The sequence below is a fragment of the Typopeltis vanoorti genome, chromosome 4 (genome assembly GCF_054136105.1).
Source record: "Typopeltis vanoorti isolate ZY-2024b chromosome 4, IOZ_Tvanoo_1.0, whole genome shotgun sequence".
Lineage (NCBI taxonomy): Eukaryota > Metazoa > Arthropoda > Arachnida > Uropygi > Thelyphonidae > Typopeltis > Typopeltis vanoorti.
The window spans coordinates 59,813,302-60,060,233 of NC_143552.1; the positions used below are offsets into that span (position 1 = coordinate 59,813,302).

At 36.0% G+C, this 246,932-nt stretch overlaps 1 protein-coding gene across 1 annotated transcript; it reads left to right on the top strand.

Annotated features, from left to right (window-relative positions):
• The first annotated feature begins 14,845 nt into the window (after positions 1–14,845).
• LOC150107349 (condensin-2 complex subunit D3-L-like) lies at positions 14,846–223,810 on the top strand. Its single transcript, XM_090391824.1, has 6 exons — positions 14,846–16,703; positions 50,546–50,886; positions 118,615–118,850; positions 183,912–184,063; positions 195,628–195,817; positions 221,650–223,810. The coding sequence occupies exons 1-6, from the start codon at positions 14,862–14,864 to the stop codon at positions 223,530–223,532; spliced, it is 4,644 nt and encodes a 1,547-aa protein (XP_090247950.1). The 5' UTR covers positions 14,846–14,861; the 3' UTR covers positions 223,533–223,810.
• Positions 223,811–246,932: the final 23,122 nt, after the last annotated feature.

The following is a 246,932-nucleotide window of genomic DNA, read 5'->3' on the forward strand; positions in this document are numbered from 1 at the left end:
AAACGGCTGAAGGTTTCATTTAGAGACGAGACTTTCGGCGTCACCTTAGATTGCTCTTTAATTTCAAGAAATACCTGGAAAATATCTGCTGAAAACTAGGAATAATATCATCAGGAAGCTTGTGTTTTCGGACTAAGGGAGCAGGAACCAACACTTTGAAAACTGTTGCCCATGCCCTAGTGTACTCTTGTGCAGAATACTGTGCGCCACTGTGGTATTCGAGTCATCATGTCGGCTAGGTCCACGTGCAACTTAACGATACCATGAGAATCATCACGGGATGCATAAAGTCAACCTGTTGAATAGCTACCAATATTCTAACATCATAGACGTAAGGAGGAAAGATGCCGCTAACAATGCGTGAATAAAATGTGTGGAAAATAACTGGCTTGGTTTGCCGAGCAGTCAGCATATGCACTCTTCAGTCAAAGAGCTGTGGGTTCAAATCCCATTATGCGCATGGACGTTTGTGATTGTCTGTGGAAATACTAGTGGTGGTGGCGGCGCGTGGTAGATGGCGTTGATGCAGTTGTAGTTGGCGAATTGAGCAGTGGAGGCAGATGTAGAGTAGGTGTCCTCCCTCTATGAGTCTTTGGATTTCTTGGAGGTGTCATGTAATAATAATAATAACAACTTACCCATCCATGAGGACATCCAAAATCTACCACCTATTCACTTCAAGTCCCGCGACCCGATCTAGAAAAATCCGCATCCAGATATTCTCCTGAAACTGAATGGAAGAATCGTTGGCTTACTTTATCAATAAAAAAATGGACATGTCATAACACAGTCCCTTGACTTTGACCTGCCCAGACATCAATGGATCACACGACCACCTGAGGAAAGGCTATGCCAGATGTGCTACCATGATGTGCAAGTGGGGCCTGTGTCAATCCCCAACATGTAACTGTGGTGCTGATCAATAGACTTAATCATATTATTCAGGACTGCTCACTGCGGAGTTTTCAGAGCACATTGAAACACAGTATAGGTTCATTCAAAGCGATCAGTCGATCCTTTTAGGCGCATACGCCAAAAGTGGCACATTGGATGATCAGAAGTGGCACATTGCACGCCAATGATATAATTAAAAAGAAATCTAGAACTTAGTCATTATTTTTTAGCGATTTTATTGTTTCGTGCACATCTTTTGCACATTCACTTGTTTGATCCTGAGGTGCCAAGTATTAGCAACAGCAGTGGTGAGGTTTGTTCGTCCCTTGTGAATATTTGTAGTTTGTACTTTTTCGAAAATTTAGCCTTATTTTTACCTATTTATATTTGATTAAGAAAAAGAAAGAAATCAAAAGAAGACGAAATATATTTTTTACAAGAAGTCATGAAAGTTTGATTATTGCAGAAGCGTCCTTTGAAATTGCTTTAGTGTTGCCAAGAGACGGGTCTCTCTTTGATGGGCAAGAAACTGGTAAAGTCTTGTCTCTGAATATTTGGAGGACAAGGCTTAACAAAAAAAAACTCAAAAGCCTCATGAAGTAAGCAATGTTTATCTTGTTTTTAAATTAAATCAATATATCATATCTATATTAACATATTTTTACTGGGAGTTTTAAAGGATACAAGACTTCTATGTCTCATCTGAACTAGTACGTGAAAAAATTAACGCATGGCACGTAAAAGGTTGGCTATCGCTGGTTTAAAGGGTTGTATATTAGTTAGACTACCAGGAAAGATATGGGGAACTAAACTGTGAAGAAGAAGTGATTGTAGAAAAATGAATTTAACACTTTGTTAACATGTTTTGTAAATCCAGAATAAACCATCCATCGTTTTATCAACATTGCAAATAGCCTTCCAAGACATAATCAATATATCATAATAATAATATCCAAATGTTTTTCGTATTAGATGTCTGGAGAAGGGTGACCAACTTTTGAACATGAAAATAAGGGAGACTGGGTCTTAAAATCTTTTGCTCTCTCCATTTATGTCCGTCAGTACTAGAATTTTGCCTGCAGTCATTATTACCCACATGGGCGATACTGAAGTTACGTTTACATAATATGCAACTAGCTTTGTGAACATTGGATGACACGGGTTGAAGCCATGAGTACTATTCTTCCCATTTCTTCAGATAAACACAAACATTTACATTTCTTTTTTGCTGGCGTTTTTACATTATTACTTTCCATTTCACCGTCACTATCCATCACGAAAATATACTATGGCACTCGATGTTCAAGGAATGAATGAATGCAGACATAACAGCTGGTAAGAACGCAAGATAGGAAACAAACAAGCAAAAATCCGGAAGTGTATATCGAAAATCGCTACCAACGATTAAAAGATCAATGCAACGATATAATATTTTTCACGGAACACCCATGTATATTCGTTGGCCAGAACAGAATTGTATCGATTAGAATTTTCCATAAAAAAAATAAAATCAGCTAACGCCTTTTATTTCCTTATAGGGAGGAGGCCTGGCCTTTAAACCCTATCTAGCTTTTGGACACTGAGTGGGCAGTTCAATCTCCAACGGTAGCCAATCAGAGATAGCTGGCCCATGTCTATCCCTAAGGCTCTAAATAGAGCAGAACAACCTCCCATTTAGCTATAAAGTCGAAAAAATCAAGGGCTCGAACGAATGAGACTGTGGGGACCCTAGATCCAAAATGGCGACAAATAAGTGTACCTTCTATTTAGAGCATTATCTATCACTAATTATAGCAGCCACTGATGAACGGGCTGGCAAACAAGTGCTGCCATCTCTTGGTACCTAATCCTAATAAGATATGTCACTGTCTGAAATAATATGGGTACTACGATCGATTTTCTTGAGTTTGCGCGATGAAAAACCCGAGTTTCCGGGAGGAAAAACCCGCTCGCACGTGCCAGAGATCGACTAAATCGAGAACCGGTCGAAGAAAGGCTTAGAAAAAAGTTCCTGCAATCGGTGACTAGACACGAACTTAAGTCAAACTTCAAGCACAGAGCATGCAAGCGTTACTTCCACTGAGCTACACAGGCCTATAGAATTTTCCATCAAAAATCAGCTAACGCCTATTTGTTCCGGTATAGGGAGTAGGCGGGGTTGTTTACCTTATCTAATTTTTGGAGACTGAGTGGGCAGTTCAATCTCCACTAGTAGCCAATCAGAGAGATAGCTCGCCCAAGGCTATCACTGATTCATCGGTACGCAGTGAAGAAGGCGACAAGCTAGTGCCGCCATCTCGTGGTCTCTAACCCTAACAATATTTTTAATGTCTGAAAATAGTGTCTGCTCGACGGTCGATTTTCTTGGGTTTATGGGACGAAAAACCCGAGTTTCCGGGAGAAAAAATCGGCTAGCCCGCGCCAGAGATCGACTAACTTGGAAACCGGTCGAAAAAAGGCTTGGAAAAATTTCCTCTAGTCGGCGACTAGATTTGAACCACTAAACCCTTTCTTTGTGCGGTCAAGCTCCGTAGAGTGCAAATGCCACTTCTACTGAACTACACAGGCTCTCTGTAGAATTTTCCAAACTATCAATGTTAGTGCCAAATTGTATTTGGCGGTTATAATATACATTGAAATATTAACCGGAAACTCGTGTTTTTCGTTCCGTAACCCCAAGAAAATCGACCGTAGAACCCACATTATTTCAGACATTAAATACAAGTTTTAGGGTTTGAGACCACGAGATGGCGGCACTTGTTGAGCCGTCTCTCTTCACTGTGTGCCACTTAATTAGTGATAGCCTTCGGTCAGCTCTCTCTGATTAGGTACCAGTGGAGATTGAACTGCCCACTCAGTCTCCAAAACTTGGTAGGGGTAAACGGCCTCGTCTACTCCCTATATGCGGGAATAAAAAGCCGGGATGATCCAAAAAAAAAAGTAAGCTAAAATACGGAAGAGTTGGGCACCCTAGTCTGGAGAGAGCTTTGTTCACCATGCTGAAGAACAAATTCAGGGAAACTTAAGCAATGAGAGGAGAAGCAAGTGAGAATGACCAATTGAGGAATCTAGTCTCTCAAGAAAAAATAATAGCGTAGTCAAGTTGGATGGTGGGACTAAATGGATGCTGCAGTTTCTATATACAAATGCCAGAAGTATTAGGAACAAGAGTGAAGAGTCTGGCATCGGTAAGTGCAACCTCAACGTACGTTATATGCATTAGTGAGACATGGCTAACAGCAGATGATGTAGTTATAGGAATTGAATTTGAATGTGAAGGGTTTGGATTTTCAGAGAGGATCGAGAATATGTGATGGAGGAGGAGGAGGAGTATTGCTGATCATAGCAAATGAATTGCAACCAAAAAGAATAGGACACAGGCAGGAGGATGATGTTCATTTGAAGCAATCTGGTGTGAGATTAAGGCTAATAAAACAAAATGTACATTTGGTTTTGCTACAGGCCAGAGAGTTCCATAGATGATCTGGAAGACATAAATATGCCAGATTAGTACAGTCAATACAGGTAGGGCGATTATTGTGGGAGACATCAACAGTCAGATATAGAGTGGAAGGTATAGATCACATGGCAGGAAGGAAATAGAATTCATACGCCTACTAAGAGAATTATTTAAGGCAGCATATGATGGGGGAGAGTATTGAACCTGGTCATAGGATTAGAAAAGCTATCCATAATTAAGGTGACAACATTGTCTCCAATTGGCGAAAGTGACCATACAGTCTTGGCGTGGGCGATTGTAAAACATGATACTATCCAGAAGGGGTATTTGTGGAACTACAAGGCAGGTGATTATTATATTATATGCTGAGGAAGCAACTTAAATCTGTATCATGGCTTAAAACACTGCAGGATGATGTAGTGTAGTGCATGGGATATAGTTAAGAGTCATCTAGAGGAAGCAGTATTATATTGTATACCTAGGGTAAGGAGGGTTAATTGGGTAGGAGTTGGAAGAATATATCATTAAGCACCAGCTGCAGAAGAAAATGCTGTGGAGATTATATAAAGAGGAAGATGACCACCAAATTCATGAATACTACAAGGCTCAAGTAAGAATAATGACCAACATGGCAAGGAAGGCAAATCAGATTATGAGAATAATCTAGCCGATTAGGCCAAATAAAATCCCAACGAATTCTTTATGTGGCAGGTAAGAGGAAGAATTACTATGTAAGATTAACCTTAATGTGTGATGATGGTCACGAGGAGACAGAAAGGGATAAAATAGTTATTGAGTGACGAATTGGCAAGGATATATCATCCTAGTAAGGTTACTGTTTTAAACTATGTGACAGATGCTAATATGGGAACAGAGGTAGGTGATTGGGAGGTTCATAGGATACTGCAGAATCTCAATGTAAATACAGCTGTGTGATTAGATGGGATATCAGCTCGGGTTTTCCGAGAATGTGCAAGGAAATTGGCAATGCTTTTGACTAAACACTTTACGTCTCAGCTCTGGTAGAGTTCCAAATTATAGACTAATCAGTATCTCAGGCATGGTGGTAAAAGTACTAGAGAAATTGGTGTAAAGAGAATTCTAGACTGGGCTGATAAAAATTACTGTATGAGGAGAAACATGGCTTTGTTAAGAGTACGTGATGCCTTAGTAATTTACTAAGTTTTTATAATTGCATAACAGCCAAATTGAATAAAAGAAATGGCTACACGTTGATGTTGCTGGATTTTGCAAAGGCATTTGACAGAATACCACATGGAAAGCTCTTACGGAAATTAGATCAAACGGATGGATATTGCATTCGTTGAGTGGATAAGGGTGGCTGCTGAGAAAAGGTAGAATCGAAGTGAAAACAGGTGACTAGTGTGCCACAAGGATCAGTGCTGGGACCGTTGCTGTTTAATTTGTACGTAAATTATATAGGAAATCTGAAAGGAAATATTCAGTTGTTTGCTGATGTGAAATTAGGTAGAGTAATAGTTAATCAAGGCGTTGTGGCGAACTCACAGGACGATTTAAATAACCTGTCAATATGGTAGAAATTTAATGGGTGTCAGTTTAACGTCAAGTGTTGCGTTTTGAGATAAACATTACAAGCCGTGTATCATATTGATGTCACTGTACTCTAGGAAATTGATAAAGCTAACGATTTAGGGGTGGTGGTAGTGGTAGAGAGAGAGTTAAAGTTTACAGGACATGTCGCTAAGGTAGTCCATAATATTACTTGGCTATTGAAGAACACATTAACTAGTAGAGATAAGTAAGTAGTTATTCGTCTTTATAAATCCTTGATACGCCGCATCTGGATTACTGTGCTCAAGTCTGGTCCCCTGGCTTTCTGGGAATCGGAAAGCAGTGATGAGGATTCAGATTCGAGTGGCCAGTGGAATGTTCCCTATGAAGATAGATTGAAGGTGCAGAAGTATGTTGATAGAAGAAAAAGAGGTGATATGATAGAAACATTTAAGTTGCTTAAAGGATTTTATACGATAGATGCAGAAGAAATAGTTCAGCACTTGGCTAGAGGAACCAGAACAACTGTCATCCTTGAAAATTGAATACAAGGTGTGGTTAGTAGGGATATGAGAACTAGATATTTTGCTTGGAGAGTTGTGAATGGTTGCTAGAATTAGTTGTGAGTGCTTTGTCTGTTAATGAGTTCAATTAGAGGTATGATCGATTTGGTCTCCCGCTATGAGTCTTCAGACTCCATGGAAGTACCTGTATAATAATAATATCTTCAAGATTTTCCATCCAAAAATTATGTGAAATTATTGTTGTACCTTAAGATAAATTCTACATGAATGACATATTGATACCAATATCAGATCTATTTCCGAATTTTATTTCATTCTTTTTTTTAAATCGTATGGGATTCCCAAAATGAATGTCTCTATTTGCAAGACTTATTTGGTTGAATTAAAACTAATCGGTTGTAAAAAGTAGTTTTATTTCGTTAGCCCATTTAGTGTAACGTTCTTTTGGTATAGTGCTTATAACTTTCTTTCTGAGTATTAAGTCCAGTGTATCAATTATCTGGTTTCTAAATTCCTTAATAGCAATTCCTGCTTGTTTACGTTCTGCAATCAGAACGAACAGACATGGACTTGGATGGACAGAGTTCGTTGAAGTCCTTACACAGTTCAGATCCTTCTTGTTTTACCATTAGGGTTTTAAATACTTTTAAATTTATGCAAACTGTTTTCCTTATTTCTCCTCTCTGTTTAATCTAGTAAGTTTTCAATGCACCTTTTTGATATAATTTGTATGTCCCCTTCAACATCGAATCCGCAAATTCATGAGGATTCTCTAATTAAACGATTCTGCTTGGAAGCATCAAATTACTGTCTTGCAATTCGAAATGAAGCCCGGCATCAAAATGTTACCTTTTATAGACTTCAGATAGATGTTCATCTATATTTTACAAAGTTTTTCCTCAATTATGCTTGCTTTTCAGTAAGTAGCATGGTTGTAGAACGTAGCAAGTTCTAAGAATAAATGCTCTTTTAACTTTTCAACGCTTTAAACCGTTTTCGGTTTTTTATGAGAGTTGCTATCATATGTTAAATGATTAATCTTATTTATAGTTCAAATTATATTTAACATACGCTGCCATGATTAAGATCATATTTTCTGGACATGTTTTTCAATTACTACTTCTGCCACATAACATTTAATATTTAAAAGAGGAAAAGAAAATACTTTGTTTGTACTCGAGTTTTGTTGAACAATTTATGTTCACATAATGCTGAAATAGCTCATCATAATAAAGAAAGATTGATGATGTCATTTTACATAAAACTTAAGAGATTTATGTGCAGAACACGTTTTTAAGATTTTTCCAGAAACCTTTAATTTAGCTTGGTCTTCCCTATAATTGATTATGACAGTGAATATAAACCATACATAATAGTTGGTTTTAAAAGATTAATACAGGTAACCCTTGTATAACGCGGTACTTATACAATGCGGTTTCGATATAACACGGTATACAAATTGTAGAAACCCTTTATCTTTTCATCTATTTTGCGCGACGTAAAAATAAAATTTTATCTTCGTTAAATTTGGATCTGCCCTAAGGGTATTTCCTCTAAGAAAAACAATGACAGAAAGATCTTTCATTCTTTTGCATTGTCATCGACCTACCTTTGAAGTCTCATTGGAATTGTTTTCTAGAATTCCCACGTTCTGAAAAACGTGGGCATGCTAGAAAGTTGCTATGCAAACTGTCCATTTAAATATGGAGGATTACCTTATTTTTCATAAAAGAAATTAGATTGAAACTGAATTTTAATTAATTGGTCTTCTCGATAAGTTTTAAAAGCCAAATCACTAGTGATTTATATTATTATTTCGTGGCACCTCCATGGAGTCCAAAGACTCATCAACGAGAGCACCTACTTTACAACTATCTGTCTCTACACTTAATCACCCAGCTACACCGAACCGCTACAACGATTATTATTTATACGATCACCATCGACTGCCGATCGCCACCATTAGTTTTTTTTTGTAAATTGCGTATGTTCAGATGGCCGATTTGTCTGTATGCGAAATGAAAAATCAGACAGAATTTTTCATTTCGCATACAGACAAATCAGCCATCAGAACAAACGATTTTCCTGCCAAAAAGAGAAATCCCACAGGATTTTTCATTTCGGCAGGAAAATCTCATGTCCAGCAGGAAAATGTAATATTTTTCAGTAACTTTATTTACAAAATGCTTCAAAATCTACGGGTATTCAATTAATATCAAACTTTTAGATACTTAACAAATATTTAAGCGCCTCCGTAGCGCAATTGGAAGAACGACGGTACATTGCGCCCTTCGATTGGAATAGGCCTAAGTTCGATTCTCGTCGCGACGGGAGGAATCTTTATCTGGTCGATTTCAATCGAAGGTGAGTTAGCCGATCTCATATGGAGGTAGCAGGGTTTTTTCTCCCGGAAACTCGGGTTTTTCATCCCGCATACATACAAATCGGCCCTTCAGAACACACGCAATTTACAGACAAAAATTACTAGTTGTGGTGGTGTTGGAAGTGGGCGGTAGATGGCGTTGATGGAGATGATTCGTAGTAGAGGTTAGGTGTAGAGAGAATTGTAGATATCCTCCCACGATGAGTCTTCGGACTCCTTGGAGGTATCAGGAATAATAATAATAATAATAATAATAATAAGTATTTAAATAGCAAAAGTATTTAAGAAAGCAAATTTGTCTAGCCCTTTGATTTTAGTAGCATTTGCCTCAATCCAAACTTTCAAATCTTCTTGCTTCTTCTTATTTTTTTTTTGGAGTTAAATTGTTAAGTGAGGCGTGACGAGAGTATTTACAAATATCTTATTAAACTAATGGCGTAGTGCCTCGATGTTTTCCATGTTAACGATTATATTCCTTTTGTATTATACACTTATCTTACAGAAAGCAGTCCACGTACGTTTTATTCACACCTACGATGGTGGTCTGAAAAGTTCTCGGCCTAGACCATAGATGGCAATACCATTGGCAAGAATTTTTTTCTAAGTTGTATATTTATCCTAAGCATCCATGTGAAATTGCAAGTCATTTTACCAAATAGTTTGTTTTATACAGCTGTCTGAAACAAAAGTGTTGTCTGTATCCCTTGAAATGGATAAAATTGAGTCTTTGGACTTGATGGAGGTATCAGATAAAAATAATAATAATGATAAAAACCGAGTTTCTGGAAGAAAAATCCAGCTTGCTCGTGTCAGTGATCGATTAACTCAGGAACCAGTCGAAAAAAAGGCTTAATAAAAGTTTCTTTAATCGGCGACTAGACTTGAACCTACGATGGTCTTTCTTCGCGAGGGCTAGCGGTTTCATAATCATTATTGTTCTTGTTATGACCTGATACATCAAACTAAGTAGCATCCTTTATACAAAACCAAATTTGGCCTGTATTTCGGTATTCCTTTGCACATGCGGATATGCTTCATTTCATTTATTTGTAATCCCTTTTCTTCCTTATTGAATAAAATCGATATCCGTATTTGGCAACAAAAAAAAAAAAAAAAAAGCAGCTAATGCCCTTTATTCTTGTGCAGGAAGTAGGCGAGAACCGTTTTAGCCTTATCTAACTTTTGAAGACTGAGTGGACAGTTCAATCTTCACTGGTAGCAAATCAGTGAAGAGATGGCTAACAGGTGGCGCCATCTCGTGCTACCTAACCGTAACACAATATTTTTGATGTCTGAAAATAATGTCGGTTCTAGGGTCGATTTTTTTTGAGTTTCCTGGACGAAAAACCTCCTTGCCCGTGCTAGAGATCAACTAACTCGAGAACCGGCCGAAAAATGGTATAAAAAGTTCCTCTAATAGGCAACTAGAATCGAACTCATGACACTCTTTTTTTGGACGATTTAGCGCTGAAGAGTGTAAGCATCACTTCCACTAAGTTGCGCAGGCTATTTCGCAATAAAGAAAGTTTTTAAAACGTGATCACTCTACTCCACAATTGCCTTACTCACCATATTGCATTTCGAAATAAAAGAAATCCCATCTCCATTATGATTCCTTCTTCTAGTCACAAAAAAAATAATAAATAAATAGAATAAAAATTAAGAAAAATGAAAAAAAAAATAGAATATATCCCATGGATTTCCTTTGCCTTCTTTGAATGATAGGCTGTTCATACATTTAGTTGGCAGGCGATAGTTTCATTTAATCTAGGGTTGCCAGATTTTGGAAAACCAAATACGGGACAATTTTCGTAATTTTTTTTTGTATAATTAATAAAGAAAATTAATTTACCCACAATCATATGTTTTATATTATTATTATTATTATTCGTGACACCTCCAAGGAGTCCTAAGACTCATCGCGTGGGGACACCTACTGTACAACTCTTCGTCTCCACTACTACACAGAACCTCTACTATCAATCACCTACATCAACGCCATCTACTGCCCACAACCACTACCACCACAGCTAGTATTTTTTTTGTCTGTAAATTGCGTGTGTTCCGAAGGGCCGATTTGTCTGTATGCGGGATGAAACACCCGAGTTTCCGGGAGAAAAAAAAAACCTGCTACCTCCATATGAGATAGGCTAACTCACATTCGATTGAAAAATCCATATAAAGATTCCTCCCGTCATGACGAGAATCGAACTTAGGCCTTTTCTAATCGAAGGGCGCAACGTACCGCTGTTCTTCCAATTGCGCTTTGGAGGCACTTATATATTAACCAAATATCGCACATTCGAAATAGGTGAAATAGTATTTTTTTAATAATTATTGAAATAACATCCAAGTACTGTACTGATACTGTACCCACAATGTCCAAATAAAAACTTTGAAAATAAGCAAATACAATATATCTATACAGAATTATAAATAAAATGCTTATACTAAATAAAAAGCAACCAATGAATGGGACCGTCGCCACCATAAACTGTAAACACAATTATCTTCCTCGAATTGTCAGCTTTTATGGCTTACAAATCAATTTAAGTTGGATTATTCGAAAAGAACATTGAAAATTATAATTGCTTAACATGATATTTAAATTTTATTTTTTATTAAAATACGAGACATTAGGCTGTCACTACAAGTGCAATACGGGACAGCAAAATTCGACGTAAAATACGGGACAGTCCCATATATACTGGATGTCTGACAATCCTAATTTAATCTCTTGAAAGAGTTTGCTGGTTTCTCTAGATCAGTGATGGCGAACCTTTTTACCCAGGCGTGTCAAACATCTTTTTTTTTTTTTTAAATATTGACGTTGTTGATGTGCCACTTGCATACATGCATTATAAATTTACCTACTTAATCATAAATGGTGACATATCATATTAGGCTATTTATTTAATAGGACATTGATATACAATCTATGAATTCATATTATACAATTAATTTAATAAACTGAAATTATTGAAATTAAATTTTTCATCAGAATACCAATATTTTTCAACATCCAAGGTGTGTCATAGGTTCGCCATCACTGCTCTAGATCATTCTGAATTGTTGATTGGTGGTCAATGGTCGAATTGTGGTGGTCATTAGAATTCTGGTCGGTAGTCATGATTATTGATTTGTTTAGTGGCTTTTGCCTAGTGTGTGTGCTTGTTGATTATGATCTTGAAAAAAATGATATTATAGATATGTTAATGTGAAAATAGATATTATACGCGAGTTTTGATCTCCCCCGTTGCGTCAGCAGCGTGCTCGTTCAGCAGAGCAGGTAAGACTTTTTTCGGTAACACAATTTTTCCGGTAGCGGTCAGAAGGGACAAGGCAAGTCTTACCCTCCACATTAAAGCTTTCGCCTTGACATGGATTTTCCTTTTGACGATCTCAGTTTTAAAGAACTATTGGCTCTTTTCAGGCATTTAGTCAGCATACTAAACACAAAATGGCCCGATAAAATCGGAAAATACCAGGTTCTTGAAGTGGAGACAGAGGACCTCCAGCCCTCTGAACTTCCTCCCTCTTCACATGACAACGCCAGCGAGCCAGCAACAAAAACTGAAGACATCCCCAATTCAAACTCCAGTGGCTTTCAGGAGGACAGAAGGAAGAAGTCTCCCCCCCGCAGCAGATCCTGAAATAATACTCCAGCCCTTGGAAAGTACAGCTCCAATGGACACAACAGCACAACCTGTTGAAGAAAGAGCGACGGACTCAGGGGCACAGCCCTAAGAAAGGATTCCTCCAGTTATTCCAAGATCGAAAGAGAAATGATCATTAATCGCGGAGACAATAAAGAACAACAACATCAAATTTGTATCAGCTAAGAACACAGGTGACGGAATCCGAATTCAACCAGAAGGGGCATTGGACTACCGCCTGTTGACCTATGGACAAACTGAATGTCCCATATCACACATTTCAACTTAAGAGTGAAAAAAACCTAAAAGTCATCAGAGGTCTGGCAGAAACCATAACAGCTGATGAAATAGCTACTGACCTCAGATCACAAGGCCTTGAACCAATTAAGATCTCGCGCATGTACCGCGCAGACAAGCGCCTCATGCCTCTGGTCTTAGTGGAGATCAGTAAAGACCACAGAGAAATTTACGACCTTAAGATAGTCTGCAGCTTAGTCATCAAGACCGTGCCACTCAGAAGAAAGGAATCCGCCGGTCAATGTTATCGCTGCCAAAAATTTGGGCATGCACAAAAGTTATGTAAAGCAGATTACAAGTGTGTAAAGTGCGGTGACAGCCATCCCTCGCACACTTGCACAAAACCACGCTCTACACCTGCTAAATGCGCGAATTGTGGCGGTCCACATTTACCCAAATATAAGGGCTGCTCAATTCACCCTTCTGACTTACAGAAGACAAGAGCGGCGTTAGCCCCACCCACTCAGAAACAAGCTATGAAACCTGTGTCAGATTTCATAACGCGGGGTGTTACAGTCGATAAAACTTTCGCTTCTACGGTTTCTCCACGAATTTTACCCGGAGCCTCGGCAGCTTATAGCCAAAACTCTGCACTGATTCTTGCTGCCTCACTAGGGGAGATGCTAACAGCCTTTAGCAAAATGAACCCCAGCCAAGCCGACACCAATAAATTCCTGAGGAATTCCCAACTCATCTTCTCCGTGATCAACAAGTGACATGCTCTCCCGCATATCGTTGCTGATATCCCAGATATTTTCTCGTTGCTCCGTAACACTATCACTAATCTTTCACCTAAGCAACTTTTCATCCCAAGCAAATCATTGAGGAGTTTTCTAAGCGCCCGAAAGCTTTTCTGCTTTTCGGTTCAGGCGCTTCCGCACTGCCCTGAATAGGGTGAGCCTAGTGCTCGTTAATCTTTAACACAAATCTATTTCCTAGCGATGAAGGGATAATAATCTGTGGGATTGAAGTCCATCAAGCCACAGAAGTTACAAGTACTGGTTTCTCTAGTATGATCTCAGTTCTATGATTCCCCCCCCCACGGGGGATTCATAGAACTTTTTTTTTCATTCATAGAACATTCACCCCCCCTTACTGCAGAGTTCCCAGTGCAAGAATTCCTTATCTACCTGTCACTTTTCCTTAGTTGAACATTATATTATATTTGTACTGCTTAGTTTTTTCCTGTGTACTCTGGCTCTAAGCATTAAGTACAACTTTGGGTTACCTCTCAGAATGGAACACACAACGATTGCACCTTAGCCAAATTCCCCCCCTTCTTAATATGGTACCCACTCATGAAAGATTGCAAGCCAGTATTACATCATCACCGTGAGTGGCTAAGGACTTGTTTTTATTATATTTCTTATTATTTTTTATAATGTCTTTAAAGTTACGGCTGTGATGGAAACCTGCTAGAGAACAAACATGAAACGTTTTGGAGCCACTTCAGATCTTCAGTAAGCAGAATGGAAGATGGCTGCGCTTTTTAGTGAGTTTACTTTTGGGCATTACTAGGATGCATCCTACTTCTTGATTTTACGCCATTTCTTCATCGGTGAAGAAGCAACGTAACCACGTCTTTGCAATTGTTGTATAATTCCTTCGTCATACGTTTCATTCCGACTTTATTTATTTACTTATCTTTCCTGTCAAAGTACACAACTTTTCGTTTTCAAATCAAATATTCCGGTCACCAATGCTCTTTTGGTATTCTTTTATGTAAGTTCCCCCCCCCCATAATCTTTTAAAGCTGGATGTAAGCTAATAATTTTAAGTAGGGAATTAAAAGCTTGAGAAAAATACAACTTTAAAAAATCACTTCTGAACGTCACAGAATATTTTTCTATCATTTCGTAATATCAATCTTTAATTAGTTCTTTTATTTATTTATTTTTATACGCTAAAATTATAGAGCTAAATTTGTATTTGTTGTGCTCTTGCAAATGCAAAGCATTTTAAGATGATTTATTAAAATTAATCGCCCTCAAATGTTATATTAATATGGGGAAAATGGTAGCTTTTAGTTAGGGATAGAAACCCTTGATTTAAAGGAAAAGGTACTTTATTGATGGCGGCTTTATTTAATCTTGCTGAATGTTGTGGTTAATATAATGGAATTTTTTGATAATGCAGTGAAACGCGTTGTTGACACGTTTTTAAAATTACCTATAAATGATCTAGACGAAACGTGGTGTGAAGAAATTTGGAAGAACTGCTTTACTGATTTTGAAAATAACGTTTTAATCTCTAAGAATGATTTTGATGGTAATTATTTTGACAGTTTAAAGTTGGTACTAAGCGAAGCTGTTGCTGCTAGTGAACTATTAGTGAATAATAAAAAAACACCAGAAAGAATTGCAAATGAAACTGATAAAAATGTTATCGAAGATGAACAAGAGTTGTTAAATTCTGTATCGTCTGCAGATTCTGATTCATACTCTGATTTGTGGACAATATTATTAGAAAATGGCATCCAAAGTAAACATCTTCTTGTGTTCTTGTACGTATTCTTGGAACGCGGTCAAAAAATTTCTGCAAATTTATTGGAAAGAGAAGTAGGGATGTATTGTGCGTGGCTATATTTTAACATGATAATGATACCAGGAAGTGCAGCTTTTAGAGTGTACCAACCTAATCTTTTTGAGGCAGCAGTGAACTCGTTAAAATTGCCAAAAGTAAGAGCACTGTCAAAACGAAGACCCGTTTCTTTAAAGGCATGTAGCAGCATTAAGCGCCCTCGTAGAGAAGAAGCTTATTCGCAGATCGAATCTTTAGAGGATAACTTGGATGATGCGCAGGATGCAATCGAAGATGATGTAGCTTTTGAGTTGTGTGATATTCAAAAATTACTTTCATACCTTCCCTTTGTATTGAAAGCTTTAATATGTGTTTTAGGAATAGTTTCACTTAAGAATGAAAACTGTTTGCGTGAACAGACTGTTCAGAGGTTGGTTGAATTTACATCATTTGAATCTGAACACTCTGATCTGCCATTCAGTATAGACATAGAAGAGTGTATGAGAGTTAGTAGAAGAAAGAGCACATATTTTGTTATTGCTATTCTCTCTTATAAGGCATTGTTACTCATTTGCAAGCCTATACATGGAAATTCCCATTATAATTATTGTACTGTATTTAAATATTTAATTCCTAGTATATTGCTTCATCATGTTGGACACCATCAAACAATATCTCGTAACATACAAAATGTTAGAAATCATAGTGTATCATTTGTGTGTCATGTTTTACAGATTAACAGTGAGTGTGCATTTAAAAGTGCATATATTCTTATTCAACAGTTATGTGCACAAGTTACAGATAAAGCAGAATTTCGTGTTAAAGTTGCTGCATCGGTATGTCAGATTTTAAATTTCTTCCCCATAAAATGTTATGCTAAAATTTTAGAGTGGTTATATAGGTTTGTGCATCATGCCAAAGTTCAGCACAGAGTATTTGGACTTGAAGTGTTTTCTCAGTTGCTATTACAGCCTGAAAGAAAAGCTACTGATGATTTGCCCATAGATCTAATTGCTTATTTATCACATATGAACATCGTCTGCTTAATTTTGGAAAGATGTCTTGATAAATCTCCATCTGTTCGAACTAAAGCTCTGGGCATTGCAGCTACATCTGCAGAAACTATTCTGGAATATATAGATGTATGTAATACATCTGGTAATAGTATAAAAGTGCATTCTGTTAGAAATATGGAATCCCCAGAAGACTTAATGAAGATTTATTGTAAATTTAACTTGTTACCAGTGAATTCTGAAAATTCTGGGCCACTGCAGGTGGCATCGTCAAATTTTAATAAAGCATTCTATGAAAAAATACTAAACATTCTGCGTGGTAGAGTAAAAGATATAAAAGCAAATGCCAGAAGAGCAGCTTTGCATGCATTGGAAAGATTTGTATGCTTGAAACAATTGTTTCTTACTAGTTTTAACATAAAAGTAAGTTTTTTCCTTTATAAAATTTTTTAAAATATTTTTTTAATTTAATTAAATTTTTGTATTTTATCACTTAACTTCATGGTCTATGCCATATCATAAAACATAAGTTTATATGTTAAAATTGGTGTCTCTTTGGCCGACAAATATATCATTAAAAAAAAATACTTTTTTTAAATGAAAAAGATACAGTTATTCTTAAAGCAGTAATAATAATATTTGTATGGATTCTTCTCTCCTTTCCCCATGTCCCTTTTGGGGGAACGGGGTGATGAGGGATTAAGTATATATATTTTTTATGACTGTAGATCTGTTTGTGTGTGTGTGTGTTCATGGGGCCAGTTTGCCTGTTCCGAGGGATGAAAAACCCTAGTTTCCAGGTGGGGGGAACCCTCTACCTCCATATGAGACCGACTAACTCATCTGTAGTTCAAAAGAGAGTAGATAAAGGTCTGGTCTCTTTCGAACTCATTGATGGAAATTAAACCCAGGTCTTTCCGACCAAAAGGCTTCGTCTGTACCAACTGAGCTATGCTGGCTCTAAAGCCAGTAATCAGATATCTATATAGTATGAAGTATTGAAATGTAGATTGTTGTAGTGTAAACACCAAAATTGAATCCTTGTATGAACATGAATAACTGTTTTCTGGCCTATTCACATAATGCTAAAGTGGTCTTGGAAGTAGCAATATTTTTAACCCCCCCCCCCCCAAAAAAAACAACAACTTTAGTTGTGATGGGCTAGTCTAGGGAGTCCTTAGACTCATCAAGGGAACTCTAAACATAGTGCTTGGCATAATATATAGAGCCTCCCTAGATGAGTCTAAACATCATGATGTTTACATCCATCGAGGGAGGTCTAAACATCATGCCAAGCATTACCTAACATTTGCATGCTGGGTATATCTGCTTTACATCTATCACACTTTTGAACTCATTAACAGTCATGGCATCCACTAGACTTGAGAAACCTGTTCCACTCCTTCACCACTCCCCAAGCAAAAAATCTAGTTCTAACACCCTTGCTTACTACACTCTTGCTCAGTTTTCAAGGATGTCCCTAGTTCTCTCACCACAAGACCTGTTCTGAAAAATTTCCTCTGTATTAGACTTGTAAAAACCCTTCAGTAATTTGGATGTGTCAATCATATCACCCCTCTTTTGCCTCAACCAATTACTGTAACTCACAAATCTTCAACCTGTTCTCTTAAGGTTCATTCCATAGGCTTGCTGCCATCTTGGTCACTTGTCTCTGGATCCTCTCCACCTCTTCCTCTTCGCCAAGAAACCCAGCTGACCAGATATGTGAGCAGTAGTCAAGGTGGGGTCTTATCAAGGCTCAATAAAGGGGAATAATAACCTGATTGTCAAAATATTCTTTAGTACCCAAGTAATCCGATGAGCTGCTTTAGCCACTTTTGCAGTATATACCCTTTAAACTTTAACTCCCTATCCACTAACACCCGAAATCCCTGGGTTAATCAATTTCTTGTAGTATAGTTCCATCAAATGTAGTACACAGCTGGTAATCTTTTCACTCCAAAATGCTTAACCTTACATTTTGTCACACTGACAACCATTCTCCTTTGCCCAGACTGTCAGTCTCTCCAAATCATTGTGCAAAATTTTAGCCTCATGTTTATTAAATGTTGCTGTACACAATTTTGCATCATCGACAAAAAAATTAATAATTCCTCTTGGATCTTTTTTTGTATCGTTAATGTACAAATTAAATAGTAGCAGCCCAACAGTAGAGCCCTGGGGCACACCACCAGTCACAGACTTCTACTGGACTCTACTCCTGAATAAACAAAGGTCTGGAATCTCTCTGTCAACCATCCTATTATCCACTTCACCAATTTTATATCAGTTCCCACGCATTGTAATTTATTAATTAAATACCATGTTGTATCTTGTCATAGCCTTTGTCAAGTCTAATAGTATCACTGTAAACCCATTACCTTTATCCAACTCAGCTGTCACTAAATTATAAAACGTGAGGCATGACTTACCCTTCATTGCCCTCCACACGGTATCCCATTTCCATCTATCCATTCCTATATTTTGCTCTTGACCAACTTCTCCAGTACCTTGACAACAAATCCTGAAAGGCTAATCGGTTGGTAATTTGTCTTGGATTTGTCTACATCAGTCTTGGAGCCTTCTTTATCCAATGGAACTATTTTTCCTTTCTCCTCTTTCCACCTCCCTCCCCCTTGGAACTAACTCAGAGCCAAGACTTAGATTAAGCAATGTGGACAAAGGCACTGACAGTTCTCCTAGCACCTTCACGTAAAACTCAAGCTGGTATACCATCTAATTCCATAGATGTATTCACATCAAGGTTCTGTAATATGTTATGCATTTCCATTTCATTTACCTCAGTTCTCATATTAGTCTTTGCTTCTTTCATTACTGCAATATCTTCACCTGGATGATACGAGGCGTGACAATGTAATTCCCAAAATGCACCTGTAAAAAAAATCTATGTTCAGAACTATACATTAGCGGCTACTGTTGTGTTTAAAGTAAGTAATCCCCTTGCATTTATACACAGTGTTCCCATTTTTGGAAACAGGCCTGGAACTCTTTTTCCAGAATGCTCTTGAGTTCCTTTATCGCATTATGCTGGATATCAGCATTGTCAGAAAATCTTCGTCCTTTCAGCACAGTCTTTAATTTTGGAAACACCCAGAAATCACAGGGAGCTAAGTCGTGTGAATAAGCAGGATGAGCTAATTTGGTAATCAATTTTTTTGGCCAGAAACTCTCTCGTGATGAGTGCACTATGGCTTAACGCATTGTCATGATTTCTTTTGAAATCTTTCGCATACCCCATTCTTCAGTTAAAATTACCCTGACTGTTTCTCTATTCATTTGCAATTCATCAACCATTAATTGCACATTTAATCGTCTCTCAGACTGTAACAAATCTTGCACGCTGTTCACATTTGCATCAGTCATTTTTATTTTGGGCTGCCCCCTTCTGGGGTCGTTGTTCACATCTTCTCACCCACCTTTTAATCTCTTATGCCACTTAAAGACACTTGACTTTTTCAGAAGGAATTTCACTGTTGTACACAAAGACAAAACTGGAGTGGTCCTGTTGTGATGTGTATCTGTGGGGTAGGGCCAACACAGACTGAAGTATCATTGACTGAATCTTGACAATATTGACTCCTCTCTGTTTTGAATAATAGATTCAATACTTTCTTCCATGTGCTTACCCGCTCATATTTTGCAATTGATCTTACAGTCTGCTCCCTTTCCATTTTTCCACTGCTCACATGGGATGTCAAAGACATCTACAGAAGTGGTCATTTTCCCTTTATTTGCACATCTTCACATGAACCATGTTCTCCTGTACAATCTGATATTGCTGTCAACAGTTTTTTTCTTAAGTATCTCCCATGTACTCTTCCTTCAAATTCTTCCATCCATTGTACTGCAGCCAGCTGGTTTCTAAGAGTCTGCTGCCTAAGATAGGTCTCCTTCAAGAAATCCAAAATTTCCATTCCATTTGCTTTGCACTTGCCAAACTAATTAGCTAAACATTTTCTGCTGAGCATCATCTATATTCCCTCATCTATAGCAATATCCCACTAAATATCTTGTCTTAAAAACATCTATCTCACACCATATACTTTCAAAGCCATTTGTGTTATTTCCATGATTCTCCACCCTGAGGGGGGGCACAATTCATCTGTTATCATGAGTAACAGTCTTCCACCACGTTTACCTTCCCTATCCTGCCAAAATATGCTGTACCCTTTGATTTCTATCCCTGTTAGAACATCCTCCTCAATTAACCAAGTTTATTCCTAATGCTCCTAGCATTTGTATATAGAAAAACCAGTGCATTTTCAGTATTCTTATAGCCATTATTACTCCCCTCATACTTCACCTAGCTCTGCAATATAGTGTGTGGCTGCTTATTTCTCAAGCCACTATCCTCACATGAGACTATCTCTACTATGTACAACCTCTGCAATTTTAGTTTCCTTGCCCTAACACACTCACTGTTCAGAAAACAATGATCTCTCCAAATGCCTGTGCACTTCTGCATTCAGATATAGTCCATCTTTTGCATACAGCTCTCTCTCTCTTTTTCCTGTAATGTACTCCACGCATCCACATATTCCATACCTGTCTTCCTACATATTCTTGCTATCATCTCATTCATTATGTGCTCATCTCCTCCTCCTCCACTTTGCATTATCATACTGGGGCAACACACTATCTTTCCTTGAACATGTTTCTGCTGCACTATCCCTAACATCAATCTCAGATGTCATGCTACCTCTAAAGTTATTTGTCATAACCATTACTATCATCTCCTCTGTGTTTTCATCCCTCTTCACTGCCATTGCCACACACACACACACACACACACACTATCATTCCACCAGGCAAGCACTCCTCTAATCTTTAAAGGTACCTGTGGCATAACTGTAAACAACAAAATTACACGATAACCACGGTAATAAACTTTAATCAAAGTACAGATATTTTGTACTGAAAATAACAGCACATCATCAGTGTGTAGAAATAAGCAAATCAAAAAACAAGTATACAAGGTATGCATATAACAATCGGTTTACCAATTAAAAATGATTGCCACAAGCTAGAAATCAGAATTAATATTAATAAATAATATTAAATAATCTGGTTCTGTGGAGAAGATGAGCTTCATCCCATCGGATACTTGTTTATTGTCAATACTACTGTGCCAGACTGGACTTTTGAGGTTTCCTGTATTCAATGTAGTATTGATGTTCATTAATTATTTTTTTCCACAGAACAGCCTATCTGCCCAAATATGTCAAATTTCATTCACAAAATCTGGTAAACACCAGTTAAAGACAGAGGCGACAGTTTCTTTTGTAGATAGTAGCAGATGAGAAATTTTGTTGATAGGAGAATATGTGGGAATAAGGTAATACTTCAAAATTCTGCCAATAAGTTCAGAGATACCAGAAATATAAGGGATTGGAACCCTGCAGTCTGTTGAAGAATCCTTAAGTGTTGGAACATAGGAATCAATTATCTGCTGGATTTGATGAGGGTTGTAACCATTAAATTTCATTAATATTATGATAGTGAGAAGTTTTTGTTGTAATCTTGAGTGAGAGGAGCACACATTATATGCTCCATTAATTAGAGGCTTCATAACACCAATTTTTTTGTGTGCAAGTAAGAAGTTGTAAAATGATGCCAAAAATTCAGAAGAAATGGAAAATGGTAAGCTACCAGCATTTTCTTTTTCAGTGTAGGAAATTGGTAAGTTCATTTTCTGAATGAGACAGATAGCAAAAACCTTATTGATATAACAAAACCAGAGGGCTGGGGATGAATGGATGAGAACAAGGTATCTTCCAGATGGTTCAAAAAAAAATAGTTTGCCAAAGATGGAGACAGAGGACTACCCATGGCAGTGCCTTCAACTTGTTTATAGATCTTCTCTCATCTGGCACTCAACTCTTCACACACTGAATCATTGAATTCCCATACACAATACTCCAAGCATATTCATTCATCCATCTCTCACCGGCTTCTTTGACTCTTACTGCTTCTAAACTCTCTCTCTCCCTGCTTTCCTTCCTTTCTCTCACCTCTGTAATCCTTGCTTTCACACTCACTTGACTTTCTCCAGTCTCCCCTCTCCTTCTTCCCATTCTCTTATCTTCCTCTCTGATGCCCATTTCTCATGCTTACTCTTATTCTTCTCATCCAACCACCATCTCTGTCCTCCTAATATCTTCATTTATCCTCCTCAATTCAGTATTTATTCTTTCCATCTCCTTTGTCAGCAGTTCTATTACTCTCTCCCTCACACACACATCATGACTATCAGACAAACCATCTCTGCCACACTGCCCAAGGTCAAATCCATCCATACTTCTTTCGATTTTTTTTTTCTCCCTCAAGATGATAGCCATCTACTTTAAGTGTTTCAAGTGCTCTTTTTTCTGCAATTAATACTCAAATTTTTTGTTACATTCCTCAGTGTATTTAAGGCATCCACTAATCAAGACATTTTTTTTTTTTTAAGAATTGTGAATTGACAGAAGCAGATGGGAGAGTGAAAAGAGTGAATGCTTAAAAAAGAAAAAAATATTAATATTTAAGTACGTACATAAAGAGTCAAACATCTAATCGGAGGAACTGTAATTTAATTTCTGTTTTACTCCATTTCATTTTTGACAGAGAGAGAGAGAGAGGGAAAAAAAAACAACATTTTGCTAACTAAAGTGCTAGTTATCAAAATGCTGTTCTTTCTTAATGATAACTATCACTGAGATATTTCTTGTTCTGAATCTAGTTCTAGTTATCACATGAATTCTCTTAGTGATTTCTCATAAAATAATATAATCATGGAGAGCTATCAGGTTCCTGTCTGGTTTTAAAATTTTTCTTCTTCTTTTTGCTTTAAGCTTCAGCTTGTTGCATCTTCGATATTTTGATGCTGGCAGGTTTTAAAATTAAATATGAAAATAATTCAATCAAGGTTAGAGTAAGCTATGAACAGGAATTATATAAAACACTTAAATTTTCAAATGTCTTTATCTTCATATATTTTTTCCACTCCTGCATAAATTTTCCTTGTGCTGAGACTCAAATTATAGAGCCAGATCGAAGGAACAACCATTTCAGCTGAATACTTTTTTTTAGCATCCAAGTTGATATCCCACTGGTTCCTATTTCCAAATTCATATTCAGTTCATGCAACAACTTTAGTACCCCTCCTCATACACCTGTTTCTTTGGGCAGTGTAGAGGCAGCACTGAACTCTATGTTGAATGTACCAGGTTGATAGCTATTGGCAAAATTCATTATTAATGTGTAGCTAAAATGACATTAGTGTACTTTGGTTATATTTACTTTTGAGAATGCCATCTAAATCCAGTTCTAATAGATGGAATGTGATCGTGACATCAATCAGACAGCACAGAGTTGAAATATGCCAAGAGGCACATTTTGTTTAAAACTTCCTTTTGTTTTTTTTATTATTATTATTATTAGACACCTCCAGGGAGTCCAAAGACTCATCGAGGGAGAGTGTGGCAACAGCATCGAACGATTGGTCCCCTTCCAACTACTAACCGCGCTCAAACTTACTTAACTGAGCCATTAGTAGCAGAGGCTCTACCAATCGACCAACCTTTGCCTGCAAAAATAGTTAGCAGAGCGTGGTTTTTTAGTTATTGAAAAATTAATTATAGAATAGACCTACACTTATCTGTGACAAATATATATATATATATATATATATATGTATATATGTAGAGAGTTTTTTACCTTGGGTATAATATATATTAAAGATACCACGCTGTTTTAAATATAAACATGGTTTTTTATTCCATTTCCCAAGTAAGCAAACAGACAAGTCAGTCAAGTTTGCACCTGCAAGTGTTGCAAGTCTAGCTGACCCTGCAGGCAGTGCAAGTCAAGGCAACTCGTGGTAAAGGTAGAATAAGCTCTGATCACCATTCTTAATATTTACCCTTAATGCAAAGCACATCTCCTTTACCACGAGTTGTCTTGACTTGCACTACCTGCAGGGTCAGCTAGACTTGCAGGTGCAAACTTGACTGACTTGTCTGTTTGCTTACTTGGGAAATGGAGTAAAAAACAAGTTTATATTTAAAATAGCTTGGTATCTTTAACATATATTATACCCAAGGTAAAAAACTCTCCACATCTATCTCTCACATCCAGAGATTTTTATTTAATAAGGTCAAAGCACCTTATGGTAACTTGTTTTGGTAAAATATTTATAAGCTCTGTATTACTTAAAACTTAGTATTTCTTAGCCTGGCTCCCACTGACGAGACCTCAATAAAGGTCAAAACCGGTCTGGGTAGTGGCCCCTTGCTTTTAATACATAGCATCATACATCTCCTCCAGGAGATGTGCGTTGCATTAAGGGTAAATATTAAGAATAGTGAGGAGAGCTTATTCTACCCTTTACCACGAGTTGCCTTGACTTGCACTACCTGCAGGGTCAGCTAGACTTGCAACACTTGCAGGTGCAAACTTGACTGACTTGTCTGTTTGCTTACTTGGGAAATGGAGTAAAAAACCATTTTTATATTTAAAGTAGCTTGGTATCTTTAACATATATATATATATATATATAAGAAGCTACTGTCTGAACAGATCTTGGAGAAACTGAGTATTTCACAATAGGTAAAGGGGTGCGACAAGGATGTATTTTATCTCCATACCTGTTTAACTTGTACAGCGAATACATTTTAAGAATGGCAGGGCTGGAGTAGTCTTCAGTTGGAATTTAAAATTGGTGAAAAAAATATTCATAATTTGAGGTATGCAGATGATACCACCTTGCTAGCAGAATGCAAAGAAGATTTGAAGGAACTTATTATGAAAGTTAAAGAAGAAAGTGCTAAATATTGTCTTGAACTTAAACCTCAAAAAGACAAAGGTTATGGCAATATGTGAACTTAATGACTTTGAAGTAGATGGGGAGAAAATGGAAGCAGTTAACAATTTTTTGTTCCTAGGATCCTGAATTGATAAAGATAGTTACCGAAGAAGTTAGAAGAAAAAAAGCAATGACAAATTTAAGCAAGATCTTTAAAGATATTAGCCTCGCAATAAAAATCAGAATCGTAAAAGCAATGGTATTCCGTGTGGTGCTGTATCGATGTGAAAGTTGGACCCTGAGAAAGAGTGAAAGAAGGAAGATAGATGCATTTGAATTATGGGTTTGGAGACGCTTACTAAGAATACCATGGGATGCAAAGCAAACCAATAAATCAGTGATAGACAGAATAAAGCCAGATTACTTCCTTGAAGCTATGATCATCCAGCAAAAATTGTCATACTTCGGACATATCATGCGAGCAAATGATAGTCTGGAGAAGATGATGCTTGCTAAAGTTGATGGAAGCAGGAGAAGAGGAAGACCAAGAATTAGATAGGTAGATGGAGTTAAAGAAGCAACTGGAGTTCGCTTGGAGGTTCTGAAAGACATGGTCAGGGACAGATCAGAATGGAGAGTGTATGTTCGTAGAGTCACCAGGAGTCAGAAATGACTCTGGATCATAATGCACACACGCACACATTACTTTATGCATATATATATGAGGACTACTACTATTAACTCAGAGTTGGGATATGTTCATTTTAATATAAACTGACTAAAAATCCAGGAATTATAACAAATTGAGATTTATTTATATATATAAAGTAATGAAAATTTAAAAAAAATACTTCATATGGGATACCTAAATCGTACTTACCGGGTGCGAAATTTAAGGATGTAAGTGAGAGTATGAGAGTGCAAAAACAGAGGGTGAAAGAATTAATAATTGTGGCGGGAACGAATGAATTGAAAGGTGATAAATTTTTTATGAGAGAGGACTTGAAAGTATTGTTAAAGGTAGCGAAAGAAAAGAGTGACAGAGTTAGAATGGTGAGTCTGTTGCCGCGGCATGACAGAAAGGAGTTTAGAAGGAGGGCCATAATCGCAAATGACATTATGCGCAGGTTATGCAGACGGTGTGGTGTGGAATTCGTGGACGTGTGGAATGAGTTTGATGGGCGAAAGGACTTATACAAGATGGATGGCCTGCGTTTGAATGGACTTGGTGTGCAAAGACTGGAAAAAGTGTTGTTGAATGAAGTGAAAATGGATGTGCAGAACCAGGGAATCTAGAACTACCGAGGATGGGGGGGGGGAGTGGATATGCAGACATCAGTGAGACAGTTGAGTGTAAAAATGTATATAATGTACCTGAGGCAGCACTAAGGACAAAAAATGGGAAAGGGACATTTAGAATAACTCATAAAGATAGGGGTGGGACAAAGGGATCACTGCATTTCATGTATACTAATGCCAGGAGTATTAGGAATAAGAAGGAAGAATTTTTGGCCTTGATTGGCTCTTCCTGGCCACAGGTTATTGGCATTAGTGAAACATGGTTGACGAAAGATGATATAGTTAGTGGGATAGAATGTGTAGGTTATAGTGTGTTTAGGAGGGACAGAGAGAATAAAATGGGGGGAGGGGTGTTATTGATGATAGCTGATGAACTGCAGCCAAGGAGAATTGAAGTTGTATTGCAGGATAGTGAAAGGAGCTCATTTGAGGCTCTTTGGTGTGAGATTGAGACTGGCAGAATAAAATATACAGTTGGGTGCTGCTATAGACCAGGTGATGGAATAGATGGTGGAGATAGTATGCATAAACAAATTGATGAAATGAGTGGAAGGAGGGTAATTATTATAGGGGATTTTAATTATGATAACATTGATTGGAAGGGGGAGAGGACACGTGAGGAAGGAAATTTTATTCAATTATTAAGGGATAACTATCTGAGACAGCATGTAATTGAAAATACTAGGGGTGTGAGAGTGCTTGACCTGGTAATAGCATCTCACAATTTGACTGTAATGAATATGACCATGTTGCCACCTATTGGTGAGAGTGATCATAAGGTATTGACCTGGGAGGTGGCTAAAGGTGTGGAATTTTTGATTAAGACGGTATATGTGGAATTACCGTGCTGGCAAGTATGACAAGCTTAGGAGATTGCTTAGATCAGTATCATGGCATGTACAACTGCAAGGGCTGGACGTCGATAGAGCATGGAAAGTGGTCAAGGAGCATTTACAGTAGGTTATGGCTGATTGTATACCTAGGGTCCGAATAGTAAAACAAGTAAGGGTTAAATGGATGAATAACACCATTAAGCTAGTTGCAAAAAAAAGAAACAACTGTGGAGGGAATTTAAAGAAAGGGGTGACCTGCAGGCACACGAATGGTATAAAGTGCAGGCCAGAAGGGTAACGAGTGTGGTAAAAACAGCAAAAGCTGATTATGAAAGGAAACTAGCTATGCAAGCAAAAGAGAATCCCAAACAGTTCTTTCAATATGCTGCAAGCAAGAAAAAGCTGTACATGGCAAAATGATTTTAAGGAATGACGATGGTAAGGAGGTCACTGAACCAGTCAATATAGTGGAGTTACTGAGCACGCACTTTGCAAAAGTATATCATCCAGGTGGTGACATTGAAACAATGAAGAAGCCATTAGTTTATACAGGAATTTTGATAAATGAAGTGGAGGTGAATAGTCTATTACAGAACCTTAATGTGAATACATCTGTGGGATTGGATGGTATACTGGCACGGGTCTTGCGTGAAGCGGCTAAGGAATTATCAGTGCCCTTGACCATGTTGTTTAATCTGAGTCTCGGGTCTCGTTTAGTCCCGAAGACGTGGAAAGAGGGGAAAATAGTTTCACTGCATAAAGGAGGATCCAAGACTATGGTTGCAAATTACCGACCGATCAGCATATCAGGTGTTGTTGTCAAGGTCTTGGAGAAAGTAGTCAAGAGAAAAATACAGGAATGGATTGATGAAAATGAGATACTGTACAGGGGACAGCATGGCTTTGTAAAGGATAGATCATGCCTGAGTAACTTGCTCAAGTTTTATAACAAGGTGACGGCTGAACTGGATAAGGATAATGGGTTTATAGTGATACTGCTGGACCTGGCAAAGGCGTTTGACAGGATACCACATGGAATTCTAATCCGTAAACTACAACATATGGGAATGGATATAGGGTTGGTGAGATGGATAGGCGGGTAGTTGATGGAGAGATATCAAGGAGTGGTTTATTCAGGAGTGGAGTCCAAAAGACGGCCTGTGACTAGTGGGCTGCCGCAGGGTTCTGTTCTTGGACCACTGCTGTTTAATCTATTCATTAACGATATAGGGAAGGATCTAAGTGAAACAGTTCATTTGTTCGCTGATGATGCAAAGTTGGGGAGGGCGATAGTGAATGCAGAAGATGTCAAAGTCTTGCAGGATGGCTTAGATAGATTGGAGTTCTGGGCTAAGGAGAATGGATGTCAATTTAATGTGACAAAATGTAAGGTTATGCATTTTGGGGTGAAAAGATTAGCAGCAGTATACCACATGGGTGGAACTGTACGCCAAGAGATTGATGAGGCCAGGGACTTGGTTGTGTTGGTGGATAGGGAGATGAAGTTTAGGGGGCACATTGCGAAAGTAGCTAAATCTGCTCATCAGCTCACTTGGTTGTTGAAAAATACCTTAACGAGCAGAGACAAGGAAGTTATTGTACCTCTGTACCGAGCCTTGATAAGACCTCATCTTGACTACTGTGCCCAGATTTGGTCACTTCGGTTCCTTCTTGATGGGGAGGCGGTTGAAAGGATCCAGAGGCGAGTGACTAAGATGATAGCAGGTCTATGGAATGAACCATATGAGAACAGGTTGAAGATTTGTGGGTTGCAGAAACTGGTTGATAGGCGAAAAAGGGGAGATATGATTGAGACATTCAAATTGCTAAAATAATTCTATAAGATTAATTCAGAGGATATTTTTGAGATCAGGACTGGTGGTGGGAGAACTAGGGGACTCCTATGGAAGCTGGGCAAGAGTGTGGTTAGCAGTGGTGTTAGAGCTGGGTTCTTTACTTTTAGAGTGGTAAATGAGTGGAATAAGCTGCCAGAGTCTGTTGTGGGTGCTATGACAGTGAGTGAGTTCAAGGCAAGGTATGATAGATACTGTGAGAATGTCGTATAGTTGTGTGGACATGATGTTTATGGCTTCCCTCGATGAGTCTAAGGACTCCCTGGAGTAGCTTGAAAATAATAATAATACCCATGAGACACTTTAGGAAATGCTGATCTAGAATATACAAGTATATGACAAGTTTACAACCGACATAAAAAACAACAGAGTCCATTATCACATTTAGTATATTTGAGTACAAACAACTTGATCTGAGACAGGTAATATGAGACAACAAAACTAGTGTGAAGTTTAAACATATTTCAGATAACATAGTGAAACCTGTCTGAACTTGCTGTTTGATGAGTCACAGACAGCTCTTGTTAAGGTATATGCAAGCACTATTTTTACACCCTTAAATTCAAGGAAATATATATTAAAAAAAAAAAAAAAAACATTTTTATGGTTGAGATACCATTTTGCTGTGTTTTTTCCATCCTCCAAACTTGCCATTGCTAGGCATTGCCTTAGTTACTTAATGGGTTCTGGTGGCCCTAGTGACAGACATTCATGTTTAAACTTGCTGGTATTGCACAAGTTCTACAGTTTCCACAATTTTTACAGGTTTGGACATGAGATAATTCTTGTTTATATCCTGCTCTTTCCTTGATTAAATGATTGGCATGTCTAAATTTAAAACAACACTGACATAGACACTGAAAGTTATATGCTCTATACCAGGGGTCGGCAACCTGCGGCTCGCGAGCCACATGTGGCTCTTTGGATGTGAAGCTGCGGCTTTTTAGTTCCATATGCAAATATTATTTATTTTATCAAAAAAAAAATTTAAAAATCGTTCTGAATCGATTAACGAGGATTAGGCACTGATTCTATCTCTCAGCCACTTGTACTCGCTTTTCACCGCACTCCTCCCCCGTGACATGCATCGTCACTGTCGTCAGTCCGTCGGAAGCTCTCGGAAGTTTATATGTTTGACAATTTTCATTGATTTCGGCATAGCTGGGCATAACACCTTTACTCGTAAACTAAGTATCTAATATTTGCCAAAATTAAAAAAAAAAACTAAAATGTGCAGACTGCGCCATGATAAACACGTTCTGACAAGTCCGTTCGTGCCAGTCGGCGATCACCACACACGGGAGGCGACCACAGATGTGACAAACTATGTACTTATAGTCAATCAGTACGTGAGAGAGTGAGACAAACAGTGTTTCGTGTTTAAATTATTTATTTTAATAATTAAATTATTAGAGAATTATTTATTTTATTTAGGTAGGTATTTTTAATTGGGAAATATCGTTGTAAAATGTTTCTTGATAAATTATATTTCATTATGCCCAGCTTCTCGTATCCGCTAAAACAGTACAAGATAGAATAGCTAAAATGTCTTCAAATGTAACATATTTGCAGGTGGAAGATATTCAACCTTCGTCTGCCTTATCACTTGCTACAGATGAGTCTTGCGACATAAAAGACACGGCACAAGTTGCCCTTTTTGTCAGGTATATGTCTTCCCAAGTTCCAAAAGAAGAACTTCTAGGATTGCTACCGCTTTCGGGACAAACTAGAGGGGAAGATATAGCGAATGCCATGCAAAAATTCCTTGAAGACAATAAGATCTTGTGGCTCTTTCAAAACTTTTTAAAATTTTGTGGCTCTTTAAAAACTTTGAAATTTTGTAAATTGTAATTTTTGACTCTTCCGACTCAAAAGGTTGCCGACCCCGGGTCTATACCAAGGTTTCTCAAACTTTTTTTTCTGTGGCCCAGTTATTTTAATACTTCATCTTCGTGACCTACTAAAATCTTTATGGCCAATAGGTAAAATAAAAAAGAATTGAATGTTCATAGAGTTTTCATTTATTATTATTATAATAAAGAAGCATTTACTCTTACAAAAATATAAAGAAATTAAACTAAAGCCAAGTAATTTATTAATGAGGAGTGTGATGCTGTTGTGTGTTAACTAGAAACTTCAGGTTTGGAGGTAAAGATGATAACTTTATTCTTAAATTCAGTTCGACTTCCAATCGGTTTCTATATTTATTTTTTAGAAAAACCAGTGTTGAAAAGCCTGTTTCACACTTATAGGTTGTGACAAAAGGCATTAGAAATTTTATCACTTTTTGTACTAAAACTGAGTACTCCTGATGGCAAGCCAGCAAAAAATTCATCATTGTGTTGAAGATGTCTTTGAGTGCTGTATCACACGACAGTTCAGTTATAGATTCAATATCTGAATCCACCAATTCTGTCTCAGATTCTGCATGTAAAAGGGTTCCTTATCCATTCTTTGTTGCTGTTGATTGGGGGGAAATATTCCTTCAGACTTGCCTGCAGTCCTAGCATATGTTCCTTGATAACAGCCAAAATCTCATCCATCATGGAACTCATATTATACTCTTTTTGTAATTCTGTTAGCTTTGTAAAAGATTTCTAATACCCTGCTTCCAGACGACAAGACCACAAATTGTGTTTTTTTGTTGCGGCTTCCACCTTCTCTTGCAATTTAAATACAGTTACATTGCTACCTTGTAATGTCAGATTTAAATTATTCGAAAAATTAAAAATGTCACAAAGGTAGGCAATCTTGATTAACCAATTGACATCATGAAAACTATCTTTAAATTCAAAAATACTCTAAAATACAAGTAAATACTTGTATTTTAGAGTTTCGTGAAAAAAAGAAAACCTAAAAACGAAACACCTAGGTTTTTGAGAGAGTTTTTTTTTTAGGTGACCTAGCATTTAGCTTTCGCGATCCATGTCACTCATGCAAATCTGATGATATCATCAATCCACCATGATTTTGGTCAGCGTCATGGTCGTTTTTCCTCTCGTGGAATCTAATCCAGTATTTCTTTTGTCCATTTTTGATTTCGTCTTCGAGCAATATACCTAACCCACTGTCACTTCAGATGTTTCACTCTTCCTATGATGTCAGCGACTTTAGTTTGGTTTCTTATCCACGTATTCCTTTTGTGATCCAGTCTTGTGATACCAAACATACTTCTTTCCATACTAAATTGTGTTGTTCTTAATTTTTGAATTTCCTCTGCATTTAGTGTCCATGTTTCACAGCCATATGTCAATATAGGAAGAATACATTGGTTAAAAACTTTTCTCTTCAGGCTTATATAATAGTAGTTGGCTTTTGAATACTGAATGTAATTTTCCAAATGCTTTTCACCCAAACATCGTGCATCTTTTAATTTCGGCCATGATATTTTGTTCCATCGATATCTGTTGTCCTAAGTATATGTAATGATATACTTGTTTAATTTCCTCATTATTGATTTTTATTATTTCTGGTTGAACATAGCAATTGAACATAACTTGGGTCTTCTTTAGGTTTATCTTTAGGCCAGCTGTTTTGCTAGCAGTTTGGAGTTCATGGATACGAGGCTGTAATTCAGGCGCAGTTGAAGTAAAAATAACTATGTCATCTGCAAAGCGTAGATGGCTTAAATATCTTCCATTTGTCTTCAGACCTTTTCTTCCCGATCAAGAAGTTTGAATATTTCTTCATATATATATATATATATATGTGTGTGTGTGTGTGTGTGTGTGTGTGTGTGTGTGTGTGTGTGTGTGTGTGTGTGTAAATATAAGTTTTTTTACCTTGGGAATAATGTATATTAGGGTTACCAAGTAATTTTATAAACTTGGTTATTTTACTCCTAATCCCAAGTAAGCAAAATAGTTAAGTTTACGCCTGAACGTAGTTCAAGTCTAAAGGTGGTGCAACACCAGGGCAACTCATTGTAAAGTTGGGTAAAGCTCTGATCACTATTATTAGTATTTTCCATAATGTAAAGCACATCTCACTAAGAGATGTATACTGCAATACATTATGGATAATGACCCCACCCATAATGTATTGCAGTATACATCTCTTAGTGAGATGTGCTTTACATTATGGAAAATACTAAGAATAGTGATCAGAGCTTTATCCACCTTTACAGTGAGTTTCCCTGGTGTTGCACCACCTTTAGACTTGAACTACGTTCAGGCACAAACTTAAGTGTTTGCTTACTTGGGATTAGGAGTAAAATAACCAAGTTTATAAAATTACTTGGTAACCCTAATATACAGGGTGTTCGGGATAAATTTGACAGTTTCGTAAGGAAAAAGAAAATCTTCTTTGTATCTATTAAATTTAATGAATTGACAAAAAAACATTACAGGCAGAGTTAATTACAATACTATCAACAAGATTTACTCAAAATAACCACCATTAGCATCGATCACAGCTTCAATTCTGCTTCGGAACCTCGAACAAGCTGATGCTACAGTCTCCCTGGGAAGGGCCGCAAAAACTGTTTTAATTTTATCCATTAACTGGGCTTTTGTATTACTGGAAGTGCGATTGGTGTCTTTTTCAACTGCGCCCCATACAAAATAATCCATGGGGTTAAGGTCTGGGGAGTTTGGAGGCCAAACATTTGGACTGGTGAAGTCGTAGAAATTTTCAGACAACCATTTTTGACTTTTCCCAGAGGTGTGGCAAGGGGCCGAATCCTGCTGCCATACATACGGCCTACCATTGGCTACCCTTGTTATCCAGGGCTTGACTACAGTTAGCAACTCCACGAACAAAGCCCGAATTCTAATGCCAGGGTTCTTCAACACCTGTTCCTGCAGATTTGCGAGGAATTCTGCTGTACGAACGCAATCAGATCGTCTGCTAGGGATCTTTCTTCTTGCTACATCCTCGTAGTCACCATTGCAAGTCTCTAGTTCATGCCTGATTGTTTTTACTGTATTCAGGGAGCATTGGGCAGCAGTCGTAATATCCTTATTTTGATGGCGGGCACGAATCATCATGATACAAGTTATTCTCTTCCATGATTCAGGTGGGTTCCAGCTATCCATCCTTTCTGACATCTTGTATATGAATGAAGAAGGGTCCAAACTTTTAAATGAAGAGAAGTGTGTGTTAATACATGTAACTTACGGAAAAATATAATTAATTATAAATATGTCAAATTTATCCCGAACACCCTGTATATATATATATATATATATATATATATATTTATATTATTTTTTTTAAGCATTCATTAATTTATCTCATATTCTCCCATTCGCTATTATCACATGGCATTCCATTCATGGTCCAAAAAAATGCTGCCTTGAATAGGTGAATGTACCAAAATATGCTGAGCTAATATAAAGTGATTTCCCATTGCCTTTGTTATACAACAATAATCTGTGTCTGTAGATATGTGTTCCTGGGGTCAGTTTGCCTGTTTTGAAGGATGAAAAACCCAACTTTCATTGAGAAAAAATCCTCTGCCTCTTTATGAGGCTGAGCAACTCATCTTTGATTTAAAAGCTCTAATAATGGTTCTTGTTATAGATGGGATTCAAACCCAGGTCTTTCCAACCAAAGGGCTCCATTGAAACCAATGATCTATGGAGACTCTGTATCAAGAGTATCTCATTAATATATCATATTTTTAATTGGTCTTCCACATAACTTTTATTTTATTTTTTGCCATAGAACAAATCTCCAGACGTGATTTTGGGCATATATATGCACTAAACATAAATGAAATACACAAAAAATCAGACTTGTGAAGTCAACCTGTTATACCTTAAAATCATTCATAAACACATATGCATCCTTTCAGAGAATACATTTCATGCATCCACAATTCTCTATTCAAAAAAACTTTCCCTGTTCAACTTCCAGTAATGACCCTCTTTCCTTTCGCTTTGTTATATCATTTGGAAAAATCTCTCCAGTGTCTATTTGGTAAACATCTCTCATCAATTATATCTAATCATTTCATCTGCTGAAGTCAGTTGGTTACGTTCCCTCAATCATTCCTCAGTAGCTGACTTTCCAAAATCACAATATCATATTTGTTATTTTACTTTTTTACCCACATAAAGTTTCTTTATCCCTCATAATTCAGGTGGCCATATCTTCATATAATAATAATAATATTATTATTATTATTACATGACACTTCCAGGGAGTCCAAAGTCTCATCGAGGGAGGGCACCTATTCTACAACTCTCCATCTCCACCACTCAATCCACCAACTACAGCTACTTTCATCATCTACACCAACGCTATCTACTGCCCACCCCGCTAGCATTTTCACAGACAATAACAAACATCCATGCCCAAGGCGGGATTCGAACCCGCAGCCTTTTGGCTGGAGAGCAGATACGCTAACCACTCAGCCAACCAGGCCGGCATAATAGTCCAGATATGGTCTGAGGAAGTCACTATACAATGGAATCACCACATCCTTACCTTTCCCTGTAAATGCCCTTCTTAGCAGTGTAAAAATCCACTGTATTATCTTCAGTATTTTGTACTATGTCTCCTGGACTTCAAGCCTTTCTCCCAAAGATCCTTTCTTCACTTCCTTCAGTATACTCCTACCTGTGTAAGGTAGGTATGTACTGGATGATTCTGTTAAATAGAATCCACAACCTTCTTAGTCACATTAAACTGGTATATCCACTCATTATTCACTTTTGCTGCCTGTTAATATTTTCCTGAAGAGCTATTACACCTGTTTCTCATTATATATATATCACTTCTCCCACCCTGCAATTCATTGATAATTGTCTTTAATGGATTACAGGGCAGAGGTTGAATAGCAGTGGTCCTATTTAGCTTTTACCCATAATATTCGATCGCCATCATTCAAAGAACCTTATAAGGGCTTTTCAATGATGGCATCACGCTCTCTCTTTTTCTCTCTCTCTCTCTCACTCACGCACTCTCACACACATTTAACAGAAATAACATATGCTGGCTTTGCCCATATCTCCAAATATCCCTGGTACTCAGTATACTGTGGAATCCCCAGTTATTTCATTATTTATCCTTCTTCTTCATTGAAATCTTGACACTACTACTACTACTACTACTACTACTGTTGTGCCCTTCTTAGATTGCCTGAAAGATATGAACTCTTTATTTGTCAGATAGCCAGTTGCAAATCTATTTCAACATTGATAGTTATCTAAATACAGCCAGTACAACTTGTGTGTCAGCTTGTAATACAGCACCATATTAAAATGCCTTTGCAAAATATGGATATCCTTCAATTATCCAACTGCATCAACAAATCAGATTGCCAATCAGATTATAATTGACAGATTGGTTGTACCTGAAATTGGTTGAGGCAGTAACCATTTCAGGGGTCAGTTTATTGGAAATGTGGATATTTGAAGGTAGGTGGTATAATTGAGAGATTACTGTGTCATGTTATATGCATTCTGTTGTCATCAGCTACTCTTGTAACTTTATTATGCAGTATGACTAGATTTCTAAAACATGACTGCCTTTTAAAAAATGCATGTTGGTCCTATAAAAATTTGCTGGCATCTTTTCAGTTATATATATAAACCCTTACCAAGTTTTTCAAAATTTTAACTATAACTAAACGGCAAGGTGGTCTAGAGTTCAATGCTTCATTTTACCATTACCTTTATGCAACAGTACCATCTTACTCTCTTTCCATTGCTTATGAACCCTTTCAGTTGCATGGCATTCATTATCCCTGGGATACTAAAAACAACAAATTACATAATAACCACACTAATTAACTTTAATGAAAATACAGATATTTCGCACAGAAAATAACAGTACAACATCAGTGTATAGAAACAAGCAAATCAAAGGACAGGAATACATATAACAATTGGTTTACCAATTAAAAATAGTTGCCATGAGCTATAAATTAATATTAATAAATAATATTAAAACTAATAATTACAGAGGTATTTCCCTACTACTGAGTGTTCCTGGCAAGATCTATGCAAGTATACTTGAGAAACGGTTGAGAAGAATTGTGGAAGAAAAGCTTGGTGAAGAACAAGCTGGATTCAGGCCAAATAGAGGCTGTCAGGATCAGATCTTCACTTTACGACAAATAGTCGAGAAAGCATGGGAATATAACAAAGATCTGTATTTAAGTTTTGTCGATTTGGAAAAGGCATATGACAAGGTGCCAAGATAGAAGCTATTCAATACGCTGCAGTTATATGGTGTCAATGGGGCATTATATCAAGCAATACTTAGTCTTTATTTGAGTTGTGAGTCAGCAGTTAGAATTGAAGGAAGTACAGGAAGATGGTTTAATGTTAAAGCTGGTGTGAGACAAGGATGTACATTATCCCCTCTGTTATTCATTATCTATATGGATCACATTATGATGATGTTATGCAAGATTCTCTGACTAAATTGAGTAGCTGTTGTAATAGATATGGTATGAAGGTCAGCAATAAAAAGACAAAGACAATGAAAATAGGCAGAATCATTGAAAATGTCAACTGTGTTGTGAATGGAGGACCTGTGGAACAAGTAAAACATTTCAGCTACTTAGGCACAATTTTTACTGAAGATGGTAAACTAAATATAGAAATAGACAACAGAATCAGCAAAGCTGGTATCGTGGGAAGTCAATTGAATAAATTCATATGGAATAAGAAAGAAATTAGTCGGAACACTAAATTAGCTGTATACAAGACTGTGTTCAAACCAATTTTAACTTATGGATCTGAGAGCTGGGTCAGAACTAAAACACTTGACCAAAGACTAGAGTCCGCAGATATGAGAGTTCTGAGAAAGATTAGAGGCGTGAACAGATGGCATCAATGGCAATATCATATTAAAAATGAGGATATTAGGAAAGAACTTGACATTGTCAGCATCCAGGAATGCGTTAGCAGAGCTAATCTCAGATGGTATGGTCACTTAAATAGAATGGGAGAGGAAAGATTAGCAAAACAAGTGTTCTCTGCCAGGTTGGCAGGAAAACGACCCAGAGGAAGACCAAGATATAGGTGGATTGATACGGTACAAAGTGCCTTAGACGATAGAAATATAAGATCTGATAATGTTGGAGTCTTGACAAGTAACAGACTGATTTGGAGGAAAATTGTAGATAGGAAGTTAGTAATGATGTAATTTTTTCATGTAGTACTGTCATATCCTGTACACCCCTTGAGGGTACATGGCAGGAATTTGATGATGATGATGATGATGATGATATTAAAACTATTTTTGATGTTTACATAAAATGAGAATTTCCAAAACTTTTGGGAGAGAGTGACAATCATTCTGATTCAGGTTAGGCTGATGTAAAAGGTTTAATTTGATGCACAACTTTCTTTGAAGGGGGACTCATATTTAAAACTGCTTCTGTGGAGAAGACTAGCTTTATCCCACTGGATACTGTGTTTAGTGGCAATACTATGCTGTGCCAGACCAGACTTTTGAGGTGTCTCGTATTCAATGTAGTATCGATGTTCATTAATTCTTTTTTCCACAGAATGGCCTGTCTACCCAAAGTATGTCAAATTATATTCACAAGGAATCTGGTAAACACCAGCTAAAGATAGAGGTGGCATTTTGCATTTTGTCTTTTGTAGATGGTAACAGACAAGAAATTTTCTTGATAAGAGAATATGTGAGAATAAGGTGATGCTTATTCAAAATTCTACCAATAGGTTCAAAGATACCAGAAATATAAAGGATTAGAACCCTCTAGTCAGTTGAAGAATCTTTAGGTGTTGGAACATAGGAATCAATTATTTGCTGGATTTGATGAGGGTTGTAACCATTCAATTCCATTAAAGTTTTGATAGTAAGAAGTACTTTTTGTAAGCTTGAGGGAGAGGAGCACACATTATGTGCTCTATTTTTTTAGCATTTGGCTAAGAAGAATACATACATATGCCACACACACACACACACAATAAAATGCATTAAAGGTATATAAAAGAATACAATAGTGTGAAGTGACACTGTAGTCGTGTATGCATAGAAAAATATACAAATAAGCATAAAAGTAAAATTGAAATTAAATCTGCCAGTAAAGGTAGGTTTTTGATTATCACTGGTTGACAAAATACCAGAGGCTGTGTGAGTAAGAAGGATGTCCAAGAATAGTAAACTACCAGTTTTCCATGGTGAATTGAATAAGTGTGTGAAGGCTATTGATCCATTGTAGGAAAGTTCATTGTATTCCTGTACTGCTTGATTACTTGGGGGGGGGGGGGGTTCAGCTAACAAACTCTGATTGAACTATTGACAAATGTTATTATTACTATTACAGGCTACTACAAGGAGTTCTTAGACTCACTGAGGGAGATCCTAAACATCATGTCAATAACTATCCCCAACATTTGTACATTATCTCTCATACTTTGCTTTAAACTCATTCTTAGTCATGGCACCCACAACACAGACTCTGGCAGCCATTCACCACTCTCCAAGCCAAAAACCTAGTTCTAACACCCTTGCTAACTACACTCTTACTCGGTTTCCATGGATGGCCCCTAGTTCTTCCACCATCAGACCTGTTCTGAAAAATTTCCTATGAATTAATCTTGTAAAAACTCCTCTATAATTTGTTTTTCTCAATCATATCACTTCTTTTCCATATCAACCAGTTTCTGTAGCCCACAAATCTTCAACCTGTTCTCGTAAAATTTATTCCATACACCTGCTACCATCTTGACCACTTGCCTGGTGATGAGGAGGTGGATCTTCTCCACCTCTTCATCACCAAGAAACCCTGGTGCCCAGATCTGTACCCAGTAGTCAAGATGGAGTCTTATCAAAACTTGATAAAGAGGAACAATAACCTGCTTGTCTCTGCTCATTAAAAGTATTCTTCAGCAACCAAGTAATCTGATGAGTTGCTAACTCCTCTAGCTACTTTTACTATCTGCTCCCTATCTCCATTAACACTCCCAAGTCTCTGACTTCGTCAATTTCCTGAAGTAGAGTTCCACCAATGTGGCATACAGCTGATAATCTTCTCACCCCAAAATGCATAAACTTACACTTTGCCACATTAAACTGATATCCATTCTCCTTTGCCCAGTCTGCCAGTCTATCGAAATCATCCTGCAAAATTTTTATCATTGGTATTAACTATTGCTCTACCTAACTTTGCATCATCGGAAATAACTAAACAGTTCCTCTCAGAACTTTCCTATATTGTTAATGTACAAATTAAACAGTAGCAGTCCTAGAACAGAATCCTGCGGCATGGCACACCACTAGCCACAGGCCTTTTTTGGACTCTACTCCTGAATAAACTATTCTCTGATATCTCTCCATCAACCACCCACCTATCCATCTTACCAACCCTATATCCATTCCCATGTGTTGTAGTTTACTAATTAGAATTCCATGTGGTATCCTGTCAAAGGCCTTTGCAGAGTCCAGCAGTATCACTGTAAATCCACCTCAGCTTTCACTGTGTTATAAAATGTGAGTAAGTTACCTCCTGTTGGATCCTGAGTGGAGAACTTTACAAGTAAATTCTTTATTCAGGATTTAACATGATAAATGTTACTAATTAAGGAGATACCTGCACATGAGCTAATAATTATGAAAATTTTCTCTATTTGTTATGTAATAATGTGTAGTCCATATGTACCATATATTGAAATTTATTTCTGTATAATAACTGAAATGAGAAGCAGAGAATTTTGTGTCAGAATAGTAAGAATTATGTAAGGGAATTGTTAAGTTATTTGTAAATCCTATTAAGCTGTCTAGTACACTACGAAATTTCCAGAAAGATAATAAGTAGTAATCCGGAATAATCGTGTATAATCTGTATGAGTCGAGCATAGCGATGGAGGCTGTACCTATGCGGAAAGTGACGTCAGAACAACTACCTGGAATAGGGTAACCTAACAGATTAGGGAGAGTGTAGGATCACCCAAGGGACATGAACAATGGGGTTCATGGGTAAAAAACACATCGAATAGAGGGCGCTCAAAAGGGTGAATAAAAGACTATGCGCGCCATATTACAGGGCTTTTTCTTCTTCAGTTCCTGGATTCCAGTTTTTGGAGGTTTGTTGGGAATTCATGAGAGAGTGGTGGGTCGACTACAGTGATGTCGGACAACGAGGCCTATTCTTGAGGACGCTTGAGGATTTCCAAGCAAAACTGATTGTGTTACAATGGCCTATGCAGAATCGAGCCTTTGAATAAAGTCCCATTGAGGAGAATGGAGAAAATTTCCTGCAGAGCAGTAGACAGCACGCCACAGTCTGGAAATGATTCAAAGAAAAGCGTAGTGCATCGCCATTCGCAAAGACAGCCGATAACTATACAGTAAGGTAATCCAGATCTACATGAGATGACTGCATGAAATCTGAAAGGATCCGGTAATGTAAAGAATTTCATTCTATGTTAAAAATCGCTTAGAAGAATAAGAAATTTGTGTATACTGTAAACTAAGGACACTAATAGAGGACTTTTAAGTGAGAATTTGATTGAATTAGTTAAGACCCTGTGGAACAAAGAAGAATTGTTGATAGGCAGTACTTTGATTGAGAATGGCTAGGCTTGACTAATGAAATTTAGAATTAAGATGGTTATTGATAGAGTATTAATGAAAGTGTTCAATGCATGTTCTGTGAATAACTTGTGAAAGGAATTATATCCTAGTAATGTTATGCTTGCACTTAATCTTATCTTTTCATAATTGAAGGATTTAGCTTCAGTTTCATTGTTGTGATTTAGTATGAACCTTAGTTTAGAGTGAGTTTTGTTCTATTGAGTATTTGAATTTTCTTAACTGTAAATGTTTTGTGCTTTTTTCCAATAAATATGTTGTGTACCTTATACCTGAGTTTATGCCTGATTACAAATTCAAACCACCACTTATGAAATAGAACTTTTTGGCAGGAAGGAATTAGATATTATTGCTTAAGTGAGATTCAGGTCACAACTGCTAACTGAATCTGCACAGCGCTAGCATAAGATTAATAATTGTGTGTATCTCTTTAGAATTTAGAATTATTTCCCTGAACAAGAGTCTCTTCTGTTATAGGATATTGGCTGGCGCAGCATAAAAATAAATTTTGCCAATATCCGAAAAGGAAATAATACTGAATTAATAAAGGGCACAACAGTAGATTAGAAAGCGGGCTATTTAGACGTAGAACAAAACGTAAAATATAGTGAAAGTAATGACATACCATTCCCCTTCACAAAACCATGCTGCCCTCCATACATTAGCCCTTTTCCATCTATCCATTCCTGTATTTGGCTCTTAACCAACTTCTCCAATACTTTGACAACAACTGCTGATATGCTGATCGGTCGGCATATCAGCAGTTGTTTGCTACATCAGTCTTGGAGCCTCCTTTATGCAGTGGAACTATTTTCCCCTCTTTTCACCCCTTCGAGACCAGAGCTGAGACTTTGATTAAACAATATGATTAAAAGCACTGACAATTCCATAACTCTTTCACATAAAACTTGAGCTGGTATACCATCCAATCTCACAGCTGTATTCACATTAAGGTTCTGTAATATGCTATGCACATCCATTTCATTTACCTCAGTTTCCACATAAGCCTTTGGCTGTCTCTCTCGTTCCTGCAATATCACTACCTAACAGTTTGTCAGGAGCTGGGTTAAATGCAATACTTGTTCAAAATTTTTATGCCCCATCAGTAGTTATTTTGGGATTTAACTATCAGACTAAATGGCAGTGTCATTTTCTTAGTACATTCCCTTATAATGATGTAAAATTTCATTCTGCTCCATTGAATTACTGATATTCAGAGTACTTATTATTCCAAATATACTCATTTTATTCATTTGCAATTTTTTCCTCTAGAAATAAAAGTTGTTTCACTAGAATGGAATACTCTGATAAAATAATTATCAGTACTGTCATTTGCCTGCACGATCGTCATCATACTGCTTTATTCAAACAGCAAGAGCATTCTGCCGTAATCATTTCTACTATTTCTACTAATCATATAATGAAAGAACTCCCTGAGATTTTATTTTTACTCACAGTGCTAATTCCTTATTGTTATTCTAATTTCGCTTTCTTTAGTTGTCATCTTTGTAGCTTTTTTATTGACTTTACTTTCTGACTTTACTACCCCCACCTTATGCTGTTATGCAATCTCTGCTTTCCTCTTTGTACCCATTCATTCATTTCACTTCATATAGCCTATTTATTCTTCTGATAAGGTATACAATTTGACATTTCTGTTGTGAAATATTTGTTAGCTAATTTCTGCATTAGTACAGTGGTTTCAAACTGTAAACCACAGCACACAGTTCAGGAACATTTTTTTTTTCAACATCTAAGTTTTTAGGACACAAATATTTAGTGAGTAGTTTGAACCTAACTACAGAACTGTTAAGGTATTTTTTTTTTTTGCATGCCCTGCAAAAATTACTGAGACACTAAAGGTGCCTTAAAGTGAGAATATTTGGGAACCTCTGCACTAGTGGTTCACTTCTTTCAAGTTTTCCCATGAATGGTAAATTTTGAAAGAAGTGAAATCATAATCATTGTAATTTCACTTAAAATCGTTTCTTTGGAAGACTTCCAGTTGCCTAAGCATCATATTCTCCTCTCCAAGATTAGACCATGTGGTCACTCCAACCAGTTGGAGATGGCATCCCATCCTCTATGATTAAATCCAATATCTTAACCCTCCCAACTGGCCAGAACGTATATATACGTCCAGATAAATCTGGATGCTATTCTGTAACACCTATTGAATAACATGGATAAGAAGTGCAAATTGGTCTCACTATTTCATCCACCCCAGCCGATTAATCCTTGTGTGTCCTCTATCTTATGTAAAGATAACTGTTTCAGAAGCATTTCATAAGTTTAATTTCCTTTTCACCTGATGTTAATTCCTCTGTCTAATCTCTATTATTATAGCTGGCATCTCTCACAATGAATACTTATTTCTCCCTGACTAATGTGTCTAAACATCTATTGTTATCATTGTTAACATATATATTGCTACTATACCTTCATACTATACATTTTCAAAACCACTACCACCATTCTAACTTATCAGCTATTATAAATACCACTTCTCCAACCTACTTTTCTCTCCACCCTGTTTAAACAGGTTATATCCTTTGACCTGTGGTTCTTTCAGGATGGTTGGTCGATTGTTTCAGAATTATGGCTGAAGCAGCTAAGGATGAAGCTAGTCTATTATGCCTGTAAATTGCATTTGTTCTTCTGGTCACTTTGCCTCTTTGCGGGATGAGAAACCTGAGTTTCCAGAAGAAAAAGCCCTGCCACCTTTATATGATACAGGCTGACTGACCTTCAAATGAAAAAAAAAAAACTTAAAAGTTCTATGTATCCAAAATGGGATTGAAACCCCTTGCCAACTGCTGAAACATTTCCTTTGCATCAATCCTATAAAACCCTTTAAGCAACTTAAATGTTTTTATTATATCCCCTCCTTTTCTCTTACCAACCTCTGCAATCCACACATCCTCAGCCTGTATTCATAGGGAACATTCCACAGACTACTCACCATCTTGCTCACTTGCCTCTGAATTTTTTCCACCTTCCTCATCCCCAAGAAACCCAGGACACCAGACTTGAGGACAGTAATCCAGATGTGGATGTATCAAGTTCTCATAAAGAGGAATAGCAACTTCCTTATCTCTACTTGTTAGTGTGTTCTTCAATTGCCAAGTAATTTTATGAGCCTCCTTAGCAATATGGCCTCTAAATATCAACTCTCTGTCTACTAACACTCCTAAATCCCTAGCTTCATCTATTTCTTGGAGTACAGTTCCATGAATGTGGTATACAGCTTTTAATCTATTTATCCCAAAAAAGCATAACTTTACATTTTTCCACATTAAACTGATACTCATTATCTTGTAATTGAAATCATCTTGCAAGTTCTCCACTTGACCTTGATTCATATTATTCTCTAATTTTGGAAATATTATCTTGAATCAACCATGTTTCAACAGCCAGTAATCTGATTGGACTGAATCATCTACACCACAAATTTATCCCTTTTATTTCTAGTACTCCTAGCATTAATATATAGACAAAACTGCATGTTGCTAGTTTCCTGTTAACTCTATGGTTGGTTGGTTGTTGTATTGGGGGGGGGGGGCTGATATAGAAGTGGTCCTTAGTTATCTGTGCACCTTTTTATATCAGGTTCTTAATATGGTTCCTGATCTAAGTTCCTGATTTCGCTTCTATCTGTAGATCTGGTTTCCAATACCCTAAACCCATCTATGCCTCAGACTACTTCTCACTAACACCCTGCATTCAAGCTGTATATAGTAGGCCCATCTCTCTCTCTCTCTCTCTCTCTCTCTCTCTCTCTCTCTCTCTCTCTCTCACACACACACACACACACACTCACACACACACATTCTTATCTGACCAGCACCTTTTATACCATTTCTCCACATGGTTTGTTTATATGAGAAAAATGGGAGTTTTCAGTGAGAGAAACCCTGCCTCCTGTATGAGACTGGCTCACTTACCTTTTGACGAAAAAAAGTTTATTCTTAAATGAAGTTCTTCATAATAGTGATGAGAATTGAATCCAGGTCTCTTCCAACAAAAAGCACATGGTGTCATCCAAGCTGTACTTCCTACATGAGGTCTTCCTGCTAATTTCCATCCTAGCATTTCTAGTTTACTGATACAACATATTCATTTGTTTACTAAACAACTACTTCTCCATATAACTCTTTCCTGTTATCAGATGAACTTCAGGCATTCATATATTCCAAACTCCTCTACCTGAACATTTCTTGTTATCATATCATTCATTATCAATGACTATATCTTTTTTCTAACATATTAAAGCAACCTACTCTCTCATTTTCCCCATCTTTCACACTCTTCTACTGCAATGTCTCAAACATTACTCTCAGATCTTTCACCATCTATTTTATGTTTCCTCACAGGTCATTCATGCCAGTCATCACTAAACCCTTTGCATCCTGCACTCCATCCTTGTATTTCCCCCTTTATGTCGTTTTGCATTCTTCAAGTAACCTACTGTCTTGGTCTTTTTTGTGCATTTTAAGTCTGGTGGTAAGGCTTAAATATATTGGTTGTTCATAACTTTTTTTTTAAGACAATAACACATAGACTAAATATTTGATTACAATAAATTTAATTAATGTTTTGGCAAGGTCAAATTGCCATCATCAGTGAACAGTATATACTGATATATGCACAGGCCAGGAGGTGATTTTATAGTCTTAGGGATTATGATCAGAATCTTTCACAGTCGCCTTGAAAAGGTTACTTTCTAGACTGTGGTAATACCAATAAACTAAAACCATGCAATTCTAGAATCCCCTCTTTCCCAGATTTATAGGCTACCAAAAATCCAAAAACAAAATGTATCATTACTCCCAATTGTGGGTGGCATTGATTTGTCTCACACATATTGACTTAATGCTCAGTTTTTATGTCTCCATCAATGTTCCACTTAAAGACCTTAGACCTTATCCAAGCTGAAAATCCTCTGATATCTCTTAGTCTTGTTTTTGTATGCCATGAATGCTGGCTATTTCATTTGACAAGAAAAATTCTATAAACAGAGGAACAGCCATGGGCTTTTCAATTTCCTTCCCTCACCTCACTCAGCTACTTCATGGATACCTTTGAAGAGAAAACCTTAAACTCTGCCCCACATAGACCATATTGTTTGACTATATGCTATATAAATGTTATATTTGCCATTTGGTCATAGATTCTCAACACCTTTTTAAATTTACATGCCATGGGCTTTTCAATTTCCTTTCCCCATCCCACCCAGCTATTTCATGGATACCTTAGAAGAGAAAGCCTTCAACTCTGCCCCACGTAGACCATATTGTTTGACTATGTGCTATATAAATGTTATATTTGCCATTTGGTCATAGATTCTCAACACCTTTTTAACACATCTAAATAATCACCATCCCAAGAGCCAGTTCTCCTTAGAAAAAGAAAACAACAGTCCCCTTCTTAGATACTTTGATTACGTGCCAATCTGATGAATTCTTGGCATTTTCCGTTTACAGCACCCACCCACACACAAGTAGATACACTCACCAACAGTCACCTCCCCATCTAACAATATGGGATTATTAAAACCACGTAAAACAGGGTAATATTGATTAGCTCAGATAATAATACCATGAACACTGAACTTGACCACATTCACACCTTCACAACCAAATGGCTACGTCTCCATTAAATTAAAAAAATATTGAAGCTACCCCCCCCTCCCCTTCAGAACAGACACTACACCAAATCTCTCACCATCCCATATATCTGAGATACATCTTATATATATATAATGTTATACTTTTTTTATTTATCCCACACATGAGAGGTACAAGAACCCATCAGTTCTTGTACCTCTTGTACCTTCTTTCTCCACCCTCATCTATGCCTTACACATGGCACATCAGTGCCATGTGTAAGGCATAGATGAGGGTGGAGAAAGAAGAAACCTATTGACATTCTTCTTAAGGAACTGTAGGTTGAAATTTTTGGTTAAAACATCATGAGGGAGGCTGTTACAGAGGACAGAGATAGATAGAATAAATGATGAAGAGGAGAAGCAGGTTTGATGAGTTTGCAGTTGTACTATAAAGAGATGTTGGATAGCAGCTGCTCTTGTTTTAACAGCACTAACAGCAAGTAGAGGAATGATGTTTGCCAATTCACTGGAGCAGTGACCATGGGAATACCTGTAGAAGAGAAAAAGGGCTGAAACATTGTGTCACTTCAACTAAAGGTTGAAATGAGCCTGTGAGGGAAGGGTCATCTGTGAGCTGAATTGCTATCCTCTAGACAGCATCAAGAATTTTTAAGGAGGTTTTAGGTGCACCATCCTAAATAAATGTGTGTACAGTATTCTAAGGATGGGCAGATTTGGAATTTATATAGGATTAGCAGCTAGATGGGTATAAAATAGCTTCTTGAGTGGTTTTTAGAGGCTAAGGAAGCCTTTAAAAACTGTGGTTTGTTTGTGCCAAGAGAGGTTGAAGGTAAATGTCAGCCCAAGGAGAGAGAGAGAGAGAGAGAGAGAGAGAGAGTGTGTTCAACCTGTCTGGTGGTGTGTGTATTACTGAGGATGAGGAAGGTTAGCTGAGATTCCTCTTATGAGAGAAAAGGAACTGCATTTTGGTGGCATTGAAAGTGAATAGATTTTTCCTTGCTCTCATTGAAGAATGATATGGAGATCAAACATAATACCAAACATGATCAAAAGCTTGGAAATGTCATGGGCAGCAGCACACATTTCTCTAAACCTTTGAACCATTGATAACTTTGTCCATTATATAGGAGAGGATTGAGGTGATAGCAGTTGGACGGTAGGCTTTTGTCTGTTTTTTGGAATGGGTTGGATATGTGTTCGTGGGAAAGAAGAGTAGTAGTAGTTCCAGAGATCATCTCACTTTGTAGTAACAGAGGAATTTTCCTTCCAGAGTGTGTCTGGAAGTAAAATTAGTTTACAAAAAGATCAAGGTTATTGGGAGAGTGGAGGGATTATATGGAATTCAGGTAAGTAGCTGCATGATTTGTGTTGGATCATTGTTTATAGCAAAAACATCTGCATTATGTCTGGCTTGATGTGGTGATGGAGAAGGGGAGCCAGTTGGAGTTGTGGACATAGATGTCACCTAGGATTTATGACTTCACTGTTTGGGTGGCTGGATTGTAGATAGTTGAGTTTCATGGAGAGGATGGTGAAGAGATTTTTGTGGTTTTCAGAGTTTGAAGACCTGTAAATGCATCAGATGAATGTTGCTAAATGGGGCAAGGAAACCTTCAGCCAGAGGATGTCAAAAGCAGGAGATTCTAAATTGTTATTCTCTGACAGGCAATGTTAGAATGTACAAAGGCACAGGTGCCATCTTTGTGGCAAAATTAATCATGAAGAATATAATTTGATCATTGAAGGTGGACTGTGGTTGATGTAGCTATAATTTGGATTTCTATAAAGAGGAGGTCTGGTTTAGATGTGTGTAAGTGGTAAGTAGTGTTATTCCAACATAAATGTATGACATTTATGCTGTGGATGTTTGTGAAATGGATATGGAAATGGCTTTTGTAGGGATCCTGGTAAGTTTGGAATATTGTGTTTGATTTGAATTCTTTGGATGAACTGGTTACTGAAGAGGATTTATTATGTTTGCAATGTTGCTATCATTGTTTGTTTCATTTTTGGTTTGTTATTAGTTGAAAAAGATAGACTAGTGCTGTTCTGTGGCCTCAACAGTGCTTCCCACATACCACTACTCGGACTTTTTCACCAGACACAACTTACCACAGTATGTGGCAGTGGGATTATGTGCCAGTTGACTGGGAAGCCTCATGACTAGTTTGGGCCTGCATACTATCTGGTATTAGGCATGCCCTTGAAAGGTGTCATGATGCATGGAGAAGAGGGAATGGAGGCTAGAACTCCTGCTCTGGAGGTCAAACATATTCACCACTCTTCAGGCCCTCAATAAGCAGCAGGGTGGTGGTGTTTCACTGGGCAATGAAGGTCATCTACCACCTAGTGGTCTAGTTGGCATTTCCTCTAGCTAGAAAGATATCCTTTTTCAGCAGGAATGTTTGTCAAATGCCAGTTCCCTTTTGTGGAAAAGGCCACACTACATGAAGATTGTTGGAAGCAGGAAGGACTGCCCACAGACCAAAAAAAAAAAAAAAAAACAACTCTTGACGAAGGTTATGAGGTTATGCAATAAAAGGGACTCCAGTAGGCAATATACAAAGATTGGACTGTTGAGAAATGGAAGAAGGTCATATTCTCAGATAAGAGGCATTTCTTTGTCCAAAGAGAGCAAGTAAACATAGCAAGCAAGTTAGTGACTAAGAAGTCGTCTCCTGCTCACCTTCAACAAGCTCCTAAACACCCAGTTAAAAAAATGTTCTGGGGTTGTTTTACACATTTCCAGGATTATATTGCCTGTTGATAGTATGATGAAAAGTGACTAATGCATAAAAATATTGGAGAAAAGAGTGATCCCACAGATCCAGAAAGACAAAGAACTCATCTTCCAACAGGATCTTGCTCCATGCCACACTTCAAAAAAAAAAAAAAAAAAAAGTGAGAGTTAAACAGTGGCCAGGTAACTCTGCTGACATTAACCTAATAGAAAATTTCTTGGCCATAGTGAAAAAGAGACTTGGAAAATTAAATTATGGTACAAAGGATAACTTAGTGCAATCCATTATAAAAGTATGGTTTTGAGAAATAAGAAAAAAATGTGTTCTATGTTGGTAGATCCCATACTTTAGCGAATTAATGAACTTGTTAGGAACAGAGGAGCACATATAAATTATTAGGTAAAGTTGGAGTTTCATTTTTGTACTTATTTTCTTGTGAAATTAAATGTTTTTTATTTAAAATATGTATTCAGATTAATTTGTTCAACTACTGTATGTTTCATGTAGCATTTGGGAATTTTTTTAACATAATTTTTTTATATTAATATTTTTAGATGTGCATTTTTACATAATTATCAAATTTAGGTGTTTCAGGATCACTGTCGAGATCCATCTGTATTAATAAGAAAGCAGGCCTTACATTCTATGATGAACATTTTAGACACCTACATACAAAATAAGATGGCACAGATTTCTTGGTTAGAATCAGTTGTACCAATGGTGTTGGATAATGAGTCTTCTATTCAAGAAAAGTGTCTTGAAATGATGGAAACTGTTCTTCTTGATGGTATTTCTCGGGTCTGTTCCCTACATCAGCAAGAAGCAGCGTGGAATATTTTGGGACATATTGCAGGTCATAATCATCAGAATTATCAGAAATATCTCCAGAAAGCCATATTTCTGTGGGTTAGAAATAATAGGATTAGGTAAGTTTGTTTCTAGTTGTTATTAATAGGAACTTATCCTTGCATGTTTTTTTTTTTTTTACTAATGGTTTTTTAATCTGAAGTTACAATGAAACTCGAGCATCTTCAGGTTAGAAAACATTCAGCATCTAGATCATCATATCAAATAGAACACTTATTAATCAAAATATCAAATCCACATTTAGTCCACCAGAGGAAGGATAATCATAGTTGTTATGCGCGCGCGCGCGCACACACACACACACACACAGAGAGAGAGAGAGAGGGAGGGAGGACATTGAATTACACTACTTACCTAATATTACAATGGTTTACTTTTTGTATGCATGCTGGCTGGCCTGCATCTGCTGTGACATTAATTCCACTACATTTCTAATAATGGCAGTGATCTGTAACCTATGTATGCCACAGTAAAAAAATTAATATCTATTATTAATTCTTCTTCTCTTCTGTCTAAGACGGGTTGAGTCTCCTCTTGAGCGGGATCTTCCAGTCTTCTCTATTCCTTGCTGTTCAAAAAAGTTCCTTATATGTTCTGCATCCTGAGATGTTCTTTATTAATTTCAGCCAGGTAATTCTTGGTCTTCCAGGTCTGTCTGTGTCCATGCATACAGTGTGGCCAAACCATCTCAGTTGTTGTTTTCTAATTTTTTCTGTTATTGTCTTTTTATACAATAATTCTTGTCTGACTGTGCTGTTTGTTTTCTTTTCTATCCAACTTGTTCTATTTATTTTTCTTAAGCATTTATCAAATGCCAGCAGTTTTTTTCTCCTCTCTTTTCTTAACTGTCCACACTTCTGCTCCATAGATGACTGTTGGTATAATTATTGATTCATATAATTTGATTTTGGCTTGCTTAGATATCTTGTTTTCCAGATTTTCTGTAATTTTCCCATGGTGTCCATCCTATCACTATTTTGTGAGTGATTGTTTTGAGTTCATCTATTGTTTCTGTTAGTTTTGATCCAAGATATATGAAGTTGTCTATTTGTTCTCCATTTAGGGTGGCTGAGATGGTAGTTCTGTTCCTCCCTATTTTCATCACTTTTGTCTTTTGTATATTTATTGTCATGTCATATGTTTTACAGGTTTTGTTTAGCTTAGCTTGTTTATTAACCTTTGTAGTTCATTTGGAGTTCTTGCAATAAGGACGAGCTCATCTGCATATTTGATATTATTTATGTTTAAACCATTGACATTGATTCCAGGCTCATTGTCTATTGCCTTCTTTACAACTTCATCTAGATATATGTTGAATAGGCATGGGGATAATGGGCATCCTTGCATTACTCATTTTTGGATCTCTATGGGTTCTATTGTGAGTGTGTCCTTTTTAATTATTGCATTTGTCTTAGAGTAATATTTTATCAGAAACTGTATTATATATTTGTCTATTGCTTTTTTCTAGAGAACTTTAAGAAGGATTTCTCTGTTGATGCTATCGAAAGCTTGTTTAAAGTCCATGAAACAACAATATAGTTCTTTATGGTCTTCTCTGCTGGTTGGTGCAATGCGAAAATTTGGTCTATTGTTGAATAGTTTCCTTGGAAACCAGCTTGTTCTATGCCTATCAGTTCTTCATAGGTTTTTTTTAATCTATTTTGTATAATTCTTACAAATATTTTATAGGTGTTGAGAGAGTAAATTGATTGGTCTGTAATTTCTGCAGTCTCTTTTGTCTCTGTTCTTGTATATTGTGATGATCTTTCTAGTCATCTGGGATCTCTCCTGTTTGTAGTATTTTATTGAATAGGGTTGTTAAATATTCTATTGATATGCTGCCTCCATATGACCACAGTTCAGTAGGGATAGTATCAATGCTTGGTGCTTTATTGTTTTTCATCTGTTTTATTGCATATCTAACTTGTAAAATTTTTGGTTGGTCATTATTTTTTTCTATTGTTGGCATTGTAGTTTTGTTTCCTTGGTGAAAGATAGTGTTAAAATGGTCTGACCATATTTTTCTTATATATTCAATATTCCCGGTTTCAGTCATCTTGTTGTTCATCATTATTACTACTTTTGCGGAGAATTCCTTTGTAATTTCTCTTATAGTGTCATGGAAGACTTTTAGGTTGTTTTGTTGGTATGCTTCTTGGCATTTCTTAGCTTTTTCTGCTAACCATTTTTCTTTGGCTTTTTTTTTTTGCATAGGTTATCAACTTTTTTTTTTTTAGTGTACTGTATTTTTCTCTATTCTCTTCATTGTTTTGTTGGTTTACAAGTATCTTGGCCTCTCTTTTTTCTTCTATTGTAGCTAGGATTTCTTGGGTTATCCACTGTTTGTTTATTTTGGGTTTGGTACCTAGAGTTCTTATTATTAATTATTATTAATTTTGTCTTATAAAAGTGTCATTACTAATTATTATTAATTACACAACTTATTATATGGGTATCTCCATGGAGTCGGAATGGACTTATCCATTCTGACTCCATAGACTTATCATGGGAAACCACACAAACCTCTATATACAGAATACCTATCATACCTCTCCTTAAACTCATTCACTGTCAGCACACTCATAACTAATTCTGGCAATTCATTCCTCACTCACCACTCTCCAAACAAAAAATCTATTCTGCACATCCTTACTAACTACACTCTTACACAACTTACAGGGATGACCTCTAGTTCTCACTCTATTCATATGTATCGAAAAATTTCCTTTGTGTCATTCTTATAGAACCTTTTTAAGAACTTATGAGCTTCTATTTTCCTCCTATCAACTAAACTTGGCAACACACATACCTTCAACTTATCTTCATAGGGAGCATTCCATAGGCCTGTCACCAGCTTGGTCACTTGTCTCTGAATCCTTTCCATCATCTCTTGATCTCCAAGAAACCTAGGTAACCAAGTCTGTGTATAGTAATGAAGATGCAGCTAAATCATAACTTTATCAATAGCGATAATAACCTCACTATTTTTATTTGTTAGTGTGTTTTTCTGTAGGCAAGTAATCCTTTGATTTATTTTACCAACTTTTGCAAAATGACTCTGAACTTCAATTTTCTGTCTACCATTATCCCCAGGTTTTCCTAGCCCTATTAATAATAATAATAATCATTATTAATTTCCTGCAATCCAGTGCTAGCAATGTGATTTAGAGTATGTAATCTTTTTTAACCCATAACCTTACATTTTGCAACATTAAATTGATAACCATTGTCCTTTGCTCACACTGACAGTTTATTTAAATCATTCTGAAGGATATCTACATCACCTTTATCAACTATTGCGCTTCCCAGTTTTGCATCATCTACAAATAACTGAATATTCCCCTCCCCCCAAAAAAATCTTTCTCTATATCATTGATATACAAATTAAAGAGTAGTGGCCACTGTAAAGAACCCTGAGACATTTCACTAGTCACCCCCCTCATTCTCCTAGATTCCACAACCATATACTACTCTCTGGTGTCTTTCTACCCCCCCCCCCCCCCACAGTCCATCCATGCTACCTGCTTCATACCCATTTTCATTTGCTCCAACTTTTGTAATAGTTTTCTATGCAGTATCCTGTTAAATGTCTTTGCAAAAGCCTAGCAGTATCTTAGTATAGCCATTTCCCTTATCTAATTTTGCTGTCACTCTATTATAAAATGTAAATAAATTACTTAGGTAGGACCTACCAAAGCCATGCTTCCTGCCATAGAGTATTGTATTCCTATCTACCTACTGCTGGATTTTACATTAACCAACTTTTCCAATACTTGAACCATCAAAATTTTAAATCAAAAATATATATTCCACAGTAAAAAGATAATATTTATTAAACACAAATATTTTACATATCATGAAACGATCATTGTGAGTTGAATAATAATAGAAATTTGAATACAAAATAATTAAAAAAATGCTTGTGTTATAACAGAGTCCATCTAAGCATAGTCACATAGTAGCTGATATAAGACACCGTTAAAAAAATAAAAACATTAATAGAAAGTTGTTGGAAGTTTTTTCACTTGGTTACACCATAAATTAAAGATGCCAAGAATTGTCCAAGTTTCCCCAGTTCTGAAAATACTTCAGGCGCAAACTTTGTTTGCTGACACTTGGATAAAGGATTATACCAATTATATAATTTCTTGTTATCTTTAATTTAAAAATATTAATATTTAATACAGTTGATAAAAATTTTACAATCTTTTGAAAGTGAAATGTAGTTATTACGATTTAAGTTAGAATGATTGAGTAATACTTCAACATTTTCTTTGAATAAATGTTCAAATTTAAACATACGGTTATGGAAAAGTTGGTATTGTTCCATTAAATCTCATTGCTAGTGTTGAGCCAAACCAGATTTATGAGGCTTGATATGCAATGTGATTCTAATGTTTTCTAAAATACATTTTTATTTATTTTTTACTCATCTTCCCATTTGACCAAAATAAAACAAGTTGCAAGAACATTGTGCTTGATAAACACTACATAACATCAGTGGTGATAATGTATTTCTTGGAGAAGATAAACAGTTGTAGATTTGTTTGATAGGTTTTGAAGGTGGCAATGAGTTGTAATTTCTTCAAAATCTTAGCCACCCATTCTAAAACACTTTTAATATAAGTAATAGGAGTTCTGTAGACCTTCCCTAAGAGGAAGGGAAACTGTTAATGATTTAACATGTAATTCTTGGGCTATAACCATTTAGTGGGATTTTTGTTTTGTTTGGTTTTATTTTCAGTTCTTGAAGACAACCTTCTAAGGAGAAAATTTTGTCTTCTAGTTACTAGGGATTTTATAATAATAATAATTTTGGTAATCTCCATGGAGTCGTCAAACTCATCGTGGAAAGGCCACTCAACCTGCAACATGTCTATCATAATGAGCTTTGAAGTTATTTACATTGCCTGCATTCATGATATGCTTGGCAATGAATTTCACTCACCAGCAACTCTCCGTACAAAAAATGTACTCCTCACACTCGTCTACACCACGTCTTTATACAACTTCCAGGGATGGCCTCTCATTCTTTCCATCTTGACATCCACTCTTTTTATAATACCTTCTTAAAAGCCCTTAACTAATTTGAAAGTCTCTATCATATCTCCTCTTTTCCACTGAAATCACTTTGGTTCATTCATCTTTGGTTCATTCAATGATTTTGAATAATTCATTCAAGAAACTTATTTCATAGCATCGGAACCACATCCTGCTTACTAAGCCTTATAAATCTGATTTGGCCCAACATGATGTTGACAACACCAGACACAGGATCCAGTGGAATAATACCAAACTTTTACATAACTGTATGTTTAAATTTGAACATTTATTCAAAGAAAGTCCTAAAGCATTATGCCATTATCGTAACTTAAATAGCAATAACTGTTTTTTTCTCTTTCAAAGTTTGGAAAATTGTTACCCTCAGGTATTAAACAATTTTTTTAATATATATAGTGTTTTACCCTGACTACTTCATGACTGCATGTTTAGAAGAATTCTGTTGTAATATTCATTTGAGTTCAAATTTCTTTATTGTTCTTCAGCTCACACTAATGGTGTTTTATAATACACAAAACAAAATATTTGGGTTTAACAAATATTAATTTTTTTACTGTGGCATATGTGTTTTTGGTTTAAAATATTGAATGTATACCAAGGTATCATTATACAAGTAGATGTCTACAAGGTATCTCACTCTCTAAATGAAGGAGAGTTCATTATCTATATCCCTCACAGTACATTCCAGATTATAGATGCTCAGTTTTAGTTAATGGGTTTAACAAATATTAATTTTTTTACTGTGGCATATGTGTTTTTGGTTTAAAATATTGAATGTATACCAAGGTATCATTATACAAGTAGATGTCTACAAGGTATCTCACTCTCTAAATGAAGGAGAGTTCATTATCTATATCCCTCACAGTACATTCCAGATTATAGATGCTCAGTTTTAGTTAATGATGTCCTACTTGATTACTAAATAACTTAAGGAATTCACAACGTATACTGGAATATAAATTAAAATAAACTTTAATATATACTTCCTATCTTTTGGCAACGTCACGTTGCCATCTTCATGGGAACATACGATTAAGACACATGCACGCAGGCACTAAAACAGCAAATGAGGTCAAAGTGAGGAAACTGCTGTTTTTCCTAAAGTCCTGATGGAGCCTCCTAGCAGGCTATATTAGGTCTTCTTGGCCGTTGGACTGAAGTTCTCAAAATGTACGTCTCCCAAATTTGGGGCAGTCTCGTGCATCCAAATTTGTTGAGGTTTGGCATGTTTCATAGGGCTGAGGCTGATTCTATGAATAGTCTTTCAAATTTATACTTACTTGCTGCGGTGTATTACTGTGGCTTTCTTCCACCGTATTCTGTGGCGTGTATCCAAAGCATGGTCTGCCAGCTCAGAGTGGCTGTACTGGAAATGCATAAGCTTTCTACGAGAAGGATGTCCTACTTACGTTCCTTGAACCAATTTATTACATTGGGAGACCAATGACTTCATGCATTATCATCCTGGAATACTAGTTTCTGGCTGGAAAGTATGCATCATGGAAGATTTTGCCTGGATTGTTGATACTCCACCTAAGTCTATATTGCAGTATGCAACAGGGTCCTAATTCTGACTAGCAGTGCATACTCTAATACCTTCTACTGGTGTGGACAGCGATGACCATGCACAAGGATCTATCATTCATATTGTTTGTACCATGCACATAACCATCCATCTATGTTGTGCATGACTCATCAGAGTAGCACATGACTTTTTACACCTCTAGACTTCAACTGTCAAGCTGCCAACAGCAAAGCAACTGCTTTCACTACTAACTTCTTGTGGAGAGGATGTCCTGTGGCCTTCAACTCTGGAATCTTCATATGTATCAGTTAGCCCATAAAATGCAGTGTGCCTTTCACTGACTGTGAGCATTCATTTTCTGTGCTCATGTACAGGGCTTATTGATAGGAGGTGGTTTGGTACCATTCTATATATGCCTTAACTGTGATGGATTGTGAGCAACCAATAAAGTATGCATATCTGAGATGGTGGCACAAAAATTTTAAAAAAAATCAAAAAATGCAATAAACATAAGAAAATAAAAGGAATCTAATAAAATAATTAGATGTAAAACAAAAAAATTTTCACATTACTTACCAACATCAACAACTTGCATCACGTACAGGCATCCAAACACAAATAGCCAAGTCATGAAGTGATTTCATGTGCAAACTTTGTTTACTTACACTGTAAAAGGAAGAAACCAAGAATATAATTTCTCAGTTTTGTAATAGATTTCACGGTTTGATATGAACACAGATGATTAAGAAAATAACTATTTATTAACTTAAAAGCTAATATTTCGCTGGTATTATATCCAGCATCTTCAGAGCACAAAACACAAAATTTGTTACAAATGCAAAACAACCACAATCCGGTGTAACAGTGGGGCTAGTAAAAGTAATTGCAGCGTGCAACACAAGACTAAAGTCCTAATATGGTGCCATCTAGGTTTAAAAAATATATATATAAATAAATAAATAAATTAAAAAAATAAATGAATTAATTAATTTTAAAAAAATTCAAAGTTTTGAAATAGTAGTCCAAATGATAGTCTTAGAAAGTTTGAAAAAATGAAATAAAATAAAAGTAAAAAATATTAATTTGGTCTTAAGATGACTGTCTCCCAAATCTTTGGTAGATTTATACAGACATACTTGTTAAGGTTTGGAGTATGTTTTAAGGCTTCTGTTGATTCCAGGAACAACCTCTCTGACCAGAATCAACAGAAGCCTTAAAACATACTCCAAACCTTAACAAGTATGGTTGTATAAATCTACAAAAGATTTGGAAGACAGTCATAAATGGTGTATACTTGACAGTATACACCATTCATCTTTGTTCATTTACAAAACCTTGTAGTGTTTAGATAATTCAAGCTTCAAGAGCTATGGCTAATGCCTTAAACAAATGATCTTCTAGCCATTCTCAAGTAGGTGATGATAATTTAGTGAATTTTGATGCTACTAAAACACATTTCTGTCTTACTTCCTGTAAAAAACAGCAACCACGTCTTTCTTTCTCTTTCTCTCTCTCTCTCTCTCTCTCTCTCTCTCTCTCTCTCTCTCTCTCTCTCTCTCTCTCTCTCTCTCTCTCACACACACACACACACACACACACACACATTTGACAGTATTCCACTCATCAACCAAGAGTTTTGTGTTGGCTTTCACCTCTAGCCCATCCTGGAATAAACATATCATGTTCATAGCCTCTTCAGCCTCAAAAAAATTTGGTATTTTTTTTCATTCTAAACATTACTTCTCCTCTGCTCAACTCGTAATACTTCATAAATCCAAAATCTGCCTAACCTTAGAATATTGTTCTCATATTTGGGGTGGTACACCAAACCTCTCTGAGAATATTTAATGTCCAAAAGAGAGCTATTTGCTTAATAGATGACCCCTCTCTCTCTCTCTCTCTCTCACTGACTCTCTAATCACTTAGATGCTCTGTTTCTGCATTATGTCTTTTCTGTAAGTAGTTCCACGGATGCTACTTGAACTAGCTATCACTTTCCTCTAATTATGTACAAATGTGAGAATCTACCAGTCAACATCAAACTTACTGAACCAACTTCTCATTCTTTTTTCATTCCATTTACATATGTCTTTTAGAACAGTTTTCTCCATACTATATTTACCAATGAATACAACCCTTAACTCATCAAGAAGCATATTAACAGATTCCTTTCTTCTCTCTAGTTGTGTGCTTACACTTACACAGAGCATGTCGTGTTATAGATCTTGTGTGTGTTGGGGGTTATAAAAATAACTTGAACTTAAGTCTTGTTGATTATGCCTTTTTTTTTTTTGAACTCTGTGATATTGTTAATTTTTTCTCAAAGTATCATCATCTATAGCACACTGTGTGTGAATGATAAATTGATTCATCTTAGTGTGATAACTCATGTCTTTGCTAGTGAAGCTTCTAGTGCACAAATTTACTGTGTAAATTATTTCTAAGAAAATACTTGCTAATCCTTTAATCATCCTTTTAGAAATCACCTCTGGTTAAAAGAGGTGGCTCTATGCCAGGACTCCAGAAATCCACTCACCACAAGTGAATTTTCAACCTTGCTCTAAATGTATTCAAAATATATTGCTGTATTTTCTTCACATAGTTTACACTTTTTTTAAAAAAAAAAACCTCATACACTATCAAGTTATTTGATCAGGAACAGCCTCCAATGAATGTAATAAGGAAGTTTTGTTTTCAGCTAGAAGATAGTGTCTTATGTAATTAATTTAATTCTTTCATAAAATGTTTGTCCCTGCCAAAAGTTAGTTTGCACAGAGATATTCTCAAAGATACTTTGCTGTTTTTGAAATGTGAAGTAATTCCTATCTATGACAACAGGTATCTTATCTCTCACTCTGTTGTAAACTAATACCTATTCTGCATCTGCTGATCAATTTTGAATAAATAGACACGTGTTCTCAAACATTTTGTTTTGCATAACTTTCAAGTCATCACCATTCTTATAAATATCAGATACTCTTAAACAAAACAAAAAAAAATTAATTTAACAAAGCTGATTTTCATTTGTTTCACTGCCAGCTATAAATCTCCCAACACTCTCTTTAATCTTTAAGTAGTTATGTAGTTGTAATGGAATATTGGCATAAGCTTATTTTCACAGTTACTTGAACATAATATGATAAAAAGACTTTTTACTAGTGTTATTTATAAAAACACAATTATCCTGCAAAGCCGAGTCAAAGTAGATCATGTTATTGACATTACATCATGAAAAGTTAGTCCGACTTCATTGCAAGTGTTGACCATTTTCTGTTGTTTTCATTAATTTGTTCATCTTTCCTATTGAATTATTTTATGATAATTTATGTGAATTCACCTTTCATTATAGACAATAGATGAAAGAAAATGCATACAAGGCCTTTTAGTTTTATGAAGTGCAAAACTGAAGGCAAAGTTAAAGGATAAGAATATACTAAAAACACGGGGGAAAAGAGTTCTGTTGTGTCTTTAACTGAAAGCAGTCAAGACATGCATTCCCTGATAAATGGCTCAAGGAATTCAAGTGGTTAAGCTGTGAAGACAAAGTTGCATTCTGTAATGTATAAAATGTATCCTGAGACTGCTGACAGAAATTCTAGATTACTACAAGTTTTTCAAAGCCTTTTTAAAGTGGAGATATTCAGACTTTAATTGTTACAAAAAAATCCTGTGACATAGACTTGGCCAGAAGTCATCCACGAAATATACCTCTAGTTGCTTTCCAAAGAAAGATGGATTCTAAAATGTTTGAAGACAAATTTTTGAATATAAATTCAATCAGCCATTTACTGACTTCAAAAATTTCATAGGCCCAATAATAGAACAGTATCAAAAAGACATGAAATGTAAAGAATTTGTGTTGGTTACTGCTGATATCATTAAACAAAATTAGTTAAGAAAATCAATGACTCCGTTAGTGAGTCTTCTTGTAGATGCTTCTTCAGGTATTTCAGATGAGGTAACACCTATCCATTATATGAGATGCATACATTAAAATGGAAGAAGCATTTGTAAACATAATTTTTTTTCCAAAACTCAGCTGCAGTGTACTTTGAGGATGAGAGAGTGAAATGAGAAGAAGAACTAGTTCATTTCACATGAACAACTAGTATTTAGTTAGCAGGCAAAAAAACAATGGAATAGTGGCAATATTAGAGAGACATGTCAGATCTTACAAATTATTGCACATAATTTGAATTTGGCTGTTTTAAATTCTGTTATTATGCATGTTCTTTTTGTTGCTGAAATTGAAATTATAGTAAATATATTTATCCTCTGGTATACACACACACACACACACACCTTTTACAACAATTCATATTATGGGTTAATTAAATTTTTAATGACCAGTAGGTTTAAGTGGGATTTCTGGACTCTACTCTAGGCTATATTTGCATTTTGAAATCTGTTGTTATTTTAATATCATCATATTTCAAAATACAGTATGAACCCAGAAATTGATGTGATACCAAAATTATGTGAAATGTTGTTAGGAATTTGGATTGTCTTAAGTACATTAAAAAAAAAAAAGTACTTTTTCTGAGTATTTAGAAAAATTAAGAAGAAAAATAAAGTAGTGATTGTGTAATTTTTATATATATTCACTACTATTTTAAATGATTGTAAATTAAAGTTATTGTATATTCAGTGGTTTATCAGGGAAGGATGAAAACTGGAATCATCCTTTTTAACACTGACATTATGTAGCTCATTAAATAAAAAATAATAAAATAATGATTGTCATAATTGACTATTATAATTGCTATCTTCACTAAGCACAATAACCAGCTGTTCCAAAACTAAATATTCTGAAAATACTATTTAGTTAATGTTTTTAATACATGAAATATTTGTAATATAACATTACTCTGTTGATTAATTTTCACAGTATATATTAGAACATAGGCAGATAAGTAAATAATTATTTATTGACTTATTGCTGATATTTTAACTAGCATCTTCAGAGCAAAAAAAAACAGTTTGTCACAGTGCGCGAGACAACAACAATCTGGTGTAACAATGGGACTAGTTTGAACAATTATATCTACCACACAAAGACTAAAGTCCTAATTAGGTGCCTTCTTTGTTAAAAAAAAAAAAAAAAAAAAAGGAGAGAGAAAGCAGATACTAGTTATGTCTTAAGCTGACTGTCTTCCAAATCTTAGGCAAATTTATACAGCCATACTTGTTGAGGTTCAGAGTGTGTTTCAAGACTTCTGTTGATTCTAAGAACAATCTCTCTCTCTCCCTGACTTGTAAAAGCTTTTGTGCAGCACTTTGGTTTTCTTCCAGTTGATCCTGTATGTAGTGGGTATCCGTTGGTTTGGAAGTGGCTGTATTGATAGCTATATCAATTGGCTGCGCTATGTTAATGATGTGCTTGCTATTTGGCGATATGGCCCAGACATGTTGGATACATTCTTAGTGTATTTTTATTATTATTATTATTATTACGGTGACTCCAGGGAGTCCTTAGACTCATCGAGGGAGGCCCTAAACATAGTGTCCACACAACTATACGACATTTTTACAGTGTCTATCATACCTTGCCTTGAACTCACTCACCTTCATAGCACCCACAGCAGACTCTGGCAGTTTATTCCACTCATTTATCACTCTAAAAGTTTTTTAATTTACCACTCTAAAACTATTTAAATAGCCAACACCCAAAAATCCACTTTACAATGGAACTGGAAGCTAATAACTGTCTTCCCTTCCTTGATACACTAATCACGTCTTCCAGATAGTTCCTTATCATTCTTGGTCTATAGAAAACTCACACATACAGGGAGATATTTACACAAACAATCACACCATCACCCATGTCAACAGTATGGTATCCTAAAAACTCTAACCCACAGAGCAAGAGCAATTTGTTCCAATGACAATGCTTTTACTGCTGAACTTGCTCTCTTGCGCCACACTTTCTTAGTCAATGGCTATAATCCCCATAAGATAGACAAAATACTAAATGCTCCCCAGAAATACCCCCCATTGTCCACCATGGCGAACTACAACAAAACAGTAACCATCCCGTACATTAAAAGCACATCGGAAAAGATATCTAGCGTGCTCAGTAAACATCAACTATGCACCATGTTTAGACCGTATGTCAAACTGGCAACTCTCATCTGTTCACCCAAGGACAGCATCTTTCCTTTATCACATCCAGGAGTCTACAAAGTACCTTGTTCGTGTGATCAAGCTTACTATGGTCAGACAGGAAGAACTGTGGATATCCACCTCAGTGAACATAAAAAATACATCTGACACTATCGCTATGGCAAGTCTGGTCTAGTAGACCATGCTTTGGATACCTCTACACACAGGATCAACTGGAAGAAAACAAAAGTGCTGCACAGAAGCTTTTACAAGTCAGAGAGATAGTTCTTAGAATCAACAGAAGCCTTGAAACACAGTCCGAACCTCAACAAGTATGGCTGTATAAATTTGCCTAAGATTTGGGAGACATTGATCTTAAGACATAACTAGTACCTGCTTTCTCTTTCTGTTTTTTTTTTTTTTTTTTTTTTTTTTTTTTTTGTGACAAACTGGTTTTTGTGCTCTGAAGATGCTGGTTGGAATACCAGCGAAATATCAGCAATAAGTCAATAAATAATTATTTACTTATCAGTCTGTGTTCTAATATATACTGTCAAAATTAATCAACATGTATGACGAACACATAAGCCTTTCTACACATATTGCATTACTCTTTTTTGGCAATTTCTTATGAAACTGCATCACTGAGCTAGCAAAACCCTCATTTTATGAGAAAATTCTACCAAAACTGATCTCTTGTAGGTGGTGATGAATTAAAAAAAAATTAACCTGCCTAATGCTGAAAAGAACATGGTATGCTTCTGCCTAATGCAGAGGTGAGCTATAATATATAGTCCAGCATGTATGTAATAAGTTTGTAAAAATAAATAATAAATTTGAAAAAGTTACTATAAAATCATTTGTTCCTTTAATATTAAACATTCTGAATACATTGATTACTACCTATTAGTAGAAATTAATGTATCGAAGATAAAGCTCTTTCTTATGTTCAAAAGACTTGGGGGAATCCATAATTTCTCTTAATACTGCCTCTGATTTCGCGTGTGGAATATCATACAAAAATTCTACTATATAGAGCATCTCTAGAACACATTAAAAAAGTCACAAAAATTTGGCATGCCATTTTTGAGACAACATGAATTAAAAAAATTGACATCTTAAAAAAGCTTTATAATTCATTGCTAATTGCGCATTTCTGTCTATAACTCACTGTAGAATTGACATACCACTTTAAAACTTTCAGGGTGCCTGCAGGATATCAACCCTGAGGTGAGTCCTGTTTTGTAAGAGATTGGTAGCCAGACCATTCTTAAGCAACTGCCTTAAAAGTGACTTTTCATAAATTGCGTTATAAGTGTTGCATGGGTTGTCATCTAAAATTTATTTTTATGTTATTTATTTTTATTTAATATATATTTCTAATATTTAGTAATATTATTTTTATTTAATATAATTTTAATATAGGTTTTATTTTTATATAATTTATTATGATAAATTGTCAAGTTGACATTGTTTGAGTTCGAAAATGCATGAGTAGGGCTACTCTAAGGTGATATGGTCACTTAAACAGAATGGAAGATGAGAGGTTAGCAAAAAAAAGTGTTCAATATCAAGATGGCAGGAAAAAAGATTTAGAGGAAGACCAAAGTCTAGGTAGGGTTGATTCATTCAGAAGTGCCTTAGAGGAACAAAATGTTAGATATGATAGTATTGGAATGCTGACAAGTAATAGACTAATTTGGAGGAAAATTGTCGATAGGACATTGATAATAATGTAAACTTAATGTAGTGCTATCATAGTAGCCAGAACACCCCTTGAGGGTACATATCAGGAAATGAATGATGATAAATTATGAAATTTATGATATTAGTTATAAAAATTATGATAATTTTGCTAAATTTTTTCAGTGATACAAGTGTCCTTCAGCAGTGTTGTTGTTGTTGGAGTTTTTTTGTAGTTTATATTATGACAAACATAGTGTGACAATCAAAGTCGGACTCGTTCAGAGGTAGCAACAAAGAAAAATATAAGTTTTTCCTATTTTTATTAGCATTTTCTACTTTAAATGATGCATGGAAAGTAATTTGCAGTTGGACAAATTGTACTTAAAAACAAAATTTTTAGTATAGTTATAGTAGTTTTTAGTACTTGGTGCTTTGTGCGCTGTTCTTTCAATATACTGCAAGTAAAAGAAAAACTGTACACGGCAGATTGATTTTAAGGAACGCTGATGGTAGGGAGGTCACTGAATCAGTCGATATAGTGGAATCACTGAGTGAGCACTTTGCAAGAGTATATCATCCAGGTGGCGACGTTGAAGGAATGAAGTGGAGGTGAATAGTCTATTGTAGAACCTTAATGTGAATACACCTGTGGGATTGGATGGTATATTAGCACGGGTCTTATGTGAAGTGGCTAAAGAATTGTCAGTATCCTTGACCTTATTGTTTAATCTGAGTCTCGGGTCTGGTTTAGTCCTGAAGGGGTGGAAAGAGGAGAAAATAGTTCCACTGCTTACAGGAGGATCCAAGACTACTGTTGCAAATTACCAACCGATCAGCATATCAGGAGTCATTGTCAAGGTCTTGGAGAAAGTAGTCAAGGGAAAAATACAGGAATGGATTAATGAAAATGAGATACTGTATGGGGGACAACATGATTTTGTGAAGGGTAGATCATGACTCAGTAACTTGCGCAGGTTTTATAACACAGCAACGGCTGAACTGGATAAGGGTAATGGGCTTGCAGTGATACTGCTGGACCTGGCTAAGGCCTTTGACAGGATACCACATGGAAGTCTAATCTGTAAACTGCAACATATGGGAATGGATATAGGGTTGATGAGATGGATAGGAGGGTAGTTGATGGGGAAATACCAGAAAGTAGTTTACTCAGGAGTAGTCCAAAAGACGTCCTGTGACTAGTGGTGTGCCGCAGGGTTCTGTTCTTGGACCACTGCTGTTTAATTTGTTCATTAACGTTATAGGGAACAATCTGAGAGGAACGGTTTGTTTGTTCGCTGATGATGCTAAGTTGGGCAGGGTGATAGTGAATGCAGAAGATGTCAAAATTTTGCAGGATGATTTGGATAGATTGGAGGTCTGGGCTAAGGAGAATGGATGTCAATCTGATGTGGCAAAATGTAAGGTTATGCATTTTGGGGTGAAAAGATTAGCAGCAGTATATCACATTGGTGGAACTGTACTCCAGAAGATTGATGAGGCCAGGGACTTGGGAGTGTTGGTGGATAGGGAGATGAAGTTTAGGGGACACATTGCAAAAGTGGCTAAATCAGCTCATCAAATCACTTGGATGCTGAAGAATACTTTGAAGAGCAGAGATAAGCAAGTTATTGTTCCTCTGTACCGAGCCTTGATAAGACCTCATCTCGACTACTGTGCCCAGATCACTGATCACTTAAGTTTCTTCTTGATGGGGAGGAGGTTGAGACGATCCAGAGGCGAGTGACCAAGATGATAGCAGATCTATGGAATGAACCTTATGAAAACAGGTTGAAGATTTGTGGGTTGCAGAAATTGGTTGATAGGCAGAAAAAGGACGATATGATTGAGACATTCAAATTGCTGAAGGGTTTCTATAGATTAATTCAGAGAATATTTTTGAGAACAGGACTGGTGGTGGGAGAACTAGGGGACATCCATGGAAGCTGGGCAAGAGTGTGGTTAGTAAGGGTGTTAGAGCTGGATGTTTTACTTTTAGAATGGTGAATGAGTGGAATAAGCTGCCAGAGTCTGTTGTGGGTGCTATGACAGTGAATGAGTTCAAGGCAAAGTATGATAGATACTGTGTGAATGTCAAATAGTTGTGATAGACATGATGTTTAGGGCCTCTCTCTCTCTCGATGAGTCTAAGGACTCCTTGGAGTCGCCTGTAATAATGATAATATTTGAATGATGGTGGGAGCCACAGCTCGGTTTACCGATGGATTGTAACCGAGTCCTCCACCTATTTAAGGACTACATTTTGCATTGCATACTATGGGATTTTGTAGTATGCGTGCTTGTGGCATTATGCATTCCAGTGGCAGGTGAGAGATCGTGGAGTGCATATATGCGGGAAATGGGAAGAACTTTGAGTTTAAGATTCGTATAACAGGCTTTGGCAGCATTGTGTCAGAGGCAGGAGAATACTGACCTAAAGAGACAAGTAGTGCAATAGAGTGTGAAGATAACAAGCGGGTTGCAAGTGGGGAGTGTGGAAAGTTTGAATCATTGTGAAGTTTTTGGAATTAGTCTTTTGCAAGGATGAAAGGCGAGCAAGAGTGAGTAACTTGCAGAGAGAGATAGATGTGTTGAAAGGGAGATGGAATGTCTTGGGAATGAGTTGAGAAGTGTGAAAGAAGAGATTAAGTGAACAGAAACGATGAATGCAAAGTGAATCAGAGTAATAGTGAGAGAGAGTTATGGGAATGATAGAAGAGAAGAGAATAGAAACAGTAGAAGAGAGGGAATGAGAAAAATGCAAGGGAGTGCTGGAACTAGGGATTGTGAGATACCAGGACAGCAGATAAGTAGGGGAACAAAGAAAGAAAGAGGTGAAAGAGTGAATGATGCAGATGAACAAGGAAGGAACAGAGTGGTAAGAGGTGTGATGTATGGAAACTCGATGATCCATGGGGTGCAAGATACAATGCCTGAGGAGTGTTTGCCTCTAGAAATAATAGAAAGTGTGGCTATGGCAATTAAGGGTGAAAGGGGGTATGAGATGATTGTGATGGTGGGCATGAATGACTTGAGAGGCAATGTGAATTGGGTGGCAAGAGAGCTGAGGTTCAGGAGAAGAGTCAGAGAGGAAAGATTGTGTGGATGTGTTGCCTATGTATAATAATAATAAAGAGCTGAGGAGAAGAGCATTAATAATGAATAGTATGATAGCCAGAATGTGTCAAAAGAGAGAGGCTTGGAATACTTGGATGCTTGGAGTGCAGTTGAGGATAGGAACTGTATTCAAGAGACAACTTGTATTTGAATGAGGAAGCATCTGGAGAGAATGCTGTTTTCTGAACAAGTCAGTGTGTCAATGCAGGGAAACTAGAATTATCAGGATGGATGGTAGCAAGGGTCTCTTGTAGGAATAGGTGCTTGGGAGAACGGGGGAATACATTTTGTAATGATGAATTCAGTGGAGTCTGGAGGGAATAATGATATGTATAGAAACAGTGACATTTTTATTCTTTATACTAATGCCAGGAGTATCCAGAATAAAGGAGATGAATTGGTGGTGCTGATAGCATCAGCCTGTGTAAAGATTATTGGAATCTCTGAGACCACTGCGTTTTCCCTTTGTATCGTGTTGAAAAATGCTGTACCCTGCTACTTCCATTCCTGTTGATGGAAGATGATATACTAACAACAATGGAAGTAACAGGGTACAGCATTTTTAGACAGGATATGAAAGGAAAATGCAGTGATGGAGTACTGCTTATTAATCTCAGAGTGGAGGATTTGGCGGGCAGTGGCACTAATGGTTTCGAAAGCATATGGTGTGAGGTAGAAATGGGCAAGACAGGATATTTAGTGGGGTGTTACTACAAGCCAGGGAGCATAGAGGGTGAGGAGCATTAGATGTTTTAGGCTATTGAGCTTGCAACTGCAAGAAGAATTATTGTTATGGGAGATTTTAACTACAGCAGTATAAATTGGAAAGAAGAAACTGCATGTAGTAATAAGGGAATGGGATTTCTAGAATTCTTGAGGTAGAAATGTCTTTGGCAACATACAGTAGAAGGAACCGAGGTTCAATGGATGATAAACAATATCAAACAGGAACTGCAGGTTAAAAAGAGGTTATGGAAGAGATATGAAGGTGGTTTGAAAAGTTCTCGGCCTAACAATGAAAAAACGAATTTATAATTTCAAAATTATTTTTCAACATAATCTCCCTTAAGACTAATACATTTATTCCAGCAGTGCTCCAGCACCATTATCTCATCCCTGTAGTGGTTCTCAGTAAAATCTGCAAAATACTCCATTACAGCTGCAATCACCTCTTGATTTGAAGAAAAATGCTGACCAGCGAGGAAGAGTTTTAGTTTTGGGAAGAGATAGAAGTCAGAGGGAGCCAAATCTGGGGAATAGGGTGGATGTTCCAACAATTCATGGTGCAGATCTCTTAATTTTTCCATTGCCAAAAACACCTTTGTGGGCAGGTGCATTGTCCTGATGAAAGATGATTTTTTTTTCTTCTGCAAACCGGGTCTTTTCTCACAAATTTTTTCATTTAGTCTGGTTTAAAGATCAGAATAATATTCCCCGGTTATTGTTTTACCCTTTTCAAGATACTTAATAAACAAAAAATGCCTTTAGCATCCCAAAACACTGATGCCATGACCTTTCCTGCTGATGGAATCGGCTTTGTCTTCTTAGGCTCTGAATAACTGGCTGCTTCTGTCCACTGTTTTGACTGCTGTTTGGATTCTGGTGTGTAATGGTTAATCCAGGTCTCATCTATAGATAAATCGATGCACAAAATCAGTTTTATTCTTATTAAAATGCTCCAAGCACTGTTCGGAGATTTTCATGAGAGTGCGTTTTTGATCTGCTGTGAGCAAGTGGTGCACCCATCTTGCGCAAAGCTTTTTCATTTGCAGTTCTTCATGCAAAATATATCCTACACTTTCTTTTGAAATCCTATAGTCTCGGCAATTTCACACACTTTGACTCGCCGTTCATCCAATACCATATCGTGCACTTGATCAATGATTTCTGGTGTTACACTTTTTGGGCATCCTTCACATGGATCATCTTCAAGGTTGGTACAGCCATGTTTAAACTTGGCAGCCCACTTCTTAATTGTCAAAAACGAAGGAGAAGAGTGCCCATAAATTTTTATGAACTTTGAATGAATTTCTTTTGGTGTTAAACATTCTTTTACAAAGAAGCTTATAACCGTACGATACTGAATTTTATCCATTTCAAGGGATACAGACAACACTTTTGCTTCAGACAACTGTATAAAACAAACTACTTGATAGAATGACTTGTAATTTCACATGGATGCTCATGACAGATGTACCAACTTGGGAAAAAAAAAAAAAAAATCTTACCGATAGTGTTGCCATCTGTGGTCAAGGCCTAGAAATTTTCAGACCACCCTCATATAAGAAGAGAGGTTTCAGAGCAGATGCACAAAAAATATGACTCAGGCCAGGAGAAGGATGGCAAAACCGGAATATGAGAAAAGATTAACTCTGAGATTCAAAGAAAATCTTAAGGAATTTTTATGCCATGTGGCCAGTAGGAGGAGAAATAATTGTGGAAGAATGACATTGTTGGTTAAAAATGGGAATAGTGTGATGAATGCAAAGGACATAGTGGAGTTGTTCAACAAACACTTTTGCTTCAAACAGCTGTATAAAACAAACTACTTGATAGAATGACTTGTAATTTCACATGGATGCTCATGACAGATGTACCAACTTAGAAAAAAAAAAAAAAGGGTATTTCCTCCTGGAGGAATAGGTTTTAATACTAGAGGAATAGGGTAGGTTCGAGGCTTAAAATGCAAGAGGGGAGTGTGTTTCAAATCATGGGAACTCTGTATGTCAATAAAGCAGTGGGACTGGATGGAATTTTTCCATGGGTTTTGAGAGAATGTGCTAAAGAACTGATAGCTCCATTGACCTGGCTTTTTCACTGAAAGTCTGGCCAAGAGAAAGGTACTCAAGGAGTGGAAGGAGGGTAAGATAGTACCATTGCATAAGTGTGGTAGCAGACTGGAAGTGTCAAATTATAAGCCAGTTTGTGTTTCATCAGTAGTTAAGATCTTAGAGAAATTAGTGAGGGACCATATACAGTGTTAGGCAGATAGGGGTGATGTTATCTGTGACAGAGACGACCTGGATTAAGGGGGCACTCTTGCTTTAATAATATGATCGCATTTTATAATAAAGTGAAAAGAGTGGTTGATGAGGGAAAAGCATATTCTGCCATTTTTATTGGATTTTACAAAAGCATTCGACAGGGTACCACATGATCAGCTAATATTAAGTTGCAGCACATGGGTTTAAATATCAGGCTAGTGAACTGGGTTCAGGATTAGCTATCTGAAAGGTATCAGAGAGTTGTGTATGAGGGAGCAATATCAAGGAGGCAGAAGGGTACAAGTGGGGTCCCACAGGGCTCAGTACTTGAACCTGTCTTGTTTAATCTTTATATCAATGGCACTGTCAGTGGATTTCAGGGGAATATTCAGTTGTTTGCAGATGATGTGAAGCTGGGAAGGGTTATTAGTAATAGTGCAGATGCAGTACTCTTGCAAGAGGGATTTGAGTAAACTAGACAGATGGGTTAGACAAATGAATTGGGATGTCAGTTTAATGCAGCTAAATGCAGTCTTGAAGTTTGGAATAAATTGATTGGAGGCTGCGTACTCTGTTGGAGGAAGTAGAGGAGGCAAGGGATCTTGGGGGTGATGATTGATAGAAACCTAAAATTCAAAGGCGGTGAAGATAACCCAGAGAATTGCTGCAATACTGAGAAGGATGCTGACCTGCAGAGATAAAAGAGTTATCATTCCAATATATAAAGCTCTGATCAGACCACACTTATACTATTGTTCTCAAATTTCATCCTCGTGATTTGAAGAAGATAATTTAACTATGAAAAGAGTGCAGATGCAGATAACAAAGATGATATCAGGACTGTACAATGTTAGTTGTTATGAAGACAGGTTGAGGGATTTGTCAGTGGATTGCAGAGAAATATTCAGTTGTTTGCAGATGATGTAAAGCTTGGAAGAGTTATTAGTAATAGTGTAGATGTGGTAGCCGTGCAAGAGGATTTGAGTAAAAATGAATGATGGTATCAGTTTAATGTAGCTAAATGCAAAGTCTTGAAGTTTGGGATATATCGATGGAAGGCTGCATATTCTGTTGGAGGAACTATACTGGAGGGGAAATAGGGAAGGCAAGGGATCTGGGAGTGATGATTGATAGAAACCTGAAATTTGGGGAACATATTGCAAAGGTGGTGAAGGTAACCCTAGGATTGATGCAATACTGAGAAGGACGCTGACCTGCAAAGATAAAAGAGTTATTATTCCAATGTATAAAGCTCTGATCAGACCACACTTATACTATTGTTCTCAAATTTTGTCCCCAGTATTTGAAGGGGATAAATTAACTGTGGAAAGGGTACAGAGGCGGGCTGTACAATGTTAGTTATGAAGATAGGCTGAGGGAATGTGGATTGCAGAGTTTGGTAGATATAAGAAGGAGGAGAGGTGGTATGATCAGGACTTTTAAACTGGTGAGACGTAGTGTTACAGGGTTGACACTAAGGAGTTCTTTCGCTTGGTGGAACAGGGGAAAGGAGAGAGAGGGGGGGACAAGGGGGCCATTCCTGGAAGTAATGAAAAGAAGCTCTAAGCAAGAAGGTGAGGAGTAGTTTCTTTGCATTGAAGGTTTGAACAGTAGAATACATTGCCTGATAGAGTGGTGAGAGCAGAAGTGTCAGTGAGTTCAAGGAGTGGTGTGATAGACTTCACGTTTTCTAGGATGAGTCTCCCACAATGAGGCTTTTGACTTCATGGAGGCCTGAATTATAAAAATAATAAAATGAAATTGTAATGATAATTAATTGTAATTATTATTATTATTACCCCAAGACCTCATAGAGTCAAAGACTCATCTTGGAGGTCCTTTTATCTCTCTCACACACACACACACACACACACACACACACACACACACACACACACACACACACACACACACACACACACACACACAGCTCATCATACCGTGCCTTGAACACATTCAAACTCCTTGCAGACACCACACACTCTCAGGCAAGGCATTCCAATCATTTACAACTCTGTACGAAAAAAACCTGCCTCTCACTCCCCTACTCACACCCTCTTTATACAGTTTCCAGGGATAACCTCTGGCTCTCCCACTATTTTCTGTAGAACTTCTCCAGCATTGATCCTATAACAACCCCTTATCAACTTGTTATCATATCTCTCTTCTTCCTTCTGTCCACCAGATTCTTCAAATTACATCTTCTCAATCTTTCCTCATACTCGACATTCCAGAGGTCAGAAACTACCTTAGTCAATTGCCTTTGGACCCTTTCCAACATCTCTTCATCCTTCTGAAAACCAGGTGACCAAATCTGGGCACAATAGTCCATGTGTGGCCTAATCAAAGCCTTATACAATGGAACAAGAATCTCCCTACTTCTACACGTCAGTGTCCTCCGCATCATTCCCAGAAGCCTTTGTGTTGTCTTCACAATTTTGTATTTCAGATCCTTATCCACTATCACCCCCAGATCTCTTATTTCTTCCACCTCCAACAATATATTCCCACCAAGCATAAATTCTGCATCCCATCTTGTTTTCCAAATTTTAAATCCTTACATTTTGCAACATTGAACTCACATTTCCATTTCCGTTCCCAATCACTCAATTTATCCAAGTCTTCTTGTAAGGCCACAACATCTTCTACTCTTCATAGTTTGTCCCAACTTTGCATCATCTGCAAACAACTGAATATCTCCATCCAAATCTTCACCTACATCGTTAATATACAAGTTAAACAGTAATGGTCCCAAAACAGACCTCTGAAGCATTCCACTAGTGACTTTCCCTTTCCTGGATATTGCTCCCCCATACACAACTTGTTGATACCTATCAGATAGCCAGTCTCCAATCCAATGACTAATCTAATATCCAACCCCATCTACTCAAGTTTGACTATCAATTTATCATGAGGTACTCTATCAAAAGTCTTTATGAAATCTAAGTATATTATTGTGTATCCTTCTCTTCTGTCCAAGGAAGCAGTCATTTTATTGTAATAAGTAAGTAGGTTACTAAAACATGACCTCCCTTTAGCAAATCCATGCTGTTAATCAAAGATAATACCATTGTTGTCAACCCAACTCTGGATCCTAGTTCTCACAAGCTTCTCCAACAACTTAACCAGAACACAACACCTGACACACAGATAGGCCTATAGTTTGATGCTTGAGTTTGATCACCTCCTTTATGAAGTGGCACAATCTTGCCCTCCTTAGGGACTTGACCGAGTGCAAGACTCATATTAAAAAAAAATGTCAAGACGGGTGTCAACTCCCTGACACATTCCTTCAGAATACGTGGTGATATATTATCAAGTCCCACAGCCTTATTCACTTACAGTCAGTCTCTCCTCCCCATCATCTACTGCTCTCAATCTCTCCATGAAGTTACATTCACAAGATTGAAAGACCTTTATGAATTGCTCATTAAGTATCTCCACCACATACATTCTGCAACAGCTGTCTTTATACCATTTTCTCCTACCAATATCATCCTTCCATAATCATTCTTTCTTTTGCTGGCTACATATTGAAAGAACTCCTTAGGATTCACCCTCCTTGCCTGGTCTTTGTAGAACTCGTGGAATTGGCTATGTCCACTTCTCTTATGCTGCCTCCACAATGCCCTCTTTCTCTGTATCGCATGCTTAATCTCTTTATTCATCCATCTCACACCTACCTTATTTAACCTTCTCACCCTTGGAATACACTTAGGCATTGCATCTACTAGATGGTTTTTGAAAATCCCCCAAGCTGCATTGATCTCTTATCCAGCCAACTCCTCATTCCATGCTACACCTGCAAGCTGTCTCCTGAGCTCTTCATAATACCTCCCCCCTGTAGTTTCACATATACCCTTTTCTCACATAGGTTCTCATACTGCTGGCAACCATCCAGGTATTGGTGAGAGTGACCATGAGGTGATCATTCTCACCATTTGGGGGATGATTTGACACCTCATTTATAATTACATCCTCTTGAGATGACCAAATCCAAGACCCTCAATCCTCGCTTGCCCTCTGTTACATTACATTCTTTATCATAACAAAAATTAATTGTAATAATAAAGAATGTATTCTTTGGTCAAGGTTTGGCCAAAGAATACATTCAGCTTGCTTTGCAAGAAGAAACTTAATTCTGAAATCAGTTTTTAGTCGGTATCTTATTTCTTTCACTCAGGACTCCCTTGGGCTACTGAGCGCATCCCCTAGGTGGCAGATTGAATAAAGAGCCGTGGGCCAGTTGGTTTGGGACTGGCGATCCCACATGAAAGTATTGCCATTCACCAATCCGCAGTGGGCCAGCGTCGTGAATTTATGGTCTAATCTTACAAGATGAATCAAACAGAAATAAAATGGCCCTCATTTCCCAGAAGCCAGATTGTTACCACCTACGACAGCAGGCAGTTAAACATGAAGGCAGAGAATGCTAAGAATCCCTGGGTAACCAGATCATTCTGTGATTGGAAACTAGACCTTGGAACTTTTACGCTGTAGGACTCTGAGCAGTGTAGCACAGCTAACTGAACTAACTGAAGAGCTAAAGCGACTAAAATCTTGGACTGTGTGAAGTTAGATGTAATGGTGAAGAAATTCTTTAATTAAAAAAAAATCAGACATACTGTATTATAGAGGCCAAAATAAGGAAAGAACTAGTGGAGTTCGATTAATGATCAACAAAAAAATTGAAGAACAGCATAATAGAATTTGACAGTATATCTGATCGAATAGCAAGTATTGTTGTTCCAGTCTCAAAAAGATACATTCTTAAGATCATCCAAGTCTATGCACCAACAATAAGTCATACTGATGAAGAAATTGAAGCCTTCTGTCATGATGTAGCCCAACTTTACAATAAAGGAAACCATCATTTCAGAATTGAAATGGGAGACTTTAATGCTAGAATTGGTATACAACAATCATATGAAAGCTCAATGAGAAATTTTGGATATGGCATGAGAGATGATAGAGGAGCAAGGTTAATGGAATTTGCAGAAAAGGAAAACCTGTACATCATGAATTCCTTTTTCAAGAAAGAAGCAATAGGAAGTGGACATGGAAAAGTCCAAATAGAAAAACTAGTGAAATTGACTTTATCCTCAGCAATAAGAAAAACATCTTTCCAGACTGCTCTGTTATAAACACCTTCAACATTGGAAATGACCATCGTATGGTATGCAGTAAAATCCAAATAAACTGCCAAAAAGGAAAGAAGAAAAATGTTTTGAAGATCAAAGCAAAACATAGATGTACACAAATTCAACATTAAAAAAGATATATTCCAACATGAACTAAACAATAGATTTAAACATCTTATTATAGATGACAATGCTGATCCATCAGAAAGTAATGATATTATTACCCAAAACCTTTTACAATGCTCACTTGAAATAGGTAGTACCACAGAACAGAAACAAAACAGCTTATTAAGAAATGAAGAGAAATGAAACAATCATATAACTTACAGAATAAAATTGAATACACTGAATGGTGCAAAATGATCTGAGAACAATATCACAGAAGAAATAAGAAAATTCAATTGTAAATTCATACAACAAACAATTGAAAACACCCGTAGTATCAAAAAAGCTAAACGACAATTGATGAACAGCGACGATAAACAGATGGTTGCAGTCAAACTAATACAATGGACCATATTCAAGTTATACCATTCAGCAGATTATTGAATGGTATAATGAATATCAGTTACCATTATGTCTTGGTTTTATTGATTATGAAAAAACCTTTGATTCAGTAAAAAAAACTTGGTTAAGTATGAAATCAACAAATGGAGGAGCCATGCATCAGGACCATCAAATCAGCATACACCAGTGCCACAATAGCAATTCATTTCAATGGATTCCAAATACAGAGAGGTATAAGACAGGGTGACACAATATCTCCAAAATTATTCACAGTGTTAAGAAATATTCAGAGTTCTTAATTGGGAAGGGAAAGGTCTGAAAATAAATGGAAGATTTTTAAGCCATTTACGCTTTGCAGATGACATAGTTATCTTTACTTCAACTGCACATGAATTACAGGCTCGTATCCATAAACTCCAAATTGCTAGCAAAACAGCTGGCCTAAAGATAAACCTAAAGAAGACCCAAGTTATGTTCAATAGCTATGTCCAACCAGAAATAATAAAGATCAATAATGAGGAAATTAAACAAGTAGATCATTACACTTAGGATAACAGATATCAATGGGACAAAATTAAAAGATGCACAATGCTTGGGTGGAAAGCATTTGAAAAATTATATTCAATATTCAAAATCCAACTACCATTATGCCTGAAGAGAAAAGTTTTTAACCAATGTATTCTTCCTATATTGACACATGGCTGTGAAACATGGACATTAAATGCAAAGAAATTCAAAAATTAAGAACAACACAATTTAGTTTGGAAAGAAGTATGCTTGGTATCACAAGACTGGATCAGAAAAGGAATATGTGGATAAGAAACCAAACCAAAATCTCTGCTATCGTTCATAGGAAGAGGGAAACATCTGAAGTTGCAATGGACTGTGCATATTGCTCGAAGACAAGATCAACTATGAACAAAAGAAGTACCGGATTGGATTCTACGAGAGGAAAAATGAACGCGATGCTGACCTAAATCATGGCGGATTGATGATATCATCAGATTTACAGGAGTATGGGAAAAGAGAGCCATGGATAGAGAGTTTTGGAGTAATCTTGGAAAAGGTCTTCATCCTGCAGTGGATCGACAATGGCAGATGATAATGATGATTTCATTTTTTAATCCCCTTGAGGGTACATATCAGGAAATTAATGATGATGAATTAATGGCACTTGATCATTATAACCTGACATCAGACAGTTTTCTCTTACATGTAAAGAGAAAGGGTGGGAGACAAAGTGAGATTACTTCATAATCATTTTTTCTAGATTTTGTGTTTCTCATTATTTTACTCAGTTTATTTATTCTCTATCTTATGTTCGAGGTGACATGATGATAAATAACAATTTGACTTAATGATGAACTATCCATTTGTTGTGCCAATTAATGTAAATCCAAAGAAAAGCAAACAACAAAAAAAAAAAGTTAAGAGAAAACTTATTTTCTTTTGTTAATTTTTGAAATTTTTGTTGTGTTACAGTTAAGCATTTTCAGGCAGTTTACACACACACAGATTTAGTATTAAAAACCAGTTTTTGATTACCATATTGGCTGTTATGGTTTGCTGAAACATATTTCAACTGAACTGTTTAGAAAACAGTGACTGTCTAAAATTTGTAATAAAATAATCAAATCAAAACTATGTAGAACTCTTGTGGTTTGCTCTGTATATGGTCTCCCAAACTGCACCATATGTTCTTGACCTGAAAATTAATATTCAGTTTTTGATGGTCAAATAATTGTTGTTTCTGAAAGAGTAAGCTTCATTACTTTTTGTGAGTCAAATTTGTATTTTTTCTTGTTATTTTTATTCTTTTTAATTTTTTTTTAATAAGGAGCATTGTCTTGTAACAACTAGTATATTTTTAAATTATAATCATGTTCATGACAGCCATGGCATTGTCTGAAACAGAGAAATCGATCAAAATTCTTTTTATTATATAGTACTTCAGAGCATTTATTTCTTCTTATTTATTTATTTATTATTATTTTTTATTGTGATAAATTGTTTCTTGGAGGTTTTTTTGTTTTGCTTAAGACAGCTGCACTTTTAAAGGCAGACTTTATTTGTTAATGTAAATATGAAGTTTAAAAAAGTGTACAAAATGACATTAGCAGATTTCTTTTATGTATATTTTTTTTATTCGGAAACCTTACCTAATCAGCTTATAGTATGCTAGTTCCATTTCATCAGCCAAAGATTGAAATTAATCAGGGAGTTATACAGGAATGTAGCTTATCTCTAACTTATTCTATATATATATATATATTTATATATTATTATTATTACTACTACAACTACTACGGGTAACTCCAAGGAGTTCTTAGACTCATCGAGGGAGGCCCTAAACATCATGTCCACACAACTATTCGACATTCTCACAGTATCTATCATACCTTGCCTTGAACTCATTCACTGTCATAGCACCCACAACAGACTCTGGCAGCTTATTCCACTCATTTACCACTCTAAAAGTAAAGAACCCAGCTCTAACACCCTTACTAACCACACTCTTGCCCAGCTTCCATGGATGGCCCCTAGTCCTCCCACCACCACCACCAGTCCTGATCTCAAATTCCTATAGAAACCCTTCAGCAATTTGAATGTCTCAATCATATCTCCTCTTTTCCGTCTATCAACCAATTTCTGCAACCCACAAATCTTCAACCTGTTCTCAAAAGGCTCATTCCATAGACCTGCTATCATCTTGGTCAATCGCCTCTGGATCCTCTCAAACTCCTCCCTATCAAGAATAAACCTAGGTGACCAAATCTGGGCACAGTAGTCGAGATGAGGTCTTATCAAGGCTCGGTACAGAGGAACAATAACTTGCTTATCTCTGCTCTTCAAAGTATTCTTCAGCATCCAAGTGATTTGATGAGCTGATTTAGCCACTTTTGCAATGTGTCCCCTAAACTTCATCTCCCTATCCACCAACACTCCCAAGTCCCTGGCCTCATCAATCTTCTGGAGTACAGTTCCACCAATGTGATATACTGCTGCTAATCTTTTCACCCCAAAATGCATAACCTTACATTTTGCCACATCAGATTGACATCCATTCTCCTTAGCCCAGACCTCCAATCTATCCAAATCATCCTGCAAAATTTTGACATCTTCTGCATTCACTATCGCCCTGCCCAACTTAGCATCATCAGCGAACAAACAAACCGTTCCTCTCAGATTGTTCCCTATAACGTTAATGAACAAATTAAACAGCAGTGGTCCAAGAACAGAACCCTGCGGCACACCACTAGTCACAGGACGTCTTTTGGACTACTCCTGAGTGAACTACTTTCTGGTATTTCCCCATCAACTACCCTCCTATCCATCTCATCAACCCTATATCCATTCCCATATGTTGCAGTTTACGGATTAGACTTCCATGTGGTATCCTGTCAAAGGCCTTAGCCAGGTCCAGCAGTATCACTGCAAGCCCATTACCCTTATCCAGTTCAGCCGTTGCTGTGTTATAAAACCTGCGCAAGTTACTGAGTCATGATCTACCCTTCACAAAATCATGTTGTCCCCCATACAGTATCTCATTTTCATTAATCCATTCCTGTATTTTTCCCTTGACTACTTTCTCCAAGACCTTGACAATGACTCCTGATATGCTGATCGGTTGGTAATTTGCAACAGTAGTCTTGGATCCTCCTTTAAGCAGTGGAACTATTTTCTCCTCTTTCCACCCCTTCAGGACTAAACCAGACCTGAGACTCAGATTAAACAACGTGGTCAAGGGCAGTGATAATTTTTAGCCGCTTCACGTAAGATCCCATGCCGGTATGCCATCCAATCCCACAGATGTATTCACATTAAGGTTCTGTAATAGACTATTCACCTCCACTTCATTCACCACAATTCCTGTATAAACTAATGGTTCTTCATTCTTTCAGTGTCACCACCTGGATGATATACGCTTGCAAAGTGCTCACTCAGTAATCTCACTATATTGACTGATTCAGTGACTTCCTTGCCATCGGCATTTCTTAAAATCATTCTGCCGTGTACAGTTTTTCTTTTACTTGCAGCATATTGAAAGAACTGCTTGGGATTCTTTTTAGCTTGCCTAGCTAGTTTCCTTTCATAATCCGCTTTTGCTTTTCTTTCCACTCTCGTTACCCTTCTGGTCTGCGCTTTATACCATTCATGTGCCTGCAGGTCACCTTTCTCTTTAAATTCCCTCCACAGTTGTTTCTTTTTTTGCAGCTCAAGCTTAATGGTGTTATTCATCCATTTAACCCCTACTTGTTTTACTATTCGGACATTAATAATAAATTTAGTTTAATCCTTTATCCAAGTGTGAGCAAACAAAGTTTGCACCTGAAAGTATCTTCAGGACTCGGGTAAGGTGGTACAACACTGGGGAACTTGTTGCAAAGCACTGTACTGTCCTCAGCAAAAGTATGAACATTACCAAGAGAAGGTCATTAATATATAGGAGAAAGTGCACAAGTAGAAAGTACAGAATATTGAGATCCTCTGGCATTTGTGGGGAAGTCTAAAGAACAGAAATCCTGCATGGCACATAAATAATCATCAGAGAGTAAAAACTAGCAAACTCATTTGCAAAGAGTGGAAGTCAGAATATAAGTTTACAGCTTGATAAGCAGGCCACCATTAGAGATCTAACACTTGGAAATGTCAAGAACAACTGCAGGAGTTTCTCGAAATATTTCCAAAAGTGGGTAAAGTTGGCTAAAAGATCTGCAGGATGAGTGTCAGAATTCATACTGGTGATCACTAATTAACTGGTGATCTTCATGTAGTGAAGATGTTGGCTGTTGATAATTTTCTTTATTGTTTTTAAGAGGGGTATAGTGAGGATGATAGTTTGAGGCTGTTTTTCTGTAACTTTTTTTTTTTTTTTTAGGAATGGGCTGGATAATATAGGCTTGCTTCTATGCTTTTGAGTCAATGTGTCAAAATTCATACATTCTCATTAGTATGAATATAACAGCTTAAATAGGCAACATAGGATAGATGCACAAATCCTTCTGGAGCACAAATTTTGTTCACATTTGAAGCATACATCCACCAGAAGACTTGTTGGTATCCATACTAATGAAAATTTTTCTGGTTTCTTTCTGACAAAAGATCAGAAAAAATATGCACTGAGCTGCTTGTGTACAAGAAGACTGATGCTAAGAGCTTATCCTTATCTGTGGATGGTGCAATCAGAATGCAAGAGAAATGGGAGCATGGAAGGGAAGCAGTTGCAACCAAAAGCTTTAGTAAGAGACAGAAGGCTCAACTGCTATATGAGCAGCAGGTAAGCTTTCTGCATTTGGATCTTAGTCTGATTTAGATTTGTTGATAGTTTATTACAGATGTTATAGACTAAAGTGCATGCTGAAAGCAGGGGTAATAATGTTTTGGACTTGAGTCATTTGCGATATGCTATATTTGCATCTTTGACTGATTTGGGATCCTTTTTGATGAATCAAGGCTTAGATACTGTTGAGATTTTTGGGTGGAATGGGGAAATTAGTTATTTGAAAAATACTGAATTTTTATCTTGGGCCTCTTTGGCATCCTTGTTGGAGAGCTAAGGCTTGGATAGTGACTGCGATTTTGAGTAGCATGGAGAAGCAGAAGACATTATTCCAGCAAAGATTATTTTTGTTATTAGGTTTCAGTGGGTGTTTGAATTGGGAGAATGAGAACAGTAATCAGAGACTACAGAAAGCAACAATAGAAATCATAAAGGTCATTCCATTTGGTAACATTGTGATGCCTAAGGACATGAGACTAAAATGTTGGTTGAAGCATTTTCTCAAAAACATGGAGTTATGATATGGGTTATCAAGATAAGAGAGTGTTAACATCACATTATATTGGAAGAGAGTGGTTGATCCAGGAATGATGGTAGTGATTGTTCTCTATTCAGTTCGTAGACAAACAATTTGCATCTCCTCCAGCTTAATTAGCGGAATCAGAAAGGGAAACTAGTTTGAGTTGTGGACATTGGATTCTCCAAGGAGGATGACCCAGAGATAAATAAAAGAGATCAGAATAGTTATTAGAGTTTGAAGAGTGATAAAGACAGCAAATGAATACAGCAGTGTGGCAAGGAAATTTTGAGCTAGAGCAGATCATTGGGTGTGAGGAGGAATTCTGAGTTTACCATTCTCTGACATGAAACATCAGATCTGACAAATGTACACAGCATTACCTTTTACAGAAGGAATCATGTAAAGCATGTCATGGACTGTTGTAGTGGACAGTAGTTGTTGAAGCTACTCTGTGGAAAAACAGATCTAATTCGAATGCCTGCGAGTTGTGCCCATTTATATGTATGCTAAGGCCATGAATGTCAGTAAGGTCTGAGGTGTTGTTGTATGAATTTGTGTTGGTTTCTTGTCATTTTTTGGTTGTATTTTTGATGAATTTTGTGCTGCTTTTTTTTTTGTGGAAGATATGTATCTGATTCACATTGCTATCTTTTTTTTTTTTAATTGTGTCTTTCATATTTGATGCCATAATTACTGCGAAGAAGTATATGCAGTATGAGGTAGAAAACCTGTAAGCATATTTCCTATACTTAGTCTACTGTGTGCATGTTTTGACCCCTCCCCCCATTCACCTGATTTACTTTGGTATCCTGCAGTAAAAGCCATTCTCTCTCTCTCTCTCTCATTCAGTCTGTTACACATACCCATGAAGGATATCATCTGTAGTGCATGTGAGTAGAGAACAAAAACTGGAGTGTTGTGATATGGGGAGCTTTGCAGCAGTAGTTACTTCAACTTCCATTAAGCAAGATGAGGTGTTTCATGAGCCGATGAAAGTGATCAGTGCTACTAACTGAGAGCAGTAGTAGTAGTACTGAGTTGGTATTTCCATTCAACTAGTGAAGATATGTTTTTTTAAGATAGCAATATATCTTGTGCATCAAGGTACCATTTGTGGAAATGTTATATCATGATTGATTGATTTAGGTAGGAGAGGCTATGTGTTGCACATCACTAGCCCAGTAGGAATCCATACAGCAGTATATTGGTCATGTGCAATAACAGAAATATATCACCTTTCATATGAATATATGAAAAATAACTTTTTCATAATCGTTTTTTGTTAATAATTGCACATATTAGTATGTGCTAGCCATGTAGTAAGCATATCTGTCTCAAACAACAGCCTGTTGATTCGAATTCTGCCATGGCATGGATGGTTGTGATTGTCTTTAGGTGGGAGATGAATTTCAGTGCTTTACATATTGTAGGCCTGAAGTGGCTTGAAAAAGTTCCATGTTTAGTCTCTAGAGCAGGATTTCTTGATTATGGAAAAGAGTCCTAATTTAGCCAGAGAAGCAAGTAATGAAGTTATCTCCAAGAATAGAAAAATAAGAACTCCATGACGAGAAACTCAGGAAATTAAAGAGGCAGTCATGAAAAACAGGAAAGCATATCGATAGTTGCTAGCAAGTAAATCAGCATGTGCTCCGATAGAAAATGTAATCAAAGCAAAACAGTGTGTTTAAAAATAGTGAAAGTAATGGAAAGATCTCAATAAGAATATAAAAGATATATGTCAAGAAGGTGGCAAAATGTTTTGGACATTATTGAAGAAGCTTAGAAATGGGGGGAAAATGTACTGTAAAAAGAATCAGAGAAAAAGTGACAAGAACACTCAAAGTATTCTAAGTGTCTGAAATAATTACTTTGAAAGATTGCTAAATGAAACAAGCAGTGACAGAACCATAGAAAATATTCAAGAGGAACGCAATGGAGTACATACCATTACTTGAGGTAGAAGAAGCACTCAGACACCTGAATGTAAGAGATGCTCAAATTTGGAGGTACAAAAGTTTTACAATGGATACACTGCATAACCAGATGACCTGAACTCTACTTCAATCATTTGATTGGAGTAGAGTTCAGGTCATATAACAAAGTTCTGATTTAAAAATTGATATATGATATGATATAATAGCAAGGATATGTATTTGAGCTTTGTAGATCTGGAAAAGGGCATATGAGAAAAGCTGTTCAAAACATTACAACTATACAGTGTAAATAGTATACTATCGAGAGCAATAGGTAATGTATAGTTCTGTTGTAAATTAGCATCGAATTGAAGGAGATACAGGAATATGGTTAATTCAGGTATGAGATTAGGGCATATAATCTCCACTGTTATTCATCATCTATACGGATCACAGTATGAAGAAAAGTGGCATTAAGCCTGATATCGAAATTGGTGGTGTTCAACTCAGCTCTTTGCTTTATGCAGGTAATGTACTCATAAACAAATCCAGCAGAAATTTGCAGTTTATTCTACCTAAATTGGATAATAACTCTCATAAATTTGGTATGAAAATCAGCAATAAAAAGATAGACTATGAAAATAGGCAGAAACACTGAAAACATTAAAACAAACTGGATAACTATTATTTTTCAGGAAATTACAATGTATTCTGAATATTAATTATAATAACTTTAATTAATACTTCTGATATTTCAGCAATGTTACATTGCCATCATCAGGGGTCACAGAATAATGATATATGCATGCAGGCAGGAACTAACACTGGGTAAATGAAGCTGAAGAAAGGCATCTTCTGCCATGTCGGGCCTAGAGTCCTAAATGGCATCCCCTAGGCTAAATTGGGTGGTCTTGACTGTTGAGCTGAAAATCTGAGGATAAGTGCTTCCCAAATTTTGGGCAGTTTCATGCACCTCAGTTCATTGAGGTTTGGAAAGATTCTCAGAGCTGAGGCAGATTCTACATATTTGTATTTGCTGCACAAATATGAGGCTATTCCTGGAACCTGACAGACTGTCTTAGGACCACAATTATGCCTCTTAGACAAGCAATGTGTGTGTTATTTTTTCACTGATTAATCACCCTGGATATCTCACCATTTGAGAAACCAGTCAGCTTTGTTGTTTTCAAAATCATGGCTCCAGCCAGCCAGGCACCCAATTCCTTTATTGAACTCCAAAAAATTGTTTGTTTTCCCTTGTGATCAACACTGTTGATGATTACTGACTAGCAGCACTCTTAAATAATTGCCTAGAACATGTAGCGATGCACATGACCAAGTATTTTGCATATATGCAGTGTAAATGATTTTTTACATAGATCTGCATAAAAGTTTCTGATTCAGTGGCCAGTATATGTACAATGAAACTGTAACCTCATTACTTGTATATGAGGTCAGTGCCTTCTGCTTGATTGCCAAATTTCGTTGCTGTCCTGTCTCATAGTTTTAGCAATGCATCCTCTAAATTTCAGCTCTATTATTTGGTAACCTCTATAGAGCCAGCTATCTCATCGTGGGAGGCCCACTCAACCAGCCACATATCTATAATAATGTGCTTCGACGTTATTTACACTAGCTGCACTCAGGCAATGCATTTCACTCACTCACAACTCTCCATGTAAAAAATCTACTCTTCTTCACCACATCTTTATACAACTTCCAGGGATGGCCTCTCATTCTTTCCATTTTAACATCCGCTCTTTTTAAAATTTCTTCTGTATTAATTTGATAGAATCTCTTAACTAATTTAAAGGTCTCTATCATATCTCCTCTTTTCTTCCTATTCACCAACACTCCAGAGTCCTGATATCACTTTGATTATTCATCTTTGGACTCTCTCTCTCTCTCTAGTGTTTCCACATCACAATGCCATCTCCCCCTTCAGATCTCTTATTTCCTCTAATCCTCCAACACCTTCCCACCAGTTTTATAACTTGCATCCTATGTTTGTTGCCCAGATTATAAAGCCTTACACTCTGTAACATTGATCAGTAGCCCCATCACTCAGCCTATTCAAGTCCTCTTGTAAAACTACATCATCTGCTCTACTCCTCACAGTTTTTTTGAACTTTGTGTCACCATCAAATGGCTGCATATTCCCATTCAGACCTTTCCTAGTATCATTAACATATAAGCTGGACTGTAACAGACACTTGGGACACATCACTATTGACTTTACACTTATGGGATATCACTCCAAATCCCATACACAAATTGTTGATATCAGTCACACTAACAAATGATCCAATCCCATCTATTCCAGCTTGTTGTGTTTTAAAATCTAATTACACCACTGTGTATGCATATCCATCCATTGACCTTATTATGTTTTTGTAATAAGCAAGTCTTGACAAGTATGCTTGCATACTTCAAATATTTTTTATTTCATAAAAAAAACTTCCTAAATGATTTTTTTTTTTTTTTTAATTTTAGGAAAACATGGAAGAATGTGTGTTATATAGAGTAGAGGACCATTCTAGTTAATAACTTTTGCTTGGAAGTTCTTGCACAATGAAAATGTTCTCCAAACATATGGAGAACAATACCATTATACACATTCAAAAGGGGGTGTGTGCTTTGCATGGAAAAGGATTAAAACCAAGTACAGTTTGTTCCCACCTCCTGGCGACTGTTTGTAAATCGTGAATTCGTAAAGCAGGAGTTTATTTGTCTTATAAATAATGCTATAAGTGAGAGTTACGTTCATAAGAACAAATATATAAAATTTAAGATGAATATTAAATGATAAGAAAAGACTTTACTGGCCAAAGATTTACATATTTAAAAAATAACATAAGAAAAATTTTAAATTAAAAAAGATTCTGTGAAAAAAAAAAAAAAAAAAACCCTCATTTCTATATCACTAGGCAAATCGGCAGTCGTTTAGGTAGTAGGAGATGGATTAGGAAGCTTCGGTGTATCTATTTTATTTTATTTTTTCCAAAGAAGGCCTCGAGTGTCATCTGCTTCTTTGATTTTCGCTTCTTTTTGTTTAAAATAGCTCGATAGCAAGCTGAAGCATTATTCATTTCGTGGGAAATTTACTAAATTGTTCAAAGTCTGAATCTTGTGATTCAAAGATTGCTTGAGCTATTTCAAGAAGTTTAAATGCTTCTTCTAGATCTTTTAAAGTGAAAAACTGAGTTGGAGCTTCATATTCATTATCTTCTTTGACTTTTACTTTTTCGTTTCTTTCTATCTTTCTTGTTCCTCTAATTCAAGGAAATCATTGGGTGAGAGTTCCATAGTGTGAGATTGAAGCAGCTCATTAACATCGCCTTCTGAAACTTCCATTTGCCACTGGTTATCCATCCATACCAGATCGCTGAAGTTTCAGAATTCACAATCTTTTTAGGGTCTTCAAAGCGTTCGAAATTATCATTAAACTGAGGACAAAGTTTATGCCATACTCCTTTCATAGTTTTTTATTTCTTTCAAATATTTTTCTTTATCCTTTACAATGCTGCAGACCGTAGAAGTGGAAAGAGAAAATTTCTCAGAAAGAGCTTTAACAGTGCTACTCGCTTGATGGCTGATAATAATTTTGTATTTTTTCTCTAATGTAAGTGCTTTTCTTTGTTTCTTTTGCTCATTTTCTGGTTTCCACTGTTGCTTCTTTTTGGCATTGTTGGAAAAGTGAAAGGGTTATAGTTAAAAAGAAAACAAAATAAAAAATCAAGCGTAATTGAAGAAAACTACGAATAACACACTCGCGTTTCCAAGGCTCGTTCTAACTGAATCGTCACATCATTACATACTGTGTAATTCACCATACATGCCCCTAATCGCCTTCACCGTGCACAATTTAAAATAAAAATTGCGATCCAAAAAATTCATAAAGTGGGAATTCTTAAGTGAGAACTACCTGTATATAATTTCTTGGTATCTTTAATATATAATAAATCCAAGGTAAAAAACTTTAAGCATCTTTCTCTTATCCAGAGATTTTTATTAATAAGGTCGAACACCTCTTGGCTACTTGCAGATGAGATATATATGACTTCTTCATTACTTCAACCTTGGTATCTTTTCTGGGTCTGACTCCCATTGATGAAACCTCAATAAAAGTCGTCTTGACATCAACATGTCAGATCATAATCCAGTTATACTTAAGTTCCACTGCATGGAAAAAGTAGAGATCTCTTCTGGACCATGGAGACTTCCACCAAATTTTCCGTTGATCTTTTCAACTAAATTCCAGACCCTCTGTTTGAATTGTAATAATGTTACTTGGAATTGGGATATGTGGTTAAAATTCAAACAAGCAGTAAAACAGAATATGATGGAATGGCGAAAGGAACAGGCTTTCCTCAAAAGGAAAAAGTTGAAAGGTCTGTATAAAGAGAATAGCCGGTTTGTAACAAACCAACACAATGGTATAGAATGTAGCAACATCATTAGAAACATTAACATAGAGATAGAACTGGAAAGGTGGAAACAAGTAGAAGAAAGAAATTTTAAGATAAGAATACAACAGCACTTTGCAGGTAGCCCTTCAGCTGCATTCTTCAATAGACAATTTACAAAATTTCGCAAAGAAAAAAGGACTATCACTTAAATCTGTGTTCATGGAGAAGACATGTCCACCACTAAGGACATAATTGACTCCTTTCAAAAACACTACAAAAATCTGTTTGAGGACAATAGTACTGTTGGAAATTATAAATCTTGGAACATTAACATTAATTTCCTGTTCATATCCAATATGGGCTTGACAGCCCATTACAGCATCTGAAATTACCACAGAATGCCAGACAAGAAAATCCCCAGGGCCTGATGGTCTAGGGATAGAACTTTATCGTGAGGCCTGGGATTTTATTCCTCCCATTCTAGTTACACTATTTAATTCCTTTCTCTCATCAGGAGACATACCAAGTGAATTTATAGCAAGCCATACTGTCCTCATTCCTAAACCTAATAGAGAATACACCTTAATCAGCAGCTGGAGACCTATCTCTCTATCAAATACTGACTGCAAGATATTTTTCTGCATTATCAATAACATGCTCAAAGTGAGAATGAAATATATAATTAAAAGCACACAGGTGTATGGAATACCAAGTCGAGCAGTAGAATTTAATCTATTTCTGCTACATGATCTAATCTTGTTAGTTAACACGAAAAAGCAGTCGATGGCAGTGCTATCAGTAGACCTTACTCAAGCATTTGATAATGCCAGGCATCCCTTTCTATTCCACATCCTCCAGCAAATTGGTGTAGGTAAAAAACTGCTATCTGTTATCAAAGGAGCCTATGCCAATTCAACCTCCCCCCCTATTAATGGGTTCTGGTCAGACCTAGTAAAATTCAAAAAGGAGTAAAGCAAGGTTGCCCTCTCAGTCCACTGCTCTTTGCATTGGTTCTTGAACCTTTCTTATAAGTCAACAATACACATGCTATGCAAGGAATAAGAGTTCCTTCAACTAAAAAGGAAAATAAGGTATTAGCATATGCCAATGATGTAGTTGGAACTTTGAAGGATAATCATCATTATCAAATTCCTGCCATGTACCCTCAAGGGGTGTACAGGATATGATAGTATTACATGAAAAATTTACATCATTACTAACTTCCTGTCTACAATTTTTCTCCAAATCAGTCGGTTACTTGTCAAGACTCCAACATTATCAGATCTTATATTTCTATCGTCTAAGGCACTTTGTACCGTATCAATCCATCTATATCTTGGTCTTCCTCTGGGTCGTTTTCCTGCCAACCTGACAGAGAACACTTGTTTTTTCTAATCTTTCCTCGCCCATTCTGTTTAAGTGACTACCCTGAGATTAGCTCTGCTAACGCATTCCTGGATGCTGACAATGTCAAGTTCTTTCCTAATATCCTCATTTTTAATATGTTATTGCCATTGATACCATCTGTTCATGCCTCTAATATTTCTCAGGACTCATATCTGCGGTCTCTAGTCTTTGGTTAAGTGTTTTACTTCTGACCCAGCTCTCAGATCCATAATTTAAAACTGGTTTGAACACTGTCTTGTATACAGCTAATTTAGTGTTCCAACTAATTTCTCTCTTATTCCATATAAATTTATTCAATTGACTTCTTACCATACCAGCTTTTTCTTGATTCTGTTGTCTATTTCCATATTTAATTTACCATCACCACTAAAAAGCGTGCCTAAGTAGCTGAAATGTTTTACTTGTTCCACAGGTTCTCCATTCACAATGCAGTTGACATTTTCAATGGTTCTGCCTATTTTCATTGTCTTTGTCTTTTTATTGCTGACCTTCGTACCATATCTATTACAACAGTTATTCAATTTAATCAGGGAATCTTGCAGACTTGTAGCAGATTTATTTAGAAGTATAACATCGTCTGCATAAAGCAAAGAGCTGACATTAACATCTTCAATTTTGATATCAGGTTTAATACCACTTTACTTCATAATATCATCCATATAGATAATGAATAACAGAGGGGATAATGTACATCCTTGTCTCACGCCAGATTTAACATTAAACCACCTTCCTGTACTTCCTTCAATTCTAACTGCTAACTCACAACTGAAATAAAGATTAAGTATTGCTTGATATAATGCCACATTGACACCATATAACTATTTCCAGATCTACAAAACTTAAATACAGATCCTTGTTATATTCCCATGCTTTCTCGACTATTTGTCGTAAAGTGAGGATCTGATCCTGACAGTCTCTATTTGACCTGAATCCAGCTTGTTCTTCACCAAGCTTTTCTTCCACAATTCTTCTCAACCGTTTCTCAAGTATAAAACTAGCATAAATCTTACCAGGAACACTCAGTAGGGAAACACCTCTGTAATTCTCACATCCAGTTTTATTTCCCTTTTTATATTTGTACTATGAGAGCTCCATTCCAATCATCTAGAATTCGTCCCTCTGCCCGTGCCTTCTGAACTATGCAGCGCAGCCACTGTAAGACTTTTATACAATCATACTTAAGCATTTCTGGTCGTCTACTCCTGCTGTTTTTCCACATCTCATGCCTTTGATGCCTTTTTCTATATATGTATTCCTGACTGTATGCCTGCCTGGTGTTTTTTACCACTGTGCTATCACTGCTTGTTTCGTTTAGCAATTTTTCGAAGTAATTACTCCATACTTCAAGGATTTTTTCTCCTGTTTTCATGTCACCTTTATCATCTCTAATTCCTTTTACAGCACTCTTTCCTCCATTTCTGAGCTTCTTCAACAACCTCCAGAATATTTTCCCACCTTCTTGATATTTATTTTCTATGTTCTTGCCAAAGTCCTCCCATGACTTTTGTTTAGCTAGTTTTACACAGTGTTTAGCATTCTTGCATTTGTCTCTGTATTCTCTAAGAGCACAATCTGACTTATTTGCCAGGAACTTTTGATATGCTTTCTTCTTTTCCTTCACTGTCTCTTTGACTTTCTGTGTCCACATTGGAGTTCTGATTTTTCTATCCTTGCAGACAACTTCACCACATGCCTCTCTATCTGAATCAATCAGGGCTTTCTTCAAGACTTGCCACTGAATCTCCAAGGTTTGCTTCCTGTTCTCAAACTCTTTCATTTTTTTCTTCAATAATCTTTGTATATTTTAGTCTACAGTTCACATCTAAGAGCTGCTCAAGTTTTATTTGCTTTAAAACTTTCTTACATGTTATTCTTTTCAATATGAAATTCAATTTTATTCTGCTCAAGACTAAATAGTGATCACTTCCAGTTTCAAATCCTCTGTACACTCTGGTGTCCTGCACCAGGGAGAAAGCATCACTATCAACAATAACATAGTCAATGAGACTTTTCTTATTCCTTGCCTCTTCTCTCCATGTGAATTTGTGCACATTTTTATGTTGGAACATGGTGTTAGTAATAACCAGTCCATGTCCTGAGCAGAAATCCAACAGGTATTTTCCATTATTATTAGCTTTGCTTTTTTCTCCAAATTTTCCCAAAATATTTTTGTATGTCTGACAATCACTTCCTACTCTGCTATTTAGATCCTCCAAGGACTAACTTTTCCTTTTTCATTGTGTCAGTAACTTTCTCTAGAGCCTCAAAAAATTCTTCCACTTCTACCTTAGTAAAACTTTCTTTGAGAACATAGGCACAAATAAGTCTCGTTGTCGAGTTTCCATTCTGATGTTTGCCCATATCACTACTCGAGACTGCCTGCCATTGACGAAGATTAGCCTCATATTTAGTGTTGAATGCTATGGCTACTCCTTCTTTTCTTTAATTGTCATTGCCTGAATATAACATTTTATATTTATTACTCAGAAAGATCTCACCAGTTTTTGTCTTTTTTGTTTGGGTCACCCCTATTATGTCGATCTGGTACTTATCTAATTCCACAGCTAGCTCCATTTCTTTGCCATTCAGGCATCTTATGTTGATAGTACCAATCTTCAACTCTTGTGATATTGAGTTGGGGGTGTGTTTTAGGGTTTGTTCCGGTAGCTGACTTTTCGCTGTTCGCCTTGGTTCACTGGCGAAAACAACGGGGGCTTTGTTTAACCGGGCGACGCCCCAGCTGCCATGAAATTTTGTCATGTTGTACCATCATTTTGTATTTTGGTTTAAGCCCGTAAGAATACAATTTGGTTGCTAAATCCCAAATTGCGAGCCCATCCTCTTTCGTTCAGTATCCAGGTAAATACCCAACAGGGTGCACCACGAGAATGTTGGGATTGGACATTGGGTCAGAAGCCCTGGTCGGTTCTCCAGATTCTTTTAAAGGCTGTGTGGAGGTCTCCTCTTAGTTATACAGCTTTGACCCTTAAGCATCCCCCTCCCCCCCCCCTTTGAAGGATAATGATTACATATGTATATATATTTTTTGTTATGATAGAAAAATTTCGCAAAAGCAGCGGATTGATTATTAATGCAGACAAGACAAAATAAAAGTTTATGGAAAGTAGGATCATGTAGGCATTCCTTTTGGACTAACCACCTAAGAGGGAATCCCTCATTATACATGGAATTCCCTTCTCCACTTACCCAATATTACCAGTCCAAGAACTTATATACAAGAAGTTGAAAATGTTAGAAGACTGGAAAATAGGGCACTTTTCTTTTCTTCTAAAGCCATAGCTCAAAACCATAATTTTTCCTGCTCATTTGTATATAATAAATATTACAGACATCACAGAAGCTGAAGAAAAGCAATTATATAGTGAACCTGTGCAATTTTTTTGGTCTAACCGATACCAAGAAGTTAAAGAGGAATTTCTTCAGCCATCTACAAAGCATGGAGGATTTGGACTTCCAGTCTTAAAATTCTGCTGTTTAAGCAATAAAGCTTAAAAAATCCATAAAAAATTGCAAATTTATCACACATGTGCAGACTTTCTCCAGTAGTAGTACTACTTGGGTTTTCATCTTCCCCTCTTTGGAGTTAATGATTATAAAGGTCCAAAAGCTGAGATTGTTCCTGAATACTACAACACTCCGTGCTTAACTCTAAGACTGCTAAAACACTTCAGAATTGACATTTTTTCCACTTAAAATTTGGTATAAAGAAATCTTTAATCTCTTTTGATGCAAAGCTTCACAGTTGGGTACTGACAAGAATATTTTGTTTTATAACTTGATGAAGTTCTGAGGGTACCCTAACAGGAAGGATCTTGCTTGGAGAATTGCATATGGTCGCCTTCCAGTCAGTGCCATCAAATGGAGGTACTTTAACATCAGAGACCCAATCTGTGACATCTGTTACCAATTAAAAACAGTAGAACATGCATTCTACAGCTGCGCTCTTGCTCTGCATATTTGGAACAGATTATGTAATGAGTTGGGCATGCCAGATTATTTTTTTACAATAGCCACCACCTGTCAGCAATGGGAAGAGAATTTTGATTTTTATAATTAATGAATTAAAATACCATTTATGGAAGGTTAGAAAAAAACATGGATTTGAAAAGCAGCAATATGACATCCAAATGCTTTATAATATTGTAATGTGGAAATTTTATTGTTCAGTCATTTGTTTTTTGTATGTAGAGAGGAGCATTCTAGGAGATATCAAATTTATGACTAGATGGTGTAGACCACCCACATTATGCAATATTCACCGGGGGGGGGGGGGGGTTGAATATTTAAAAAACCTCCATGAGAGGTTTTTTAAATAGTTCCATCCTCTTAATTCAATGTAGTCTTATAGTGAGTTGCAGGGATGACTGGAGAGCATTCCCAGACAGAGAAGGCCAACTCAAAGCAGTTAACCCAGATGGAGCTAACTCCTGGGTATCAGTCATCTTTGCGCTTTAGTTTCAATTGATTTTTTGGTTGTTCATCTATATGAGATTGGTGAAAAAGGAAAACTGATAGCCTTTATGATGATATAAAAGAGCCGAGGCCTTTTCTCTCTCTCTCTCTCTCTCTCATGCTATCTGTCTGTCTTTTTTTCTCCTAATACTATCAGGCTCTCTTGCATCCCTATACTAACTACTCTAGGCCTATGATGAGCAACCCTTTACTTTTTCACCTCAATAAAGGTCGAAACCGGTCTGGGTCATGGCCCTTCCCATTATGCATAGTATTATACATGTCCAAAAGGGGTGTGTGCTTTGCATTATGGGATACATACTAAGGCAAGTGATATGAAGTCATGTCATCAGCCTTTCTTTTAGGCTTACACGGTGATCTGAATGCATTTTTGGAAATTATGAAGACAACTACCGTGTTTGAATAAAAACTTTAGTTTAATATTACTAAAATTTTACAATTCGACGTTTCGACCTTTATGTCAAGGTCATCTTCTGGAGCGTACAAATATACACAGAAAACAAGCTATACTACAATCATACTGGTTCGTTAAAGACACTGACTAACCACTACCACAATTGTTGGTCTGACCTCTGGTGAAAAAAAAAAAAAAAAAAAAAAAATTATACATCAACGCTAGAGTCCTATTATTTGTGTTGTCTACTATATACATATATTAACATCATACCATCCAGTTGGAGTGGAATGGTTTCTAATACTAGCGGATTGGCTAGGGTCCTGACTTATGTTGAATCTTTCATATTAGGTTGGCTGAATGTGTGCCATCCAGATCCTTGGAATTTTCATACCATCTTTATTGTTGATATTTGGGTGGTTTATCAGGATTTCGCAGGATTCTTTAAATTTTCTTTCGTACCATGTTTTTGTGCGGTGTAAGGAGCAGGTGCTTTTCCAGTTGATTTGGTGTAAGGTGTTAAGTGCATGGTCTGAGAGGCCTGCTTCACCATAATGGTTATATTTAATGTGTCGAATGTGTTCTTTCTTGCGTATAGGGATTGTCCGTCCTGTTTCACCAATGTACGGTAAGTTACAGGTGCAGTGGATGCAATAGACTCCAGGATGTGCTAATGGGAGGAGAGGATCCTTAGAGGAGCTGAATATGGTTTTAAGTTTAGTGGGTGGTTTAAATGTGGCATTGAGGTTATAATGTTGTAGGATTCTGTTGATTTTTTCTGATAACCCTTTAATGTATGGGATGGCTATGGTTTTACTATAATCTAGATTCGTTTTTGTTGTGGTTTTATAGAGTATTTTATTGACAGTATTTTTGTTATAGCCATTGTTTATGAATGTGTCACTAATGATTTTTAGTTCTTGTTTCAGGGCTTGCTGGTTAGAGCAAATAGTTGTGGCTCTGTTTTTAAGGGTGTTTGACTCCATATTTTTGTGCTGGGTGGTGGTATGAATTCGCATGTATGTATTGGCCAGTGTGTGTCGGTTTTCGGAAGACCATGAAGGATAGACTGCCTGAAGGAAGACGTGTAACTAGTGTCTAGGAAGGGGAGCGAATTTTGGTTTTCGATTTCGATGGTAAATTGTATGCGTTCGTATTGTTTGTTTAGGTGGCTGAGGAATGTGTTTAGCGTTTTTTGCCCATGCGGCCAGATCGCGAACACGTCGTCAACGATTGTCGGTCGAAGTGTGGCGGAATCAAGAGCCCTTTGCTCAAAGGTTTCCATGTAGAAGTTCGCGATTGGGAGGGATAATGGTGAGCCTATGGCTGTACCTTCCTTTTGTAGGTAGAAATTGTTTTGCCACACAAAGTAACCGGACTTTAGTATGTGGACAAAGAGGGCCATAATGTCGGGCGGAAATTTGTTCTGTAGTAGGAGAATTGTGTCATTGATGGGGACATTAATGAAAAGGGCAGAAATGTCAAAACTGACTAATAGGAGTCATAAACACCCTTAAAAACAGAGCGCCACAACTATTTGCTCTAACCAGCAAGCCCTGAAACAAGAACTAAAAATCATTAGTGACACATTCATAAACAATGGCTATAACAAAAATACTGTCAATAAAATACTCTATAAAACCACAACAAAAACGAATCTAGATTATAGTAAAACCATAGCCATCCCATACATTAAAGGGTTATCAGAAAAAATCAACAGAATCCTACAACATTATAACCTCAATGCCACATTTAAACCACCCACTAAACTTAAAACCATATTCAGCTCCTCTAAGGATCCTCTCCTCCCATTAGCACATCCTGGAGTCTATTGCATCCGCTGCACCTGTAACTTACCGTACATTGGTGAAACAGGACGGACAATCCCTATACGCAAGAAAGAACACATTCGACACATTAAATATAACCATTATGGTGAAGCAGGCCTCTCAGACCATGCACTTAACACCTTACACCAAATCAACTGGAAAAGCACCTGCTCCTTACACCGCACAAAAACATGGTACGAAAGAAAATTTAAAGAATCCTGCGAAATCCTGATAAACCACCCAAATATCAACAATAAAGATGGTATGAAAATTCCAAGGATCTGGATGGCACACATTCAGCCAACCTAATATGAAAGATTCAACATAAGTCAGGACCCTAGCCAATCCGCTAGTATTAGAAACCATTCCACTCCAACTGGATGGTATGATGTTAATATATGTATATAGTAGACAACACAAATAATAGGACTCTAGCGTTGATGTATAACTTTTTTTTTTTTTTTTTTTTTTTTTCACCAGAGGTCAGACCAACAATTGTGGTAGCGGTTAGTCAGTGTCTTTAACGAACCAGTATGATTGTAGTATAGCTTGTTTCCTGTGTATATTTATACGCTCCAGAAGATGACCTTGACATAAAGGTCGAAACGTCGAATTGTAAAATTTTAGTAATATTAAACTAAAGTTTTTATTCAAACACGGTAGTTCTCATGTCATCAGCCTCTATGTACAAGTGGCTCAGACGTGAATATATTTCACGCACAAGACATTGTTTTGCTTCCTTGGGGAAAAGGGTTAAAACCAAGTATATAATTTCTTTTGTATCTTTAATGTATAATAAACCCAAGGTAAAAAACTTTCAATAGTCATTTGTGAGTTCGGTGGGAAACATTAAATCTGCCCATTTCCTTCGTTAGTAGAAAAGAATGTCAGTGTGTTGCCAAGGTATGTCGATGGTGAGTTGTAATAGAGAGCCAAAATCATGAATGGTATGCTAGTGGAGCTGTATGAGGAGAAGAGAGTGAAGTTTGTGGCTGTATGGTATGTCTTTGAGGGAAGGATGAAATTATACAGGCATAATGGGTTGCATTTAAATGGCTTTGGAGTGAATGTACTGGAGAAAGTATTGCTGTATGTAAGTACAGTGTATAGTATGATGCGTGCAGGAGATCAGAAGAAAGAGATGATGAGAAAAATCAGGGGAGTGGTACAGAAGAATGTTTGAAATTTGGCAGTGGAAACAGTAGTAGTGTGTGACAGATGAAGAGAGAACAGGAATGCAAAAGGAACAGGGAAGCAGGGAGAGCTCAGATGGAGGAAAACAGGGAGAATGGATGTTGAAAGTGGTAGTGAATGTGTGTGTGTGTGAAGATGGAGTATATTGTGATGTGGATGGGGAAGTTGAGACTGAGCAGATATATGTGGTAAGTGGTGATAAAAGTGATTTGGCAGGTGTAGTGGGGAAATCACAACCAACACACATGACTTGGATAGGACTGGCTATTGACCTAAAAATTAACTGCTTTGTTTGTTTACAAATGCCAGAAGTATCAGAAACAAGGGAGATAAAATGGTTTCGGTGATTGAGTTTATTTGCCCCAAAATCATTGGAATAAGTGAAGCATGGTTGAATGAAGATGATATCATAATAGTAATGGAAGGATACAGTATTTTTCACAAGGATAGAAAGTTCAAGAAGGGAGCGGGAAGTGCTGCTGATAATAGCAGGGGAATTAAATCCACATAAGGTAGACATGAAAGGGGGGAAATAGTGGCAATGGTTATGAGGCAGTGTGGTGTAGCTTGGAGGTTGAGAGGAAGACATATTTAGTTGGATGTTGTTATAGGCCTGGGAATGTGGAGGGTGATGATGAAAAAATATATAAACAACTTGGATTAGTGAACATAGGAAGGGTAATCATTATGGGTGATTTTAATTATGGTAGTGTAGATTGGAATGAAGAGATTGCATTTGGAAATAAGGAAAATGAATTTCTCAAGTTCTTGAGAGAGAACTATCTCAGGCAGCATGTAAAGGAAGGCACACGAGGATCGAGAATTCTAGATCTGATCATTTCATCAGCGGATGTAATTGTCAGAGGGATTTCACACTTTCCTCCAGTTGGTGAAAGTAATCACCTGTGTTGTGGCTAGTCATATGCAGACTTGTGAGGAAAGGATATAGTCATATGTGGAATTATAAGGCTGGTGATTATGACAAGCTTAGGAGACAACTTGGAGCTATAACATGGAACGAGGAGTTGAGCAGTAAGGAAACAAATGCTGCATGGGAACTTACAAAGAAATATATAACAGCATCAATGTCCAAATATATTCCAAAGGCCAAAAGGCTGAATAAGTAGGTGTAAAATGGATGAATGTGAAGCTTAAGCATGAAATCTGGAAAAACAAAGTACTTTGGAGGAAGTACAAGATGAATAATAGTAATAATCAGTCACATTAAGATTATAAGGAACATGCCAGGAGAGTGACTCAGTTAGTAAGGAAAACAAAAGTAGAGTATGAGCAGAAATTGGCAAATCAGGCAAAGAAAAACTCTAGAGAGTTTTTTAGATATGTGGCAAGTAGAAGGAAGAATGGTCATAGTAAGATGAAGTTAATGGATGAAAGTGGTAGAATGGTAACTGCTGTGGAAGACATTGTTGAGATATTCAGTGATCAATTTATAAGGGGGTGTTTCATCCTGATCATGGTGGAATCATGAGGAAATTAAGTATAGAGGACATAGGAGGGGGGATGACTTAATTGTGAGTGAGCAGGAGGTATTTGAGGAAATAAATAACCCTTGATGTCAATAAGGCAATAGGATTTGATGACATATCACCATGCATTTTAAGGGAATGTTCCAGGGAATTGGCAGTGGCATTGGCATGCCTGTTTAATAAAAGTCTTAAAACAGCACAGGTTCCAAGGGAGTGGAAGGAGGATAAAATTGTTTACTGCATAAAGGTGATGATAAGGCTGTAACTTCAAATTATAGGTCAGTCTGTATATCGGGAGTTGCGGTGAATGTACTGGAGAGATTGGTGAGAAGCAGGATACAGAAATGGGTTGATAACATCAGTATTCTCTGTAGTTATCAGCATGAGTTGGCTAAGGGGAGATCATGTTTCACTAACTTACTGATGTATTATAACAATGTGACAAATACCTTGCACGGGAGATTCATGTGCAGTGGTGTACTTAGATTTTGCAAAGCCTTTTGACAGACTACCACAGAACCAGCGCTTAAATAAATTGAAACAGATGGGATTGGATAACAGACTTCTGTGTTGGATCAGTGACTGGTTGTCAGATAGCTAATGTCATAAGGGGTTTAGTTAAAGAGAGAGAGATGATTCTCTCTCCAGTTGGTGACAGTCAGTACATCATGCTGTACTGATTTGGGAAGTGGCTAAGTTTATGGATCTTCATTTCAGAACAGGTAACATACTGAATTACAAAGCAAGAAATTATGACCAGCTGAAAAGTATACTCGGTTCTATCCCATGGTATTGTTTGCTAGAAGGAAAGGATATCAACAGTGAATGGGAAGTATTTAAAAAATACATCAATGATGCAATTTCAGAATGTATCCCTCGAGTTCGAAGAATAAATAGAATAGGAGGCAAATGGATGTGTAATCTTATGAAGCAAGACATTCTTAAGAAAGAGATGATGTGGAAGGAACATTATGCATGAGGATGATGTTAGTTATAAACATTATAAGGACCAGTCAGATGAGTCGCAACTGTTGTATGTCTGAACATGAAGAACTGGCTATTCAAACTAAAGACAACCCAATAAAAATTATCTCGTTATACCATAAGTAAAAGAAAAAAATGAGTATTATTCTTTAATACTCTTTTTTCTTCTTTATGTTAAATACAGATGCTATGCACGTAGCAGAAGAGATTGTTTAAGTGATGAGTGCCCATTTTGCTAAAAGTTACCAACCTGTGTGTGTGTGTGTGTGTGTGTATGCAACATTGAGCTCGCTGCTACCTCTTCATTGGATGACAAAACTCAGGTGTATAAAGGGTTACTAGGGTTGTTGCACAAACTGAATAAGAATTTTACAAGGATGCTAAAAGAGTGTTTAGCTTAACTGGTTGTTTCTTTGACTGTTTCTATATAATCTGACTTTCAGAACAGGGAAGATTCCAGAGGAGTGGAAATAATGTATGATAATTCCATTGACCAAGGGTTGTGCAAAAACTGATGTGTCCTGCTATCAACTTATCAGTATGACTGGAGTGATGGTGAAGATTTTGGAAAAACTATTAAGAACTTGTGTACAGAAATGAGTTGACAGAAAATCTGTATTTTGCAATGAACAGTATGGGTTTACGAAGGTCATTTTTTATTAGCTACTAATGTTACAGTTGAGTTAGATATGGAGAAGGGATGTGGATACACATTGATACATTTTGGAATCTGCTAAGGCTTTTGACAGGATACAACATGGAAGGCAGTTGCATAAACTGCAGAATATGGGATTGGATTATAAAATATTAGTGTGGATAAGAAGATGGCTACTGACAGATGTCAATCTGTCAGTCAGCCATCCGTGAATCTAAGGTTTATGGTGATGTGAATCTAAGATTTATGGTGACCAGACAGAGGATCCAGATGTGAGTGACCAAGATGGTGAGTTGTCTGTGGAATGCTCCCTATGAAGATAGATTGAGAGTTTGTGGATTGCAAAAGTTGGTTGATAGGTGAAAAAGGGGGAATATGATAGAAACCTCTAAGTTACTTAAAAGATTTTATAGAATTGATGCAGAAGAAATGTTTCAGCACTTGGCTAGACGGGACAGAACAAGAGGTCATTCCCAGAAGTAAGAGTGTGGTTAACAAGGGCATGAAGATTAGATTTTTTGTTTGGAGAGTGGTGAATGAATGGAATGGGTTGCCTGAGTCAATTGTGTCTTATTTGTTAATGGTTTCAATGGAGATGCCCGTGCTGTAATAATAATATATTGTTAGGATTATGGTAGAGGAAACGGATGAGACCAGGGATCTTGTAGTTTTAGTTGAAGTTCAAGCACCATATAGCAAAGATTGCAAATTCAAATCAGAAGGTAATTGCAATGTTGAAATGAACCTCAACTAAGAATATATGTCCTTTTGCCTCTTTATAAGGCCATGATACAGCCTCATTTGGACTATTCAATGTAGCTCTGGTCTCTTGGTTTCAAGTTTGTAGTTTTAGTTGAAGTTCAAGGACCATATAGCAAAGATTGCAAGTACAACTCAGAAGATAATTGCAATTGAAATGAATCTTAACTGTAAGGATACAAGTCATTTTACCTCTTTATTAGGCCATGATACAGACTATTCTGTGAAACTCTGGTGGCTCTTGGTTTTTGTGGTGATGCTGACACAGTAGAGAGAGAGAGTGTTAAAGATGTTATCGGAATTGTAGAATACAGATGATGAAGACTGATTGAGAATTCGTAAAGTGCATACACTAGCAAACAGGAGAAAGATGGGTGATGTGATTGAGGCTTGCAACTTCGGAAAAGGTCATGCACATTTTTCATTTTCTGGAAGGTGTGAAGAGTATAATAGGGCATCCATGGAAATTGAGAATGATTGCAGTGAATAAGGGGATGAAAACTAGATTTTTCTCTCTTAGAGTGGTATATGATTGGAATAGATTGCCTTAATACTTCTCCTTGAACTTATTCCCTGATGAAGCAGTCCTGACTGCCTCTGGCAATCCATTCCACTCAGTTACTTCTTCAAGCACAATATCTAGTTCTCACACCCTTACTCACACACTGTTATATAATTTCCAGGGCTAACCCTTTATTCTTTCACTTCCTGCCATTTATTGCAAAAATCCGTGTCAGTCCTCTAAAACATCTTTAATAATTTTTGTTTCCATCATATTTTCACTTTTCTGCTTATTAGCTAGCCTTCATAATCCACAGGCTTTCAGTCTGTCCTTGTAGAGAACATTCCATAGACCCGTTACATTCTTAGCCTCTTGTCTCTGATCATCTTCTCCACCATTTCCTCATCCCTTGGGATTTCACATGAACAGATCTGTGCACAGTAATCCAGATATGATATTATTAAAGTCTTGTAGAAGGCATAACAACCTCCCAAACCTTGCTTTTCAGTGTGTTCTTCAACATGCTTCAGCAATATGATGAACTATTTTGGTCACCTTTGTATGTTCTCTGAACTTCAACTTCCTGTCTGTATTAAACTGGTAGCCATTATCCTGTGCCATACTACCAGCCTATTTAAGTCATCCTTCAATATCTCTGTATAATCTTCCAATCCATTCTGGCAATCATTCCAGTTTTGCATCATCAGCAAATAGCTATTTTTCCTTAAATCATTTCCTGTACCATTGATGTATAAATTAAAAAACAATACTGTACAAAGTATTGAGTCTTGCAGTACACCACTAGTCAATGTTTTCTGGATTCAGTTATTTAATATACTACTCGCACTACTTTTTGATGTCTGTCCATCAAGCACTCTCTTATCCATATCACCAACTTCATACCCAATCCCATTTACTTCAGTTTATGTAACAGAGTTCCACTTGGTATCCTGACAATTACCTTTGCAAAGTCCAGCAATATTGCTGTATAGCCATTTCCTTTATCTAACTCAATCATCACTTTATTATAAAAAGTAAGAAACTTACTTAGAATAAACCTACCTTTCGCTAAACTCATGCTACCCTCTGTATGTATCTTTTGTGTTAGACTAAAAAGCCTGTCACAGCCAGGATGAAAAACCTGAGTTTCTGGGACCCTGCTATCTCCATATGAGACCAGCTAATTCACTTTCAGTTGGAAGTCCTGATAAAGGTTCCATGGCTTTTTTGGTTTTAAAGGCCTGGACCTTTCCAACCAAAGGGGCTTCATCTACTCATATATCAATTAAGCTATGAAGGCTCCCAGTAAAGTAATATATTCCTTCTCATCCATTCCTTAATTCTGCCTTTTGATAACTTCTCCAACCACCTCCAACCTTAACCACCACTCCCAAGATACTGATTGGTCTATAATTTGTTATCTCTGTCATGGCATCTCCTTTCTACTCCATTTTCTTTCCACTCCCTTGCACCCTCCCAGAACTGAGATTTAAATTAAGCAGCTCAGTCAGAGAAGCTGACAATTCCCTTGCACATACTCATAATACATAGGCATATTTGCAATAAAGTTCTGCAATATCCTTAGCATACCTTCATTTTATCTAACTCTTTCCTCACATCAGCCAATGTCACTGCTAAAGAGATGTTGCAGTTTCTATATATTAATGCATGGAACAAGGGGGGGGGGGATTTTGAGCATTGATTAGTGCAACCTTGTCAAAAGTTCTAGGCATTAGTGAAACTTGGCTAACAGCAGATGATGTAGTTACAGGGATAAAATGTGAAGGTTTTAGTATTTTCAAGGAAGATAAACAAGATAGGATGGGGTGGGGGTACTGCTAATGATAGCAGATGAAATGCAGCCAAAAAGAATAGGAGATAGGCAGAGAGTGGCTGTTCATTTGAAGCAGTCTGGTGAGAGATCAAGGCTGGTTAGACAAAATATACAGTTGTTGTTGTTGCTATAGGACAGGGAGTTCCACAGATAATCTGGAAGACATGCATTGGTAAATTAGTACAATGAGTACAGGTTGAGTGATTATTATGGGAGACTTCAAATATGGAGATATAGACTTGAAGAAACAAAGATCACATTGCAGGAAGAAAATGGAATTTATACACCTACTAAGAGATAATTATTTGAGGCAGCATGTGATGAAAAATACTAGGGGTGTGAGAGTATTGGACCTGGTCATAGGATCAGAAGAGCTGTCCACAACTAGGGGCACGCCAGTAGTGTCCGATGCCTGTGTGCAAAACTTTAGTTGGCTCCTGTATACCCCTCCCCAATAAAAAAAAACACTTTATAAACACGTTATTTTTAATATAAAGAGCCAACAGGCTTCATATCGGCGATATAAACACTATTTAAATTAAGGGGATATTAAATCCCACATTGTTTTAAAACCAAATAAGAAACTCAGAGATTGGAATCAGAGAGTTTCATGCCGAATATGGTAAACTATAAAAAAATCGGCGATTACTAGCGTAAGCTAATGCAAGTAGTCCTAGAACGTAGTACAATACCGGGCAACTCGTGCAAAGGTGAATAAAGTTCTGATCACTATTCTTGATATTTTCCATAATGTAAAAACACATTTTCTAGGAAATGTATGCTGTTATTACATTATGGTAGGAGGTCACTACCCAGACCGGTTTCAGCCTTTTTTGAGGCTTCATCAGTGAGTAGCTAGACCAAATTAATACCAAAGGGTATAGTGAAAATGTTTTTACATTATGGAAAATATCAAGAATAGTGATCAGAACTTTACTCACCTTTGCAACGAGTTGCCTGGTATTGTACTATGTACTAGGACTACTTGCATTAGCTTATGCCAGTAATCGCCGATTTTTTTATAGTTTACTATATTTGGCACGTAACTCTCTGATTCCAATCTTTGAATTTCTTATTCGGTTTTAAAACAATGTGGGATTTAATATCCCCTTAATTTAAATAGTGTTTATATCGCCGATATGAAGCCTGTTGGCTCTTTATATTTAAGCAACTTAATGGGTGCACCTTTTGGACAACTCGTATAGTAGAGTATATAAGTTCTTTTCGCTATACCCTTTGGTATTAATTTGGTCTAGCTACTCACTGATGAAGCCTCAAAAAAGGCTGAAACCGGTCTGGGTAGTGACCTCCTACCATAATGTAATAACAGCATACATTTCTTAGGAAATGTGTTTTTACATTATGGAAAATATCAAGAATAGCGATCCAAACTTTACTCACCTTTGCAATGAGTTGCCCGGTATTGTACTACGTACTAGGACTACTTGCATTAGCTTACGCTAGTAAGCGCCAATATTTTTATAGTTTACTATATTCGGCATGAAACTCGCTGATTCCAATCTTTGAGTTTCTTATTCGGTTTTAAAACAATGTGGTATTTAATATCCCCTTAATTTAAATAGTGTTTATATCGCCGATGTGAAGCCTGTTGGCTCTTTATATTTAAGCAACTTAATGGGTGCACCGTTTGGACAACTCGTATAGCAGAGTATATAAGTTCTTTTTGCTATACCTGACCCTTCACTTACAAACTTTCACTTACCAATGCTTTCTCAAAACATACAAGTGCTTTCATCCATTGAACTCATTTCAGACATCCACAAGCTACACACTGTTTCTTCTGCACAACCTACACGTTGACTCATTTGCAATCACAGCCCTTCCCATCTCACCTCTATCTTACCATGACAGCAGGTTCACAGCCTACGCTCTCACTCTTCTCCTTTGCTTGTGCCATCAACTCTTTCATATCTTCTCACATACCACATGTCACCTACCAGATCGTTTTGTACTTCTAATATAATCACCTTTTTTCACTTTCCCCTCTATATCCTAACAGCATCACTTATATCCTTATTATAAAGATAGCGGAGGCTATCTTTATAATAAATATCATTATTATTACCCTCCCCCTCCCATAAACTCAGAGTTTTCCCTCTCATAAAACAGTTGGTAATAAATAATATGATATTAATGTTTGTTATTCTCATAATAATATGAGAATAATGAATTCAGTATTTGAACATAAAGAAAGAAACACACAGAATGCCTTGTAGATATAAATCAAGTATTGATTATTATGTAACTGCAAATTTTAAGCTATCTGAATTAATCCTAGGTTTGTAAGAGCATACACACATACATAAATTGGTTATACCAATTTATGTATGTGTGTATGTATATATCAGGGGCGAATATTCCAGGTGTGCGATGCTCATCCACGAAATATCAGTATCACCAATATTATATTTTTGCATTTATTCCTGTTAAAGACTCACCGAATTGTTTGCAGATTTCGTGCACGATTCCTAAAATTAAACACAATATACTGTACTAATGCTTCATTGTCCTCTTCACAAGGATAATAAAGTATTAGTGCTTCACGAAGAAGGCACTTTTCCCCATGTAAACGTTGCGTCACATTCGCATTAATAGCCTGGGTGTGCTTTCAAAATGCATACAACTTTGATCCATTTGAAAAGATATAATGCAGGCACAACGTGTTGTATTATTTTTTTAAACCGCTGAGAAGGCGTGACTAGGTGAGCCTAAATTTTGAGTTCACTCAGCATCTAGCGACTGTGATTTATTGTGTCAACCAATCCAATTGAATGTTGTCATGAGTTGAGAGATTACTATATCCAGTGGCTTTATTACAAACAGATGTTACACATGTTTTCTGGAACTGAAAATTTGAAAGTGGATGTTAGGAGAAAAATACTAATTGTTTTTTTTTTTTGCTTGTGCAGTATAGTATCTGTTAAGGTTGCAAAGTTTTTTAACGGTATATAGAGACATTTTTATTCTAGTCTTCGGAAACAACAGACAGTAAAAAATATCTATTCCTGAATAAAAATGAATATTCTGTGTATTATAAGACGTTGTTGATCTACAACAAAATACCAGCATATGTGAGATTGATAAGACAGAAGAACCACTGATACTAAAAAAAAACAAAGAAAACTAATGAATTTAGGATTCCCAAAAGTGTGGATAATTCCGATAATGATCGGATGTTATGCATATTGAGTCTCAGTAAACAAAATAAAATTCTTGGTAAACAGAGCGAAATATACATAAACCGGAGAAATACACATAACATGGGCAACAAATTTTACAAGATGATTTTCTGCTCAATCAAACCATATTTATTCTGTAATACTTTCTCTCTGTCTCATAAGTTTTTTTGTTTTTTTTGATTATGCCATCATAAATTCTCTTATTCATGTTCAGACTTTATAGTATCATGCTATTCGCTCTACCCAGCAACTTATAGGATACACATATCACAAATGATAATTATTAATTATTCGTTTACCATTAATGAAAGTGTTTCTATTCTCACACGTCTTATAAATGATGGTTCACATATTTTCATCTTTGAGTATTTCAGATATACCAACCAAATATAGCATTCTCCTTCATTGTTGTTTTCTAATCAATCATAAAACAGATTGTTCCCCCACTCTACACAGAAGTATTCAAAGTTATCTTGCAATTAATTGCATTTGACCAATTAAGATGAGTGCTGATGCGCTATGCCCATTCAAACTTTCATACATCAATAAAATGCAATCCCACGGTCATGGGCCTGTGGGGGGGGGCTACTTCTCCCTGGGATCGATTAAAAAATTCCACCAATTATAATCATAAAATTGATTGAGATATGTAATCTTACACCCTCGACCTTGGGAACACATTTGTCTGTCTTAAAATTTTATTATGGGTTGGCCTATTGTGGGATAGCCATAGAACGTGTTTTATTGCAGTAATAAAACACGTGTTCCTATTTTTGGTTCATCTTTTTCTGATTTGTGAACAGTGACCGATTAGTGTGCCCTCTGTCTAGTAAGTTACACAGTGAAGTGTGAATTGTAAATTTATAGTGAAACAAATTTAAACAAAAAAAAATACATTTTTAAAAGGTAGGTGTATGTAATTTAATATTATTTTACTTGTTAGTTTTATAATTTTTTTGCTTTTAAACTGAAATAATTTAATTTAAAATTAATTAATGAGTTGATTTTTAATAAAATATGCCGTTCAATTTTTTAATAAATGAAATTGTGCTAAAAACTATTAATTCTGAATACCTTCTTTTTTTCTTCCAAGAATTAAAGATCATTAAAATCAATGCAAAATGAAAATAATATATTTATAGTTTACATCGAAAAATAATTACATAAAAAAAGCTAAAAGATGTTTATTGATGTAATTATTTAATTAGATCACTAATTATAAAAATTTATTGATATAATTATTTGACTCCAAGCTCCCCCCCCCCCCTCCTGGAAAACATGACAGCACACCCAACCGAAATGATCACGCAACGCCACTGCTATATACAGTAATCCCTCGATTAGTGCATTATTTTTTTTCGATACCCAAATTTGATTAATGCACCTATACATACACCTATATATACATCTGAAAAATAAATGTTACAGATTTTGAAAATTTTTTGTCTATACATTTTTATGGCTAACTATTGAAAAAAATCACTTACCAGAATGAAATAATTTAGTTCTTGATGGACCCGTGTTTCACTCAGGATTTCTCCATGAGTGCAGATTACAAAGATGCCTCCAATGATCTCGATCTTGAGCCTCTCTCTTCCATGTTATACCCATAGATTTCACTAGTGGATCTTCCCAACTTGTAGGTGGTCTTCCTGGTTTTCTGTTTATTCTTGGTTGCCAGTTGAGTATTCTATATGTCCATCTGTTATCCCTGAGTCTGGCTATGTGACCTGCCCATCTCATCTTGCTTTCATATACTGCAGTTACTACATCTTTTATGTCTGATCTCTTATTTTCTTGTTTCTAACATGTTCCATTCTGCTGATGTTACAAATCCTGCGTTCTATTGCACGCTGAGTTATTCTGAGAGTCTCTTCTTCTTTTCTTGTTGTGTTCCATGTTTCTGATCCATATATGAGTGATGGTAGAATATCACTATTAAACAGTTTTGCCTTCGGAGAGATGTCAAGATTTGGATCAATAAGTGTTTCTTTTAGCCATGCAGCTTTCTTTCTTTTTGCTAGTTCTTCAGATAAATCGTTATTCATTTTTATTATTTGTCTTCAAGTACTTGTATGAGTCAACTTGTTCTATAGGGATGTTATCAATACATAGGTGACTGTCACTTGTGTAGATGTTTTTGATCCATTTTGTTTTTTCTAGATTCATTTCTAAGCCTATCTTACTGCTGTTTGTGTATACTTTTTCACTCATTTTTTCTAGGTCTTTTGGGTTGTGGGATATCAGTACTAGATCATCGGCAAACATAAGAATTTGTAACGTTTCACCATCAATGCTTATTCCTCCGTTTAGGCCTATTTTTTTCAGAATGTATTCTAAAGTGCTGGTAAATAGATTTGGGGAGATCACATCACCTTGGCGGACCCCTCTCTTTATATCTATATTTATAGGTTGATCAAATAGGGTTATTTGTGTGGTCTGATTTTGTTAATTTCTTTTATCATGTGGATATAAGTAGGGTCCACATTATTTCCAGTAAGGCACTGATGACTGCATTGTGTTCTATGGTATCAAATGCTTTTTTAAAATCAATAAAGAGGAAACATGGAGGGATTCGGTATTCTCTGCATTTTTCTGTTAGTTGTGAAATGGCCTGGATATGATCTATTGTGGAGAAGCTTCTTCTGAATCCTGCCTGCTCTCTGCTGGAGTTGTCTTCTAGAGTATTTTGGATTCTTCAGTATTACTCTGTTCATGATCTTATATATGTGAGAGAGTAGACAGATTGGACAATAGTTTTTTATGTTTTCCTTGTTCCCTTTTTTGAATAGAAGTATGGTTTTTGAGGTTTTCCATTCCTCTGGAATCTTTCTTTCTTTGAAGTACCACGTGAATCTGGCAGCCAAGGCTTTGAAAATAATTGGTCCACCTTGTTGGATTTCTTCAGCCTTAACATGATCAAGTCCTGAGGCTTTTCCTTGACTCATTTTCTTAAGGGCATGTGCTATTTCTTCTGGAAGTACATCTGGTATATTGCTTGGTTTTGGAATGATAGGTTCTGAAACTTGGCACTTAGTTGCATAGAGATTATTATAAAAATTCTGCACAATGTCTTCTATCCTTTTTCTGTTAGTATGTTTTTCTCCATTTTGATCCTGTAAAGCAGATGGAATTGACTGTTTAAAATTTAAGTCTTTCTCTATTTTTTTCAGGCTGGTTTTTGCCTGCACTGCTTCTCTTAATTTTTGTATCCTGAAAGCTTTGTAGTCTTCTGGAATTCTTTTCCTTAGTAATTTACAGATAATTTTGTATTCTAGAAAATTTTCTTCAGATTTCTTCAGTTCTTTTCTCTTTTTCAGTAGTTCTAGAGTTTGAGGTGAGAGTCGTTCTCTTTTTTTTTGTTTCACAGGAATTTCTGATTTTTTCTTGCACTCGTTGAATTTATTAATAAAGTCAATGGTAGTCATCATTTATGTAACAGTTTTTAATAGTCCATTCGGTCTCTTCTATGTACTTCCTGAACTTGTGGTAGTCTGTTTGTTTGGGTTGTCTTTTATGCTTTGATGTTGCCCTGATATGTTGTTCTTTTTTGTGGTCTATTCTTATAATGGCTCTGAGGAGTCTGTGGTCAGAATCTATGTTGAAGTATGTTTCGCCTATTGTACCAACATTTTGTACCAGTCTTTTACAGTCTGTTAAAATGTAGTCAATTTCATTTTTTGTGTCTCCATTCGGTGATTGCCAAGTCCATCTTCTTCCTAGGCGTTTGTTGAAAAAGGTGTTCATGATAAAGAGTTGTTCAGCTGCAGCAAATTCAGCTAATCTCTCTCTCTCTCTCTCTCTCTCTCTCCTCTTCTATTTCTTTCTCCTAGGCCATGTGATCCTATAAACTTTTCATCTTCTTTTCCATATCCTATTTTGGCATTAAAGTCACCACCAACGAATGTGTATGTTGACTTATAATTTAATGCTTGTTCAAGATATTCATGTAAAAATTTTCTATTTCTTGATTATCAGCTACAGATGTTGGAGCATAGCAGGATATTAATTTTATTGTTATATTGTTCTCTATTCCAATTACGAGTACGCCTATTCTTTCAGATATGATGTTACAAGAAAGGATCGACTTGGTGAGCTTAGATTTAACAATGATACCCACTCTGCCTTGTTTGCCATTGTTTGAGGATGCTCCGAGGAGTATCTGTGAGCCATTGTACCATCTTGCTGTCAGTTCTTTCAATCTTTTTATTTCATTCACTAGCAGGATATCCAAGTTGATATTAGTTAGTTCTTTGATTAATAAATCTATTCTGTAGTCTCTTGCCAAAGTTCGAGTTGAGGGTACCGATTGCCATTTTCATAGATTTAAGAGGCGGTGTGTTTTCATCTGCGAGATTCTTAGCACCCCTGGCCACGCTCGGTGCCTTACCGCCGCTGTAGAAAGGTGAGTATGGGCCGCGCAGGACTCGGGGCTGTTTCTGTTGTTGTAGTGGCATCTTTGCCGTGGTCGCATATACACTTCTCCTGACCAGGGTTCTGAAGTGTTTGCCAGAGCTCTGTTAGTGATGTTGGGTGCAGTTCCAATAGTGGTTAGGATTCTCAACACTCCAGGGGGCACCACGGGGAGGTAGAGTTGGACTTTGCACCCCAGAATAATTTAGTTACCAATTTAAAATATTTTACAAAGTTATATTTAATGACATACTACACTACGTCCATGAACACTATGTATACTATGTTCCAAATTTTTACCGCCAAAATTTATATCGTCTGCTATAGTACACCCACAGATTCGAGACCCTTTGACACTTCTGCACATATCACAAAAAGGAGAATCTATTCCGATAATAGGGTGATCAATCCATCTTCTGGGATGAGTTGTTTATTATTACATGTCAAAAAATTAACTTCTCTTTTATGATCATTGTAGTTTTTAAAGTGGTAACTATTTTGCTTGTATAACAGTTGGAAAATTTTATCTATAAAGCACGTGATTTCGCGTGTTGGCGACCAATTCGTACATCCTTCATTTCTTTCTTCCCTTCAATGATAATCCAAGAGTTAATTAAATCTCATTCTGAAGAATTGAGTGATTCCGACCCGCTAAATTTAGATGCACAGCGGCAAGATCGTCAGCTCTTTGCTTTATGTGGATGATGTTATACTTCTAAATAAATCCGCTACAAGTCTGCAAGATTCTCTGACTAAATTGAATAACTGTTGTAATAGATATGGTATGAAGGTCAGCAATAAAAAGACAAAGACAATGAAAATAGGCAGAATCATTGAAAATGTCAATTGTGTTGTGAATGGAGAACCTGTGGAACAAGTAAAACATTTCAGCCACTTAGGCACGATTTTTACTGAAGATGGTAAATTAAATATAGAAATAGACAACAGAATCAGCAAAGCTGGTATGGTGGGAAGGCATTTGAATAAATTCATATGGAATAAGAGAGAAATTAGTCGGAACACTCAATTAGCTGTATATAAGACAGTGTTCAAACCAGTTTTAACTTATGGATCTGAGAGCTGGGTCAGAAGTAAAACACTTGACCAAAGACTAGAGACTGCAGATATAAGAGTCCTGAGAAAGATTAGAGGCATGAACAGATGGCATCAATGGTAATATCATTAAAAATGAGGATATTAGGAAAGAACTTGACATTGTCAGCATCCAGGAATGCGTTAGCAGAGCTAATCTCAGGTGGTATGGTCACTTAAATAGAATGGGAGAGGAAAGATTAGCAAAACAAGTGTTCTCTGCCAGGTTGGCAGGAAAACGACCCAGAGGAAGACCAAGATATAGGTGGATTGATATGGTACAAAGTGCCTTAGACGATAGAAATATAAGATCTGATAATGTTGGAGTCTTGACAAGTAACAGACTGATTTGGAGGAAAATTGTAGATAGGAAGTTAGTAATGATGTAATTTTTTCATGTAGTACTGTTATATCCTGTACACCCCTTGAGGGTACATGTCAGGAATTTGATGATGATGATGATGAGCGGGAAGATCCTGAAGAATATGAAGAAAATTTGACCACTGATAGTCAGCCAAAAGAAAGTTCACAGAAACAATTTGAAAATATTTTTCGTACAATCTAAACATATTTTCGAAACAAAATGCCCGCCAAACTACATTAGCTCAATTCTTTGTTAAGAAGTAGAATAATAAAATTTATATTCTGAATATGTTTTATTGTCTTTCAGCTTCATGGTTTTCCTTTAACTAGGCTCTGAGACATACCTTAATCTTTTATAAAAAAATTAAGGTTCAAAAAAGAAATTTGAGGAATGAATTATACTTTTTCCCATAGGTTATTATATTCGATTAATGCACCTGTTTTAAAGAATGCATTAGACGCACTAATCGAGGGATTGCTGTATATATAAAATGTATGAAACAATTATAGTGGAATTAGTCTTCTGAAAGGTAGTTAAAGATATGTGATGGATATTAAATAACAATCTAAGCACAAATGAAGAGAATGAATTCAAAAAGGCTGGTCTTACATAGACAGTTTTTTATTATATAATTAATAATTGAAAAGCAAATTCAGAACAAAGCACATATAGCCTTTATTGATTACAATAGTCTTTGATAGAATTAACAGACAAAAAAATTGTTTAAATATTGGTTGTTTTAAATGTACCAAAACAACTCTTACAGTCAATTCAAGAAATATATGCAGGAAATAAAACAGTAATCAAATTAAAACAATTATCAGAATTGAAAGACATATCAGAGGAGTACAGTAGGGCTGTTTTTTGTCACCTTACTTTTTTTAAATACACACACACACACACACACCTTATATATATATTAGTATTTAAAGTTTAAAAAAAAAAGTTGCTGAAACCAGTGCTCGTCTCATACTCTCAGCATAAAATTCGAACCTTTGAATTTTGTAATGGACAACATCTTCCAATGACTCTCTACTCCTGCAGTAATGTACTGTGTAGCATTGTTATGTTAGGCACATGAACTGTGTTCTGATAAGCTTTTGCCATGTTAATGTACTGATATGTTATAATGCATGGTAATAATTTTGCATATACATTTATTATATACAGATTTAATAAATGCATTCAGTAGGACAAGCATGTAGTTGCTTCACTTAAATCCTTATGAAAATTAACTGGAACTCACATGAATTACAATGTATAAAACCAAAGACGATATAAACATAACAATCTCTCATATAGAATGACATCATTCATAAATTGCAGTAAAGAGAATACCAAGTGATTGCTATGTCTATGCTATATTAATGTAAAAGTAATGCATAAGAATTGTCAGAGGTAAGTGCAAAATTTGTGATTACCAAATTTTCCTTTCAAAATAAACATTTTGAAAGGAGAATTTGGTAATCTTCTTATATGTCCAATCATCTTGTATACTGGCATATAGAGTAATATATATAATATTACTCTCTATATATTACTCTATATAGAGTAATATATATAATAACAATTTAGAAACAGGAAGACCCATTTGGAATATAAATAAGCTTACAAACAAATATATACTCATTATTATTTGCAGATGATCAAATTGTATCTACATCAGATGAAAATTTACACAGATCTGTAAAATCATTAAATATCAGAACAGTGTGATATGAAAATATCAAAGAAAAAATAATGGCGTTTGAAGGAAGGAAATCCATTATGAAGTAAAACAGTGATAGATAATAACAAGTAAATACTTTGAGATATCTGGAACGTATTCTATCAAATGAAAAAGATATAGATTTTAAAATATCAAATTTTGTTAAAATAAATGTCATAACAAATAATATACACTGAAGTTCCATTGAATTAGGGATAGGAGATGCTATGCAAATTCCGTACAGCAACTCTTGCATTTGCATGCATGCATGTCCAAAACTGTGATTATACTTAGCTGTCACCATTGGTTTCCCTAAGCATTCGTCGTGAGAGGTGTAATGGGAAAGGCGTGGTATTTTAGATGTATTTGACAGAGGGCAGATTGTAGGTGCCTGATGAATGGATCACTCGATCTCAGAAATTGCCAGTGAACTTGGATTTTCTTGTATGACAGTTTCAAGAGTGTTCAGGAATATGAAAATTCTAGCAAAAAAAAAAAGAAAAAGAAAAAGCACCGATAGGCGGCAGACATTATCTCAAATCATCTCCCATCTGAACGAGGGTTCCATCTGGAAAGTCAGTGCAAGGACCGTGCAACATTCACTTCACCATCTCAGCTTTAGGAGCTGCTGACTTACAAGCGTCCCACTTCTAATGGCACAACACTGGGCTTGAATGCCTTGCCTGGGCTAAAGAACATGGAAACTAGATGATTGAAAATTGGCGACATGTAGCTTAGAGTGATGAATCATGATTTAAATTTCATAGTGCCAATGGGAGACTGAGTATATGGTGCCAACTCCATGAAGCCATAGATCCTGCATGTTAGGTCAGAACTATACAAGCTGGTGGTGGTGGCCCAGTGATAGCCTGGGTGTCTTCAGTTAGACATCTTTGGTACTTGTACCAACAACTCTCAATACATTCCGATATGTGGAACTCATGGCCTACCATGAGTACACCCATTTATGTCCATCATGCATCTCAATGGAGATGGTGTCTATCAGCAAGATAACTGTTCATCTCACAGGTCCAGGCATACTACTACTTGGTTCAAGGAGGATTCTGTTGACTTTGAAATAATGAAGTGGCCACCTAGAAGCCATTTAAATCCCATCAAAAATCTTTTGGAAACTGTCAAGCAGAGTGTTCGGGCCTGTGTTCCATCACTGCTGAACTTGAGCAAATTGTGGACAGCTCTGGAGGATGCATGGGTCGTCATACCTGTGAAACATTTTTGCAAGCTAGTGAAGTCCTTGCCTTGTCGCGTGGCAGGACCAGATGGGGGTCCAACGTGTTACTAGGTAACTGTCCCTAATTCAATGGCACTTCAGTGTATTTAAGCCGTCCCTAGTACTAAAATACAAGAATAAAGCTGTAAGATGTCCTATTAAAACCATCTTTATTATATGGAAGTGAAATGTGGAACACAAAAAAAGAAAGATGAAAAATTCAAACTTATAAAATGAAATTCCTAAGAAAAACAGCTTGGATGTACCACATTGTACTGGAAAACAGATGAAATTTTACAATCTCTGAATATAAAAAAATGAACAAATTATTATATAAGTAATTATAAACAAAGACGGATAGAATATCTAAGTTGAATGAACAATACCAGAATTATTTTAAAAATACAAAATAAATGGAAGAGTTGGAAGACCAAGAAAACAGTGGCATGTCACTGACCTAAAAAAAACCACTTTGCCTAAACTCATGATAGTAAGAAGAAAACAGACAAATCAGCCAGAGAACATATTAATTCAATCCATTTAATAGACAGAAATACTCTAATGCAGCACTTCCCAAACTGTGGGCCACTGCCCCATTGGGGGCCGTTAGTTTTGTTGAGGGGGCCATGAAATAATGAAAACAAATTTAAAATGTTTTAAGACTAAGTGTGCCATGTCAAATGTGCATGTGAGATGCTAAAAATGTAATATTTGCATTTGATTTTTTGCGATATTTGCTGTGTATGTTTTGTATTGAATATAAATACAATAAATATTATAATAATATATGTTGTATTATGATTTTGTTTTCGATGGGGACCGTGAAATATTTAAATTTTTCCAAGGGGGGCCTTTACATCCATAAGTTTGGGAAGCACTGCTCTAATGTATACAGTAGGTAGTGTAGTGTAGACTATGAACTGTGCAGGTAGGCTCCTGATCGTGGAGTGGCCTCCCACAATAAGTCCTAAAAACCTTCGGAGGCATTTGTGGGCTCTGTGGGTGATTTTTATTTTGCTGAATTATATTTATTTTTATTTATATGATACTTGGTATATAGATGAATATTGCAAACTATCACAGTTATAATAAACCCATTGCTGCAAGATAAATGGTTTCAAGACTGTACAATTTTGATTATGAGGATCGGCTGAGGGAATGTGGACTGCAGAGTTTGGTGGATAGAAGAAGGAGAGGTGATATGATCGAGACTTTTAAATTGTTGAGAGGTGGTTATAGGGTTGACACTGGGGAGTTCTTTCGTTTGGTTGAACAGCGGGAAGGAGTGATGACAAGAGGCCATCTCTGGAAGTTATGTAAGGAAACTGTGAGCAAGAGGGTGAGGAGTGGTTTCTTTGCATGGAGGGTGGTTGAACCGTGGAATGCATTGCCTGATGGAGTGGTGAGAGCGAGAATGGTCAATGAGATTAAGGAGTGGTATGATAGACTTTGTTTCTTGGGGGGGGGGGGGCCTTCCCTCGATGAGTCTTGACAAACTTTATGTTCTTAGGAAGGACCTCTCATGATGAGTCTTTTGACTCCATGGAGACCTGAATAATAATAATAATAAAAAGATTAAAAATAAATAAATAAAATTAGGAAATTCAGAATTTTTGTAATTTTGTGCTTTAAAAGTATGATAGATGTGGAACCATAATAAAGTAACTACTCTTTGAGATCTGATAGTCTGTCACTGGTAGACTGATATATGAAAACAAATTTATTTGTTTTCATATATTAGTCATGGAAAATAACATTCAGGAGACAAGTAGAAATCTGATGAAGGGTTACAAGAACCAGTAACAGATATGAAGAACAAAGGACTGAGAATTCAGCTAATACCAGAGGCCTGCTACATTGTTACATTACCATTATATATAGTTAAACATTTCATATATGTGAAAAAAATGTCAAAAAAAAAAAATGTTGTGCAGGTGTATAATTGTTGATCATTCATTCAGTAATTATTTTGTCGTCTACTTTGCATTTCTCCTCAGCTCAAGACTAATATCACAACTAAAAAATCATTTGGGTGGTGAAAATAGTGTGGCAGCATGGTTAGTATTGTCTCAGATATCCATGTATGCCCGTATACCAAATCCTGATTTTATAATGGAGTACTGGAATAAATATAAGAATACAGAAGTGAATTTGCTAACTATGCAAAGAATTCTCCAGATAATAAAATTCTGTGCAAATCAAGTTTCTACTGACAAACTAAAGGATATTCAAGGTAAGTTGAAATCTCTCTCTCTCTCTCTTCTGAAATACGATTATTTTTTTATTTAAATTAAGGGGATATAAAATATAAATATATCCCCTTAATTTAAATAATGTTTACATTGCCGAAATGAAGCTTATTAGCTCTTTATATTTAAGTAAATGATTATTTTTATTCATATTGGATCTCCATTTTTGCTTATTGCCACTTGCATCTTAATGACAAATTTCTCCAAGGTGTTTGTCATTTCTGAGACAACATTTTTTCCAGCAAGGAGGAGTCAATGTGTGTGTTACTAGATTTTCTCAATAAGCAGTTTTCACACAGTTTCGGTTTCTGTATGTTTCACACACACACACACACACATTTCTTTGTATACAATCTTTCCAGAAGAAAATAGCATTTATATAATACCTTGGTGTTGTTCCAAAGGATCCTGTATTTTGTAGATAATGCATGGCTTGCTAAACTAGATTTATTAGGTTCTTTAAGTGGAATATATTCTTGATGTTCTTCCAGACAAATTTCTGCAGAATTACCAGTCTGTCCATAATAACATAAGCTGCAAGAGCAGTGAATTCTGTTAACTCTAGAAAAAGAAAGAGGAGAATATTTGTCTTTTGGGGAGATACAGAAGATGTTAAGTTTCTGACTGGATGGAGGGAGACTTGTAAGTCAGTCTGTTGAAGCATTCTTCTATTTTTGGAACAAGACTAAAGTATTACATAAAAAAGTTTTCTTCTTCTGGGCACACATCCACAATTCAAACCTTAACAAAAACGATTGCCTTAAACTTTCTCAATTTTGGGAAGTTATACTAACTGATACTCACCATTCATGTGTTCCATAAATTGTAATTAATTTTATATTTAAAATATATTATTAACTAATTTTATTGTCATTTATTTTTGGATATGTGATTAATACAGATGGAACTATTCTCCTGCAGCCAATACTACATATAATATCACACACTTTCAGTTGAATTGATATTCTCTTTTTTGTGATTATTTTTCTATTATTGTATTGATAATGGCTATGAAACATAGCTCAAAATTCTGCAAATTAAAAAGAATTAAATTAACATGTACCCATTATTAATTAGTTATAATGACTACATAATTAGATTTGAAAATTATTGATAGGATGCTAATAATGAAGTAAACTTAATTGTATAATTCTACCAGGGTATCCTATATATACACAGCAGAAAGTGATAATAAGGAGTTTAAAACGAATATTTAAACCAGAAATGCAAACTCAAACCAAGACCAAAACTATGAAAATAGGCAGGAGCATAGAAAACTTAAACTGTATTCTGAATGGAGATCCTATAGAACAAGTAAAATATTTCAGCTAGGCACAGTTTTAGTGAAGATGGCAGGCTAAATCTGGAAATAGGCAATAGAATAAGCAAAGCTGGTATGGTGGGTAGCCAGCTGAATAAATTTATATGGAATAAGAGAGAAATTAGCCAAAAACACCAAACTAGCAGTATAAGACAGTGTTTAAAGTTTTAAGTTTTGGATTTGAGAGTTGGTTTAGAAATAAAGCATTTGATCAAAGATATGAGGGCTCTGAGAAAAATCAGGGGAGTGAACCGATGGCATCAATGGCAGAATCATATTAAAAATGAAAATATTAGAAAAGAACTTGACATTATTAGCATTCAAGACTGTGTCAGCAGAGCTAATATAAGATGGTATGATGGCCACTTAAATAGAATGAGTGAAGAAATGTTAGCAAAACAGGTGTTTGATGGCATGGCAGGAAAGAGACCCAGAGGAAGACCAAGGTCTAGGTGGATTGATTTGGTCAGAAGCATGAAATGTTAGATATGACAATATTGGAGCACTCACAAATCATAGATTGATTTGGAGGAAAATTGTTGATAGGAGATTAATAATAATGTAAACTTAATCATGTAGTGCTGTCATAGTAACCTGAACACCCCTTGTGGATACTTCAGGAAATTGATGATGATACAAACTCAGTTTACTTTCCAGATGAATATTTTATTATTATTATTATGTGGACATCACCAGGGAGTCCAAGGATCCATTGTGGGAGGGCACACTACTCAGTTACACAACTCACCATCTTCTCTAACTTAATCTTCCAACTACACTTCGACACTACTACCATCAACACACAACACCGTTTACTGCTCACCGCCAACAGTTTTTGTCTGTAAATTGCATGTGTTCTCATGGTTGATTTAACTATGTGCAGTAGGGAAAACTCTGCTATCACCATATGAGATTGGCTAATTTACCTTCATTTGAAAAGGCCCATATATAAAGATTCCTCTTCTCACAGCAAAAATCAAATGCTGGTCCTTTCAAATCAAAGGGTGCAATGTTTGGTGACGATTCCAGTTATGCTACAGAGGCAGACCTTATTTGTCATGTCTTAGTATTATCATATCTTACACGAGTCTTCGAGAGCACTACTTACTATATCAGTCCATCTTAATCTTTCCTTGACACTTTTTCTCAGAATCAAAAGCCTGTTTTCTTAACACTTATATTCTGTTTATGTGATCAACACTGCACAAATAAATTCTGGAATGTTAATGATCTCAAGTTTCTTTATAATATCTTCATTTTTACTATGATTTTGCCTTAAATGCACTTGTTAATCTGCTCACGGTCCTCAATTCTGCAAGACAGTGTTCAAATCAATTTTAACTTGTGGATTTGCGAGGTTGGTTAATATTACTATAAAATCTAATACATCATATAGCATCAATGTCAGAACACAAAAGAAGAGTAAAATTTTCCTGATGGTCACATATAACTATCAAAGTATATTATTATTTTATTATTTCTTGGACATCTTCATACAGTCAAAGACTCATTGCAGGATAGACATGTAAGTCAAGTTTGCACCTGAACGTAGTTCAAGTCTGAGGCAACTTGTTGTAAAGGTGGAGTAAGATCCAATCACTTTCCTTATTATTTTCCCCTAATGCAAAGCACATCCCCTTGCAGAGATGTATGGTGCTATGCATTAAAGGCAAGGGCCACTACCCAAACCGGTTTCGACCTTTATTGAGGTCTTATCAGTGGGAGCCAGACCTAAAAAATGCCAAGGTTGAAGTAATGAAGAGCTTATAAATTTTACCTAAAGAAGTTGCCACAAGGTACTTTGACCTTATTAAATAAAAATCTCAGGACGAGAGTAAGATGTAGAAAGTTTTTTTTTACCTTGGGTATATACTATGTTAAAGATACCAAACAATTTTATAAGCTAGGTTTTTAATCCTTTTTTCTTCAACCTTGGCATTTTTTAGGTCTGGCTCCCACTAATGAGACCTCAATACCCAAACCGGTTTCGACCTTTATTGAGGTCTTATCAGTGGGAGCCAGACCTAAAAATATGCCAAGGTTGAAGTAATGCAGAGCTTATAAATTTTACTTAAACAAGTTGCCACAAGGTACTTTGACCTTATTAAATAAAAATCTCAGGACGAGAGTAAGATGTAGAAAGTTTTTTTTACCTTGGGTATATACTATGTTAAAGATACCAAACAATTTTATAAGCTAAGTTTTTAATCCTTTTTCTTCAACCTTGGCATTTTTTAGGTCTGGCTCCCACTAATGAGACCTCAATAAAGGTCGAAACCGGTCTGGATAGTGGCCCTTGCCTTTAATGCATACCATCATACATTCCACAAGGGGGATGTGCTTTGCATTAGGGGAAAATACTAAGGAAAGTGATCGGAGCTTACTCCACCTTTACAGCGAGTTGCCTTAGACTTGAACTACGCTCAGGTGCAAACTCAACTTACGTGCCTGTCTGTTTGCTTACTTGGGAAAAAGGATTAAAACCTAGCTTATAAAATTTCTTGATATCTTTAACATTGTATATACCCAAGGTAAAAACAACTTTCTACTTATTGCAGGATACATACTCTAATTATTGTTCATATAATGCTTATATGAACTTGAACTTGCTCACCGATGAAGCACTCGCCACTTGCAACTACCTCTGCATTCTGTATTCTCTTTTACAGGTACAATCATGGGTCATAAAGGTAATGTTACTGAGTGGCAAAAGGGTGTCATTGTTTTTGGCTGAGAACCTGGACATTCCTTGTAAGAGGTGGTGAAGTTTGTTGGAATGTCTAACTCCATAGTCAGTAGTGTCCATTTACAGTGGAAGGAGTATGAAGCTATCACCATGCTCTGTCTAGAGCAACTGTGGTAGAAGCTCTATGATGACAAATTGAGATTGCAGGCATTTGGGACGACTAGCAACAGCTGAAAGTTTCCAGACTCATCAAGAACTGTTTCAACAGTACAATGCTGAACCCAGTAAACCAGTTTCAGAACAAATACTATGGAAAGAACTGCTTGGGTTAGGCATTTTCACTCATGTTGTCCAGATATATCCGATGTTAACAACTGTTCAGTAGAAAAATTGCCTTGCTTGGGCAAAACAGCATCGTCACTGGATCATTGACCAGTTTAGATGAATAATATGGTCCAGCAAATCCAGATTCTACCTGTATTCCAATGATAGCCACTCCAGGATCATGCAGAAAGGCTGGAGAAACATTTAACCCCAAATGTATCCAAAGTGCTGTGCAAAAAGGAGTTGGCAGTGTCTAGGTTTGAGGCTGTGTTTCAAGTGCTGGAGTTGGTCCATTCGTTGAGGTATCCAGTTGCTTGAAATCTATGGATTATCTGAACACTTTTATAATAATGAAGTATTGCCATTTGTCCAGTTTTTGGAACAAGGTGGACACATAGTGGATCCTGAGCTTCAAGAGCTTCATGTCCATCAAGCTAGACTTGTGCTGGATTGGTTTGCAGAACATGAGAAAGATGTTCCACATTTCAATTGGCCAGCTAATATTCACCCCAATCTGAATGTTATTGAAAAAAATCTGGGATGTATTAGAAAGGGCTGTAAAGTAGAAACATCAACACCCTGCAAATTTGGTGAGATTAAGGGATCTTTTAAGCATGGAGTGGAATAAACTTGATACACATGTGATAATGAGTCATATTGACAGCATGCCAAAAAAAAAAAAAATCCAAGCTGTAATTAAAGCAAGTGGTGGTATTGTAAAAATAATCATAATTTAAAATTCTGGATATTTTTACAAATTGTTTATGTTAGTACATTATTAGTTTTGGTTTCATAATATGTCGGCACTTGCGATGTGCACGATATTGATGTTATTTTGTCAAAATGTAATGTAAAGCAGTTAAAAAAAAATGTATGTATGAAGACCTTCTCTTGTCGCTAACGGAGACAACGTGTCAGCCATTATACTTTGCTTCTCGCTTGCCACTTTTATGTAGTGCGCATGCTTGCCGAGGAGTTTGATGGGTGATTGACAGCTGACAGAGTGTTCAGTATCGAGGTAACGGGAATCAACAAGATTTTAAAGATTTAAGACTATCAATAAGTGTTGGCAAATAAAGGAAGATATTGCAATCAACGTTCTAAAGGAATGTTCGAAGAAACGCTGATTGGAAGATTAATAATAGATTCCGAAAGGGGAATTGTAGAACTGAATTTTAAGGTGGTAGACTGTCAATAAGTATTCGTAAATAAAAGAAGATATTGTTAATGACGTTCTAAAGGAATGTTCGAAGAAACGCTGATTGGAAAGAAATTGCATGAAGTGAGAGTGTTTATACTTAGATGAATTCAGAATATCTACACTTCAGTGTCAAGAAGAATTAATGTGTGCTACATGAGGCCTTAACAGATTAACAGAGAAACTGGCTATGTACATTTTGTTATTGTGTCAACAAAGTACTTAGTCTATGAGATGAAGTATATGTTAAACAAATCAATAATAGATTGAGTCAGAGAATGGCTGATCTCTTAACTGTAAGTTTATTTAAAAGGCCTTTGGATCCAATTAATTTGTAGTTAATTATGTAACTTTATTTGAAGTGTATATATTGTTTGTGTTTTATTAAATGTGTTTATTTTGTATTTAGTCTTGAGTCAGTGATTTTTTTGGATTCTGAAAGAAACAGTAAAAAAAGTTATTGCACCAATCGGAGTGAACCCTTGTGTATATATAGATACACTCGGAAATAAAAAAAATATATTGTTAGAACCAGAGATTAAATAATACAATTAAATTAATCTCAAAACAAATAACAGTATAACTCCATATTAAGGAATAAAGTTTGCATTCCATAATTTTTTGTCTGGTGTGTTTAGGCTTGCCTTTTGTACAAGTAGAAATTAATATTGTGGATGTTTAGAGATTCACCAGCCTCCATCAGAATTTTTCCATCACTGTAATTTATATTATTGTTATTATTATTAAGAGAGACCTCCAGGGAGTCAGAGACTCATCGAGGGAGGCCACATACTACACACACACCAGCTATCATACTTATTCTTGAATTCATTCCCTGCTTGCACTCACAACATCCAATGACAGTCCATTCCAATCACGCACCACCCTCTGAGAGAAAAATCTAGCCCCTCACACCCTTCTTGGCGGCCTTCATTCTCAGCTTCAGCATTCATATTCTCCTTGTATAAATGCTAAATGCCATTACCTCCCCCCCCCCTTGTTAGCAACATCTGAGTTGGAGTTCATATATTTCACATAATAGAGTAATGTTTAAGTACTGAAACATAAGGAATGAAATTGATAATTCCATTGCCACTTGCTTTCCCTTCCCCTTCCTCCCCTCAATGTGAAAAAACAATAACTGAGTATAGTTTTAGTAGCTTCATGCAGATTATAGTCATTTTATTTATTTGCAATGGATATTCTTTGCAGTACCATGACAAATACTTTCATTGATTAAAATATTAATGCAGGATATTCTATACATCAAGATGTTAAAATAAATGCTGATTTTATACAATAATATCATCATCAAATTCCTGATATGCATCCTCATCAAGGGGGTGTACAGGATATTCTGAGAGTGTGGCATGATTAAGTTTACATTATTATTAACTTCCTATTAACAATTTTCTTGAAAATTAATCTCTTATGTCTCACCCATGGATGCCAACCCACCTAGATCTTGGTTTTTCTCTGGATTCTTTTCCTGCCATTGCAGCATCAAACTCTTGTTTTACTAACCTTTTCTTTCTCATTCTGTTTAAGGTAACCATAACATATTAAACGGTTTAGTTTTGCTCACACATTCTTGAATGTCAACAATGTCATTCCTTATCTAATATCTTCATTTTTAATATTTCTGCCATTGATGCCATCTGTTTATTCCCCTAATTTTTCTCAGAGCTCTTATATCTGTGATCATCTGTTTTACTTCTAGTCTAGTGTTTTGGCTAATTAATCTCTTATTCTATATAAATTTGTTCAGCTGACTCCCTGCCATCCCAGCTTTGTTCATTCTGTTATCTCTTTTCAATTGCCATTCTCACTAAAAATTGTGCCTTTTTACGATTTAAAGATTTTTTTTGTTCTTTATGTTCTCTATTGAGAATGTAGTTTATGTTTTTCACTGTCTTGCATATTTTTATTGCTGATAAATATTATTTCTGGAAAATTTCCATGTCGCTCCTCTAAAATTGATATTGATACTTATGGCTATTTTGCCTATTTTAAAAGAATATACCTTATATTTCTTCATTGGCTTTTTTTACTCCAGTTAAATTAAAACATTGATGATGTGTATGTAAACCTATATTATATTAATGTTGTAGGTGAGCTAAATAAATACATATCATCAATGTTTTAATTTAACTGGAGTAAAATAAAAAGCCAGTCATGTAATACAAGGTAATGATGTAATAGCAGTTGTTCAATTTTAACCAAATCATCTGCTTAAAGTAAAGAGCTGAGTTGAATATCTCCAATTTGGATCATGCTTATTATTATTATTATTTCTGACACCTCCAAGGAGTCTGAAGACTCATTGCGGGAGGATACCTACAACTGTCTCAACCACTACATCGAACTTCTACTATGAATCATCTCCATCAACGCCATCTATTGCCCACCACAACTAGTATTTTTTGTCTGTAAATTGCGTGCGTTCTGAAGGGCCGATTTGTCTGTATGTATATTTGCCTATATTATATTAATATTGACTGAGGTAAATATTTTTTATTCATCATCATCAAATTCCCGACATTTACCCTCGAGAGGGTGTACAGCATATGATAGTTTACCTTGATGATGGACCTGTGATTTCAATCAGGATTTCTCCATGACTGCAGGTTGTAAAGAGTCCATCTATTCCTGTCTTGGGCCTTTCTTCTCCATTTTCTTCTGACTTTCTTAATCATTGGGTCTTCCCACCTTAAGGCTGGTCTTTTAGGTTTCCTAAAAGTTGTCTGTTGTCTCTCATTCTGGCGAGATGCCCTTCCCATCTTCTTTTGCTGTTGTAGATTGCTTTTATTACATCTGTGAGTCCAGATTTCTTCCTGATTTCTGTGTGTCTTATATGGTCTGTTTTGTTTATATTGCACGTTGAGTTGTTATTAAGCTTTGTTCTTCTTTTAAAGTTATTCCATGTTTCACTGCCATAAGTTAATGCTAGTAAGATGTGACTATTGAAAAGATGAGCTCTTATTTCTATATCTATGTTTTGGTTGGTAATTGTTGATTTTATTTTGTTGAAGGCTATCCAATCAGCTCTTTTTCTCCTTGCCATTTCATTTGATATGTCATTATTCGTTTTAATGGACTGGCCGAGGTCGATAATCTTCAACTTTTTCAATGGTGTGGGATTCTAGAGTGATTGTATAATCTTTACAGTATTTGTTTTTCATCCATCTTGTTTTGTCCAGATGTATTTCCAATCCAATTTTTTGGCAGTTTTGGCTTATGTTATTCAGCGTTGATTCTAAGAGTTTGGGTGAGTGAGATATTAATACCACATCATCGGTGAATAATAGGATATTTAACATTTCACCATCAATGTTTATTCCACCTTTCATGTCATTTTTTCGAATGATGCTTTCCAGAGTAGATGTGAAGAGATTAGGTGATAAGACATCATCCTGACATACTCCTTTACTCAATTTTAATCGGGTGATTGAAAAGGGTGATATTTGTTGTGCTGTCTTTGTAGATATCTTTTATGAGTTGGATGTATGCTTTTTCTATGCCTTATTCTATTAAAACTTGGAATACTGCGTTATTTTCAACAGTGTCAAATGCCTTTTTAAAATCTATAAAAAAGAAGACAAAGTGGAATCTGGTATTCTCTGCATCTTTCTGTCAGCTGAGTAATAGTTTGAATGTGATCTATTGTTGAAAAGCCTTTTTTGAAACCGACCAGTTCTTTGCAGCTATTTTCGTTTATGGAAGTTTGTATTCTGTTTAGGATGACTCTGGCAAATATTTTATATGTGTGTGTGCTAATAGACAGATGGGTCTGTAATTACTGATGTCTTCTTTATTGTCTTTTTTATGCAGAATTATGGTCTTTGATGTTTTCCATTCAGTATTACTTTCCTTAATTGTATATATCGGATAAATCTTTCTACTAGAGCTTTAAAGTGCATTTGTCCACCCATTTTCATTCATCAGATTTTATACCATCAATTCCTGGTGATCGGTTGTTTTTCATATGGTGGATAGGCATTTTTACTTCTTCAGGTAGGATAGATGGTATTTCCATCAATTTTCGTCTGGTACTGGAGCTGTGATTACTTGTTTAGATGAGTAAAGGTTCTCATAAAATGATTTTACTATTTTTTTCCATTTCACCTCTATCTGTGTGTCTGTTTCCTTGTCTCTCTCTGCCAATTTTTGTCATTCTATATATGTTATAGTCATCCTTGATATTCTGCCTCAGTTGTTTACAGATAATTTTATATTCTAAATGGTCATTTCCTGTATCTTTCAGTATTCTTCTTTTCTTCAATAGTTCTATCATTCGCGTTCCCTGGTCTTAGGAGAAAGTTCATAGGAGGTTCTTTCTTTGCAGTTCATTAACTGATTATTAAAGTTTGTTAAATCTTCGTCAATGTCATTTTTTAATTTCATCATCATCATCATCATCATCAAATTCCTGCCATGTACCCTCAAGGGGTGTACAGGATATGATAGTACTACATGAAAAAAATTACATCATTATTAATTTCCTATCTACAATTTTCCTCCAAATCAGTCTGTTACTTGTCAAGACTCCAACATTATCAGATCTTATATTTCTATCGTCTAAAGCACTTTGTATCGTATCAATCCACCTATATCTTGGCCTTCCTCTGGGTCGTTTTGCTGCCACCCTGGCAGAGAACACTTGTTTTGCTAATCTTTCCTCGCCCATTCTATTTAAGTGACCATACCACCTGAGATTAGCTCTGCTAACGCATTCCTGGATGCTGACAATGTCAAGTTCTTTCCTAATATCCTCGTTTTTAATATGATATTGCCATTGTTGCCATCTGTTCACGCCTATAATCTTTCTCAGGACTCTCATATCTGTGGTCTCTAGTCTTTGGTCAAGTGTTTTACTTCTGACCCAGCTCTCAGATCCATAAGTTAAAACTGGTTTGAACACTGTCTTGTATACAGCTAATTTAGTGTTCCGACTAATTTCTCTCTTATTCCATATGAATTTATTCAATTGACTTCCCACCATACCAGCTTTGCTGATTCTGTTGTCTATTTCTATATTTAATTTACCATCTTCAGTAAAAATCGTGCCTAAATAGCTGAAATGTTTTACTTGTTCCACAGGTTCTCCATTCACAACACAGTTGACATTTTCAATGATTCTGCCTATTTTCATTGTCTTTGTCTTTTTATTGCTGACCTTCATACCATATCTATTACAACAGCTATTCAATTTAGTCAGAGAATCTTGCAGACTTGTAGCAGATTTATTTAGAAGTATAACATCATCTGCATAAAGCAAAGAGCTGACATTAACATCTCCAATTTTGATATCGTGTTTAATACCACTTTCCTTCATAATGTGATCCATATAGATAATGAATAACAGAGGGGATAATGTACATCCTTGTCTCACACCAGATTTAACATTAAACCATCTTCCTGTACTTCCTTCAATTCTGACTGCTGACTTACAACTCAAATAAAGACTAAGTATTGCTTGGTATAATGCCCCATTCATACCATATAACTGCAGCATATTGAATAGCTTCTCTCTTGGCACCTTGTCATATGCCTTTTCCAGATCGACAAAACTTAAATACAGATCTTTGTTATATTCCCATGCTTTCTCGACTATTTGTCGTAAAGTGAAGATCTGATCCTGACAGCCTCTATTTGGCCTGAATCCAGCTTGTTCTTCACCAAGCTTTTCTTCCACAATTCTTCTCAACCGTTTCTCAAGTATACTTGCATAGATCTTGCCAGGAACACTCAGTAGAGAAATACCTCTGTAATTCTCACATTCAGTTTTATTTCCCTTTTTATATATGGGTACTATGAGAGCTCTACTCCAATCATCGGGAATTCGTCCCTCTGTCCAGGCTTTCTGAACTATGCAGTGCAGCCACTGTAATACTCTTATACCACCATACTTCAGCATTTCAGGTCGAATATCATCTACTCCTGCTGCCTTTCCACATTTCAGGCCTTTGATGGCTTTTTCTACTTCAAGTATGGATATGTATTCCTGACTGCATGCCTGGTCAGTGTTTTTTACCACTGTGCTGTCATCACTGCTTGTTTCATTTAGCAGTTTTTCAAAGTAATTACTCCATACTTCAAGGATATCTTTTTCTCCCGTTTTCATGTCACCTTTATCATCTCTAATTCCTTTTACAGCACTCTTTCCTCCATTCTTAAGTTTCTTCAACAACCTCCAGAATATTTTGCCACCTTCTTGATATTTATTTTCTATATTCTTGCCAAAGTCCTCCCATGACTTTTGTTTAGCTAGTTTTACACAGTGTTTAGCATTCTTGCATTTGTCTCTATATTCTCTAAGAGCAAAAGCTGACTTATTTGCCAGGAACTTTTGGTATGCTTTCTTCTTTTCCTTCACTGCCTCTTTAACTTCCTGTGTCCACCAGGGAGTTCTGATTTTTTTATCCTTACAAACAACCTCACCACAGGCCTCTCTGGCAGAATCAATCAATGTTTTCTTCAGAGTTTGCCACTGAATCTCCAAGGTTTGGTTCCTGTTCTCAAACTCTTTCATTTTTTCTTCAATAATCTTTGTGTATTTTAGTCTACAGTTCACATCTGAGAGCTGCTCAACTTTTATTCGCTTTAAAACTTTCTTACATGTTATTCTTTTCAATATGAAATTCAATTTTATCCTGCTCAAGACTAAATAGTGATCACTTCCAATTTCAAATCCTCTGTACACTCTGGTGTCCTGCACCAGGAAGAAAACATCACTATCAACAATAACATAGTCAATGAGACTTTTCTTATTCCTAGCCTCTTCTCTCCATGTGAATTTGTGCACATTTTTATGTTGGAACATGGTGTTAGTAATGACCAGTCCATGTCCTGAGCAGAAATCCAACAGATATTTGCCATTATTATTAGCTTTGCTCTTTTCTCCAAATTTTCCCAAAATATTTTTGTATGTCTGACAATCATTTCCTACTCTGCTATTTAGATCCCCAACAAGGACCAACTTTTCATTTTTCATTGTGTCAGTTGCTTTTTCTAAAGCCTCAAAAAATTCCTCCACTTCTACCTTAGTAGAACCTTCTGTGGGACCATAGGCACAAATAAGTCTCATTGTCCAGTTCCCCATTCTCATATTTGCCCACATTACTCTACTTGAGACTGCCTGCCATTCAAGAAGATTAGCCTCGTATTTTGTGTTGAATACTATGGCTACTCCTTCTTTTCCTTGATTGTCATTGCCTGAATATAACATTTTGTATTTATTGCTCAGAAAGAGCTCACCAGTTTTGGTCTTTTTTGTTTCAGTCACCCCTATTATGTCGATCTGGTACTTATCTAATTCCTCAGCTAGCTCCATTTCTTTGCCATTCAGGCTTCTTACGTTGATAGTACCGATCTTTAACTCTGGTGATGTTGAGTTGGGGTTTGTTTTCAGATTTGTTCCAGTAGCTGACTTTTCGCTGTTTGCCCTGGTTCCCTGGCGAAAACAACGGGGGCCTTGTTTAACCGGGCGACGCCCCAGCCGGCATGAAATTTTGTCATGTTGTACCATCATTCTATATTTTGGTTTAACCAATAAGAATACAATTTGGTCGGCTAAATCCCAAATTGCCAGCCCATCCTCGTCCGTTCAGTATCCAAGTAGATACCCAACAGGGTGCACCACGAGAAGGTGAGGATTGGACATTAGGTCAGAAGCCCTGGTCGGTTCTCCGCATTCCTTTAAAGGCTATGTGGAGGTCTCCTCTCAGTTATACAGCTTTGACCCTTAAGCACCCCTTTTTTTTAATTTCCAATCGGTTATTCCACATTTTTTCTAAATTTTTCTGGGTTTATCTGTTTCGAGCATTTTTATGGTTGGACTGTGCTTGTATGCATTCTTAATTTTTTCTGTGTATTTTGAGGGTGGCTGTTATTGGACGGTGGTCTGAATGAATGTCGCAGTAAGTTTTCGCAATGACTTGGACATTTTTTATTATTCTTTTGCAATCTGTTAGAATGAAATCAATTTCATTTCTTGTCTCTCCATTTGGAGAGTGCCAATTCCATCTTTTTCCAGTTCTCTTTTTAAAAAAAATATTCATAATGTACAGCCTTTCTGCTTCTACAAATTCTGCCAGGAGTTCACCTTGTTCATTTCTTTCCACTTTTCCCCCATGGTCCAATGTATTTTTCTTCAATAAATCCTGTGCCAGTCTTTGCATTGAAATCCCCACACACACTATTGTGTATGTTTTTTTTTTTTTCTGTAATAGGTGTTCATAGAAGTTTCTCATAGGTGTTCATAGAAGTTTACTATTTCTTATTTGTCAGCTGTTGAGGTGGATGCATAGGCAACTATTATTTTTATTGTTATTCTCCTATTCTTAATTTTATGTTCCTAGTTGTTCAGAATGGATTGTGCAAGAAATAATATTTTTAGTTAGCTTTTCATTTATGATGAAGCCAATTCCTCCAGCCCTTGTAACGTTATCTGAAGCTCCCAGGAAAATCTTGCCGTTCTTTCATTTTGCTGTTAATTCAGATCTTCTTCGGGTTTCACAAATAGCAAGGACATCAAACTTTACATTTTGCAGTGCTTGAAATAGGAAATCAATATGGGAGTCGGAAGACAGATTCGAGTGTTAAAAGAATGAATAAATACGGTCGATTTTCCAGATAGTGGTCTACCTTCCTCTGCTAGATTCTTAGACCCCCCCCCCTGCTCTTGCAGATTTCTCACCACCACCTTGGTGGGATTGCAAAGAGCTGCGCCGGACTGGGGGCCTTTTTTTTCTTCTACTTGCTGGCATCTTTACAGTGGTCTACAGCTCTTTTCCTGACCATGGTTCTGAAGTGTGCCTTTGGTCCACGACTCCTTATTCGTTATTCAGAGCTGCTCGCTTGGACTTCCCTCATCTGCCACCCAAGGTAGGGTGAGGTCCCCACCAAGGGATATGATAGTACTACATGAAAAATTTACATCATTACTAACTTCCTATCTACAATTTTCCTCCTAATCAATCTATTACTTTTCAAGGCTCCAACATTGTGAGATCTTATATTTCTATCTTCTAAGGGACTTTTTACTGTATCAATCCACCTATATCTTGGTCTTCCTCTAGGTCTTTTTTCCTGCCAACCTGAGATTAGCTCTGCTAACACATTCCTGGATGCTAACAATGTCAAGTTCTTTCCTAATATCCTCGTTTTTAATATGATATTACCATTGATGCCATCTGCTCACGTCCCTAATCTTTCTCAGGACTCTCATATCTGTGGTCTAGTCTTTGGTCAATTGTTTTATTTCTAACCCAGCTCTCAGATTCATAAGTTAAAACTGGTTTGAATACTGTCTTGTATACAACTAATTTAGTGTTTTGACTGATTTCTCTCTTATTCCATATGAATTTATCGAGTTGACTTCCTACTACACTAGCTTTGTTGCTCCTGTTGTCTATTTCCATATTTAATTTACCATCTTCACTAAAAATCATGCCTAAGTAACTGAAATGTTTTACTTGTTCTATAGGTTCTCCATTCACAATGCAGTTGTCGTGACGACTCTTTTCTGTCGTGTTCTAATTCTATCTAGTTTCAAGTCACTTTTATAATTAAAATAATACAACTAATTACGAAATGATCACCGATCCAAAAGTAGGGAAATTTATATTTATACTGCGCCACCCTATTCTTAGATTAGTCTATATAAATAGTAGGATCAGTTCTAAATTAAGTTAGCAGTCATCTCATTAGGCCAAATCATCTATTATCATTTTTACTTGGGGTTCCCGCAAGATTCGAATATTTATGAACGGTGCAATAAAAAGGAATTCAGGCAAACACAATATTTAGATCAACAAAATAAAACATTTAATATATGATATGGTTAACGAATACAAAACTCTATTTAAAAATGGAACTATACAATTAACTTAATACAACTTCTTAGGTCACTCATTCCAATTCAACGTTCTAACTTTCATATACAATTCACAGTCTCAAAAACACAATTCTTCTTATTTCAAGTTAATATAACAACTTCACATTTAATCAGTCTTCACAAATCTATCAGCTCAATGTTTATATTCACAGCAGGCAATACTCTATGTAAGCAATATTCCAAACAAGTAAATTCCGGTCCTTGAGCATCGGAGATATATCACAGTTAATGCTAGAATAGACAAACTTATACAACTACTCTTACCAGACAAATTCTTCAATACATCAAATTATTGAGAGAGCACTTATGAATTAACTTAATTAACGTTAGCGGAACACACATAATAAAAATTCTCCACAGTTTAAACTGTATTACTGTAAGTCACACTTCACTATTCCAAACAACAGTAATTAGGTACTGATATCTGTTCTTATTCACTTTTCTCCAAGTAATCAATATAACCTTTTCCTAGGGCAACACAGAATTAAAATCGTAATCCAGATTAACTGGAACTAATCAGAATTTTCGCATTGACTGTCCAGTTTCCTTTTATCTGATTACGGCATCAACCTTTCTTCATAACAACAGCAGATTTCGCTTATAACATTAAACTTTATGTTTCACTACTTATAGGTTCACTTCCGAACACTAAACTCATAAATTTCTGCCCTCAGGATTTTATAATCTTGGTTCCGCAAAACTCTCTCCTCACTCCTTAATAATAATTCTTCTCCCTTCCCTGTCTTATCTATGACCTTCCTTCTCTTTCTCTTTATCTCTCTATGTCTCTCTATGACCTTCACTCCCACCTTACGTTCGAACGCCACGCTCTCTTCACTCGTGGTTGTTTACGCGTGCGTCTCCATGACAATAGACTAAGCGTAAACATTTCGCTAATGTAATGTATGCTCTTTTACTACTACATTTGTGATTACATAACATTAAATATTTTACAAATAAGAACAACAAAATATTTAAGCTACTTCTTCAACTTTTTGATTACGTATACAGTTAAATATAAAATAACACTTTACGTTACACCATATATATTTGGTTATACAAAATTCTATACATTTTAATATTTTATAAAATAATAGTAGGTCAGGTTTTGAATAAATATTCAATTAGTAATTCCTAATTAAGGAATAATAAATAATTTTATATAAGTCATGATTAATATTTAATAAGCAATGTTAAATGTGAATGAAAAAAAATAAATTACATAACATAGCTTCATTCACAATTTAACACAGTTGATATTTTCATTGCTTCTGCCTATTTTCATAGTGTTTGCCTTGTTATTGCTGACCTTCATACTATATCTATTACAACAGTTATTCATTTTAGTCAGGGAGTCTTGAAGACTTGTAGCAGATTTATTTAGAAGTATAACATCAGCCACACAAAGCAAAGAGCTTACATAAACATCTCCAATTTTGATATCATGTTTAATACCACTTTCCTTCATAATGTGATCCATATAGATAATGTACATCCTTGTCTGACACCAGATTTAACTTTAAACCATCTTTCTCTACTTCCTTCAATTCTAACTGCTGACTCACAACTGAAATAAAGACCAAGTATTGCTTAATATAATGCACCACTGGCACCATACAACTGTAGCATTTTGAATAGCTTCTCTCTTGGCACCTTGTCATATGATTTTTTCAGATCTACAAAACTTAAATACAGATCTTTGTTATATTTCCATGATTTCTCAAATATTTGTTGTAAAGTGAATAACTTTATCCTGACAACTTCTGTTCGGCCTGAATCCAGCTTGTTCTTCACCAAGCTTCCCTTCCACAATCCTTCTCAACTGTTTCTCAAGTATACTGGCATATATCTTACCAGGAACACTCATTATGGAAATACCTCTCTAATTCTCAATTCAGTTTTATTTCCTTTTTTATATATGGGTACTATGAGAACTCTACTTCAATCATCTGGAATTCGTCTCTCTGTCCAGGCCCTCTGAACTCTGCAGTGAATCCACTGTAAGAGTTTTATACCTCCATATGTGAGCATTTCTGGTCGAATATCATCTACTCCAGCTGCTTTTCCACATTTCAGATTTTGATGCCATTTTCTACTTCAAGTATGGATATGTATTCCTGACTGTATGCCTGTCGAGTATTTTTTACCACTGTGTTATCACTGCTAGTTTTATTTAGCAATTTTTTGAAGTAATTACTCCATACTTCAAGGATATCTTTTTCTCCAGTTTTCATATCATCTTTATCATCTCTAATTCTTTTTACAGCACTATTTCCTCTATTTCTGAGCTTCTTTAACAACCTCCAGAATATCTTGCTACCTTCTTGATATTTATTTTCTATGTTCTTATCAAAGTCTTCCCATGACTTTTGTTTAAGTAGTTTTACACAGTGTTTCGCTTTCTTACATTTGTCTCTGTATTCTCTAAGACCAGAAGCTGGCTTATTTACCAGGAATTTTTCATATGCTTTCATCTTTTCTTTTACTGCCTCTTTAACTTCCTGTGTCTGCCATGGTGTTCTGATTTTTCTGACCTTACAGACAACCTAACCACATGCCTCTCTGGCTGAATCAATCAATTTTTTCTTCAGAGCTTGCCACTGAATCTTCAAGGTTTGATTCCTGTTCTCACTCTTTCATTTTTTCTTGAACAATGTTTGTATATTTCAGTGTACAGTTCACATCTGAGTGCTGTTCAACCTTTATTTTTTTTTGTTTCATTAATTTTTATATATATATATATATATATTTTTTTTTTTTTTGTATTCTTAAATTCATTGTTTATGTGGTCTATAAATCCTGCTTTAGAGACCAAACATGGAACTTTTTCAAGCCACCTCCAATGCAAACAGGGTATCGTCTCACACCAGGTGACAAAATTCATCTATCACCCAAAGAAAATCCCAAACATTAATGTTTGGTTGGAGAGTGGATATGCTAACTACTCTGCCAACCAGTTCAGCCATGTTACACCTGATTTTACATCAAGCCATCTCTCCAATTCAACAGCTGATTGTTGAACAGATTTTTTTTTTTTCTTGGCATCTTATCATATATCTTATAATGATATATAAAACCTAAAATACAAATCCCTATTATATTTTTATGATTTCTCAACTGTTTGTCTTAAATAAAAATTTGATCCTCACGATCAGCTTTAATGTCTCTTTTCTTCATAATGTGATCCATATAGAATATAACAGTGGATATAGTGTGAATCCTTCCTGTGTCTAACACTTCATTTTACATCAAACCATTTTCTATCTTCTTCAGTTCTAACTGCTGACTTATAACTTCTTTAAATAGAGACTGTGTATTGCTCTGTATAGTGCAATAATATGGCACAATCTTAATTGTGCCATATTATTGAGCATTTTAAAAAGCTTTTCTCGTATATCTTTTCTAGATCGTCATCATCAAATTCCTCACATGTACCCTCAAGGGGTGTACAGGATACGATAGTACTACATGAAAAATTTACATCATTACTAACTTCCTATCTACAATTTTCCTCCAAATCAGTCTGTTACTTGTCAAGACTCCAACATTATCAGATCTTATATTTCTATTGTCTAAGGCACTTTGTACCATATCAATCCATCTATATCTTGGTCTTCCTCTGGGTCATTTTCCTGCCAACCTGGCAGAGAACACGTGTTTTGCTAATCTTTCCTCGCCCATTCTCTTTAAGTGACCATACCACCTGAGATTAGCTCTGCTAACGCATTCCTGAATGTTGACAATGTTAAGTTCTTTCCTAATATCCTCGTTTTTAATATGTTATTGTCATTGATACCATCTGTTCATGCCTCTAATCTTTCTCAGGACTCTCATGTCTGCGGTCTCTAGTCTTTGGTCAAGTGTTTTACTTCTGACCCAGCTCTCAGATCCATAAGTTAAAACTGGTTTGAACACTGTCTTGTATACAGCTAATTTAGTGTTCCGACTAATTTCTCTCTTATTCCATATGAATTTGTTCAATTGACTTTGCACCATACCAGCTTTGCTGATTCTGTTGTCTATTTCTATATTTAATTTACCATCTTCAGTAAAAATTGTGCCTAAGCAGCTGAAATGTTTTACTTGTTCCACGGGTTCCCCATTCACAGCACAGTTGGATTTTCAACAATTCTACCAATTTTCATTGTGTTTGTTTTTTTAATGTTGACCTTCATACCATATCTATAACAACAGTTATTCAATTTAGTCATAGAATCTTGCAAAGATGCTTAAGGGTCAAAGCAGTATAACTGAGAGGAGACCTCCACATACCCTTTAAAGGAATGCAGAGAACCGACCAACTCTGACCTAATGTCCAATCTTCACCTTCTCGTGGTGCACCCTGTTGGGTATCTACTTGGATACTGAACAAATGAGGATGGGCTGGCAATTTGGGATTTAGCAGACCAAATTGTATTCTTACTGGTTAAACCAAAATGAAAAATGATGATACAACATAACAAAATTTCATGCTGGATGGGCATCACCTGGTTAAACAAGGCCATCGTTGTTTTCACCAGGGAACCAGAGCAAACAGCGAAAAGTCAGCTACTGGAACAAATCTGAAAACACACCCCAACTCAACATCACCAGAGTTAAAGATCGGTACTATCAACATAAGAAGCCTCAATGGCAAAGAAATGGAGCTAGCTGAGGAATTAGATAAGTACCAGATCGACATAATAGGGGTGACTGAAACAAAAAAGTGCAAAACTGGTGAGATCTTTCTCAGCAATAAATACAAAATGTTATATTCAGGCAATGATAATCAAGGAAAAGAAGGAGTAGCCATAGTATTCAACACAAAATACGAGGCTAATCTTCTTGAATGGCAGTCAGTCTCAAGTAGAGTAATGTCAGCAAATATGAGAATGGGGAACTGGACAATGAGACTTATTTGTACCTATGGTCCCACAGAAGGTTCTACTAAGGTAGAAGTGGAGGAATTTTTTGAGGCATTAGAAAATGCAAGTGACACAATGAAAAAGGAAAAGTTGGTCCTTGTTGGGTATCTGAATAGTAGAGTAGGAAATGATTGTGAGACATACAAAAATATTTTAGGAAAATTTGAAGAAAAGAGCAAAGCTAAGAATAATGGCAAATATCTGTTGGATTTCTGCTCAGGACATGGACTGGTTATTACTAACACCATGTTCCAGCATAAAAATGTGCACAAATTCACATGGAGAGAAGAGGCAAGGAATAAGAAAAGTATCATTGACTATGTTATTGTTGATAGTGATGTTTTCTCCCTGCTGCAGAACACCAGAGTGTACAGAGGAATTGAAATTGGAAGTGATTGCTATTTAGTCTTGAGCAGTATAAAATTGAATTTCATATTGAAAAGAATAACATGTAAGAAAGTTTTAAAGCAAACAAAAGTTGAGCAGCTCTCAGATGTGAACTGTAGACTAAAATACACAAAGATTAATGAAGAAAAAAATGAAAGTGTTTGAGAACAGGAATCAAACCTTGGAGATTCAGTGGCAAGACTTGAAGAAAGCCCTGATTGATTCAGATAGAGAGGCATGTGGTGAAGTTGTCTGCAAGGATAGAAAAATCAGAACTCCAATGTGGACACAGGAAGTCAAAGAGACAGTGAAGGAAAAGAAGAAAGCATAGCAAAGGTTCCTGGCAAATAAGTCAGCTTGTGCTCTTAGAGAATACAGAGACAAATGCAAGAATGCTAAACACTATGTAAAACAAGCTAAACAAAATTCATGGAAGGACTTTGGCAAGAATATAGAAAATAAATATCAAGAAGGTGGCAAAATATTCTAGAGGTTGTTGAAGAAGCTTAGTAATGGAGGAAAGAGTGCTGTAAAAGGAGTTAGAGATGATAAAGGTCACATGAAAATGGGAGAAAAAGATATCCTTTAAGTATGGAGTAATTACTTTGAAAAACTGCTAAATGAAACAAGCAATGATAGCACAGTGGTAAAAAAACACTGACCAGGCATGCAGTCATCAATACATATCCATACTTGAAGGAGAAACAGCCATCAAAGGCTTGAAATGTGGAAAGGCAGCAGGAGTAGATGAAATTCGACCAGAAATGCTGAAGTATGGTGGTATAAAAGTCTTACAGTGGCTGCACTGCATAGTTCAGAAAGCCTGGACAGAGGGAAGAATTCCTAATGATTGGAGTAGAGCTCTAATAGTACCCATATATAAAAAGGGGAAATAAAACTGAATTGAGAATTACAGAGTGTATCCCTACTGAGTGTTCCTGGCAAGATCTATGCAAGTATACTTGAGAAACGGTTGAGAAGAATTGTGGAAGAAAAGGTTGGTGAAGAACAAGCTGGATCAGGCCAAATAGAGGCTGTCAGGATCAGATCTTCATTTAACGACAAATAGTTGAGAAAGCATGGGACTATAACAAAGATCTGAATTTAAGTTTTGTCAATTTGGAAAATTTATATGACAAGGTGCCAAGAGAGAAGCTATTCAATATGCTACAATTATATGGTGTCAATGGGGCATTATATCAAGTGATACTTAGTCTTTATTTGAGTTGTAAGTCAGCAGTTAGAATTGAAGGAAGTGCAGGAAGATGGTTTAATGTTAAATCTGGTGTGAGACAAGGCTGTACATTATCCCCTCTGTTATTCATTGTCTATATGGATCACATTATGAAGGAAAGTGGTATTAAACATGATATCAAAATTGGAGATATTAATGTCAGCTCTTTGCTTTATGCAGATGAAGTTATACTTCTAAATAAATCTGCTACAAGTCTGCAAGATTCTCTGACTAAATTGAATAACTGTTGTAACAGATATGGTATGAAGATCAGTAATAAAAAGACAAAGACAATGAAAATAGGCAGAATCATTGAAAATGTCAACTGTGTTGTGAATGAAGAACCTGTGGAACAAGTGAAACATTTTAGCTACTTAGGCACGATTTTTAGTGAAGATGGTAAATTAAATATAGAAATAGACAACAGAATCAGCAAAGCTGGTATGGTGGGAAGTCAATTGAATAAATTCATATGGAATAAGAGAGAAATTAGTTGGAACACTAAATTAGCTGTATATAAAACAGTGTTCAAACAAGTTTTAGCTTATGGATCTGAGAGCTGGGTTAGAAGTAAAACACTTAGCCAAAGACTAGAAACTGCAGATATGAGAGTCCTAAGAAAGATTAGAGGCGTGAACAGATGGCATCAATGGCAATATCATATTAAAAATGAGTATATTAGCAAAGAACTTGACATTATCAGCATCCAAGAATGCGTTAGTAGAGCTAATCTCAGGTGGTATGGTCACTTAAACAGAATGGGCGTAGAAAGATTAGCAAAACAAGTGTTCTCTGCCAAGTTGGCAGCAAAACGACCCAGAGGAAGACCAAGATATAGATGGATTGATATGGTACAAAGTGCCTTAGACGATAGAAATATAAGATCTGAAAATGTTGGAGTCTTGAGAAGTAACAGACTGATTTGGAAGAAAATTGTAGATAGGATGTTAGTAATGATGTAATTTTTTTCATGTAGTACTATTATATCCTGTACACCCCTTTGAGGGTATATGGCAGGAATTTGATGATGATATTGCAAACTTGTAGAGGATTTAGTTAGAAGTATAACATCGTCCACATAAAGCAAAGAACTGACATTAACATCTCCAATTCTGATATCATGTTTAATACCACTTTCCTTCATAATGTGATCCATATTGATAATGAATAACAGAGAGGATAATGTACATCCTTGTCTCACACCAGATTTAACATTAAACCATCTTCCTGCACTTCCTTCAATTCTAACTGCTGACTTACAACTCAAATAAAGACTAAGTATCACTTGATATAATGCCCCATTGACACCATATAATTGTAGCATATTGAATAGCATCTCTCTCGGCACCTTGTCATATACCTTTTCCAAATCGACAAAACTTAAATTCAGATCTTTGTTATAGTCCCATGCTTTCTCAACTATTTGTCGTTAAATGAAGATCTGATCCTGACAGCCTCTATTTGGCCTGATCCAGCTTGTTCTTCACCAACCTTTTCTTCCACAATTCTTCTCAACCGTTTCTCAAGTATACTTGCATAGATCTTGCCAGGAACACTCAGTACGGAAATACCACTGTAATTTTCACATTCAGTTTTATTTCCCTCTTTATATATGGAGTACTATTAGAGCTCTACTGCAATCATCGGAAATTCATCCTTATGTCCAGGCTTTCTGAACTATGCAGTGCAGCCACTGTAACACTCTCAAACCACCATACTTCAGCATTTCTGGTCGAATATCATCTACTCCTGCTGCCTTTCCACATTTCAAGCCTTTGATGGCTGTTTCTACTTCAAGTATGGATATGTATTCCTGACTGTATGCCTGTCGAGTATTTTTTAACACTGTGTTATCACTGCTAGTTTTATTTAGCAATTTTTTGAAGTAATTAATTGGGCAGATGAGGGTAATGTTATCTGTGAGAATCAACATGGATTTGTGAAAGGACGCTCTTGTTTTAGCAATATGCTAGCCTTTTATAATAAAGTTACAAGAGCATTAGATGAGGGAAAGGCATATACTGCAATTTTCTTAGACTTGGCGAAGGCATTTGACAGGGTGCCACATGATAAGCTGATATTTAAGTTGCAGCACATGGGTCTGGATGTCAGATTGGTCAACTGGATTCAGGATTGGCTGTCTGATAGGTATCAGAGAGTTGTGTATGGTGGAGCAGTTTCCAGGAGGCAGAGGGTTACAAGTGGGGTCCCACAGGGCTCAGTACTAGGACCTATATTGTTTAACCTTTATATCAATGACATAGCCAGTGGATTGCAGGGGGATATTCAGTTGTTTGCGGATGATGCGAAGCTTGGAAGGATTATTAGTAATAGTGCAGATGTGGTAGCCCTGCAAGAGGATTTAAATAAGCTAGATAGATGGGCAAATGAATGGGGGTGTCAGTTTAATGCAGCAAAATGTAAGGTCTTGAGGTTTGGGAAACATCGATGGGATGCTGCATACTCTATGGGAGGAATTATACTGGAGGAAGTAGGGGAGACAAGAGATCTGGGGTTGATGATTGATAGAAACCTGAAGTTTAGGGGACATATTGCAAAGGTGGTGAAGGTAACACAGAGGATTGCTGCTATTATGAGAAGGACACTGACCTGCAGAGATAAGAGGGTTATCATTCCGTTGTATAAGTCTCTGATCAGACCACACTTGGACTATTGTTCTCAGATTTGGTCCCCAGGATTTGAAGGGGATAAATTAACCGTGGAAAGGATACAAAGACGGATGACAAAGATGGTTTCAGGACTGTACAAGGATAGTTATGAGGATCGGCTGAGAGAATGTGGACTGCAGAGTTTGGTGGATAGAAGAAGGAGAGGTGATATGATTGAGACTTTTAAACTGTTGAGAGGTGGTTACAGGGTTGACACTGGGGAGTTCTTTCGCTTGGTTGATCAGCGGGAAGGAGTGATGACAAGAGGCCATCCCTGGAAGTTACGAAAGGAAACTGTGAGCAAGAGGGTAAGGAGTGGTTTCTTTGTGTGGAGGGTGGTTGAGCCGTGGAATGCATTGCCTGATGGAGTGGTGGGAGCGAGAACGGTCAGTGGGTTTAAGGAGTGGTATGATAAACTTTGTGTTTCTCAGGGGGGGACTTCCCCTCGATGAGTCTTGACAGACTTTATGTCTTAGAAAGGACCTCCCTCAATGAGTTTTTTGACTCCTTGGAGGCCTGAATAATAATAATAATAATAATAATAATTACTCCATACTTCAAGGATATCTTTTTCTCCCGTCTTCATGTCACCTTTAATATCTATCTAACTCCTTTTACAGTACTCTTTCCTCCATTTCTAAGCTTCTTCAACAACCTCCAGAATATCTTACTACCTTCTTGATATTTATTTTCTATGTTCTTGCGAAACTCCTCCCATGACTTTTGTTTAGCTAGTTTTACACAGTGTTTCGTTTTCTTACATTTGTCTGTGTATTCTCTAAGAACAAAAGCTAACTTATTTGCCAGGATCTTTTGATATGCTTCGTTGTTTTCCTTCACTGCCTCTTTGACTTCCTGTGTCCACCATGAGTTCTGATTTTTCTATCCTTGCAGACAACCTCACCACATGCCTCTCTGGCTGAATCAATCAGGGTTTTCTTTAAGGCATACCACTGAATCTCCAAGGTTTGGTTCCTATTCTCAAATGCTTTCATTTTTTCTTCAATAATCTTTGTGTATTTTAGTCTACAGTCCACATCTGAGAGTTTCTCAACTTTTATTTGCTTTAAAACTTTCTTACATGTTATTCTTTTCAATATGAAATTCAATTTTATCCTGCTCAAGACTAAATAGTGATCACTTGTAGTTTCAAATACTCTGTACGCTCTGGTGTCCTGCACCAGGGAGAAAACATCACTATCAACAATAACTTAGTCAATGAGACTTTTCTTATTCCTTGCCTCTTCTCTCCACGTGAATTTGTGCACGTTTTTATGCTGGAGCATTGTGTTAGTAATAACCAGTCAATGTCCTGAGCAGAAATCCAACAGGTATTTTCCATTATTATTAGCTTTGCTCTTTTCTCCAAATTTTCCAAAAATATTTTTGTATGTCTCGCAATCATTTCCTACTCTTCTATTTAGATCCCCAACAAGGACCAACTTTTCCTTTTTCATTGTGTCACTTGCTTTTTCTAAAGCCTCAAAAAATTCCTCCACTTCTACCTTCGTAGAACCTTCTGTGGAACCATGGGCACAAATAAGTCTCATTGTCGAATTCCCCATTCTGATATTTGCCCACATCACTCTACTTGAGACTGCCTGCCATTCAAGAAGATTAGCCTCATATTTTGTGTTGAATACTATGGCTACTCCTTCTTTTCCTTGATTGTCATTTCCTGAATATAACATTTTGTATTTATTGCTCAGAAAGATCTCACCTGTTTTTGCATTTTTTGTTTCAGTCACCCCTATTATTGTCGATCTGGTACTTATCCAATTCCTCAGCCAGCTCTATTTCTTTGCCATTCAGGTTTCTTATGTTGATAGTACCGATCTTTAACTCTGGTGATGTTGAGTTGGGGTGTGCTTTCAGATTTGTTCCAGTAGCTGACTTTTCGCTGTTTGCCCTGGTTTTCTGGCGAAAACAACAGGTACTACCTTGTTTAACCAGGCGACACCCTAGCCAGCATGAAATTTTGTCATGTTGTACCATCATTTTGTATATTGGTTTAAGCCCATAAGAATACAATTTGGTCGGCAAATCCCAAATTGCCAGCCCATCCTCTTTTGTTCAGTATCCAAGTAGATATCCAACAGGGTGCACCACGAGAAGGTGAGGATTGGACATTAGGTCAGAAGCCCTGGTCAGTTCTCCGCATTCCTTTAAAGGCTGTGTGGCGGTCTCCTCTCCTTTATACAGCTTTTTACCCTTAGATTTGTTAGACTTAAATACAGTTACTTGTTATATTCCTTTGATTTCTTAGTTTTTTTTTTTTTTTTAATGTTGAGTTCATTCATGAGGGGTTGGTTTGCCAACCAATAGTACATAGTATCCTGGATGAGTAGAGTTAGGAAAAAAGAAATTTGTTCACATTTGATTTAAAGACATGCATTCTAAGGAAACATATAGGGGAGACTTTCAAATACGTCAGTAGAAGGAATGAAAAAGGAAGAAGTAAAACGTATTCGTTGTTTGTCAAACTGTGAAGAAGGATGGTGGGTGGCTGCTACCTTCCTTTTGGTAGATTTAGCAAAGAGTGTAGGAGTTATTGATATTAGTTCATATGAAAAATAGAGCTTCCATAGCTCAGTCAGTATTGGCGAAGCTCTTTGGTCGGAAAGACCTGGGTTCATTCCCCATGACGTGAGGAACCTTTTATCTGGTCTCTTTATCTGGTAGGGAGATTTTCGTCCTCCAGAACAGGCAGACCAACCCCATGAACACACACGCGGATTACAGTCAGGAATACTTAGGACAGTCCCTTCCAGCCATAGGTTTGATTCTCAAGCTATGCCAATCCTTAGCCCATATTTAAATAGAGGGGACTGTGATGGTGCTGTACCTCCCCATAAAAGGGGCTCACAACCTTTGTATCATCATACAAAATAAGTAAATATGAACCATTTCCATGGACATATTTATAGAAGATGCATGATGCAGAAACCAAATGCCTGGGTGGAGGATTGGTGAGAGACATGTCATTATGATTATATAGATTTTTCAACTAAAAAAACAAATGTGACAAATGCTAACTGACACTGGGTTTAATAGGTCATGATAATATAGATAATTAAACTGAAAGTGAAACATTTTCTGTTTAGTTATCTATATTATCATGACTTATTAAACCCATTATCAGTTATCATTTGTCTAAGACATGTCCTTAATCAACCTAATTGCCCTCTTCTGCATTTATTCAAGTATTTTTGGGGATCTCTTAGGGGCACCCCAAGTGCAAGAGCAATATTTGAAGGTAAAGAGCCATTCACAATCACAGCTGTAGATAAAGTAATGCCTTGAGCAAAAGAGGAATCCTAGTGTTTTGGATGCTGAGGAGAAAGTAGTTGTAATGTATTTATACCAAGATAGGCTTGATGCCAGGATTATGCCAAGAAGAGAAATGTTGTCATGCTTGGGGATTTTGCATATTGTCTGAGGTAATACTAGAAGAAAATGGTTCTTGTGAGAAATAAGGCAGAACTGCATTTTGCTAGCTTTGAAGCCGACAAGGTTATCTGAGTGCAGTAAAGAATAGCTTGGAGATTAGTATTGAGGGTAGTGAAGGTTGATGCTCTATATGTTATGGTGATTTGTATAGTGCAAGGTTTTTTCAAATGAAAAGGAGTACAGTGGAGTCTGTTGTGGGTGCCATGACTGTAAATGAGTTCAAGGCAAAGTATGATAGATAGTGTGTGGAAGCTGAATAGTTGTTCTTGACATGATATTTAGGGCCTCCCTCGATGAGTCTAATGACTCCTTGGAGTTGCCCATAATAATAATAATGTGGTATCATTAGTGAGTGAAACAAATATTTACTGTATTTGAGTAAATACAGTAAATGTATTACTGTATTTACTCAAATATAACTTGCCCTCACATATGTCTTGCATCTCTGATTTTACTTCTTTATGAAAAAAAAAAAAAGAAATTAAAGAGTTTTACGTATATCTTTCACATGAAAAAACTTTAAGAAATAGATAGTGAATGTATTATTGCAGTTTAGAATATTTTCGAATTCGGTTGAAGAGAATCAGAATTTCAGCTCAGCAATCGTTGGCTTGCTTTTGTCATTGACAAAACGTTAATGCTGCACCAATCATATGCACGTCTTCATAGCTGCACTATCTCTACCATCCTACCATTGCTATTCATTCCGTGCTCTGATTTTACTTCTCATTAGTCATTTGTGAAGGGTTGTTCATAACATATCTCAAGTCTTGTAAATTATTGGTAATTTTTGCTTGAAATATGGAGAAACGTTCAAGTTACAGTGCTGGTTTTAAACTCAAAGATCATATGATTCCAAAATGATAAAAGGACAAGCTATAATGAAACTCTTTGTTTTAATTTAATTACAGAAGCATTGTCACTAAAGATTCAAATATATCGTGTGATGAAAGTGAGCCAGCGATCGCGTAAATAATGTTGATAATTAAAATTTAAATGCATTAATTTTATAAATAATGTGAGCAATTATAATGAAAGGATTAGTTTTATCTTGAAAAACTTTAGTTTCTGAGGATCCCTGCATATATCTCACACCACAATTTTTTAACTTTAATTTTGGGGAAAAAAGTGCGCGTTATATTCGAGTAAGTATGGTAGTTGCATAAATAGAAGGTAAAGAGCCTTCCACCATCAAATTGTGGATATCCAGTCAGAAAGCTGGCAACCCCAGTTGCAGAAGTTGTGGGGGAAAGCCAAATGATGAGAGTCTTACTTAATAGGCCTTTGCACCGAACTCGATCATAGGCTTAAGATTCATCAAACTTTTCCATAGTATTAGTCCAGAGGTGACATATGTAAGCATATCCCTGTTGATTTGCAGTAGCAAAATCCATACTAGCAGTTATTTATTAGTTTGGTGCCTTCAAGATAACATAAGAGTTGGATGGTGATAGTTCTCCTGAGCAAAAATCTTCTGGACACTAAGAGGAATGTCATCTGGTCTAGGAGACTTGTCTAATATGGACAAGATTCTTCTGAATAATTTAAAAAAGACAGGGGGGAGAATATTGAATGTTGAGCATTTGGAACGGTTGGAAGACACTTACCAAGATCAGCTAGGCATGCATTTGAGGAAAAGTGTAAAGCCAGGTGATTAGTTTTTTCTGTGGTTGATAACTTATCTACAACAGGGGTGAGAAAACTGTTGGACAGAAATTACAATCAATTGCTTAGGCAAGAAAATGGCCTGACTGCTATTTAGACACAATGTAAGTTTCCTGGTTTCAGTTTTATCGAAATAGATTTTGGATGCAGATATTTTGGGCATTGGTATAAGTGGTAAAACAAGATGGAGTTCTTGATGAAAGCCAGTTCCAGTATTCTTGATTCTTCATTTGCATGGATTTGCGTAATTTTTGAAGAATGCCTAGATAGGAAATGACAGTTTAGAGTGGAATGGGGTTGTACATTTCCATATCATTAAAGATTACTTCGGTAATATGTTCAATGCATATCTTTGGCTGCAAGGCCAAAAACAATAGTCCAACCAAGGGAATGAGGCATGGAAGTTAAAGGTCTCCCACTTGGCATTGTTATAATGCCAGACAGCTCTTGATTGAGAGTAGCTCTGTAAGTGTTGTTCCACTGGGAGAAGAGATAATCACTAGATTTTGGTCTGAATTACCTAGAGGACATACAACATTAACAGTGTATACTTGGAAGGCTCACTAGTGAGGAAGAAATCCAGAGTGTTAGGAGATTGGTTAGATTAGGGTTATCTGATATTCTTATAGGCATGCGAACAATTGGTGTAGGTTATTAATGATAGGAAAGTCAGTTAGTGTTGTGAACATTAAAATCACCAAGGAAGATATCTTTGGTGTTGGGAAAGTGAGACTGGAGAAAATCAACATTCAAGGAGAGGAAGCCAAAGAGTTCAGAATAGTTGGTGGGGGAGAGCAATAGATGAATATGACTGAGTGGGGCAGAGAGAGATATTCAGCCAAAGAAGGTCAAAGTCAAGCAATTCAAGGATGGTGCTCTCTGGCATAGTGCAAACATATGCACAGACATCACACTTAAGTTGAAAGGAATCAAAGAGTGTGTAGCTGGAAAACCAAGATGAGTAGTGTTTGAGTGTGTATGGGGGGGGGGGGTTGACATATGAGTTTCTCCCAGGAAAATTAGGCAGGTTTTTGCATATTGGAGTTGGAAGTGAACACTGTTGATGTTTGGTATTTGTCATAAAGTTGAAAATTTGATCCTAACAATCCCTATTTGGCCTGAACCCCCATATGTTCTGCCCCAGGTATCTTTTCCACAATTTTCTTAGGTTCTTCTAAGTATGTTTATAAACCATACTCAACAGGAAAATCTTCTGTAATCTCATATAGCTTTATTTCCTGTCTTATAGATGGGTACTGTGACCAACCATTCTGAATTTAATAGTGTAACTAGCCACTTGAAAGCTTTTATACCTTCATATTTGAGTAGTGTTCTGATCAGACATTTATTCCAGCTGCTTCACCACATTTCAGTTGTTATTAGATGGCTTTTTCTACCTCAAGCATGGATATGTATTCAATGCATTTTCTCCATTATCACAAGGCATCTGCTGACTCACTTTCCTGGTGACTTCAAATATACTTTCTCTTTTCCAGGACTCCCTCTTTAATTTCTTAAGTTCACTGTGAATTTCATATTTTTTCTGTCTTCACACATAATCTCACCATGTCTTTGATGACTCATTCACTGTTTTCTTCCAAGTTTGCCACTGAGACTCTAAGATTTGTTTTTTGTTTTCAAACTCTTTCATTTTTTCCAATAATATTTGTAGACCTGAGTACAGAGCTTTTACCTCCAAAAGTTTTTCAGCTTTGATTTTGTAAAATTTTCTTACATATTTTTCTTTTCAGTATTATATTCATTTTTATTTTGTTCAAAACTAAATTGTGATCACTTATTTCATGTCTCATGTATACTCTTCTGTCCCAAACCAGTGTAAAGATATCATTGTGAACAATAACATAGTAAGATTTTTCTTATTTCTTGTGGCTTCTCTCTATGTGAATTCATGCATGTATGTGTGTGATGATTAGTCTGGACATCAGGTACTTATTATTATTATCATTATCATGCAAATTCAGTAGAATATTATTTCTCATAATCTTTCAAATATGATTTATTATGGTATTTGTCATGTTTTTGTCTAGTTCTAAAATCTACAAGTTTGAAGTAATACTTATGCTGCTGAAACCCTTGATCCAAGCATTAATAAGAGTACAAACATACAAGTAGTATAAAAAGTATCACCTTATTATTAAAATACTTTGGATGAGAGATAGATGTGAAAGGTTTTTTCACCTTGTTACAAAGTAAATTCCACTTGCCAAAAAATTAAAGTAAATTTTAATAAGGTGATGCACCTTTTTACTACCTGTATATATAACTTCTGCATTAATTCAACCTTGGTGTCTTCTGAGGTCTGGGTAGTGACCATCCCATAATGCATAGCATTATGCACATCTGAAAGTGTGCTTTGCATTATTGGATATAAGGTAATTGATGTGAAGTCATCAGCCTCTGTATACAAGACAAGTAGCCTAATCATAAAGATACTTCACATGCAAAGTTGTTTTGCTCACATTTGAGTAAAGGAATAAACAAGAATGTAATTTCTTGGCAAATATAATTTATAAAGTCAGTTGAGCATGAAGATAGCACAATTGTCCAAGAGTTTTGACAAAAATAGTATCCATGTGCTGAATTTTGGTCAAAACTGAATGTAACTCACTGAATTCATTCCAATGGGAGTTTGGAGGGGGGGGGGGGAATGGTTCACAGTTAATTGAAGACCTTAAAGATTTTGAATCTTCTTTGGAAAAGGCAGCAACTTTGGTTAAGCTAGCATAGTATCTTCTCTGCTGAAGATATAAAGATGAACTTCTGAAGTTACATAAAAGGAACCTACCATCGAAAAACTTGTTGAAATGGCAGAGCAAATGACATGATAATGAAAAACCTAATCCTATCCCTACCTTTACAGTACAAAATCTTAAACACTTTTGAAAAAATTGAATAGGAAAATTGGGCAAGTGATGATCCAGTTTTGAATAAAACAGAGCTCAAAGGCTTTAGCTATGGTCAAAATACATTAATGCTACCACAGAATTTATTGAGAAAAGGGAGAGAGAAATAAGCACTCGGTTCAGAAGAAACCATAGGTAGATTTTTATTTTATGAAACTCTTAAACAGATAAATCCTGTAAAATTTTCACTTTTTTTGGCATCATTAAATCTTCTTCTTCTACGCATTATTCTCGCTTCCCATGCAGGGTCCGCGTGTTACTTTTAGATGCGACTTCTTGTTAGTACTACTCCCAACCAACCCGTTGCTGGGGGGGGGGATATATTTTTGACTGTAGAGGCGTATGTTCACGGGGCCTGTTTGCCTGTTTGCGGGATGAAAAACGCCAGATAAACTGGCGGAAAAAACCCTACTGACTGCGCCCAAGACTGGCTAACTTGGCTATGCCGGAGGAAGATCCTCAAATTCCTCACATCTACAACGGGAATCGAACCTGGGACACTCCTTCCCCAGGCATATGGTTGTGAAGCGCAAAGCCACTAGGCTAACCGCGCGGTTATGGCATCATTAAATGAATGTGTTTATTATTTCGTTTTAGTTTATTTTCACGGTATTGTTTACATCACAGAATGATAAGAAAATAATTAATATTTATTAACTTATTAGCTGATATATTCACTGGTATTATATCCAGCATCTTCAGAGCACAAGATCAGTTTGTCACAGTACACGAAAGAACAAGAATTTGGTATAACAGTGGGACTAGTTTAAAAAAATGTAGCGGACAACACGAGGGGCTAAAGTCCTAATTTGGCACCATTTATGTTGGAAAAAGAGAGAAAACAAGTATTAATTAGACCTAAAATGACTGTCTCCCAGATAATTGGTAAATTTATACAGCCATACAACTTGTTGAGGTTTGGAGTATGTTTTAAAGCTACTTTTGATTCCAAAAATAATCTCTCTGACTTATAAGACTTAATCTCTCTCTCTCTCTCTGAGTAACATTTATGACAGAGCCTATGAAAAATTTAGGGTTTGATTTGTGATGTCTCACTTAATGACAGCTTTCAAGGAATCAGTTAGGTCATAAAGTCAGAGGTCCAATATAAAGTGAGTTTCTGTCACATGCACTGATACTTGACTAGGAAAGAATTCAAAATTGTAAAACTAGCACATTATCATGGCATCCACAAGAGTTGAATTTAATGCAGTTGACAACTGTTGAGCTGAAGGTGGTCTAAAAATGACTGTCTCTCACAGTTTTGGTAAATTAATGTAATCATGCATGTTCAGGTTCAGAGAGCAATTCTGCTGATTCTGGTTTCAAGTCTTAGACTTGTAATGATTTCTGTTTAGTACTTTTCTGCATGAAGGCATGTCTACTGTGTGGTATCCTAATCCTGACTTGTTATAATGCTTGTGGTATGTATTTCTTATATTCTTGTGAATGCCCACAATTTCCCCCCCCCCCCTCCCCAAGGGGCAGAGTAAGCTAAGTTGCAGCATTTTTTATAAATTCCTGAATGTGTTGTATGGTTAAATTGATCCTAATGAAAATGGATAAGGGCTGCTAGTTTGATTTGTGGTTTAAAAGCGATAATCAGCGTGAAGATTACACTGATTTAGCACTTTGTTATCTTTTCACATATAGAGGATAGAAATCATTTAGCTGATTTCATATGTTAGGAAATGTGCAGTGTTTGATATGTTTTAGAAGGGTTTATAGCCATTAGCTAAAAGTGTGTGGCATAGAACACTAGTTCTGTAGAAGAGCTGTGTCAGTGGAATAAACATCCTAGTCCTTACGTTCCATGTTTAAGCATACCTTATTGTAGGGCTGTTGGTAACTTACATAAGTATTGTGCCTGCATGCATGTGTATTGGATATATCAAAACAGATAGTGAATCATTTGAAAAATGTGTGACTAAGTTATCTAAGAAGAGCAGACATTTTATTTTATTTAATTTATATATCATTTAATATATTCATTGAAGCATATATATATTAGGATGGACTAAATAGACTAAAAATGTAATGTACCTGAGGCAAATAAGGCCCATCTTATTTAAAATTTGAATAAGTTAGACAATTGTTTAGATTAATTGAAACAACAGTGTTCATATTAAAGTTTGTATTATCACTAATTTAAAAAAACACAAATAAGAACAATTCATGCAGTAATTTATATTTTAACCAAGTCTTTAAAAAACATCTTGTGTGGGCCTTATTAAACCATAGTAGTTTAATAAAGTCCTTGAACAGAATTAAATATTTAAAAAAGAATATAACAATTATTTTTAATTATTATTCATTTTTAAATATAAAAGTTCTTAAGCTAATAATCATAATTATTATTAGCTTAAGAACAGTCATAAGGGCATACAAATATGCCACATTCTTCTTTGGTGAGACCAACACACTCTTCATGGTACCATTTAAGACACCGTGTGTATTGCCTCATATCAGCAACCTGTTCTTCTTTGCATCCATGGCAGTACTACCCCTCTTTTGACACTCTGTTTGTTCCTTTATTTTTTTTTGGTTCTTCCTGTTTTTTAGTGGCAGCCTTCTCTTGCTTACTATCCTTTTCTTTGAAAAGATCTTTGGTCACTCTCTGGCCCTTATAATTTAATGCTTTTCTTCGTGGTGTTGCCTTTATAATTGCATAATTTGGCGTTGGCATTAACTCATGAAACGATGACTTCAAAGAGTTCTTTGTTTTTAGATTTGCCAATAGAATCTCATCATCAGAGTTATTTGAATCACAAGATGGAGGATTAGGACATGTTCTTACAGCTCGAGTAGGATTCAAAAATTGAGCTTTACGTTTAGAAATTGTTGGGTTTCTCTTTAAAAATAACTTCAACCAATCTTTTCCTGTGAGGCCACCTTCTTTATTGAAGCTATTCCTAATTTCATTTTGTTTGCAAAATATAAAAGTTTGTCTGCATGTAGCTCTTGGAGTTAAATGGATGCCAATTGAAGCAGACTTTTCTATTCTTTCTACCAAGTTCTTCTCTTGTTCTTTTGTTAGCACAGTATTTCTTCCTAATCTTTTCGTCGTCTTCTCAGTCGAAGAATTGAGGAACCATTTAAAGTCCATAGTGTTCTCATGCTGCATGTTGTGATAGTTGTCCTCTTTGCACAGCTTTCATAGCTGCTTCTAGTCTTTCATCAGTCCAAAGACCCCCGTTTCTTCTTAACTTCTGACGTTTTCCAAGGCCTTTAGCAATAAAATAAGTAACTATTATGAGCAATCACCAAAAAAATAAAATCATTAATTATAGCAGTTTAGTAAGGCCCATCAACAAATTTACTGGGCCTTATTAACCACCGTGAACTAGATTAGATCACATCTATCTTCACTTAAATATGAATTCAAATCAATTAAAACATTTTTTATCATAAAACTGAATGTTAAAAGAACAATTTAAATATAAAAACAATGCGAAAAGAACAATATTTTTAATTAAAACTTATTAATTATTGCGGCGTAATATTATTAAACAGGAAGACACAATCACCTCCCATAAAGGTCTAGGTCAAACTGACACAATACATTCGCTAGATATGGCGCCACCGATTTGCCATTGCTTATTACATCCTCTCTGTGTGTGTGTAAGAAACCAAACCGACGCAACTTACCGTAAATGTGATTTTTTTTTAAACGGGCTTTATTAGACCCTGGGCCTTATTTCCCTCAGGTACCTTATAACATTTTTACATCATAGGATCAAATAATAAATATATCTATTATAGCAGCCAGATTTAAGGTTGGAGTGTAATTTGATTGATAGCTTCACTAAATGTTTCATATAGAAATTGATTTAAAGGGGTAGAAGATGGAGTGCCCATTACAATCCCATCTAGAATTGTTTGTGCATTTTTTCCTTTCTGTGCAAAATAACCAGCATAATCAGTGAATATTTGAATAATTCGGAATGTCACTGGGATGGCAGAAGTGGAACTTTAAGCCTCACTCCCAGCAGATCATGGGGTCTTTTCATTGATACATTAGCAAATAGATGCAATATCAGAGCTGATCCTGATTTTTTTTTTTTTTTTTTTTTTTTTTTTTTTTTTTTTTTTTTTTAAGTTGAGGTTTGTTAAATGTTTTGAAATGAACAACTTTTTTTTATACAAAGAAGGAATCACTGCCCTATAGGCAGGTAAGGGTCTTGCTTGCCCTGCTGGTTCATGATGAGGTCCAGCAAGAAATGGTATATGTGAATACAGGCTATGGATACTGTATCTTAATACATATGCAGCCTATAAGGCAGATTCCCAATACTCTCGAAGTGTACACAGAATATGATAATACTACATGAAGAGTTTACATTATTATTAAATTTCTATTAACACTCCAAATTAATCTCTCATTATTATTATTGTATGAGCATCTCCATAGAGTTCGACTCATTGCAGAAAACCCAAACTATCCACACAATCTGACATACCTCTTGAACCCATTAACAGACAAAGCACTCACAACTGACATTGGCAACTCATTCACAATTCTCCAAGCAAAAAATCTAGTCCTCACACCCTTACTAACCACACCTTTATTCAACTTCCAGGAATGACCCATTGTTCTGGTCCCTCAAGTGCTGAAACATTTCCCCTGCATCTAATCCTATAAAACTCTTTAAGCAACTTAAATGTTTCTATCACATTCCCTTCTTTTTCTCCTCCACAATTTCTGCAATTCACACACCTTCAGTCTATCCTAATAGGAAACATTCATCAGACTACTCACCATCTTGGTCACTTGCCTCTGAATCCCCCCCATCACTTCCACATCCCCCCCCCCCCCCAAAAAACCCAGGGGACCAGACTTGAGCACAGTAATCCGTATGTGGGCCTATCAAGGTCTTATAAAGGAATAACAACTTCCTTATCTCTACTTGTTAATGTGCTCTTCAGTAGCCAAGTAATCTTTTGGGCTACCTTAGCAATATGTTCTTTAAACTTTAAACTCTCTGACTACCACCACCCCAAAATCTCTAGATTCATCTATTTCCTGGAGGACAGTACCATCAATGGTACTCTCCTCCAGGAAATAGAGTACAGTACAGTAACACAGCTTTTATCTATTTATCCCAAAATGTATAACTTTACATTTCTCCACATTAAACTGACACCTATTATCTTTTGCTCATACTGACACCTATTATCTTTTGCTCATACTGACAGCCTATTTAAATCATCCTGTAAGCTCTTAATAGTTAATCATTGCCTTGATTAACTATTACTCTACCTAATTTTGCATCATCAGCAAACAACTGAATATTTCCTTTTAGGTTTTTGCTATATCATTTATGTACAAATTAAACATTAATGGTCCCAGCACTGAACCTTATGGCATGCCACTAGTCACCTGTTTTTGTCTTGATTCTGACCCTCCATATACCACTTTTTGATATCTGTCAAATGCTGAATTCTATTCTACTGGATTTTGCAAAATCCAGCAGAATCATCATGTAGCCATTTCTTCCATCCAACTCAGTTTTTACTCTGTCATAAAAAGTTAAAGTTAATGAAAAGCAAATTACTAAGGCATGACCTATCCCTTACAAAGCCATGTTGCCCTTCATTCAGTATCATATTTTTATCCAGCCATTCTTGAGTTCTCTTTTTGACCAATTTTTGCAGTACTTTTACCACCACACCTGAGATACTGATTGGTCTATAATTTGCTACTGCACTTCCTTATGCAAGGTAATTATTTTGCCCTCTTTTCACATCCTTGGCACTGAACCAGAGCTGAGACTTAAATTAAAGAGTCCAGTCAGAGGCATTGCTAGTTCTCCTGCACATTCTTGCAAAACCCAAGCTGATTTCCCATCAAATTCCACAACTGTATATACATTGAAATTCTGCAATATCCTAAGAACCTCCAATTCATCTTTTCCACATTTCTATTCTCACATTAGTGTCTATCACATATGTTAAAGTAATAACCTCATGTGGATGGTATACCCATGCAAAGTGGTCACTTAGTAACTCAACTGTTTTATCTGCTTCTGTCACCTCATGACCATCATAACTCATTAAGATTAATCTTCCATAGTCATTCTTCCTCTTACATGCCACGTAATGAAAGAACTCTTTGGGATTTCCTTTGGCCTGTTCTGCTAGATTCTTCTCGTAATCTGATTTTGCCTTCCTTGCCATGTTGGTCGCCTTTCTTGCCTGAGCCTTGCACTGTTCATGAGTTTGTGGTTACCTTTCTCCTTATACACTTATTACCTTTCACAGCATTTTCCTCTTCTGCAGCTCATGCTTAATGATATTACTCATCCATGTAACTCCTATCTGATCAACCCTCCTTACCTTAGGTAAGCGATTTAATATTGCTTCCCTAGATGCCCTTAACTATCTTCCACACACACTACTAACATCCTTATCCTGCAGTGTTTTATGCCATGGCATAAATTTAATCTTCCTCCTAAGCTTGTCATAATCACATGCCTTGTAGTTCCACATATATCCCTTCTTGACAGAATATTCTTCATTTTACAATCTCCCAAATCAAGATTGCATGGTTGCTTTTGTCCATCTGAGGCAATGTGACCACCCTGGTTATGGATAGCTCTTCTGATTTTATGACCAGGTTCAATACTCTCACACCCCTAGTCCCCTCCCTTCACATGCTATCTTAAGTAATCATCTTTCATTAGGTGTATAAATTCCGTTTACTTCCTGCCATGTGATCTTTCTTCTTTTCCAGTCTATATCGCTATAGTTGAAGTCCCCCATAATCACTACCTATGCTCATTGTACTAATTTGGTGATGCATCTTCCAGATCATCCATGGAACTCCCAGGCCTATAGCAACAACTAACTGCATATTTTGTTTTACTGGTCTTGATCTCACACCAGACTGCTTCAAGTGAACAGCCAACCTCCTGTCTATCTCCTATTCCTTTTGGCTACAATTCCTCTGCTGTCATCATCCATGCCCCCCCCCCTCCTCCCATCCTATATGCTATCTTCTCTGAAAATACTAAACTCTTCACATTCTATCCCTGTAACTACATCGTCTGCTGTTATCCAAGTCTCACTAATGCCTATAACTTTTGTTAAGGTTGCACTAACCAATTTCAAAAACTACTCCCTTTTGTTCCTGATACGTGTGACATTATTATATAGAAACTGCAGCATCACTTTATGCCCCCACCTACCTGTACTTTCTAAATTGTCTACCCTATTCAATATTTTTGCTTGATAGACTAGATTAAACACTTGGACATTCTCACGCACTCACCTCTGGGTACCTTCACACAAACTCACCTTCTTCCACCCTGATTGCTTAAGCTTTCCTGAATTTGCCTTTCAGCATGCAGTCCATCAGCATTATACAAATCTTTCTTTTTGCCAAACAGAGATCCACAAATCCTACGTCATTCCTTCTGCACAACATATATATTGATTTATTAGCTACCATCGCTCTCCTCCTGAGTTCACGTCTATCATAGCATTGCAGGAGACTTACAGTCTTCATCTTCTTGCTTTTCAGTTTTGCCTTTTCTAACAACTCTTTTACATCATCCCTCATAGAATACTTCTTGCATCTCAAATGATTTATGCCAATCAGGACTCAGTTGCTTTGCCTTACCTTTTTTGCATCTGGATCTCTTGACTAACATCGTGAATTTTTGCATCAGGAAAACACAATCTCATTGCAAAAATTATGGGAACAACTACTGTGTTAGAGAAAAAAACTTCAGTTTAATATAAACCAAAATAATCAGTCAACATTTCCACCTTCACATTAAGGTTTCACATGTTGTCAAAAATGCATTGTTCAAAGTGCTCCATATAGAAGTTGGCAAGGAAATGCCGTGAATAAACATATTACTTAAAATTATAATAATAGAATTAACTCACATAAAATATTATTTATTAGTAGAATTTTCGCCTGAGTATCATAGGCATCTTCGGTACATGTAAAAAGGCTAATTAAACAATAACTGACAATTCCAAAGGGTGCCACTTAAGTAGCTCATGTAAGACAACTAAAAAAGATCATTAAGTTTCCTAACTTATTTTAAAAATACACACACACACACACACACACACATGCGCGCGTGTGTGTTTAAAAGAAGTCAGCTGGCATAGAACAAACACACACACACACACGTGTGTGTGTGTTCTATGCCAGCCTGGCTGGCCGAGTGGTAAGCGTATCCGCTCTCCAGCCAAAAGGCTGTGGTTCGAATCCCACAATGGGCATGGATGTTTGCGATTGTCTGTGGAAATACTAGTGGTGGTGGTGGTGGTCGGCAGTTGATGCCGTTGGTGTAGTTGCGGTCAGTTGGTGGAGACAGAGTTGTAGAGTAGGTGCCCTCCCTCAATGAGTCTATGGACTCCCTGTAGGTGTCAAATAATAATAATAATAATAATGGTGTGTGTATATATATATATATATATATATATATATATAAGAGAGAGAGCCTGTGTAGCTCAGTGGATGTGGCATTTGCATACCACGGCTCTTGGCCGCACGAAGGAAGACTTGGTTTTGAGTCTAGTCGCGACTAGAGGCAATTTTTCTAAGCCTTTTTTCGACCGGTTCCCGAGTTAGTCGATCTCTGGCATGGGCAAGCAGGTTTTTCCTCCCGGAAACTCGGGTTTTTCGTCCTGTAAACTCAAGAAAATCGACCGTAGAACCCACATTATTTCAGACATTAAATATATTGTGTTAGGGTTAGGGACCACGAGATGGCGGCACATTTGAGCCGTCTCTCTTCACTGTGTACCGCTTAATTAGTGATAGCCTTGGGCCATCTATCTCTGATTGGAACCAGTGGAGATTGAACTGCCCACTCAGTCTCCAAAAGTTAGATAGGGCTAAATGGCCTCGCCTACTCCCCATATACGGGAATAAAAAGGCGTTAGCTGATTTTTTTTTTTTTTATATATATATATACAATTAAAAAGTTAGGAAAGATTAGCTGATTTAAAAAGTACTATCTCCCATCAAGGGGATAGACGTAGACCATCAGATCTATTTAAGTTGGGAGAGTGAAGTAAAGTTTCACATTTCTTTATAAAGCCTTTCCATGAGGAACCGACTTTTGTGAAGGATTCTTGTCTTGTTCCAATTGTTAAATTGTGAATGAAGATGTTTTATATGTTTTAATACTTCATGCACATTTAACATAATCCTCCATGTCATAAGCAAGACTTGTAAATATTATTTGTTGTTAGTCTCTTGCTTGTAATATATTATTCATATAAATGCTTTGAGTTTTGTTTGTTATTAATTAATTATTTAATCTTAGAATATGTAATAATAATGAAAAGACTCAATATAAATATGTCATTCATCTTATTTAGTTTATTCTGTAAAATTTATTATAAGAAACTGTGTGTGTGTGTAAATTTAAATGTATATTATATGAATTTTGATATATCTTTTTATTTCTGTATGTAAGAGTGATTTTATTTAATTCTTCTGATTGGATTTGATTGGCTGCTAAAGGAGAAACGGAGTTTATTTTAGTTAGCTCGTGCGAAGAACGTGAGCTACTGTGTATAAACAGAGAGGCCAGTGGATATAAGCTGAACTGGTTAGACCAGATTTTGGCAGGAAGAAGGAATGTAGTTGATTGGGAAATGAAAGTAAAGAGAAGCTTTATAGATAGCAGAGAGACCTGTTTTGTGTAACAGAAGGGGGAGTTGATATATGCCGTAAATCGACTACAAAAGGACCGGGAATTAATAGGCATTTTGAATTACTTCTATGGAAGTTCTGATACTACAATATTTTCCAAATGGTTAGTGGAAGAATAGTGCAGAACCGAAGTTAATACATAGAAGAAAATAAGGAATTAGTAGATAACTGAAACCTAGTTCTTCAAGACTTGTATATTTCTGTGTCTATAATTCAGTTATTATAGTGGAAGATTTCTTTAGAATTGTGTAGCCATAAAGTAAAAGTATACAAGAATTTTAAATGTGCCTTTGCGAATTCGATGTGTAGAAGCAGTAACCCAGTAAGAGTTGTCCTTTCTGTAACCTGTGAAGCTATAACTGTTAACTCCGTCGGATATATTTTAACCTTAGCTGTGGTGTTGTGTCAATTAATGGTCGGATGTTAGATGTACTAAAGTACTTTCCCCTCAAAATAATAAGTCTCATGTTGTTCTGTTGAGTGTTAGCTGTCTGAAAAATATAGTGTAGCCTGTTATAAGATTAATTATTGTAACATCTGGAATGTCGAACTTTTAAGAACTATTTTCAACTTGATTGACTGAACATAATAAATGAATGTTTGATAATTTATGGATTGTAATTATTCTGAATACTTTAAACTGAGCTAATATATTTATGATGTGATTGATTCATCCAATTGGTTAGAGTGAAATATGTCGGAGAAATACTAATGCTTTGTGAATTAACAATTGTTAATATTAGTCATGATCCTCAAACATAATTGAGAAGTTATTAATGTATGAATGTGAATTCTTATAATATTTTAATTGGATAACCTTTTGCAGATAGATATACTTAAATGTATATATTGTACTTTTCAACATTAAATATTTTCTTTTGTTGAGTTAAACTTGGTGTTTGTCTGATTTTCTTTCATTGCACCGCTCATAAAATTATTCGGACCTTTGCAGAAGCCTTAGATACTAGCAATAACCTTGGCCTGAAGATAAAGTGATAATATAAGTTTAGTTGATGATTAATTCCTCTATATTATTTAGACTAATCTGAATATAGGGTGGCACAGTATAATATAAATTTCTTTATATTCAGATGAGCATCAATCAACAACTAACCAAGTATAACGGAAATTAAAGAGGTAAAGATAAGCATGAATAACCAACATAAAAGGAACAGTCAGTTAGGTAGGATGACACAACACAATGAACTCTATGTTTAGTGTTGATGGCATGCTCTGCAAGCCCAGACTGTTCAGATTCAAGGTATTGAATATACGATCATTCTCATACTCACCTTCTTATCTCTCATTAGGTTGTGTTCTTCTATCCGAATAAAAGCAGATCTTCCTGTTTATCTGAAATAAGATAACCCACAAGAGCAAGGAATTTGGTAGACACTGGATGACTTAGATGTGGAAGCTTGTCCTTTGGAGAAATGAGAAAGGTGGAGATTTTTCTGATGGGTCGAAAGGCAACAAAAATATTTAGTGGTTTTAAAACTTTCGCTATGCATTCACTAAAGCCTTGCTCATAAGGAATAAGAATACACATTATATTTCTTCTGTATTTGAAGAGGAGGAAGATATATCAAAACTACTTAAAGCTCTTTTGATGAAAGAATTTTTATATCCATTAGATAGAAAAGAGGAAATAATATATTGCAATTCTTTCTGTAATAGTTCCTCTGAAGAACAAACGGTGTGGGCCCCCATCAGATGAACCAGTGTGTTTATAGTTCCCACCTTTTGAATGGGATGGTGATGAGATTCAGCATGGATATCAGCCTGTATGAGTCTCCTTCCTATAGACTAAAAAATGTAGGTTACCCACTGGTAACCAAAGAATTAAAAGGTCTAAAAAGACTAACTGCTTATTTGCTTCTTCTAGAGTGAACTGGATCCTTGGATGAAGTGCATTTAATTTAGAGAGAAACTGTTGTAATTCATCAGAAGAGCTATTCCAGATAGCAAAAATGTCATCTACTTATCTGAACCAATGAGTAGGTCTATGTGAAATGCTGTCAAAAATACGTTGTTCAAAGTGCTCCATATAGAAATTGGCAATAGCAGGAGAAATAGGATTGCCCATTGCTTTTCCTGCGATTTGTTGATATAACTTGTTTTTAAAGGAAAAATAACCAGAATGCATTACAAAATCGAATATTTTAACAATGTCTGAAGGAAATTCTTGCTGCAGTAATTCAGTGGTGTCAGATAAAGGAACATTGGTAAATAATGAAACAACATCTATACTTATAATATCCGAAGCATCCAAATGAAAATCCGAAATTTTATTTTTGAAATCCAAATAATTTTTTATATAAGTAGCAGTTCTTTTAGTTGAAGAAGTGAGTAAATTTGATAATAATTTTGAAATTTTATAAGTGGGATAACCTATACAGTCTACAACTGATCTTAACAGAATGCCTGGTTTATGAACTTTTGGAAGACCATACAATCTAAGCGGACGACCGAAAGAGGTTTTAAGTTTTTTCTTTTGATCTTCATCCCATATAGATACATTATCTATAAGAGAATTAAGTCTTTTTAATTGACTACCAGTAGGATCCGATGTGAGGGGCATGTAAGTTAAATAGTTGTGGAGCAGTACAGACATTTTTCTGTAATATTCTCTTCTATCTTGAATAACTACGTGTTGTTTGTTCAGGTGGCTGAGGAAGGTGTTTAACATTTGACGGCTGTGTGGCCAGATTATCAAAGCATCATCAATGTATGTAAGCCAAACTGAAGGTTTTAAGGTAAAAGAATCTAGAGCATATTGCTCAAAAGCTTCCATATAAAAGTTACCAAAGGGGGGGGGGGGGACAGTGGTGAGCCCATGGCTGTACCTTCTTTTTGTAGGTAAAAATTATTTTGGCATACGAAGTAACCGGAACGTAGTACGTGGGCAAAGAGAACCATAGTGTCATGCAGAAATTTGTTCTGTAAGAGAAGCATGTGTCACTGATTGGGACATTTGTGAAAAGGGCAGAAATGTCAAAACTGACTAATAAATCATCTTCGTTATGTTTTTAATTTTGTTATGAAATGTTGTGTGTTCTTTATATAGGAGGGGGAATGACCTACCAACTCCTCCTTGAATGTTGATGCTAATTTCTTGACTAGGTGATAATTTGGGCTGTCTGTACTTTCAACTATCAGCTGAAACTGAACGTTATGTTTGTGTACCTTAGGAACACTACATATTCTGAGAGAACAGGCATAATGGGATAATATTTTTTTAACAATGCCCGATGTCCAAGAAGTGGCAAACTTAAGTAATTTCACAGTTTTTTTTTTTTTTTTAATCCTGCTAGTCCTGTTTCCAATAACAGCAGTTATCAGAAACTAGTCGATTCATCTGATCATTGTAAGCTGATCCGTTAGGGATGACCGTAGCATTACGTTAGGTCGAATTTGTAACAGTTATATCCTGATTAGCTTTTAACGACTTGACTGCTGCTAGTTCGGTTGACCAAATCAATGAACTTTAGCATACTGTGTATATTGTAGTGCAGCTTGTCTCTTTGTATATATATGTGTATACTCCAGTGATGATCTTAATGTGAAGGTCAAAACGTCAAGCGATTATTTTGGTTTATATTAAACTGAAGTTTTTTTTCTCTAACATGGTAGTTGTTTCCATAATTTTTGCAGTGAATTCTGATCATTATAAAATTATAAGAATGAACAAATGATCATCAATGGGAGAATCATATTAAAAATGATATCATGAAGGAACTTGGCATTGTTATCATTCAGTAATGTGTGTGAGCAGAGCTAATCTAAAGTGGTGTGGTTGGAAATGGCAGGAAAAGATACAGATCAAGATCTAGGTAGACTGGTGTGGTAAGAAGTGCCCTATGAAGGAAAAGAAAACATGATCTCTTATTTGTTAGAACTCCAGTACTGCTTGTCAGTGCTTATATTTCTGTCTTGTAGGGCACTTCTTACCACACCAGTCTACCTAGATCTTGATCTGCTTCTGTACCTTTTCCACTTTAGATTAGCTCTGCTCACACACATTCCTGAATGATAACAATGCTAAGTTCCTTCATAATATCATTTTTAATATGATTCTCCCATTGATGATCATTTGTTCATTCTTATAATTTTTTTCAAAACTCTCATATCTCTGGTCTCTAGTCCTTGGTCAATTACTGCACTCCTTGATAAGCTAAAATTGGTTTCAACATTGTCCTGTACAGGTAGTTCTCACTTTATGAATTCCTGCTTTACGAATTTTTATCTTTACAAATTTTTTCAATCTGACTTTTTATTTAAAATTCTGTGCGGCAAAGACGATTAGGGCATGTATAGGGAATTATGCAGTATGTAATGATGTAATGATCAGTTAAAACGAGCCTTAGTCAGTCACGAGCCTTGCTGATGTGAGTGTGTTATTCACAATTTTCTTTAATTACACCTGATTTTTTATTTTGTTTTCTTTTTAGCTATAACCCTTTCACTTTTCCAACAATGTCAAAAAGAAGCAACAGTGCAAAACCAGAAAATGAGCAAAAGAAACAAAGAAAAGCAATTACGTTAGAGAAAAAATACAAAATTATTACTAGCCAACAAGCAGGTAGCACTGTTAAAGCTCTTTATAAAATATTTTCTCATGCCACTTCTATAGTTTGCATCATTTTAAAGGATAAAGAAAAATATTTCAAAGAAGTAAAAAATGCACAATCTATGCAGTCTACATTGCATAATAAACAATCAGTATAATTCCTCATATGGAAGACTGTTAACTGCTTGGATAAGTGACTAAACTCAAGGATTAAACATGCCTATTACCTACACAATGATTTGTACTAAAGCATTAGCCATTTTTAAAATGCTGAAAGACCAAAAAGGGGGATGACTGCAAAGAGACTTTTGCTGCAAGTAGTGGATGGTTTGACCACTATAACAAGCAAACTGGTTGGCATAACATTAAAGTACAAGGTGAAGCCGCAAGTACTGATAGTGAGGCTACAAAATCTTATCCAGAAAAATTAGAAGAAATAATTAAACAAGGAAATTACTTGCCATTGCAGATTGTTAACGTTGATGAGAGGGGCCTTTTTTTTTGGAACGGATGTCTGCAAGAACTTACATCACAGAAGAAGAATCTTCAATGCCAGGTTTTAAAGCATCAAAAGATCACATCACTCTACTATTAGGAGGAAATGCTGCTTGCATTGCAAGTTAAAACCCTTATTTGCATATCAATCAGAAAATCCAAGAAGCTTAAACGGAATTAATAAAAATACTCTCCCAATAATATGGAAAGCAAATAAGAAGGCTTAGCTAATGAGTTCCTTATTCGAAGATTGGCTTATACATCACTTTATTCCTGAAGTGAAACTTTATGGTGAGAAAAAACAAATTCCATTTAAAATGCTTCTGATAATTGACAATGCACCTAACCATCTCTCATCAGTAGCTTACATTTGCCCTAATATCAAAATAGTCTTTTTACCTCCAAATACAACTTTTCTTTTACAACCTATGGATCAGGGAGTGATTGCGAAGTTTAAAGCACATTATCTCAAAGAGACTTTTGAAATGTTAATAGAAGCAACTGATAAAGTTGGAAACTTTTCTATCATAGAGTTTTGGAAGAGATTCAAAATTTTAAAAGCATTTCGGGTAATGCAGAGCTTCTGGCATAAAGTTTCCGAAAAAAATATGAATGACATAAACTTTGTCCTCAGTTTAATGATAATTTTGATGGCTTTCAAGACCTAACAAAGATTGTGAATTTTGAAACTCAAGCGATCTTAGGTATGGCTAACAGTTGCAAATGGAAGTTTCAGAAGGTGATGTTAATGAGCTTCTTCAATCTCACACTATGAAACTCTCACCCAATGATCTTCTTGAATTAGAAACAAGAAAGAAAGAAATGAAGAAGGAAAAAGACAAAGAATATAACGAATAAGAAACTCCAACTTGGTTTTTTCACTTTAAAAGGCCTAGAAGAAGCATTTAAATTTCTTGGAAAAAATCTTTGAATTGCAAGATTCAGACTTTGAATGATTTAGTAAATTTTCCCACGAAATGAATAATGCTTCTGCTTTCTATCGAGCTATTTTGAATGAGAAGCTTATTATTGTGTTAACACTGAAGTTTCATATAGTAGAATGAGGAGAAGGAACAAGGAGCTGTCCCTGAAAGTAGGATGGCCCCCTTGTATCACAAAAGGAATTAGCAAAAGGACAAGAAGTATGTTTTTGCATGGAGAGTGGTAGAAACATGGAATGCATTGCCTGAGAGGATGGTTAAAGTGCAGATGATGAATGAGTTTAAGGAGTTGCACAATAGACTTAGTATTGAATGTTGTTGACTTCCCATGATGAATCTTGTGACTCTGTGAAGGTCAAGAAGATAATAATTATTATGAATATTATACTCTTTTTTAATCTTGTATGCTGGTATAAGCAGACAAAGTTTGCACTTGAATTAACATCATGAGTTGACTACTTGTATATATATATATAGATGTTAATGACTTCACATTAATTGTCTTCATATCCCATAATGCAAAGCACACATTTTTTGAAATGTGTATAATATTATGTATTATGGGAAGGGCAACTATCCTGACTGGTTTCACCTTTATTTGAGGTCTCATAAGTGGGAGCCAGACCCAGAAGTGAGATACTAAGGTTGAAGTAATGCAGAAGTCATATTATATTTTCTATTCAGATACAACAGCAATGAATGTGAAGTCATTATACTCCACTTGTTTACTTACACTTGCATAAAGTATTAAGCAAGAATATAATATCGTGGCAAGTTTAATTTAACTTATAACCAAGTGAAGAAAAAAAAACTTTCCACAACTAAAATTTATATATTCCACAAATGAAAAATGAATCAAATTTCAAGTTTATTAGTTAATAATACAGTGTTATTTTGTCAAGTTTTAAGTTAAATATTTCTTTCTTTTTGTGTGTTGGATGCAAAACGTTTTGAATTGATATTTGTTTTTGGCTACTGAAGTCTTGCTTAGATATAAAATAAATTTATTTACATAATTTATTAGAGCATAATTGTATTTTTATATGAGCTATAAGTTTTTGAAATATTGGTGCTGTTTGTATTCAGACAAAATGTTGTTAAAAAAAATTGTCTATGACAAGGGAAGCAAAAGTTACTTCTGTATTTACATTGTGAAAATAATTAAGTGAACCTAACTCAGCTTTTGTCTTGTGAAATGAAGAATTGTTATAAATTTTTCTGCTGTTTTCATTTTTAAATTATAATTTACTTTTCTGCACTGTGTAAAAGAACCTTATCACCATTTCAAGCACAACACTTTAACTAGTTATGGCATTGCATAGTGGTGAACTACTGTAATCTGAACATACACAGAAATGAAAACAGTGTTAACGGACTTCACTAAGTGTTAGTGAATTGTTTGAATGGAGGAAATAGAAGACACTGCAGGAAGAATATAATTTAAAAGTTAGAAATGAAAGATTGAGAGAGGAAATCCTTTAAGAGAGACAGAGAGAAGTTAGGTTTGTTGTAATCATTAATCATATAGAATTGATTTGGTTAAACTGAAAGAAATTTTATTGCATGCCAATTCATATGGAAATGGGTCCTATTAAAATTTGTGTTGTTTTATTTGTTATTCATACTCAGAAAGATGATTTGAAGCTATTGATATGGTCTTAGTTTTTTCTTCAGTGAAGTATGTTGAAACTTTCATATAGAAAAAAAAAATAAATACAATAAGTGATGAAACCGTTGATATGATTTTGGTAATTTTTGTCAATAGAGTCTGCTGTGACTTTCATATAGAAAGTGAATGAAGTTATTGAAATGCTTTAGGTGAAGATAAGACATGCTGTGTTTAGTGTTCTATGATTCAGAATGCAAAAAGAATTTGGATGACTTATGTTGCTCTTATATAGGAAGAATGTTCTTTTATTAGTTTTTCTACCTGCATGAATTCAAGGAGTTCTGTAGGAGGCAAAAAACTAAAGTTCTGGAAGTTTTGTTATTAAATGGTAATAATTGGTATAGTATATAACTGAAAGGAAATTGAGTTTTTTTTTTTTTTTTTTTTTTTTGTGTGTGATCTGGAGTATATACTGGTGAACTACTGGTGAAACACACCAGTAGTTCACCAGTATATAGAATCAACATACTCAAGTTATGTTGATTCTATGTTGTGTGTGTTGTAAATTAGAGATTTTTCTTTTAGCTATAAAGGTGTCTGATGGTTTGATATATGTGAAATGTGATTAATAGTTTAGTTTCAGACGTTTTCTTTTTATTTTGAAATTAAAAGTTAAACCACTCAGAGTTGTAGTAATTTACTAATAGTGCTGTTGATAGGATTGCATCCACTAGAAAGAAAGTACAAAAATAATAATAAATTAATATTCCCCACAGTAGCCAGTGATACCTCCATATTTGAACATACCGGGTCAGATATTATCTACTCCAGCTTTCAAGTCTGATGTTATCACTCGGCATCAACTTGTTACAATCAGAACTCTCTGCAATACTCATCCCTGAACTGTGGTCCATTCTCTCGGACATCTCAGAAGCTTCTGCACAGAAAGAACTCCAAAAAATAAAGATAAGCACATCAAAAAGTTTAACAACCTGTGTAAGTTCAACCACTCCAGATAGTAGTCAGTCTATCATTAAAATGACTCAACGAAGATGCCATCAGTTCCCTAAGCCTTGGCCACAATTTTGCAGCTGGCACTGAAAGAAGTACCAATGTTAGATATATGTACAACATTGAACATGGATTCTGTTGTTTAGCACCGGAAATAGCCAATAACATCAGACTTGACGCCACCAACATCCTCGCCCAGTTGTCACCTCCAAAAAGTAATTTATCTTCCAGACAACTTGCTGCCCTCCGAAAATTACGGAAAGAAAAAAGTATCATCATCACCAGAACGGATAAGGGTAATGCCACAGAGTATAATCAAAAAATTGAGATTATTCTCTGAGATTGTGCTATCTACATCCCACTAGAACATGATCCCACAAAAACGCAAGTTAAAAAATTAAAAAACTTACTTAAAAAATATCCTCCTGGCCTCCAGACATTACAAAAAACTCAAATTGTTCAGTTCTCATCCCCCCCTCCCAGATATACAGTTTACCAAAAATCCACAAACCTGATCCTCCCCCTCCCCCAAGACCTATAATAGATGCCATTGATGCACCTTGCTACAAACTGTCAAAGTAGCTAGCCAACTCTTGACCCCCCCCCCTTTCACTGGTCTTACCACATCCTATATAAAAAACTCTACCCATTTTAAAACCTTAATTGAAAATCTAACTTTAAATAATACAGACTTATTGATAAGCTTTGACATCAACCCATTGTTTACCAAGATTCCCTTAAATGACACCTTAACACTCTTAAAAAACGTTTTAACTTCTGATATCTTAGAGCTCTTTTCCTTTGCCATCAATTCAATTCTAGTTATTTTTCTTGGAAGAACAAAATCTACAAACAGATAAAGGGAACTGCTATGGGTTCTCCCCTCTAACTCGCTCTTGCAAATTTTTACATGGAAAATTTTGAAAAAAACGAACCATAGACTCAGCCCTCTCAAACCTTCTGTCTGGCTAAGATATATAAATGTTGTATTCTCTATTTGGTCTCATGGCCCAGACACATTAGACTTCAAACCCTACATCTGTGGCACATCAGAAAAAATAGCCAGGTCCTTAAAAAAAGTACTACCTTCACATAGTGTTTAAACCCCACCATAAACTTACTACCCTTATCCGTTCCACCAAAGTCACCTCAATAGCATACATCCAAGAATCCAGTTTACGATGGAAAAGGAAAATAACAATAGTTTACCCTTCCTACACACCTTAGTAACACATCTTCCTAATGGTAACCTTTCCTTCTCTGTATATGGAAAACCTACTCACACAGGCAGATACATTCACAAACTCTCCCACTACCACCCCTCTCAACAATATGGCATTATTAAAACTTTAACCAAGAGCTCATAAACTTTGTTCCAGTGGAACTTTCTTTTCAACTGAACTCAACCATATACACAACACCTTCCTTTCCAATAGGTACAGTAATTACAAAATTAAAAAAATAATCAGTTCCTCTCCCATTCCCTGGTCATCTCTTCAGAAATGCCATCACCATACCCTACATCTGTGGCACATCAGAAAAAATAGAAGGCCTTAAAAAAGTACAACCTCCACACAGTATTTAAACCCCACCATAAACTTACTATCCTTATCCGTTCAACCAAAGATCAGCTCCCTCATATAGAGTATCCTGTTCTTGGAAGCTGACTTACTTGGGACAGACAGGTAGATCAGCAACCATCTGTTTAGAACACAAATCATACATCTGCAATCATGACTATGATCAATCTAGCCTTGCAGACTATGTTTTGGATACAACCCACAGAATCTCCTGGAGAAAAATCACCATGCTCTACCATAGTAAATTAAAAAAGCGACTGTTTTTAGAATCTGCAGCTGCACTCAGAAAGCAACCAAATTTAAATAAATATGGTTGCATGAAACTTCCAAAAATTTGGAAACCATTAATTATCAGAGATTCCACATTACATCCTAGGCCACCTACAAACTCCCGTAGAGTGCGTTAGTCACCCATGTTTCGTTGTGTTGTATTTGAGTGTATGTTACAAGATTTATTTGTAATCCCTGAAGATATCTTAATGACTGAGATGAAATATTGGAAGCATTAAAATTAGTTTTAATCCTTTCCCAGTGCTGAAAATATTCTATTAAAAACCTCCAACATAATATGGCACACCAGTTTCGAGTTTGTTTTGGTAGAATTATTGTGCAAAACTAATATTTATGAACTGTCTTCATGATGATATAAAATATCTCAGAAATAATGTTTTCTTATTTTGAGTTTATATATATTATTTATATGAGAGACCTCATTGAGGGAGACCATATATCACCCACACCAGCTATCATACCTTTTCTTGAATTCATTCGCACTACCTGCACTCTCAACCTCCAATGGCAATCCATTCCAATCACATGCCACACTATGAGAGAAAAATCTAGTTCTCATCCTCTTCTGCACTACATTCCTTCTCAGATTTCATGGATGTCCTCTTATCCTCTTTCATGCTCCATAAAATGAAAAACTCCATCTACTGCTATCCTGTATAACCCTATCAGAAAGCTCAATCGATCTTCATAATCTGTCATCTTAATATCATCTTTAACACTCTTCTTTGCACTTTCCTTGGATTATTGCACACAGGTCTAGTCTTCTGGTTTCACTGTATCAGCATCACCAAGGAAACCAGAAGACTAGACCTGTGTGCGATAATCCAAGTGCTGTCATATCAAGGCCTTGGAGTAAAGAGACAGAATGACTTCCTTACATGTCAAGGTTCTTTGCTATATGGACCTTAAACTTCAACTTCTTATCTACTAAAAATCCAAGATCCCTAGCCTAATCAGTTTCTACTAGCATAATCCCACCAGTGTAATATGACATTGAATATCTGATTACACCCAAGTACATGATTTTACATTTACTAACATTGAACTGATAGCAGTTTTCACATGCCTGCAATTCCAGCATATTCAAATCATTCTACAAGTTTTGCTTATCAGCTACATTTCTGATTATATGCCTATCTTTGCATCATCAGCAAACATCTGTATGTCACCTGTTCAAGTCCTTCCATGTGTCATTAATGTAGAGGTTGAATAATAATAGACCATGTACTGATCATTGTGGTACACCAATGGTCACCATAAATCTTACAGACTCACATCTTCCATATACCACTTTTTTGATATCTGTTAGTCAGCCATCCATTTATCCACATTGATATTTTATAATCCCTTCCCATATTCTGCAGTTAATGCAACTGTCTTCCATTTTGTATCCAGTCAAAAGCCTTAGCAGATTCCAAAGTACCATTGTGTATATCTATATCCATTCTCCTTGTCTAACTCAACTACAACATTATTATAAAATGTGAGCAAGTTGCTAAAAAAAAAAAGAAAAAAAACTTCCAAGGATATTATCATAATATTAATCCTACCATAGAGATGATCTCTGTTTCTAACAATTATTTTTTTAATTCCGAGTGTACCTATATATGCACTAGGGTTCACTCCGATTGGTGCAATGACCTCTTTTTTACTATTTCTTTCAGAATCCAAATAAATCACTGACTCAATACCAAAATACAAAATAAATACAAAATTAATATAACAAAAACAATATATATACACTTCAAACAAATATTACACAACTAACTACAAATTAATTGGATCCAAGGCCTTTTTATAAAAATAAACTTACACTTAAGACTAGACTAAACACTTTCTTTGCACAATGACAAAATGTTCATAGCCAGTTTCTTTCTCTGTCAAGGCCCTTTTCCGAAGATATATGACTTTATTCTTCATTTTCACAGGATCCTTTATCATCACTCATGTAGCATACATTAAATCTTCTTGAATCAATTCTGTCTCTTTTTAGTAGAAATAATAGTTAGATCCAGCATCCTTAATATAGATGAAACTTCCCAATTAGAATTTTCTCGAACATTCCTTTAGAACGTTAATAGCAATTTCTTCTTTTATTCGGTAATGCTTATTGACCGTCTTAACTCTTCCATTTAAAAAAACTTGCAGTTCTACGATTCCCTTTTCAGAATCTACTATAAATCTTCCAATTAGCGTTTCCTCCAATAATCCTTTTAAAATGATCTATAGCAATATTTCCCTTTTATTTATCAATACTTATTCCACATTAAAACTTCATAGTTCCACGATTCCTTTTTCAGAATATACTATTCATTTTCCTCCGACTGTCACATAAAAAACTTAAGTTCCTCCGAACCTAAGTATCTGCCGGCCTGTGTTCTAATTTCTTTTCGAACGCTAATTTGTTTATTTCTGTTACTCAGATACCGAACGCTTTCCTTGTCAGCTGTCAATCACACATCAAACTTCTTGGCGAGCATGCGCACTCCGTGGCAAGCGAGAAACTAAATACAGGTAACCCTCATATAACGCTGATGTTAGGTTCCCCAGAAATGCTGCGTTATATAAATCGCGTTATGCGAGCCTCAGATTACATAGAAAAAGTAGGGTTATGTTCTGAAATCGTTTTTTTTTTTATTATTTATTATATAAACAACAATGACATATCACAAAAATTATTTTTATTTAATTCAGGTAATTCATGTAAGTTAAGAAAACATATAAACTATAAAACAAATACATAGTATAAAAGTATAAAAATTACAAATTTTACTTAAACTTCATTGCACATAATGCATAAATGTTTTAGGCAAAATAAAATAGTGCATATTTTAATCTTTCATAGCACGAGAATTTGAGGATTGGTTAATAAACACTGGTTTTGTCATGTAATTACCTGATGCATTACTATAAAACAGTAGAGTAATTCTATCTTTGGAAACTTTGAATCCAGGAGCTGATCTTTAATTTTTTGAAATATAGGCGCGTTTTTGCATTTTTTTTCCAATATAACTCGGATTCATTGCATTGAACACCTGGTCTGCACTATAAATGTTTATAAACTTTGAGAGCTTTTTGTTTAATAAGATTTCCATCCATAGGAATTTTCTTTTGAGGGTGCAATCTTCTATCGAAATCATTAGAGATTTCTCCATTTTTCCATTAGAATATCACGTACACGAGCAACACGCTTTGCACTTATTGTTGACCCAGTAATAAACACTTTCTCGGATTTTATGTTCATTTTGTGTGATTGTTCGAATTATTGATTCATTTAAATTCAAAAACTCCTGGTTTATCTCCATTTTTCAACCGATCCAAGATTTTGAATTTTTTCTTCGATAGAAATTAATTTTGTTTTCGATGTTGGTTTTTCTCTTTCGTGCAGTTTGTGACCATTACTATAAAAATAATTTTTTACACAAAAAAAGCAAGCATTACATATTGTATGTAACTCACCAGAAAATAAAGTGCTCAGCTTGAGATAAACACACACACTTATGATTTTTAATGTACTTTCCTGGCAGAAACGAGGACAATTTTCAACAATAAATGTTTTATATGCTAAACAATTGAGGTACACGAGTGCTAAAGGGTATTTCCCCTAATATAAATTCGCTAATTATAATTACATGCGGGATACAGGCAGGCACAAATTTAACGAAGATAAAATTTGATTTTTAAGTTGTGCTACTACAATTTGAAGACCGCATTATATCGAAACCGCGCTGTATAAGTACCACGTTATACGAGGGTTACCTGTACTGTGTAATGTCTGACACGATGTCTCCGTTAGTGACAAGAGAACGTCTCCATAAAACACAAAACTTAACATTTCAAACCACAATAAATTTGTTTAAAGTAACACAACTATTCAAATCCGGTAAGTACATAAATTTTTAACTGCTTTACATATCACTTTTGACAAAACAATTTCAATAGCGGGCACATCGCAAGTGCCGACAATGCGTGTTATGAAAACAAAACTAATAAACATACTAACATAAACAATACGTAAAAATATTCAGAATTTTAAATTATGATTATTTTTACACATTCTCCTTGTCTAACTCAACTATAACATTATTAGAAAATGTGAGCAAGTTGCTAAAAAAAAAAAAAAACATTCCCTTATTAAACCCTTACTGTTCATTGCAAAGTACAGATTCTCTGTCATTTCATTTCTGTATACAAGCTTTTAATGGCTTTTCCAAAATCTTCACCACCACTCATCATCATCATCAAATTCCTGCCATGTACCCTTATGGGGTGTACAGGATATGATAGTACTACATGAAAAAAATTACATCATTATTAATTTCCTATCTACAGTTTTCCTCCAAATCAGTCTGTTACTTGTCAAGACTCCAACATTATCAGATCTTATATTTCTATTGTCTAAAGCACTTTGTACTGTATCAATCCACCTATATCTTGCTCTTCCTCTGGATCGTTTTGCTGCCAACCTGGCAGAGAACACTTGTTTTGCTATCTTTCCTCGCCCATTCTGTTTAAGTGACCATACCACCTGAGATTAGCTCTGCTAATGCATTCCTGGATGCTGACAATGTCAAGTTCTTTCCTAATATCCTCATTTTTAATATGATATTGCCATTGATGCCATCTGTTCACGCCTGTAATCTTTCTCAGGACTCTCATATCTGTGGTCTTTAGTCTTTGGTCAAGTGTTTTACTTCTGACCCAGCTCTCAGATCCATAAGTCAAAACTGGTTTGAACACTGTCTTGTATACAGCTAATTTAGTGTTCCAACTAATTTCTCTCTTATTCCATATGAATTTATTCAATTGACTTCCCACCATACCAGCTTTGCTGATTCTGTTGTCTATTTCTATATTTAATTTACCGTCTTCAGTAAAAATCGTGCCTAAATAGCTGAAATGTTTTACTTGTTCCACAGGTTCTCCATTCACAACACAGTTGACATTTTCAATGATTCTGCCTATTTTCATTGTCTTTGTCTTTTTATTGCTGACCTTCATACCATATCTATTACAACAGCTATTCAATTTAATCAGAGAATCTTGCAGACTTGTAGCAGATTTATTTAGAAGTATAACATCATCTGCATAAAGCAAAGAGCTGACATTAACATCTCCAATTTTGATATCATGTTTAATACCACTTTCCTTCATAATGTGATCCATATAGATAATGAGTAACAGAGGGGATAATGTACATCCTTGTCTCACACCAGATTTAACATTAAACCATCTTCCTGTACTTCCTTCAATTCTAACTGCTGACTTACAACTCAAATAAAGACTAAGTATTGCTTGATATAATGACCCATTGACACCATATAACTGCAGACTATTGAATAGCTTCTCTCTTGGCACCTTGTCATATGCCTTTTCCAGATCGACAAAACTTAAATACAGATCTTTGTTATATTCCCATGCTTTCTCGACTATTTGTCGTAAAGTGAAGATCTGATCCTGACAGCCTCTATTTGGCCTGAATCCAGCTTGTTCTTCACCAAGCTTTTCTTCCACAATTCTTCTCAACCGTTTCTCAAGTATACTTGCATATATCTTACCAGGAACGCTCAGTAGGGTAATACCTCTGTAATTCTCACATTCAGTTTTATTTCCCTTTTTATATATGGGTACTATGAGAGTTCTACTCCAATCATCGGGAATTCGTCCCTCTGTCCAGGCTTTCTGAACTATGCAGTGCAGCCACTGTAAGACTCTTATACCACCATACTTCAGCATTTCTGGTCGAATATCATCTACTCCTGCTGCCTTTCCACATTGCAAGCATTTGATGGCTTTTTCTACTTCTAGTATGGCTATTCCTGACTGCATGCCTGGTCAGTGTTTTTTACCACTGTGCTGTCATCACTGCTTGTTTCATTTAGCAGTTTTTCAAAGTAATTACTCCATACTTCAAGGATATCTTTTTCTCCCGTTTTCATGTCACCTTTATCATCTCTAATTCCTTTTACCGCACTCTTTCCTCCATTCTTAAGCTTCTTCAACAACCTCTAGAATATTTTGCCACCTTCTTGATATTTATTTTCTATATTCTTGCCAAAGTCTTCCCATGACTTTTGTTTAGCTAGTTTTACACAGTGTTTAGCATTCTTGCATTTGTCTCTATATTCTCTAAGAGCACAAGCTGACTTATTTGACAGGAACTTTTGGTATATGCTTTCTTCTTTTCCTTCATTGCCTCTTTAACTTCCTGTGTCCACCAGCGAGTTCTGATTTTTTTATCCTTACAGACAACCTCATCACATGCCTCTCTGGCAGAATCAATCAATGTTTTCTTCAGAGTTTGCCACTGAATCTCCAAGGTTTGATTCCTGTTCTCAAACTCTTTCATTTTTTCTTCAATAATCTTTGTGTATTTTAGCCTACAGTTTACATCTGAGAGCTGCTCAACTTTTATTCGCTTTAAAACTTTCTTACATGTTATTCTTTTCAATATGAAATTCAATTTTATCCTGCTCAAGACTAAATAGTGATCACTTCCAATTTCAAATCCTCTGTACACTCTGGTGTCCTGCACCAGGGAGAAAACATCACTATCAACAATAACATAGTCAATGAGACTTTTCTTTTTCCTAGCCTCTTCTCTCCATGTGAATTTGTGCACATTTTTATGTTGGAACATGGTGTTAGTAATAACCAGTCCATGTCCTGAGCAGAAATCCAATAGATATTTGCCATTATTATTAGCTTTGCTCTTTTCTCCAAATTTTCCCAAAATATTTTTGTATGTCTCACAATCATTTCCTACTCTGCTATTTAGATCCCCAACAAGGACCAACTTTTCATTTTTCATTGTGTCAGTTGCTTTTTCTAAAGCCTCAAAAAATTCCTCCACTTCTACCTTAGTAGAACCTTCTGTGGGACCATAGGCACAAATAAGTCTCATTGTCCAGTTCCCTATTCTCATATTTGCCCACATTACTCTACTTGAGACTGACTGCCATTCAAGAAGATTAGCCTCGTATTTTGTGTTGAATACTATGGCTACTCCTTCTTTTCCTTGATTATCATTGCCTGAATATAACATTTTGTATTTATTGCTGAGAAAGATCTCACCAGTTTTGGTCTTTTTTGTTTCAGTCACCCCTATTATGTCGATCTGATACTTATCTAATTCCTCAGCTAGCTCCATTTCTTTGCCATTCAGGCTTCTTACGTTGATAGTACCGATCTTTAACTCTGGTGATGTTGAGTTGGGGTTTATTTTCAGATTTGTTCCAGTAACTGACTTTTCGCTGTTTGTCCTGGTTCCCTGGTGAAAACAACGGGGGGCCTTGTTTAACCGGGTGGCGCCCCAGCTGACATGAAATTTTGTCATGTTGTACCATCATTCTATATTTTGGTTTAACCAATAAGAATACAATTTGGTCGGCTAAATCCCAAATTGCCAGCCCATCCTCGTCCGTTCAGTATCCAAGTAGATACCCAACAGGGTGCACCACGAGAAGGTGAGGATTGGACATTAGGTCAGAAGCCCTGGTCGGTTCTCTGCATTCCTTTAAAGGCTATGTGGAGGTCTCCTCTCAGTTATACAGCTTTGATCCTTAAGCACCACCACCACTCTAGAAATGTTAATAGGTTTGCAGGGAAACACCTCAGTCTTTGCACAACCCTTGGTCAATGGGATTATCGTACATTATTTCAGCACTCTGGAATCTTCCCTGTTCTAGGAATCAGTTTATATAGAAACAGCTAGTTAACTAAACACTCTTAGCATCAGTGCTGATATCCCATTCATCTTTGCCAAATTCTTATTCAGTTTGTGCAACAAATTGAATGAGAATTCCAATATTGCATCATTAGTGTATTTTTTAATACTTCCCATGCACTGCTGATATCCTTCCCATCTGGTACCCCTCCCCATTCACCTGAGTTTTGTCATCCCCTGACAAGGTAGTAGTGAGCTCGGTGTTGCATACAAAAGTTTGTAACTTTTAGCGAAATGGCAATCTATTACGTGCATAGCATCTACATTTAACAGAGTTATTCTTTCTTTTACAGCATAACAATAGAATTATTTTGGGTTGTCTTTAGCTTTCAGAGCCAGTTCTTTTCATGTTCAGATTAGATGTCTATACAACAGTAACTCTTCTAGTCTGCTTCTTATAATTTTCATAACTGACATCATCCTTATGCACATGCTATTCCTTCTACATCTTTTTTCTTATGAATGTCTTGCTTTGCTAGACTGCACATCCATTTCACTTCTACCCTATATTTTTCAGAGTCTCGAGACACATTCCAATATTGCATCATTAGTGTATTTTTTAATACTTCCCATGCTGATATCTTTCCCAACTAGTAAATGATATGGCTCAGAACCCAGTATGTTCCTCAATTGGTCTAAATGCTCCTCATTTTCTGAATGGAACCTCCTAAATTTACTTAGCTGCTTCCCAAATCATTACAGCATGATCACCATTGCAAACTGGAGGCAGAACAGTCACTTCTTTAATTATATATAACCATTTTCTGAATAGAACTTCCTGTTCAGAAATAGATTGGACACTGTACTTATCAAATCAGTACAGTGTGATCACTTTCACAAACTGGAAGCAGAACAGTCACTTCTTTAATATATAGCATTTGCTTTTAAAAATATTATGCATTACATAAATAGGGGTCCTATGGCAAGTGAAGTGCATCTGAATGTCTAGCAGTATTTCTGTTTTATGATTATACCATTATATGTTATCTACAAAAACATCAACTGTTGGCCTGGTTGGCTGAGTAGTTAGCGTACCCGCTCTACAACCAACGGATTGCAGATTCTAATCTTGACAAGGATGTTTGTGATTGTCTTTAGGTGGAAGATGAATTTCATTGCCTGGTATGAGACCACTGCCCTGCTTATTTGAGCCCTGAAATGGCTGAAAAAGTTCCATGTTTGGCCTCTAGAGCAAGGTTTCTGGACTATGTAAAAAATAAATAAAAAATTACAAAATATATATGGAAAAAAATACTCAGCCTACCCATGTTACAAATGTACTATAGGTTTAGTAATAACCTTTCATGGGTGGCAACCACATTTTAAAAAAAAAAAGACAAACGCAGCATTGCCATCAGTAGTTCCTCCCTTATCTCTAAAGATATAAAGTTGCACTTATACAGTTACAATGATATGGACATCTGTACAGAATGCCTACTAAAAGGTTTCCTCAAATTCTCCAAAACATCAAGAGTATAACTGGTCTGAACTCTTACAGAAATCTAATAACATAGCTGTGGGTAGATTGGACTATAAAGCTATTGTTCATGGTATCCTCAACCTGCCTTAGGCAGATGAGGAGGATGATGGTGCTAAATATTACTGTTTACATAATGCATGTGGTTTCCATTCTTATATCCCTCCAGTTCAGTCATCAAAAAAACAAATCAGACATTATATAGAAAAATCACAGTCATTCCTTTCATGAAATAATCAAATAGTTTCTTTTTTTTTTTTTTTTAATTTCATTTGCAGTAGAAAATTCAAAATCCTGTAATATGTTATCTGATCTGAACACTTGTACGTAGTAGTGGATATAGCTCTATATATACACTATGACTATGGCTCATACAGGTATAAAAGGAAGCAAAGCACATGGTCTTGCAATCTTCATAGACAAAATTAAGGGTAATATGAGCTGTACTGAAGAGTTCAGTATTTGGCATGGCACTATCACAGGATACCACCTTTGCAACAACTTGGTCCAGGAAATTTCTGACCTGCTGAAATCGGCTCTAAGTGATATTATTGTGAAGTAGAAATGGTGGAGCAACAGTAGCAGGTTGTGGCCTACCTGGTCACAACCAGGTAGGCCACATAAAAGCACAGAGCATGATTTCCAAGTGCTGAAGATCATGGCACAAAACTTGCTAAGTTCCAAAATGCCTCCGCAAGCATGAGCACTACAACTGTTTGTTGAGAGCTGAAGAACATAGGATTTCCATGGCCATGCAGTTGCACATAAGCCTATCATCAGCAAAAGTAATGCATAGAGTGGAGTGATATAAAGCTTGCTGCCACTAGACTCTGGAGCAGGCAGTTTGAGAGATGAGTCTGGAGTGGGCAGATTACAGAGAATATTACCTGCCAAATGCACTGTGTTGTCTGTGAAGTTTGGCAGATAAGGCATCATGGTGTCACCTGTGACAGGAAATCATAATGCTTCAGCCTATAATGACATTTTAGACAATTCTGCACTTCCAACTTTATAACTTGATGACAACAGTGATAAATGCCCTTTCTTGTATTAACATGACTACCCCTTCCACAATACAAGGTCTGTCCAAGAATGATTTGAGCTGGGGTTGAAGAATTCAACTATCCTACACACACGCGCGCGCGCACGACCCTGAACTTAATCTCATCAAACACCTGTGGGATAAATTGGAATGCCAGTTGCAAGCTAGTCTTGAATCACTTGACATCAGTAGCTGACCTGACTAATGCCCTTCTGGAAGAAGAGAAGGGAAGGGAATTACCACAGCAGTGTGTGTGGTAAGAAGATTAATGGCTATTATAGCAGCAAAGGGTGGACCAAACTCCCTATTTATGCCTTTCATGTTAGTGTGAGGGTTGATGAGTAGGCTTCTGGATAATTTTGATCAGAAAGTGTATGATATTTCTCATATATTTCAGTCTCAAATAAAGTCTGATGCAGCTTCATAATTCTTTATTTCACCTTTGTACCTTAGATGATTTTCAAAAGCAAAAGGCTCACTGGTGTTTTAGAATTAGCTAGTCTTTTCTCAGATTTATTGGAAATGAATTCTGAAAACTAAAGTCCTTTCTTTTTTTCTTTCTTGGGGTTAAAGGATAGAAGGACATGAGATCATTGAAAATCCTTACAAAAAATTTCTCTTATCCATTATTTTTTGGATATTTTACTGTATTTCCTGCTACATTAAAAATTTTACTTTGTTTTTCCTGCATCGGTGCAAGGTAGCGATAGATGTTGTTGGGGGGATTTATTCACACATCGTTCCTTCTCTTGTTTTTAATGTAATTTGTTTCCCACCTTAATAATTTATTGCACCACCCATAATACCCCAATTGTAAATTATTGGATGTTTATGTATGTGTAATAAATATATTTGTATACATAACCTTTATTTTCTTCAGACATGACAGTCACATGCAAATGATTCATATCTGATTAATATAGATTGAAATGTAATTGCTTACATAGACAATTACATTTCAACATGTATTGAAATATCATTGCCTACATAGACATTCAGGAATTTAAACATACCAACCAAATATAAAATTTCTCTTAATTATCTGTTATTTATACTGAAAGCAAGTAAAATCTTTCACTTCTACATAGCTTTGGTTTTTCTGCAAAGTACATGTAAATTGTCAGGTCCTGCTTCATGGGCATGAACAACATAATGCACTTCGTATAGTGTCCTGCATGAACATGTTACAAACAGTATCATCACTAGTGACTGTACTACAGAGATGCAGGGGACAGTACAAAGTACATTATGTTGTGCATACCCACCAAGCATTTTGTACATCTGGTTTGCACAAGGTATGCAACAAATTACACAAAAAATCCAAAACTATATAGAAGTGAAAAGAGATACTAAGATTATTTGTCTTAGGAGTGCACTGACCTTTTTTATTACTAAGATATTTGATTGTTACTTTTTATATTTGTTTTTTAACTTGAAATTATCAATTCAGAGTACTATGTAATTAATTAATTGTTAAAAATCTTAAATGGATATTTGTATTTACAATCTAATCACTACCTGTAGGAATTTATTTCTTTATATATGAAGATTTCATATATTCTCATAATTTCATATCATTCTCCATAGTTCTTGGTAGATCTTTGGTTAGCAGGAGACTTAACTGGGAAAACTAATTAGGAGTAGTATAACACTTTCTGTATATGATTACTAAATTCATGTAATAAGTAATATATAATTTCAGAGTAAGTGTATGGGTATACATGACCTAACATCTAGCAGGGTTTGATGTATTGGAAATCAGTTTAATTCTAAATCATGAAGCCTGCTGCAAGTACATTACTAATTTAGAAATGAAGGTTAAAATGTCATGTCTCATTTTGAATATAGCATCCAGATAAGTTATCATAATGCACTTTCTGCTATTTTCTGAATTTTGTCTCTGAGTGGATTTGCTTTGTTTATGTATTTTATCAAAAATTTGCCTTATTTTTTAACTTTAGGTGATTTAGAAGCTCAATTACAGCATTTTATATGTCCACCAAAATTAATACCTACAATGTTAGAGACATTGTGCAAAATCTACAGGGCACAACATATAAACGATTCAGCTGCCCAGAAATTTATAATATCTTTCTGCAAAAGATTGTATCAGGTAATTGAAACATGTACATCTTTCATCGTATAAAAATATTTTAAATGTTTATGTTAACCAGTTTTGTATAATCAATATAGAGTGAACACAAATGATCTGAATGATTTCAGATATATATCTATAATAATAAAGTATATGCACTATACACAAATGCTTATACTGTTGAAAGGAGAACTTCAAAACACTGGTGATCTACTGGAGTTCACCAGAGTGTTTTGATATTTTCCTGGACAGTGACTTGTGTCAGTTGGTTCAATGGGAAGAGATAAAAGTTGTTCATTGATTTTCTTTTCATATCTGCCATTTTTGTATCTTCTTTTTTCATCATTCCTTACTGTTTTACACTTGCATATTGACCATGCAGGCTTTCAAAACCAGATCTGACAGAATAGGGTAGTTAATCTTTATTCCTGTAGTATCCTATATGTGTAAATTGTCTGTAAAACACCCAGGAGAGAAACCCCTCATCCTCTGTATGAGACTGGCTAATTCATGTTCACTTTTTAAAAGCCCTTATAAAGTTTTTTATGCATCCTAGACAATATTCACACTCAAGTCTTTCCAACTAGAGGATATTTTCAAAACTGACTGAGCTATGGAGGCTTTATCATCATTAATTAAAAGATATTTGGACAGATAGGTATTATACATTAAGCAAGTTCATCAGATCACACTAAGGTTGGCACATTATCATTCAGTATAATGTTCTGTAGTAGTTTATAGGTGCAGAGTGTAAGACATTTTCTCAGATTGTTCATTACTGTTAACTTGGTAGCTCTAGGTGACTCAGTTGTCATACTATCTGAGGAGTGAGCAGAAAGGATTGCAGAATATAATGAACACTATCGGGTATTTCTCTGCTGCTAGTCTGTTCGACTTGAACTTTTTTTTTTTTTTTGCAGCTGGTTGCTTGAAATCATTCATACCACACTCAAATTGGATTCCAACAGGTTTTGTGCAAATGAAACTTGCTTGTTTAACCATTGCTAGTTATATTCTCTCTTTTTTTTTTTTCATATCATTTCCACATACAAAAGGAAGGCCTGTAGAATATTAGTGACATGCATAGGAAGAGAGCAATCTGTTGATATTCTTTTTGAAGAGCTGGGGATTGTACATTGTGAACATCCAGTCTTCATGGAGAAGACTGGATGTTCACAGAAATGAGGTAAATGAAATGACAGATGAATGGCAGTAGCAAGTCCATTCAGTCACCAAGTTGGATAACTGTTGCTCCTGTTATTGCAGGTTTAACAGAAACAGGGGGTTGATAGATGTTAATAGTATTAGAGTTAATAGTATTAATAGGTACGAATGATTTGAGAGAGGACAAAGAGTGTGTCAGAATGGATATCAGGAGGCTACTTAGAAGGATAAAAGAGAATAGTGTGACAGGAAGGGTAGTTAGCATGTTGCCTAGGTATGACTGTGGTGAAATGAGATGGAGAGCAAGGATTATGAATGATATTCTGGCTGAAATGTGTGAGAAGACGGGAGTACAGTTTGTTAATGTGTGGAATGAGTTTGAGGGATGAAGTGAGCTGTATGGGAGTGATGGACTGCATTTGAATGGTTATGGTGTGAGTCGCTTGGAGAGACTGCTACTGGAGGGTAGAGAAGTGAATAGAGAGAATGAATCAGATTGAGTGGGAAGTGATGTGGAAGAACAGGAGAGTAAGACAGGAGAGATTGAAGAGGTGGTTATGAATGGGGAAGTGAGTGGTATGAGTATAGAAAATGAGAGAATGGGTGTACAAGAGGAACATGGAAACGGGGAGACTCGGGGTGGACAGGGGTACACAGCATGAGAAAGGTGGATGCTCCAAGAGGAGGTGAGCATGTGTAGGCAGGAAAGGAATGGGATGACCAAGAATCAAGAGGAAACAGTTGGAATTGAAAAAGGGTTTTAAAATGAAGAAGCAGAAAGGGAAATGGCCCCAGTTGAGCATGGAGAGATCACATCGAGTGAGTGGTATCGGTGGAACTAGCTGTAGATCCAGAAATGAGCTGTTGTGTTTGTATACAAATAAGGCAGATGAAATGGTTGCAGTAATTGCATCTGTTCACCCAAAAATTGTCGGAATAAGTGAGACATGGTTGGAAGAGGATGACATCCTGACAGGAATAGAGATGGAAGGGTATGATGTGTTTCGTGAAGACAGAAGGGGTAAAAAGGGAGAGGGAATTGCTATTGATGATAGAGAAAGAGTTATGTCCATATAAAGTAGAGATGCAAGAGGGAAATAGTGCCAGTGGTTTTGAGGCAGTATGGTGTGAGATAGAGGTGAATGGAATCAAATACTTGGTGGGATGTTGTTATAGACCAGGTAATGTGGATGGTGGTGATAATAAAATGTACAATCAAATTAGCCAAGTAAATAAGAAAAGGGTGATCATTATGGATGATTTTAATTATGGCAATATAGACTGGAATGATGAGATAACAACTGGAAGTAAAGAAAATGAGTTTCTTGAGTTTTTGAGGGATAACTACCTCAGACAGTATGTAACAGAGGGCACACGAGGATTAAGGGTCTTGGATTTGGTCATCTCATCAGAGGATATAATTATAAATTAGGTGTCAAATCATCCACCAATTGATGAGAGTGACCATGAGGTGATTACCTGGCAACCACCCAGGTAATCACCATGAGGTGATTACCTGGGTGGTTGCCAGCAGTGCGAGGCCCTCTGTGAGAAAAGGGTATATGTGGAACTACAAGGGGGGGGGGTGATTATGAAGAGCTCAGGAGACAGCTTGCAGGTGTAGCGTGGAATGAGGAGTTAGCTGGAAAAGAGATCAATACAGCTTGGGGGATTTTCAAAAACTGTTTAGTAGATGCAATGTCTAAATGTATTCCAAGGGTGAGAAGGTTATATAAAGTGGGTGTGAGATGGATGAATGAAGAGATTAAGCATGCGATACAGAGAAAAAGGGTTTTGTGAAGGCAGCATAAGAGAAGTGGAAATAACCAATTCCATGAGGTCTACAAAGATCAAGCAAGGAGGGTGACTTGGTTGGTGAGGGTAGCTAAGCTAAAGAGAGAGGTATGAACAGCAGTTGGCTAATGAAGCCAAAAAGAATCCTAAGGAATTCTTTCGATATGTAGCCGGCAAAAGAAAGAAGAATTATGGAAGGATGACATTGATTGGAGAAAATGGTATAAAGACAGTTGATGCAGAATGTGTGTGGTGGAGATACATAATGCACAGTTCATAAAGATCTTTCAATCTTGTGAATGTGACTTCATGGAGGGATTGAGAGCAATTGATGATGGGGAGGAGAGACTGACTGTAGGTGAGCAAGAGGTGTATGGGGGAGTTGAGTAAACTAGATGTTAATAAGGCTGTGGGACTTCATAATACATCACCACATATTCTGAAAGAATGTGCCAGGGAGTTGACACCTGCCTTGACATATTTTTTTAATATGAGTCTTGCACTCGGTCAAGTTCCTAAGGAGGGCAAGATTATGCCACTTCATAAAGGATGTGATCGAACTTGAGCATCAAATTATAGGCCTATCTGTGTGTGTGTGTCAGGTGTTGTGGTTAAGTTGTTGGAGAAGCTTGTGAGAACTAGGATCCAGAGTTGGGTTGACAACAATGGTATTATCTTTGATAGACAGTGTGGATTAGCTAAAGGGAGGTCATGTTTTAGTAATCTACTTACTTATTACATTAAAGTGACTGTTTCCTTGGACAGAGGAAAAGGATACACAGTAATATACTTGGATTTTCCAAAGGCTTTTGATAGAGTACCTCATGATAGGTTGACAGTCAAACTAGAGCAGATGGGGTTGGATATTAGATTGGTGCATTGTATTGGAGACTGGCTATCCGATAGGTATTAATAAGTTGTGTATGGGGGAGCAATATCCAGGAAAAGGAAAGTCACTAGTGGAGTGCCTCAGGGGTCTGTTTTAGGTCCATTACTGTTTAATTTGTGTATTAATGATATTGGTGAAGATTTGGATGGAGATATTCAGTTGTTTGCAGATGATGCAAAGTTGGGACGAACCACTTCATGGTTCGTCCCAACTTTGAAGTGAAGATGTTGTGGCCTTACAGGAAGACTTGAATAGATTGTATGATTGGGCACGGAAATGGGGATGTGAATTCAATGTTGCAAAATGTAAGGTTTTAAAATTTGGAAAACAAAGATGGGATGCAGAATTTATGCTTGGTGGGAATATATTGTTGGAAGTAGAGGAAATAAGAGATCTGGGGGGTGATAGTGGATAAGGATCTAAAATTTAGAGGACACATCGCCAAAATTGGGAAGACAACACAAAGGCTTCTGGGAATGATCAGGAGAACACTGACGTGTAGAAGTAGGGAGATTCTTGTTCTGTTGTATAAGGCTTTGTTTAGGCCACACATGGACTATTGTGCCCAGATTTGGTCTCCTGGTTTTCAGAAGGATGAAGAGATGTTGGAAAGGGTCCAAAGGAGGATGACTAAGGTAGTTTCTGACTTGGAATGTGAAGTATGAGGAAAGATTGAGAAGATGTAATTTGCAGAGTCTGGTGGATAGGAGGAAGAGGGGAGATGTGATAGAGACCTACAAGTTGGTAAGGGGTTGTTATAGGATCAATGCTGGAGAAGTTTTACAGAGAATAGTGGGAGTCAGGGGTCATCCCTGGAAACTGTATAAAGAGGATGTGAGTAGGGGAGTGAGAGGCAGGTTTTTTTCGTGAGAGTTGTGAATGATTGGAATGCCTTGCATGAGAATGTAGTGTCTGCAAAGAGTTTGAATGTGTTTAAAACACGGTATGATGAGCTGTGTGTGTGTGTGTGATAAAAGGACCTCCCAGATGAGTCGTTGACTCCTTGAGGTCTTGGGATGGTAATAATAATAATAATAATATACATGTACTCTCACCCTAGAAAGAACTCAGCTGCTCAGAAAGGTGAGCACTGTTTGCTAATATGCATTCAGGTTGCTTTGAATTATTATGGCTAAACCAACTTAGGCTATTAGAATATTGTATCATGTGTATTAAGTATATTTTTCTAGCCAGTTTGCTTGTTTTGCAGGATGAAAAATTTAAGTTTCTGGGAAATAGCTGGTTTCATACAGCCATGGCAAACTACTTTCAGTTGATAAGTCTTTATAAAGGTTGTTAATATCCTAGAGATTCAAACCCAGGTCTTTCCAACCAAATCGCATTATCATTACCAACATTGAGATAGATATATTGTAGGAAATATTTGAATGATAATTCTCATTTTGTTGCAAGTAGCAGTATATGTTGTACTTTCTTCAGAATAAACAGAAAAACACATTTATAAAATGATTGCATCTGAAGAAAAAAAAAAATGTTTGCTGTTGCTGCTGGAAAGAAACTAATATTTCTGTTAAGTTAGTGTCAGAATCATTGTTACCTGCTTGAGAAAAGACTGATGATTGGTTGCTTTATTACAGCAAGACAAATAAGCATTAACTATTAATTTTTCAGGAAATAACAACATACTTTCCTATATTTCAGCAACATTACATTGCCATCATCAGGGACACAAAAAACAATATTTGCATGCAGGCACTAACAATGGGCAAATGAGAAACAACATTTGGTGCTGGGCTGATGATCTTAGAATGTATGCTTCTCAAATGCGGGACAGTCTCATGCACCCCAATTTGTTGAGGTTTGGAAACTTTCCAAACATCAGCAAATTTGGCCCAACTACTGTTGCCTTTCTTCAGCCACATTTGCCAGTGTTATTGCCTGCATGCACATACCATTGTGTATATTTGGAAATAGCTGGTTGATGATGATGCCAGTGTGGCATTGCTGAAATATAGGAAATTTCCTGTAAAATTAATAGTTATGAGTAACTGACATAGTAGCCTATTTACAAGAAGTACCATTATTACTTATGAGATTTACCTCTCTTTGAAAGTTTGATCCATTTAATGTGCAAGTATGTATAACAACAAATAGTTTTAGATCAGATTTTGTTATATTGATGTTTGTAATTTGGTATGAATGCATAAATGATGATTATCATTCATATTTTTGCTTCAGAGATGTTTAGAATCTTTATAAGGACTTATCCAATGAAGGTGAGCTAGCTGGTTTAATGCAGAGACAGCAGAGTTTTTTCATCTCAGAAAACAGAACACACATAATACGAGGGTGATCTGAAAAGTTCTCGGCCTAACAATGAAAAAACAAATATATAATTTCAAAATTATTTTTATTTTTCAACATAATCTCCCTTAAGACTAATTTATTCCAGCAATGCTCCACCTCCATTATCCTGTCCCTGTAGTGGCTTCCAGTAAGATCTGAAAATACTCCTTTACAACTGCAATCACCTCTTGATTCGAAGAAAAATGCTGACAAGCGAGGAAGAGTTTTAGTTTTGGGAAGAGATAGAAGTCAGAGGGAGCCAAATCTGAGGAATAGGGTGGAATGTTCCAACAATTCATAGTGCAGATCCCTTAATTTTCCCATGGGCAGGTGCACTGTCCTGATGAAAGATGATATTTTTTCTTCTGCAAACCAGGTCTTCTCTCACAAATTTTTTTGTCTAGTCTGGTTAAAAGATTGGAATAATATTCCCTGGTTATTGTTTTACCCTTTTCAGGATAATTAATAAACAAAATGCCTTTAGCATCCCAAAACACCGATGCCATGACCTTTCCTGCTGATGGAATCGACTTTGTCTTCTTAGGCTCTGAACAACTGGCTTCTGTCCACTGTTTTGACTGCTGTTTGGATTCTGGTGTGTAATGGTGAATCCAAGTCTCATCCATAGTAATAAATTGATGCACAAAATCAGTTTTGTTCTTGTTAAAATGCTCCAAGCACTGTTCAGAGATTTTCATGCAAGTGCGTTTTTGATCTGCTGTGAGCAAACACAGCACCCATCTTGAGAAAAGCCTTTTTATTTGCAATTCTTCATGCAAAATATATCTTACACGTTCTTTTGAAATGCCTATAGTCTCAGCAATTTCACTCACTTTGACTCACCGGTTGTCCAATACCATATTGTGCACTTGATCAATGATTTCTGGTGTTGTTACACTTTTTGGACGTCCTTAACGTGGATCATCTTCCTGGCTGGTACGACCACATTTAAACTCGACAGCCCATTTCTTAATTGTCAAAAATGAAGAATAGTGACCATAAACTTTTATGAACTTCGAATGAATTTCTTTTGTTTAAACCTTTTACAAAAAATTTTATAACCGCACAGTACTCAATTTAATACATTTCAAGGGATACAGACAACACTTTTGCTTCAGACAGCTGTAAAAACAAAGTACTTGATAGAATGAGTTGCAATTTCACATGGATGCTTATGACTGATGTACCAACTTAGAAAAAAAAAAATTTGCTGATAGTGTTGCCATCTATGGTCGAAGACGAGAACTTTTCAGACCACCCTCATATGCTGACCTCATAGCCTTAGCCGCTTTGACAGCATCCATTGTACAGGGTATTTTAAAAGCATTTTTATTTAGTTAAGTCAACTGTTTCTGCATTCCCTTTGCTTCTGGTTAAATAAAATATTAAAATGTATATAGAATCTTTACCCCTATTTAAATAAACATAAGCACTTTCTTATCTCATATCAAATCGATTGAACTCTTTAAGTGGGTCACATTTTTAAGACTGAATTTAGTGATTTTTTTTTTCATACTTATTTAAGAATTTCACAGTTGTAATCACAAAAAAAGCAAAAAAAAAATGAAGTAATCCGAACAGTTTTGCCAATATTATATACGGAATTTGTTGCTACAGGTACCTTCAAATAAAATTAAAGTTATAAATTTGAAGTTTCAGCACAGTCTGTTGTTGGGACTACTGTCATGCTATGCTGCTGGCATAGTTGTACTGGTTGGTAAAAACCATATCCTTCTTGTTAAGGAAGTTTTTTTTGTCGGTTGCCTTTTCATCTCCTCGTTCCCTTGGAGAATCCTTCATATACAATTGATATATAACTTGCATATCCAGGGGTACAGAAATTCACTTGCCAAAGTAAACAGAGACAAGTGGCGAGTGAATTTTCAGCATCATTCTAAATATATTTAAAATATATTATTTTTTCCACATAATTTATATATTTTTTTTTTTGTTTTGTTTTTTTTTTTGCTTAAAATGTCATTCGGTGACAAGTTATTTGATCAGGAGTGGCTGTCAATGAATTCATTAGAGAAGTTTCATTTCCAGAAAGTTTGAAATAAAACTTCTGGGTCTGAAATTCTCAATTCAAACACTACAGCGGTCTCTTTTAAAGAATCACTGAAATAGTTGAAATTTTACATGCTGGTTTTCTCTAAAAGTCATAACATAAGCCAGTCATCTTTATTTTCATCCCACCTTTTAGCTCTTTTAAGGCTAAGAACTTTAATGTTCTTTCTACATGATATGGACAACTGTTTGTTTTTTTTAATAGTAACTAAAGACTCAATCTGCCTCCCCCTCTCCCCAACAGTAGTTCTGTTGTGATTGTTGTAACATAACAATTCATAACTTTTAAATGTTTTTCTTTATATAGACCATAAATAAATCTCATTTCTCTCACAGCAATATATAGGATTCTTTTCACTCCATGCATACTCTGCTACATGACACAGTTCTGGTTTTTGTTTCCATCATAAGGCAATAAAAATGAGTCACCATTATGTATGTTATGACACTTGACTTGAAAACAGTAAATCTTGCGCACTTGAACTGTGCAAGAAAATATGTATGTTTTTTGTATCATATTATGCATTTAAATTAAATTATAGTCATAATTTCTAAATCAAATTAATGCATTCATTTAGTTCAGTATTAAACTTACGTATATAGATATTCATGACTAAGGAATAGACAATCTATTATTTTAAAAATACTAAAAAGTATACTTTTATCACAATATAATTTTATTAACAGAATAAACTGATCATTATAAGAACAAAAATTAAAATCTGCACAATCTAATTAAGTACTGTAGTAGATGTATACAACTTATTCTTCCACCACCTTTATCCCTTAAGTATGTGTGCAGTTATATAGTATTCTCCTAAGCTAATTTTTATAGCTCACAACATGAATTAGCTTAGTCGCATGAGTGCATTAGAAAAAGTGAGTCTGGCTCCACATCAAGTGCTGCCTTTTAGTGCAATCATTCTTTCTTGTTTTTGTAAATTTTGTCTTTCCTGTTAAATTATGAATAATTTATATAAATTTACCCTTCATTATGAACAATAAATGTAAGAAAACATAAACTGAGTTGTGATGAGCCGTGTTGTGGCATGTTTTAAACCCATGTTAAAGGATAGCCTATTTGTGCATGTTTAATCTAATACATATTGAGAATTAAAGAATATATTACTTTGTTTTGTTAACATAATTTTTTTTTCACATCACTGATTACAACATTGATATAAAGTAAGAGTGTTAGTTTCGCTGAGTAAACTTTTTTTTTTGCTAATAGATATAAGTTGTATTTCTGGAGTCCTGCATGTATCAGGTCATCCCAAAAGTAATGTCATTTTTAGCATTAAGTTTTGAAAGGATATAAAGGATAAATCACTTGATTATTTAATCAAGTATATATATATTCTCCATTTGAATCAGTAATGCTCTTCCAACATTGTGAATGCTTCATAATGCCATTTCTATGAAATTCAGGAGGTTTGGAGGCAAAGAAGTCGCATAGGTTCAATGTCAGTACTAATGTATTGTATTGTTTTTCATGAATGAAATGTGGTAATCTTGAAGGTGCAAGATCAGGAGATCAAAAAGCTTTCACATACAGAGGATGTGAAAGCTTTTTCCAGCCAAGTTCCTCGATCTTGGTACAGGTGATTCTTGCACTATGATGGCATATGCTATTACAGTGAAAAATAACACCCTTTCAATTGACCAGAGAACACCTCTTTTCTTTTATTTTGTCACTCAGTTGATCAAGTTGTTCACAGTATACTTCAGCTCAGCTGTGATTGTTTTGTTTTGTGGCAAGAGTTCAAAGTGTATAATACCAACCATATCCCACCATTTTGGCTACGGTTTCGCCTGTTCTCCTGAATGAACCCACTGCCTTTGGCACGTAACATTCTTGTAAAGTATCCACTTTTCATCACCAGTGACAACATGACTCAAAAACAGAGATTGAACCTCCCGAGAATGAAGAGCAGTGCAGATGTTGACGTGCTCTCTTCGATTGTTGTTCATCAGGAACCTACTTGCCAAGCTTACAAACTATTCGAAGTTCTTGCAAGTGGCAATGGATGGTCGATGACAATGAATTAAGATCTTTTGCTAAATCTTCGACAGTTACATTCGCATTTCTTGCAATAGTGGCTTCTAGCATATCATTATCGAGAGAGACAGGGTGCCCAGAGTGAGGGGAGTCATTCAAGCTAAACTCCCTTGTCGAAATTTTTCGAACCATCACTGGAATTTTCACACCATACACTTCTTATATATTTTTTAGTGTTAGCAGCACTGCTGCCTTTTTTTAACTCATAAAGCATTATGTACCTAATGTGCTCTTCAGTGACCTCCTTAGTAATAAAGGGTTATTTAAGCAATAACTTATGTATGATATTCTTGCAAGGTGGAATTCCTTAGAATGAGGCCACCTCAACTTAGCAATACTTATAAAACTTGGTGTTTAGACAAGCTGAGACATGTTTGAACAAGTATAGTATAAAAAACAGCATTACTTTTGGGATGACCTGATATCTATTTTGTTTGAAGTATAAGGTCCTTTTGTCCTTGTTTTTATATCATTAAGTTTCAAGGCCATTGTCTCATAAGATATTTAAGAACATGTACCATCTCTAAAGAAAATTAGTTCGTTCAGGAGAGAAACGAAGTATGTGTTTGTAGGAAAACTAGCACTGAAAGGCTATAGATTAAAGATACCAAGAAATTATACACTTGATTTAATCCTTTATCCAAGTGTAAGCAAACAAGTTTGCACCTGAACTATTTTCAGGACTCAGGCAACTTGTATAAAGAAGCTAAGACTTCGCATCACTTGCCTTAGTATCCCATAATGCAAAGCACATCTCCTTGCAGACATGTATAATAGTATGCATTATGGAAAGTGTCACTACTCAGACAGGTTTCGACCTTTATTGAGGTCTCTTCAATGGGAACCAGACCCAGAGGTGATACTAAAGTTGAATGCAAAAGTCATAATCCAGAGTATTTATGATTAAGGTGATGTGAAGTCTTAGCTACTTTATACAAGTTGCCCCCAGTCCTGAAAATAGTTCAGGTGCAAACTTGTTTGCTTAAACTTGGATAAAGGGTTAAAAACCAAGTATATTAATTCCTTGGTATCTTTAATTTATAGCATAATCAAGTGAAAAAACTTCCAACAACACTGAAAAAGCTAATGTATCACAAAAATAAATAAAATGCATGCATTCTATACCCACTATGCGTTTAATTGATTCCCCCCCCCTCTTTTCTTTTATGTGTGATTTTCTATTCCCTTTACATTAGGCTTCTAATTCTGTACAAGTGCATGTCCTTAAAATACAAACTAATAATTTAGATTTTTATAAATATATAAAAGTTTAGTTATTTCAACTTTTTGTTGTTGTTGTAGGGATCTGAAAAATACCTCACTCAAGTTATTTTGGAAGATAAGGCTTCTCTAGAAACTGAAGTAGATGAAACCATAGTAAAGCATTTGTTCACCATTGGTGAAGTAGTGCAGTCATATCCTTGTGGCTTCTCATCTCGCCTTTTGCTTGTTATTCAGAGCATAATAGCCTCTTCCTTTCCCTCCATCAGTGGTTTGTATTGCTTTGTTAAAACTATAAACTTATTACAAATCATTAGTTATAATAACAGCAAAAAACTTACATAAATTTTTATTATTACAAACTATATTTATCAAGCTTTTCAAGGATTTAGGCCTAAGGTGGCCTGTTCTGGCCTTAGAAGTCATCGTTGAATCTCTTTAGAGGATGTCCTGTTTTCTTTTTCCTAATGGTTTGTAATTTAAGGCTTGTTTTTCTAATCTCTCTGTTTTCATTCTTTCAACGTGTTCCATCCATTTATGTTTCTTCTTCATGTTTCCTCAGTGAGAGGATGCAGCACCATGTCCTTCCAGTTCTTTATGTTGGTGGCTTTCCTTTTTGTTTCTGCATAGCCATGTGATCCTGTCCATGATCTTATATCTTCAAGCCATGTCCTTCATTTTTTCCCTCTTGATCCTTTTCCTATAATTTTTTCTTCTAAAACTGTTAGTATCCTCTGTCCTGCTAAACCTCTCAGTACATGTTCTGCCAATCTCATCTTACTCTGGATCATTTCCTGTAATAAAGATCTCTCTGTTTTCTCATTCTCTGACATCTGTATTTGTCACATGTTCTGTCCATGAGATTTTCAGAGTTCTCCTATGGGACCACATTTCAAAGGCCATTATCTGTTGTCTTACTCTCTTCTTGAATATCCAGGTCTCACTTCCATATGTGAAAACTGGCCACACTAATGTTCTTATCATTCTTTTCTTTATCTCGATACCCATAGAACTTCTGAGCAGATCTTTATTTTTCCAAAAAGCATCTTTAGCTATAGCTGTTCTTATTTTTATTTCTTTATCTTGCTTTCCATCTGCAGTAAAGTAGGTTCCTAAATATTTGTATTCTGTTGTATGTTCAATTTTCATATTGTTTATGAATATTTCTAGCTCGGATCTGCTTTCTTTTGAGATTTTCATAAATTTGGTCTTTTTTTGCATTTTTTATATCTAATCCAAATTCTTTATCTTCTTCAATTAGTACTTGCATGATTTGATTAATTTTGATTAAATTTGATCAATCTAATTTCTTCTTCTTCTTCTACAGCTTCTCCCACTTAAGTGGGGTCACTGTTTGTTATGAGTCTCCTCCACACCTTCCTGTCTTGGGCTGTCACCACATCCAAGTTCTTCATCTTCAAGTCCTCTTCTACCAGCTCCCTCCATCTCTTCTTTGGCTGCCCACGCTTCTGCCTTCCTTGCACATCCATCTGCATGACCCTTCTTCCCACATATTCGTCCTCCCTCCTCATCACATGACCAAACCATCTCAACCTTGCCTCCTATATTTTCGCTCCTAAGTTCGTAACTTTCACTGTTCCCCTGACATAGTCATTTCTCAGATGATCCTTTCTGGTCACACTGCACATCCACCTAAGCATTCTCATCTCTGCTACTTCCATCCTGCTGATGTTATTTTTCCTCAGGGCCACAGTTTCTATAGCATATGTCATAGCTGGCCTCACTACTGTCCTATAAATTTTGCCTTTCAGATTGATCGGCACCCTCTTATCACATAACACTCCAGCCATCTCTCTCCAGTTCCTCCAACCCGCTTGTATCCTCCATCTTCTTCCACTGTTGAACCTAAGTATCTAAAGTCTCTCACCTTCCTGATGACATTTCCTTCCAGCTCCAGATCTGTCTCCTGGCCACCGCCCACTGCGCAACACATATACTCTGTCTTCTTCTGCTCAGTCTCATACCTCTCTCTTCCAGTACTTTTCTCCATCTTTCCAGTTTAGTTTCCGCTTCTTCTCTTGAATCTACATACAGCAAGATGTCATCTGCATACAACATTGTCCAAGGTGCATCTTCTCTCACCTCCTCTGTTACCACCTCCATCACAATATTAAACAGAAATGGACTTAATGCTGACCCTCGATGCAAGCCAACTGTTACTTGAAAACTTTATGTCTGTCCCAAACAGGTCCGAACACTTGTCTTCACAAGTGTTCGGACCTGTTTGGGACAGACATGTACATTTCCCGCACCAACCTGACATATTTCTCCGGCACCTTCTTCTTCCTCAGACACCTCCAGACTTCTTGCCTTGGCACTCTATCGTATGCTTTCTCCAGATCAATAAATACCAGATGTAGCTCCCTTTGTTTCTCTCGATATTTTTCCATCATCTGTCGTAACCCAAAGATAGCATCTGTTGTTGATCTACCAGGCATGAAGCCTTTCCTTTGCAATCTCCACCTCCTCCTCCTCCTCCCTCAATCTACCATCAAGAACCCTTTCTAGGATCTTCATTGTGTGGGACATCAACTTTATTCCTCTGTAATTTTTACAGTCTTGTGCATCCCCTTTACCCTTGTAGATGGGAACAAGAGTACTCTCCCTCCATTCCTCGGGTATATTTTCCTGTTGGCAAACTTTCATGAACAGGTCCTACAGCAGGTCAATTCCCTCTTCCCCCAATGCCTTCCATGCCTCCACTGGAATTCTGTCGGGGCCCACTGCTTTTCCATTCCTCATTCTCTTCATGGCCTCCGTCACTTCCATTCTACTGATGTTCTGCACCATCCCCTCAGAAGGCTGCCCATCTCCTCTGTGAGTCCTTGCATTTTCCTCATTCAAAAGTCCCTCAAAGTATATTTTCCATCTGTTTCTTATGTCCACATCCCTCCATAATACTCTTCCTTCAGCATCTTTGATCTGCCTCACATGTAAGATGTCCTAGGCTGCTTTATTTCTACATTTCGCTAGCTGGTAAATTTTTCTCTGTCCTTCCTTTGTTTCTAATTGATCATACAGATCTTGATATGCCATGGCCTTCGCCTGTGCCACAACTCTCTTGGCTTCTTGCTTTCTCTCTTTGTACACCTCTCTGTCTTCTTTCACTCTTGACTCATCCCACTTCTGCTTTGCCTTCCTCTTAGCTGTCACTGCCACTTGTACATCATTATTCCACCACCAACCCTCCATCTGCTCTCTAATCTTTCCAGATGTCTCACCAAGCATCTCGATTGCACAGCTCCGGATTACTTTTGAATTATGTTTCCACCAATCTTGTACACTTTCCAGTCCATCCGAAATCCTCTCTAACACTCTCTCCCTAAAACGATTCCTCATACTCTCCTCTTTTAAGCGAAACCACTTAATTGTCTTCATCCCATGGCAACCAGAAGTTCTTATCTTCGATCTTATTTTAAAGTCTGCGCACAGCAGTCGGTGTTGTTGTGCTACTTGATCTGTTGGAATTACTTTACAATTTGTCACAACCTTAAGATGTTTTCTTCTAGTCAAAATGTAGTCAATTTTTGAGCTGTTGTTACCACTTCTAAATGTTATCAAATGTTCTTCCCTCTTGAAGAAAAACGAGTTCACAATTGCCAGATCAAACGCTACTGCAAAGTCCACAACCCTCTCTCCCTCCTGGTTCATCATTCCCACTCCGTGGCCACCGTGCACCCTTTCACAGTCTCTATTCTGTCTTCCTATGTGCCTGTTCAAGTCTCCTCCGACAATCACCATCTCATTTTCTTCCAATTCCCTCATTTCTTCATCTAATACGTTCCAGAACTCATCTTTTTCCTCTGCTGTACAACGAACTTGTGGGGCATATACACATAATACGACCACCCGCTCTTCTCCAAGACCCAATTTTATTCGCATGATCCTGTCGTTCCTTCTACCCACGTCCAGTGCTTCATTCTGCCACACACCACAATTCCTACACCATTTCTTCCCTTGATTAATCTAATTTGATTAATTGATTTTGGTTTTCTGCTATTAGAATGGTATCATCGGCATATCTAAGATTGTTGTATTTTATACCATTCATACTAATTCCTATTTTTTTAATCTTTTTCATCACTGTCTCACTATAGATATTAAATACATTTGGTGAAAGGATACAACCCTGTCTAACTCCTCTTTTTATTTTCACTACAGAATCCTCAGAGTTAAACAGCTGCATTTTCTGTTAATCATTTTTATAATCTTAAATACATGATCTTCTATGTCTAATTTATGTAATATATTGAACATTATAATATTAAACATTTATGTTTCGATTATTTTAATTGTTTCTGCTCCTGGTTTAATTCTTTCATAATTTCTTTTGTGATCAAATAGAGTATACTTTTAGTCTGGTTTGTTTTTGAACTAGGTTAGGCTTAAATATAAAGTTAATTACACTTGTTATTTTTAAATTTATATCTTTTTTCATTTTCATATGTAATCATGCATCCTAGGTAGTTAAATGAATTCACCTGTTCGAAAATCTTGTTATCTATTACTATTTTAGTTCTTATTGGATCTTGTCCTTTAAAGGCCATCGTTTTTCATTTTTCTGTTGATATTATCATTCCATAATCTTTAGATATTTACATTCAAAATATCTTTCTGTAAGTTATCTTCAGAATTTGTAATTATTATTTGGTCATCAGCAGAAAGGAGAGTGTTTAAGTTCACAGTAGGAGAAAATTTAATACCTTGATGGAAATGTTTATGTCATTTAGATAAATATTAAAAGGAGATGCTGAAAGGTGACATCCCTGTTGGACTCCTTAGTTTATCTCTCTTGGATATGATAGTTCATAATTTAATCTTATTTGTATTTGATTATTTTCATATATACTTATAGCTTTTAGAATATTGGTATTTGTCTTTCTTTTAATATGTTAAAAGAAAGACAAATACCAATATTCTAAAATTTCAGAGTTCTCTATTCAAATAAAATGCTTTTTCAAAGTCAATTGTAATATTTGTTTCTAAATTGTATTCTCTTCTTTTCTAAATCCATTTTGTACTTCTAAAATAAAGTTTTCGGAATATTTTATAGTTATTTAAAATTCTGCTATATATTTTGTAACAGGAATTTAGAATGCTTATACCTCTGTAATTTTTAGGGTCATCTCTACTACCTTTTTTTTAAAGACAGGAATCACTATTGCTTTTTTATATTCTATTGTTCGCTTACTCGTTGATTAGATTTTATTTAAAATTAATAAGTCTTTCTTTGAATCTTATTCCTGCATACAGTTGTATCTTGCTAATCCGAACCTCTTTAGTCCAAACCCTCCAGTAATCCGAACTACGGTTTGAAAAAAAAAGTTTTATTTATTGCGTATTTTTATTTAATAATTAATATTTTAACTATTATTATTTATTTTATTATTATTACAGTACAGTATGTTTTTTCATACTGTCGATTGTACCGTTATACTGGAGACTATTTTGATGTATTGTGTGTTCACGTTTGCTTTTTTATACTGTACAGTACAGTACGTACTGTATTGTCAGCATGAATCACAAATATACACAAAAAGAGGAAATTCAAAATGTGCATAATTTGGTTAAAAATACAGGGTGTCCCAAAATTCATGCAAGAAGTAATTTTGATAAAAAAAAACACAGGTTTTTAATTAAAAATTGTAATTTCTCTGATTCATAAAGTATACAATATAAAGTTATGCATGGAATAGCATATCAGGTAAATGGCCTCCACGGTTTTGCTGGCACATACGCACTCTTTTGTCGAAAATTTCCATGACCGTTTTGTATAAATGTGGCTGAATTTCGTTGATACTGCACTGGATTTCCTCCTTCAAGGCGTGGGCTTGTTGGCATAAACCGTAGACTTCAAAAAACCCCAAAGAAAAAAGTCCAACAGCGTTAAGTCACACGATCTGGGCGGCCAATTCTGGTCACCAAAATGGGAAATTACACAACCAGGAAATGACTCATGCAGTGATTGAATTGTTTCTCGGGCTGTATGGCATGTGGCACCGTCTTGTTGAAACTACATGTCGTCCACATCCATATCTTGCAATTTAGGCACAAAAAACTGGATTATCATGTCACGATAGCGAGCACCATTAACTGTTATTGCCTTACCAGCCGCAATTTCGAAGAAGAAAGGACCGATGATGCCTCCAGCCCAAAATCCGTACCAAACAGTGACACGTTGTGGATGCATTTGTTTCTCAACAATCACTCGTGGATTTTCTGAACTCCAAATGCGAAAATTTTGTCGATTAACGAAGCCATCAAGATGAAAATGAGCCTCATCGCTGAAGATGATTTTGCTCGAAAAATAAGCATCCACTTGTTGTTGTTCCATAATCCATTCAACGAACTCTCTTCGCTGTGTGTGTGGTCAGTAGGCTTCAGTTCTTGAGTCAATTGAACTTTGTAAGCATTAAGATGCAAATCTTTCGTGAGAATACGCTGTAGAGAGATTCTCGAAATGCCCAATTCAAGACCGTGGTGCCGAATTGATGTTCCTGGACTCTCAGCATCACTCTCACGAACAGCTTCGATGTTTTCTGTTGAACGACTTGTTGAAGGACGGCCAGAGTGTATAAGATCACTAATTGATCCAGTTTCCTTGAATTTTTTAATTAATCTTTTCACAGTTGTCGAAGTTAAATCACTATTCCGACCATATTTTGTATGAAAATTACAAACTGTAGCTGCCAAACCTTCATTATTTTTAAAATATTGCTCAAAAAATTCATTCTTCTTTTGTGTAGCGCTCCATTTTTAATAACCCTGAACTGTCAGCTGTCACGCTGTCTTTTTTTCTCTCGTTGGCAACACTTTACCGCACAAATGGTGCTAAATTTAAATCTTTCGTGAATTTTGGGACACCCTGTATAAATTCAGATATTGAAATTTCACAAACAGATGTTACGGAATGGGTTACAGGTAGAACTGAAAGTGAATTCGAAATCAAATCAGATGCTGAAATCATAAATATGATACTACAGAATGAATTAGAAGACGATGATGAAGAACTCGAAGAAAAAAAAGTAAAACATGAAGAGGTAGTTGACAGTTTTAATATGTATATAGAATGTGCTAAGCAGAATTATACGTCATTCCACAAAATTTTATTGCTAATGCAGCTCCGAGAAGAAGCATTCGAAAAACGTTTAGCTTCCAAGAAGCAAAAGAAAATCAGTAACTTTTTTTACAAAGAAATAAACTTTTTTTGTGTTATTTTATAAAACTTTTTTGTGTGTTGTGTACAAGAAAGTGATATTTTTTACGCAAATTAAGTTACGTACTAAACTATGCAATTTTATTAAATCAGAATCCTCAACAATAAGGTACATACAGATTAAATTTTTTTTACTAAACTAAACTTGTGTACTGTATTATTATTTTTTTGTTTTACATTACAGTACAGTAGCTTTTTTTTCTATCAGTTACTTCATTTATTTACAGAATTAAATTCATGTACCATTAAGAATCTGATTATTTTGTTCTTTAGAATCTAGTTATTGTTGCCTCTTGGAGGCAAATTCGCTAATCTGAACGTGCACAGTTTTTATTACGGATTAGCGAGATACCACTGTATTTATATAATTCTGAACCTAACTTATCTTCGTTATTTTCCATTTCTTGTTTCTTTTAAGCTGAAACTATATTCATTTTATTATTACTATTATTAGAATCATAACTTTCAAACCAGGTTTCTTGATATATGTATATATATACACACACACACACACACATACATACACCATTAATCCAGATCAAAAAAGTAAATTCAGTTATAGCAGAACATATACAAAATAAATAAATAAATAGGAAGTAAGGCATATTTAGCAAGATTACTTCAGAAAACACGAGAGCTTGAAGTAGTCATGTATATTAGACTATGGATCAGAGTTTCACAACTTTTTTTTTTACAATCATTCTAATAAAAATGGCTTCTGTGTAGTATTTTATCTTTTTTTTCCCAATGTACTCTGTGTCAAAAAGATATAGCATGATCTGCAAGATGTTATTTGTCTGAACTGAATGTAATTATTATTAGATCTCCACAGAGTCAAACAACTCATTTTGGGAGGTCCTCTAACACACACACACACACACAACTCATCATATCATGACTTGAATGTATTCATTGTCTTCCAGGCATTATATTCCAACACCACCACCACTATCCACAACTCTCTGCAGAAAACATACTCCTTAGCCTCTTGTTCTCTCTGTTTGCACTGATATGAAAAATTTGAACCACATTGATCCACTAATAATCCCTTACCAACTTATGTTTCAATCATGTAGCCTTCCCCCCTTCCTTCTATCCACTAGACTGCAATTTGCAATCCCTCAAACTGTCTTCTTCTTACTCAGCATTCCAGAAGCCACCTTAGTCAAACATCTCTGCACAGTAATTCATATGTGGTCTGATCAAAGCCTTATATAATGGAATCATAATATCCTTACGCGTACATGTCAGCGTTTTTTTCTGGATCATTGCCATAATACATTGTGCTGTCCTCGAATTTTCAGGTCCCTATCCACCATATTCATCTCTTCTAAGATTTCCCCACGTCTTATACTCTGTATTCCATGTGTGCTTACCTGAACTTGAAAACTTTACACTTTGCCACATCGAACTGGTAGCTCTATTCATTTGTCCATTCAAGTCCATTTGCAAGGCTACAACATCTGTTTTACTCTGCATAGTTCTTACCAACTTTCCTAGCACTGCTCTAGCCCTTCTCAGTATCATTTACATACAAATTAAACAGCAATAGCCCCAAAACCCTGAAGCACACTACTAGTGACTTTCCTCTTCTGGGATATCGCTCCCCCATACATACTTTCTGATACTTTCAGCAGCCAATCTTCAATCAGTGCACTAATCTACCATCCAACCTCATCTGTTCCAGTTTAATTACCAGCTTGTCACATGGCACCCTGTCAAAGACATTAGCAAAATATAAATATACTGCCCTGTATGCTCTCACTTTGTCTAATGTACCGATCACCTTGTTATTGTAATTAGATTGCTAAAACATGATCTACCTTTAGCAGTTCCATGCTTTTCATCAAAGAGAATGTTGTTGTCAACCCATTTCTGAATCATGTTCCTCACTAGCCTCTCTGATACCTTGATTGCAACTCCAAACAGATTGGCCTGTAATTTGAAGCCTTAGTCTTAACATTCCCTCCCTTTTATGAAGCAGAACAATGCCCTCTTTCCACTCCTTTGGAACTTGGTAAATCTAGAACTTATGTTAAAGAGGTAAGTTAATGCTGTTGTTAACCCCTGGAACATTCCCTCAAGACCTGCAGTGATAGACCAAGTCCAACAGCCTTATTGACATCAAGTTTATTCAATTCCTCATATACCTACCAAGTGGGTCACTTTTCTTGCTTGCTCATTGCTGCCTCCATAGTGCCTTTTTCTTCCAAATTGCATGTTTCACCTCTTCATTCATCCATTTGACACCCACCTTATTTGTCCTCCTGATCTTAGGAATGTATTTAGATTTTGTCTCTGCCAGACAGTTCCTGAACAAGTTCCGAGCAGCACTGATCTCTTTTCCATTCAATTCTTCATTCAATGATATAGCTGTAAAGTGTTGCTTGAGCTTGTCATAATCACCAGTCTTATAATTCCACATATCACTGTCTCATTGAAATCCTCATATGACTGGCCACCACCCATTGGTCACTTTCACCAACTGAGGGAGACTTAACACCTCATTTGCAATGTCTTCTGATGAGATAATCACATTTAAGACCTTTTGTTCCCAGTATATCCTCTGTTACATATTGCATAAAGTAGTTGTCCTTCAAGAAATTCATTCTCTTTGCCCTTGATGTTGTCTCTTCATTCCAATCTATATTACCATAATTAAAATTGCCCATAATGATCACCCTTTTCTTATTAGCAAGACCAATCTGCATATACATTTCCTTCTCATTGTCCTCTACGTCTATAGCAGCACCCAGGTAGATATTTCATTCTGTTCACCTCCACTCACACTATACTGCTTCAAATCCACTGCCACTGTTTGCTCCTTTCACCTCCACCTTAGATGGAGATATTTCCTCTGCTGTCATCATCAGCACTCCTCCTTACTTTCTTCCATCTGTCTGCCTTCACAAAAAAACATCATATGCATGCATCTCTCTTTCTTCATCAGAATGCCATCCTCATCTAGCCATGTCTCACTTATTCCAATAATTTTTGGGTGCATTTATACAATTTCATTTCCTTTATTTCAGATACTTCTGGCATTTGTAAACATACATGCTAGTTTATTTTTGGTTTCATCACACGTCTCAGGTATTTCTCCTCCAGACCTCCCCTTAGTCACCCTTGTTATATCATTACTGAACTTATACCTCTCCTTAAATCTGTGTTTTTTCCCCATCATTCCAATCCTTTCTTGTACACATACATCTGTTTCTGTATCCATCGTGCTCTTCTTACATGGTGTCTGCCTGTTTACCCCAAATTTCCCCTCCCCCATTTGTCTTGCATTCCTGCTTTCTCATTCTCTTCACTCATACCACTTACCTCTTCATTCACAAACTCTCCTACTGAACTTTCCTGCTTTTCCACATGATCTCTACCACCTCTTTCTTCCTCAGGTCTTTCATTCACTTCAGTCATTACTCTCTCTCTTGCAGAAACAATTTCTTCAGCTGACTTAAACCAGATCTATTTAAATGTAGCTCATCTCATTTATACAGCTCCATCCATTGCTGAAATTCATCCCACACAGTCACAAAATGAATTCCTTTCTCTTCACACATCTCATTCATAATCCTTACTAGCCATCTCATCACTATCATACCTGGGCAACACGTTGACTACTTTTCCTACCATACTGTTATCTTTTACTCTCCTCAGCAACCTCCTGATATCCATCCTTACATTCTCCTTGATGCCATCCAGATTATTTTTGCTTACTACCACTACCAACTCTCTTCCTTATATCTACTTCTTCAATCACTCTTCTCAAACTACTTCCTGGAAAACAAACCTTATGCACCTTCTCATTGAATCCCTTATACATAGCCACTCTCAAATCATTGGACACCTCTTTCACATTGTTTTTTATTCCAGCCTTCCTCTCTCTCTCTCAATTCCATACACACTTGTTATTCTCCTCATTTCACTCCAAAATTGCTTCATCTTTGCCTCATCTTCACCAACTCCACTTTAATTACTTTCTTGTTGCTATCCTTACGAGGTCAGTCGCGCTTTCTTCCTTGCTACCTAACATATCTGTTTGCCTAACTTTTCATATGCAACCCTACTGCTACTTTCAGCCACCTTATTTAGAATCTCTTTCACATTTCTTTCGCTATCATTTATTCCATGCACCACAACACTTTCAGCTTCATGGCTTTCAGCATTAACTTCTGTTACTTCATTTTCCTGCGTCCAACAAGTCTTGCATTTCTGGCTCATAAAACATAACACACACTCTCATTCCATTTTCCCTTAACAATGAATACATAGTACACACACTACATTTTACAAAATCACCCATACCTCCCCCGAACAACGTCTTGGCCACCATTAGTCTCATTCTCATCAGTACATTGAATAATATTAATTATGTACCATACGTGATATATCAAAAAAAAAAAAAAAAACTCTCACAGTCATATATAAGGATGCTATAATCATTAATTTTCAAAAATATCATGAATTATATATATCAAAACAATCACGTTCATGTTCACGCTGTTACTCCGGAATGCACCGCCTGGTAGAACGAAATGCAATTCATTGTCTAAGGCTATGGACTCATTTTCTCATGCTGTTTTCTTCTCAAGTATCAGTATAAGAATAGGCTTGACAATATTTTCTGCATTATAATAATTTTAAAGAAATGTTCAGTTTTTACTTGGGCAGGAAAATATTTCATCAAATAAAAATCTTTTAGTGTTCCAGCAGAGAATGGGAAAAAACTTAACTGAACACTTTCTGGAAGAGAATGGGGGGGGGGGTGAAGAGGGCCAAAAATCTCCTGTTGTAAAATGCTTTTTACCCTAGTTATGAAGTAATGTCTTTTTTTCAGGGAAAGAAACATTACTTCATCTGCCTTGCTATATGCATTACATGAAATTAATGCATAGAGCATTACTTTCAAATTGTGCATAAATAGCTGAAATATTGTACTTGTTCTATGGATTCTTCATTAAGAATGCAGCTGCAGTTTTCTATGTTCCTGTCTATTTTCATCTTTTTATGCTAAATCTGTTACAACTGCTATTAAATTTAGTTAGAACTTGAATATGTGACTGTATATGTAGAGGGATTCCAATTTAAGCATACATGCTACTGTTTTTTGAATTCAATTCCTTTTTTTTTTTTTTTTCGATAATTGTACTGATGATGCCTTAAGAGACATAATAAAAAAAGTTATTTACTGTGGCATATGTGTTATTCTATAGTTGAATGAATGTTTCGTAGGTTATGCTTTTCTGATTGGATGACAAACCAAAGTAGAATTTCATCAATGCTTTGGAGGTGTTTAACTAGTAAACCAACAAGCAGTGGCAAAAAATTCGATATGATTAGCAATAAAAAAAAAAAAAAAAAAAAGCTTTTCATAGATAAGTTTACAAGAATTTTTTTTTTTAATCTATTAAACTAATTCTTCTTAAGTAGCTTCTCCAATTTGGAAAATTGCTATTTTCATGATAGCAATCATGGTATGCCAGAGTGTCCGACGCTCTTCCATTCTTTTCATCTCATATTAGCTCTTGTTACCCATCCATTTCTTTACATCATAAACCCAAGAACTTCTTGGGTTGACAGAGATCTTCTTCCCTCCAGTATTTCCAGATACGTTTTCCCTGCTGATCCTCTTAATATGTGTCCTGTCATCTTGCACTTTCTCTTTATTAAGTCTTCCATGAGTGTTCTTTTGGTTCCCATTAACTTCAATGCCTCTTCGTTATTTTTTTTCCTCATTCCAAGAAATCTTCAGTGCTCTCCTATAGCATATTTCAAAGGCATGCAATTTCTTGATTATGGGTTTTGCATATTCCATGTGTCACATCCATAATTCAATATGAACCATACTAATTAGTAGTTGAACTAATTACATATATCAAAATTTCAGATTCAATTGGATGAATATTTTTACAAATATCAATAAAAAGTCATTATCATCATAAATTATACTTGCCAAGAAATGTTTAATTATGCAATCAAGTGTAAGCATAGTTTGCATATGAAATATCTTCACCACTAGGCTACATCAATTGCCTTAGCATCCCATAATGCAAAGCACACTTCCTTTCAGAAATGCATAATGCTATGCTAATATTAGAGGAGGATCACTACCTGATTTTGACCTTCATTAGGGTCTCATTAGTAAGAGTCAAACCCAGTAAGATACTAAGGTTGAATTAATGTTGAAGTCATATATTTCTCATATATAGGGAGCAAATGGTGTATCACCTTATTATTAAAATACTCTGAATCATGATTGTAGAAAGTTTTTCACTTGTCAGAACGTAAATTATACTTGCCAAGAATATATCCTTATTTCATCCTTTATCCAAGTGAGCAAACAAAGTTTGCATTTAAAGTATCTTCATAGTGGCTACTTGTAAGAGGCTGATGACTTCTGTCATCACGCACAGAAGTCACCACCAACAGTATATCATGAGACTGTTCAAATAAATGAAATGAGAGTATTTCCAAACACATTGCCTTCTTTTCTGATAGCATCATCAGGCACAGCAAAAAATAAAAAATAAAAGGACATGCAAAAATATTTAGACATGGCTATCTTTTGTAGGTAGTTTTCTCTGCTTTTTCCAATTCCTTTTAAGCAGTTTGCCTTCACTGGATACAAAAAATAACTTTATGCCATGTCACATCATGCAATGTGATATGGCAAAAAACTGCCAATCTGAAAATAAATCAATTTTTCACGTTCCTGCGTGTTTCATGATTGGAGTTTTTTATTCTTACCCATTTCCTGATGTGTTCATTCCACTATAAGCACTACATGATTAAGTTTACATTATTATTAATCTCCTATCAACAGTTTTCCTCCAAATTAGTCTGTTACTTGTCAGCACTCCGATATTGTCATATCTAACATTTTGTTATTCTAAGGCCCTTCAATCCCTAGACTTTCTTACTCTGGGTCTTTTTCCTTGGCATCAAACACCTGTTTTGTTTATCTTTTTTTCTCCCATTCTGTTTAAGTGAGTGAACATGTCAGGTTCCTTCCTATTATTGTCATTTTTAATATGATTATTCTGCCATAGATGCTATTTACTTCCCTAATTTTTTTTCAATACTCTCATGTCTGCTCTCTACTCTTTGATTAAGTGTTTTTTCTAACTGAACTTTTAGTTTGAATATTGTCTTCTATACTGCTAGTTTAGTATTCGGGCTAATTTCTTTCTTATTAAACATATAGATTTATTCAATTGGCTCCCCACCATATAGCTTTGCTTGTTCTGTTGTCTATTTCCATATTTAATTTGGCATCTTCACTAAAAATTGTGCCTAAATAGCTGAAATATTGTATAGTTCTATACAATATTTCAGAAATGTTCTATAGATTCTTCATTAAGAATGCAGCTGCAGTTTTCTATGCCAAATTTGTTACAACTACTATTAAATTTAGTTAGAAAATCCTAAGGACTTGCACTGAATGTGTTTAGGAGTATGTCATCTGCAAAAAAAAAAAAAAAAAGCTAAGTTTGATATCTCCACTTCTAATATCAGGTTTAATGACACTTTCTTTAATAATTCGATCCATATATATATATATATATATATATATATATATAGATGACAAATAAGAGTGGAGGTAATGTGCATCCTTGTTTTACACCTGATTTTACATCAAACCATCTTCTTGTATTTCCTTTAATTCTAACTGCTGGCTTATAGACTAAGTGTTACTCTGTATAATGTTTCATTTACCCTATAATTGCTTGTGTTTTGAAAAGTTTTTCTCTGAGCACCTTGTCGTATGCCTTTTCCATATCTACAAAATTCAAGTACAACTATCTGTCGTAAAGTGAAAATCTGATCTTGGCAACCTGTATTTGGCCTAAACCCAGCTTATTCTTCTCCAAGTTTCTCTTCCACAATTTTTCTTAGTCTCTTCTCAAGTATGCCTGCATAAATCTTACCAGGAAGGCTCAGTAAGAAAATTCCTTCACTTGTCAGAAGTCATCCTGACTTATTTTCCCCATTTCTAAGCTTTTTCAGTTGTCTCCAGAACATTTTGCCTCCTTCCTGATATTTATCTTCTATATTCTTACCATGACTTTTGTTTATCTACTTTTATACATAGCTTAGCTGTCCTATATTTTTTTCTGCATTCTTTTAGATTATCTGTTGACTTCTTTGCTAGGAACTTTTGGCATGCTTTCTTCTTTTCCCAGACTGCTTCTTTAACTTGTGTCCACCATGGTGTTCTTATTTTCTATCCTTGCAGACAACTTCACCAGATGCTCCATAGCTGAATCTGCCATGTTTTCTTAAGAGTTTGCCACCAAGAGATGCCAAGGTTTGGCTCTTATTTTTGAAATGTTTCATTTTTTCCTGCATAATGTTTGTATACTTGAGCTTTACCTGTAAAAGCTGCTGAAGTTTAATTTTTTTATATACTATTATTTTTGGTGTGATATTAATTTTTATCCTTATTAAAATTAAGTGATGGTCACTTCCAGTTTCAAATCTTCTGTATACTCTTGTATCCTGAGCCAGCATGAAAATATCACTATCAATAATGACATAGTAAGGCTTTTCTTATTTCTTGTATCTTCTCCCACATGAACATCTTTATGTTGGAACAAGACATTAGTGATGTCTAGTCTGCATTCTGAGCAGAAATCCAGAAGATACTTACCATTATTATTACCATTTTTTTTTCATGTCTGTTGTAATATGAGTTCAAAAATTCCTCCACTTTTTCCTTAGGAGAAATTTCTGTGGGACCATAAGCACAAATAAGTTTCATTGTCCATTTCTCCATTTTGAAGTTTCCTCCTATATCTACTTAAAATAAAGAAGTTTATCTTCATGTTTGGTGTTGAATGCTATCACTACTTCTTTTCCTGGATTGTTATTGCATGACTAACATTCTATATTTATTATTTACCTGAATCTCACATGCTTTTGTTTCTTTATTTCAGTGATGCCAATTATGGTTTAATTCCCAATACAAGGCACTGATGATGATAATAATAAAGTTATTTATATAGTTGCCAATATTTTACTGGATGTCTTCTGACCACAAATAGACAATTGGTTTAACATTGTAACAAACAACAAAAAGAACTAAAGCCCTAATTGGTGCTATATATTGTTGGATACAGAGAGAGGTTGACACATATTAATTCAATCTTAAAATGACTCCCAACTTTTTTGGTAAATTTATACATTCATACATGTTCAGGTTTGGGAAATGTTTTATTAAGGCTGCTGTGAATTTCAAAAACATTCTCTCTGGCTTGATAACTTCCATGTAGCACTGTTTTCTTCCATTTAATCCTGTGTGCCTGTGTGAAAAAGTGTCCAAGGCATGGTCTTCTAGACCCAACTTATCATAACAAATGGTGCCGAATGTATTTTGTATGTTTTCTGAAGCAGTCGCAAGTACAGGGCACTCCATATACTCCTGGATGTTATAAAGGAGAGTGTTTTTCCTTAGGTGACCGAATGAGGGTTGCCAGTTTATATGGTTTAAATGTGGTGTGGAGCTTATATTTATTATTTTTATATTTAAGCACTATAGGTTTCTTTTTAGATTTAGATTTTAGAATATATGGAGTAGCAAGTTTTATTGTGGTCTTGGAGATTTGAGGTGGGAGTATTTTGTAAAATTTAATTTCTCCTTTATTTATCTTACGTATTGTTCTCTTTAAATTTTAATTACACTTATATTGCACTTGTATCTGTGCCCTTAGTAAAATCCTTCTCTAGTAAGACTTTATTCTCTTAACTTCTATATTTCTCTTGGCTGATCTTTACATATAAGAATGATGCTAGTGGTTTGGGGGACAAAGGGAATATTAATGGTCAATGCCAACTCCCTTGTCTCTACACTGGTTCTAATTCCTTTTTCGGATTCAGGGAAAATTTATTTTTTTACTGAGCCACCCTGAATCCTAGATTGACAAAGATTGTAGAATCAAGGACCCAGAAACAGTTTAGCTTACAATCTTATATTACTATAGGTTACGTTTGCAGTCGTAGCCTCACCATAAATTAATCTCCCGCTGTGGTCCGTATTTTATGAGCAAGTGCAACAGAGAAGAAAATCAGACAAGTCATCAATTAAACAAAAAGAACAAAACATTTAATTCAATCGATACATATTACACATTATGAATACACTCTGATTAAGTAATCTGCAATTGCTAATGAATGAGCACTAATTTCATAGATTCTCTATATCTATCTTAGCATGTATGACAAAGAACTTCATTTATGATTGACGACTTATATGTGAAAGATCATGCTTATTCATCAATATTAAAGACATTTGTTAACTGAATTACTAATGTAGCTCCACGTGCTCTCATACAGTTTCTCTCACAAAATTCTCATAACTTATTCAATCATTAAAAGACACAATTCCTAGGCTTCACGTGCTCTCATACAATTTCTTTCACAAAATACTCATAATATACTCTATCATTAAAAGAAACAATCTCTAGAGTCCTTCCTAAAATTTACAGATATCCTTCTAGTACACATTTACATGAAAAAACTAGACTTATGTCACCAACTGCTGGGGAAACTATTTGGCCACCTCACATATCTCGTCAGGACAAATACTTTCGACTCCACGTTCCTTCTGCTTTTTCTGAGGCATTCTTCATGGGTTCGATCTGCACATACTTCTGCCTCTGAAAATAAGTAGACGTTATTCTTTGGTGAACTGGCTCAACATCGTAATGAAATCTCCGTAAGCATCAGTGAATATCTTCTGCTGGGCTGGTCACCGATTGGTAAATATTTGGGAGATCCATGGCAAAGTTCCTCAGTCATTATCTCGAATCCGCAGGGAATGAGGGGATGCCACAAGGAGGCTCCACACACCACAGCAAGACCGCATGAGACCGGGAGCGTAAGAGAGCACAAGCCTAAGAGTAAGAAGATTTTTTCTGGCGCTGCACGACTTTTTAAATTGCGCGCCACATGTTAACACTACAGCATCGATTTCTCCTCCCATTTTTCAGCGTCACACACAGAATCCTTAGCGTGATTCTTTGAATGCATAAGGGGGGGGGGGGCTACTTGCTTACGAAAAGGGTGCACCTGTACTCTTTGTTGCACGGGTTTTCGATTCCGGCCAGCTTTTATTTAATTGGATTATCTCTTTCTCCCAGCAATTTATAAGTACTTACACCTTAAGCAGTAAGATTTAAGCAATTTAGCAATTCATAATACTTTACATTATAACAAAATAAATGAAAGATTCTCAGTTTAGTAATATTTTGGTAATTTACAAGAGTTTAGTATATTCTGATATATCAATAATTGATTCAAAATGTAACCCCATGTTAAGTCTGAAGGAAACGTAAATTAATCCAATTTTAGTTTCATTCAGAACTTAATAATTTAGTATTTTCTTGAGATTATAACTATTAACTGAAAAAGTGTGGCAAAGATAAGCGAGTTCTATGGGAAGAGCAGTATCAGATAGTCCTTGTGTTTTTATTATACCTACTGTTGTGCTGGATGATAGTGTGATTTTATGTAAATATCTTCCAGTATGTGTAGGCTTTCAGTAAATAGAAAAACAATGAACCATTTGGAACTAGTGTATCTAAAAAGGGCAGACAGTTTTTTTTAAATTCCTTCTTGGTTGTGGATTTAAATATGCAAAAAGTGTCTGGACCACATGGCCAAATAAGATGCAACCAAAAACGCCAGTTTGAGTGCTTTATTCTTATATTTTCTATGTAGAACTTAATTGTGTGTATTGGGGGGGGCAAGGCTGTGCCATGTAGTTTTTTGTATATTTTTCCTTCATATGAAATAATCAGCATGTACTGTAAATATGAATAATTCAAATATATCTTAGGAGGTAGGGGGGTATCAAATCAAGGATCCAAATTTTATATTATGAAATAGCAAACTAATATCAAAGCTAATTACTCTGTCAGAAAACATGGTTATTTAATATACTTTTTGAGTGAACAGAATTTTTTTTTTCTTTTACAAAGGATGAAGTAGTACCTGTAAAGGAGGCTTAGAGAGTTTGTGTGTAGGACTGTTTATACTATCAAGTATAAACAGTCAGTTAGTGGATACACTAACCACTCAGCCTGGTTGGCCGAGTGGTTAGTGTATCCACTCTCCAACCAAAAGGCTGTGGGTTCGATTCCTGCTGTGGGCATGGATGTTTGTCTGTGAAAATACTAGCAATGGTGTAAATGAAGGTAGTTGCAGTTAGTGAGTGGTGGAAACTGAGAACTATAGAGTAGATACCCTCCCTGGAGATGTAATAATAATAATTGGGCATTGGGGTGGGGTATCTTGTTTGCAAATTTTTGGTGCTCCATATATTCTGAGTGGCTTTACATGAAAATGCTTGAGTTTTTAATTTTCTTTGGGCCAAGAAACTCCTTCACTAACTTACAAACTTTGTTCTTTTGCATATTAGTAGAATCACAATCTTGCAAGTAGATTTTGCATTTTGTTTTTGTATTCTGTTTGATTCGTTACTATAGTAGCATTAGCCTTGTTTGTTCTGGCTATTGTACTGATTTATACTCAACTCAATGCTATTGGCTCTAACTGGAGGCAGGTCATATATTCCTCATTCGATGAATGCCATTATTTCCACTTTTGGAGTTTGCTTAGATTTAATGGCAAAGTTATGACCTCAACTTAGTTAACTGACAGTTTTTCCATTAGAGCTACCAATGATAAGTTTATGACAACACAATCATGATGTAATTATAGTCGTCCTGTTGGAAGATTTCAAATTTCCGGTGATGTTGGCTTTTGCCTGTTTTGAATTCCTTATCCACCAGTTTCAGAAATGTTGAGAACTGCACACAGTGTCAATATGTATATTTGTTTCTGACAGCTCCACATGAATACTGCTAGACTAGCCTGTTTATAGCTGTGATCATCACTGATTTGTTTTATTATTTTATAAAGGACTATTAAGTTCTTAATAACTATAATAAATTTCGTCTCATCTTATCTTCTTTTACTTTGCAGTGTCAAGGGTTTATTAATCATTGGACCTCAAACTGTTCACAGGATAAGGTGGTCAGCCCTATGTCCCGGTGTATCCTATGTCTGTAGTGTTAAGTTCTCGAGGCCGGTTTGCCTGCTTTGCAGGATGAAAAACCCCTACTGTCCATGCCCAAGACCGGCTAACTTGGCTATGGTTGAGGAAGATCCTTCAGCTTTTCACATCATCGAGAAGTTTTTCTCGATGATGGGAAAAGAACCTAGGACACTCCTTCCCCAGGATATGGTTGCAAAGCACACAGACACTAGGCTAACCGTGCGGACCTAATAAATTTAGTTTAATCCTTTATCCAAGTGTAAGCAAAGTTTGTGCCTGAATTATCTTCAGGACTGAGGCAACTCGTGGTAAAGGTGGACACCAAGCTCTCATCACTCTTTGCCTTAGTACCTCCCATAATGCAAAGCACATCACCTTATTGTTAAATTACTCTGGATTTAGAGAGTGAGCAAGGAGTGATGAGAGCTTGGCCCACCTTTACCATCAGTAAAGGTGGTAAAGGTAGACAAGGATTAACCAAGTGGGGAAAAAAAACAACTTTCAACATCTTTCTCTAAATCCAGAGTAATTTAATAATAAGGTGAGACACCTTTTGGCAACTCATATAGGTGACTTCTCCATTGCTTCCACCTTAGTATCACCACCTCTGGCTCCCACTGACGAGATCTCAAAGGTCGAAACCGGTCTGGGTAGTGGCCCTTCCCTTAATGCATAGCATTATACATGTCTGCAAGGAGATGTGCTTTGCATTATGGGAGATACTAAGGCAAGGAGTGATGAGAGCTTGGTCCACCTTTACCATGAGTTGCCTCAGTCCTGAAGATACTTCAGGCACAAACTTTGTTTGCTTACACTTAGATAAAGGATTAAACTAAATTTATTATAGTTTAACCAAGTGGGGAAAAAAAAAAAAACCTTTTAAGTTCTTAATAACTGTCATCATTAAATTGAACTTTTTTTTTTCTTTTTTTTTTTGAAAATAGCAATAGTGCATTTACTCTTCTGATCAGAATTAATTCAAACATTTCCAGGGCATTTGAGATGAAGGTTGTGGTATGATAGTTGAATGGGTTGATAGATGCTGAATGAGCATGAAAAAAGTGTCAAGATGAGTGTTTAAGTTTCTGTGGTTTAGCAGTTCTGTAGATAGTTTTTGGTATTGAGACATTTTAAGATAATCAATGAGTTTAATAAAATATATCCCTACAAGTTTTGTAAGTCAGACTTTCATTTTCAGGAGTATTAGCAAAAGTTGCACAGAACAGAGACTAGAAACAATACATTGTTGGAACAGTGCTAATTGCCGCTGTTATGTTCTGTAGCATCGTGCCAGTCATAGCCAGGGTCCCCAGTAGTTAGATTTTTAATTAAAGCAGACCAAACTTGGTATAGGACCTCTAATTTTTGTTACATTGTGTGGGAAAAAATTTCAGAGGCTTCATTGAACTTTCTTGTAAAACAATTGTAAAATAAAGTCGATTGCACCATTGTAAAATATTTTCTTTAATTTATACTCTATCTTTCTTAAATTTGCATTATTTCTTTGTCTACAAAAATTTTCCTTATGTTCTATCCATTTCTCATATACGCACACATTTAATACTTTACTCAACTTAACTTAGGCCTCTCAATCCTTTCTGACCTTATGTATGTTTGCTCTGTTAGTGTAAGACCCTTGGGTTTAGTCTGTCCACTATAACAGTTACCAACTCTCACACTGTGTAATTTAGAGAAATTTATTTTTTGACTGCGCCACTCTAAATTATGTATACAGCATGAGGGTTTAACTTTGAACATTTATAAGATTTGAATCTTAATTTACTCAATTCCTTAAAAGCTAGTCATGGCAATTCTTACTTTATATGAGGTGCACAGGTTCGATATTTATTTGGAAACAGTGCATTGGCTAATAGATCAGGCAAGAGATTTACACAAACAAAACATGTTTATTTTAAGCTAAGTCAGTTGTACAATGTGTTAGACAAATTCCAAACAAAAGCTCTTAAAGGTCTATCACTTACTCAGCATGCAACATATATATTTAGACATAACATATACAATACTTAACCAACTGGTTTACACTTTGCTATCTTGAGCTGCCTCTTACGTTATACTTAGCTAAATATCCCATTTGGGCATACATAAGTTAACGTTAAGCTTCTCTCTCTATTCCTGTAACTTAATAATTAACTAATCACAATGTAACCTCAGTAAGTATACACACAATCTCTAGTACAACTACTGTAACATTAATAGATCAAAGCTTACTCACTTGTGCGTTTCACATACAGTCCTAACTACTTGGATGATACTCTGTAAGTTCTGCTACACTTCGCCTTTCTTACTGGATGCTGGCTATAATTTGGACGGCCCTTGGCAGTTTTCCTGGGAAAAATGGAGATTGAATCTCTGTCGGTAAACTCGAACCACTGTTGATGCCTTGAATTCCACACATATGTAGCACGTTCAGCAGCTACTTGAAATTCACTGGATGGTAATGGCCTCACCTGGGGTTACACCTGAACCTAGGGTTACACCTGAACACGAACAAACTTGAGAGAGAGCATGTGTGTGTGTGTGTGAACGCACTCTAAGAGCCCTTTATAGCTCTGTTCATTCTTTTTCTTGGCTATAACTTCCTGGATCTTCTGCATACATGATGATGTCACTTGAGCTACCTTTGTTTTTGCGGCAATTTTCTACATTTGTATGACCTTTTGTTCTTACTGGGTCAAACATAATCCGAGCTAATCCCTTATTTTCTGTTGATTTTTTTTTCCAGCTTAATAGAATTATTACATTAGTTTAAAACTTTACAAATTCTGATTTCTACATGATTTAGAACTTATGTAAAAGCGATTGTGGGAATTTGTATAACAATTTCCCGTGAGAGATTTTACATAGTTATGATCAATATAATTCATTTTTGTTTCTTGCGAAACTACTTGATGGCCTGTGGTGGTTGTATAGGATGCCAAACCAGATTTCTCAAAAAATTATTATTTCTTAATATCCTTGTCAAAATAAAGAAGAGAAAAGATTATCCTTTTCAGTATACAGAAAACCTGCAATTGGAAGCCTTTTACATGCCGCTTCACACCATCATCCATTATAAGATAGAGCAACAAGATGTCCAGCACATCAGTTAACAGGAATGAAGAGCTACACTACCTGAGATGTAACCTTACCCTCAGTGGTTAGGAACTCAAAACGATCAAAAAAATTCTTAACACAACTCCTGTACTTAAACAAGAATTTAAGAATGCAATCATGCCATCTTACATCAAGAACGTTACAGGCAAAGTTGCTTTGTGAATACAACATTAAAGTGGCTTTTTTACCATTGCATAAAATATCCAGATTCTTACTTCCACATCATCCCATGAAAAAACAAGGTATTTATGAGATTCATTGCTCTTGTGGCATTTGCTGTGTAGGCCAAACTGGAAGGTCAGAGGATATCTGCATGTCTAAACACATGAGAGATGTGAAAAACAGTCTGGCAATAAACAAAAATGCATTATCTTGATCATAATTGTTTTACAAGAAAGTTCAAGAAAGCCTCTGAAATGCGCTGTGGATCCCCCATACAATTATGAGGGCTGTTTGAAAAGTTTAGTAAAAAAATAAGTTGAACACATTTTTTTGGAAAAAATCACCTTTATTTCTCAGCAGTCTCCCTCGAGGTCTACACATTTGATCCAGTAAGTTTCCAATTTTTTCATCCCATCTAAAAAGTAGGATTTGCCAAATTGTGCAAAATAGTTATTGACAGCCTTGATGACATCCTCGTGCGAAGAAACTTTTTTCCCACCAAGCCAAATTTTTAAGTTTGGGAACAAGAAAAAGTCACATGGGGCCAATTCCAGAGAATACAGTGGATGTGGAACCAATTCGAACCTCATTTGTGCAATTTTGTTATTGGGACGGTGCATTGTCATGATGAACAAGTACTTTTTTTTGTGTGTGCCAATCTTGGCCGTTTTTTTTTCTTCAGTTCTTTTAAACAGTCCAACAATGACGCATTATAGACTCCTGTTATTGTGTTACCCTTTTCCAAATAGTCTAACATGATAATTCCTCGGCAATCACCTTCCCAGCTGACAAAACAGGCTTCGCTTTTTTCAGTGCTCTTTCACCAGGCATTGTCCACTATTTTGACTGCTGCTTGGACTCAGGTGTGCAGTGGTGGATCTAGGTTTCATCTACAGTCATGGACAGATGCAAAAAATCCTGTGAATTACGAATAAACACTGCATTGAAATGTCTTTTCGCATGCGTTTTTGATCAACAGTCAACAATCGAGGCACCCATCGTGCGCACACAGCTTTTTCGTGCAGGATATTATACTCAATTGAAATACCTACAATCTCATGCACTTTCATTTGCTGTCTTCCATAACGATACCATGGATTTTTTCAATCATTTCTTTCGTAGTGACCTCAGTCGGGCGTACGGAGCATGCTTCATCTTCGATGAACTGAAGACCATGTTTAAACTCATTTATCCAAAAATAAATAGTCTTTTATGCTGGTGCAGAGACCCATGAACTGCATCTAACGCGGCTTTGATCTGCATGGCCATCCACTTCTTCAAATAAAAGTGTTTTATCTCACTGCATGAAACTCATTTTTATGAAAAATGTGAGCACAGTCATTTTAAATGTTTGCCAAACGAGAACAACGTGTTGCACATGGCTAAAATTTTGCCAGGGGTTATGAGAAAGATATGTGCCAACACTGGTATGAATAAATTAATTGTGCTGCCATCTATTGGAAATTTACCAAATTTTTCAAACAGCTCTCGTAATAAAATTCAAGGCTTAATCCTACGCCAAGTTTGGTCTACTCTCATTAAAAATCTAACTGCTGTTGACCTAGGATACGATATGCATGATGCCACAGAATGTGACAGCAGCAGCTAGATTGTTTCAACATGTATACAGTAGTTAACATTTTTATTTTGGTTATTTATTTGTATGAATTGTGAAGTTCTGATGACATCTGATATGTGTAATTAAACTTGTTAATTATCTTAAAACGTGGTTTCAATACTGGAAACTATCTACAAAAGAGATGTTAATTCTGGAGTACTAGTAGGTGAATACCATCAGGACCAGAAATCCTTTACCAAGCTGCTCAGGACTTTTTTCCTGTTGGTCTGGTGAAAGTCTAGAAAATGCATTCAAGATAAGCTATTTGTTGTAGAATAGTGGAAGATGCTTTTGCTTTGGTTGTGCAGGCATTAGTTAGAGAAGAATGATGGCTGGAGACCAATCTTATGAGGAAAGTTTTCTGCACTTGATCCTTTCAAAGTCCGATAGGGATTCATTTAATAGTCTTTTTTGTAGTGGTTATAAGCTGAGTATTAAGTTGGAGTTTTGGTCTTGAGCCACTAATGATATGCCAAACTTTTTTTTCTTGAATTACCTTGTTGAGGAAAACCAAGGTTATAATAGGGATTGGAATGAGAGTTCAATTAACTATTCAGCTAGAGGAGGAGTAGAAATTATGAAGGTTGTTGTCCCATTTCACGAAGAGTTGTTTCCATACTATATTTGTAAGAACCGGTTAACAAGAGGTCAAGGGTTGGGATGGCGAGAAGTAATCAGTTATTTTGGCTTCATAACCTTAGATACTTCAGCTGTAATTTTAGTAAATGTTTGTAACAGTATATAATTAAACTAATGTTGTTCAATTTCATGCTATGTATAGATGTTTGAAACAAAGTTTATATAATAAAGGGAAATCAATATATTATATTATATTATATACAGACTGTTAATTATTGAATTTGTAAAGCAAATGTAACTTTAAAAAAATTATGATTGTTATCTTTTCAGCTTCTGGAAATTTCCGCATGAACCAAATATATTCCAAAACAAGTATGTCGCAACTGAAACCACCTTCTTTTCGAAAAGTGCGAGCACATGCTTTTATCACTCTTGGTAAGATTTGTCTTCAAAATGAAGAAGTTGCAAAGAATTCAGTAGCTGCATTGGCTAAAGAGCTGGAATCATCAGAATGTGCAATAGTGAAAAATAATGTAGTTGTTATTATGGCTGATCTATGCATCCGTTATCCATTATTGGTTGATCCATATATTTCAAGCATTACATGTTGTTTAAAAGATAAATCTATATTAGTTCGACAGCAAACATTAATTCTTTTAACTCAGTTACTTCAAGAAGACTATATCAAATGGAAAGGGACAATTTTTTTCCGCATGTTAGTAACACTGGTGGATACTGATCAAGAAATTCGCAGTTTTGCAGAATACAGCCTTGGGCATCTTCTTTTTCAACGACATCCACACATTTTTTACCAACATTTTATTGAGTGCATTTTTTATTTAAATTGCTATATGGATCATGAGACATACAATAAATTTGATCAGAGTGAACAGGAAATCAGTCGTTTTGGATTACCTGGCACTCAGAATAAAACCAAACGAATGGCTCTTTATAAATTTATGTTAGAATACATGAATGATGAAGAACGACTTAGTTTGAATCGAAAACTGTGTCAGGATATCCTTGCAGCTATAACAGAAGATGTATTACCACTTAATCAAGATAGTGTCTGTCTTGTGCAGGACACCTTATGTATTTTATGCTCTGAAGAAATAAAACTGTCCTCTTTAATGACATGCCCACAGGATGAGATGGAAGAAAATGAGGTTGTTGTAGCTATTGCTGCAACTGCAAGAAAAACCATATCACAAGTTGTAAAGAAAACAGTTATGGAAAATATTGTGCCAATAGTTATTGCATTGAAACATACACTGGAAAAGATTAAATCTCCTCTTTTGAAGGATTTGATGATATTTTTACATGAACTATTCAAGGACTATAAAAATGAAATAAAAGAAATAATGTCTGCTGATAGACAGCTTGCAAATGAAATTGAATATGACATTCGATGGTCAGAAAAGCAACAAAGAGAACAACAGTTAGAAAATCAAAGAAAAGATGTTTCAGATACTTCTGTAATGATTAAAGAAAACCAGACACCTTCTAGAAATGCAAATATTCAGTCCAGACATACAATTGAGCAATCAGTATCTTCTGCCTTATTAAAATCTGTAGAAAGAACTAATTCAGTGGTCAAAAAGATTCCTGCTGTTATAAATAAATGTAAAAACGATAGTGCAAATGATAAATCACTTAAAGAAAGGACTCATCATAAAATGAATAATTCTGCTATGAAATGTTATGTGGCTACACCGAAACATAATTCTCACAAGCAGGCAACATCTTGTAAAAGCAGACTCAAAGATAAATTTTCTGCACTCATTCCAGTGGTCTGTATAGAAAGATTAAGTCCAGCTTTAATAAATTCTTTGCAAGAGAGAGACTTATACTGTAAAAACAATCCTCCCAAAAAATGGAAGACTGCAGGTGACACAAATCTGAATGGAAGTAATAATTATGTGCTTCTCAAGCAACAGAGGTTTATTTCTACTCCAGATAAGTCAAGATTTCCCCAAATGTGTCAAAAAGTTGAGGCATTGCAGCCAGTTGTTTGCTTAGAGAAATTAAGTTCAGAATTTATAGAAAAAGTTATACATCAAAATAGTACATACTCAGAGAGACAACTTTCAAATTCACATTATCCAGGCATTTCTACATCACACGGACCTTTTTATAAACATTTCTCATCATTGCGACCTGTTGTTTGCCTGGAAAGACTTACACCAGTGATAGAAAAAAATCCTTCAAGCTGAAAAAAATCTGTGCTGGGGGGGGATTAGGAAATGAATATCCTTTCAGGCTAAACTCAATGGCTGTCAAATGCAGAACTTGTTTTTATATTTCTAACAGCGATTTGATGCATTTAATAATATAAACTAAGTTTTAAAAAATGCACAAATGTATTATATATCAAATGGAAATAATTTACTGTGATACAGAATAATTATATAGTTTAATATTCAAAGACATTCTACTAGTTTTTATGATGGTGACAACCTTTGTATATTAATAAAGATTTTTTTTTCTCTGAAAACAATGGTGTAATTTGCCATTCAACTGGATATTAAAATTTTATTTTTGAATTAGATAGTGCACTAATTTTTGTGATCGATAACCTGTGTGCAAATCAGAATGCACATTTAAAAAATTAATCCAGTTCTATGCAAAAAGTCGCCTCTCTATTAAGTATACATAAGACGTGGATGAGTGGTTTGAAATCTTGCCTATGAAGAGAAATTTTCTAAGTCTTTTTCTGTTGAATGAAAATAACAGGTTTTGCTTCTTTACATGCAAATCAGGCTCAAGAACACACACACACACACACGTTTACAAACATGATATATAGTATCCACAGCTAGCTAGTGAATAACTGAGTTAATCTGGACTTGAAACAAGATGAAGGGTATATCATATTGGAGGCTTAATGAATTGTATGAAGCACTCAGAAAGGATTAAAACAGAATTTAATACTTCCTATATATTTTGTCTCAGTAAATGAGACATCTTCAGGGATTACAAAAAAATCGTGTCAGGAAAAAATTACACTGCAAAAATTACATGAGGACGAAATTACACAGGGACAAAATTACACTAAGGAAAAATACACAAGTAAGAAATTACGAAATTAAACAAAAAATTACACACAAATAAAAATACATTAAGAAAAAAATTAAAAGGAAAAATAGGAAAATATTTACACAAGAAAGAAAAAACAAAGAAAAAGTTACACATAGATAAAAATACACTAAGAAAAAAATTAAAAGAAGAAATTACACATAAAATAAAATTTACCAAAAATTGAACAAAATTTATAACCAGCAAGGGGTAAATCACTAGTGCAGATTTGGGCAAGGGGATTAGGGAGGTGGTCGAGTTGGAAACTCAAAATGATGTAGTGATTAGCTACCTAATTAGTACTTACCTCAGATTTACAAGGAATAATTTCCTAAGGTAAAACCAATCAACAATTGTTAATCACCATGAACTGCTCAAGAATTTCTAAGAATTGTTTGGGTGAAGATATATAAGTAAATTTTTGTCTTACATTCTTCAGTTCTAGTTTAGTGACTCGTAATACAACTAGTGTATAATGTGCGAGTTAATAAATTTCGTGATTAAATTTTTTAAAATTAATTGTTAATTTACCCATGGCTGATTTTGAGTACGGCGTTAGTAATAAAGGTGATCAGATTATAATTTACAAAGGATTCGAGTTTGTTCGTCACCGTGAAACTGCTATCACAATTATTCATTGGCGTTGTGCAAAGTTTAGAACTTTATATTGTCGATCGCCACTCTATACCAGAGACAACAAGGTTATCCGTGAGTCTTCAGAATACTGTCATGTTAATAGGACTTTTGAATTTGAAGCTCATCAACTTGCAAATCAAATGAAAGAAAAATGTCGAATCCAGGTGCAACGGCTCATGCAATTATAGCTAACAGTTTAGTGACTGTATCAGACGGATTAAAAATGTGCCTACCGAAGAAGAGCTCCATGACGAGGCGATTGAGTAGCTAAAACTATCAAAAGCTAAAACAATCTGAAATGTTCCGTCAAATCCAGATAACACAAATTTTGAAATACCAGAGAAGTACTCTAAATGGATTATTCATTATTCCGGGGCAGAAGATCCAGAACGTATAATACTAATTGGTCACAAGACTCTTCTAGATCAACTTGTAGTTAACGATTTTTGGCTAGCAGATGGTACATTTAAAGTGGTTCCAGAAATATATTATCAGTTATACAGTATTCATGTCCAATATGATTCAGGCGTCACTTTTCCTTGTCGACTGGCTCTTCTACCAGGGAAAAAGGATGAAATATACGTGAAGATGCTGAACATGTTACCGGAGAAAATTCCTCAAGCTCGACCACGAAAAATTTTGAAATAGCAGCAATGAATGCTTTCCATGCTGTGTTTGAAAACATCAAAATTGGTAGCTGCTTTTTTTCCACTTTTCACAATCTATTGTACACAAAGTAAATGAATGTGGACTAAAATCTCGTAACATATAATCGAAGTCGACAGCTCAGGAATGGCACTTATAGACAACCTCTATTCGGTATTTCTACTTTAAACAATAGACACTCTGCAGCCAACTGTATAGCTAGAATTACAAATTGTATCGAAGGATGGCACACTATTGACTTCAGTCTCTCTTTCAGTGTTCCCATCCAACCGTTTGGAAATTTTTGGATAACATTGTTAAAGAATTATCTTTAGAACATACAAACTATTTGCAGCATTTAACTGGTCAACGAAACCCAGGACGTCGTAGGTACATTTCGTTAAAACAACGTATTTCAAATATTGTACAAAATTACGACTCTAATAGACGATTGCATTTTTTACGTTGTATAGCTTATATGACTTAGTGTTTGTTTTTTATTATTTTTTAAAATAAAAGTAATTTTTGCAATATTAAGAAAGTTTATTGTGTTTAATTTGACAACAAAAATACAATAATACTTTAATTGAATTAAAGACAGGTAGGTCTTATAAAGTATTACAAAATTATCGGAACTGTTATCTGAAAATAAATATAAAATTCATTATAAAAATTTAAAAACTCAAGTAAAAAACTTCGGTGTGAATATTCAAATTTGTGTAATTTTTTCTTGGTGTATTTTTATCTATCTGTAATTTCATCATCATCATGAAATTCCTGCCATGTACCCTCAAGGGGTGTACAGGATATGATAGTACTACATGAAAAAAAACTACATCATTACTAACTTCCTATCTACAATTTTCCTCCAAATCAGTCTGTTACTTGTCAAGACTCCAACATTATCAGATCTTATATTTCTATCGTCTAAGGTACTTTGTACCGTATCAATCCACCCATATCTTGGTCTTCCTCTGTGTCGTTTTGCTGCCAACCTGGGAGAGAACACATGTTTTGCTAATCTTTCCTCGCCCATTTTGTTTAAGTGACCATACCACCTCAGATTAACTCTGCTAACGCATTCCTGGATGCTGACAACGTCAAGTTCTTTCCTAATATCCTCATTTTTAATATGATATTGCCATTGATGCCATCTGTTCACGCCTACAATCTTTCTCAGGACTCTCATATCTGCGGTCTCTAGTCTTTGGTCAAGTGTTTTAGTTCTGACCCAGCTCTCAGATCCATAAGTTAAAACTGGTTTGAACACTGTCTTGTATACAGCTAATTTAGTGTTCCGACCAATTTCTCTCTTATTCCATATGAATTTATTCAATTGACTTCCCACCATACCAGCTTTGCTGATTCTGTTGTCTATATCTATATTTAATTTACCATCTTCAGTGAAAATCGTGCCTAAGTAGCTGAAATGTTTTACTTGTTCCACAGGTTCTCCATTCACAACACAGTTGACATTTTCAATGATTCTGCCTATTTTCATTGTCTTTGTCTTTTTATTGCTGACCTTCATACCATATCTATTACAACAGCTATTCAATTTAGTCAGAGAATCTTGTAGCAGATTTATTTAGAAGTATAACATCATCTGCATAAAGCAAAGAGCTGACATTAACATCTCAAATTTTGATATCATGTTTAATACCACTTTCCTTCATAATGTGATCCATATAGATAATGAATAACAGAGGGGATAATGTACATCCTTGTCTCACACCAGATTTTACATTAAACCATCTTCCTGTACTTCCTTCAATTCTAACTGCTGACTTACAACTCAAATAAAGACTAAGTATTGCTTGATATAACGCCCCATCGACACCATATAACTGCAGCGTATTGAATAGCTTCTCTCTTGGCACCTTGTCATATGCCTTTTCCAAATCGACAAAACTTAAATACAGATCTTTGTTGTATTCCCATACTTTCTTGACTATTTGTCATAAAGTGAAGATCTGATCCTGACAGCCTCTATTTGGCCTGAATCCAGCTTGTTCTTCACCAAGCTTTTCTTCCACAATTCTTCTCAACTGTTTCTCAAGTATACTTGCATAGATCTTGCCAGGAACACTGAGTAGGAAAATACCTCTGTAATTCTCACATTCAGTTTTATTTCCCTTTTTATATAAAAATGGTACTATGAGAGCTCTACTCCAATCATCGGGAATTCGTCCCTCTGTCCAGGCTTTCTGAACTATGCAGTGCAGCCACTGTAAGACTCTTATACCACCATACTTCAGCATTTCTGGTCGAATATCATCTACTCCTGCTGCCTTTCCACATTTCAAGCCTTTGATGGCTTTTTCTACTTCTAGTATGGATATGTATTCCTGACTGCATGCCTGGTCAGTGTTTTTTACCACTGTGCTGTCATCACTGCTTGTTTCATTTAGCAGTTTTTCAAAGTAATTACTCCATACTTCAAGGATATCTTTTTCTCCTGTTTTCATGTCACCTTTATCATCTCTAACTCCTTTTACAGCACTCTTTCCTCCATTCCTAAGCTTCTTCAACAACCTCCAGAATATTTTGCCACCTTCTTGATATTTATTTTCTGTAATATTCTTGCCCAAGTCCTCCCATTACTTTTGTTTAACTAGTTTTACACAGTGTTTAGCAATCTTGCATTTGTCTCTATATTCTCTAAGAGCACAAGCTGACTTATTTGACAGAAACTTTTGATATGCTTTCTTCTTTTCCTTCACTGCCTCTTTAACTTCCTGTGTCCACCAGGGAGTTCTTATTTTTTTATCCTTGCAGACAACCTCACCACATGCCTCTCTGGCAGAATCAATCAATGTTTTCTTCAGTTTGCCACTGAATCTCCAAGGTTTGATTCCTGTTCTCAAACTCTTTCATTTTTTTTTCAATAATCTTTGTGTATTTTAGTCTACAGTTAACATCTGAGAGCTGCTCAATATTTATTTGCTTTAAAACTTTCTTACATGTCATTCTTTTCAATATGAAATTCAATTTTATCCTGCCCAAGACTAAATAGTGATCACTTCCAATTTCAAATCCTCTGTACACTCTGGTGTCCTGCACCAGGGAGAAAACATCACTCTCAACAATAACATAGTCAATGAGACTTTTCTTATTCCTAGCCTCTTCTCTCTATGTGAATTTGTGCACATTTTTATGTTGGAACATGGTGTTAGTAATAACCAGTCCATGTCCTGAGCAGAAATCCAACAGATATTTGCCATTATTATTAGTTTTGCTATTTTCTCCAAATTTTCCCAAATTATTTTTGTATGTCTCACAATCATTTCCTACTCTGCTATTTAGATCCCCAACAAGGATCAACTTTTCCTTTTTCATTGTGTCAGTTGCTTTTTCTAAAGCCTCAAAAAATTCCTCCACTTCTACCTTAGTAGAACCTTCTGTGGGACTGTAGGCACAAATAAGTCTCATTGTCCAGTTCCCCATTCTCATATTTGCCCACATTACTATACTTGAGACTGACTGCCATTCAAGAAAATTAGCTTCGTATTTTGTGTTGTATATTATGGCTACTCCTTCTTTTTCCTTGATTGTCATTGCCTGAATATAACATTTTATATTTATTGCTCAGAAATATCTCACCAGTTTGTCTTTTTTGTTTCAGTCACTCCTATTATGTCGATCTGGTACTTATCTAATTCCTCAGCTAGCTCCATTTCTTTGCCATTCAGGCTTCTTACGTTGATAGTACCAATCTTTAACTCTAGTGATGCTGGGTTGGGGTTTGTTTTCAGATTTGTTCCAGTAACTGACTTTTCGCTGTTCGCCCTGGTTCCCTGGCGAAAACAACAGGGGCCTTGTTTAATCGGACAATACCCCAGCCGGCATGAAATTTTGTCATGTTTTACCATCATTTTTTTATTTTGGTTTAACCAATAAGAATACAATTTGGTCGGTTAAATCCCAAATTGCCAGCCCATCCTCGTTCGTTCAGTATCCAAGTAGATACCCAACAGGGTGCATCATGAGAAGGTTAGGATTGGACATTAGGCCAGAAGCCCTGGTCGGTTCTCTGCATTCCTTTAAAGGCTATGTGGAGGTCTCCTCTCAGTGATACAACTTTGACCCTTAAGAATTACACAAGGATGTAATTTCATCCTTATGTAATTTTGGCAGTGTAATTTTAACATGTAACCCAAAAAAACTTAGGAAGCTTAATGCAACCATATTTGTTGAGATTTGGTTGATTTCTGAGAGCTGCTGCTGATTCTAAGAATAGTCTTTTTTGAATTTGCTGTGGTGGAGCATGGTGTTTTTTTTCCATGAGATCCACCATGTTCCACCACAGCAAAAAAAAAGAGAGACTATTCTTAGAATCAGCAGCAGCTCAGAAATCAACCAAATCTTAAGAAATATGGTTGCATTAAGCTTCCTAAGATTTGGGAAATGCTTATCATCAGAGGTCCCACTTTACATTCCAGGCCACCTACAACTGCCCTTAGAGGGTGCTCCACCTAGATAGGACTTTAGTGTCACCAATGTGGTTGGGCTTAGTATTGTGTGTTATTTGTTTTTATGTAATCCCTGAAGATGTCTCATTTATTGAGACGAAATATATAGGAAGTATTAAATTCTGTTTTAATCCTTTCTGAATGCTGTATACAATCCATTAAGCCTCCAATATCATGTCCTCACATCACTTTATCCAATATCATGTCCTCACAGCACTTGACTGCATTAGAGAGTATATTATATTATACTTATTAAGTGAGACCTGCAGGGTGTCATGGAGGCCACATTATCACCTGCACCAGTTATACTTTTTCTTGACTTCATTCACACTACCTGCACTCATAAACCTCCAAAGGCAATTTCAACTGTGCACCAATTTGAGAGAAAAATCCAGCTCTCACCTCCATAAATGCTCTCTCTCTCTCTCTCTCTCTCATCCTTTCTCCACCCTCCATAAAATGAAATATTCTATCTAGTATCCTGTATGACCCTTTTAGAAGTCTCAATCACATCACCATTCTTTCTCCTCTTTGCTAGTGTCTGCATTCCACATATTCTCAATCTGTATTCTACAATCTTGATATAATTTTTTACCACTTCCCTTTGCACCCACTGTATCTGCATCACCATAGAGACAAGACTTGTACATAAATAGTACAAGTGAGTTGTATCAAAAACTTGTAAAGAGACAAAATGACTGTTATCCTTATATATCAAGTTTTGTTTCAGCATTGCAATTATTGCCTAAGTTGTATTTGCCATATAGCCCTTCAACTTCCTCTACTGAAACTACAAAATCCCTAGGCTGATCAGTTTCTTCTGGCATAATCCCACTAATATAAAATAACATTGGATATCTCATTACACCAAATGTGCATGACTTGACATTTTACTAACATGAAATGACAGCCATTTTCACATGCTCACAGTTCCAGCCTATTCAGATCACACTCTGCAAGTACAGCAAACAGCTGTATGTCACCTATTGAATCCTTCCAAGCGTCATTAATGTAAAGATTGAGTAATAATGGACCAAGGACTGATTATGTGGTACACCACTGGTCACCATAAATCTTTCATACTGAAATCCTCCATATACTACTTTTTTGATGTCAGTCAGCCATCCTCTTATCCATGCTAATAATTTGTAATCCAATTCCACATTCTCTGATTCATGCGACAGCAGTCTTCCATGCTATATCTTGTCAAGACTTAGCAAAGTCGAAAAGTATCATGGTATATCCATTCCCCTTTTTTAACTCAATGGTAACATTATTATAAAGTGTGAGCAAGCTGCTCAAATATGATGTTTCCTTAATGAACCCATGCTGTTCATTGCAAAATATTAACTCTTCCTAACTTTTCTGGAATCTTCACCACCACTTCAGAGATACAGATAGGTTGATAGTTGGCCACATCAGTCTTTGCACCTTCCTTATGCAGTGGGATTATCATACATTATTTCCGCTCCTGTGGAATCTTCCCTGTTCTAGGACGTAAATTATATAGCCAGTTCAGCTGAATGCTCTTTTGGCATCTGTGCTGATATCACACCAAATTCTTATTCAGCTTGTGCAACAGTGCTAGTACTTTCTCCTTGTACATCTGTTTCTTCATCCACTGTAGAGGCAGCAGTGAGTTCAATGTTGCATTTGTCAGGTTGGTAGCTTTTAGTAAAATGAACAGTCTCTTCTCTATTAGCAACATACTGTCTATATTCAGCAAAGTTATTCTTTCATACTCATTGTAATATGAAAGAATATAATATAAGTAAAAGAAACTCATTGTTTCTTTTACTTATATTATGAATATTATAAGAAGCTGGTTAGCTCCTTATAATATTCATACTGACATTCTTGTGCACATGGTATTCTTTCCACATCCTTACAAATCTCTTGCTTTAATAAGATTACACATTCATTTTACTACTATCCTATTTATTCTTCAAAATGTAGGGACAAGTTCCAATGCTGCATCATTTAAGCATTTTTTTTTTAAATGTTACCCATTCACTACTGATATCATTCTCATCTAGTAAACAATACCATTGGTAGAGAGAGAGACCTAGTATACTAATCAGTTGGTCACAATTTCCTGCTTTGCAGTTCAGCATGTAACCTTTTTCTGAATGGAACTTCTTAAGTTTACTTAACCACTTCCCAAGTCAGTATTCAAGTTCAAGATCGTTTGAATTTCATTAGAGCAGCATTGTGTCTAATCAGACTTTTCAAATTGTTGTTCTGGCAAGAGTCAGCTGTATTCTTCATATTTTTAACCTTGGTGTATGGATGTAGTGTCAATGGCATATACAAAATAATCCATGGGAGTCTGCGTCTTCCCTGCTTTTCCTGAAAGATCATTCAAATTCTATCATAGTCTGCAGTTTGTTATAATTTGACAATACAGCAATCCCTCGATTAATGTGCCGTTTTTTTTTTCTATACCCAGATTTGATTAGTGCACCAATATACATCTTAAAAATAAATGTTACAGATTTAAAAAAATGTTCTCTGTATTTTTATGGCTAACTATTTTAAAAAACCATTCACTGGGATGAAATAATTTAGTTACCGATTTAAAACATTTCACAAAGTGAATTTTAATGCCGTACTACACTATTTCCATGTACACTGTGTTCCAAATTTACTGCTAAAATGTAATTCATCTGCTAATTATAGAGCCTTTTGATGATCATATCTCATCCCTCCTTTGCAACTGTTTTCCTTAATTTTTTAATTTAAAGTATTATCCAAGCCTTTCATCATGAGTAAAAGAATTAGTGAGCAAAAAAGTGAAAGTGTGAAAATGATTTGAAAATCGCCTTGTTAATTTGAAAAAATTAACAAGGCAAGTCCATAGCAAAGATAGGACAAGAACACAAAAATGGGTGAATCACCTATAAGAGCAATTTTAAGCGAAGCTGCTGAATACAAAGAGAAAGGAAAGACTGCTTCAAGTTCATCATGCATGCAAACCACTTGAAATTTAAGTATTATAATGATTGAATTAGAGAAACTTCTTTCTACACTGATCGAAGATTGTAACCAAAAACGGATCCCGCTAAACACTGACTTTATTAAATCAAAAGCGTTAAGTCTTTTAGCAACCTTGAAAGAAAGAGCTATCAATGATGGAAAAGAAGATGAATTCCACACTAGTGCTGGGTGGTTTGAGCATTTCAAAAATGAGAAATAGCCATGAGGCTTTGAATTACAGGTGAAGCTGCAAGTGCAGATAAAGAGGTTATCCAGAGATTTGAATAAAATTGTGGAAGAAGGAAGGGGAACTATTGTGACTAACAAATATTTAATGTCAATGAAACCAGCCTTTTTTGGAAGCAAATGCCTTCCAATACTTTTCTGGCCAAATCAGAGAAATCTCAGCCTGGTTATAAAGTCTCAAAGTCGAATGACATTTCTGCTGGCAATATGCGAGCCGTTTGGAATCGCATTCTTCCACATTGTGCAAAATGATTTTAGAGGCTTTTCAAATAAATCTAAGTTAATTAAATCTCATTCTGAGAAATTGGGCGATTCTGCCCTGTAAAATTTAGATGCACAGCGAGAAGATCCTGAAGAATATGAAGAAAATTTAATCGCTGACAAGCCCAGAGAGATTTTACAGGAACAATTTGAAAATGTTCGTACAATTGAAGTTTTTAAGCAGCAATGCTTAGAAGCTGGCCCTGATGAAGAGAGAGAAGCAGTAAAATTGCAGAAGAGTAGAAGTAACGGTATGGCAATAGGGCCATACCGTCAGTTGTATGCAAGAAACAGAATGCCCGCCAAACTACGTTAGCTCAATTCTTTGTTAAGTAGAATAATAAATTGATATTCTGAATATGTTTTATTGTCTATCAGCTTCATGGTTTTAACTAGGTCCTGGGATATACCCTAATTCTTTTATAAAAAATAAGGGTCAAAAAAGAAATTTGAGGAACGAATTATACTTTTTCCCATAGGTTATTATATTTGATTAGTGTGTTTTCGATTAATGCGCCTGTTTTAAAGAAAAGCATTAATCGAGGGATTGCTATATACTGTTAGAAAATGTTCCCATTCACTCAGGAAGTTTACCTGAAATGTATAGGTACACAGTAATCTCTCAATTATCCAGCTGCTTTGAAAAATCAAACTGGGGGGTAATATTAACTGAATGTAGAAGTCATCTGACATGTACACTCAAGGGATGTACAGGATATTATGATAGTACTACATTAAAAACTTACATCATTACTAACTTCCTATCAACAATTTTCCTCCAAATCAATCTGTTATCTGTCAAGACTCCAACATTATCAAATCTTATATTTGTCTTCCAAGGACACTTTTTACTGTATCAATCCACCTACATCGTGGTCTTCCTCTGGGTCTTTTTCTGTCAACCTTGCAGAGAACTCTTGTTTTGCTAATCTTTCCTCTCCCACCTGAGATTAACTTGGCTAACAGATTCCTAGATGCTAACTCCGTGATCTTTCTCAGAGGAGTCTCATATCTGTGGTCTCTAGTCTTTGGTCAGATGTTTTATTTCTAACCCAGCTTTGCATGTGAATTTCAGTTATGGTTCAAAATATTAGAAAATTCCAAATTTTTCCGATTGGTTGCGAGGAAAGCATAGAAATAGCATATATTTCAGTAGCTGCAGGACTGACTCATGTGTGAGGAATTGTTTGCATGTGAATTTCAGTTATATTAAGTTCAGATGATTGAGATATTACTACGCATCAGAATCAAAAAAAAATTAGAATAATCAAAGAATTTTTGTGTAGAATGATTTGTAATTCTAATTTATTGCAGAGAGAATAAATATTACCAAATATTAATTAGCATCTAAATCTATATACTTTTTAGATTATATAACCATGTAATATAAGTTATAAGAAAACTGTTATTTGTAAACATTCACAATATTAGAATATTCCAAATTTTTCTGATTGGTTGTGAGGAGAGCATAGAAAGAGCATATATTTCAGTAGCTGCAGGACTGACTCACGTGTGAGGAATCATTTGCTAAACACTGGTCAAACGAGACTTGGAACCTAAAGAAATCAGATAAGAAATGGATATCTGCTTTTGAGATTGTGGTGCTACAGAAGGCTGTTGAGGATATCATATACTGAAAGGCATACAAATGAATTGGTGTTAGAAAAAGATCAGTAGAACTTGAAGGTTCCTTAAGGATAGTTAAAATATTTTGGACACATTGGAAGGAGGACTTCTCAGAACAGTAATAGAAGGTAAAGTTCCTGGAAAAACAGAAAGGGGTAGACCATCAGTGAGATGGATGGATGGTGTGTGTGAAGCGACTAATCTTCAGAGAGTCGAAGTCTCCAGAAAAGCAAACAACAGAACTACATGGTGAGGTCTCGTGTAGCACATCACTGAGCATCGGAGTGACCATAAGGCATCTGTAGAGTGAATATATTCTTCTTCATGTAGCTTCCTCAGTGAGAGGATGCAGCACCATGTCCTTCCAGTTCTCTCTGTTGGTGGCTTTCCTTTTTGTTTCTGCATAGCCATGTGATTCTGTCCATGATCTTTTATCTTCAAGCCATGTCCTTTGTTTTTTACCTCTTGATCCTTATCCCATAATTTTTCCTTCTAAAACTGTTAATATCTTCTGTCCTGCTGAACCTCTCAGTACATGTTCTGCCAATCTCATCTTGCTCTGGATCATTTCCTGTAATAAAGATCTCTGTGTTCTCATTCTCTGTAGGACATCTGTATTTGTCACATGTTCTGTCCATGAGATTTTCAGAGCTCTCCTATAGCACCACATTTCAAAGGCCATTATCTGTTGCCTTACTCTCTTCTTGAATATCCAGGTATCACTTCCATATGTGAAAATTGGCCACACTAATGTTCTTATTCTTTTCTTTGTCTCGATACTCACAGAACTTCTGAGCAGATCTTTATTTTAGCTATAGCTGTTCTTATTTTTATTTCTTTATCTTGCTTTCCATCTGCAGTAAAGTAGGTGCCTAAATATTTGTATTCTGTTGTATATTCAATTTTCATATTGTTTATGAATATTTCTGACTCGGATCTGCTTTCTTTTGAGATTTTCATAAATTTGATTTTTTTTGCATTAATATCTAATCCAAATTCTTTACCTTCAATTAGTAGCTGCAGTGATTTGATTAATTTGTTTCTGTTTTCTGCTATTAGAATGGTATCATCAGCATATCTAAGATTGTGGTATTTTATACCATTTTGATACTAATTCCTGTTTTTTGTTTTTCATCAGTCTCACTATAGATATTAAATAGATTTGGTGAAAGGATACAACTTTGTCTAACTCCTCTTTTTATTTTCACTTCAGAAGTCTCAGAGTTAAACAGTTGCATTTTCTGTTTGGTGTAAATCATTTTTATAATCTTAAGTACATGATCATCTATGTCTAATTTATCTAATATATTGAACATTTTATTATGTTTTACCTGGTCAAAAGCCTTCTGAAAGTTGAAGCATATGTAAATGTTCCTATTGAAATTTAGAAAAGATGAAGTGATCTTTCTATTAGTATTTTTAGTTCCAGGATAGCATTAATGGTTCCCTTTCCTCTTCTGAAGCCTTTCTCTTGTTCACTCAATTCACTGCTTATGGCTCTTTCAATTTGTTTGTTAACGAAGGTTAAAATAATTTTAGATGCATGGGAAAATTTAGAAAAGATGAAGTGATCTTTCTATTAGTATTTTTAGTTCCAGGATAACATTAATGGTTCCCTTTCCTCTTCTGAAGCCTTTCTCTTGTTCACTCAATTCACTGCTTATGGCTCTTTCAATTTGTTTGTTAACGAAGGTTAAAATAATTTTAGATGCATGGGATATTAGGCTCACAGTTCTGTAATCCTCAGAATTTTGTGCATTATGTTTCTTTGAGTGAATATATATAAAAAAAAAAAAAAATATATATATATATATATATATATATATAGGTCAAATGAGTGACACAGTGGAAGCTAAGAAGTTTCGTATAGTGTTTCTACACAAAGAAGGCCAAACTCAACAGTTTATAGCTAAGGAATTGAAATCGCATACTGGCTGTAAAATAATAAGGGATTTTATCCCCTTAATTTGAATTGAAATGTTCTCAAGCAAGCATGAGTAGAGTATTGAGAGACAGTATTCTAATAACCAGAGTTTTCAAAATAATCACTGCAATAGCAGTCAAAAGGTAATAACTACATGAAGAGATTAGGAGATTGAAGAATATCATGGAGAAAAACCACTTCCGAAGTGTAAAGTATTTTCACAGGACATGAAAAGAACTAGGTGTGAATATGTCTAAATCTATGACGTTGAGACAACTTCACAAATTGGGTTTTAAATCACGTGTACCCAAGAAGCTGCTGCTTATGACTTCCAAGAAAAAGGCAACTAGAGTGAGATGGTGTAAGCAAAGACTGTTGTGAGGTCAAGAGGACTGGAAAAAGGTATTTTTTAGTAATGAAAGTATGTTTTGTGTGTCCCATGGTCATCAAGGGATACATGTATGGTGTCTTAAGCAAGAAGCATTTGATAAAGAATGTGAAATGTTCAGTGAAATTTGCAACCTCTGTCATGGTATGGTCTTGTATGACCACAGAGGGTCCAGGCAAGCTGTGTCTTATGCACGAAAGAGTCAATTCCAAAGTGTGACAAGAAATTCTTGAGCACTTTATGTTACTGGTATCAGAAGATTTGTGATAGTAATTTCCTTTTTTCAGCAAGATTCAGCTTCTTGTCACACTTCCAAGACCACTACTAGATAGCTAAAAGAAAGGCAAATCAATGCCATTCCTTGACTGGCAAACTCACCAGTCACATGCCCATTGAGCATTTGTGAGGAATTATGAAGAAATGTCTTCAAGAAGTTGCCCCAAGAAACAAAAATGAACCGCTAGTAAATAAGATGCCCAACCCTTTATGAACAGTCATAAAAGCTAAGGGGAATGCAACAAAGTTCTAATTATCATGTTATTTCCCTTTGACTAATTTTTGTGCATTTATTTTTGCATTATTTAATATTTTGAACTAAGTTAAAAATTATTCTAATTTTGTGAATGTTGATTATCACTCAAGTTGTTATACATAGGAAATGCACATATAGGGATAATTAACTTTTAGTTATTAAATTATTAGATTAAGTCCTAACTGGCACCCACTAAGCCAATATGATAGTCCCCAAGATTTTTGATAAGGTGAGGTAGCCATATTTATTTATTTGAATTCAGAAAATATAATAGTTGTGTCAGATTTGTATCCATTTCAGTATAACACACATAACTGAATCCAGTGATCAATGGCATGGTCTAAGTATAGATAATGGATGTAGTTTCGGTGTTCACTCAGTTTGTCTGAAATGTCTTCTTGCAAGAGCAAGGAATACTCAGGATGATCAAGATAATAGAGAGGATCTTTTGATGGGCATACGAAATTTTTTTCCAGGTGTCCTAGATGTAAGGGAGAACAATGGATATTTTTGTAATCTGGATTTGTTTGGGATATAGACAGAGTTCTGCTGATTTTGTGAAGAGGAAAGCCATTGGCTAAAAAAAGTGACCCAGATGTGACTGATTTCAACAGAGTTGCTCTTATAGTCTAAGCAGATAGTTCTGTTTCTATTTACTAAAGTTTTGATAGCACCACACTGCTATGAAGGGTAATGTGATAGATGTAGCTACCATTTATGAATAGGGTTTTCTGCAGACAAAAGTATAAGGATTTGCTAGGAAGCCAGGTGACTACAGTGTCAAGGAAGGACAGATAGTTTTTTCTTTTTCAATGGTGAAATGGATCTTAGGATATTGATTGTTGCAGCATGCTAAAAAAATTTACAACCCATTCAAAATGGAAAACATATCAACATAGAATAGCCATATTGTGGACTTAAGTGGAACAGCAAAGGAGAAGACAGATGGAGGGAGCCCACAGCTGTCTGTTTTGATCTGTCTATAGTTTTTTTTATCTTCATGACAAGTAAAATAACATGATAAAAGTACATGATAATAGTGAATATAGCTAATATATTAAGGAAAAGATTATGAATAATTGTTGAGATTTTAGGAGGTGAGTAGTGAGACTATATCAAAACTGACTTATGTCATTATCTTAGGGAATTATGTCTGTTCTGTGACAAAAATTCTGTGCACTTCAAATCTTGCAAGCAAGATTTGAAGTGCACAGAATTTTTAAAACAGGAGCAGTAATTGTGAAGAGCTCTTGAGCTAAGTGTTTGGCCAGTTTATAAGTAGGAAACTCATAGTGTCAACTTCTGAGTCTGGCTCCAACCTGATGAGACCTCAAAGGTTGAAAACTGATGTGGGTAGTGAGTGACCCTAGCCATTCTGTATAGGAAGTGTGCTTTGCATTATGGAATACTAAGGCAACTGATGTGAATCATCCTCTATATACAAGTAGTCTAGCCATGGCGATACTCCATGTGAAAACTTTGTTTGCTTACACTTGGATAAATGATTAAACAAGAATATAATTTACTGGTAACTATAAGTCTAATTGTATGTTTTCTGTTTGTGCATCTTTGGTAATCCATAAATTCAGAAAATGGGAAAGTCTGGGAGTGGATGATTTCTGGAATCCACTATAACATTCTACAAATCTAAATAAATATGGCTTCCTTATCTTGCCAAAAATCTTGTAAAATGTCTTGAGAACTTCAGCTAAATGAGCAAGAATCACACATAAAGACCCAGTTAAGACTTTAGGGTCATGCCTTTTTTGCATTCAGTCCATGTGTGCCTTCCTGCTGGTATGACTATATGCATGCCCATATTGGTTGCCAAGGTAATATATGCTGGTCTAATAATTTAATAACTATATAATAAAAATAACTAGATCATAGGTGGCCAACAGCAGGCCCGCGGGCCGCATGCAGCACATAACGTGATTTCGTGCGGCCCACGGCAGGATGAAAACTATATTAAATTATATGTATTATCAATTTAGCTATTGGTTTTGACCGTAGATTTTCTGCAATCAGAAAATGAATATAATTATATTCATTATTTCTGATAACGGAAACAATTTGTATTCTTAATATGGAATCAAAATTGCTTTAAAAAGATTACTCCATTTATAAAATCTACTGCTTCTCTGTGCGAGTTGTGGTAATTTCTGACCAGTTTCACAGTTAACAGTGAAACTACCCCTGGTCAATTACTTCAGCTTTTGTGCACTATGAGTAAAAAACATAAGATCTGTGAAGAAAACAGGAGAAATGGGAAAATGAATTTCTGTTTATAAACAATAACGAAAACAAAATACAGTGCCTTGTGTGTTTGCAAGTATTGTCTATGCACAAGGAATATAACCTCAAACGGCACTACAGTGCATACAGCACCATGCTACTAAATACCAAGAATACGTTAGACAAGTACGTACTAAAATTGTATGCAATTTGAAGAGAAAGGTTAGTGCTCAGAAATCTATTTTAACTAAACCAACATCAATACAAAAAATATCACTCTTGGCATTGTTTGTTGTATGTAAAACATACAACATAGCGTTACATGTAAAAAAAAAACAACAGAAATACGTGATTAAATTTAATTTAACAACTTATATTTAAATCAATCGAGTATTTTATATTGTTCTCCCAGTAGTAAAATGATTTAACAAATATAGTAATTCAATACACATAACTATTGCCTTGAAAAAATGCAGAGTTTATTTTTATTTAAGTTCTGTCTAAAAGTGTGCGGCCCGTGACGCTACACCACTCGTCATATATTGGCCCTCATATAGAATGAAATTGGCCACGCCTGAACTAGATAATTAATTTACGTTCTAAATAACAAAATGAGTTTTCAACTCATTTTTTCCAACTATGAATTCCTCTCCCCCAAGATTATACATACCTGCAATGCAATGGATCATCAATCTAATTTAAAAGGGGGAAAGGAGGTGCTTTTTGGAAATAAACAGAGAGTCCTGTAGAAGAACACAAAAATTCTGCACAAAAGCTGTGAAACATTACATTATCCCAACTTGAACAGGTTTATCTTCCTTATAAGAAATAGTACTTCTTTAATCTGCTTTCATACTTTTTTTAAAACAAAAAGAAAAAAAAAAAACAGGAATTTATTGATTATTACCTTACTAAAACCAGTGTAGCCCTGATGACTTTTTTTTTCTTTAAGCTGTATGCTATACAGCTCCACTTTTGTACTGACAATGCCTGTGATACACATTGATAATTCTATTAATAAAGAATTAATTTTATTTAGGTGCTCTGTTCCTTATTCATTTTTAATTAAGTATACTTATATTTCTATCCTGAAAAGATCTTTATTCTCAAAAGATCTGTATTACAATCCAAGTTACAGTTTTAAAAAAGTACAATTACATTCTTTTAATATGCTATTCATGCTCATTCTGCCATACGGAATGTTATGAGGAGGTGCTTTGTTTGACAACAATGAACCATATTATATTCAGGTAATGTCACAAATTTGTAGAAATAACCTGAATAACCATTTTATGTAAAAATTTCAATATGAATTTTATACATGCTGATGACACTATTATATTTTCATCATATATGGAATGATAAAGAAAATAAATCCACTTCTATTTACTATTCTAACCAAAGAGTTTACTAGATTATGTGTTCAAAAAGTACCATAGAAGAGGGAAGGCAAAAAATAAATGATTATTACAAAAGGAAACAACAATCTGATATGGTATGAAAAATTCATCTGCATTGCTTCAACCTAGGTATCACCTCTGGGTCTGGCTCCCACTGAAGAGACCTCAGTAAAGGTCGAAACCGGTCTGGGTAGTGACTCTTCCCATAATGATATGCATTATGGGATACTAAGGCAAGTGATGTGAAGTCAGTCCACCTTTTCCACGAGTTGCCCCAGTCCTGAAGATACTTCAGGCACAAACTTTGTTTTCTTACACTTGGATAAAGGATTAAACTAAATATATAAATTATATTCTTGTTTAATCTTTTGTCCAAGTGTAAGCAAACAAAGTTTATGCACAAATCACCTTCACAACTAGATGACGGTTACACATCTTTTTATATGGAAATTATATTCTGCATTAATTCGGCCTTGGTATCTTCCTGGATCTGGCTCTCACTAAAGAGAACTCAATAAAGTCTCATTAAAAACTAGTCTGGGTAGTAACCCTTCCTATAATGCACAGAAAAATATGTCTCAAAGGAAGTGTCCTTTGTATTATGGGATATTAACTAATGTGAAGCCACAGCCTCTAAATACAAGTAGCCTAATTGGGAAGATACTTCACATGTAACCTTTGTTTGCTTACACTTGAATAAAGGATTAAACAAGAAACAATTTACTCTTATACTATCCTGTACATTCCCTAAAGGTGCATATATAAATATTATTTATTTACACACCTAAATATTATAAATACATAAATATATTTAATAAATATATTAAATATACGAGGGCTGTTCAATAAGTAATAAGACTAATTTTACTGTCGTAAAACCACTCATCACAATATTAATTTCTGTGGAATAAAGAAATGTTGCTGTCTGTATTAACAAAAGAGGTTGATAGATGGCGTATACGGGCTGATGTGCTGGAGTGTCACGTGACTAAACGCAAGCTTGTTTCGGCGCGTCTATGAGCGGTGACCGGTCATCGAAATGGAAGCGTCCTTGGAACAGCGTTATGCTATTCAATTTTGTGTGCGTTTGCAAAAATTGGCATTGGACACTTTTAACATGATAAACGAAGTTTTCCACGATGAAGCAATGTCGAGGGCAATTGTTTTTCGCTGGCATAAAACTTTTAAGGAAGGAAGGCAAATCGTAGAAGATCTTGAACGTGAGGGAAGACCTTCAACATCCATCACAGAGACAATGATCAACACAACAGCGATTATCATCAAGGAGGATCGCAGAATTACAGTATGCCAGCTGCATGTTGTCCTGAATATTTCTGTGGGAAGTGTTCACTCAATCATGGCTGAACATTTGGACTGAAATGTGTTTGCACCCAATGGATTCCCAAACTCTTGACACCGGAGCAAAAGCAGCATCGAGTGGATGTGTGCACAGAATGGAAAGAAAGACTGGAACAAGAAGGCGACAACTTCTTAAAATGTATCATTACAGCAGATAAAGCTTGGTTGTATCACTATGACCCTACAATGAAAACAACAAAGCAGTGAATGGAAGCATCCGTCTTCGCCTACCCTCAAAAACTGTAAAATCAGCTGGTAAAGTTATGACCATAATGTTTTTTGACTACGAAGGCATTGTTTACCAACACGCTGTAGAACCCGGAAATACTGTAAACTGCTCATACTATGCGGATGTTTTACGGACAATGGTACAGCACGTCAAAAGGAAGCGTCCATTGCTGAAGAATGGCTTCTTATTGCACCACGATAATGCAAGGCCACACATATTGCTGGTTGTGTAGTGGACGTTTTGCAGAAGAACAACATAGATATCCTACCACACCCTCCATACGGTCCTGATCTCGCACCGTGCGATTTCTGGCTGTTTCCTCAGCTCAAGAAACCACTAAGAGGCCGCCATTTCGAAAGCAACAAAGCATGTGTAAAAGCTGCGGAGGCGGTTTTGAAAGAATTCCTCTCAAAAAAAGGACTTTCACATGTGTTTAAGAAGTGGACGCAATGTTGAGACAAATGCATCGTGTCTCACGGTAGTTATTTCGAAAAAGACCATGTAAATGATGACGATTAAAGGTAATCTGTTTTCTGTATAAATATAGTCTTATAACTTATTGAACAGCCTACGTATAATAAATACACTTAAATATTAATATTTAAGTGTTTCCTGTTTTGGCCTTGGATCACTGTTTGTGGTATCACTAACATTAAACTCCAAGAGATATCTGAACAATTTGGATAACACAATGCTTGCTACTTTGTGGCATTTCTATGGAACTGATAATTTTTTTTTTTTTTTAAATGTTGGGCCCATACACAGGAGGTTGATTGGTCAACCTATAGTACATTAGTACTGTGTATGGGTGGTGGGTTGGGAAAGGAGGAATTTGTTTACATTTGATTTGAATGACTAAATTGTATTCGTTGGGAAACAGCAGGTGGGAGACTCCACAGTGCAGCAGTTGCAGGGATGAAGGAAGAGAAAAAGAAATTTGTTCTGTTTGTTTCTAGGTGTACTGTGAAGGAATGTTGTGCAGCAGCTTCACGTGTTCCAATGAGCTTAGTACTGAGCGGGGGAATTATTGATGTTATTTCGGATGAGCATTTCCCATCGAAATATTTGTAGAATATACTTACTGCAAAGACAAAACATCTGTGTGAAAGTGGGGGGGGGGGAGAGTTAGTAAGGGATGGATCATTGATAAGTCTAATTGCCCTCCTCTGTATTGAGTCAAGCATTTTGAGAGAGCTTTTACGGGCCCCACCCCCATATGTGGGAGCAGTATTCAATAGTTGGGTGGATTTGTAATTTGTATAATGTTAGTAGCTGTTCAGGAGTGAAGTAACGTCTTGAGCGGAAGAGAAATCCTAGTTTTTTTTGAGGCTGCGGATGCAGTGTTTGAGATATGTTTGTGCCAGGAGAGGTTTGATGTGAGGGTGATTCCGAGGAGCAAGATCTCAGGCTATGTGGAAATTTGGGTATTGTCGAAGAGGATATTGGGAAAAAGTTGTTCTTTTTTATGGGAAATAGTACAGATCTGGGTTTTGTTGGCGTTGAAATTTATGAGGTTATCCGAACCCTATTGTAGGATGGCTTGGAGATCAGAGTTGAGGGTGGTGGTGGTTGATGTTCTGTAGAATGAGGTGAGTTGTGTAGGGTAAGGCTTATCAAATGCAAGCAAGAAATGTAGTGTGCTGTCATCTGCAAAACTGTGTATTGGGTTGGAGGTCAATTGCAGTAGGTCGTTGATGTACAGCAGGAACAGAGTTGGTGAGAGGACAGAACCTTGTGGGGCCCCAGCATTAATTGAGTGGTGCGAGGATAGGGAGCCATCCACCATCACACACAGGGTGCGTCCAGACAGAAAACTGGCAATCCACCTACAGAAGTCCTGGGTCAGACCGAATGATGGTAGTTTGCCTAGTAGGCCTTTGTGCCAAACCCTATCAAAGGCTTTGGAGATATCTAGTGCAACCACTTGAGATTCGCCAAACCTTCCTAGCATTTGTCCAGAGATGGGCGACGTATGTGAGTAGATCTCCTGTTGATCGGCAGTGGCGGAATCCATACTGGCAGTCATTTATTTGTTGAGTGTCTTCAACATAGTGTAGGAGGTGGGAATTGATTTTTTTCATTACCTTTGACAGGACTGAGGTAAGCGAGATAGGGTGGTAATTGGATGGCAGTGACTTGTCACCCTTCTTGAGAATGTGCTGAATATAGGCCAATTTCCAGCTTGTAGGTTAGATTCCAGTGGAGTAGGAGAGTATATATAGGTGACATAGGATAGGGGTCAGTTCTGGAGTACAATTTTTCAGAACAATGGGGGGAATGCCATCGGGGCCAGGAGACTTTTTTTTTGTGTCTAGTTGGGACAGTATTTTTCTGATTTCATCCTGGCAAAAGGATATAGGGGGCATTGTATGTTGGGTGTCTGGAATGGTTGGGGGACATTTACCATCATCAGTTATGCATGCATTTGAAGCAAAGTATGAGGCCAGAAGATTGGCTTTTTCTGTGGGTGATAAGGTAGTAGAGCCATCAGGGTGTGATGGGGGTGGGACTAGTGTTGGACAGAAGTTACAGCCAATTGCTTTGACAAGAGACCAAAAGGCTCGGCTGCCGTTTGGACAGGCTGCTAGTTTCCTGCTTTTTGTTCTTTCAAACTCTGTTTTGGAAGCGTTGATTGTTTTTTTTGCATCTATTACGGGCTTTGGTATAAGCTTTGAAGGAGGATGAGGTTCTTGATTTCAGCCAGTTGTGATATGTCTGGTGTTTCATTTCTACAGCCTTGGCACATCTTTTGGAAAACCAGAGTTTCGTTAGGGAATGGCAGTTCAGAGTGTTGTGTGGAATGTACGTATTCATGCGGGTGAGGATTACTTTGGTAATAAGCTCGGTGCATATGTTTGGGTTGGAAGGCTGGAAGCAATAGTCCAACCATGGGAATGCAGCATAGAAGTTGCAGAGGCTGTCCCACTTGGCACTGTTATAGTGCCAAACTACTCTTGTATGGGAGTGTCTGTGTAAACGTTGTTGCATGGGGGAGGAGATGAGCACTAGATTGTGGTCAGAATTGCCCAGGGGGCTCACTACTTTCACTGTGTATTTGGAGGAGTCATTGGTGAGGAAGATATCTAGGATGTTTGGGGAGTGGTTTGGGTTATCTGGTATTCTGGTTGGCATCTGGACAAGCTGTATAAGGTCGTTGGTGATGGCAAATGTTTCTGCATTCTCTGCCTGCAAGATCTGTACAACTGGAGGAGGAAAGCCAGCTAGTGTTGTGGACGTTAAAATCTCCTAGAAGGATGATTTCGCTGTTGGGAAAGTGGGATTGGAGAAAGTCGACTTTTAGGGAGAGGAAACTAAAGAGCTCAGGGCGGTTGGTTGTGTTGGAGGAGCAATAGAGGCAGCAGATGAATTGAACTGAGTGGGGAACGAATATTTTCAACCAAAGAAGGTCAAAGTTGGGCGATTCTAGGTTAGGTAATTATTTTACTTAAGCACTTATCATATCTCTCTCTTTAAACACATTTACCAAAGATGTTCTCACATCTATCATTAGTCCATTCCACATAATCACAACATACCAAAAGAAGAAGAATCTGGACCTAACAATGCTTCTAGCTTCCAGGGATGACCCTGAGTTCTATCTCCTCTGTA

What these genes read in the sequence shown, in the direction of transcription:
- LOC150107349 (XM_090391824.1), top strand. Translation starts at nt 14,862, where the DNA reads ATGGAATTTTTTGATAATGCAGTGAAACGCGTTGTTGACACGTTTTTA. An exon ending in TTACTAGTTTTAACATAAAA is followed by an intron (nt 16,704 to 50,545) that starts GTAAGTTTTTTC and finishes TATCAAATTTAG; the next exon opens with GTGTTTCAGGATCACTGTCG. An exon ending in TCTGCAAAAGATTGTATCAG is followed by an intron (nt 184,064 to 195,627) that starts GTAATTGAAACA and finishes TTGTTGTTGTAG; the next exon opens with GGATCTGAAAAATACCTCAC.